At 35.3% G+C, this 232,097-nt stretch overlaps 11 protein-coding genes across 26 annotated transcripts; 6 read left to right on the forward strand and 5 right to left on the reverse strand.

Annotated features, from left to right (window-relative positions):
• Positions 1 to 36,920: 36,920 nt before the first annotated feature.
• On the reverse strand, positions 36,921 to 50,698 carry LOC127165332 (cytochrome P450 4V2). 2 transcript variants are annotated; one of them, XM_051109836.1, is made up of 11 exons: positions 50,445 to 50,698; positions 44,469 to 44,581; positions 43,975 to 44,060; positions 42,883 to 43,073; positions 40,399 to 40,468; positions 39,713 to 39,839; positions 39,453 to 39,626; positions 38,613 to 38,715; positions 38,355 to 38,489; positions 37,818 to 37,997; positions 36,921 to 37,700 (listed from the first exon to the last, which is right to left on the reverse strand). In XM_051109836.1, exons 1-11 carry the CDS (start codon positions 50,629 to 50,631, stop codon positions 37,537 to 37,539), a joined length of 1,530 nt encoding a protein of 509 aa, XP_050965793.1. In that variant the 5' UTR covers positions 50,632 to 50,698; the 3' UTR covers positions 36,921 to 37,536. The 2 variants fall into 2 exon arrangements, with proteins under 2 accessions (XP_050965793.1, XP_050965785.1); XM_051109828.1 differs by lacking the exon at positions 50,445 to 50,698 and adding an exon at positions 45,093 to 45,333.
• Positions 50,699 to 50,775: 77 nt separating this feature from the next.
• Positions 50,776 to 56,760, reverse strand: tlr3 (toll-like receptor 3). 3 transcript variants are annotated; one of them, XM_051109806.1, is made up of 5 exons: positions 56,566 to 56,760; positions 55,665 to 56,041; positions 55,005 to 55,199; positions 51,867 to 53,716; positions 50,776 to 51,609 (listed from the first exon to the last, which is right to left on the reverse strand). In XM_051109806.1, the coding sequence occupies exons 2-5, from the start codon at positions 55,977 to 55,979 to the stop codon at positions 51,381 to 51,383; spliced, it is 2,589 nt and encodes an 862-aa protein (XP_050965763.1). In that variant the 5' UTR covers positions 55,980 to 56,041; positions 56,566 to 56,760; the 3' UTR covers positions 50,776 to 51,380. The 3 variants fall into 3 exon arrangements, with proteins under 3 accessions (XP_050965763.1, XP_050965760.1, XP_050965772.1); XM_051109803.1 differs by having other exon boundaries at positions 55,665 to 56,136; XM_051109815.1 differs by lacking the exon at positions 50,776 to 51,609 and having other exon boundaries at positions 51,863 to 53,716; positions 55,665 to 56,136.
• A 17,918-nt stretch (positions 56,761 to 74,678) lies between these two features.
• On the forward strand, positions 74,679 to 143,661 carry sorbs2a (sorbin and SH3 domain containing 2a). 8 transcript variants are annotated; one of them, XM_051106978.1, is made up of 26 exons: positions 74,679 to 75,488; positions 99,975 to 100,030; positions 103,571 to 103,597; positions 104,460 to 104,584; positions 107,315 to 107,701; positions 109,283 to 109,403; positions 111,312 to 111,487; positions 112,994 to 113,060; positions 113,159 to 113,209; positions 114,515 to 114,719; positions 114,986 to 115,100; positions 119,133 to 119,216; positions 122,228 to 122,284; positions 125,168 to 125,214; positions 125,767 to 125,942; positions 126,599 to 128,281; positions 129,363 to 129,424; positions 129,660 to 129,757; positions 131,322 to 131,436; positions 131,975 to 132,103; positions 132,296 to 132,466; positions 132,583 to 133,428; positions 137,313 to 138,071; positions 138,815 to 138,852; positions 138,965 to 139,071; positions 140,383 to 143,661. In XM_051106978.1, the coding sequence occupies exons 2-26, from the start codon at positions 100,021 to 100,023 to the stop codon at positions 140,442 to 140,444; spliced, it is 5,718 nt and encodes a 1,905-aa protein (XP_050962935.1). In that variant the 5' UTR covers positions 74,679 to 75,488; positions 99,975 to 100,020; the 3' UTR covers positions 140,445 to 143,661. The 8 variants fall into 8 exon arrangements, with proteins under 8 accessions (XP_050962935.1, XP_050962943.1, XP_050962897.1 ...); XM_051106940.1 differs by lacking the exon at positions 107,315 to 107,701 and adding an exon at positions 104,922 to 105,506 and having other exon boundaries at positions 74,682 to 75,488; XM_051106950.1 differs by lacking the exon at positions 107,315 to 107,701 and adding an exon at positions 104,922 to 105,506 and having other exon boundaries at positions 74,682 to 75,488; positions 129,711 to 129,757.
• A 2,932-nt stretch (positions 143,662 to 146,593) lies between these two features.
• On the forward strand, positions 146,594 to 154,863 carry pdlim3a (PDZ and LIM domain 3a). Its single transcript, XM_051122800.1, has 7 exons — positions 146,594 to 146,758; positions 152,970 to 153,121; positions 153,315 to 153,399; positions 153,487 to 153,674; positions 153,861 to 153,994; positions 154,127 to 154,238; positions 154,371 to 154,863. The coding sequence occupies exons 1-7, from the start codon at positions 146,666 to 146,668 to the stop codon at positions 154,537 to 154,539; spliced, it is 933 nt and encodes a 310-aa protein (XP_050978757.1). The 5' UTR covers positions 146,594 to 146,665; the 3' UTR covers positions 154,540 to 154,863.
• Positions 154,864 to 155,765: 902 nt separating this feature from the next.
• On the forward strand, positions 155,766 to 157,851 carry si:dkey-256e7.8 (cilia- and flagella-associated protein 157). Of its 2 annotated transcripts, none has more exons than XM_051134109.1 (3): positions 155,766 to 155,839; positions 156,289 to 157,259; positions 157,349 to 157,851. In XM_051134109.1, exons 2-3 carry the CDS (start codon positions 156,406 to 156,408, stop codon positions 157,383 to 157,385), a joined length of 891 nt encoding a protein of 296 aa, XP_050990066.1. In that variant the 5' UTR covers positions 155,766 to 155,839; positions 156,289 to 156,405; the 3' UTR covers positions 157,386 to 157,851. The 2 variants fall into 2 exon arrangements, with proteins under 2 accessions (XP_050990066.1, XP_050990138.1); XM_051134181.1 differs by having other exon boundaries at positions 155,780 to 155,839; positions 156,342 to 157,259.
• A 67-nt stretch (positions 157,852 to 157,918) lies between these two features.
• On the forward strand, positions 157,919 to 167,154 carry ufsp2 (ufm1-specific peptidase 2). The gene is made up of 12 exons (XM_051133868.1): positions 157,919 to 158,045; positions 158,249 to 158,327; positions 158,420 to 158,603; positions 158,730 to 158,790; positions 159,813 to 159,967; positions 160,069 to 160,261; positions 160,592 to 160,738; positions 162,094 to 162,258; positions 162,383 to 162,507; positions 163,827 to 163,903; positions 164,819 to 164,943; positions 167,057 to 167,154. Exons 1-12 carry the CDS (start codon positions 158,043 to 158,045, stop codon positions 167,141 to 167,143), a joined length of 1,401 nt encoding a protein of 466 aa, XP_050989825.1. The 5' UTR covers positions 157,919 to 158,042; the 3' UTR covers positions 167,144 to 167,154.
• Positions 167,155 to 167,884: 730 nt separating this feature from the next.
• On the reverse strand, positions 167,885 to 170,770 carry ankrd37 (ankyrin repeat domain 37). The gene is made up of 4 exons (XM_051134292.1): positions 170,617 to 170,770; positions 170,303 to 170,455; positions 170,063 to 170,154; positions 167,885 to 168,256 (listed from the first exon to the last, which is right to left on the reverse strand). Exons 1-4 carry the CDS (start codon positions 170,638 to 170,640, stop codon positions 168,034 to 168,036), a joined length of 492 nt encoding a protein of 163 aa, XP_050990249.1. The 5' UTR covers positions 170,641 to 170,770; the 3' UTR covers positions 167,885 to 168,033.
• A 104-nt stretch (positions 170,771 to 170,874) lies between these two features.
• cfap97 (cilia and flagella associated protein 97) lies at positions 170,875 to 180,820 on the forward strand. Of its 2 annotated transcripts, XM_051133657.1 has the most exons (6): positions 170,875 to 171,008; positions 171,107 to 171,154; positions 173,926 to 174,898; positions 174,973 to 175,262; positions 178,445 to 178,592; positions 179,897 to 180,820. In XM_051133657.1, exons 2-6 carry the CDS (start codon positions 171,125 to 171,127, stop codon positions 179,986 to 179,988), a joined length of 1,533 nt encoding a protein of 510 aa, XP_050989614.1. In that variant the 5' UTR covers positions 170,875 to 171,008; positions 171,107 to 171,124; the 3' UTR covers positions 179,989 to 180,820. The 2 variants fall into 2 exon arrangements, with proteins under 2 accessions (XP_050989614.1, XP_050989701.1); XM_051133744.1 differs by lacking the exons at positions 170,875 to 171,008; positions 171,107 to 171,154 and adding an exon at positions 173,071 to 173,489.
• A 1,343-nt stretch (positions 180,821 to 182,163) lies between these two features.
• On the reverse strand, positions 182,164 to 184,549 carry slc25a4 (solute carrier family 25 member 4). Its single transcript, XM_051133985.1, has 4 exons — positions 184,353 to 184,549; positions 183,081 to 183,567; positions 182,851 to 182,991; positions 182,164 to 182,769 (listed from the first exon to the last, which is right to left on the reverse strand). The coding sequence occupies exons 1-4, from the start codon at positions 184,461 to 184,463 to the stop codon at positions 182,612 to 182,614; spliced, it is 897 nt and encodes a 298-aa protein (XP_050989942.1). The 5' UTR covers positions 184,464 to 184,549; the 3' UTR covers positions 182,164 to 182,611.
• Positions 184,546 to 221,267, forward strand: si:ch211-197n1.2 (EF-hand calcium-binding domain-containing protein 6). 4 transcript variants are annotated; one of them, XM_051133454.1, is made up of 19 exons: positions 184,546 to 184,669; positions 186,717 to 187,079; positions 188,197 to 188,291; positions 191,575 to 191,675; positions 191,747 to 191,824; positions 191,951 to 192,094; positions 194,276 to 194,413; positions 194,567 to 194,700; positions 195,236 to 195,378; positions 195,453 to 195,649; positions 197,459 to 197,566; positions 198,014 to 198,079; positions 200,326 to 200,436; positions 210,604 to 210,703; positions 212,381 to 212,505; positions 217,970 to 218,213; positions 218,303 to 218,475; positions 220,309 to 220,456; positions 220,537 to 221,267. In XM_051133454.1, exons 2-19 carry the CDS (start codon positions 186,761 to 186,763, stop codon positions 220,789 to 220,791), a joined length of 2,679 nt encoding a protein of 892 aa, XP_050989411.1. In that variant the 5' UTR covers positions 184,546 to 184,669; positions 186,717 to 186,760; the 3' UTR covers positions 220,792 to 221,267. The 4 variants fall into 4 exon arrangements, with proteins under 4 accessions (XP_050989411.1, XP_050989490.1, XP_050989336.1 ...); XM_051133533.1 differs by lacking the exon at positions 184,546 to 184,669 and adding an exon at positions 185,827 to 186,282; XM_051133379.1 differs by lacking the exon at positions 184,546 to 184,669 and adding an exon at positions 186,333 to 186,567.
• A 6,592-nt stretch (positions 221,268 to 227,859) lies between these two features.
• Positions 227,860 to 229,911, reverse strand: helt (helt bHLH transcription factor). The gene is made up of 4 exons (XM_051117890.1): positions 229,494 to 229,911; positions 228,757 to 228,861; positions 228,576 to 228,672; positions 227,860 to 228,396 (listed from the first exon to the last, which is right to left on the reverse strand). Exons 1-4 carry the CDS (start codon positions 229,521 to 229,523, stop codon positions 227,951 to 227,953), a joined length of 678 nt encoding a protein of 225 aa, XP_050973847.1. The 5' UTR covers positions 229,524 to 229,911; the 3' UTR covers positions 227,860 to 227,950.
• Positions 229,912 to 232,097: the final 2,186 nt, after the last annotated feature.

Genomic DNA, 232,097 nt, shown 5'->3' on the forward strand with positions numbered 1-232,097 from the left:
GTACGGCACACAAATAAGCAACAAACACAGAAAGAAAAAAACTCTGGGAAAAGAAGGTGTGAGTAGGTCTCAGTGACCTGTGTTTAGTCCCCTCTGCGAAAGTGTGGCATCTTGTTGTGGCGGCCCAGTGTAGAAAAGGTCACAACCAGTGTTATTTTCACAACAGTGTGCCTGCACTCAGCACCCCACCCCACCGTCTGAGTTCCACGGTAATTACACACTGCTTATCCGGTCATGCTTTCATGAAAATCTATTGTTCTCCGCTAAGAAACAAAAACACACAAACACAAGGACTCACACTTATCTAAATAACTAAAATCACTACTACAATTTTATGCTCACATTTTAGCCATAGTGCAGTTTGCAAGCCTAGGATAATGGTCACAGATGCACTCATCAGTAAACAATTGTAGTGTTCCTGCAGCTCAAACACCAGAGTATACCATATACAACACCAAAGTCACGTATATGATTCACGCTGAATGTATAAAATGGATATACAGCTGAGAAAGTTGAGACTTAAATGAAATAAAATGGAAAAAGTCACCTGAGCTATAAAAGATCTGAACAATAAAATATTCCTCTGGGTATTTTTTTCAAGCACTTTAAGCACTTCCTGTATTCATCTCTCTTCACCTCTCCATCTTAGACAACAATGCCAATCCCCCATTCTTCTCTTCTTTTGTTCTCCCCTCTCCCCTTTTCTTTTCATGTGTGTTACAGCACTTGTCCTTGAGTTGAGTTCTGTCAAACACGGCCTAGATTCAATTCCTATGCCAACAACATCCCCTCACACACATACAGACACCATTCACATGCACAGTTCTGTCCTGAAATAACTTCTGAGGTAAATGAAATGCTAAATAATTGAAGAGAGTTACCTTAAACAGCTGAAAAACCTCAACAGAAAAATGAATGGAAACCTTGAACTCAACAGGGAATCAATTATTAATACACATTCCTGATATTTGTAACCTGATCTCATGAAAAAACAAAACTATTTTGAAAGTTGGATTTACAATTTAAACTCTAAGAAATATCATATATAAAGTGTGCGCCCCTCAAATTTGAATATTTGGAATGTAACTTAGGGATAGTTCACCCAAAAATAAAAATGACCCCATGATTTACTCACCCTCAAGTCATCCTATTTGTATATGACTTTCTTCTACAATCAGCTATATAAAAAAATATCCTGACTCTTTAGAGCTTTATAATGCCAGTGAATGGGTGTTGAGATTTTGAAGCAAAATAAAGTGCGTCCATCCATCATAAAAAGTACTCCACACAGCCCTGTAGGGTTATAAAGGCCTTCTGAAACAAATCATTGCATTTGTGTAAGAAAACACTTAGCGGAAGCTAGAGATTACACTTTATTAACTTACAAATGGATATTTTTCTTACACAAACAAATTGCTTTGCTTAAGAAGGCCTTTATCTACCCCCTGGAGCCATGTGGAGTACTTTTTATGATGGAATGGATGCACTTTATTTTGCTTCAAAATCTGGACCACTACATACTGCCATTATAAAGCTTGGATAAGTCAGAATATTATTTAATATAATTGTATTCATCTGAAAGAAGAAAGTAATATACACCTAGGGTGGCTTGAGGGTGAGTAAATCCTGGGCTACTTTTCATTTTTTGGGTGAACTATCCCTTTAAATTTCTAAAAAGTGCACAGAAAACAAATTCCTATGCACACAAAAAGTAATTTTGGCTTGTGACTGAAGAATTAGAAAGCATTTTGTTTTGATCATTCTGAAATCCGTAAAAAGAGCTTGTCATTAAAATACGCTGTCACTCTCAGTCATAAGGCATCTGAAAAAGAACCACATGCAGTGTCGAATACAATTTTGTTCTTTGGACCACATGGGATGGAAATACTATTCACTAACTGTTTTCACAATATTCAGATTTTTAGTATAAATTCAGTTTGCAGCTTGAATGGAAACATAGCCATGTTGAGCCACTCAAACAAATTGTTGAAAATACCTCAGAGAGACATTGTTTACACTCTTCTGTGAAATCAACTTATGAATGACTAAATCAAAGTTGTGAAAGTTAGAGAACATATTTTAACAAATAATTCACATTTAAGTCTGTTAGCTTTAGTAATTACAGTCACCGGTCCAGGAAATGATGATAAACCTAAACCATTAGAATAGACAACAAACAACTCTCACCGCTGTCAGAGAAGACAGAAGGCAAATTACAGTTATTTACCTTCTAACACCAGCGTATGAGAATGATTGGTGTTGTCTAAAGTCTGACAGAGCTCCAAACACCAGCGCTTAATAAACAGGAAAAGCATCAGCAAAGCATACACATTTCCCTGTAGACACACATATTCAGCCTTTACTCACTGTCATTTTGTTTTCTTGTCTGTCAAGGACTTCAAAACGCTACTCTATTGATCCTATTTTTATGATTTGCCTCTATAACAGTCTAATGTTTGTTAATACGATATGTATATGAAGTACGCACACACACAAACAAAACATACTACATTGCACATAATCCTTACATTGCAAAAACAAGCCAAAACTTTCCCACCATAATGAACTTAACGAGTCTGTGAACTCTTATCACAGGAAGCACACTAAAAATGAGCCAGAACAACAAAACGGCCAACAAAATTTGCTGCGTAAACATGTAAAATTATTCAGTTTGAAATGCAAATGTTTGAGAGATATCTGTGAGTATGTGTAATGAGTAGAACTCTATTTTGAGACAACATGAAAGAAAATGAGACCAAGCGCTGTGCCGCATAAGCATTCTGTAAAATAGTAATGGAGAGGAATCCAGAGAACATTTTAATGAGAGGAAAGGCTGAAAAGTAGAAGTGGAGATACTCACGACTGGTAAAGAAAAAAAAAAACTTCAGCCGAACACATGCACATAAAACTTAAACTCATTAATTAAAAAGACTTAGAGTTAAGCTGAAGTCAATATGAAATATGCAAAAAAAATTCTGCAGACCTCAATTACACCTTGTATTAACACTCTGAATGATCCGATCACAAGTTGACAGCACTGAATACCAAGAAAAAACATTGATTTTTAGATTTGATTCATACAAGGTCACAGAAAGCATTTCTACAGATCTCAAGTTAGCACAGATCCTACTAAATCTAACATCGGCAGACATTATACAGTTGAAGTCAAAAGTTTACATACTGTACAATTTGCAGAATCTGCAAAATGTTAATTATTTTACCAAAATAGGAGGAATCATACAAAATAATAACTCCATTCAAAAGTTTACATACACTTGATTCTTAATACTGTATTACGTGAATGATCCACAGCTGTGTTTTTTTAGTGATAGTTGTCCCTTGTTTGTCCTAAACAGTTAAACTGCCCGTTGTTCTTCAGAAAAATCCTTTAGGCCCCACAAATTATTTGGTTTTTCAACATTTTTGTGTATTTGAACCCTTTCCAGCAATGACTGTATGATTTTGAGATCCATCTTTTCACACTGATGACAACTGAGGGACTTATATGCAACTATTACAGAAGGTTCAAACACTCACTGATTCTCCACAAGGAAACACAATGCATTAAGAGCCAGGGGGTGAAAACTTTTTGAATTCTGGGTAAATTTCCCTTATTTTGTCTTCTGGGAAACATGTAAGTATCTTCTGAAGGGCAGTACTAAATGGAAAAAAGAAAAGATATTTATAACTATTTAATTATTTCAGGTTCACATAATTTGCAGTTTGTTTGTTTTTTTTGTTTGTTTTTTCTAAAAAATTGTTTGCGGCCAAATCAAAGTGTACAAATTAATCCGAAATCGCCAACTCACAAAATAATTTTACAGTGAACACACAATTTGATCCAAAACTCTGAGAGCAGTAGTGAAAATGCAATTACATAACATTCTGAGTAAAAAGTAAAAAAAATTGTCATGCATTTCCTTTGTAGCCTACTGGGTACATGACAGCATGTACTTGAGCTGGCATAGTTTCCACAAGTTTGTGCCAAAGCTGATCTAAGTTATCTCAGCATGATTTGAGAACAGTCCAAAGAACATTCAACGGAAATCAGGAAATCTGACCTTTTGTACAAAGGAGTTCAAAAACATTTGACACTCACTGTCAAAAAATTGAGTATATTTGATTAGTGGTCCACAAATAGTGCAGAATTTCTTATTCCGTTCAAGTCCTAACTTCTCTATGTTTAAAGATTTTAAAATCTTTTACAGATTTGAATGTACCCTACAAAGCCCACACTGTACAGTAAGACATTATTTGAACCACTTTTAAGGGGAGAACATGTGAGACAGCTAAAAAGAAAAATACATTCCTTAAAAAACACCAGAAATATACTGACAGGTACCAGGAACAAGTTTTAAATTTCAATTTTAATAAGAACTACTTACAGATTTCACACTCTGCCCTTCTTTTAATATTTTCCTTGTGAACTGTCCAGTTAAAATAACTCTGGCTAAGTAATTTGACAAAGTAATTCCATACACACTTGAGGCTATGAACAGAGTGAAACAAAATTAAGTGAGGTTTATTGGAGCTTGCACATTCCTCAGTGTTTGATGGATGTCACTGTTATAGATGAGAAACTTGTTATGATAAATGGTTCAGGAGAATTCAGGCTTCATTTGAGATGAGGAACATAATTGAGGAGGTAGAGAAACTCTCTCTGATGAAGTTGACAATGACAGTATTCAAACTCCGAAACCAAGCGTTATGCAATTTAAAGCCAATCTAAGTTTTCCAAATTATTCATGGAAAAAGTTTCCGATATATATTTGGTTGAGTGTGTTCATCTATCAGGCCTCCTGTACTCAGCAAATAGCTTCCTTAAATAATAAGATGTGAGAGATGAATTTAGGGTTAACTTTGATTAAACTAAAGTTTCTAGGAAAAATGAGTTAGGTTATGCAAGCGGGACGAATAATAGTCTTTGGGACGAATTAAAAAAATAGCTGAATTTGCAGGAGAGCTTTGGGTCAGCATGAGGTGAGGGTCGGAGCAATGACTGAGAGGAATTGCACACCCTGAGAAACAATGAAGTAGAGAGAGAGAGAATCGGGCATTTAGATCTTCGGTAATTAGAACCTGTGGTTCAGCCTGGCTGACAACCAGGGGCTAAAGCGTCAGGACTTATGCACTGCATTATGGGTACGACCTGCAGGGTCTCGTTGAATAAATGTGTGCGCGTAACAGTGACTTTCCGAGTATGACAGCATGTTTTAAGACCTCATTAAACAGGAAGTGAGCCTAGCTCTGTTTGAAGTCTGATTTTGCATTCCATCAAAGACCAGTAATAGACCTTTCCTAACCTTAAGTCACAGCCCTTTGGCTGTCAATCAAACCTAGCACTGGGGGCAGCCAGATGAACAGTTATTAATGGCTAGATTAATTATGGATCGGCTGCCTAATTATGAGAAGGACTGCGGAAACAAGGTCTTAACTTCCTCTCTTAGTCTCTAATGAGAACATTTCCATTTTACTCAGCCACATATAAAGGAAAAAGAATAGGACTATCCTCCAAGGCTTTCAACACACACGCCAGAAGTTTGTTTAATAATTAAGTATTATTTATGTCTTTTTTTTTTTTCCGCCTTTCTTTATTTATTCCTGTTGTCTGTTTGTCTTCATTTCTGTACTGGTCTTTATTGAATTAATGGCTCACTAGTATAGGGTGGGTTCTTAAAGTTAATATTATAATATTAAATTAACTCACACATACAGTGCTTTGCAAAAGTATTCATACACCTTCATGTTTTCATGCTTTACCATGTTGCAGCCTTATGTTAATCTGCTTTAAATGACTTTATTTTTGCATCAGTCTACACTCCATACACCATAAAGACAAAGCACAAAACAGGTTTGTAACAACTTTGTAAATTTATTAGAAATAAAAAACTGAAATGATTCCATTGCACAAGTATTCATATCCTTTTCTGGGACACTTAAAATTTAGCTCAGGGACACTCATATTACTTGTAGATGTTACTACACTTCGAGTAGAGTAAACTGTGACAAATTCATTTGAATGAGTGTGATCTGGAAAGGCATACACCTCTCAGAAAAGGTCTAACAGCTGAAAATGCATATCAGAGCGAAAACCAAGCCCTGAGGTTAAAATAACTGCCTGTAGAGCTCAGAAACAGGTTTGCATCAAGGCACAGATCTGGGGAAGAGTTCAGAAAAAAAAAAATTCTGCTGCACTGAAGGTTATCTATAATGGAAGACGCTTGGAACAACAAGGACTCTTCCTAGAGCTGGCCTCCTGGCCAAACTGAGCAATTGATGGAGAAGGGGCTTGGTGACCAAGAAGCTGATGGTCACTCTAGTTGAGCTCCATGATCATATATGCAGATGGAAGAACGTTACAGAAGGACAAACATCACTGCAACACTCCACCAGTCCAGTCTTTATGGCAGTGTGGCCAAACTCAACCCTCTGCCCAGTGAAGACACATAAAAACCCACTTGGAACTTGGAAAAAAAAACACCTAAAGGACCATCAGACTGTGAGAAACAAGATTCTCTGGTCTGATGAGCCTCAATTCCAAGCAAAAAAAACAACACTGAACTTTGACTATTAAAGGTGTAAAAATACTTTAAAGCCAATGGCACTGATTATATATTAAAGTCCTCCTGAGGCAAGGTTGGCTCTAATAAACAATGCTAATGAATGCAGTTTTATAGAAGTTAGTTGTAAAAGCAAACAAACAAAAACAGTAAAAGCCAAGAGCAGTGGACACTTAAGGACTAACCAATAGACCAACCATCATTTCAGTGTTCATCTTCTCTTATCAGTAGTTTTATCAGTAAAACTTTGATTCATATTTAATACGGAGCTCTGGGCCCCTGTTCAGTTGATCAGACATCATATGCACTACAAAGCAAAATTCATAAACCTATCACATGTAAAGCTATATAAAGCCTATGGCGAACCACAGAGTAAAGAAAATAAAAAGTGCATGAAGTTGAAAGCCTTAAAAATAAGCAGGCGGTGAGGTTCTATATGTATAGAATAGTACAGCAATAAATAAAAGAAGACCAGCATATATATATATATATATATATATATATATATATATATACATATAAGGACACATCTTTATCCTCATCCTATAGCTGGACAGAACAAAACACCTCATATATATATATATATATATATATATATATATAAAGGACACATCTTTATCCTCATCCTATAGCTGGACAGAACAAAACACCTCTAGAAACAACAGTACGTATTTACTTTTCTGTCCAAATGTGTGAAGTCATATATTGGTCTTACTCCAATCTGCACCTCTTTAACCTGAAATTACTGTCTCTGGATGTAATGTACAGCAGAAAGCCCTGAGAACAAGGCGTAGCTTTGCCCAAACATTATGTACTGACTGATAAATTATGTCATGACAGACTAGTGTTAGAATGAGGAGCAGACGTCAGACTAAAGAAGACAGATCAAGTGTCTTTCTCATTCTCTTTGAGTGTGTGCTGTGTGTGCTTGACAAGAGCTTGAGGAGGAATATTGGGATAGAAGAGAGCGTGCTAAATTATTCCCTTCACAGTTCTAATAGCCGCATGCTGAGCAGAATTGAATTAGGCATTCACTTTTTACAGATGAGTAAGAGGGCTGATACACATCACTCTGACTCAAAGCAAGAAATCTGAAACTGGTTTGTGCCTTTGTAAAATGCATGTATTGTTTATGGAACATGTTATGTTTTGTTCACTATATTGATTTATTGTACTTGTATACTGAATATGAATGAGAGAAATAATCTGAAGTGAAAGTGAAATTAAAAAGCAAAATTTTAAAAACAAGGACAGTTTACTATTATATAATAGGGATGGGATTCACCCCTAAGGTCTACCCCAAGATATTACATTATCACAATTCTTAAGTCACAATACGATATTATTGTGATTTTCAATGTTTTGTGATATACTGAGTATTGTGATAACATATTGTAATATAGTGTGATTAATTACATTTTTTTGCAATACTATGCTGTATTGATTTTCCCCACGTGATCACATAATAGAATATATTCAAAAATATTTAAATTAGTTTTTTTTATTGTTCATGTAATCATTTTTTAAAGATCCTTAAAGACCCAAAAGAGCTTTAACTTTATATGCATTGTTTTAAATTAAAATAATAATAATAATAATAATATAAAATCCTGTTCAAAAGTTTACATCCCCTTGATTCTTAATACTGTGTTGTTACCTAAATGATCCACGGCTGTGTTTTTTGTTTACTGATAGTTGTTCATGAGTCCCTTGTTTGTTCTGCACAGTTAAAATTGCCTGCTGTTCTTCAAAAAAATACAATAATCATGTTTTTGAGATCCATATTTTCACACTGAGGACAACTGAGAGACTCATGTGCAACTATAACAGAAGGTTCAAACACTCACTGATGCTCCAGAAGGAAAAAACATACATTAAGAGCCAGGGGGTGAAAACTTGTAGAATTTAAAGATCAGGGTAAATGTAATTTTCTTTTGTCTTGTTGGAAACATGTAATTATCTTCTGTAGCCTTTAAAGGGCAGTACTATATGAAAAAAAAAAAAAAAAAAAAATATATATATATATATATATATATATATATTTAGGCAAAATAAGAAAAATGTACACATCTCCCTTCTGTTCAAAAGTCACGTAAACAGAGTCATTTTTATAAATTCAACTATTATTTTTTCTTGTGGATCTTTAATGTGAAATATCTTATTCAGGTCAGTACTAAATAGACAATAACATGCATTTTGTATGATCCCTCTTATTTTGGTAAAATAATTAACATTTTGCAGATTATGAAAGGAGGATGTAAACTTTTGACCTCAACTTTTTTATTTAAAAAATGTATATAAAATAAAATAAAAATAAAATTTTAATTTAAAAAAGAAATGCAATAAAAATAATGTGATTGTCACACCCCTGTGGACTGTTTTCTTGGGTTTCCCCTTGTATGCCCTTATTTGGTTGTTCCTGTTTCGTTTCCAATTATTACGTCACTGTTTAATCATTCTCACCTGTCCTCGTCTGATTAGTCTGTGTATTTAAGGTAAAGAAATTACGTTTTAAGAAATACTACACAACAAATCTATTATAATCGAAGTTAATACAATTTGTGAATAATAAAATATATAATATCCAATATAATATAACATCGCATGTATCAGTTGAAAAAAATGAGTAAAACTCAAAAGAAAAATACAGAATATTCTGTTAACCGCAGATGCTGCTGTGATCCAGCTATATTGTCAGCTCAAGGATGGAGGTCCACCATGTGCCATTTCTAGATGTGATGTAATTATGTCAATATTTAACTTGGTGTGCACATAATGCATTATGTCAGTGGTGGGAACATACTTTCTAACTTACCTTTGTTGCAATTCTTTCTCAAACCAATTATTTTCTTTGTTACACCAAATGAATACAGCATGTGTTATACCACGGATAACAACACTGTGAGACAAATGTCATAGTAAAAATTTAATTAAAAAGATAGTTCACCAAAGAAAATGGAAAGAAGTTGGAAGTTGTTCCAACCCTGTATGAGTTTCTTTCTTTTGCTGAGCACAAAAGAGAATATTTTACAGAATGTGTTTATCCAAACAGTTGCTGGTCCCCATTGACTTCCATAGTGTGGAGAAAAGAAAAATACTATGGATTGCATTCACACTGCCAGACATGCCACTCAAACAGCTGCAATCTAAAAATCACATCAAGCATCACTCCTTTCTGCCATCACAGTTCAAGCCTGCTTAGTTAACAGCAGCAGATCTGAGGGAAAGTTGGTTGTTCAAATATGTGGCAGCTTCAAAGCTAGATAAAAGAGCAATGGGATTATCACACTTTCAGGAAACCTCTAAACATTCCTTCCAAGGCTTGAAAAATAAATAAAGAAAACACGTCTTGAAGCGCATCACAGAGCACCAATAAATCTGACATTTCTCCAAATGACCTTCATATTTGGTCCACATCCAGAGCGTGACAAAGCAAATGCTTATTAGGTGACATTTACCTGGAAAACTCGCCTGATGATAGCACTGCAGGAAAATGCAATCGCACATTCAGGAAAAGTTTGGCATGTAGCTTTACACAGACAAACTGGCAGATAAGATCCCTTTGAAATCTGCCTCTATTCAAAGCTCAAGCTCACAGGCTGCTCACACACATACACACACACTCCTTGATTGAAGCGACTCCTACACTCCCTCACTGCCAAAATAGGAAAACTGCTCCAAATCCATACAACCCTTGGTAAAAGAGGATGCAATCCAAAACTGAATGCTAATACATTGTTAATTGCTTTTCATATTATGCCTATTTTGTTTCAGTGCATTGGTGAGCAACTTTTAATCTTTTACATTCTATTACATGTACACAGTATTAATATAATGTAAGAAATGTTTAATAATACATTGATCAATGTATCATTAAACCAGTTTGGTTGAGGAATTTCTTGTTTTCATGTAACATTAAGGCGATATGTGCAATCTGTGACTGAGGAATTATCAAGATGACCATTGAGTGAACTGACTTGCCTTAAAAGTTACTATGATAATGCTAGTTGTTACCATAGTAACTTTTAAGGAGAGTCGGATCACTCAACGGTCATCTTGATAATGCTTTAGTCACAATCAGTTATTTCCAGTTCTTGTATGTACACCTCTCTATCTGAATGTTACTTCATGACATATTTCAGATCAGGAATAACACCTGACAGACCATTTGTTTGTTTGTTTGTTTTTTGTTTTTAATCAGCCACACCCTGTAGATGTGTATTTATTTGATGTACCACCAGAGATTTTGGGGTAATATTTTAATAATTAACCCTCTGGTTGTGTTTGGGTCAAATTGACCCAGAAAAGATTTTCTTTTTCCCGAAAATACTAGTTAATGTTATCGCATTGGACTCAAACTTACTGACTTTGTTCACACAGGATAAAAGTACTTCTCTGAATTTTTTTTCTAATTTTTGTAATATAGCATAATGAGACATTTATAAGCAGTTGTTTGGAGTCCGGTCATTTTTGACCGGGAACACCACAACTTTGACTTTTTGCAATTTTATACAAAATAAAAGCATTTAAAAGCAAACTTCCTTATAGTACTAAGTATTCTGGTACATTATAAAACAGTATGCAATATTAACAGATTGAATGCAAATGATCATTTTTATTGAAATTATTACATGCATGCTGCCTTATTGGGAAAATAAAGCCCTCCCTAAGCAATAAACTTTATTTTCTGCTTTAATTATTTTCTTCATTATATTAAAAAATAAATGCATTTCTGATCTTTTTTTGATGCAAAAAGGAAAAACAATTAGTTTGGCAAAAGGCCGATTCGAACTTGGGTCGATCACGTCAAAAAGTCACTACTACGTGCTTAACTATATGCCACTGAAGCTGTTGTTTAACTGGTGTCTTTTGTAATGTTGTCTATCCCAGTCACACACTGTGGGTGGAATTAGTGTAAATAGCCTCTGCCAACAAGGCAGGCTGTTTGCATTTAGTGTAGTTTCAGCCTCAGACGTCACGCCCATTTGAACGTTGGCTAAACGTCTGATGCATAAAGTGCATATAGCTGGAAACACTTCAGGAATTTCGAATTCGTCATCAGATTGGTTAGACTATACAGGTTTTCCAGGAGACCACTGTGTCGCGTTCTTTAACGTTCCGCCTGGAAACAAAAAATGCTGGGGCGCCAAACCCCCTCACGAAACAAGAAAGCGTTGTGTTTGACAACGACTATGACAACGAGTGCTTATCAGGATCAACTAAACGCTGGATTTTCAAAAGTATGTGAAACATTTAAAGTTCACAGCATAGAATCTTTAAAATATGTCCAAGAATTTTACACACCAGTCTTTACACACCTAAACATGACACGGCACAAAATGAAACATGATTGGTTGCTGTACCTGTCAATCATATGGCCTATTGGGTGGGCCTTGGCCATTCAAAGCGGCCAAAGTTCCCAGACCTTCTGCGGTCAGTCTGAAGGTCTGGCTATACAGGACTACATTTAGTGTAACTAGATAAGACTGTAAGATAATGCAACTTCCCAGGACTGTCTGTCTAGAGAGGCTCTGATTGTCCACTGAAAGAGAATAGGTCCCTGGTGAAGGTCAAAACACAGCACAACAAAGAGGACAAACACCTATGCTGATGTTAGCTTGCTTTGCTAACTGTGAGAAAAACAAACACAGGCAGTTGAAAATAGCTGCAGGGGAGGGTTTAATATGCGGCGTTCAAAGAAAATCAGCAATAAGGATTTTGCAGTTTGAAAAGGTGAAATGTACATAACAGATATGTACAGAACAGCACTCCTCTCCCTAAACATACATTATTGATACCTGCACATCGCCAAGAGGAAGTGATGCGTGAACTCTCATAGGACTGAAAACTCCAATGGTCAGCAGCACCTGTTTGCATCATATATGTGAAACTTATTGACTGCCTGTCATTGAAATACACAAATGCACACTGAATTTCATGGGTCACTAATGATATTAGATGGGCTTTCAGGAATTATCCAGTGGAAAGCAAGCATTCACAACCACACATATAGTTACTCTGTTATGCTCTTTATGAAACATTTCATTTTTATCTATCTATCTATCTGTCTATCTATCTATCTATCTATCTATCTATCTATCTATCTATCTATCTGTCTGTCTGTCTATCCATAATTAATTGGTTCTGAAAATGTGCATCATGTCACTGACCTTTTGTGTGAGCATGCATGTGTGTGTATATTTATCTGTCATTTTGTTTGCTTGTTTGTTTGTCTCCTACGTGCTCACATACCCATGTACACGTGGTATCACAGTATGTTAGCAGTAAACCCTGAGTGCCATTTTGGTGCACTAGTGTGTTTTACTGGGGTTCAGCTGCTTTCCTATCACAAAGCCCCAGTAAAGGTCAGAAATGCTGAAAGAGCCTCCTGGACAGCAAACACACACAGACCTCCAGGTGTACAGGGGAAAATAATATTGGCTGGCTTTTACTGCTTTTCCATACAGTGCAACGACACCACAGAATGCTCTGTCTAGTAACTTTTACAGACTTGTGAGCTTAGTTTAGGAAAAGTGATATTGCATTGCAAGGGACAGAGATGGAGATTAAAAAAAAAAAAATGAAAGAGAAGTCTGTCTCCATTGTTGTCTTATTCTGGTCTATTTTTTGTCTGACATTGTCTTTGTACCCACATTCAAGAGTTTTTTTGTATTTTGACATATTGCATGTTTATATATTCATACAACAAATTTAATGCTGGCAGGGGAAGTGTTAACGCTAGCCCGTTTTTCCATTCTGAACATTGCCTTGCAACACAAACACTGATTTTGTAAAAGTTATAGCGCTTTGAATGAACTGCCAAATAAAAATGACTTCTATATCTCCCTGCCATACAACATGCAAATTTTGTAATGTAAATGTAAAGTGGTACCCCACAGCACCCTCGAATACACTTAAACTTGACAGAAAAAGGCAGGTAACTCTATTTTTCCTTAATCAAAGGCTTTTGGGATGATATACATGCCATATGCCCAGTTCTGCATGTCAAAGTCAGGGGTAAATTTGTCAGCGCCCCAGGGAAGTTAGCAGTTTAATAGCAGCCTGTGGTGAAGAAATGGGAAAAGGAGAGTATGAATGACAGATACTCTGTACGTGGCCAGACTGAAGACTGAGTGTGCGTGTGTGCTGGCCTGAGGGGTTATAGGATCAGCCCCAGGGCTTCGCTGTGGGGTACCATGACTACATATAGCAATAAGTGCTCAAATATATATCCACAGAGACATGTACAGTACCACCCAAAGTCACAAGGTGTAGGTGAAACATTCTTAGAGTGCCTGTGGGCATTCAGACATTACCAGAGGTCAAGGTCCTGCTTATATCCAAAGTTCAAAAATGTGAACCAATGCTTCTAAATAGGTTTTAAATACACTGACCAAACTTTTAAACGGAACTAATTTGTTTTTATGTACACAAAAGGCCTATTTCTCTCAAATATTGTTCACAAATCTGTCTAAATCTGTGTTAGTGAGCACTTCTCCTTTGCTGAGATAATCCATCCACCTCACAGGTGTGGCATATCAAGATGCTGATTAGACAGCATGATTATTGCACAGGTGTGCCTTAGGCTGGCCACAATAAAAGGCCACTCTAAAATGTGCAGTTTTATCACACAGCACAATGCCACAGATGTTGCAAGTTTTGAGAGAGCGTGCAATTGACATGCTGACTGCAGGAATGTCCACCAGAGCTGTTGCTCGTGAATTGAATGTTTATTTCTCTACCATAAGCCGTCTCCAAAGGTGTTTCAGAGAATTTGGCAGTACATCCAACCGGCCTCACAACCGCAGACCATGTTCACAAATATTGTTCACGAAGTTTTGTGAACAATATTTGAGAGATATAGGCCTTTTGTGTACATAGAAAAAGTCTTAGATCTTTGAGTTCAGCTCATGAAAAATGGGGGCAAGAACAAAAGTGTTGCGTTTATAATATTGGTCAGTGTAGGTTCTAAATAGGCCTACGAATAAAAAGGTCTCTGGAATAAAATATATTTTTTGGAATATTTGTCTTTTAAAATATTTATTTACAACTACAGATAAAATATGTGCAGATTTATTTGATCAAAAATACAGTACGGTAAGTTATGGTATTACTGTAAAATACAGTGTACAGTAAAATTTAGTGTATAATATAGTGAAATATTATTACATTTTAAAAGAACTGTTTTACTGTTTTAAAAGAACTGTTTAACTACAGATAAAATATGTGCAGATTTATTTGATCAAAAATACAGTACGGTAAGTTATGGTATTACTGTAAAATACAGTGTACAGTAAAATTTAGTGTATAATATAGTGAAATACTATTACATTTTAAAAGAACTGTTTAAAAAAGTTAAAAAGGTAATTGTTACTTTTTATCTATCTATCTATCTATCTATCTATCTATCTATCTATCTATCTATCTATCTATCTATCTATCTATCTATCTATCTATCTATCTATCATCTGTGGGGGAAACAGGCTTCCATACATTTCACATGTTCTTACTGTATTCTTGATCAAATACTGAAGCCATGGTTAGACTAAAAAACTTTGATTAACATAATATATATATATATATATATATATATATATATATATTATTCCAAACACAAAGTAGTGTGTATAATGCAATGATTACTGCACATACATTTTATTACATATAAACATTACATACCTTGCAGAATGTTAATTATTTTACCAAAATAAGTGGGATCATACAAAATGCTGGTTATTTTTTATTTAGTACTGACCTGAATAAGATATTTTTGATAAAGATGTTTAAATATAGTCCACAAGAGTAAATAATAGTTGAATTTATAAAAAGTTTACATACACTTGATTCTTAATACTGTGTTGTTACCTGAATAATTTATTTATTTATTTTTTGTTTAGTGATAGTTGTTCATGAGTCTCTTGTTTGTCCTGAACAGTTAAACTGCCAGCTGTTCTTCAGAAAAATCCTTTAGCACCCACAAATTAATTGTTTTTTTAGCGTTTTTGTGTATTTGAACCCTGAATGACTGTATGATTTTGAGATCCATCATTTCACACTGAGGACAACTGAGGGGCTCATCTGCAACTAGTACAGAAGGTTCAAATGCTCACTGATGCTCCAGAAGGAAAAACGATGCATTAAAGAGACAGGGGTGTAAACTTTTGAACAGAATGAAGATGTGTACATTTTTCTTATTTTGCCTAAATATCATATTTTTCTCATTTAACACTGCTGAAATGCTGAACAAAAAAATTGTGGGACCTGAAGTTTTTTTCTGAAAATCATTGGGCTGTTTAACTGTCATGAACAACTATTACTAAAAAAAAAATAAACAACAACAACACAGTATTAAGAATCAGGGTCATTTTTATAAATTCAACTATTATTTTCTCTTGTTGACTATATGTAAACATCTTTTATGTGAAATATTTTAAAACATTAAACCATGTATTGTGTGGCCGTTAGTAATAAAGTTTACTTACATCTGTGGCTTGCTCATTTTGAATGCTGCTAAGCATACTTTAAACCAGAAGATTGTTCAATAAGCTTCCAAATCTCTCACTTGGTCCGTGATATCTGGTATCACAGTGAACATAGAATGTATATCAAAATCCACATGAAATTCTGCATTATATATTTTGCGCATGGATTTCACAAAGCATTAAGCCAGATTTAAAATATATAATATTCTCTTCTCGTCTTTCCTCACCACATGGAAAATTCTGTACTTGAGTTTGTCCTCGCGTCCTCGGTATGTCGAAAATGATGACATGATGTGTAGACAGAGCTCATGCTGGTTATGGAAATCCCTAATTAAATGTTATTAGCTACGAGCTGTGAATGCTGGAGCACATGTATTTAATATCTGTCATCGCAACCTTGATGAGATTTCTCTTGAGATCTCCGCAAGATGAGAAGACCACTCGCATTTAGAACACACAAGGACGAAGCTGCTCTATCAAACCCTTCTTCAACATTTGGTGTGTGAGAAATAAATCTAATATATAACCACTTTAACATATTTGCTAGTTTTGCAAAGCTATTTAAGGCTTCAAAACGTTTTTGTCTTCAGGGTTAAGGAGGCAGCCCTTTGTATAGTACCAGTAAAGTTCTTTCTTGAAAAGTGCCCAATGATTTTCTGCCCTTGCATAGAGCCATGCCAACAACGCCGCAGATAAACAAGAACAGAGGCCGTTGTTATTGATCTTCAGCTATAAATACCAAGTGACTAGGCACAATAGTCTCATTCTGCTTACTCAAGACCTCATTAAAACCAGTAGCTGACTAAGGTGAGACAAGCACACTTTGCACACACGTCAAGATGAAATGGCTAATGTGAGCAAAAAGAAGAAACTCAAAAGAATTACATGCAGAAGAGATGGAACTGAATTGTTAAGTGTGCTAGCATAACAAATACGTTTTGTTTTTTTGTGCAAGTTTCAAGACAAAATTATCGATGGTAGTCCTCACCAGATAAGCACACAGTTAGACCTATAATAGCGCTGTCCTTCACTTTTTAACACATGACTGCTTTTAAATTAGGCGCAACAAAGCTAAATGAGTATGATAATAATAATTCAAACATTACTGATAATCATTAGTCTCTGGTCTAAAGTCTTTTTGTGCTATGCTACATGATAATCTTGTAAAATGAGGTGTAATTGAGAGCTATTTCCCTGTTGTTATTATGTCTTTTATATTAATTATTGTCATTATGATAGTGTAACACATTTCTAAAGGGTTATTCAAAGGACACTAGTCATGCTTCACTGTTCAAAATCACAAGGAATTAGATGATTCATGTCAGCTGGGTTTTTTAATGAGACGCTGTTGCTGTCTGTATATAACAAAGGGGATTGGGATGACAAATGATTCTTGGTAACGGTGTGATAGAAAATTTGACAAATGTAGGCCAAAATGTTGATGTTAGTTGTGTTTTGAATACAACTTGATGCTCTTTAACATCCTTGATTTATATGTTATGAAAAGCTTAGTAGAAAACAGCTTGCAGTGTATTTTAGTCCAAACCATTGTGTTATTATTATTATTATTATTGTTATTATTTTCTCAGGAAACCATCTTACTATTTCTTAGAAGACCAAGAAGACCAGTTTTCCTAGTGCATTACTTGTTTTCCGAAAAGGTCGGATAAAGCTTCTTTTTTTCTGGGAGGTTATTACTCTCGCCTCCCTACAGACCATAAAGGCTTCCGTTCTCCCCTCATATCAGCACTGGCTGAAGAGAAATATCAACCCCACTGAGTGATTTATACTTTCTTTTTGCCTTGTCATATCAATACACTTTTAGTTATGACAGATTCCTTTCCAAGAAATAAGGAAACATAGCAAAAGCCAAAAATAAATGAGTAAAAAGCATCCGAAAACAGATCTACATATCACATTTGTTTACACAGGCAAGCAATAGTGACAAAATATTTCCGTAATAACTAAGATTGTGATATACTGTATATGATTACATAAAACATTCTTGTTTTTGTTTGAGTACTTCATTACAGTTACATTATTACAGATTTTGCTCAGAATTAGCAGTAGTTGTTTATGTTGTGCAATAAAAGGGAATGAATGGGAAGAGGGATCAGAAATAAACATTTATCATTACATCTCTAGGCATAAATCATGAAATTAAGATTTATACATAGTCTGAAAGCTGAATAAATAAGCTTTCCATTGATGTATGGTTTGTTAGGACAGGATAATATTTGGTACTTGGTATTTGGTACTAAACCAAAATTAATTTTTGATATATTTACAGTAAGAAATTTACAAAATATCTTCATGGAACATAATCTTAACTCAATATCCTAATGATTTTTGGCATAAAAGAAAAATAAATAATTTTGACCCATACAATGTACAGGTGCATCTCAATAAGTTAGAATGTCATGGAAAAGTTCATTTATGTCAGTAATTCAACTCAAATTGTGAAACTCGTGTATTAAATATATTCAATGCACACAGACTGTAGTTTAAGTAGTAGTTTAAGTCTTCGTTTCTTTTAATTGTGATGAAAAAACCCACCAATTCACTATCTCAAAAAATTTAAATGCTTCATAAGACCAATAAAAAAAACATTACCTTAGCCCAGGTAAGACGCCTCTGACGTTGTCTGTGGTTCAGGAGTGGCTTAACAAGAGGAATACGACAGCTGTAGCCAAATTCTTTGACACATCTGTGTGTGGTGGCTCTTGATGCCTTGACCCCAGCCTCAGTCCATTCCTTGTGAAGTTGTGAATTCTTGAATCGATTTTGCTTGACAAGCCTCTCGAGGCTGCGGTTCTCTCGGTTGGTTGTGCATCTTTTTCTTCCACACTTTTTCCTTCCACTCAACTTTCTTTTAACATGCTTGGATACAGCACTCTGTGAAAGGCCAGCTTCTTTGGAAATGAATGTTTGTGGTTTACCCTCCTTGTGAAGGGTGTCATTGATTGTCTTCTGGACAACAGTCTTCCCCATGATTGTGTAGCCTAGTGAACCAAACTGAGAGACCATTTTGATGGCTCAGGAAACCTTTGCAGGTGTTTTGAGTTGATTAGCTGACTGGCATGTCACCATATTCTAATTTGTTGAGATAGTGAATTGGTGGGTTTTTATTAAATGTGAGCCAAAATCATCACAATTAAAAGAACCAAAGACTTAAACTACTTCAGTCTGTGTGCACTAAATTTATTTAATACACGAGTTTCACAATTTGAGTTGAACTGAAATAAATGAACTTTTCCACGACATTCTAATTTATTGAGATGCACTTGTAGTTTCGGCTGTTGCTACAAATATACCCGTGCTACTTAAGACTGGTTTTGTCTATTAAAAATAGACCTCATGTTGAGTCACTGTATGTTTATTTGTACTTTTAATGGTTTGATCTTTTCAGTGCAGTAATATTTAATTTAACTGGAAAAAAGCTAATTATAGAAGGTAATTACAAACTGTAAGAAAAGTAAATGAAATGATGAACAGTTAGAGTATTTAAAACATACTTATAGATAAAAAAGTGAAAGTGTTTGCACATGTGTTATTTGTCCCATATTTTATGTCCTTCTTTTAAGTGCTTTATAACAGAAAGAAACAAACCACTATGGGTGTTTTTGTGTTATCTCAGGTTTTACTGACCAAGGGCCACACAAAGCTATAGCCTGGCCCTGGTCCTTGGCATTAAAATGTCTGAAAAAGCCCTGCTCTAAGGAGTTCTTCACAATCTTCACAATGTCCTTGCCTCCAGGGAGCTTGTGTTATCATTGCCATGAGCACGTCTCAGAGGTTACTTAATGTATAAGTAAAGCCATTCACACTGACTGACACACTGAAATCATTAGTTTTCAATAGAGTTGTTTGGTTTGTAATATATAATCCTGAAGAGAATAGCTTTTTCAAGACATGGGAATTTCTAATGGGTTGTTAGAATAGCTGCTTTTGAATTATGACTAAAGCAAGGTCTGTGGTTAACATTACTTGAAGTGGCTTTCATGTTCAGTTCTACAACAAAAACTGCACACAGTTCTACTTGAAATGTGAATTTCGAAACCATCGTGTGTGATTTTAAATGTCAGTTAGTAAGACTTACTCTATGAGGTCTCCTCATTTACACTATCCCATGTATTTAAGACAAAAAAGGAATAAGGTTGTTAAAAAAGGTTTCTTATTCCAAAAATAAGAAAAGAATCCTGCAGGAAACACAGGAAGAATTAGCCTTCAGGGTCAGCCTCTATTCCTGATGTTGGTGATTTTCAGGCTCCTTAAACTACAGTAAAGTCAACCTCAACTTCACGCTCTGACACAATGTGGCGACTTCCTTTAAGACTGCAGTATTAATCCAACAGCACAGTTCATCACATAAATTTTCAATCAACCAATCAATCAAAAAATAAAAAATAAAATACATTTCGGTCCTTTTTAGATTTACTATTGATAACACAGTTGAATTAACAGCAAGAGCGACTTGAACTGAGGTCTCGCTATATGTCTGAGTGTTGCCCACAAGGCTATGGCTCTGACATCAAATCCATTTCTGAGCAACAGAAAAGGGGAAAAGGAATTATGTTGGAGATTCTGAAGGGCAGCCAAGCAATCACAATATGCTGAAGCAATCAGGGTTCATCCACCATCATCTCTGTCACCGTGTGGCCCCAGGCCTTCACCCAGTCAGAGGTCAGTTGACACTGAGTGACAGTTGGGACAGGAACAAGTGACTCATGGAATAGAGTTTGAGGGATATGCAGGAGAATATAAGATTTTCTTCAAATTAGGCTCACTCCAGAAAGCTGAATCCTCTTGGGCTTGATGAGGGCACCATGTGGGAAATCTCAGAGAATTTTGGTTTGTTTATTAAGCGTGAGAGCTGTGGGGTGAAACCTAGACAAAGTAGGAGGAGCAATTTGAACTTTTGAATAGTAGGCACCACCATTTAAAAGTTTAAAGGCAGTAAATGTTTTTTGAATTTAATTTTATTTCAGTTTATTTTAAAGAAAAAAAGACTTTTATGCAGCAAGGAAGCATTCAAGGGACTGTTCACCCAAAAATGAATATTCTGTCATTAATTACTCACCCTTGTAAGGCCTTCGTTCATCTTTGGAACACAAAATAAGCTGTTTTTGATTCAATCTGAGAGCTTTCTGACCCTGCATAGACAGCAATGCAACTGAAATGTTCAACGCCCAGAAAGGTAGTAAGGAAATCATTAAAATGTGAAATCAGTGGTTCAACCTTAATTTTATGAAGTTGTAAGACTATTTTTTGTGCACAAAGAAAACAAAAATAACGACTTTATTCAACAATTTCTTCTCTACTGTATCAGTATTCAACATGTATTCACAAATGAAGGTTTTACGGGTTTGGAACAACATGAGAGTGGGTAATAAAGGACATACTTTTCATTTTTGGGTGAACTAACCCTATACATTTTGGAAAAATTACAGTGAAGACTTCTGTTTCTATTAAAAATAAATGTCAAAAATAAATCAAAGAATGCTAAAAAAAAAAAAAAAAAATCTTTCATGTGTCCACCAAAAAATTAAGCGGAAAAAGACGGAAAAAAAACTTTTGAACAGTTTATATACATATGTATAAACTGAACTAGACTAAAAGTTGTACCCCTCCCCCTCTCTCGGTCGCTCTCTCCTGCTCCCACAGATTCCCATCACTGGTGGGACTGAGAACACAGTTTTTAATTTCCAGTTGTTTATCTTTAATAAGCAAAATGCTAAAATTGTATCTCCCAGACATTTTAGTCTGTTTTAATAAACATTCCACAGATTAAATGAAATGTTTTCTCTTTAAGTAGAAGAACATGTTCCATTTAAAAAGCTGTTTTCTTACTGTCACATTCAGTCTTTTAAAGGGTAGAGACACAGTGTATTTGCACAAACACACAATACAAATGCACAAAAGCAGAGCAAGCATTAAAAGCATGTGTACATGATCAGTTTGACAGTAGAAAACAGCTTATCTAATGAGAATGCATTACATACTGGCATTATATAGTAGCCATACAGTTATTACATTATAAAAGGGCTTACTTCCCTGCATCCAGTGCATTTTTAAATAATCATGGTATCATAAAAGCAAACCAAGCAACACCCACAAAAAAAATTAAAATAAATATCTGTATGTCAGCATGCTGAAGTGTATGGAATCCCATTTCTGCCACTGAATAAAAAATAACAAATAATAATTTTTTCGTCAGAATTGCATGATACAAGCTTGCAGTTCTGACTTTTTTTCTTAGAATTGCATATTAACTCATATTAACTCATATTGCATATTAACTACATAAATTCGCAATTGCCAGTTTATAGCATGCAATTCTGACTTTTTTTTTAAGATTTATTTTTGCCGTTTTTATGCCTTTATTTAGATATAACAGTGTAGGTAAGACAGGAAGCGAAGTGGGAGAAAGAAAAGAGGGTGGGATCAGGACGCTAACCACGAGGCTATTGGCGCCAAAAATTCTGACTTTATAACTCGCAACTGCGAAAAAGTCAGAATTATGAGATATAAACTCAAAATTGTGAGAAATACAGTTAGAAATGCAAGGTAAAAACTCACAATTCTGCCTTTTTTCTTTGCAACTCTAATAAAGGGAAATAAAGACTTTTCCGAATTTTCTGAATTGCGAGTATAAATCTTACAATTCTGTCTTAATAGCTTAATCGCAATTGTGTGTTATGAAGTCAGAACTGCGAGACATAAGCTCGCAATTCTGAGAAAAATTCAGAATTGTGTTTAAATCTCAGAATTGTGAGTTTATATCTTGCAATTCTGACTTTATTTTTTTTAAATTGCAAGTATTTCTCAGAAATTCAAGTTTATATCTCACAGTTCTGAGAAAAAAAAATAGGAATTGTAAGAAAAAATTCTGAATTGTGAGATAAAAGTCGCAGTTACCTTTTTGATTTTTTATTCAGTGGCGGAAACAGGCTTCCATAGGGAAATGCAGTCACAAGTCCAAAGATTAATCTGAATGGTAACCTGTTTTTTTAAGAGTCCACTTATTTTATTCTACTCACAATTTTTGAGAGAATTTCAAAGTGTAACTGATTTGTCATTCTTCTTTTAATAAATGTGCACCAAGAGCATGTATTAAAATATAATCAGGGTCAATTTTGATTTCACGTTGAAACCTTAACAATATGTTAACTCTTTAGTTACTTTATGGTAGGCTTTAGTTACATTACTGTGTACAAAAGTACAACATGATTTAAAAACTAGACAAATAGAATGCATAGATACAGTAGTGCCTGCAAATGATCTTAGAATGCCATCCCGCTGATGCCATAGGATTGCGTGTTCTAGTTGCTCATTGATTGCTAGGGTTGTTCTGACTGGTTGCTGGACAGATGATGAGGTGTTCCTGCTTCTGATGATGAAATTTGAGTTTGTTGTTTGAGATTGAGATTCAGTGCTTTTTACTATCCATTTTCTTTGGTGTCTGAGGTCATTCAAGAAATACAGAATCAGTGGCACAATAAGTGAACCATGTCTTCCTGTATAATCCATCAAATGGCGACTGTCCCCAGAGAGAAGAAGCTGATTAAATGAAAACAGAAACATAATTTTTGTTTCCATTCTCATAAGACACAACTCCCATCCAATTGTCCCTGTTAATACTCAATCTCATTGTTCAAAAGTGACAGAAAATACAATTTGGATAATATGCATATGATTTAGAGAGATGTATCTATCAAAATGGAGGTTGAGGGGCAGGAACCATGTTTGAATACAAATCTTGCAGTGACGAAGCAGATGGAAATGCTGTTCTCCTGTCACCTGGCATCTCTTTGTCTAGCGGTGTTTGAAAGAAGCAAAGAGCAGACACTACGAGGTGAGTTCCATCAGTTGAGGATCACTTCCAGATAAAGCAAAGCTGTGGCAGATGCAGAATAAAGCAGAGGATTCAGAGCAGGTGCTTTAACTTACAGAACAATGTGGATGATTTTTTCTTTCTTTCTTTCTTTTTTTCTGCCTCACATTTTACTACTTCATTTTCAGAGGGAAAAACCAACTAATAACAGTAAGAAGAAGAACATTTAATAAAATGACTATTTTTACTTTTACATGTGAATGCGTAAAGCACACATTATAGTGACTTTTTACTAAAAATAAATAAATAAACAAATAAGTATTTGCATGATTAAAACACAAGTCACATTTCATAGAGGAGATGGGTAAAAATGTTTGTCTTTTAGACTGTTGAACTCATAGCAAATAACGCATAGAAGCTATACAACTCAATAACAACAAGTCTCAGTAGACATCAACAAATCTATAACACTATAGCAGCTTAAGAATAATTACTACCCGAGACGTACAGCAGGACACCCAGTATTCTCATTCTCTTATCATTCTTTACTCTTCATTTCTTTCATTCCCTCTTCCCTAATTTCCCTCTCCTCTGGCTCATTCTCTCTACTCCAGCTTGCTGTGATGTTGGGCTTTGCACATCGCTGCTGCTCTCATAAAAACTTCAACAGGATCAGCTGCTTTCCAGACAGACTTGGCTTACTCCAAACTGGGTTCCTAAATTAGCTATGTTGTTATAAATATTTGCACATACACTTCCTGTCTTTCAAAGTCACAGCTCTGTTTGGATGGGCTTATGCAAAGCTTGTGCCTGTTTACTGATGTGTTTTAATGATAAACAGGGCTTGCTAATGGGGTGAAAGGGCGGAACAGTTCAAGGGGTCCATAAAAATTATTGTAGTAATCATCTGTGTTTACTAAGTGGTTGATTTCATATAATTTTAAGAGTTACATGAGGGTGGGTGGATCATGACAGAATTTCAATTTGAAAATGTGTGACTCAACTGGACTGACCCAACTTAGACAAGGACACTAAAAAGATAAATGACTTTACCACTCTGTGAAATATAGATAGAAAAACATGTTTATGCTTATCGTTCCTTAAAAACTAGCTTTCTGCTTTAATGGACAAATAAAATCAAGCAATTTATTACACAACGCTGTAATGATGTGTCAGCAGCTTGTCATATACATATTTGTCAAACTCAAGTTAAGATGCAACATGCAGAGCATGTCAAAATGAACAAATAATCCATAGCTGAATCCATTTAAGTTACTATGGCCATATGAGAACTAAATGAGAAAAAGGAAGCAAAGTGTTACATTACTAAGAGTCAAGATTTTTTTTTTTTTTTAGAAGTGGATTACTGAAGCAATTGTATCATTGTTAAAAAATAACAATTCCCATGTGTGATAATAAATACTTTTATTATTGATTTTTGTAGCACACTAGCATCAGTACTGAGACCTACCAATTGTACAGCCCTGGACCTAGATTAAAAGATGTGCGAAAACTCACTGGGTGGCAGCTGTTTTGTGGCCAGAACTCCGACCGTGCACTTTGTTCAACACTAACCCATTATTCCTCTACCAACTTTGTGCTGCTAAAGGAACCTCTGCCTTTTGAACCGACTTCTAAAACCATGAAACCAGGAACAACCTTAACTGAACTCAGAGAGACTGTATTTTGTATTAGAGTGGGAGTTTGGATCTTCTCTTTTTCAGTGTCTTGTTACATTATTTCATTTGGTTGACATGTTTTTAATCTGTGAAAATCCAGTTTAGTTGGTGTTAGCAAATTTTTAAAGAATGCACAGTAGGGAGTAAGAACACAGATTTACTATTCCCCATGCATAATCAAATGGAAAGCTTCTCTACTCTGAAGGCTCATGAGGTCTGTTTAGTAGTATAGTGCAATTAAGACCATTATATACACACACCTACCAGATTTAAAAGAAATAAAAATAAAAATCTTTGTACTGAATGTATTCACTCCAGCTGTTATTCTGCACTGTGGCTAGGCTGGTAACTGAAAAGTTGTAGGCTCAAGACCTTTATATTGTTCCAAATCTGAAAAGGTGGCTTTTTGCCATCCAATTTTAAGCTTTATAAAAGAAATTCAGAAATAATGAGTTTTATTGTATTTTCATGGTGCTTTTGTTTCCATTTTCAAGTTTTAAAGATTAGGCTCATTGAAAAAATAAATAAATAAATAAATAAATAAAATGTGGCTCCAAAACCCTGAAACTGGCAGTAAAATGGCAACAATTTTTATTCCTTTTCACATATCACTTATTTTTTCGTGGTTCCTTGCACAATAATATGTCATCAGTGATGGGAATAATGACATTATAAATAAACTGCATTCCTAACATTCTTTTTTCACTAACTAGTAATCAAATGAATTACTGTTTTCCCCTTTACAGCAGCATTACCGTTACTAACAATAAAATGCGTCATTACTATAATTTTCACGTTGGGTTCTTCTTCAGAGGTATTAATATTAATATAATAGTAATATTTAAAATTTGAAAAGCAGAGCCTTGATTACATTAGAAATGAGTTTAGATGGTAAATACTGGAGCTTGTGTTGGTATCACATGGATTACTTCATGAGAGAATATTTGTTTTTGACTTACTTAAAAGTAGACATTTCTAGCTTTCTATACATATGTTTTACTTTTATTATGTTTTTTTCAAATCTGCGGGTTGAAGCGACACCAATAACGTGATATTCTCTCACATTGTCCCACAGCAACATTAAAAAATTAATTATTCATTTACTATATTTAATATTGGGGTCATCGGTAACACTTTACAATACGGGTGCACAAATATGCATTAATTCATGATTAATTAATGCACAGATAATCACAAGTTAATGTATAATTCATGAAGAACTAAACCATTTATTAATGATTACGTCAGCAGCTAATGAACATTCTATATGATTCATAGATAAAGTAATCAATAAATTGTCAGTAGTTAAATGTGTCATAATGTATTAATTCCCTAATAACTTATTTTATTAACTAATGATGCAAATTCATATGTCAATAACTACAGTGGTCAAAGCTATGGACTTAAACTTCCAGTTGTCTGCTTTAATTAATCATTAGCTAATGATTTGCAAATGTATCATTATGTTGTGACTTTACTTGTTGAGGCACACTAACTAATTCTAAATCCATAACCACAATGACATGTTACTTAACAATTAGTTAATAGTTCTGTGCCTCAACAAGTAAAGTCATAACATAATGATACTTTTGCAGATCATTAGCTAATGATTAATTAAAGCAGACAGCTGGAAGTTGAAATGCATGGCTTCAACCCAATGTGGTAATTAACACATGAATTTACACTATTAGTTCATAAAATAAGTTATTAAGGAATTAATACATTATGACACATTTAACTAATAACAATTTATTGATTACTTAATCTATGAATCATATATAATGTTTGCATCACATAAACTGAATATGTATGGCTATTCTGACATGGTAAACTTGTTCAGTAGCTCACCTGATACAGCATTCACTGGCAATGTGGAGCACTCGTTTACGAGTCCTGTGAAACACAAGTCATTATAAAAGAGCACATTGGCCTACTAAAGGCAAGCAAAAAAGGAATGGTTGTGTTCTTTTGTTAAGACTTTTGTTAGGTTCAGGGTAGGGTTTAGCGTAGGTGGTAAATAATTTTCAATCACGACAGAGCATTAACCTCTTAGCGCCACTCACCAACATTTCATTTTCGAACTTCCACAATACACCAACATAATAAAATGTTGCCAGATTCACGTTAATCTGTTTTGGGTAAAACTCAACATGCTTTCAGCACAAAAGTCATGAAACATGCAAGAACAAACATTATATTTTACAGAAATGTTTTACAGTGAGCCTGCTATAATACTCCCTGTTCAATGTAATTTTGTGAAGAACAAAAAAAACCAAAAACACAAAAATGCCTCCAGAATTGCTCATTTTTTCGTATCTGTCATACAGATTTGGAATGACATGACAATTTTGCCAAATCATGACTTTTTTTCTTGCCACCATTGATGTTTTACAACTTCTGCTGTGACGTGAGATTTATATAACAGCTAATTTTTTTTATCTTAGTTAATACTTACTAATCGGACGTCTGATTCTTTCCGATGCAAAGGAATATTTCTGTCATAGAACAGGCTAACATTTAAAGAATGTTCCAGGGCTTTTAATTATGTTTCAAAATATTTACAAATTTCCAAAAAATTTAATATTTCTAGAATCATCATAATAATTGGACCTTTGGCCTACAACATATTTAATTTGAATAAAATCAAAACAGGGCTGTGACTAATTTAATAGGTGGTACTGTCTTAAGATCTGATTTTCTCAACTCATGTTTTCGTTTGTTTGTTTGTTTGTGTTTGTGTGTGTGTGTAGTGGAATTTGTTTTAGAAAGGCATATTTTCAGTGTTTCATCATTTGAACAAGCTACACCAAGTTGCACAACAGTACAATCAATTGAACATGCTGTTCTTGTATTACTCCCACCCAAATTAAATTAGCCGCCCAAGCAAACTAAGACTAAAGTCCAGTCCTCAAGTGTTTGCTTTTGTGGTACTGCTTGCTAAATGTCACAGCGTGAGCTCAAAATCATAACTGAATTATACCTTCCCAAGCTAGTTAGTGCATATCTCTGTTCAAATCTGAAATGGTACAGCTGGCTAAGCTTGTTCATTCTGTTCTGTAATATCTGAGACAGATATGGTGTCAAATTGATACAAAACAAAAAGATGTACTAAACATGTTGTTGTGACTTGAACCTAGGTTTTGTTTTCTATTAATTAGTTGCTGTAAAAAGTACTTTTCTTGGAGTTTGCCCCAAATAAACAAACTTACTTAACTAGGGTAATTAGCCTTGATAGGGTATAAACAGAAAACCTTTGCACTGCATTGATTTCTTCAACCATTATATTGTGTAATTATGTAGCTTGGTTTGTTAATTGTAATGAGCTCGAAAATCTAATGGGACCCTGTGGGAAAAGTTGCTTGCATGGATACACATGGATATTGGATGTCTGATACAGATGTACTGAGTGTAACATTTTGGAGCAAAAACTGTCACAACAATTTAGACAAAGTAAATGCTTCACATTTTAACCCAAAAGGATTATGAAAACACATCAGAAATGACTACTCCGCTGACATGTAAACACTCAGATATTCATAAATACTCACACACAGCAGAGAATAGATGGGAAAGTTCAAGCATTTAACCCTGCACTGAAAGACATACGCAACTCTCAAACGTCTTAGACATTTTGCACACCACATAAACAAGCAGTGCGCAAATATGAAGCAGAGTATAAACGCAAAAACAGGCTTGTGTTTTCTAAGCTTTCTGGGTAATGCCTGGGATTTCTCAATGGTTGACTGGGATAAAATAAACTTTTTTTTTTTTTTTTTATCTGTGATTGTGAGTCATAGACTAGGTATGAAAAGGTCTGTAGTATGTCTGGCTAAAACTAAATAAAATAAAACTTCTGACCTGACAAAGTGGGTTTTTTGGTTTCTGTTTTTCTTTATTTTTTGTGGATGGCTGAACTAATCAGCACCCCAGAAGTGTGATTGTGAGGTTGTGAGCGTGAGAGTACAGGTTTGTGTCTCTCAGAATGGATATATCATGATGGCACTGCCTTTGAAGAAGCTTTTAGGACCCCCTGTGATCTTAGTCTTTCTTACACACTTGCACATATACACAGTTACACACACATTCATGCACTTTATATGCCAAAATCATTCACAGATTCTCAATTATGAGCTCTTTCAGAGCACACTATTGTAGTGCTCACTTTCTAATACCCAGGTGAGTATGAGAAAGTTTAATACTTTCTAATACAGTTGAGGCGAAAAGTTTAAATACACCTTGCAGAATCTGCAAAATATTAATTATATTATCTATCATACAAAAAGCATATTATTTTTTATTTAGTACTGACCTGAATAAGATATTTCACATAAAAGACATTTACATATAGTCCACTAGATAAAATAATAGTTGAATTTGAAAATGACCCCATTCAAGTTTACATACACTTGATTCTTAATACTGTGTTTTTACTTTAATGATCCACAGCAGTGTTTTTGTTGTTGTTATTTTGTTGTTTTGTTTAGTGATAGTTGTTCATGAGTCTCTTGTTTGTCCTGAACAGTTAAACTGCCTGCTGTTCTTCAGACAAATCCTTCATGTCTTTCAAATTCTTTGGTTTTTCAACATTTTGTGTGTATTTGAACCTTTTCCAACAATGACTGTATAATTTTGTGATCCAACTTTTCACACTGAGAACAACCGAGGGACTCACATGTAATAAATAACTATTACAGAAGGTTCAAACACTCACTGATGCTCCAGAAAGAAAAACGATGCATTAAGAACCGGGTGTAAACTTTTGAACAAAATGATGTGTATATTTTTCTTATTTTGCCTAAATATCATATTTTTTCATTTAGTACTGCCCTTCAGAAGCTACAGAAGATACTTACATGTTTCCCAGAAGTCAAAATAAGTTACTTTTTCCTGATCTTCAAATTTATTCATGCACTGTGTTTCCTTCTGAAGCATAAGTGAGCGTTTGAACCTTCTGTAATAGTTGCATATGAGTCCCTCAGTGTGAGCAGATGGATCTCAAGATCATACGGTCATTGTTAGAAAGGGTTCAAACACACAAAAATGCTGAAAAACCAAAGAATTTGTGGGACCTGAAGCATTTTTCATAAGCAACTTATGAACAACTGTCAAAAACAAAAAAAACACAGCTGTGGATCATTCAGGTGACAACACAGTATTAAGAATCAAGTGTATGTAAACTTTTGAATGGGGTCATTTTTATACAATTTTCTCTTGTGGACTGTATGTATGTTTTTATGTGAAATATCTTATTCAGGTCAGTACTAAATAAAAAATAACATGGATTTTGTATGATCCTTCTTATTTTGGTAAAATAATTATCATTTTGCAGATTCTGCAAGGTGTATGTAAACTTTCGATCTCAACTGTACATACAATATGTAGATACAATATAAGTGTAATGATCTGAAATCCCTTTCAGAACACTTTCTATAGAATAAACATCTGAATTTTTAACAAAACAAAACAAAAAATGTGACACGACTAACTAGTTTAGTCTTCTCGTTTTTGCAAAGTGCCATATAAACATATAGACATGTGTTTTGTGTGTATGCCCTGGTGAAAAAAACCAGCATATGCTGGTAGGTATGTTTTGATGCTGGGATGCTGGTTAGGTATGTTTTGGTGCTGGTTTAAGCTGGTCCTTTGCTGGTTTATGCTGGTCCTTGACTAGCAACATAACCAGCAAAGGACCAGCAAAAACCAGCAAAGGACCAGCATAAACCAGCTAAGGACCAGCTTAAACCAGCACCAAAACATACCTAACCAGCATCCCAGCATCAAAACACACCTACCAGCATATGCTGTTTTTTTCACCAGGGTGAGTAATGGAGAAAGATGAAAAACGTCAGAAATCCCACTCTGACGGCTGTACTGTCGAAATATAATTGAGTGTCCCTTTCAGCGTGTGTCAGCATTTGACCTCTTACATTTCACTCTCTTAGGGCTATTTAGAAATACTTTGATTAAATTTAAATTAATTTAACAGAATTGTTTTGAATTTACTCTGCCTCGGAGGGTTCTGGTAAGGAAATATGAAACGCTATGAGTGTGTTAACTAGTATAAAATTGGTGGCATGACCCACATTTCTGCCAATTTAGGTGTAAGATTACCACAGCGCGCACTTCAAAAGAAAGACCGTCACGCTAGTATCTGAAGCCCTGAGCTAGCCAGTTGCTAATACACACATGCTTAACACACACACACAAATCTGGACACACTCCCTGCGTCTGAATATACCTACTTCTGTACTATATAGAAGGTGACAAACAGTATGTAAGCCGAGTAGTATATCCAAATTCATAGTATTCATAACAGAGTAGGCAAAAAGTTCTTGAATGATGAGATTCTGAAGTGTGCATCTGATGGACACTTTACTATCCCATGAGGCCACGTGAGAGGATTTGTGAAGGGCAGTGAAGCAACGCAGCTGAGGCCGTAGGTCTCATGACAGTGACGGTATGACAGATTTAGTACGTTCCAATTCATGCACACTCTTGCAAAAAAACTGTTTTTGTTAAAAAGGAAGAAAATTTTCAGGTTTGATGTCAACGAAGGATTACTTAAGGTCATGTGAGGGCACCTAAGATGAAGAAAAAAACCCAGTCCCAACAAAGCTTGTCTGTTTACAATGTTTGTACCAGAGATTTTACATCTTGATTAAAATGTGAGTTGTTGCTGTGTGGAGATGTGTTGGAGTTTGCCAGAGGGTCCAGTGCATATGCTTTGCATGCGCATTCATGTGGCTGGTCCCTTTAATTGCGGAGATTGTGTCTCTGTTCATGAGCAAATACACATATAGAGGAACAACACCACCCCTCAGTGTTCAGAAGACATCACTGCATCCTTTTTAGATTCAACGTGCCTGTCAGTCAACAATTAAAACCCTCACTATACCCTGGTGAAAAAAACAGCATATGCTGGTAGGTATGTTTTGATGCTGGAATGCTGGTTAGGTAGGTTTTGATGCTGGTTTAAGCTGGTCCTTTGCTGGTTCATGCTGGTCCTTGACCAGCAACATGACCAGCAAAAACCAGCAAAGGACCAGCTTAAACCAGCATCAAAACCTACCTAACCAGCATTCCAGCATCAAAACATACCTACCAGCATATGCTGTTTTTTTCACCAGGGTAGCGTCATTCTTAACAATGTTATTACTCATTTACCGGCTGTCATGTCACAAATCATAACAGTTTTGATTGTAAAATGAAAGTAATTTGAATTGAATAGCAGTTTTTCGTCGGCAATCTGAGCATATCACCTGTCAATCACATCACGAGTGTTATATTAACCGCTTGTTTCTGTCGCCTCAGGCATGGTTACAAATTAGTGCTTGAATCTTTTCTTCTCCACAGGAGACTCTTATTTTTAGCCTTGTTTTAATTTCTACTCTAATATGGAAGAAGTGGGTGGTCATATACATCAGAGTTGTGGGTAATAGCACAGTAACAATGGCTTTGCTGTCAAAATAATGCAGTAGTTTATGTGAGAAGATTATAGAGGAGAACACAAAAGCTAGCAGAGGGAGGGAAACTTTTAATTAACAGCAGCCCTGAGGGACACTGTGTTGTATCTGCTCACAACTACCAAACAAACACTTCTGAGCACAAAGAGAAAGCAGAAAAGAGATGTTAAATGAGGAGACAAAAAATAAGAAAGAAAGGAAGAAGAAACGGGCTCTGGGATTTTTGATAAAAAAGAAGCTGTAGGGCCTACAGCTTCTATTTGTACTAATGTTAGCCTACCAAAACACACAATGTCAATTTTTTCTTTCTTTCTTTTTAGCCAAACTGGCCTTGCCACTTAAAGGAGTAGTTCACTTCCAGAACAAAAATTTACAGATAATGTACTCACTCCATTGTCATCCAAGATGTTCATGCCTTTCTTTCTTCAGTCGTAAAGAAATTATGTTTTTTGAGGAAAAAGAAATTATAGTGGACTTTTTGAGTTTGAACATCCAAAAAACGTTTCAGGAATTATCTCCATATAGTGGACTTTAATGGTGCACACTAGGGAAGGTCGAAAAACTCCCATCTCATTTTCGCCTCCAACTTCAAAATTGCCCTACATGGCTGTTTTACCTTTTTTTGTAAAGGGCGTTTGACCTTCTTTGCATGTTCACTTTGTAAACACTGGGTCAGTGCAGTGATGTTGGACGATTTTAAAGTTAGAGGACAAAAGTTTTTCGACCTACCCTAACTGTATTGACTGGGATTACTCAAAGTACGCATGCACTTCGCGGAGCTAGACAAGATGAGCATTTAAGGTTAAAAAGTATCTAAATTGTAATTTTTTTTAAAGAAATTAACCGATCGTTTTGCTAGATAAGATTCTCCTTCCTCAGCTGGGACCACAAAACCAGTCTTAAGTAGCACAGGTATATTTGTAGCAATAGCCAAAAATACATTGTATGGGTCAAAATGATCTAATATCAGTAGGATATTAAGTAAAGATCATGTTACATGAAGATATTTTGTATATTTCCTACTGTAAATATATCAAAAAAATTTTTTTTTTTTTTTTTTTTTGCACCTTCAGGCCAGGGTCACATATAAGATAAGGGGTTAGTCATTAGAAGGAGTTGCTGTGCAGAGTGTTGAATGGCTCCAAAAACTTGTGCTCAGAGGTCTCGTGGGACCATGATCTGACCCTGTTGGTTGGGTGTAAAAAGAAAGCACACAGATGAGAAGAAAACCGAAGAGAGAGAGCAAAAGAATGAGGACAGAGAAAGTTTAAATTGGATGATGTCTGAAGATAGGAGGAATTCATTAGAGTTTGACTTTGGTGCTATAACAATTAAGCTTTGCCAAAAATAGCTTGAAGAATGTTTTTCCACGTGCTGTGCATCACAGTCCACGTTTTCTGATAGGACTTGTACCCAGCTGAGGGATGTTAAGAGGATTGTTTTTTTTTTTTTGCGATAACATACAGCAAACCATCTAATGGTCATAATCAATTGATATGATCCAGCTTGGCAATTTAAAATATAATAATGGCTGTTTTTTTTCATATCAAACAGTCCGAAAAGACTTGAGGAGATAATTAGAGTGGGCACAGATGAGCAGCCCTATTCTTTCTGCCATTGTCAGAAATAAAATAATACCCTAATCTGTTCATCTCAATGACCTGAACAACAGTCTTCGTAAAATGAATTCCAGGAATTGGTTAGTGCTTTGTCCATGCATGATTTAAAAGTGCAAATAAATGCATAAAACACATTTATTTTCCATTTTCTCCTCACACTAGGTCTTAGTGCATGGGGTTTTTCAAAGTGAGGTCTCTAAAGCAAGTCAGTGCTAAGGGGCCCATGGAGCATTTGATATATATATACAGTGATTTGTGAAAGTATTCATACCCCTTCATTTTTTTTTTTTTTTTTCATGTTTTGATATGTTAAACTGCTTTAAATAACTTTTTCCCCCACATCATCTATACACCATAATGACAAAGCAAAAAAGGTTTGTAACAACGTTCCAAATTTATAAATAAAATGTATAAATAAAAAATGAAATGATTGGATAAGTATTTATACCTTTTTCTGGGACTCTTGAAATTTTTAGACAATTTCGCTTGTAGATGTTACTACACTTCGAGTGGATTAACCTGTGGCAAATTCATTTGGATGAGAATGCTTTGGAAAGGCACACCTCTCAATAAAAGGTTTAACAGCTGAAAATGCATATCACAGCAAAAACCAAGCCCTGAGGTCAAAAGAACTGCCTATAGAGCTCAGAGACAGGATTGCGTCAAGGCACGGATCTGGGGAAAAGTTCAGAAAAAAATCTTCTGCATTGAAGGTTCACAGAGGCACGTAGCCTCCGTTATCCATAATGGAAGGAGTCTGGAACAACCAGGACTTTTACTAGAGCTGGCCTCTTGGCCAAACTGAGCAACTGATGGAGAAGGGTCCTGGTTAGACTGCTGACCAAGAAGCTGATAGTCACTCTAGTTGAGCTCCATGATAATATATGCAGATGGGAGAAACAGTATCCAAACAATAAAGTGTGGCGGTAGCAGCCTCTGTAGGTTTGTTTTTCAGCAGGGAAAGCTCAACACAGCAAAATATAGAGACAGCCTTAATAAAAAACTTAGTCCAGAGCATTCAAAACCTCAGACTAGGCAGAAGGTTCACCTTTTAACAGGACAATAACCCAAAGCACACAGCAAGAGTGATTTATACCTCTGTGAATGTCTTTGAGTGTCCCAGCCATAGCCTGGGCTTGAACCCAATCAAACATTTCTGGAGAAACCTAAAAATGTCTTCCAGCCCCCATCCAAGCTGACAGAGCTTGAGAGGTGAAGAGGTGAGGCAAAGAATGGTAGATAATTGCCAAATGCAGATGTGCAGAACTTGTCACATAATATCCAAAAAGTTTTGAGGATGTAAAGGTGTTTCAGCTAAATACTGAGTTAAAGGTATGAATACTTATGCAATGTAGTTATTTCAGGTTTTGAATTTTTAATACATTTACGAAGTTGTGACAGTTCTGTTTTTGCTTTGACATTATGGTGTATGGAGTGTAGATTGATGTGGGAAAAAAAGTAATTTAAAGCAGTTTAACATAAGGCGGCAACATAAAACATGAAAAAAAAAATAGTATAGACAGAGAGAAAGAGAATGTTTCTCTATACTTTAATTCTATACTCTATACTTTACTTGCTGTGCATTAGTTATTATAAAGCACATATTAATGTCTTATTCTGCATGATCATATTTTAAATCACTTAGTCTTACTCCATACCTAAACTTAACAGCTACCATACTTTAACTCATAAAAGTCATTCATGATGTCATTTGATTGCCTTGTGTGAAAAAAAAAGACTGAAAGGTAAGTCAATATTCACTCTAAATCTTGTTCACTTTTTGTATCTGTAGAAAGAACTTTGATTTGTTTACATAAGTGCAGAGTGTGCTTAATGCCTTATAAGGAGAAGGCGGCATACTGTAAATAAACAGCACATAAACCTCATTGGTTCTCACATATACTGTATCTTCGAATGGCGTATATTTGCATGTGTCAAAGAAAACAAAACTAGTCAGGAAAGGAAAAAAAAAAAGCGTTTGAACACCAATTATTATCTGAAGACAGCACTGGGTGACATTAATTCTGTGACTCTTGTCGCCCCCTTATGAGTTGTATATAGCCATGGATCTTTTTCAAGTCATTACTTGAAGTCTCCATCATTTATTCTGACATTGTCCCATAATTTCAGATGTTTTCATGTTGACTTTGCTGACCTATAGAATGAGGTATTGTGCAAGTTTGGATAATTATTTCCGTGTTGATGATCCTCACAGCTAGACTGCAAAATGATAAACCAACCAAATTTGACACAAAAAAGTGAAAATAAAACCAACACTAAAGATGCTTTAATAGTATTTAATTGTATTTGTAACAATTAGTAAAAATATTTTTCTCAAAATAATTAGCTTTAATTAATAATACTTTAATAAAATTATTTGAAAACTTATATTAGCATCTTTAGATTTAAATGTGTAAAACAACAGTACAAAGAAAAACAAACATGTCTGAAACTCAACAAATTATCCAAGAATATTTAATGCTACATAAGCCAGAGTTATTTCAAGTATAGATTTTTAAAAAGGTAATTTTTGAAAAATTAAATTTTATAGTATATTTCTAAAAGCCCTTAATCGTTTTGCAGTACTTTCAGAGACAGAACAATTGCACTTCTGAAAATCTGGTATTTATCATATTATTATAATTTATCACAATCCTAAACTTTTTTGTAGTTGGTTTTACCATTTACTGCAAATTGTTATTCCCCTAATTATTTACCTTTAGTGGCAAATGAATCAGAAGTCCTACACATTCAAAGAAAAAAAGTAAGGTGGATATCTTACAAAACTGTAAAACAATCATGGTTATCTTTAGGACTTTATGGTTATATTTAGCTTTGAGTCATAGATTACACAATTTTGCCATCTTTAGCAAATTCTCATGTTGACTATGTGTGTCTATTAGTGCTTTCTGCGCTCCAACGTGATCCAGATCCCTCGCTCTGGCCGCAGTACCAGTTCGCCTAGTGGCCGGAGTTCCTCCCTCTTCTGACATGCTACTATGTTAAAGTAGCGCAGAATAGAAGCCAGAATAACCTTTTCCTCCATTAAAGCAAAACGCTGACCTGAATACACACAAACATAAAACTGTCTGTTATATACAAAATAAATAAATAAAAAATATGGAAAAGTAGAATGAAACATTATTTTCATTGTATGTTATTTATGTTTGTAATTCTCACCGATGCAGTTGCGAAGACCAGCAGAAAATGGAATATAGGCATAAGGAGGTCGACCGGCTGAATTCTCCGGCAAGAAACGCTCAGGACGAAACTCTTCAGGGTCAGGGAAGTAGCGTGGGTCACGGTGAAGGGAATAAGTTATGACAATGACGTTTGCTCCTTTAGGGACTTTATAGCCATCTATAGAAGATACAGACATATAATGTCAAATGATACAGTTTCTCAAAGAATACTAAATATAAAAATTCTGTCATTATTAAATTAAATGAAAGGATATTCTACTTTTTGTAATTGCATGGGGAAAAATCTAAGTAAATATTATTTCTGTTCACAAAAAAAAACAGAAGGTCATATGGGTTCAGATTTTACATATTTGTGTGTGAACTATTGCTGTAACTGATGGACGAACATAACAAAATGGATGAAAAAAAAAAAATACTAAACTGCGAAAATTAACAAAATACCTCATTACTCAATGCATGCATGGCCCAAGGAATAAATGAATATGTGACAAGAAGACTAATGCAAGGAACTCACTGATATGTGTATCCTCACAGATGGTTCGGGCAAAAAAGGGAACAGAGGGGAATAGACGCAGAGCCTCCTTTATCACACACTCCAGATAACGCAATTTCTTCAGATCCTCTGTGTTAACAGGCCTCTCAGACTCGCCTAACACACACACATTGCAAAATTATTAAAATGAGTTCCACGCTGTTTTAGCCTCTTTTACCGCACAACAAAGCATAATAACTGTATAATTAACTGCATAATATGACACACAAGTGGACGCACCAAAAATCTCATCTAGTTCTTGTTGCGCCTTTCGTTGGATTTCAGGATGGGAGCCTAACAAGTGTACGGCCCAGTTCATAGCAGCCGCTGTTGTGTCATGACCCTGCAAAATATAGCAAAAATGTAACATGAAGTTATTGTTAGCGATGGCTGGTTTTGAAGCTCTGATTCATCAAGCTTTAAAACATTTGCTTATCTTTTGCTGTGATTCAGTGGTTTGTAGCATGCACTGAACTCGCATTATGTGGTTTTATAAAACAAGTCTTTGTTATGTTATACTGTTCTGAACCTTGGTCTCAAAACATTTTAAAATTTCAGTGGTTTGCCGCTAGATGGTGCTGGTTTTGTGAATGCATGAGCAAGTGTCTAATAGTCTCATAAGTGTCTAAAGCAGTGGTTCTCAATCACAATCACAAAATTAATTATAAATTAATGTTAAAACAATACATTTTAGCTTAATCTTTATTTGAGTAAAGTTGTTGTTTACATTTAAGTACACTACAGTTTTTATTTAACTTTTAGGTACAACACATTTTAGTTTAATCGTTATTTAAGTTTATTTATATCTTTGTAAGCACAGTGCAGTGTTAATGTTAATATTCAAAATATGTATTTACAATATTAAAGTGGCTGACAACAATAAATGTTCTCATTAGGAATATAACAGCTGGTCCAAGCATTAGTCCAAGGTGGTACTTGGTATAAAATTTTGTGAATCACTGGACTCATTGTTGCATTGTTTTTTCCAGCCAGTGTTGATTTGAGCAGTGAATCATTTTGCAAATTGATTCAGTTAATTCATAGGTTCCTCCCATCACTAGTTATTGTACCAGTCCCTACCTCAAACATAAAGGTGTCCACTTCCTCCTGGATATCTTTGTGAGTCAACTTTTTCCCATCCTCATCTGTTGTTTTCAACAGCATGTCCAAGAAAGCCCGCCTTTTCTTCATCCCCTGATCTGATTCGCTGTCAGACTCAACGTAGTGGATGTACTCTGCCCTCTCATTAATCACCTACATGACAGAAAAAAACACACAGGTGTAATCAGAATGCAGCCTTGACCAGATTGAATGTGGTCAGATATTACATAAGCACTCACGCTCTCTGTGAATGAGTGGAGGATTTTCAGACTACGGTTGTGCTCTCTGCCTTCGCCAAAATAGTTATACACAAAATCAGGCCAGTACCAGGGCATCCTCTGGCGCCTGGCGATGATGTCACTCATTCTGTACCGATCAGAAGAATAGAAAGTGCAAGCGTTAGTAAATATCATATTCATTATTTGTTGTTGGTCTGTAAAGCCTTAAACTTTTACACATCTTATACCCTTCTGCACTTATTTCATAATTAGTGATGTTGGACTTTAATGCTGTTTAGTTCTCTATTGAAGTGTTTTTTGTTTATTGTGTTTCTTTTCATTTAATGTTGTATTTTTAAATGTATTATGATTATTATTGTGTTTTGTTGTTGTCAATAAAGCATTAAAGCATTACAAAATGTACTATTACTCCAATTACTACTACTAAAAATTCTTATTACTTAGAACTAGAATTATTTTTAACTATTTTGAAACTTTCAGAACACAAAGTCACCCATTGCATGGCCTTTACTCTATCCAAGCAAACATGACAGAGGAATAAAAGCAAACTCACCATGCAGTTAAACACACGTTCAGTTACAAACAAGTATTGATTTGTACTCAGATGGACAAACTTATATCTGTCTGGCATCCACACTAAAAAGGTCCCTGCCATATTAGCATTAATAAATGCACAAAGCACTTACCTGTAGACACTGCGCACATACTCAGAGTCATGGTTGCTCTGTGCATAGACCTTCTTTCCCATGGCAGTCTCTGAAATGTAACAGTTGTGTTTTGAATTTGGATACTTGTCCACATCCTCAGATAAACTAGTTTGCATAGTCATCTTTCACTAAAAACCAAAACCACACACAAGCAAAAGATACAGTATCTCAGCAGACCTTAGTCAGGTTAGGTGGCGTATCGAATTTTTTAAAGATGAAAATGAGGCTGTGAGGAATAAATGTACAGTCTTTACAATGCCATGTGCTGTATAAGGTCCAAAATCATAAAATTTTCCTAACTCACAACTTCGAAATTGCTTTGTGGAGCTCTGGTTATTTTTGGAAAGATTTTTGTTAGCTGAACGATTGGTTTATTGTACAATAAATGACTGTGTTCTATTGAACACACTTCTATCCCTTACAGCCCCGTTTTGATTTCTGTCAAAAATTAAATACAGTGCTACTCTGACTAAGGTTTATACACTGACCAAAATTATAAACGCAACACTTTTGTTTTTGCCCCCATTTTTCATGAGCTGAACTCAAAGATCTAAGACTTTTTCTATGTACACAAAAGGCCTATTTCTCTCAAATATTGTTTATAAATCTGTTTAAATCTGTGTTAGTGAGCACTTCTCCTTTGCTGAGATAATCCATCCACCTCACAGGTGTGGCATATCAAGATGCTGATTAAACAGCATGATTATTGCACAGGTGTGCCTTAGGCTGGCCACAATAAAAGGGGTGGTCCGAAAACCAGTCAGTATCCGGTGTGACCACCATTTGCCTCACACAGTGCAACACATCTCCTTCGCATAAAGTTGATCAGGTTGTTGATTGTGGCCTGTGGAATGTTGGTCCACTCCTCTTCAATGGCTGTGCGAAGTTGCTGGATATTGGCAGGAACTGGAACACGCTGTCGTATACGGCGATCCAGAGCATCCCAAACATGCTCAATGGGTGACATGTCCGGTAAGAATTCTGGCCATGCAAGAACTGGGATGTTTTTAGCTTCCAGAAATTGTGTACAGATCCTTGCAAGATGGGTCCGTGCATTATCATGCTGCAACATGAGGTGATGGTCGTGGATGAATGGCACAACAATGTGCCTCAGGATCTCATCACTGTATCTCTGCACATTCAAAATGTCATCAATAAAATGCACCTGTGTTCGTTGTCCATAACATACGCCTGCCCATACCATAACCCCACCACCACCATGGCCACTCGATCCACAACGTTGACATCAGCAAACTGCTCACCCACACGACGCCATACATGCTGTCTGCCATCTGCCCTGTACAGTGAAAACCGGGATTCATCCATGAAAAGAACACCTCTCCAAAGTGCCAGACCCCATCGAATGTGAGAATTTGCCCACTCAAGTCGGTTACGACGATGAACTGCAGTCAGGTCGAGACCCCTGATGAGGACGACAAGCATGCAGATGAGCTTCCCTGAGAGTTTCTGACAGTTTGTGCAGAAAATCTTTGGTTATGCAAACTGATTGTTGCAGTAGCTGTCCAGGTGGCTGGTCTCAGACGATCTTGGAGGTGAAGATGCTGGATGTGAAGGTCCTTGGCTGGTGTGGTTACACGTGGTCTGCAGTTGTGAGGCTGGTTGGATATACTGCCAGATATGTCTGAAATGCCTTTGGAGATGGTTTATGGTAGAGAAATGAACATTCAATTCATGGGCAACAGCTCTGGTGGACATTCCTGCAGTTAGCATGCCAATTGCACGCTCCCTCAAAATTTGCAACATCTGTGGCTTTGTGTTGTGTGATAAAACTGCACATTTTAGAGTGGCCTTTTATTGTGGCCAGCCTAAGGCACACCTGTGCAATAATCATGCTGTCTAATCAGCATCTTGATATGCCACACCTGTGAGGTGGATGGATTATCTCGGCAAAGGAGAAGTGCTCACTAACACAGATTTAGACAGATTTGTGAACAATATTTGAAAGAAATAGGCCTTTTGTGTACATAGAAAAAGTCTTAGATTTTTGAGTTCAGCTCAGCAAAAGTGTTGCGTTTATAATTTTGGACAGTGTAAGTTGAGTCTTGTTAAAGGTTAAAGAGATAGTTGACCCAAAAATGAATTAATTACTTTTGTGAACATGTGTCGAAAACAAATTAATACGGAAGTTGTTATTTTTCTTTTCTTTGCACACATAAAGTACTCTTGTAGCTTCATAAAAGTAAGGCTGAACCACAGATGTCCCATGGACTGTTTTAACAATCTCCTTACTACCTTTCTGGGCCTTAAAAGTGGTAGTTGCATTGCTGTCTATGCAGAGTCAGAAAGCTTAATTTGTGTTACGAAGATGAATGAAGGTCTTACGGGTTTGAAACGACATGAGGGTGAGTAAATAATGACAGAATTTTCATTTTTGATTAACTATCCCTTTAAGGTTCCATCAGTACCTTAAGTATGTTAAAATGTACAGAAAATTACACAAACCACAGATGATGTCAAGGGCACAGAGAGTAATGTAGCTAAAGCAGTTGAAAGGGCCTTTTCCAGCTTGTTTCTCAAGTTTCTCTATGAGCACCTCTGCCTGTTCATTCATCACCTCCAGGAACTCATTTAGTATAGAGAAATGAAATGTTGGGGTCAACAACTTGCGTCTGTGTCTCCACTTATCCCCAGTACTGAGAGAAGAAAACACAGTTGGGAATTTAAATCAGATGTCCTTTATTTGAGTTGTATTTCATTATGAATTTATTCAGTCATCTTTTTAATGGATGGTTGATTATATTTGCAAAGAGATAACGATATGTTAAATTAATAATTAATTAAATATGGATTTAATTAAATCAGTATTGAACTGTCTCAAGCTGAATCACAACACTACTATCTGCAGCTGAGTTGCTTATCGCTGAATTAAACTTGTTTTATAACTGACGAACTTTACTGAACTAAATTAACACAGAACTTTATTTGACCCTCTTACTCCAGCACTCCCTATTCTAATTCTATTTTTTTTTTAAAAACTTGACCTTTTAAGACTTGTACTTTATTCATTTTCTAACTGCTGTTTTTTCTTAAAAAAAATAACACTATCTTCTCTAACTAACTTCTTTTGATTTTATTATATAGTTAACAAAAAGCAAATAAAATAATAATAATAATAATAATAATAATAATAAACTAACACTAACTTGCTCTATTCTTTTTCTATTCTATCTGTTTTCTTTTTATTATATAATTTTAAAAAAGCCTTGCTACATGTACTGCATTAGGCTAACTGAGACTTGTCTTAGCACTTGCATATCATTGATCTTTTGTTGATTTTGATTGCTTCAATTGTCCTCATTTGTAAGTTGCTTTGGATAAAAGTGTCTGCTAAATGACTAAATGTAAATGACTGGAGCTGAATAATGACAATATTGTCTTTTTAGAGCTGATTTGCCTTTAATTACTGTTCTGAACAAATAAAAAAAAACTGATACTATTAACTGACTCTGTTTAATGTTGTGAAGCAGTTTTGAAACAATCCCTATACTTGACATTAATTAAAAGTAGCCTTTATTAAGTTGATAAGCAGTTTACCTTGTGAGTAGTCCTGTTCCCAGCCAGGGGTGCAGAAATTTGTAGGCATAGGCCTTGTCCATGTGAACAGGGTTATTCAGCACTGTCTGTATAAGTGGTAAAAAGTTTTAATTACACTAATTCTGAATATACACATGTGAGAATATTAAATCATTTTCATTTTCCTGCTGTTTATATGCTTGTCTTTGGAACACCGTAAATTTAGTTCTATTTACCCTTAAGTGCACTGGACTTCGATACACTGTATATTCTCTTTGAATATTCTCTTCTAATCTTTAATGACTTATGTTTTCCTTGTACATAGATAACATACAAATATCTTTTTCTTATATCTAACGTGCAGTCATTAACTTTTGTGGTGCCATTAGACAAGTTCACACCAAGGTTATCTTTATCTTCAAACAGCCACCCATATTGTAAAGTATACTGATACTACATCAGAGACCCTGATTTAACAAGTGAGTGTGTTCTTACTACGTGAAAGTGGACGATACCTCGATAGTCTCTGCATGGTATAAGATGAGAAATGGCACAGGTCCGATCCATAGTTTAAACAGAGGAGAATTCCAGAATTCTTTTGTGTAGCCGACCACTTGACAAAAGAAATCTGAAAAACAGTTTTAAACTTTACTTACAGGCATTTACAGGGTTACTTAATCCAGTGCAAATGGAGTTGTTCACAGTAACATGGATATAAACTTTTTGTGTTAGAATTTATGGAGACAGGGAATAGTTGTCACATAAGAAACTATATGTTTTGTTTTTGGTTTGTCTTTTAAATTTTAAAAATAGAATACTTTGGAACAGAATTTTTGGCAACACTCTGTTGACAAAAGTGAAGCCGAATTTTTAGAATAGAAATTTAAAAAATAGAATAGTATGTAATCTTCTCATTAATATGTCATAAACTGCGTCAATTGCATAGATAGGTAAGCTATACAACAATTATAAATATGCTTTAAATGATTTTTTTTTATCATTTATTTCTAAATATTATTATGTATAAGTTATATTGTGTATTTTATGTACACATGTATGGATCAAATTACTATAGCAGACAAAACGTTGTAAAGACTTTGGGAAGAAAGAAAAATGGACCAATATAATGCTCTTCTCACCTCCCGCGTTCGTTTTAAACTGCAGTGCGTTCCCGATGAACGGATATGTGTTTCCAAGGCCCGGGACTGGCTTCAGTTCTTTCCAATTGTGCAGGTAGTTTTTCAGTAGCTGGTAAGTGATATATGTCAAAAGAATAACGCAAACCGTTGCGGCTACGAACCCAAAAGTATACCCACCGACGAACGCGCCCATCTTGCCACTAAGACCCACGGCGATGCGTATGTGTCTCTATCAGCTCCCTCAGTGTTTCATAATGAATTTGCTACTGGACTTTGGATCATCCTGCAAGCTGATCCAATTCTGCAAGCTCTGCTACAACCCAGTGAATGTACTAAAGAATTGCAGAACCTCTGAAATTGGAAAATTAGGTTGCTGTGCATGACAGGACTACAATGTAGGCTATACAGTAGCTCGTAATATAGAAGCCTGCTTAATCTACATCCCAAGTTAAATCGAAAGCAAACATGTTTATCAGAGACTTACGGGCACTTAAAATATATATATAATACGTTTATCATTGGAACAAGTGATACACCATCCGGTGTTCATACCACAATATAATTCTAATTAGGGGGCCCCAGTGCGAGATAGGGAGGTGGGGGGAGACGGTCCTGGTTCTAATATTTATTTATTTTGTTGTTATTTTTATTTATTTATTTATTTATTTATTGAAGCATATATTTTTAAAACAAAAGCGAAAAAAGTGTTTAACTGGTGCACGTGGCAGGTGCGTTCATGCATATTTCTTCTCATTATCGTGGAAAGAAAACTTCATTCTTCAGCGTAGAAAGGCTATGGGCATGACTTCCGGTTCATTAGCCGCTATAGGGAAATAATGAGAAGAATAACGTGTAGTAACGGTAAAACTGATTTGCACTACAAACCAGTGTGTTCATAATTAAGATAATACATTACAATAACATGGTAAGACACTAATATGCAATATCAAGCAGCAAAACCAGCTGTTTTGTACAGCTAAAATTTATTTATTTTGTTGTTATTTTTATTTATTTATTTATTTATTGAAGCATATATTTTTAAAACAAAAGCGAAAAAAGTGTTTAACTGGTGCACGTGGCAGGTGCGTTCATGCATATTTCTTCTCATTATGGTGGAAAGAAAACTTTATTCTTCAGCGTAGAAAGGCTATGGGCATGACTTCCGGTTCATTAGCCGCTATAGGGAAATAATGAGAAGAATAACGTGTAGTAACGGTAAAACTGATTTGCACTACAAACCAGTGTGTTCATAATTAAGATAATACATTACAATAACATGGTAAGACACTAATATGCAATATCAAGCAGCAAAACCAGCTGTTTTGTACAGCTAAAATTTATTTATTTTGTTGTTATTTTTATTTATTTATTTATTTATTGAAGCATATATTTTTAAAACAAAAGCGAAAAAAGTGTTTAACTGGTGCACGTGGCAGGTGCGTTCATGCATATTTCTTCTCATTATCGTGGAAAGAAAACTTCATTCTTCAGCGTAGAAAGGCTATGGGCATGACTTCCGGTTCATTAGCCGCTATAGGGAAATAATGAGAAGAATAACGTGTAGTAACGGTAAAACTGATTTGCACTACAAACCAGTGTGTTCATAATTAAGATAATACATTACAATAACATGGTAAGACACTAATATGCAATATCAAGCAGCAAAACCAGCTGTTTTGTACAGCTAAAATTTATTTATTTTGTTGTTATTTTTATTTATTTATTTATTTATTTATTGAAGCATATATTTTTAAAACAAAAGCGAAAAAAGTGTTTAACTGGTGCACGTGGCAGGTGCGTTCATGCATATTTCTTCTCATTATGGTGGAAAGAAAACTTTATTCTTCAGCGTAGAAAGGCTATGGGCATGACTTCCGGTTCATTAGCCGCTATAGGGAAATAATGAGAAGAATAACGTGTAGTAACGGTAAAACTGATTTGCACTACAAACCAGTGTGTTCATAATTAAGATAATACATTACAATAACATGGTAAGACACTAATATGCAATATCAAGCAGCAAAACCAGCTGTTTTGTACAGCTAAAATTTATTTATTTTGTTGTTATTTTTATTTATTTATTTATTTATTTATTTATTGAAGCATATATTTTTAAAACAAAAGCAAAAAAAGTGTTTAACTGGTGCACGTGGCAGGTGCGTTCATGCATATTTCTTCTCATTATGGTGGAAAGAAAACTTTATTCTTCAGCGTAGAAAGGCTATGGGCATGACTTCCGGTTCATTAGCCGCTATAGGGAAATAATGAGAAGAATAACGTGTAGTAACGGTAAAACTGATTTGCACTACAAACCAGTGTGTTCATAATTAAGATAATACATTACAATAACATGGTAAGACACTAATATGCAATATCAAGCAGCAAAACCAGCTGTTTTGTACAGCTAAAATAGCTGAACGCATGAGACCGGAAGTCAGACCCATAACATTTACAAATGGCTGCGCCCACTTTTACAGAAAAATAAGATGGAGGCTGTTATTATCTCATAACCCTGTGGGAAGTTTTTTTTTTTTTTTTTTATGGATCGTGTTAATTACGTTGCTGTCTATACAAGGGACAGAGTTTTGCATCAAAAATATCTTAATTTGTGTTCTGAAGACTAACAAAGCTTCTACGGGTTTGAAACGACATGGAGATAAGTGATTAATGACAAAATTTTCATTTTGGGGTGGAGTAACCTTTTAAATGACATACAATTTAACTTCATTTCCCTGCTGAAGAGACAAATTTCAGGACATGGGTGTAAGTGAGCCTTTATTAGCTATTTTGAACTGGTGTCTGAATTTAGTAGTGCGTCCAAATGCAGTAAGGTGACCAGATTTTTTAAATGAAAACAGGGGACATTTCCTAGTTCACTGGTCAAAATAACACTGAAATCTCACTTGTGATTATCTACGAATTTAAAAAACAGGGACAATACGGTTTTTTTTTTTGTCGTTGTAGTTGTTGTTTTTAAATTGTTGTTGGTTCCATATATTAATATCATAATTGATAATCACAGTGATCTTTGAGGATCAAACTTGCTTTTTTTAAATACAGTAGTAAATAGTATTGCAAACAACAACATATTAAACAACAACATATCAAAACAGTAGTATTATAACAAAATTTTCGCTATATATATGAGAACATATGTTAAATAAAACTGTATTTAACAAATATGTTATTTTTTCTATGTATTTAACATGTCCACAACTGTAAGTACAATAATTAAAACTTTTCAATGTTCATGCTTTTGGAAATGGATCTTTTCTATCCCTAATCAGGCTTATTATTTTGCATGTTAGGCTCATTTTGACCACAGAGTATGTGCTTTCTGTAAATCTAATTGAGCGAGTGTAATGATTATGTGATTTATTCAATGTTAAAAGTGTTTAATGTGAGTTTGAATATCATACTGTGTGACATTTATAGCCATACTAAAAGCAACAACAGATATTTTACCTTAGACCTTGATAATAATTTTATTTTTTATTTTTTTTTCTCCAACAATTAAAAAAGACTTTGATAATAATTTTAAGCAAACATAAAGCTGCGAACTAACTCAATACGTTTTCCATGACAGAGATGTTATCAGTCACCCAGTATGTAGTTTTAAATATTTTAAAAATGTTTATTATTTATGAATTAGATTATAAACTTGACCATTTGCTTAGGAGTGCAGTGCCCTTCTGCGCTTCTGAATGGCTGTGATATTTGAGTGAAGTTTCGGCTGAAGTTTCATGAATGTTTATGAATGTTTAATAGACCTATTGTGTTCAAAACAATCCTGCAACCTGTTATACAGTGCACACAAACAGCATTACTTTAACATGTATAGTAGTATGTGACTACATTTCCTAATTCACTGGTTAAAATAACACTGAAATTTCACTTGTGATTATCTACGAATTTAAAAAACAGGGACAATTTGTTTTTTGTTTTTTGTTTTTTGTTTTTTTTAAATTGTTGTGGGTTCCATATATTAATATCGTAATTGATAATTACAGTGATCTTTGAGGATCAAACTTGCTGTAGTTTTTTTTTTATACAATAGTAAATAGTATTTTAAATAATATTTCTGAGCTGTGGCGGCTGAAGTTTCATGAATGTTTAATAGGCCTATTATGTGCAAAACAATCCTGCAACCTGTTATACAGTGCACACAAACAGCTTTACTTTGCTTTAACATGTTTATTAGTATGTGACAACCTTAAAACCATTACAGCATTTCTTTCGATAACTGATGATAGTAGTGCTCTGCTCTCATCAGAGCTCTTCATGACCCAGCAAATTAGTGGGTGGGACTTGACTTTATTCATCATTATAGTAAATGTATAAATTCAAGTGTGGGGGTAAAGGAGTAGATATCTTGGTGAAGGGGACCCTAAGGGCAGAAAATGCACCTCTTATCTCTGAATGTGGCTGTGTGTGTTTTGGGTTTTATATAACAAATGGTTAGACCTGAGAGAGGGCATTTTGAATTTTTGTCTTGGATGAAAGTGAGGTTGTGAAGAATAAACCACAGCAGCACACTGTGTAGGCTATAAAAGCACTACATATTCTTTTTTTCTATAAGTCACAGCCAACTCACACCTGTTTTATTTTGAATGCATTTATAGTTACATTAATTACAATAAATTACATTATGTAAGGATGAATTGATGATGGGCCATTGAATTATAAGAAAATCATGCACACCCAAGGTGGTTTTGGACCCATAAAAACAGAAAACTGCCATCATGTTTTAAAAAAAATAATAATAATTTCAATACAGCAAAAACTAATAAACTAATATAAGTAAAACTTTTGGTTACTGAAGGCAAGCAAACACTTACAAGCAAAAGGATAAATAAATATATTAATCAAAAATACAAATGTGAAATATTTATAAAAAAAATAGAATCTTTTTTTAAAAAACCACACACAAAAAAAAAAACCCCGGAAAACCCTAAAATACAGCGTATATTTTTTAAAAGTCCAGCCCAATATTGACAGAGTCCTGTCCTTGCCAAAATAAATTTCTACGTAACCAGGTTACGGCGATTGGAACTGCAGTTATTCAGCTCCGCGGGAGAGGGAGACATTGAGTGCGGTAAAGGTAATACTTTTGGATCGCCAAAGATAAACAAAACATTTTAATGTTCATCATCACTGTTTTCATTAGTGCGTTTTACTAAGATTAACGTAGTTAGTAACACTTAATATTCTTTATTAAATATGGTAAAATACAACTCATTTTTAAACTGGTCATAGATCATCGAAATAAAGTTGGCACACACCAAACTATCCTAAATATTATATTTTATAATATTTTGATACTATATCCTGTAACAGTAAGCTTGCACTTACCTCTTCTGTTAGACTTAAAGTTGAGTGTATTGCCTAGGAACGGGTAAGTTGGACTAATTCCAGGGACAGGTTTCAGTTCTCTCCATTTATACACGTAATCTTTAAGCAACTGATATGTTATGAAAGTCAGCACAAGTAGAAGTGAGACAAAAACCACCGATACGTTCAACACTTCACCAGCTAGCATTTTAATTCGTTTTTTTTTTAAAGATCTGTAGTGTGGAGTTCCTCGCCTGTTTAATGGTGACTTGAAAATGTGTGGCACATCCCCCTTAAGCCATGGGATGTGCTTAGAATTTCAAACACACACTGAGTTTTGTTTGTTTCTTGTTCATTTAATGTTTAGTGAAAAGAATGAATCATACAGACTTCCGTAACACTGATATTTTACAGTAGATATGCTTTTATGTATGCATTATATGGAAGACCAAGACTAGTTATCACACGGGGAACTTGTCATATATGACAGTATCTCAGTAACTGCAAGGTATTATTAAAAAAAAAATTACGCTAAGAAATATGCAGTGTGAAAGGTGGCAACTAGCCTCAGTCTCCCCAGTACCAAAAAAAAGAGATTAGTTTTCATCCTGTTAAAAAAATGACCACTAGATGGGCGCATTGTACAAAAGATTTCAATCGGTTTACATTCTTAAATACTCAAGCATAAGACATTCACACAGTTTTTCATTAACAGACAATAGACTTCAGAACAAAAGAGTAGTGAAATGTTTCATGTGAGTGAATTTATCTGTTTGCTTAAAATAATTTGCCAGGTCACATTTAGTAAGCAGTGCTTGCTAGGAAGCAGCACTCTACCTAATCTTACCTGCAAATTCATTTGAAATGTAAATGCATGAAATTGGAAGTGATAGAACTGAGAATCCAAGAAAGTACTGTAAGGACCTACCATTTTTTTTTAAATTAAAAAAATCATTTCTAGTTGACCTTGTTTGTAGAAGCTAATGCTGAGCGGAGTTTCTGATGGAAAGCTGGGATTCGTTCCCTGTGTAACGGCCAGTACAGTACACAGCGAGGTCTCAACATGCCACGACGAAGATGCAGAGAGTGATTCAGATTGTAATCAGTCACATCTTGCAAAAAAATCAGGATCAGCGAGTCACGATTGTCCTCCATTACCTGGTGAAGTGCATGATGGGCTTTGAATCTGCAGAGTGGGAGAAGGTGTAAATACTTTTGTAAATACTGATTTGAACTTCTATTGGCTACCTGTGCATTTTAGTAAATTGCAGAAAAGGAAGCATGCGTTTGGTGAACATGTGAGGTGTTTCTATGAGGATCTGAATGTACACCTTAAAGAACCAAAACTGATCGGAGGTTTGCATTTCATTTTCATGGTCACTAAATATAATCGTAGATAGTCTTTTTAAATCAGTCATAGAAAATAAGGACAGTTTTACTTACCGCCTACACCATGGATCCTTCAGAAGCATTTCTGTAATAACAAAAATAATTTTCCTGGACTGTCCCATGTTTTCAACAATGGTGTCAAGTTGAGAAAAGCCAGGTACTGGATCTCTGTCTTCAAGAAAAAAATTGAATTTTTCGTCCTCTAGGGGAAGCAAGCTTCGTTCCACCCATGGTCTGTCCTCTGCACTGTGGATGATATATGCATCATATGCATATCTACCCTCAGTATTGTTTTTGTCCTCCAGCGACCCCATCATACGGTTTACCATTATGTTCCAGAAGAACTGGATTCTCCATCCTTGGAAGTGTACCAGAAAAGCTGAAAATAGCAACATTAACACTGCTGTGCTACTCAAAATGTAAAGTGCCTTAAAAGGTGTCATGTCCTTGCAGGACAATGGGTCAAAGTCCATGACAGAGTGGTTAAAGTAGGCATTTGGGGTGTTGCACATGTAACCTTGAGGCAACCCAGGAACACTGGCATTGGTGGAGTTAAGCCACTCGGAGAACCACAGGATGCTCTCGCAGGTGCAATCAAAGGGGTTGTGGTCCATGTAGAGCTCTGTCAGGTTGGACAGAGGCACACCAAATGTGACACGTTGGACGGATGTTATAAGGTTCTTTTGAAGATGCAAATACTTTAAAGACCGTAGGTCATCAAAAACAGATGAATGGAGCTGATCCAAGAGATTACTACGGAGACTTAGCTCATGTAACTCAAAGAAGCCACGCAGAGCGTTAAGTGGAATCTCATCTAAACCATTGTAATCCAGATCCAGAACAGACAGTTTTGTGGCATCCTTAAGGAACATCACTGGACCACCAGGGTTGGCCGTCTTCCACAACCTAGCCAAGTTGTTGTGCTGCATTTTCAACACTTTCAGATGGTGCAAACCTGTCAGCAAGCCAGCATTTAGATTTGCAATATTGTTATTACTGATATCTAGAATTGTGAGGTTGACAAGTGGCGTGAATGGAGATGGCGTCAAATCTAGGGTCCCCTTTAGGGCACGGCCAAGCTTTAGAATCCTTAATGTAGGGACGCTGATGAATGACGTATTGGTAAGGGAAATACTTTGCTGGTTCATAGACATGTCAATCTCTTTAATGTTAGAGAGGCCCTCTAACTCATCTCCATTCAGCTGCTGACTAATGAAATTGTAACTAAGTAGGAGTGTAGTGAGGTTGCCCAAACTTGAGAACGCCCTAGGTCCCAACTTGTTGATACCCATGGCAGTAAGATTAAGAGTCTGAAGGAGTGGAGATTCTTGCAAGGCAGCAAATGTTTTGTTTGTGACTGTCTTCAACCCTGTGGAGCTCCAACTCAAATCCAGTGTCTTCAGGTTCGGAAGTCCAGAAAAGATATGTTCTGTTATCTCTCGGAATCCAGTATTTGCCATGTGTAGATGCTCTAATTTGACTAAATGGTGGAAGGCGAAGTCATCAATAATTGGAAAGGACGATCCATGACTCTTAGTCAGTGCTTTCTGCAGGTTAAGCTGCCTCAGGTTTCCCAATCCACTGAAGATGTCCTTAGTTAGGTGTCTAAGGGAGTTGTGCTCCAGAGATAAAATTTCCAGTCTGGGCAACCACTGAAAGGTGCCATCAGCAATCTTTGACATTGTGTTACTGCTGAGGTCGAGCACTGTGATGTTAGTCTTGTCTAGACCTTGGAAAGTTGTGTTTGAGAGTGTCATCTGTTGACTGCTCTTAAGGGAAAGGTTTCGCAAAGCTGTGCCAGCAAGTTCTTCACAAAGGCTGGTGGTAACCTGAGGGCTGATCTTGCAGTAGTCCAGCACTAAGTCAGAAAGTCTAGCAATAGTCTGGAAACAGCCATTCTCTACCTAGGGTTAACAAAACAATGAAAAAAGAAGACATTTGTTGGAGTGAGAACAGCAGAGCTAAACCAGGTGTACGAAACTACACTTTATAGCATGACATTGAGTTTGTTTACATGCAGAGTTATACTTAGGTTACAAAAATTTATATAAACATACTAATTGACTGCCTTTTTCAAAAGGTTTAGTTAGGAGTTCAAGCGCGTAGCGCTGAAACCCTATTGTAATTGTTAGAATGGCCAAGAATCAGCAATCTCCACATAAAACTGATTGTGCAGACCAAACCGTAAGTTGCACTTACACTTAAACTTGGAGGGATGGTAGTACTCACACTGGCTACAACATCACCAAGGCTCACCCCATTTAGCCTGACGGGCACGCTATAGTGATCAAAAGTGCAAATTGCTCATAACTCCTAAATATAAGTCGCAAGGGTCAAGTGTCTTATGTTGCTGGAATCCTTGGCTCACGCCGGACAAAACACATGCCTCAGATTTGATTGTGAGCCTGGTGAAACTTTCATGTACTTTGGATTTTTTGAAAAACCTACTTTTGCGAACTAGTCCTAGGTTGTTTTATTGCATTTTTCAAGGGCGTAAACGATTATACATTGCACGTTTTTTTCGCACATACATGCGATATTCATATTATATGATAGAAATCCCCATTCCGGACAACTTTGCCTCTAGAACCACTGCTGTTAATCAAAACGTTTGTTAAATGATTGAGAAGATGTAAAAAAAAAATAATTTTTTTCACTCAGTCCGGAAAGAAAAACACTGCAGTACAATTCTCTGGACTCTCTGGGTCAGTAATTATGAAAAAAAAATAAAATGTACCCTTTGAGAAGCTATAATGGGGTCATTTAAAAAAGGGGCCTGTCTAAATGTACCCCAAATCCTATAAAGCCTAAAGAAAACTCAAAACTTCATGTGAGCACTTGAATCAGGTGACAGGTGAATCTAAACAAGTATGCAAAGTTTTAAGGAGTTTGGACCACAGGTGGCGCTATAACAGTTAGAAATGTTAATAATCATCATATTTCTATGGGAAATTACCTACAATTGCCAATAATGCTCTTTTTAATCATTGAATTGTTAAATAATACACATTGTCTCAGCACCAAAGACAGTCCAAACAGCTTTCCAAGAAAGATAAGGATCGATGTGAGTAAACAACCACTGTGGCAAACATGCATGATAGAATCTGAAATTCTGAAAGGGTTTTTATTTATAGATTCTCATGTGCTTTGAGTGAAAGTACCTTAACATGTGTCACATTCTGTTCCTCTTACCTTTTTAAGAGACAGAGACGAGAGTATCAGAACACGAAATGCAGAAGAATTGCTGAGGAATGAGAAGTCATTCTTTTGCAGTACAGAAAATTCGTTTCCAGAAAGAACAAGGGTCACCAGGTTTGGCAGCTGGGGTTGTGTGCCCAGTTTAGCCGAATTAAGTTTGTTCCGAGATACATCCAGCCATGTCAAACTCTGCATAGGGAGAAAATGCTAATGAAATGTATTATCTATAAAATCATAACGACTGAAAAAAAAAGCTGGTTAGAGGCCACAGCATGAAATCAGTTAGTGGGTTATCACTGTCAGTCAGAGTTTTACCAATAAATACCAAAACATGGTTTAAACCTGTTTTTCTTATTGAATACACAACATAGAACAAATTAGAGTGTGTTAATTATAAACAAACCACTGAGGATGTACACAGTATTTTCAGTTATACATTAAATTTTTATCAATCAGATGTGACTACTGATCTTGTCTCTTTGGTTTCACACACTCAATCTTAATAACCTTTCCCTCTATGCAAATATTAGTGCTAGATAACACTGTAGCTACTGTGGGAGGAACCTAACCGAATTATGTTTTAAACAAGTGCAAAAAGACACGTCAAACTTTTCATTGTGTTTAATTTTTAATAACATGTCTGCATAAACATACCTTTAGAACAGAAAAGGGCTCCCCTTTTAGCTTCAGCCTATTGTCAGAGAGGTCAAGTCGTGTCAACCGAGAACAGTTTTTCAGGTTTTTCTCGCTTATCAAATGCACTTCATTGTGTTGCACATTAAGAATTTGCAGGTGTGGCAGAGAAACACATAGATCCTCTTCTATGGAAGTTAAAGAGTTGTAGCTGGCGTCTATATTCACCAGATTCCAGTACAAATGTAGAGAAGACAGATTTTTTAGTCTGTTGTGAGACACATCCAATGTGGTGATATTTTTGGGCAAGTCCGTTGGAACTGCATTCAGGTTCATATGACTACAGTCTGCTTTGGCATTCTTAATCGTACACGATGACTTGTGTGGATATGCAGTGCCTGCACAGTGGCCATGAAAACACATGCAGAACAAGGGCAACAATATGAGTTTCATCAGTTCCATATATTTTCCTTCCTTCCTATTTTTTCCCAAGCTGTAATAAACATAACAATATTGTTGACAACAACATTTCATACACGCAGTGTACGTTTATACACAGTACAGTTTGCTAGTAAATATATAAAGAAGACCAGGGCTAGTTGTCACAGTATTTTTACCTAAACTTAAAACTTCAGGCTAAGTATATGTCTTATGTCTGGCTGAGCCAGATTGTCACATTAAACTAATTAGGCCTACTACTGCTATTTTCTGTTAATCAAAACAAGTTATATTTTGCTACAGAAAAGTTAGTTTTAAATACATTTTTGCAAAACTCAAAAGTTATCATTTTAAAGCAAAAATTAACTATAAAATAAACTATAAAACTATAAAAAGTTTACTTTTTGTCTAAAACTGGTAACATGATGCTACAAGTGAACGAATTAATCTGTGAGAAAGTTCTGATGTATCATCATGGACTCACATGAACTGTGACGATCTAATTTCCCGTGTTCAGCTCAAATATCTGCACGTTTTAGTGGTTCAAGTATAAAGCAACTCAAGACAGTCCTCTTATATAACCATTTAATCTTTGCATGGGGAAAAAATAACCTTAAATAAGGAACAATTCCTCTTTCTTAAGAAGTGAAACAAACGAAGAGGCGGGTCCTATCCCGCATACGTGTCCTAGATATCAAACAACGTCATTCAGATTCGACAGAGAGAGTAGAGGAGCTCGGGGCACAAACTAACGAGGGATTGTAACAGACGTGGTTTGAATATTTCCACACATGCTAGCATAGCCAAATTTACGGTATTTACTAGTTGCCATAGCAACACTGTACAGAGAAAAAAGTGCGCCAAAATTCAAAAGCCTTTTGAAGATATCGCTAAATATTTATTTTACCATAGTAAAGTAAATTTCTGGCTAAAGTAAGTTTTTCATCTCAGTTTTAAGTATTCATTTAAAATGAGACAAATCTGCTATTATTTTAATCTCCAATCAGTTATTTATCAGTTTAGTTTATTAATGCTTCGCAAACCAGCAGAAGACCCTAACCAGTTTTAAATTCCGGTAACGCTGATGGGGAAAGATGTAACACTGCGTTACAATCTGCCCTGCTATTATTAAACTAAGCTATTCTATGACATTAGCGATGTAATTTTCACCATTTACTTTTACGGATTTTACAGACAAGACTGACAATTAATGTTTAATGTTCAGAAATTATTATTTCAAGTAAAGCATTTTGGCTCGTTTATGTGTCTCGTGTTTTATTAGAGCTGTGTGTGGAGGGAGGGATGTGTTTTTCTGAATGTCTGAATGTGTTTCATCTATTTTGAACTGTACTGTATAGCTGTGTCTTGCGATCAGGGCCTGGTTGCGATGTATTCGTTGTGAAACTCAAAAATTATATTATGTTTAATTTTTTAAAAACGCCATTATTTTATTTGAAAAAGATACTCATTTTATTTTATTGACAAAATGTTTTAGTTTATCGTGTAGATTGTTTTAATTCAATCAGATAACATTTTAAGCTATATGGTCATGTTACAACGTGCCCCTCACATGCTACAATGTACCCCACCAACGGGGCATGTTGTCACATTTCACTTACTTTCTTTTGAGGTAAATAACGAAAAACGTATACACTGTAATTATAAAACAAAGACATATGTGTACTAGACAAGTGTGAAATTAACGTGGATAAAAATTATACTCTGAATCCCACGTAGATTTACATAAACTAAGAAATTCAAAAAGTGTTAGGTTGTGCCCCGCGCTCCCTAATTATACATATTTAATTACATGGTTCTCTCATTATTTGAATGCAGATTCGATAAGATTTCAAAATTTTTAATAACAGTTCCAGTCGAATCTGGCATTTTCTTATGTCAGCAACTAAGATTAAGCAAAAACCAACTTCCTTATTATCATATGAATGTGCGATGAATTTCGTATCACTTCTGCTATTTCTAAGATAGTTTTCCCCCTTAATATTTTTATTGGCCTAAAAACAATCAAACAAAAAAAAAAAAAGAACTGAGAAAACCGAGAGGGATTTCCCCTTTTCCCACTAGATGCAAAAATGTACTCGCTGCAGACTCTCGAGATTTTAAGACTTGTAAAATATAAATAATTCTTTATTCCGATTCCTCATTTCTAATATTTAATTGTTAATTAAAATATAGCTCCGAAATAAACTGTTTTATATCAATGTTTACTCTAAATGGGACGTCGCTTCAGTAGTAATTCAGCAAAATGTCCGACTGGGGGCGCCGGAGATTTCAAAATTAGATGACGTTGGTCAAGAACGAAAGAAAAAACACTTTGTAATAACTTAATGTTTAATAAATAAGAATGAATATGAATATGAAAATATGTATGGATATCCTATCATTGCTAACTATTTGAATGTAGTTGAATGAATAGTTAGCATAATATGTAGTATAGCTAGCTGAACATTAAATGTTATGCTACACACTTTGAAGGTACAGACAGCTGAAGTCCGAGGTATGTACATGCTATAAAATGTGTGTGTGTGTATGTATGTATGTGTGTGTATATATATATATATATATATATATATATATATATATATTAATAACTTTAATTCAAATTTAAATTTGGAAAATTTTCTTGCCATTTGGTTTCATAAGACTGCAATGAACAGAGTTGATGTCAGAGTTCAGCTGGAAAGGTGTCTTGAACAATCTGTACGTCTGTGGTTCTTAAGAATTTGGATTCTGATGTGTGCTGTTACCTAGCAACTGCAGTAGGAAGTGGAAGGGCACCTGGAATCTGATGACTCATTGACAAACAGCAGGTTACCGCTCTCTGCATCAGTATAGCTCTTGGCCTTGAGACAGAACACCTTTCAGGTTTATTCCATCAGCATATTTTTTTTTAAATACAAATAAAGTGATGAAAATAGATGTCTGGAGCAGCAGATTTGTATTGGTGGTGACACTAAATAGATTGTTTTACGTATTACACTCCCTTTTTAATTTCAGGAGCATCAATATAACCTGTCCTTTCTTTTTCTTTTCCTCCATGTCTCCATACTATAGTGACTGAACAATGCTAGACAGGTATTTATGTGTGTGTATTTGTGTCCTTTCATGGTCAGCAATTATTCACTCCACACAAGTGATCAATATTCTGTGTGTGATGCTGGTCAACCTGTGCCTGTGTTTCGCTGACACAGTTAACAGTAACATGCAGCTATTCTCACAGATAGTTACTGCAGGCAATCCATCACTCCAAACACCCATACAGACTCTAATGTACGCTCTTTGATTCTGAAAGAATCAGCGGTAGGTAATGATCCATTAGAGAGTTTGCATAATTTATGGAGTCTATGAATTTGCATGTAAGGATGAGGTTGAAGCTAGTTCGGTTACCAGTGACTGTGCAGATCAGAGCTTATATCATCTTGTTATAAGCATAAAATGCAGGAATGAAGTGGTGGAGTTAGCAGATGTATCCAGCTGACAAGGCCATTTTTGTATATATACAAAAAATAAATAAATAACTTAGGGTTTCAGACTTCTGGACTCGTTAAAAATATAGGCCTACTTAAAAGGGATACCAGTTACACATACATTTGAGGTCAAAACTTTACATACACTTTGCAGAATCTGCAAAATGTTAATTATTTTACCAAAATAAGAGGCATCATTCAAAATGCATGTTATGTTTTATTTAGTAGGCTATTGACCTGAAGATATTTCACATAAAATACACTTAAACTCGTAAAAATGCCTGCTGTTCTTTAGAAAAATGCTTCAGGTCCCACAAATTCTTTGGTTTTTCAGCATTTTTATGTATTTGAACCCTTTCCAACAATGACTGTATGATTTTGAGATCCATCTTTTCACACTGAGGACAACTGAGGGACTCATATGAAACTATTACAGAAGGTTCAAACGCTCAGTGATGCTTTAAAGGGAGAGGGGGGATCCAATAATGGCCAGGGGGTGAAAACTTTTTGAATTTGAAGTTCAGGGTAAATTTAATTTATTTTGTCTTGAAACATGTAAGTATCTTCTGTAGAAAAACAAAGACTAAATGAAAAAAACTGCATACTGTTGTTACCTGAATGATCCACAGCTGTTTTTTTTTTTTTTTTTTTTTTTTTTTTTTTGATTGGTGATTGGTTATGATCCTTGTTTATCCTGAACAGTTAAACAGCCTTATGTTCTTCCGGAAAAACCTTCAGGCCCCACAAATTCTTTGTTCAGTATTTCAGCAGTGTTAAATGAGGAAAAAAAAAAAAAGATATTTAGGCAAAGTAATAACACATCTTCATTCTGTTCAAAAGTTTACACCCCTGGCACTTAATGCATCGTTTTTCCTTCTGGAGTATCGGTGAGCGTTTGAACCTTCTGTAATAGTTTCATATGAGTCCCTCAGTTGTTCTCAGTGTGAAAAGATGGATCTCAAAATCATACAGTCATTGTTTTAAAGTGTTCAAATACACAAAAATGCTTGAAAACCAAAGAATTTGTGGGACCTGAAGGATTTTTCTGAAGAACAGCGGGTAGTTTAACTGTTCAGGACAAACAAGGGACTCTATCACAACTAACTTAAAAAAAAAAAAAAAACAGCTGTGGATCATTCAGGTAACAATGCAGTGTTAAGAATCAGGTGAATGTAAACTTTTGAACAGGGTCATTTTTATAGATTCAACTAATATTTTCTCCTGTGGACTGTATGTAAACGTCTTTCATGTTAAATATCTTATTCAGGTCAGTACTAAATAGAAAAAATAGCATGCATTTATGATCCCTCTTATTTTGGTAAAATAATTAACATTTTGCAGATTCAGCAAGGTGCATGTAAACTTTTGACCTCAGCTGTAGAGGCTGCATTCCTTTCTTGTGAGTGTGAACAGCACAGATTTGGATTCAAATGTTCATCGTATCTGTATTTTATCACCTTAAAATTATAAGGTTCCATTGGCATTCTGAGCACTTTTGAGACATTGAGCTTCAAAGTTTTTGCGTTCCATAGACTTCTGTAGATAGAACCATTTTTGTTTTTTAAAAAAAGGCCCAAAATGCACACAGTTTACAAAAGAAACATCACATAATGTAAATAAGTTATCACAGAATAAGAATATGTGAATAACTCAATTTTGACAAAAATGTCAGATAAAACCTTATAATTCTAAAACGACCATTGGTCATAATTATATTTTAAACTTTTGTATTTGTACTTACAGCAGTCATTTCCCCATGTGCCCTAAATAATCTGTAATCGGCCTCCATACTAGTTCAGTTCATGCGTAATTGAAGTAATAACATAATATGCTTTCTATCTCTCTAGACAGAACTACTTTTTGTCTACTTCTTTTATCCCTTCTCTCAACAGTCTCTTTCAGATTGTTATTCCCAAGTGATCAGGACAGAAAGATGTGACCCGGCCTTGATGACCTTGAAGGAGTTCGGTAAACCTCAGTCTATACTGTATGCTGATACTGTAGCTACATCTGTACAAAGCATTTAAACACATCGTATACACACATATGATACACTTTTGACAATTTTTACAAAGTTTTGACTGGTAGTGTATATATAATTTCATGGCATTGTAAAGTACTATACACCTCTGATAGCATCCCCAGTTTCTATTACTTCTCTCTCCCTAGAAGAAAAATCAAAAGAGAAGACAACTGAGTTGAGCCGAAAGATGGTCTTCCTGTCAGCAGTCGAACTGTATGTCTCTCAAATTTGATCTGTTGCCATTTATCGGTACACAGATCTGCACTGTGGACTTTACAGACTGAGGGATGCAGAAGAAAAATATCCCTACAGAGAGAGAGGAAGAAAAGGGAGGTTTAGAGAAAATTGATGGACAATTAAGTAAGAGAGAAAGGAAACTGAGAGAGCAAGAGCAAACCTTGCAGAAATCAGCCATGCGCTGGAGTCAGCAATGGAGAGGGAGACAGAGAGAGCTGTTGTGGAAAAACATTACTGTCACATTCACAAGCTGGAATCTACTTATGAAGAAACACATACTTGGATACAGTAGGACATTTCTTGTTTAAGTCCACGTGTCAAAGCCCACTCATGTAGATGGAATAGCCACAACGGCTGCTGAAGAATCACAGTACATTTCAGAAAGACAGACAGAGGGAGCTAATGAATGCGTAACAGCGTTTTTGAAGTGATCCTTCAGTCTGAGCATCACACAGAAACATATACAAGACACAAGCTGTTTGGATTTGGATTGTACTGCAACTTTAGACAAGGTAAGAGATCTGGGAGTTTGTTCATTTGCATATACAGAAGATCTGTCAGTTTATCTATCTATTAAAATGAGAAGGATAGAAGTGTGTGTGTTGTTTACACTTTTCCTAAAGTAGTACACTGCGGTAGCAAGCCTGCATTCTCATTTGCTGACAAATGGTGTTTAGAGGTCATCTTACTCTATTGTATGTGTTTGTGGGTGTGCAGAGTGTTGATGTGCTGAAAAAAAGGAATTGCGGTGGGTTAATAGCGGTGGGCAATTTCATTTAAGTCCTGCTGGTTAAGTAATGGTGCTGAAATAGATACAGGACATGTAGATCTACTGTCGATATCTAATAACCGAAAATGTCTCGGTAGAGCATCAATCATCTGATAAAATGTCTTTTCAATAGAAGGTCAGGAAGACATTACAGTATGGGCCATAAACTCTCATAGCTTTATATATGGATAATTGGTAGAGTCAGTTCTTTGTGATGACATGTGTATGTGAAAACAATAGCTTTTTTCACATCAGGGGCTGCAGTGCAAGCCAATCGCTGACTCAGCCATACAAACACACACACACACACACACACACACATAATGTGCCCCCTGGGGCAGCAGGGCATCAATACTACACCCAGATCAGCAGCATAGCTCAGCACAGAACAGAGCAGAGCAGAAACACAGCCTCTAATACAACACAAAACAGCAAGAGTAACATTAAACTGTATAGGAAACACCAGTCAGATTTCATTGAAGGCTTTTCCTGAAATGGCCTGACATACAGAATTGCCCTGGAGTGTCCTTACATCTCATTTTTCTGTTAAGGTCGACCTTACTTTTTGTTGTGGTCCTAGAGCCCCCATGCATGTATAAAATAATAATAATAATAATAAATAATAATAATTATTATTATTATTATTATTATCATCTCTAATATTAGGGCATTCTTCTTCTTCTTCTTGTTCTTCTTCTTCTTCTTCTTCTTAATGCTGTTGTATGTGATCATTATAAATTATTAATATAATATTTTTTGAAATAGAGGACATGTCTTATCAATTTTATTATTATCTCTAATGTTATTAATAATGATAAGAATTATTATTATTATAATCTCTAATATTAGAGTATTATTATTATTACTATTATTAATGCTGTTGTATGTAATAATGATAAATTATTTATACATATTTAATAGATTACGTTTTATCAGTTTTCATATTATTATTATTATTATTATTATTATTATTATTATTATTATTAATGCTGTTGTATTTGATCATTATAAATTATTGCTATATTGTTTTTAAATAGAAGACATGTTTTATCAGTTTTCATATTATTGTTATTATTATTATTATTATTACCAGAATTATTATAAATGCTGTTGTTTTTAATTATTATAAATTATTGATATATTATTTTTAATAGATGACGTTTTATCAGTTTTATTATTATCATTATTTATTATTATTATTATAATTATTATATTAGGGCATTATTATTACTATTATTATTAAAGACTGTTGTATTTAATAATTATACATTACTGATACATTATTTTTTAATAGATGAAATGTTTTATTTAGTTTTCATATTATTTATTGTTATTATTATTAATAATAATTCTGTTGTATTTAAGAAATATAAATTACTGATACATTATTTTTTATAGATTCCAGATTTTATCAGTTTCATTATTATTATTATTATTATTATGTTTTATCAGTTATCATATTATGATTGTAATGTATACATTTGTTTAATCAGTTCCCATAATATATAAATCATAGAATATAACAGACATTATTATTAGTATTATTATTATTATATACTATTATTATTATTTTTATTATTATTATTAATGTTGTTGTTGTATTTAGTCATTATCAATTATTAATATATTAATTATAATAGATTATAACAAGTTTATATGTTTAGTTATAAAATAAATTTTAGTTATAATAAAATAAATATTTTTATATCTATATAATTATAAAAAGTTTACAATTTGTTTAATCAGTTCTCATAGAATTATGAAAAGTCATTATCTTTTGTGCCAATATGTCTGATTAAGGAATGTTTTTGGAGTTATCAAGTAGAAACAGAATACGAGGGTTAACATTCAGACAATAGGTGTATCTACAAGTAGAGAATAAACATTTCATAAAACTGTTGTATTGTATTTAACTTTTTTTGCTAAATGTTATTTCTTGCTTTCTCATTTTGGGAAGGTCAGACACAACAAATGCTATGAAACATGTTCTTTTTCTCTGATTAGTTAAAGGAAGTTTCACAGTCTAGTTGACCCTCCCAGGAAATTCCACTTTGTTTGCTGTGGAATGTGTGGGAATGCATTCTTTGATCCATTCATTGCATTTTTGTCGTGCCAGACTTCAGCATCTGTGAAAAACATATCCGTCCTTAATCCCTTTTTGGCTATGATGGTGATAATGTGAATATGATAGGATAATGCTTGTCGTCATGTGACAGAAGATATATAGAGGTGCTACCAAAGAAGGGAAGGAAAAGAAACCAGATTCCATTCAGTACAGCTGCTCGAACGCCCCCAGTCATGTTCATTAGACTAAAAAAAAAAGTTCATTTTATTTCTAACAAAACATAATTTGAAACAAACTAATACACATATATACGTGTTGCCGCGCCAACAAAAACATCCCAAAAAACTTCCTATAGTACAAAAAAAAAAAAAAAATGTTCAAAAAGGAGTGGGATGAAGCTAAAGCTTATTTATTCCCACCCCCTATAAGTTAAAAGTAGAGTTTAAATAAAAAAAAAAATAAAAAAAAATAGCATGCCAAACGAAGATTCAGATTGAGAATGAGGAATTGTATATTTAGATTTGTACAATGGATAATAAATCCTCTGTTGTGTTGTCTCTTTTGTGGGTTGCTAGAATTGATTGAGCCATTAACTAATTGCTAACCAGTGCAAAAGCCCACTTGACCTTGTAAAGTATCTCCTTCTTGGTGACCATGAATTTGCTAGGATGTGTTCCTGGATCAATGTTCCTGCTTTCCAAACAAACATTTGTTGTTATGAGTCATTACATGCCATGTTGCCAGAAATAATTTATTTAACAATAATGGCATGAAAAGAAATATTTCAAGTAATGTCTTGGTTATGGAAGCCCATCAAAATAGAATAAAATAAAATAAAATAAAATAAAATAATTTATTGTAATTGCTTCTCATAATTCACATAATTCACATTTAATCATAATTGTGACTTTATATCTCACTATACGACTATATATATATTTTTTTAAATTACATTTTTACATCTTTTAATTGTGATTTTATATGACTTCTGCAGTATTTAAAAATTGGAACTTTAAATCTGGGTTTTGTATCTGAAAATGTGACCTAATTTCTTATTTTAAACTTTATCTCACAATTTTATAGTAATAATAATAATAATAATAATACATACATACATACATGTAGTTATTTTGCTAAAAAGTATCTAAAAAATAAAAATAATAATAATAATAATGTAGATATTTAATTCCACTAGTCTGGCAAATCCAATGATTAAACATAGTCAAAAGTACTTGTTGTATCAACCCAGTACCTTTTAAAGACAGTTGTTTTCGGGCGGATTAATAAAAAAAAAAATCTTGTCCTAACCTAAATATAAAATTTGTCTGACAAGAATATTATTACTGGATCATGAAGGATGTTGATGTGGGAACACATCCTATTTGGCAAAATCATAGTAAGACTTTTGTCTCCATCTGTGATTTACGAGAGATGAGCTGTTCTAACATTCATGCAAATCAGGCAGACACTCACACAATGCTTTAATACAACAGACATAACGTTGTTTTTTGTTCCGTGTGCAAATGTGTGGGTGTATTTCCATCCATATTGTGGCAGAGCAATCCAACTGTCAGCTCCATCTCCTTATGCCAGTGTGCCACAGTGCCGATCCCCAGCATCTGTGCTGCTAATGAGAGAGTGGCAGAGAACAGGAAAAAAAGCTTCTTTTTTCTTTAGTAAATGAATCTAAGTACAGTTCACTGTAAATGACCTGCAGCTCTAAACAGTGTGCATATGACCAGACTGAGTGTGTGCGTGTCTCTCGCTGTCTGAGTGTGTAGGTGCTAGCCGGCGTAAGTGTGGGAGAGATGCTGATTGCTAAGTGCCGCTGAGAGCCGGCTCTATTATTATGCTCTATTATTCTGCAGAGGTGGCTTTGATGCCTTGTGAGTGAAGTATGGTGTGAGTGTGTGAACCACGCCCTGGCATGACAGACCATTTCTTCCAGCTGTTTATTTTTACATTCATCACAAACACAGTGTGTGTACATACTTTGATGTTGCAAAAAAAAAAAATGGTCAATGAAAAAAATGTGTGAGGGCAAAAATGCTTGCACTGAAAGTTTGAATGTCTTGTACATCTATGTATGTGTGTATCTGTCTGTCTGTCTGTAAGTCTGTCTATTTATCTGTCCATCTGTCATCTGTCTGTCTGTCTGTCTGTCTATCTGTCTGTCTGTCTATCTCTGTTTATTTCTAAATATCTGTCTGTCTGTCTATTTATCTATCTATCTGTCTGTCTTTCTGTCTGTCTGTCTGTCTGTATGTATGTATGTCTATTTATCTGTCCATCTGTCGTCTGTCTGTCTGTCTATCTATCTATCTGTCCGTCTGTCTGTCTGTCTGTTTGTCTATCTGTATGTCTGTCCATTTATCTGTCCATCTGTCATCTGTCTGTCTGTCTGACTGTCTGTCTGTCTGTCTGTCTGTATGTATGTATGTCTGTCTATCTATCTATCTATCTATCTATCTATCTATCTATCTATCTATCTATCTATCTGTCTGTCTATCTGTCTGTCTGTCTGTATGTATGTATGTCTGTCTATCTATCTATCTATCTATCTATCTATTTATCTATCTATCTATCTGTCCATCTGTCTATCTATCTGTCTGTCTATCTATCTGTCTATCTATCTATCTGTCTGTCTTTCTGTCTGTCTGTCTGTATGTATGTATGTCTATTTATGTCCATCTGTCTGTCTATCTATCTGTCCGTCTGTCTGTTTGTCTATCTGTATGTCTGTCCATTTATCTGTCCATCTGTCATCTGTCTGTCTGTCTGACTATCTATCTGTATGTCTATTTATCTGTCGTCTGTCTGTCCATCTGTCTGTCTATCTATCTATCTATCTATCTATCTATCTATCTATCTATCTATCTGTCTGTCTGTCTGTCTGTCTGTCTGTCTGTCTGTATGTATGTATGTCTGTATGTCTATCTATCTATCTATCTATCTATCTGTCCATCTGTCTATCTATATGTCTGTCTATCTATATGTCTGTCTATCTATCTGTCTGTCTATCTATCTATCTGTCTGTCTACCTATCCGTCTATCTATCTATCTGTCTGTCTGTCTATCTGTCTGTATGTCTGTTCATGTATCAACATTTGCTTGACAAACTAAGTAAAACTTAGTTCTAAACATCTTTTTCAGTTATTTATACTTTCTACAAGATTATCCCAGCTATTATAAACAACTTTATATTAAACAATATAAGTCTATAGTGTGCCCTTATTTAGACAAGCAAGGTAAACTTGTTTGTGTATGTGTGCATTCATGTGTGAAAAAGGAAATCATTCCCCTTCACCCAAACACTCTCATCTCTCAGCTGTGAAAGTGATGAAGATGTTAACCATGACAGAATCTCACCCTCTGTTCCAGTCTTCTCACTTTTGCTCTCTTCTTTCCTCTCCTCACTTCTTTCCCAGCACTAAGTCTGTTTTCTTTGGTGTTCTCTCTCCCATTGCATCATGTCTTAACGTCTCTCACTTTCTCAGTATCAGGCACTGAATTTATTGGTAATTCATATTCAGACTGGATGCTTTCAAAACCAGAGTGTCTAGTGAGGGTTGAAGTATAAATAGCCACTGTGTATATGTGTGGTCAGAGGCCTTGAGCTCTGTACAGTGGCAAGAGCGCGTTTAAGAGGGTAGTTATATAACACTAGTGGTGACTAAAGAGCCCAAGACTTTTGTGCCATGATTCAGATGGCCACTGTAGTAGAATTAACAATATCAGAACACAAAGACAGAAATTTGCCAACTGATAACATTATTTATCCGAACACACGCTCTGTGTTGTTTTGGCACACGACTCAATAAAGAAATCATGCAAATCAGGTAACGGTGAAAACAGGCAACTATGAAAGCTGTTTCAATCTCAGAGTAAAAAAGAAAAGCTAATTATGACCTTTATATTCACTTTTTTTTCATCAACTTTTTTTTTCACCGATCCCTCACAGTGTTACTTCATATCTCACCTTGTTTTACAATTCATCTTAAATTATTTTTTAAAATGTTTTACTCTGAGGCAAGATATTTGCATGGTGCAGTTTTGTATTTAACCATCGTTTTTATTCTGAGAGAGCAAAAATGAAGCAAGAGAGAGAGAGAGAAAGAGTGATAATCCACTTCAGTACAGCTAGTGCAAGATCAATACTGCACCGTTTAATTCTGCTTGAATGCAGAGCCAATAAAGTTTAACATGATAGACAAAGGGGAGGACAGAAACAAATGCAGAGAATGAGACAAAAGACACTAAATTAATAAACTGAGGACAGATGTTATGCTCTACTGATATGGGATTTTTTACTGAACAGTGCTAAAATGTGCATTTTTCCCCATCTTTCATCTCAGCCTCTTTAAAAATCTGTCATAAAAACTGAATTACATGATAGTTTTGGGAGTACATGTTTTATTCAGAACACAAATTAAGATATTATGCATCCTTTCTGAGCCTTGAACGTGTCAGTTGCGTTGCTGTCTATGCAGGGTCTGAAAGCTCTCGGATTTTATCATAAATATCCTAATTTGTGTTCTGACGATAAAAGAAATTCTTACAAGTTTGGAATGACATGAGGGTGAGTAATTAATGACAGAATTTTTATTTTTGGTTGAACTATCCCTTTAAGATAACAGGACAAGCTGGATTTCGCTAAACTCCTGTTATTTGACACTCTCGCTTACAGAAAAAAAAATACTATGAATAGCGCATTTCTACAATGCCATTGTTTACTAAAAACTTATTTTGTGTGAAACTTCATAGTGTCAGTATAAATGCAAGATATCTAATACTGGCCAGCACAACATACAAAACAAGTGCACATTCAGTAAAGGTTCCACCATCTCAAGATCAAAGGTGAGTTGAAGTGCTCTTGAATCTATTCATTACTCTTAGAAAAATGACCTCATGCTGGAATGTTCCTGTCTAGAATGCTATGTGGCTAAAGCTAAGCAGACAGAGATAAAGCCACACTATCAAGTGCAGGGAATGTGAAGTGAACAGTAGCAGGAGATAAGGGTGTTATTTTTTCCTGTGTATTTCATCGCATATGCAGACGCTACAAAGTGTGCTGTGTATGTATGTGTGAATAGAAAGCATGCAAGCTACGTTCCATGGTATTTTTGGTGCTCACATGTGAGATAATTAGAGACTAGTGCATGACGTCATGCTGTAAGTGGTGGGCTGTGACATGTGACGTGCTGTGTGTGTATGTGTGTACTCATCCGTGTTTTTTGAGGGTGTATACTGTTCCACAGTGTAAATTAGCTTGGTTTTAACCCAGCTACCAATAAAGAAGCACAAATGCTACTTTAGATTCAGTTCAGCTTATTTAAATTTCTCATTTAGTTGATGAAAGTAGACAAAAAGAAATCCTAGCTGAAAAGGTCACTAGCATGCCTGAAACATCCCTGAACTTTTGAACTAGCTTAACCAGAAAAACCTAGGGTCATTTAGCTTCACAAGAAAGACCAGGGATGTCCAGGGTAACCGAACAGTTGCTGGTAACCATTGATATTTCTATAGTATTTTTCCCCTACTATGGAAGTCAATGGGTACCTGCAACTGTTTGGTTGCCAGCTCTTCATTTGTTTTCCAATACAGGTTGAAACAACTTGATGGTGAGTAAATTATGACAGAATTTTCATTTTTGGGAGGAATATGTTGATTTTGCAGATTTTGCTCCCTCGTGACGTAGAAAGGGCATCTTATTATAATATTACCACCCCTTAATTTGGAAGTTTCCATGGTGTACCAGTTCCTCCGCCAAAGCATGCTAACTGTTCTGTTGTTGGCTGCACAGACTAGCACAAAACACTGTTTAAAGTCCCAGCCTCAGAGGAAACAAGAGAGCAGTGGATTTATTTATTTACTGTATATTACGCCGCTGACAAACGGATCTATTATAAACGTGATTTCTTGCCCAGCTGTTTACCTTCACAAACATAACCGACTGTTTTTGTAACCCATGTGTTTTTAACATAAATGTGTTTAACTGACAGTTTAAACGCAATAAGACATGAAAGAGAACTTAGTTTAGTACTCATGTGCCGCGTGACAGCCGCTTTCTGTGCGTGCTTCGGATGTGTGCGCTCAGAAAACCGTACATCAGAAGTTTAAACTGGTATGGCTTTAAAATGCATGATTTCAGCTCGATAGACATGATAAACAAAACAAAACAGATGTTTTTGGCAGAGTATGAGATGTAAAGGCACAGCTCTATTCTGAAAAAGGGAGTGGGGAGCAGCAGCTCATTTGCATTTAAAGAGCCATGCATGAAAACGTGTTTCTGCTTCCACTCAAAATAGGCATTTTTAAAATTATATAATTAATGATCTATGGGGTATTTTGAGTTGAAACTTAACAGACACGTTCTGGGGACACCTGAGACTTATGTTACATATTGTAAAAAGGGGCATAATAGGTTTTCTTTAATGTACCTTGACTAACAATGAACATTTTTATTCATTACCGTTAACGAATATTAATAATGTTCTATTTTGTTAAGAATATATATATATATATATAAGCGCACTTGCAGTGCTGTTCCGCTGGGGTCCCATGTGTTGATTACTGGCCCCTCGGAAACATCCCCTCAATGTCATGGTGAATTTTCCAGTTCAGATAACCAAGAGACCTGGCTAGCTGCTAAGACTAAACACATACTCCAACACATACACACATGTACACACAATCATATTCTATTGCAAAGGTCAGCTGTGAGTGATGAGATTATATTTGGGCATCTTTGATGTGCAGTAGTCTGAAGTGTTACTGATGTGGGGTATTTGAGACTCAGTCTCCACTCCAACATAGCAGTACAGTGGGGCATTTGTGACAGAGCTGAAATCTCACAGTAAATGCCCTATTTTCATATTTCTCCTTATTGCATTTATGAAATTATTAGAATGAGGCAATGATTTTTATATTTAAAATACTTTATAAAAGGTTAGAAACATTTAGTGAAACATAAAATGCATGGTTAAGATATTTTGATAACATAAAGACAAAAGCTGACAAAGCTGTCCTGCATCTACTTTCTGAATCCCACCAGACCATGGCTAAATGTCTTCTGAGGAAAAACATTTTAAAATTTCATGAGAACGTGGCTTCCAGCCACAAAGCCCTTAGAATTTAATGTATCAGTGACTGCCACAACAGTGTAGTTGTAATTTATATTATATTAGTTTATTACTTAATTGTAATTCATATAAAAATAAATTAATAACATTTTAGGTAACCTTTTTATTACAAACTTTTTTTTCCATACACTTTTTGTATCAGGCTGTTATGTGCATCTACATATTTTTTCCCCCCAATGATAAATGTATGATCTTTCTTTCCTCAAACTATGGTGTTGAGTGCAACATCTCACAAATTCATTATTTTGCTTGACAAATAGATAATGAGGAAATCTAAGCAGATAATGAGGAAAAAAGACAATGAGATGCAATGTATTATTAGCTTTCAGACTCCTCTCTGTGGCTGTGACATTATAATTACATACTGGCAAAGATGAAACCATTCAGTTAGTTAAATCCAGTACACATGATAAGATAAGCTATCAGAATTCCAGTTAACAGCTGCTCTGAATGATGTATTCCCATTGCTACCAGTCCTCATAATGCACAGGGGTTCTGAGAGTGAATATATAGACTACTAGTGTTATAAATTAGTAAGTAAATGTTTTGTGAAGTTTGGTTTATCTGGTTTAAATTTCTGAAATCTATTTGGATTGGTAGGTGTGTATTTGTGAGGAATGCTGTGACTTGGTCTTTTAATATGTAGGTCAAATTGTAGGGAAACCCACCATGCTGCCACTGAATAATATATTACAGTGTGTGTGTGTGTGTGGCAGAATGAGCCTAAAAAGTATTAAAGTATTTTGTCGGGTAGCCTAAAAAATGTACTACACACTGTAACCTCTAAATGAACTGGTTTTGACTATGGTAACAATGGCACAGTGTCACTTTTTTATAGGGTGACATAATCTGTGCATATCCAAATCACATTTGTGTTTTTTATTTATTTATTTATTTATTTATTTAAGCAAATGGTGTCCAGTCAGTTAGACATATAAAGTATAGGTAAAGTGGGACATTTTCTTTTAGTTTATCGTATGCATTGTTTTACAATATAGTCTAAATGGCTTATCCCCTTACACAATACTATATAAATATTCAGAAATGTTAAATACATAAATTTGAAATTATTCAGAAAGCACAGACCTCAAATCACAGTTTGACAGGCATTACTGGCAAACTGGGACACATTTATAAAGTAGGACAACTAAGTTCTTTCAAATACAGTAATATTTGATTTAATCAATAAAACAATTAATAATCCAAATTGAATTAGATTTCCAAAATCAGTGTCTGATTATATACACTACCACACTCTAAAAAATGCTGGGGTAAAAACTAATTTGGCAACCCAGCACTGGATAAATATTGGACATGCTGGGTTATATTGACCCAGCTGGTTGGGTTAAAAGTTTTTACCAAACATGCAGGGTTATTTTATTTAAGACAGCTATTGTTTAAAAATTATAATATATTATTATATAATACATTATATATTTTTTAATTGCTGGCTTAAAATGGACTGGAACTTATGAAACACACACACACACAGAATTACTACACTGTAAAAAACAATTTGTTGATTCCACTTGAAATAATTTGTTACCCGGCTGCCTTAAAATGTCAAGTTCAATCAACTCAAAAAAGTTTATTCAGCTTGAAATGTTGAATTGTGACAACTTAGATATTTGAGTTCATTCAACTTTAAATAAGGCAGCTGGGTAACAAGCCCAGGTTTTAAGTTTAACAAACTGAATTATTTGTTTAGTCAACTCAAATATCTACGTTTTCACTTAGTACAACTTAACAGTTCAAATTGACTAAACTTATTTGAGTTGACTGAACTTAAAATTTTAAGGCTGCAGGGTAACAAATTATTTTAAGTTGACTCAACAAATTGTTTTTTTTTTTTCAGTGTAGAGCAACAGCAATAATCAAAAGATGAACATTAATTTAGCAAGAACACATGGACAAAATATAAGACAAATTGTATTTATTTGGGTGAATACAGCATAGTTTACAATATTACACATTTAAACACGCTTAACAAGCATTTTAGACATAAAAAAATGTAACATTTAAAAGTAGTATTTTTAATTTTAAGGTATTCAATCGTTCTCTGTAATTGCTTTTTGCCTAAATTGCGCTAAGTCTCATGCCGGTTTGTCGTCGAAATCTGAGCTGGTGAAGGGCTGCTGTTCGGCAGGGTTACTGCAAACTTCAGACCGCGGCCTCATGTTTCACTCGTAGCTGAAATATGCCGTGACTGACTCTAAAACCTGCCCATAAACAAACATTACTGACATTAGAGAACATATTTTAACATCAAATTAAATTGAACTCAGTGCTATAACGAATAATATCCATGTAATGTTATTTTTTGCAAGGCAAAAAGCTTTCCATCCTGCAAAACAACCGCTGCTGCCGCAGCTGACTGTCATCTGGTCTTTGTGTTACGTAAAATAATATAATTTACAGCATAGTAAAGACTTAATAAATGAAATAAAATGTATACAAACCTTTTTTCGCTTAAAAGGTGCACAAAATAGGCAGCACTGAGAACCGCTCTCTCCTGTAAAGGACTCAAAAAAGCTCTTGCTCCGACTGTAACTCAGCAGCTGAGTTGTTTCGTCAGAGACAGGCTTAACCCAGCGGTTGGGTAGAAAAAAATAACCAAGCGTTAAAAATGACCCAGTAGCTTAGTTACAGAAAAACTGCCTGGTTAAAAATATAAAAGATAACCCAATAAAACGACCCAATGGGCTGAACCCAGCATTTGGGTTAAAAAATAAGCCAGCATTATTTAGAGTGCAGCAATATAATAATTTTTAAACAATAGTTGACTTAAATAAAATAACCCAGCATGTTTTGTAAAAACATTTAACCCAACCAGCTGGGTCAAAATAACCCAGCATGTGTTCTGTCCGATATTTACCCAGCGCTGGGTTGCCAAATAACCCAAGTTGGGTTGTTTTTACCCAGCATTTTTAGTGTAGCAATAATATTCTAACATACCTTTCAGTTCTACCCTGTATGAACTTTACATCAAACTGTACATTTTTACATCAATTCAGTACGGTCTTTTTGCCCTTGAGTGGCAGAGGTGACCTCAGCATCTCACATCACAGTGTTCCCCGGAGCCCGCGCGCTGATTGAAGTGTTCTGGTTGCCATGACTACTGAGAACCTGTGAGGGACCAATGCGCGGCGCTGCTTCCACATGAGCGCGCAGACTCTATAGGCTGCGCTATAAAATACTCCTCTTCCCTGAGAAACAAGCGACGATTGGATGATGTCTGGATTGGATGATGTCTGAATAAAGTCTCTATTAAGGACTAAGCACTCGCGTTCATCACGTGCTCATACGCGCAAGCGTTGAGTCGGCTGGAGTATGCAAAGCGAATGTGATCTTGCATTCCCATCTCCTCCTCCTCCTACTGGAGCCGACACGGAGAGGCGTTTCGTCATGTGTAAAGAAACAGTTTTACCGCAATGCTATTTCAATAGCCCTCCAGCTCCGCACGAGAGCCACTGACCCAAGAGGAAAGGGTGGTGCCGCGCACTGGCATAGTCCATGCGCGTTCACGCGTTTATCTGGAGTCGGCTCAGCAGACAAGAACCGAGCGGAGCAGGTGTGCGCTTTCAGTCTGGATTCAGACCTCCTCTCTCGCGTCTCTGACTTTGATGGACTTACATGCGGCGCGTTAACTGCGGTGGATGACTCCATATGCGTGTTTATTCCTCAGGGTAAGAAACGCTTGTTTCGCGGTCAAACGCTGACAGAATCACAGTAGCGCTGACGGAATGAGAAGAGTTTGCGATTACAGAGGCAGATTTCAAAGACAAATTTCAGAAACAGCTAGAGAAGGCATTTTAAATGCAGTTTTCAGAGGCGCAGAGAATTCCAGACACAAAAGTCGGCTGCAGATTTTTTAAGCAAATAAATCCAGAAGTCAGATTCCAAAGGCAGATATTAGTAATTGGAGACACATTTAAGACACATAATTACACAGAAGCACAACATTTCAAATGGAGATTTTAGAACATTATAGAACGTTAAATAGAGACTGACATCAGCGGCACCTTTAAGACTGTGTGCGTAAATTAGAGGTGCACTCTTTATGATCAAGTTGTTGACCTCAAAACGTAATGTACAGCTATCATATGTTTTAACACTTTCTCGTCACCTATTTTTTGTTCTCTGCTGCTTCTCAGTTTGCAGTAGGCTACATGGCGTTGGTTACATAGTTAAGTAGCACTGCTGCACATTTAGATGGTGCTGCATTAGGATTTCAGCTACCGTTTAAGATGTTTTGCTCTGTGTTTCTGATGTCCTGTAATAGTTGACCCAACAAGTGTTGTCAGAAGGGATAGAATTGTGTCGGTTTTGTCCTAATTCCGATGCGTTTGGCGTGTGGATTGAGTTTGTGCAGAGAGTGAAACTGATTACCCGTAACTCAATCTGGCGTGACCTTCCACAAAAACAAAGAGCGCTTGTGTCCCAAAATCCTGCGCCAAGATACTTTGGCTTAATTGATTAACATAACAATTAAGAGGCTTGTCATTACCAGCTCATTAGTGAGGTCCAGTGGGCGGTGGAAGTAATGACCGATCTGTGTTCTTATCACGGATGACGGTCAAATGTGTGCATGGCTTTGCATTTATTATCCGGTGATGAAATTATTTCATAGAAATTACAGCACTGTGTCCACAGTCTACTCATTCAGACATCATTTTGAGCAATTGCAAAGTCTGTTATTTATTTATTTATTTATTGCGCAGTGAAGTCTCTTCTTTTAAGTTAGAAAACAGATGTATTCATATAATATGCAAATTACATATTTTCATACACACATACTCTCTCTGATATATACAAAATAATATATAAATTAATATATAAATTATCTGTATGTTTTAGCATTTAAAAGTGTTAACAATAAATTACACACACACACACACACACACACACACACACACACAGTACAACATTTACAATATAATTTTTGTTTACACTTTATTTTAAGGTGTCCTTGTTACAGTGCAATTATACATTTAAGAACTGAGTAATATTAATTAACTACATGTAGGCTACTTACTGGTTAGGGTTAGGATCAGGGTTTGTTTAAGGGTTACTTGGAATTGTAATTGTAATTATGCATCATTAATTGTTACCATCATTAATTGTAAATATAGTGTTACCAATGTTTATATATATATATATATATATATATAACAAGTATAATCATTAATATAATTTATTAAAATGTATTTTAATACATCATAACTTATTATTATTAATAATTATTATAAAATTGTAATTCATATAATGAAATACAATAATTATCTAATTATGTATGTTTCTGTAATATAGCATTTATTTGAGATATTTTAATAAATAATAATTATAATAAGAACAATGGATTTCTAATATTTAAGACTTAATTTAATTAATGGTAATAATTAGTATGTAATTATACAGCATTTATTTTTAATATATTTAGTTATATTGTAATAATATAATAATATAAATTTAGATAACGAATAAATAAATTTAAACAAATAATAATAATAATAAATCTAAATAAATAAAATAAATGTATTTAAATACATTTTAAAAATAAATAAAATACATCCATTTGAATAAATCTAAATAAATAAATTTAAATAATAAACAGTAATATAACCGTTTTTCTTTTAGAGTAGTGTCTTCAAATGATGGATGTAATGGACACACACACTTCACAACAGCACACACACAAATGATGTATGGAAATTTCTTGTTTAAGTGGTGAGGTTTTGATAGTCAAATCCAAAGAGCTGTCTATGGCCCAGGGAATGGAGGTGCTTTAATCTCATATAGGACGATGTAATGACTGTTAAGTTAGAGGCTAGATGAATTTATATTCCTCTATCTCCCTTTATCTCGATATCAGTATTACATGTTCATTTAAACACTGTTCTTGCGGGAGAATAACTAGCGGGGAAAGGGCATGCCAGGTAATGCAGTCCATTCCACTGAGAGATGTGTACAGTGAAATAGTTAAATAATTATGAAATAAATCAAATAATTTAAAGGTTTTCAACAGATTAATTTAATAAACGTGCATAGGAAGGTTCAATTTACTGCTAGTTACTATATTTCTGAAGTATACAGATATGAAACGAAGAGCTTTCAGCCACATCTTCAGAATTAGGAAGTCTATTTTAAAAAGCAGCTTTGGGGGGAAATGCACAAAGCTAAATGAACTTCTCTCTGAAGTTACTTAACATTAATTCCTCATCATTCATATTTAATGTAGGCTTTATGGCTCATTCTCAAAGTTTATGAACTCACTGTGTGCTCTCTATTAAACTGCTATGAATCAGTTTGTTCTGAAACATAGACAGACGGACAGACAGATACATGCATGTAGTACCACAGTGTCAAAAAGACGTGAAGTGCTAAAGAAAGCATCTCTGTGAACCCATCACTGAGTGTTTGTGTGATGAGATCTGCATGCCTGAAGCCAAGGTGCCTGTGTACATTTTTCTAATGTTACTGGGTAGAGATCCCTAGAATAGTGCTGGATAAAGTGCAGATTATTCTCTACACAGACCCACAGTATCTGTAGAAGTGAGAAGAATATTTATAGGACATATGGGAAATGCTCTGATCACTGCTTTCAGAGGAACCTGGGCTCTGCGTCCCAGTGGATCTTGGACTCTTAAAGGGATAAGTTCACCCAAAAATAAAAATTCTGTCAGTAATTGCTCACCCCCAGGTCATTCCAAACTCATAAGACCTTTGTTCATCTTCAGAACACAAATTAAGATATTTTTACAAAATCCGAAAGCTTTCTGAGCCTGCATAGACAGCAACGCAACTATCACGTTCAAGGGCAAGAAAGGTAGTAAAAATAAAACACAAATAACAGCTTTATTTAACAGTCTCTTCACTTCCCTGTCAGTCTTCGATGTGCTCATGAAAGTAAAATAAAATATCAAGTTATTTAATTGAATTATTTTATTTTAAAATTTCAATCCTCACATACAATCCGTCACATTGTATGCTGAATAAATCTTAAAGGGGTCATCGGATGCCCATTTTCCACAAGTTGACATAGACAGATATATGTAGTTTGTGCATTCCATTCACAAACAAACGTAATCCAATCCATCTTGAACGGCTCAGATGTTGGGAGTAAATGACGACCACTATGTTCATTATTACCTCCAGCAACACAACACCTCAATCGCTCAATCGGAGATATTCTTGTCTAACTTACATCCCTGCTCCGGCATCGAAACATTGGAGGTCGGACTGTTACAGCTGATCTGATGTAAGACGCTTATGTCAGTCAACTATCGTCGGAGCGGACTCTGTCACGCCACACTGACAGGCATCTGAGAATGGCTCGATTTGAAAAAGTGGATATTACTTTTACAGATTAATTAAAACCAACTGCATAGATTTTTATCATTATAGGGTAGATGTACATACACTCCCAACACACATTAATGTACAAACAACATGTAAAAGTGAACTTTGCATCCAATGACCCCTTTAAGCATTATAAACTTAAATAGACTAATATATTAAGTGTAATTTTGTAGTCACGTGTAATTTCGATGCACTTAGTAACTGAAGTGTACTTATAGATCTGTGGTGATTTTAAGTGCTACTTAAGCTATGATGCTTTTGGGAAACATGCCATAAAAAGATGATTTGCATAACAGTTGGTTAATAGGGTCCAGAGCATTCTGGTGTTACTTTGTTGTTGTTGTTCACTCCATTTACCATCTCTATCTAAAACTAGTGCTGCCATAGGGCAAATGGCACTATAGTAGCAGTGACTGCTGTATCGACCAACGGATATATGATTATACATGTGTTTACTCAACAGCAATGCTTTTTATAACCTCTCACTTGCCGTGTCAGGAATGTTTAGCTGGTATTCGCTGTGATAATGGATTGGGTGTTGAGATGGGTCAGCAGAGGTGGTGGCTATCCATTCCCTCCACTGTGTATTGAAATATGAGTTTGTTTAATTGTAGACATTTTGTATTTGTAATAGTTTAATGAGGAAATAGAAGATTAAAGGAGAAGTCCACTTCCAGAACAACAGTTTACAGATAATGTACTCACCCCCTTGTCATCCAAGATGTTTATGTCTTTCTTCTTCAGTCATAAAAAAATTGTGTTTTTTTTTTTTTTTTTTGAGAAAACATTTTTCTCCATTATGGACAGTTGCAGTTTAAATGCAGTTTAAATACGGCTTCAAACGATCCCAAATGCGGTTGAAGAAGGGTCTTATCTAGCGAAACAATTGGCTATTTTCATTTTAAAAAAATACAGTTTAAATACATCTTAATCTCAAATGCTAATCTTGTCGTGCTCTCCCTGAACTCTGTGTTAGGGTATGTTGAAAAACTCAGATTGTATTTTCTCCCTCAACTTCAAAAATGATTTCAAAATCATCCTACATCGCTGCAGAAGTACCGACCCAGTCTATGCGAAGAAGATCAAGTCATATATATATAAATTGTATTATTTTATGAAAATAACCGATCGTTTCGCTGGATAAGACCCTTCTTCCTCGGCTGGGATCGTTTTAAACCGTATTTGGGATCGTTTAAAGCCGCATTTAAACTGCATTTTGGAAGTTTAAAATCGGGGGAACCATATCAGTCCATTATATGGAGAAAAATCCTGAAATGTTTTCCTCAAAAAACATAATTTCTTTACGACTGAAGAAAGAAAGAAATGAACATCTTGGATGACAAGGTGGTGAGTACATTATCTGTAAATTGTTGTTCTGGAAGTGGACTTCTCCTTAAATGCATAGCTGTGCTGTGCTGTGTTAATGCTGTGTCACAGTATCATGTTCTCTGGTGAAAGGATGATGTAAATTAAATAACATAAATCATTGGATTAGGATCAGCTTTCCTCTTACCCATACTTTGTTGTCTTTTATCGGTGTGATCTCTTTTCTAGAACAGCCCTCATTTGTATTGTTCCTAACTGCAGTTTTATCAGGCTACTGGTACATTTTCTCACCATTACATCACTGGTGTGCGTAGTATCAGTTTGCAGCTTGTTGCGATAGCACAGTCATCCCTGGCATGTGCAGGACCTGTGATCGCATCCTTTTTCATCAAGCGCTGACCAGCCAGCAGACCGTTGTTTCAGAGGTCACTTCATACAACACTTTAGAGTAAACTCACAGAAAGACGTCTGAATCTCTACACCTCACACTGAATAATAATATAAAGCTAATATCTTTCATTATGGACCTTATAATTGCTAAAGCTACAAAACAGTTTTGGAAATTCATTAAATGGTTAATTAAATCATTGTCCTATTTTATGAGATGCTAATTTTATATTAATTCTTTCTAATGTGATTATAATGCGTGAACGTTGTATGCATATTGCAGAGCTAGCACAAAAAGAACATTTTGGTTAAAAGACCCTTATTCTTTGGCTGCATTGAAACTGCAATTTGGACCTTCAACCCATTGATCCCCATTGGAGAAAAATCCTGGAATGTTTTCCTCAAAGACCTTAATTTCTTTTCGACTAAAGAAAGAAAGACATAAACCTTTAATGTAGTTGTACAGTTGCTTACACTGAAACTAAAAACAGCTGCACACACAAATCCACGCATATTAGCCTGAGACCCAGCAGAGTTCTTCATCAGCAGACAGCGTTTTGATGTGGTGATGTATGTGTCTCTTAAATGCTAGGTCAGTAGATAAGGCATGCACATTTCTGAAACTGCTCTCTTGAACATTATAAGTCTCTCTTTGGGACCATAATTTAAATGTGAAGCAAAATCGCTTGACACTTTAACATGCTTTATGGCTTGTTAAATTTCCCTGAGGTCATTGAGCCGCTTGCAGTGGATGTGAAGAGGTTGGGTCACTGATTCAGACGTGACAGGTGGAGACATACAGACCCCATAAGGGAACTTTCTAACCACTACAGAAGCATGTCTGACTACCAAAATAGACCTATCTGATCTCTCTCCCTCTTTTTCTCTCACCCCACCTATCTTTCACTGTCTATCCCTCCTGTCGCCCAGGAGTGGTGCTTTGCTCTGGATGGTACGACTTGACAATAATAGACTGAATACAGGAGAAAAATTTAATTAAAAAAAGAAAAACAAAGCAGAAAATGGCATGCTGACATTTCTGATGTTTGAATAAGAATGAGAGTGGAATTTAAATGACGGATCATACTATTTCTGTTTCTCTGTCTCTCATTCTCTCTATTCTCCCATCTCTTGCTTCTCTCCTGTTGTTGTGCTGATCACGCATCTTTTACTTGAGTGAAATGGCATTGTCTCTTCATATGTCTGACTGCATCTCTATTATGATGAAAAAACTGACAGAAAACTTTGCACAGTCAGCAGATCGGCTGGTGTGCAGTGTTTTTTAGGCCTATACATCAGGTTGATATTATTTCTGAATCAAGGAAAGAGATGTTTTCTGTTCCAAAACCAAGTGAAGCACCTATGGAGGCAGAATAGTGGCACTTCCCACGCTTCAAATCGATTGCTCCAAATGGTACACAGTTTAATTATGCTGCCTACTAACCTTGTTTTATCCCAATTTTAAGGGAGATTCTTTCAATTTGAGGACAATCCCAGAATGCATTTCAATGAGATGAGATGGAGTTGGAAGTGAGAGGAATGCTGATTTTAAAACTCTAAATAGATTAGAAGATTAAAAATGTATGATCTTACCCGATATTTGTTTGTGCTATGTATTCCTAATGCTTAGTATTTACCTTATTTTTAACCTAAGACCTTTTTAAGACCGATTTTTATCTTTGCAAGGCTTCCGCTATTAGCTACTTCTAGTTATTTAAGTTGTACAAAAACAATCCGTTATGCCATTTCGTGTTGCTAACAGGTATTTATTATCATATTGTTTTATCGTAATTACAAACACACTGGTTTGTATCTGTAATATTTGCAAGAAGACACTTAATATTCAGTAATACTTCATCGTTAATTTGACTCTGACACTACTGGATGAGAACAAAACTTGGACTGAATTAAGCTGGATAATGACACTACTGTCTTCAATAGAACTGCTGTTTTATTTTATTACAAATTTGATGAATTTTGAAGTGAATAACAACACTATTGTCTTCTGCAGAGTGATTATAGCTGAACTGAACTCATTTTATAATTGATTTTTACAGTTATTTATCTGAACTGAATCAACACTTAAGCTAACTACTCTAGTTAAAAAGTAATAGATTTAAATGCATTTATTTTATACTAAGTATAGTTCAAGTCTGTTAACATATTTACTGACATATCACTCAAGACTTACTGATATAAAAATTGTAAAAACACTTTATTTGGAGTACTACTTGTGCACAGTGCACATTTCTTAATATTAACCCTAAAACATAGTCACTATTGATGAGGATTGTATGATCTTTAAATAATATCGGTCTTTAAATGCAAAATATTTAAAGTGTAAATAAAGTATACTTGCAATAGTTCCACTTTAGCACAATCAAATATACTTAAGTATAAGTACAAAATTAGTTGTTTCAATTAGGCAGACTTTAAATACCAGTTTAGTATACTAAAAGTACAATTGCAGGGTATTTTATTAAGTACATAATATGTAAATGTATTTGTAGTATATTTGAAATAAGTATGAGTAAGTAGCATGAAATAAATGTATTTTAAATACATTTTAGCATATTTATTTTCGCTAGGGTAGCTATGGGTATACAGTACAATGGTCTTTGTAGAGCTTCTTTACAGCAGAATTGGAAATTGTCTATTAAATTTTTGTGTGTGTTTTTTCCTGTTTATTACTGTTAATTTCCTGTTTATTGCTGTTAATATTCCTGTTTATTACTGTGAAGCTGTTTTGAAACAGTTGACTTGACTAAAAAGGTGACTTGACTTTGTTATTCTTCTAGTTATATATAGCAGCTAATGGATTGGAAGTCTTGAACATTCACAAGAAATGGCCTACTTCCATGTTAAAAAAAAAAAAAAAGGGTAAATAGCATAATGTTGTTAGCTTGACAATATAGGCTACTTTACTGTATTCTATTGTCGAGTCTAGAGTGTACGGCGTGTTCCAAATCAATCACTTATGAGTTTCCATGATGCTACATTATTAGAAGATGCCTAGCTAAGCAGTGAGGTGCTGAGTAGATTTTGACTGGCTTGGATATTGAAAAGCAAATGATTTTTATAATTTCACTGAGTCATTGAAGTCAGAGTTAAAGAGCAGGTACGCTTTTATAGATGTGACTGGTGAGTAAGTCAGCACAGTGCAAGTCATATTGCTGCAAAAGCTGCAGTGAGTCTCCCAGGGAGGATTGCAGCATTTCTGTGCTACTGTAATATAGACTGTTTATACAGCAACTTTACATAGTTGTCATTATTGTTCCAGAATACTTCAAAAAATGTTATATTCACACAGTTAAGTAAATGTGACTACCTTTTAAACACCCAAATGACTGAAATTGCAATTTTAAAGGAACAATTTAAGTGCATATATGGTTTTCTTTCTTTCTTTCTTTCTTTCTTTCTTTCTTTCTTTCTTTCTTTCACACAAAAGATGACAGAATATAGCCAGTGTCAAAACAAGGCTGTGGTTCTAGCCCAACACATTCCTAGAAATAGAACACAAAAAGTCAGCCTGCAGTTTAAACCAGAGATGTCAAACAAAGCCAAATTATTATTTTTTTAAATAACTGTTTTTAAAGAACTTCCTGTATGTTAAAATTATTTCATTTAATGACATAAACTATACTTCTTTGCATGCACTGTGAAGTTGCTCAGATTTGGAGATATTTAGCATTTGCTCTATCTATTTAATTAAATGTTTAATTTTTGGACTTAGGGTTAGTAAGTAGGGACTGTAAGAATGTTTAACAGACTACTTTATAAATTATGTGTGTGTCTTTAGTTAGTCTTTCAGTGTCTAACTGGAACGCCACCTTGACTTCATTACCCCTAAAGTACATAGAAAGTGAGATCTCTGATTGCATTACACACAAACACACATGCACACCTGCACCTAACACCTTGTACTACATATCATTCTCTCCTAGTAACAGGGGAAATTCTTTGCAATTTTTTAATAATTTATGTTATAGGTACAGTAGCAGATCCACTGAATTTAACAAATGTGGTTAATCCACACCAACATGTTATTTGACTTTCTCTGTGTTTGTGTGTTAGAGATCAAGTAGACGGAAAGAGAGAGGGAAAGGATGTGTGTAATGGCTCTTTATGTGTGTTTGCCCTCTCTTCCTCATTCCTCTGTTTGTGTGTGATTTGTTTAAACTCACTAGCTTTCACCACAACAAAGGCCTCAAAAGGGAACAGTGAGTTTGAGTTTCAGTGGTCTGGGAATACTTGTAAACCTGGCCAAACAGGGCATGTAGACACGCACACACAATGTATTTGCACAAACATTAAGTGGCCTAGATTGGGAGAAACAATAGAGTTCTATTGTTTTATTTTTGGCTAATTATAAATCCTGTAACCGTAACTGTGACTAACCCAAATACTTATATACTAAGACTAACAGACAAAGTTAAGTAGAGGTCAGCTGTTAATAATATTAAGAATTTTTTTTTTTAATCACCAAAATCAGTATATTAAAATAGAAAATAGTTCTATTACTATTTCACATAATGACTGTTTTTACTATATTTTTGAGCGAATAAATGCAGTCTTGGTGAGCATAAGAGACTTTCAGAAACATTTAAAAATATCTTACCAAGCCCAAATGTTTAAACGATAGTTGAGTATTATCACATGAACCAAAAGTATGCCCTCCAAACACTTGTAAAAATGTATTTTTGTCAATGACCGAGCATGCTGTTTAGAAAGGATGGCCGTGCAAGGCTTTATATTTAGATACATCGTATCAGTGGAATTCGGACTGGAGTGGGTGGGTGACGTTATTCACAGACTAAAGTATGATGGATGGATTGCAGGTGATTCTGTTCAGGCTTCCTCTGTCCACCGCTTCCTATGTTTGAAGTTAAGTGTGTGAAGTGGTCTGTGCTGTGCTGTGCTTTTAGGACTCTCCCATATGAAGTAAGGCAGTGAAATATTTCACACACTTGTGTTGTTTCGCCAAAGCAGAAACACTGTATTGCACATGATTTCAGCACAATTATGATCATGTATAATTATGTACTTTTTAAATGTGACCATTTGGATTCAGAGAAATCACCCTTTAAAGACAAATAACCAACATGAAAGCATCATAAAAGTTGTGTGTCTCATGATGACTCATGCACTCTTGAGCCTTCTAAAGTGAACACCCTGTTTGACAAAGAAAATATAATGAAGTGGGAAGAAAAAAAACACGAATGCATGTGCCTTTTAGCTTATTTAAAGGGATAGTTTACTCAAAAATTTAAATTACCCCATGATTTACTTATCCTCAAGCCGTCCAAGGTGTATATGACTTAATTCTTTCAGACAAATACAATTGAAGTTATATTAAGCTTGGCTCTTCCAAGCTTTATAATGGCAGTAAATGGGTGTTGAGATTTTGAAGTCCAATAAAGTGCATCCATCCATTATAAAAACTACTCCACATGGTTCCAGGGTGAAAATAAGGCCTTCTGAAGTGAATCGATGCATTTGTGTAAGAAAAATATTCATATTTACAACTTTATAAACCTTAATTTCTAGCTTCCGCTAACTGTCGTATGTGCGTTTACAAGAGAGTGGCGTTCCAGCGAATGATGTTGGACGAAAGCGTAGCGTACACAAAGGAAAATCAGTCTCTTCTTGGCTTATTTCGAAATTCAAATTTTTTTTTTTCAAATCTTCACGTTTACTTCTAATTAGTGATCAATGTTTTGCTCTCTCCGCTTCACTTCCACTTTCGTTACCGTGTTCGCCTACGTCCTACATTGTCCGTACGACAGTTAGTGGAAGCTAGAGATTGCGATTTATATTTAGTTAGTTTGTAGCCTGGAGCCGTGTGGAGTAGTTTTTATAATGGATAGATGCAGTTTATTGGACTTCTATTGGACTATTGAATATCAACAGCCATTCACTGCCATTATAAAGCTTGGAAGAGCCATGGATTTTTTTTTAATGTAACTCCGACTGTATTCATCTGAAAGAATAAAGTCATATACACCTACAATAGCTTGAGGGTGAGTAAATAATGGGGTAATTTTCATTTTTGGGTGAATTTTCCCTTTAAGACATTAATTGCATGTCTTACACATTTTATGTCTACATATTTGCTGCACAAGTTTGTGTAGTGTTTTGTTTATGCCTGTTTGGTGTGTGTGAATAAAAGAGACATTGTTCATGTTCCTTGAATGAGCCAAACTCTTACTGTCTTTTATGGCGCACACAGACCACAGCAATTAGTCCAATTAGCCCTGGGCCCTAATGAAGTTTACGCTGTGGTGTGTTTGTGTGCGAGGAACTGCTCTTTGTTAATATGCTGCCCTGAAGGAACTCCTTCTTCTTACATAATACTGCATGCCACAGGCTCTCACAGAATTTCTAATTTCTCTGTCTTTGTGGTTTTGTTTGTTTGATCGCCCTTCTGCCTCTCGCCCTGTTTTTATCCTCTTCATATTCTGCCAAAGCACATTCCTTTACTGCATAATACAACTTTGCAAATTTTTTTCATTTTACCAAATTAGATTTTTCATAGCTCAAAGCTATTACTCCTATTTTTCTCTCTTACATGCTTTTGTTGTCCCCAAAGACTGTAATTTCCTTTTCCTCAAATCATCACTTTTTTCCCTGGGCATGAATATTTTGTCGGTTCTGTGAGAAATAACAGGTTATCATGATGAATATGTCATCAGGCTCTACATGCTCTGTAGAGATGATGCATTACATAATCAAATCACCTTACAGTACAGTGGCTTCAGAGTCTTGCTCTTTAATTCAGTGGCTTCAAAAATTCCAGATGTGGACGAGTTTATTTCCTCATCGCTACAGATGTAAAGAAATTTAGCATTACATCACATGCTCACCAGTGGATTCTCTGCAGTGAATGGGTGCCGTCAGAATTCAGCTGAGAATTCCAAACAGATGATAAAACATCATAATAATCCACATAATCCACACAGTTTAAGTAAGAATCTGCATGTTTGTAATAATTTGTGTTGCTTCTGACCAAAATACAAGTCTTCTATCCATAATAGTATCTATAATCTCTCTAGTGAAAAAGTTGTCCCATCTGAATCAGGAGAGAAATAAGCACAGATTAAGCACCGTTATTAAAGGAGAAGTCCACTTCCAGAATAAAGATTTACAGAGAATGTACTCACCTCCTTTGTCATCCAAGATGTTCATGTCTTTCTTGTATTTTCACCCTCAGCTTCAAAAATCATTTTGAAATCATCCTACTTTGCTGCAGATGTACCGACCCAGTCTTTGGCAAAGAAGATCAAACACCCCTAACAAAAAAGGTAAAACAATGAAATAGGATGATTTTGAAGTTGAGGGAGAACATGAGATGGGAATTTTCCGACATACCCTAACTGTCATGAACCGGAAAAAAAACAGTTCAGGCAGAGTAAGACAAGATGAGCGTTTGACATAAAAAGTATTTAAATTGTGTTATTTTTATGAAAATAACCAATCGTTTCACTAGATAAGACCCTTCTTCCTTGGCTGGGATGGATTAGAAACACATTTGGGATCATTTGAAGCCACATTTAAACTATATTTTGGAAGTTCAAACTCAGGGCACCATATCAGTCTATTATATGGAGACAAATCCTGAAATGTTTTCCTCAAAAAACATAATTTCTTTACAACTGAAGAAAGAAAGACATGAACATCTTGGATGACAAGGGAGTAAGTACATTATCTATAAATCTTTGTTCTGGAAGTGGACTTCTCCTTTAATCGAAACAGTCAGAAATCGTTCTAAACAAATGTGTTGGTGGATTTTGATATGAGAGGACAGTTAGAGAATGGACGGCTTCACTGGATGAACCATTATTATGGTTTATGGACTCATATTTTGGCCAGAAGCATCTCCTTGAACATTCATTTTGATGGCACCCATTCACTGCAGAGGATCCATTAGTGAGCAAGTGATTTAATGCTACATATCGCCAAAACTGTTAAAATCAAATATAGCAACTTCTATACAGTGGTAAAATGATTGTAAATCAAACTTTGAGTGTTTTTTTCTATTCTATTCAGTTTAACAGAGCATCAGGAATAAAGACTGGACTGTAGTAAATCATTATATTGGATTTAATTGAAAACTCTCTTTTGGACCAGCAGTGTTTCATTAGCCTTTATGGTCTGTTTTGTTTTGGAGATCATAAGGTTAAAGCTCCAGGGAAACAGAAGTGCCTGGTTGGAGTTAACTAGAATATCTGTGGTCAGTAGGGAAACCAAGCGAGCAATCTGGACCCAGCAACAGCAGCTGGTATTTAACCACCCTGAGTCTCTCAAACTCCTTTTTGCAACTCCTGACACAAGGTTTTTAAGTTGTAAAGCTTTGACAAATATCACGCAAAAATGTACCAAGCAAATATTTTGGCACTGTTTCAGAAGCTTGTTCCGAGACAAACGAAACGGATTCTTCCTTATTTGGATGGGTCTTGTGTTCGGAAGGGACCCGAGACTTGCTGTGTCTGCGTTCATATTTATTTTGGACGTCTGGCTTGAAATTCTGAAGGAAGGATACAGTTGCTGTCTTCAGAATTGAACTGAATTTGCATTTAAGTGCTATGTGTTTGGTTGGTCACCACCAAAATTGACTTAATGTGGAAATAAATATAATGTAACTCACATTCAGCTGCCTGACTTAAATGAAAACTAAAGAGATAGGTGAGTCTGGTAGTTAAAATGGCTTATCTACTGCTCTTTTTTTGTACAGCTTTAAATAGGGGCATACGCACTTACACAGACACACACAAATGCAATCTTAAGTGGTGACAGTCTGTAAGTGTGCCCGCCATGGTGGCCCTGACATGTTGTGACCTTTCTCCTTAAAGAAAGAGTAGTCACCTTTTCTCTGTCTCTGTCACATATTTTTTAAAGGTCATCTCTGTACATGTACTGCACTGCAAAAATGTCATGTGCTTCATCAGTATTTTTGTCTTTTCCAGACAAGATTTACTTACTTAAAGGAGAAGTCCACTTCCAAAACAAAGATTCACATATAATGTACTCACCCACTTGTCATCCAAGATGTTCATGTCTTTCTTTTTTCAGTCGTAAAGAAATTATGGTTTTTGAGGAAAACATTTCAGCATTTTTCTCCATATAATGGACTGATATGGTGCCCTGAATTTGAACTTTTAAAAAGCAGTTTAAATGTGGCTTCAAACAATCCCAAATGCGGTTATAAACGATCCCAGCCGAGGAAGAAGGGTCTTATCTAGCGAAACGGTCGGTTATTTTCATTAAAAAAATACAATTTAAATACTTTTTAATCTCAAACGCTCGTCTTGTCTTTCTCTCCCTGAACTCTGTGTATTCTGACTCAAGATAGTTAGGGTAATGTCGAAAAACTCCAATCGTATTTTCTCCCTCAACTTCAAAAATCATTTCAAAATCATCGTACATCACTGCAGAAGTTCCGACCCAGTCTTTGCAACGTGAACATGCAAAGAAGATCAAACACCTTCAACAAAAAAGGTAAAACAGCGACATAAAACGATTTCGAAGTTGAGGGAGAACATGAGATGGGAGTTTTTCAACACACCCTAACAGTCAGAATACACAGAGTTCATGGAGAGAAAGGCAAGACAAGCATTTGAGATTGTTTCGCTAGATAAGACCCTTTTTCCTCGGCTGGGATTGTTTACAACCGCATTTGGGATCGTTTGAAGCTGCATTTACACTGCCTTTTGGAAGCTCAAAATCGGGGACCATAACAGTCCATTATATGGAGAAAAATGCTGAAATGTTTTCCTTAAAAAACATAATTTCTTTACGACTGAAGAAAGAAAGACATAAACATCTTGGATGACAAGGGGGTGAGTACATTATTTATAAATTGTTGTTCTGGAAGTGGAGTTCTCCTTTAAGAAGCAAAATTGTGTAAATAAATTAATATAACTGAATATATTGACCTTAGTTCTTTTTAATTCCTTTTTTTTGCATGTGTCTTTTAGAATTTCAACATTTTAATTTTTTAATTTCCTTTCCTTTCACAATGAATGCATGTGTCTTTCTGTGTTAGGTTATTTATTGGATTTTTTTTTCTCTGTGTCTGTGGTTTCCCATGATTCTTTGTGAATATGAGTATAACACATGGGCATATTGTCGTATGTTTTATAAAGGTTTATTTCTGCCAGCAAAAAGTCTTTGTGGTTGTGGCTTTCACCAGTGTAGGATTTTCTATGTCTGTCACAGTAGCAAGAATCTGGATCATGTTCCAGTCATAACGGTTAAAATAATATGAGGCAGAAGTGAACTGAATTAAACCTGACTGATGGAGCTCTGCTTTATTTTACAGCGTTATTGCTTTCTGAGATCATCATGTAACCATACTGCCCTGTGTCACACAGTTAAGCACATGATACAGTAAATATAATCTACTACATTCTACTGTAAACCACATTTTAAAAAAAAGAAATTACTCTGCAATACTGAAGCACTGCCAGCAGGACTACTTTCCAAAATCATTTTCTCGATTTTCTCTAACATTGTTTGATGATGGCTCGATTTCAGTCAAAATGAAATAAACCCTACCTGATCTTATGACGAAATTTACCTGTGGGAACTTTTCTGCAAGGCGTGAAATACATACCAATAAGTACACATCACTGCAGTTTCCAACAGAAATTAACACTAGAGGCAGTTAAACAGCGAGCACTTGTGATTATTTCCTACACAGTTTTGCTTTCTGGTGTTGTGCCAGATTACTACCCCCTAGTATTGGTAGGTTTAGGGTTAGGTGTGGGGTTAGGATTAGGCAATCATGTAGTGATTTCAACAAGAGAGGCTAATAATTTGGTGGGAGTCAAAAATGGGCACAACACCTGACGAACAAGCAAATAATTTAATTCGCGTTTGGTGTGAACACACCATTTAGAATACGGAATCCTTCGGTACGAATCCCATGAAAAACATGACTCATGATGAAAGACCTGAAAGATGAGAGATCAAAAAACAAGCTAAAATGGCATGCTTCCGATTGCATTTTTACCTCACATTCACTTTTGTTCATACTATTGGGTTTAGGTGTAGTACAGATGGTGTGTTATTTTACTGTGTCTTGGAGCATTAGAGTTATAACGACACTCAATGGAGATTTCAAGTCAGAACTGTGGTGACACCTACAAAACCAACATCACATGAAACATACCATATGTATGTTCATCTGTTCTGAGGAAAAAAAAACGAACACTCTTTTAGCTCCACTCAGTGGACATTTCAAATCAAATATGTCATGAAACGTACATGGCACTACATATTTCGCGTATTGTAAAAGGTTCCCACAGGTACGTTTTCGTCATGAGATCAGGTTTAAATAAATCTGGTAAAGTCGGCAATAGCCGACCCCAAACTTTAGTGTGATTCGTAATGAGGCACTTAAAAACTTGTGCAAATTTGTTTTAATAGGGGGTCCTCAGATGCCCATTTTCCACAAGTTGATATGATTATTGAGGGTCTTACTGAGAAGTCTTTAACATACTTTGGTTAAAATTTCTCAGTGGTAGTGTAAAAAACACCCTTTTTACCTTGTCAAAAAGAGCTCTTTTCACAGCAAGCCATTTTGGGACATGGCCTTTTAAATGCTAATGAGCTCTGCTCAGCCTGCCCCTCTCTTCTGTGCGGTGATGAGCACTTCTCTCTGAGACTGTAAACTTTAGCTGCATTTAGCCATGAAACTTGCTAACTAGCACATTATTAGGATATAAAACCTTATACTCACTTCTTCTGTAGGTGTAGGTGAATCACGAATGATTTGTGTAAACATAGACACATTTAGGTAGATCAGGGGGGGTGCATTCCCTTCAAAAACAAATGTTTTCCACTGTGTCTTCAGTGGCTCAGATGTCAGCAGTAAATGATGACTGCTATGTTCGTTATTACATCCAACAACAAAACACCTCAGTTGCTTAGGAGACGTTTTTGTCTACTCCTGCTCCGGCATCAAAACAATGGCAGACAGTTTACAGCTCACTCAGGGCGGGTCTAAGATAAAACAACACTGTCAATCAACTATCGTGGGAGGGGCCTGTGCAGAACTATGTCACTCTGCCAAGTGCCAAGGATGGCTTGATCTTAGTATTATTTATAGGGATTAAAAAAAAAAAAAAAACATTGGGTAGATTTTTACACTGCCAACATACATTTATGTTCAAACAAAATGTAAAAGTGAATTATGCATCCAATGACCCCTTTAAAATTGTATAAAATGTATAGAAGAAAGACTTTCTGATCAATGTTCATAACTTCCCACTAGATTCTCATTCAATTCTAGCTTCCTTTAGCATTTAGCATTATATTATTAGCATTTAACACTGCTTTCATGTAAACACAGTTAAAAGAGCTGATTTAGTTCAAAACATGAGCCTCGTTTACTTGCTGTGTATTGTGCCAGACGCTTCACTGCACTAATAGGAAGTGGAATGTGGTTTGTGGCGTTACGGGTGAAGCCACTAATGAATCAGCGTCTCTGACAGAGAGAGGAAGAGAGTTTGTGGTTTGGGCAGGGACGGAGCAGGCAAGAGCGTAAAAGATCTACACAAAACTTTTAGACTCACACACCAATTCATTCGGGCAACCAATAGAACACTAATGACAACTTTCGTATAACTTTAGAAACCCACACAGCCTCCACATCTCTCTAATGGCACAAACACACACGCACAACAGCAAAACAACCTCTTAAAGCTTCCCCCTCTCACTCCCACTAGCTTTAGATGGAATAAAGCTAATCAGGCTGAACATCAGCATTCATTTTGTCCTTCCAGCTCAAGCTTGATGCCGTCCTCCCCTGTTTTGTAGATACTATCATCAAGTTATGTAGAGTTGATTTATTTAGCTGACTCGAATGCTCTGGCTCCTTTAAATCTGTCATGGTGGTTTAAAAATATTCCAAATCAAATTCTTTGGCCGACAGTGGTGGTCTATTCAGAGTGATTTTACAAGACAAACACACATCCACTCGTACACACAGCAGATTCGTAATATATCATTGATTTTACGGCTGTTATGTATGGGATAAAAAATGACTTTATTATGCGAACATGCTCTCTACTAGTTCTGTCATATAAAGATGATTAAGTGTGACTGCTCAATAAAAGCCATTCTTTACTGTACCTCTCAGGAATATTATCAATAGATGCCATGTTTGCTTAAGTACATAACAGTCCTGAAGCTTTTTCTGTTAAGAATTACAAGGATTTAAAGAAGTTTACTTCCAGAACAAAAATGTACAGATAATTTACTCACCACCTTTCTTTCTTTAGTCATAAAGAAATTATGTATTTTGGAGAAAACATTTCAGTATTTCTCTCCATATAGTGGACTTTAATGGTGCCCCCGAGTTTAAACTTTAAAAATGAAGAAAAAAAACAAAACAATTTCTACATTTTTTAACCTTAAGTGCTCGTCTTGTCTAGCTCTGTGTATTCCGGCTCGTGACATGACTTCATGACTTCAAAATTGCCCTACATCACTGTTTTACCTTCTTTGTAAAAGGCTTTTGGTCTTCTTTGCACGTTGACTTTGTAAACACTGGGTCGGTACTTCTGCATCAATGTAGGGAGATTTTTAAGTTGGAGGACAAAATGAGAGTTTTTCTTCATACCCTAACTGTCTTGAACCGAGTGCACAGAGTATGCATGTGCATGGCAGAGCTAGACAAGATATTTTTTTAGAAAATAACTGATCATTTCACTAGATAAGACACATCTTCCTCGCCTGGGATCATTTAGAGCCCTTTAAAGCTGCATTTAAACAGCATTTTGGAAGTTTAAACTAGGGGGCACCATAAAGGTCAACTGTATGAACTGATTTCCTCAAAAACCATAATTTCTTTATGCCTAAAGAAAGAAAGACATGAACATCTTGGATGACAAGGGGGGAGTGAGTAAATTATCTGTACATTTTTGTTCTGGAAATGAAATTCTCCCTTAATAGGTGCCAGATACTCTGTTCCAACTCCACTTTCAGAACAACAGTTTACAAAAATTTACTCACCCCCTCATCATCCAAGATGTTCATGTCTTTTTGTCTTCAGTCATGAAGAAATTATGGTTTTTGAGGAAAGCATTTCAGGACTTCATTGGTGCCCCGATTTTGAACTTCCAAAATATAGTTTAGATACAGCTTCAAAGGGCTCTAACCGATCCCAGCCGAGGAAGAAGGGTCTTATCTAATGAAACGATCGGTAATTTTTTTTGGAAAATAAAAATTTGTTTACTTTTTAAGCACAAAAGCTTGTGTAGCACAGGCTCTGGGATGCGCGTCCATGACACTACGCACTGTTAAATCATGTCGAAAGGTCACGTGGAACGTAGGCGGAACTACAGACTCAGTGTTTACAAAGCGAATGCGCAAAGACTAAGACAGTGCATGTAAGTCAAACGCTGTGTACAAACAAAAAGGTACAACAATGTCTGATGATTCTGAAGCTGTAGGAGAAAATGAGATAGAGTTGCTCGTCATACTCTATCTTTTTGAGCCGGAGTACACAGACAATGAACTTAGACGTGATTCATAGTGTCGTGGACGTGCATCCCAGAGCCTGTGCTACACAAACTTTTGTGCTTAAAAAGTATGCAGATTTTTATTTTTCTAAAAAATGACTGATCGTTTCGCTAGATAAGTCCCTTCTAACTCGTCTGGGATCGTTTAGAGACATTTGAAGCTGCATTTAAACTGCATTTTGGAAGTTCAAAATCGGGCACCAATGAAGCCCATTATATGGAGAAAAATCCTGAAATGCTTTTCTCAAAAAACATAATTTCTTAACGACTGAAGACAGAACAACATGAACATCTTGGATGACAAGGGGGTGAGTAAATTATTTGTAAATTGTTGTTATGAAAGTGGAGTTCTGCTTTAATGCAATAATTAATTCAAAATGAATGCAAAACATGAATAATGTTTCAGTTGATTTTGTCCATTTGAAAGCAAACAAAACAACATTGGAGTCCACTGACTTTATTCCATCAAACTATTACTTTAATGGAGAGGTTGATTGATGCCTGTAGATGTATAAATAGTAAATAAATCTGTAGTGCTGTCACATGTAAAATATTTTCTGTCATATGGTTCATATTAATGTTCTCATGGTTGTCGGAATGCCTTTGAATCATCTGTCAGATCAGTTTCCTGCAGACAGTCTATATTTATGATCACAGTCTGTTTTTGAGAAGCATGCAAGAACTTTATGATGGATTTCATGATTTGAGATTGTGTTTCCTCCCTTGTATCATATTGCTCTAGTATTGCTTCCTGTATTTTACTCCTTCGCAAAATGAGAAAGATCCTTTGAGAACTTATCTGAGGTGATCATACGGTCTTGACAACACTCCTTTATCTAACACTTTAGAATTGGACTATATATAACATGAACTGTATGTAAAAAGTACTTACTCTGAGACTCATTAAAAGTGACATTTATAATGTTTCAAAAGTTTATTTTCAATAAATGCTGTTTTGAACTTTCTGTTCATCAAAGAATCATGAAAACAAATGTATCATGATTTCCACTAAAATAATAAGCAGAACAACTGTTTTCTGAACTGTAACTGTAATAAGATTTTTCTTTTCCTGAGCACAAAATTAGCATATCAGAATGATTTCTAAAAGATCATGTGACACTGAAGACTGATCAAAAAATAAATTACATTTTAAAGTAGAACATTCATAATATTTCACAATATATTGTATTTTTTCCCAACATATGCAAGCATTGGTGAGCATAGGAGACTTTTTTTTTTTTCTTTTTCAAAAAGAATGATAGTGTGTGTTTCATCATACAACTGTTGTGATGCCTCTGGTCTGCCCATTGAAACTTTATCCATGTACTGTCCTGTCACTGTATGCTGATCTATAGTGCTGACATTCCATAGGCCATGTGAGTGTGTGTGAAATAGAGAATTTAAAGAGACAGCAACTGAATTTGTTACCACTAATGCCTGGTTAAAAATGTCTCAATTAGCAATCTGAAGTATGAAAGCCCATATGTGTGCTAGAAAATAGCTAAGGATAACTTTATTAGTGTCTAAGTCATGTTATGAAAACTACAAGCTACTGACAGAATCTGTACTGAGCTGCCTTAGGCTATTTGTGCCAAAAACTGAATATCTGAAAACACAAATATCTTCCAGCCTAGCCTTGTCAAACAATGGAGAATTACAGTAAGTGTATAGCCGTGGCAGCTAGTCCATTACATAACGGAAATGCCAGCTTAATTGCCTGTTAACACAAGCTGCAGATGGCATTGAATGTTTGTCACACTCAAGTGCACCCAGAGGGCTTTGCACTAATATTGCCAGTAACTAATCAGGTGCTCAAAGCTGCAGCTGTGGATCAGAATAAAGCATTTTGAGGTTGGATGGACAGGACTTGATTTTCCCCTTTAGGAATTGGATTGTAAAAAGGCTGGAGTTACATACAGTATACCACAGTTAACCCAGATGGATGATGGGGAGGAGTTAAAAAATAAGGAAAATTAATGATATTAGTAAGAGTGTAATACATTTGTCAGTCGAGTCCATTTCAATTCCTTGTCTAAGATTTCATCTATAGCAGGAGTGCAAACAAATGTGTCCAATAGGTATGGGCACAAGTACTCTAGTACTTGATCATGACAATGATAATTGCCCTGACTTTAAAAATATAATTCTTTTTTTTTTTTTCTGATTGGTTAATGCGGCTCTTTGGCAGCACCTGAGGTCGGATTCGTCCAATCCAGCCTGCAGGTGTCCAGATTTAGCAATATCACATGAGCAAGAGTGTTTTCTCAAATATTAGTGCCATCTCAATTTAACTGATTTAACATTTTAGACACAATTATGTCAGTTTTTGTGCATTTCTGACGCAGTGTGTTTTGTTATCAAATGAACCTCATTTGAGTCAGTGATTCAATAAAGTCATTCATAAAGACAACAGCCCTCGCCTACTGGCAATTTTACCTTCATATTTATTTATCTATCCATTTAATCACGACAATCTCAAACCAACCAAGGTACTATCTCAAAAACACACTCTGCAAAATATGGTCTAATTATTGTGGAAAGCAAACAAACAACAACAACAACAAAAATAATTTTTGTCAATATCACATACCTCTAAAATAACCTAGCATCATCTTTGAAAAAAAAAATGTTTTCCTAGTTTTCTTGTAAATTATATTGTAGCTTGCAGGGTTAATATCAAAGGGTTTGTTCACCAAAAAATACAAATTCTGTCATTAATTACTCACCTCCATGTCGTTACAAACCAGTAAGACCTTTATTCATCCTAAGAACACAAAATAAGATTTTTTTTTTTTTAATATAAAATCAGAGAGCTTTCTGACCCATAGATAGCATCGCAACTGACACGTTCAAGGCCCAGAAAGGTAGTAAGGACATTGTTAAAATAGTCCATGTGACATCAGTGGTTCAACCTTAATATTATGAAGCTACAAGAATACGTTTGTGCACAAAGAAAACTAAAATAACGACTTTATTCATCAATTTCTTCTCTTCCGTGTCAGTCTTCAACTTTCGTTCACGAGAGTACCACGATGCACTAAGTTTGATACCCATGAAATATGCAACACAGTCTCGTTAGATAATGTAACAGTTTTATATTTTGGTGAATTGGTGGCAAATTTGTATCAATTTGCAGAGCTAAGTGTGAAAGTCCACCTCTAAGCCTAAACCTCACTGGGGCATAAGGAGATTATATGAAAAAGTATGAATAAGATTGTACAGACTACTAAGAATTCACCACAACTTCACCAACATAAAATAGTGTGTTGCCAATGGGACAGCTTCATATTAAAATAGTAAATTGGTACTGCACAGCGCATATGATCCTTAAATAGTCTGTGTTTTGCTTCCTTTACTTGATGACCCAGAGACTCATTCTTTTTAAAGATGCTACAGACTATTATTAGTGCTTTTAGTGTCTTTATTTTGGGCCCACCAAGTTAGGGAAGAACCTTCATGGCTTGAGCTGGGTCACACAGCATGTTATGAAAATCGTTCTAGAGTGTTCTTTCTGCATTAGTTTCAATGTATATGGGACAATCAAAAAATGAATATATTGAGAAGTGCTTTAGGCAATCTGTGATCTTTAGGCAATCTGTGATCTATGCTATAGCGTGTCTAGTCAGCTACATCTATCCAAGACTTCATAATAGTTTTCATTTAAAAGTTAATTGATTTTACTATGGAATTCTGGGTTACATCAGGACAACAATGGTGCCATAAGCCATAGCTGAAGTTACAGAGACTCAAATAGTGTTGACAGCATTTTCACTCCCTGAGTGCAGAACGTTTCTCTTGGCAAGTTATAAATCTGTCAGTGGCGATGGGATATCTGACAACTGGATCTTATTTTTGTCTAAGTGCTTTCTCACTTGCTCTCTCTAACACTCTTTAATCTATTATGTCTGCTCCCCGTTAGCCTCAGTGAACAAGAGAGACATTATCAGTTTTTTGTGTTTGGAAATCCTCGACTGTTGCTATTCTAAAGTGGAGCGATATTATCAAAACATTAACTCAACATAATTTCTATCTGTTATCTTGTTCACATGTCTATTGGGCAACATTATTTAGTATTTATATGAGAAATGCTATGATTAGATTCCACCACACACATTCCACACCTCACGCTTCATGTTTGCAAATACTGATAGTGACGAGGGAGAGTGAAATATGTGTATCGTGCACTGTAAAATTAACACATCGCAGGCACATCGAGTGTATTCCTGGTGTCCAGACTGTCTGGTGTCAGTCAGAGTATTACTACGCAGACACACGCGCACACTGACGCCACAGTTTCTAGCTGTTGTCTGTCATGGATCCATATTAAGGTCTACGTCTCCATTTGATACACAACAAACATGTTTAAAACAGAATATCCTCTATATCTGTCCCTCTGAATAAATATAACCTGTACTAGTCACAGAACTGCTAAATAAAAATACACAGTCGCTAAACAGTTTAGGCACTTTAGCATGCGGTATTGGCCATTAAACAACATTAAAGTCAGTGCAAGCTTCTATTTATGTAGATTAAGATGCTTTTGAGATTATTAAGAATAGTTGTTGTGTTTTACAGGTGAAAGTGTCCTTCTTCAGAACACAGATCAGTGGAGATCTTCATCATGAATACAGGTAAGTCCGTTATTAACAAAACAGTTCATTTTTAATCAAATTTTGTGTGAAAGTTGTAACATCGTAACATTTTGTGTCAAGAGAGAGGTGCAGTAATTGCTTCTGGTTTGTCCATCAAAATAAAACATCAAATTAAATGCATTTTATTGTGGGATATGCTAGAATATTCTACACAGTAAGCTCTGTTCTGCTCAAAACTCATTTTGAAAAAATAAAGTATTATTACTGGTACAAAATTAGGGTCTACATTAATATATTAAATATAAAATGTGTTCACATCATGTGTGGTTTGAAAACAATGTCTTTGTAATCTGTCATCTTTCCCAGAATGCTCTGCAAATCAGATCGTGCACAAGTTGTATGCTGTTTTGTAAAGGAAGATTAATCTTTAATTGCTATAATACAATACCGTTCAAAAGTTTTGGTTCAGGGTTGTCTTTTATTTTATTTTATTTTATTTTATTTTAAAGAAATCTCATGTTCAGCAATTACAATTACACACACACACACACAAATATATATATATATATAATAATTTATATAATTTATATAATATATAATTATAATAATTTAGAAATACTTTTTTGGAAACTGTGACATTACATGGTCACTTTTGATCTATTTAATGCCTGCAAAAAATAAATAAATAATAACCTAATGAACCACAAACATTTGAACGGTAATGTGCATCATTTAATTGTATTATTTATTTATTTTTATATTTTGCATATCTTTTGCTGCAATAATGTTGCATTGACAATGCATGTGCTTTGCTTCTGTTTGTTTTGCATGTGTGCTTCTGCGTGTGCAAACAAACATACTACAGATAGCGGAGGACATGCTCATAAAAGAGCATCCCTGTTGCTCACCCTCTGGCCTGTGAAGAGGGTCCAGAGCTCACCCAACCTGTACGCTGCTGCAGGTATCAGTGATAGAGCAGGGCTGTATAATAGACAGCTCTTTAAAATAAAGATTTAGAATGTTTTATCTCCTTTTGCTTACTGTTGTTTCATCTGCCTTAGTTATTCAAATGGGTTTTCTTCCTGGTGTTCTATTTATGTGTGTTATGTGTGCTTGTTTTACATGTGTTCACTACATCTGTTGTGTTCCATATTTGTCTTGCTACATTTGTCTATTTTTTTCCTTTTTTTATCTCCTTAGCTCTTAGGAGATGAAAACAGAGGCATTAGATTTAGGATCTTCTATGCTGTGAATATATGTTAAATTTTTTAAAATTAAAATTTTGTCTTTATTTAAATCCTCTTAGTGTTGTTCTGTGTTTGAATTAATATTCCAGGGCCAATTTTATATTGCCTCTTTAATATGTATCACACCTGTAAATGTTTAACATCTGTAAATTAAGCTTGTCAGCTTACCGTGTTTATTTTGAGTGGTTATAGTTTAATAAAAAGTTAAAGGAATAGTTCACTTCCAGAACAAAAATTTAGAGATAATATACTCAGCCTGTTGTCATCCAAAATGTTCATGACTTTCTTTCTTCAGTCATAAAGAAATTATGTTTTTTGAGGAAAACATTTCAGGAATTATTTCCATATAGTGGACTTCTATGATGCCCCTGAATTTGAACTTCCAAAATGCAGTTTAAATGCAGCTTCAAAGGGCTCTAAACGAATAAGGTTCTTATCTAGTGGAACAATCTGTCACTTTCTTAGAAAAATAAAAAAAGACACACTTTTTAACCTCAAATGCTGCTCTTGTCTAGCTTTGTATGCATTCTGTGCATTCCGGTTCAATACAGTTAGGGTATGTCAAAAAACTCCCATCTCATTTTCTCCTCCAACTTCAAAATTGTTCTATATCACTGCAGAAGTACTGACCCAGTGTTTACAAAGTGAACGTGCAAAGAAGGTCAAAGGTCAAATTCCCTAATTGTATTAATAGTGTGCATGCACATCGCAGAGCTAGACATGACAAGCATTTGTGGTTAAAAAGTGTATAAATTTGTATTTTTTTTTAGAAAATGACAGATCGTTTCAGTAGATAAGACCCTTATTCCTCGGCTGGGATCATTTAGAGCCCTTTGAAGTTGCATTAAAACTGCATTCTGGAAGTTCTACAACTCACGGGCACCATAGAAGTCCACTATATGGAGATAATTCCTGAAATGTTCTTTCAAAAAACATAATTTCTTTATGACTGAGGAAAAAAATACATGAACTGAATTAAACTTTTGTTCTGGAAGTGAACTACTACTTTCATGTGATTAATTGTGTGCCTTAACCCATATTTAAGTAATATTGCAGTAATATGAGAATTTTCTTACTATCAGAGCAATTTAAGTTAATTTTGACTGAACTTCCTAAACGATTGATAGTCCTACATTAAATAAGAGCTTTTGGCGCAATTATAATATACTACTGAATAAATGGGACATAGGACATATTTTCCCACATGTAATCTAATCGGGATTCTGAATTAAAAAAATTATAATTATGCTCAGTCTGCAGTTAGTTTTATTGAATACTATGTGTTAAATGCTGTAGAGAGACTGTTCAGGTTGTAATTAAATCAATAAAACCATTTACACCTTCAAAAAAACACACTCAGGATTCACAAATTTTAATTTAAAAAAAAGGACTAGCTGTCATTTTTCTATTCTGATAGTTACAAGGTTCCAGGCATTTTCACTGTTATATTCTGCTGCTTGAGTGAGTCTGAAAAAGTGACATGCTGTCAAGACCTGCCAGAGATATGACAACACGTCTTTAATTTTTGAAAAGCCGCTGGCCACAGACAGGCAGTCAAGCATGCGTTCACAGATGCACTGTTGTATTCTTTTAATGCTGAATTGTTTAAGGCACAGACTGGTTTGAAGAAATACAAAAGATGTCAATTTAAATAGCAGCATGGAGACCATGCCCTTCACTTTCACTTGTAACAGCCCATACAATGCTGAAACCACTTGTCATGCTGACAGCATGTGTTCATTTATTGCAATATACAGGACCATAATCAATGTTTTTTAAGTTTTTGTTCAAAAATGTAAGTTTCTGTTCTTCCACTCTGCAGGTTTACTTATGTTTTAGTTTTAATGATCATTATGAGTGGCGTATGAGAGGAGTAGGTGTTTCAAACATTGTGTGGTCTTACTAGCCATCTCTACTTCTCTGTGTTCAACAGCAGCTTCTGCTCTGTAATCTTCCGGTTCTCTGTAATTCTGCATCTCTCTTTTCATTCCCATATTGTGGCTGTCATGCACCTTATTTTTGAGGGGGCACAAATGGCAGGACACATAGTGTAATTCAAATAAGCAAAATAATACATGCAAAATAAGACATGACTAAAGAAAAAAAAAACTTTTTAGCAACTTAGTAGTTCAAAATATAGGAATATCATTGGAGCTATTTAAAAAGAAACTTAGCTATGTTCTTCTATAATTTCAGTGGGTATGACCCTTCTGCATGTTTTGTGTCTTTTGTCTTGATTTTCTGTGGTCATTAGTGTCATCATAGTAACTGCACTGTCACAATATCATGTTTATATTAATACGTCCTTTTTTTTTTTTTTTTTTTTCCACAGGTAGTGATTCCCAGTCATCAGATTCAGGCAAGTGTTTGTTGGATATGTATGTGTTTCTGTTTTCATCAATGTGTTTACATAAATATTCATGTGTACTGTACAGTGGCCACATGAACTATTTAGATACCTAAGACACTATTTACTACATAAATAGAATTTTTTATTATTATGTAAATACTGTTATAGTATTTATAATATTTTGAATTATATTTTATTTTTTATATTTTCAGTTTTCATTTCATTTTTAGTAATTTATTTATTTTTTTAAGATTTACATTTGCTATAATTTTTACATTTGCTATAATTTTTATGTATTACATTTTTTAAGTTATTTTCCTTATCTAAGAGTATTTTTATAAGCTTTATTTTGATTAGTTTTAGTTTTAGTTAATAAAAACACTCATGAAATTCTAGATGGTACAGGCCAAAGGTTTCTAACTCAGTCTGATGTAATCACATTATTAATCACACAGTGCAGCTGATTGGTTCTTTTCACATCAACAGCCAATGAGCTTGCTGCTCAACATTCAAATATTTGGCTAGAACGTTCTCTAGCAGTTGCAGTGTGCTTCAGAAGCCCCTCACCTTCCCCAGCTCCACCTGTATAGATTTGCTATGGGGTGATTTTTATATATGTTATATATAGGGGTAATTGTATGTGTTATGTGCAGCAGCAGTATTTCCTACATGCTCACAGCAGCATGTCTGTGGATGTGTTGGCAGTAGCAAGTCTAAGTACTTGCTCTTCCGCAGCAGCATAGTAGATCTATTCTGCCAAGAGCAAACACATTAACATTGTCATGTATATTACAATGCTAAACTCTCAGAGACTTGTCATGACAGAAATATATGTGTTGTGGGTGTTTATTTATTTTTTATTTGTGTGTAGATGCCTGGCGTTCACGCAGTGTGTCTGAGGGGTTGCGGAATGGAGATGCCAGCAGCTCGTCCTTGACTTCTAAAGGCTTCCGCAGCGTTAGACCCAATCTACAGGATAAGAAATCTCCCACTCCGGTACATATTTATTCATAATATTTTTTTAATGAGCTGTTATTGCATTCTTGCTTCTTGATCATACCTCTGTTAAATTTTTTACTGTATTCATTTTTTTCAACTTTTTTTTTTTTTTTTTTTCAAAAAAACAATCCTCATTTTTCATGTTATGCATTACTTCAGAATTATTTTTGCTTCACAACTTATTGGTCATCGTCTTTTCTAGAAGTGTCTAGACAAGTGTTCATATCAAGTGTGATTCTCTTCATCCCTAAAGCAGTCAAACTGAAATTTCACTGTGAAAATGTACTTTATTTGAACTGACTTTATATATTTGAATTGACCTTTTCTCTGTCAGGTCCCCTTGCCGCCCCCTCGGAGAGAGAGCTATCACATGACCCCTAACCCCCCATCTTATAGTTCCCTCGCAATGCTGTCAAATGCCTCCCTCTCTCCCCCACAGAGTGATGATGCCATTTCCTCAGGCTCTTACACCATCCAGTCTAGCGCCACTTCCTCATACTCATACTCTAAGACTACCCAAACCTCCACTAGCACCTCTGGAGCCCCCCTCGAGGAGCCCCCCTTGTCCCAACAGGCTAATGCTAACAGTTTTATCACTCGGGTTCTGGGGAGCAAATTGTCATCTTCGAAATTTTCAAATGACCAACTGAATGCAGCCCCTAACAAGACGAAAATTATTAAAACTGAACCTAAATCTAAAACTAAGCCGAAGAGTACATTTGCTCCCCCACCTCAAGACCCCACTGCTACTTCTGAAACACACGTAGCCTCTCTCTCCATCCAGTTAGCTCCTCGCAGTCCAGAACCCCAAGCAGAGACTCAGTCAGGGCCTGAGACTAAATCCAGGACAAACGCAGTGGACCCCGCTGACCCCACGCAAGCCCCTGTTGTACCACCAAGACCAGCGAGCAGTTTGTTGGTACTACTGTCATTTATTTACAGTGATAATGTACACTTATGCTACTGGTCAAAAGTTTGAAATAATTAAGTTTTTAAATGTTTTTAAATAAGTTTATTATACTCACCAAGGCTGTAAAATACAGTAGAAACAGTGAAATATTATTACAATTTAAAATAACTCTTTTCTATTTGAATATATTTCAACATGTAATTTATTTCTGTCATAATAAAGCTGATTTTTTAAAAGCCATTTCTCCAATCAGCAATGTCACGTGATCCTTTAGAAATTATTCTAATATGCTGATTTGCTGCTCAATACTTATTGGTATTCAATTATTAATAATGATTCTTCTTATTATTAGGGCTGTCAGTTGATTGCATTTTTTAATCTAATTAATTACATGATGTTTCGATTAATCTAATTACTTGCAAAATAAATTTGTGAAAATTTAATAGTTTATGTAAATTGATTATTTAAAGCTAATAGATTATTTAAAGCTATTTTTCTGTTAATTGAGAACATATAGTAGATATTTTATTATACTATAGAAGTAGATATTTAGAAATATATAGAAATATTTAGTTTAATTCAACATAAAATTTATTAAGCATAAACATTTAGGCTGCAACATTTTTGGCAACAAAATTTTGGGGGGGAACTAATGTAAAAGTAATGTTTTTAATTTCATAATATTTGTATTATATATTCTTTATTCTTTCTTTCTTTATTTATTTATTTATTTATTTATTTATTTATTTTATTCTTTTTTTTTATGAAATTATACTAAGAAACTAAATGTGCCAGCAGGTGGTGGTAAGTGTCTTTATGAGTCATTCACTCATTCATTCATTCGATTCCTTCAAACAGCTGATTCATTCAGTAAATGACTCTTTTTATGAACGCGCCTTAGAATCATTGATTCACACGATTCATTTAAAATGCGTTTTTATTCAGAAACTAAACACAGCTGTGTTGCTCCAGAGGTAATATGTTCTCTGCAAAATTGAGCAAAACCAAAAAACATTGTGTTTAAAATATAACACAATATCAACTTCTTATTTACTGAACCACTGTATAAAAACACATTTAAGCTTGTGACAGATAGGGACAAAATCGGTGTGATATGTGATTTATATAAATAAGAGACAAAATACATAAAGGGGCATTTTTTTGCACAAATATCTTGAATTTCAGGGAATAACTGCATTTATGGAGTTATCATATTTATCACAACAGTCAACTATATGAAATATTAGATGTAGAGGTCTGGGGGAGGGACCAGCGCGTTACGTGCATTAAAATATTTTAATTGCGTTATTTTTTCATAACTAATTAATTAACGCATTAAACTGACAGCCCTAGTCTTTACTGTCACTTTTTATCAATTTAATGCATTCTTGCTAAATAAAAAAGTATTAATTTATATTATATAACATTTTTTCACAACTTTATTGTATTTCTTATCAAATAAATGCAGCCTGAAATCTTAATTATTCCAAACTTTTAGAAATGTTGGTATCTCTCTTTCTTATACTCACTGTGTAACCCATTTAGCACTCATTCACCCTCATCTGATGGAATAGAGTGAACATACACAGATGGCTTGATGAAAAAGCATGTTTTTGTACTGCTAATTACTATTTTCTTTCATTTTTCCAGCCAAGTACCTTTTATTCCTTCCCACAGATTCACCTGTTCTTCTTCACTCATCATGGTTCAGTCCGCCTGTGCCCGTATTTCACTTCTTGCTCACCGGCTTTGCTTTATGTTCACTTTAAACTTTTGTCTTCCTTCCCTTTTATTCCCTCCCACCTGCCTACCATCAGCGTGAGTTTTCCCCTGTAAGAGGGAGCACCGGGCCTCTCTCTTCTGGACCGCCCTCCCCAGACCCATCAGCTCGCCGTTCACCGTATAGCCGGGCCAGTCAGGATTCCCCTGACTTCCTGTCAGGGCTATTGCCCAAAGCCCTCTCGCCGACACCCTACGCCCCTCTGGAACGTTCCGGGCTAATGTCGGCCTCACCTGCCCCGTCACCAGTAACCGTGTCAGCGCTGAGTCACTATTCATCATCCACAGCTGGGCTGGAGGAGCTGCAGATCTGCGGCTTGGACTCCTCCCCCGCAGCCACACCCACCCCATCCCCCACACTCAGCCACGCCTCCAATGCCCCTGACGAGCTTCCTACCGTCCCGCCAGCTGCCAAAGGCACTAACGTAACTATCACGCTCAACTGGCGCACCTCACCTCAGTCTGGTGTCACGTTTGTTTAAATCTACTCATGTTTGTATGTCCTCACCAGTCTTTCAGAACTGTTGAATGTTTAACTTTGAGTCATATGCTTTAATGCATCAGCTTACAGCAGATGGCTGCTTTGTCTTTTGTTTTATGCTTCACTCTGTTCTATGTATGCAGTATTTCATTGTGTGCTATATATGTTGTTTCCCATTTAAAGTCAACATGCACAATGTGACATGTTTTAAAGGACACCTATTATGCCCCTTTTTACAAGATGCAAAATAAGTCTCATGTGTCCCCAGAATGTGTCTGTGACGTTTCAGCTCATAATAGCCCACAGATCATTTATTATATCATTTAAAAAATGCCTATTTTGAATGGAAGCAGAAACACGCTGTTTTCATGCATGTCTCTTTAAATGCAAATGAGCTGCTGCTCCCCGCCCACTTTTCCAGAATAGGGCTGCACCTTTACAGCATGTAGCTCAGATACTCTGCCAAAAAACATCTCTTTGGTTTTTAGTACCATGTCTATCGCACTGAAATCATGCATTTTAAAGCCATATCAGTTTAAACTTCTTCTGAACGCACACATCTGAAGTACTCAGAGTTCTCTTTCATGTCTCAATGCACTTAAACTGTCAAATACACAGTTTATGTTAAAAGCACATAAGTTATAAAAACACAGTCGGTTATGTATGTAAAGGTAAACAGCTGGGAAAGAAATCAGATGTTTATATTAGATCTGTCTATGCTGTTAATATGACGCAAGCAATATAATAAAAACCAGAAAATCAGTCACTGCTCTGGACTGAATAACTTCTATAGCTTTAATAAGAAGACATTTCCTGCTTGAATGCTGCTTTTAAATGTTCTAGCATGAAAATAAATATGGTGGATTGTGTGTGCAGTAGCATTCTGGATATCTGTCAACATTTGAGTAAGTTATTGCATTTTGATTAAAGATTACATTTTTCGTTGGACTACTGTTAACTGATGAATTGTCCAGGGACGTTTATAAAGAAAGAGGACGTTTTAATTTCATGTTGACTTTAAGGTTCCTATGATGACCTGTGACCTTTCATGATGTTTGTTTGAGATTAACATTGGCATTTTAAATTGCTGCTGTTGACTTGAACTTCTTTGGAATATGAATGTATAATATAACCATACTCCAGTGTTAACACTTTTTCCTACATAGATTGTCCTGCACTCATTATCTACTAAAGGTTCCTTTAAAGTGTGTTTGTTATCATGTGGTCTAACAGTTTTTTAGTTAACTCTTCTGTTGTCATCCATCATTCCTTTCATGTTACTACAGAAGCACCAACATCTGATCACAACCTTTTGTCATTTTTGTAACAGCATTTTCCTCATTGTACAGTATCTGTAATAGTTTACAATTCGTCTTTTGATGTGTGCTCCCGTGTCTTACATTTCTCATTCTTCTAACTTCTTATTGTCCCATAGCTGTCACCCACTCATACTTGTTTGACCTAAAATGACTCTACAAATTACCCATATTTCCATCTCTTATAAACTGTTTTGTATGTTGCCCAGGGTCAGATGGCAGTGAACGGAAGCTCTCAATCTCAGAGGCCCTTCTCTCCGCCTGCGTACCCTCCTCCACCCCCAACCCTCAGCCCAGGCCTAGTAAAAATCCAGCAGGGTCGTAGTTCAGGTAAGCGGAAAGTCCCACACAGACCTCTGGCTAGTATTGCAAGGCAGAGTTTTGACCATCGGCCAGACGTTGCTTATTCAGGCTGCAAACCGCCCACTTAGACTGGAATAGGAGCCACATGTTAAAACTAGTATTTGTATGTGATGTAGACATAAAAAATAAAAAGAGAAATAGTAAAGGATAGTAAGATACTATTTTTTTTTTGTTGTTTGAAAAAACAGTTGAGGTCAAAAGTTTGCATCCCCCTTTCAGAATCTTAAAAAATGTTAATTATTTTACCAAAACAAAAGGCATCTTACAAAAATGCATGCTATTGTTTATTTAGTACTGACCTGAGTAAGATATTTCACATATACAATATATATGTCTACAAGAAAAAATAATAGTTACATTTATAAAAATGAACCAGTTCAAAATTTTACATCCCTCTTGAGTGCTAATACTGTGTTGTTACCTGATGCTTTTTTCCTGTTTGTTTAGTGATAGTTGTTCATAAGTCCCTTGTTTGTCCTGAACAGTTAAACTGCCAGCTGTTCTTAAGAAAAGTCCTTCAGGTCCCACAAATTCTCAGTTTTTTCAACATTTTTGTGTATTTGAACCCTTTCCAACAATTACTGTATGATTTTGAGATCCATCTTTTCACACTGAGGACAACCGAGGGACTCATATGCAACTATTACAGAAATGTAATAGTTGCAAATGCTCACTTATGCTTCAGAAATAAAAGCCATGCATTAAGAGCCGGGGGTGAAAACTTTTGAACAGAATGGAGATGTGCACATTTTTCTTATTTTGCCTAAATATCATATTTTTTCATTTAGTACTGCCCTTCAGAGGCTACAGAAGATAGTTACATGTTTCCCAGAAGACAAAATAAGTTAAATTTATCCTGATCTTCAAATTCAAAAAGTTTTCACCCCTCCCGGGTCTACTATCGTTTCTAATTGAAGACTTTCCTCAGTTGCCTTTTTGTCCTTCTATTGACTGAATCCTAGTTTTGGGGCTCTGAAATAGTGGATTTGTAATGCACAACTCATGTTAGTGGATGCTGGTATTGGCAGTTAAGGGTGCAGTCTGGTCCTCAGGATATGATGCATTTGCATCCATTAGGCCAGACCGGAGCAATCAATACCTGAACAGAGGGAAACTGAGGAGAGGCAAAGCTCAGACACTTTGGTGGGGTTTTGCTTAGGAAGGCAAATTCATACAATTGTTGTAGTAGTTTAAAGAAAGATGCTGACAAATAGTTTGCAGTAGTGTTTCCTCATGTCATTGCCTTTTTGCCTGCGCAAACCTGCATAGATGTGAAGGAATACAAGTAGCTGTCTCATTAATGCTGTGTCATACAAATTTCATAGTGCAGGGTGCTTAGTCAGGGTAAGAGCTTGTGCCATGTAAGTGTTCCTGTTCTATTATATTAGATTTGATTGTGACTGACTGTCTAGCTCAGACTTCTGTCACTATATATCTTTTTTCAGGCTGACACTATGTGCCATGATCTAATACAAATTTTGGGAAACATTATAGATTGCTTTCGTCAAAGGCTGTTTTTGATCGCTTAGTGTGACATTCTCACCAATGGCTTATTAATTTCCTTTCTGATGAATATTAGCATCCAGTAAAGTCCTGACAGTAACAAATTTTGAGCCTGCAGTGTGACCGTATCTATGGCAGCAGTCTAATGAAGAGCCAATAGCAGCACAGCAATCAATGATGTGTGTGAGGGAGAGAGACAGACAGGGAGAGACATTTAGTTAAAAAGGTTGATACCAGGTTGTCGCAGTGTGTTCTCTCACTGTTACCCAGAATCTCACTGGGGTCACAGTTTGACAAGAATCAATTGTAAAGGACTAAAAAAAATTGCACAGCAGTTTTTATCTGTCTCCAACCTTTCTCTCTCTCACTCAGAGGGTTCAGAGACAGTGAAGAGAGAGACCGTGATCTCTGGTCAGACAGTGGTCAGCAGCTCTGTGCCCATCGCTCGTTTCTCGGAGGAAGAGAAGAAGGTGTCCATCATAAAAGCACCCCATTACGAAGGCATCGGACCAGTGGATGAGTCAGGCATTCCCATCGCCATCCGAACGGTGAGTGATATCCAGCCGTTTAAGGGAACTGACAAAAATGACAAATTAAAAATGACTACACTTTAAAAATTATTGTTTTTATTTGTTATGTACATTTTACAAGTACTATTTCAGTCTTTCTAGTTTAAAAATTGCATGTTTAATGTGTTACTTGCTGTTTCTTAGTTATTGTTTTTGAATTTTACTAGCAATTTTGGATTGAAAATTATTACAAAGTAAATCCTACACCATTTTTTCAGTGTATTGTGCTCCTGTAAATTTGTTTAATATCATGTAGCAAATTTGAGTTCATTATTTATAATATAAAACAAAATTTAGGCAAGGCAAGGCAAGGCAAGTTTATTTATATAGCACATTTCATACACAAAGGTAGTTCAAAGTGCTTTACATAAAAGGAAGTAGAATAATCATAAAAAACAATATTATATGAAAACAATAATAAAAACAATAATCACAAAAAAGGAAGTAGAACAATCATAAAAACAATGATCACAACAATAAAACAAAAAATGTAAAATGTAAAAACTGATTTAGTCATTAATGGTGACACGATGACACTTTCACAAAGTATGTAATGATTTTTTTTGTCCTTAAAGCTAAGACTGATATATTTATAATCAAGTTTACAGATAGTTAATTTGTCTGGCCATAACTGTTTTCAGCATGTGAAGACATTAGCTATTTATTATAAACCAGTTCATTCTGGATTTCAAATTTTATTGGTCAGCATTTAGTCCAAAAGCACTTTTTAATGTTTCACATTAAGAACAAACTGCTAGGCTGCAATTCCTAATAAAGGACAGGCAGAAGACCTAATTTAACACAATAAAGTAATTCATAATATTGTGTCTAAAAGTTACTCAGTGTTAACTTCCACGTATTGAACGGTTTATATAAATGTACTAGCAGAATTTTGAGCCAATGATATTTAGAGTTGATGGCGCTAAACAACATGAAGGCACAGAAATAGAAACCCAAAAATACTGACAGAATGTTCCGCTTCCACTTATCGTGATTGTGACTGGTTAGTACAAAAACTGAGATTTATGTGATATTTTATTACTTGTCGCTTCATAACAGCGGCATAGTTCGGACCCGTAATAAAACAAAACCAAGCACTTGTTCTTTTTAAACAGTATAACGTCTGTTGACTATCACTGGTCAGTTTAAAATAGCAGATCAGCTGTTAATGATCTGTTTTTAGGGCATTTTTTTAATTCATGTTTGAGTTGTTTTGACATTTGATCTTCTTATTGTGGTTAGAGGAATGCTTTTGAGCTCTCAGCAGTTGAGACTGTCTGTGAATGTGTGTGTTTGTGAGCAGAAGAGAACATTCCTGCCTCTTTCCTGGCAGGTTACTATGATACTCCCTTGTCTGTCTCTCTCACTCTCTGTGCTCTGGTGATTTTGCTGGTTGTCAGGTAATGACAAATGCTGTTAGCTGTTTGTTCGCTTAACCAGCAAACTGACAAGGCAACTTGCTTTTGTGTGTGTGCTTCTATTTAGACTGTGGACAGACCCAAGGACTGGTACAAAACCATGTTCAAACAGATCCACATGGTTCATAAAGCAGGTGAGTGAGTGGACACAGAGTGTATCCTGCAATATTCATTTTGAATGACTGACAAACACATACTGTGTTTTATTTCTGTTTAATGCTGTTTTCACCAGATGATGACTATGCAGACACATATAATGCAACATACGCTGTCATAAACAACGGTAAGTTCTGTGAAATATGAAGATCTGATATTAACTTCCATATTTGCTTAAAGGAGTAGTTCACTTCCAGAACAAAACTTTACAGATAATGTACTCACCCCTTTGTCATCCAAGATGTTCATGCCTTTCTTTCTTCAGTTGTAATTATGTTTTTTGAGGAAAATATTTCAGGAATTATCTCCATATAGTGGAGTTAAATGGTGCCTGTGAGTTTGAACGTCCGAAATGCAGTTTAAATGCAGCTTCAAATTGCTCTAAACGATTACAGCAGAGAAATAAGGGTCTTATCTAGTAAAACGATCTTTCATTTTCTAAAAAAAATAAAATAAAATAATAAAAATTATATACTTTTTGACCTCAAATGCTCATCTTGTCTAGCTCTGTGATGCGCATGCATATTCTGTGTAATCCGGGTCAATACAGTTAGATCAGGTTGGAAAACTTTCATCTCATTTTCTCCTCCAATTTTAAAATCATCCTACATCGCTGTTTTACCTTTTTTTGTACAGGGCATTTGTCCTTATTTGCATGTTCACTTTGTAAACACTGGGTCGGTACTTCTGTAGCAATGATGATTTTAAAGTTGGAGGAGAAAATGAGATGGGAGTTTTTCGACATACCCTAAATGTATTGAACCGGAATACAAAGAGTACGCATGCACATGGCAGAACTAGACAAGACGAGCAGTTGAGGTTAAAAAGTATATACATTTTTATTTTTTTTTAGAAAATGAATGATTGTTTGACTAGATAAGACCCTTATTTCTTGGCTGGGCTCGTTTAGAGCCCTTTGAACCTGCATTTAAACTGCATTTTGGATGTTTAAACTAGCGGGCACCATTTAAGTCCACTATATGGAGATAATTCCTGAAATGTTTTCCTCAAAAAACATAATTTTTTTTACGACTGAAGAAAGAAAGGCATGAACATCTTGAATGACAACTGGGTGAGTACATTATCTGTACATTTTTGTCTGGAAGTGAACTACTTTAAAAATCATTTTTTAAAAAAAGACTAAAGAGTTAATGTGTGTATAGCTACTGTACATTTGTTTCATGCACTGCAAAAAATGCTTTTCTTACTTAGATTTTTTGTCTTGTTTCCAGCTAAAATATCTTACAATTTTTAAATCAAGAAGGACTTTTTTTTTCTCTGAAAACAAGATTTTTACTTGTCTAGAAAATCCTTCTTGATTTAAGAATTTTAAGATATTTTGGCTGGAAACATGACAAAAAATCTAAGTAAGAAAAGCATTTTTTGCAGTGTTATCTATTATATATCTATGATATTCGTGCTTCTTTCTTAGAAAATTACCCTCCTGTTCATGCCCACCCACCGCCTCGAACACACACCTACCGGCCTCTCTCTAGAAATACCTCAGAAACGCCAGACGGTGCCATCCAACGGGAGCTCTCGCCATCACCCGTGCCTCCTCCGCCCCCTCCGATGCCCTCTCTCCTCCAGCTCCGTTCACGAGACATGGACAGAGAGAAAGAGTTCTCGCACGACCCGTAAGAAACCTGTCCTCATGTGCTATACACTAATAAACTACAGTGCATTTTGCAAGAAAATACTATGTCAGTGTTTCTGCTTGAAACATTTACATTTAATTGAGTGTTAATTGCCATTTCTCTGTAATTGTTTATGAAATATCTGAGTAAAAAAAATGATTTCAAAGTAAATCCTGCAGCAAATATTTTATCAGCGCACAGGCTTTCGTTTTAAACATGTCTGTAACATATCTCTAATTGTTTCTTATTCTAATTCTCATCTGTAGAAATGAGTGGGGTCCTCCAGATCGAAAAGTGGACACGCGTAAATACCGGGCGGAACCACGGAGCATCTTTGAGTATGAGCCGGGCAAATCCTCCATCCTTGAGCAAGAAAGGCCTGTGAGTAATCTTATTTAATTCAGTCACTATATTTAAGTGTTTGTTATTCATTTAAACTGGTCTAAAATTCCTCACATAACATGGACCCAAGGTTGCGGTTTAAAGGCAATCCTGTTCTTGTGTTCTCTTTCATTTTAGAATAATTCAGTGCTGTTCAAGTCTGTTTAATCACAAAATCAAACATACAGGGTCAGGCTCCTAAACAGATTAGACCTTGTCCTAGATTAAATTGCTCTGTCAGCAGAGACTTGCCTTTTGAAAATCTCCTACTCTTATGTTGTTCCAGGCCTGTATGATTTTCTTTTTAATATGGAACACAAACATGTACATTCAAATATGAAGCATCACACAGGGTTTTATGACGATGTTACTGTTTCTTATTGATGCCATTCATATCTGAGGTGCCATATTTTCTGTAAATAATGACAAGTTTGATCTGTTCCTTAGACAAAGCTATCATTTGGCCTCAAAACAATTCAAATATAGTGCACACATTATATAAATGACTTTTATAATATTTTTATAGTGCTTTTTGGTCATATTTGGAGGAACAGAATCCATTCACTTTCATTCTTCTAAACATGTTTTATGTTTGATCCGTGAAGGAAAGGTTTGGATTTCGATATTTATTTATCTAATTAAGAATATGTGGCAAAATATTTTTTCTATAAACTGTTCCTTTAATTTCTATATGTTTTGTAGACAATTGTGCTCGTCTCTCTCATATGTACACACAGTCATTCAAAAGTATGGATCAGTAAGATTTTCTTTTTTTTTAAAGAAATTAATATTTATATTCAGCAAGGATTGAATTAGTAAAGATATTGGTAATGTTACAGAGATTTCTGCTTCAAATACATGCTGTTCTCTTTATATTCATCAAAAAAATCCTTGAAGAAAAGGAATCACGGTTTTCACCAAAACATTAAGCAACAACTGTTCAAATTAATAATAATAGAAAGAAATTTTGATTTCAAATTAATCATGTGACACTGAAGACTTGTGTAATGGTTGATTTGCCATTACAGGGATAAATTACGTTTTAAACTATATTAAAATAGAAAACAGTTACTTTATACCTATTTACGTTTCAATAATATTGTTTTAACTGTTTTTCAAAAAAAATAAAAATCTTACTGACCCCAAACTTTTAAACAGCAGTGTAATTAACGTGCTATCCTGTCTTATGAAAACTCTCAATTTTATTGTAGCATATACAGTTTGAGCTTTGCTTTATTAAGGTGTTGCAGGCCTAACTTACTGTTTCCTACAGTGTCAAACTGCAATTTTCCAACCTGCTGATTGGACATGTGTTAAGGCTGTGTTTTCCCCGTTTCATGGATCGTTTGACCAAATAATGGACCATCAGCCATGAGTTTGCTTATCATGAGCAATGTGGTGCTTTAGCAAGCTTTCTTTTCCTTTGTGTATTAGTTCATGTAGTAGGTAAAATATTGCTAAAGGTATGCACTAAAAGCAGTCAATTAGAGCAGTCAATTAGTGCTGTGGTTAGCTCTGAAACATTAAGCTCTTGTTTTCATGATAGGAACAATGCAGTTTTAAATTTGCCAGCAATGCAGTATATCCCAGTCTCCCCCAAATAATATCACGTTCTCCTGTATTTGTCCAATAAAGCGAGACAAATGAAATGGCTCAATAAAGGAATTTCCCCAGTGTTTTATGTCTCTTTTGAGAGCAGTTGAACTTTTGTCGAATACTGGAAGGGCGTCAGACAAAGCGGTGCAGTCGTAGCCAGTGGCTTGGTTCGGGAAACAATAAGATAGAAATGTCAGGAGGCTGAATCACTGCAATTCCCTCAGCACAAACACAGTGGATATGGCGGGAAATGTCCCAGGTGGCAAAATGAGTGGGCAGCTTTCTCAGCATGTACAGTCATACCTTAAGGAAAAGTAAAAGATGCTTTAGAAAGAGAGAGGTGAGGGGAAGAAGCATGATGTCTCCCCCTTTTGGACATCATTGAGAATCACAACTCATATTAAAGGGATAGTCCACCCAAAAATTAAACCTCCTGTTATTTCAAACCTATGACTTTCTTTCAGCTGAGCACAAAAGAAGATATTTTGAAGAATGTGGATAATCTCAACAGTTGCACTTCTCATCAACTTCCATTGTATTTTTGGTCCATACATTGGAAGTCAATAGGAACCAGAATTGTTTGGTTAAATGGTCATGAAACCCCCCTGTTTCAGCACTGGTTAATTCTCACCACAGTTTTGAAAAATGCTGCACAAGTGGGTGTGGAGAAGAGGGGGAAGAGGGGAGAGAGTGAACTTTAGGTTTAGACTGTTTAGACAGTTTCATTTCTCTCCGACTGAGTTAACAACACAAATAAATGCACAGCCATTTGCACTCTGCATCGAAAACATATATATGAATGCGCTGTTGCACCTCTATTAATTTTAAGGCTTTTTTGCAGCGTTTATAATCCTTTTGATGGGTTGCGTCAAGAAGCTATAAAAAACGCTATTACACTTACTAACGTTATATGAATGAATCACGTTTGTGCCGAGCTCTTACAAAGCAATCTCTCTCATCCATGAACGTTTCTCTCATTTAATATATGCAATCTCACAGCCTAAAGCATCTGTCATAGCAGATCAACACAGGCTGTCTATAAGTGAATAATTAGGCAAAGCTCTTCTCATAAGATAAGAAAACGTCGCCTCATGAATAATTATGACACATCAGCGCGTCATCGATGTACTGTAGTCCGTTGGCACGTCACAAACTATGACGTTAGCACAAAGTAGATTTTAAACCCGGAAGATAAAAAATAGAGCAAAAAAGCTAAAAATTAACCAGTTTTCTCCAACAATTAAAATTAACAGATGCTAACATTGTCATCCATGATGTGCAACACGAACACCTCTGCTAAAATCTCAGAAAAAGTAGTCCAGAGCTTCATGAACCTTTAACAGCATTCTTCAAAATATCTTCTTTATTCTGTGGAACACAAAATTTTTAGGAAGAAATGTGGTAACCAAATAATTTCAGTTCCCACTGACTTCCAAGTTATTTTTTCCATATACCTTAGAAGTCAATGGGACCTGAAAAGGTTTGGTTACCAACACTGAGGGTGACATGAGGGTGAGCACATGATAGCACATGACAGATTTTTTTTTTTTTCACTTTTGAGTGGAATCTCTTTAAAAGTCCACTGACATATCAAACAGTCCCGCCCACTTTTTTTTTAAATAGCCAATAGCATTTCGGTTATATCAAAGCTTGGGCAGGGCTGTTGAACTCAGTAAAGCCACATTTGGCAGGGTATGATCTCATCCATAATGCTATAAAATATAGTATTCTGTGGGTCTGATATGTTTTGAGTTCCGTGCCGATTCATTCATATGATCTACTCCATACCATTGTGTCTCTGGACTGTGTGCGCACTGGGGCAGTTCCAAGTACACAACGCTAAACCAGACTTATTTTGCCCCATTTGAAAGCATATATACTGTCTGAATCGTTCCCTATCCCCTATATAGTGTACTACGAGCCAGTCACCATAGAGAAAATGCGAATTCTGTGAACAAGCACTTGATTTCAGCCGCAGCTTCAGCGTCTATTTATAGTGTAGGGGGCGGGGCGCTTCGGATTCTAGAGAGCATTTGATTGGACAGAAAGTTTGATGAGAAGCTAAAGTGCAGATTGATGTCATCAAAATGTTTGACTCATATTAACAGAAGTTAGAGACTGTACGTTTTATATGCTGATATCTTGTAAATGCAAATTTTGTCATTGTTTTATGCTAATATATTCGTACTAAAAGCCAAATAACTTTAATTTTGATTTCAAAGGGACTTCTCTTTAGAAGAATCTCCAATTGTTAGTATTTGCCATTACATACTGTGTGTGTGAGAGAGAATGTTCATGACCTACAACATCCTCCTCCTCTGTTCTTTGCTCCACCAGTCTTTGCAGCATATTTTGGTCCTCATAACCCTGATTTCCATTTCTCATTGTTTTTCCTCCTTCCCTTACCTCTCTTTTCTATGTGGCTTCTTGCTCCAGACGTTTGATTTAAACCCAGATGACATAGATTTAGAGAATGAGCCTTGGTTTAAATTCTTTTCCGAGTTGGAGTTTGGACGGCCGGTAAGTTGTGCGAGGGTGCGGCAGGTTGGCATGCTGTAGGCTGTAATGTCCTGTCCGGTACACACATGCTGTTGTGTAATGACAAGCATATGTGTGTGTGTGCTTGTGTGTGTACGTGTGTGTCTTTAAAATTCAAGTTCTGACTTTTTTAGAACTTGATGTTATTTGCACACTGAAAACAGAAAATTACATTTAACATCACCACGATAACAATTTGCACAATAACAATGCAGCAAATGAGGCATCAGACACATTTGATATGTCTGATGGTAAATCCCAAGGCTAATCTTGCTCTGTTTTTCTCACTGAAAGAACAACTTTATCTGTACTTGTGCTCTGTTTATGAGGTACAGAGTTGTCTTTAAAAGAATGTCAGTGTTTTTTAAAAAGTTTAACTTTTAGTGTGTAACACTGTGTTTTTGCTTTGGCTCTGTTTGCAGTATCACACACCTGCTCTTACAGCTTAAAGCTCTTACAGCTGCAGAACCTGTGCAGAAAACACTACCAACTCAAGTTTAACAGTTATTTTTATCAAAAATAAACATGTTGGATAATACAGTGGCCCTAAAAATGATTTAGACACTTAATCCATGCATCCAACATATAAACATTGCACTTTTAAGCTGAAATTGTTCACGTCTAGAAGTTCTAAATACTAAAACAACTGATAAACTGTACAAAACTATATGAAAACTGTACTAAACAGAAGTATGTTGAAAGTGTCGGTAACACTTTATAATAACTTTCATTAATAAATCATTAACAAACATTATATAATGCTTCATATTATTTAATGATTAACAGATCATTCAAGTAAAATAAAATGCTTACTTTTATTAGGTGTGATACGGTAAGATTAGGGACAGGTTTGGTTGTATGGGTAGGTTTAAGGGTTGGTTAAAGTGTACAAGGGTCAATTTGACATTGTTTTGATGAATAAACAAACATTTTCTTGAAAAAAAGTATTCTTTTGTTGATGTATGATTCAAGGAATATCCTGAATAATGATATACAGTAGTATGCTAATATACAGTAAGTTGAGGCAATAACAACATCATTTGCACCCAAATTACAATGTGTTATGTCCTTAGGAAGCATTTAGCCAACTACTAAGCACCCTTTACACAAACATTGTCACGGCAGATGAAACCCCTCTTATCATCCAAGATGCTCATGTCTTTCTGTCCTCAGTCGTAAAGAAATTATGGCTTTTGAGGAAAGCATTTCAGGATTTTTCTTCATATAATGGACTTATTGGTGCCCTGAACTTCCAAAATGTAGTTTAAATGCAGCTTCAAAGGGCTCTATACGATCCCGGCCGAGGAAGAAGGGTCTTATCTAGCGAAACGATTGATCATTTTTAAAAAAAATAAAATAAAAATTTGTATACTTTTATACACAAAAGCTTGTGTAGCACAGGCTCTGGGATGTGCATTCACATACTGTTGAATCATGTCGAAAGGTCACGCCGTACGTAGGCGGAACTACAGACCCAGTGTTTACAAAGCGAATAATTTGTGAATGTTTATAAACGTTTACTAATCATTATTATCTTTATGAGCAGTCATCTCAATGGCAAAAAAAAATGTCCCAAATGACCTGAATTCCATTTATTTACATGTCTTTACAAATCATTTATTAAATGAGAAGTCCACTTCCAGAACAACAATTCACAAATAATTTACTCACCCCCTTGTCATCCAAGATGTTCATGTCTTTCTGTCTTAATTCGTAAAGAAATTATGGTTTTTAAGGAAAGCATTTCAATGTTTCCACTTTAGTTGTTTAGTTAACAACATTAACAAGCCCATTATACTATATTTTTTTATAGCCGTGTGAATGTACTTTATGTAATGATCTGTTAAGCATTATATAATATTTGTTAATGGTTTATTAATAAAAGTTATTATAAAGTGTTATCAAAATTCTGGTTGTATTCTACCACTAGGATGTAACCAAATATTCATGATTGGAGGACCAAAGATGAAAGAATAGTTCACTGAAAAATTAACAAAAATTATAAGCACTAATATTAATTTTTTAATTTAATTTTTTATTTATTTGTTTGTTTGTTTTTTGTGTATCATTTAGATGGAGATGCATTTATATAATATTATATAATATTATTTATTTTAAATTGTTAATATTACTCATGTAATATTAATAAAAAGTTCAAAAGAATTTATTTAAAATTATAATATTTTGTAACATTATGATGTTTTTATTTTATTTTAAACCCAAACTTGAATGGTAGTGTAAGTACATTTTAAAAAAAGGGCAAAAATTGTTAATATGTATAAAAAAAATTATCGATACTAATAAATTCCTAACAGATTCTCATTCGTCCCTGCTTCTTTTAGCATTTAGCGTTGTAATATTTGCATTTAGCATTCTGCAGCATTAACATACTAAAAGTATCAACCCCAGAGTTTTCAGTGTTGCATCCTCTAAAACAACAATTAGACCAATGCCAAGACCAAAGTAATTGCAAAACTGACAAAGAGGAATCTAATTTGTTCCAAAGTTAGAAATTCTTATTTCATTTCATGTAACTTAATGAAATTCATAAACATGTCCATGTATTTTGGAGGCCACTGTATGTTCATAAATGAGATACTTATGCGCAGTTCCTCCAGCTTTTATAGAACACGCACATCCTGGCTTGTTTACTGGTTGAGTTTGCTGCCACCATGTGTAAACAAGCAAAACATGTGAAACTTTTATGTAGTTTCATCATTGTGTGTATTATATGTACACACAAGCTGCAGTGTGTGTAAGGTAGGTGAAGCATGTGTGGGCACTTGTGTAGTCGACTACTTTCAACACACTAAGGTTCACTAGTGTTCACTCTTCGTTTGTTTGTACACTGTGTGTGTTTTGTGTGATCTCTGTCTCTCCATGCCCTAACGTTGTCACTCTCTCCACATGTGTCTTTTTCCCATGATGCACCTGCTTCTTCACCTCATCTTCACCTCTGTGCTGTATGTTCGTTCGGGTGGCGGGGCATCCAGCCTCCTAAAAAGAGGTTGGATTATAATCCTGACTACTCCACACATGCTGTGGCACAGGTAAATCTACCTTCCTGTCCATCCATCCATCTTTCCTTTGTGGTTGCTCTACTGTATATCTCAATCATTCTCTTTCACTTTCTTTTCCTCCTACTCCATCATTTATTTACCAGATGGCAAATGAAAAGAATTTGACGTACATACTGTTTTTGTTTTTTTTTTAAGTTTATTATAGTACACTGTAAAAAAAAAAAAAAAAAAAAAACTTTTTTGAAGTTGTAAATTAAACATTGTTAAAACGTATTTAACAAGTACTATTTCTCTTTATAATTCAAATTTTCATGTTTAATTTAGTGTGTTACTTGCCATTGCTTATTACTAAAATTTACTAGCAATTTATGAGTGAAAACATTCCTCAAATACAAAACTAAGTGTGAAACAGTTAGTTCACATTATAAAAGTCACTTTATTCAAGGCATTCCTAGAGTGTCAGATGAAAACAATGCTGAAAATTATATAAAAAATATATTTTCATAACTGCTTTTTTAACCCTTTGGGGTCTGAGGGGCCTTTAGGGGCCTGGAGAAGTTTTGCCATGGCCTGACATTTGTGCTTTTTTCAGTTTCTTATAAACATATTAACGTCTGCACTATATGTATATTTAACGAGAAAATACAATTTCTGTCTTTCTAATTCAAATTCAAAATTTCATGTTTAATTCAGTGTGTTACTTGCCATTTCTTTTTAATCATTTGTAAAATTTACTAGCAATTTATGAGAGAAAATGGTTTCTACACCAATTTTTTTCATGTGTATTCTTTACAAGAAAATATTATTTTAGTGAATTGAAATTTCATGATTAATTCAATGTGTCACTTGCCCTTTATTGTAGTTGTCATATCTACTAGAAATTTATGAGTGAAAACTTTTAAAATAAATCTACAATGCATAGGTAAACTTCTATTTAAACTATACAAACTCATATTTTATTATTAGAATAAAACAACTGAGTGAAACAGTTAGTTCACATGATAAAAGTTACTTTATTTGAGTGTCAGATGAAAACAGTATTGAAAAATACAGCAAAATATTGAACACCCACCCATGCTTTTCTATAACTGCTTTTTCAAAATCAGATTGTTCTTTTAGAATTTGTATATTAATTGTAAAGTTTATTAGAAATTTATGAGTGAAAATTGTTTCTACACCATTTTTTCATGTATTTGCTTTAGAAGAACTTATTGTTTTAGTGATTCTAATTAAAAATGTTATGATTAATTCAGTGTGTTACTTGCCTTTTTTGTAATAGTAAAATTACTAGAAATTTAAAATAAATCTACAGTGCATATGTTTTTATAAACTGTACAAACTGTACAAAAATACAAGACTAAATGTGAAACATTAGTTTACATGATAAAAGTCACTTCTTTTGAGCTTTCCTGGACTGTCAGATGAAAACACTACTGCAAAATATTGCAAAATACTAAACACCCATCAATGCTTTTTCATAACTGCTTTTAAATATTTTATTTTATTTTTTTGTAATTTATATATTAATTGTGAAATTTACTAGCAATTAATGAGTGAAAACTGTTTCTACACCATTTATGTGTATGCTTTACAAGAAAATATTATTTTAGTGTTTCTAATTTAAAATTTCATGATTCTGTTACTTTTTTAGGTTTTTTACTAGGTTTTTTTTTAGTTGTAGTTGTAGAAATGTGTAAGTGAAAATTTTCAAAATAAATTTACAGTTTACAAACTCACTTTTTAATAAAAAATACAAAACTAAATGTGAAACAATTAGTTCACATGATGAAAGTCACCTTGAAAACACTACTAAAAAACTATAGCAAAATATTGAACACCCACCAATGCTTTTTCAGCTTTATTTTAATATTTATTTAATATAAATATTAAATTTATTTTATATAGTTTTTAAATACAAATCAGATTATTTTGTATATTTTATTTTGTTGTCTGATTTACTTCCTTTGCTATTTATGTTTTTCGTCTTAAAGGGAGAGTTTATCCAAAAATTTTAAGTCTGTCATAATTTGTTCACCCACATGTCGTTCCAAACCTGTATGAATTGATTTTTCTAGCAAAACATAAAAGAATATATTTTAAACAATGTTGGTAACCAAACAGTTTGGTTCGGTTTGGCTTCCATTGTATGGACATTGAGACATTTCTCACAATATTCTAATTTATGTTCCACAGAAAAAATAAAATATAGGTTTGGATTGACTTGAGGATACGTAAATGATGACCCTGCAATTTTCTCGTACAATTTTCCTCTGATGAATGAATGTGTTCATGTGCATGTTTGTGCTATGCGTTTTTCTGGCTTTGTTGTTTTAAAACATGTTGTTTGAGAAGAGTCACATGCTTACAAGTCCTACAGAAATGCACTTTTTCCTGCGCCTGTAGATTGGCTTTTTATTTCTCTTCCTGTATGACCTAGGATCAGCATCGGTGTATTATAAATGCTTTGTCGTCGGTAATTGCTTTCCTTTCTTTTTTCTGATCCAAGTCGCAGAATGAACACCAGAGACTGCTGTATTGTGCTCAGATTTGTTGTAATTCACCCCAGGCTGAGTCAAAAGAAAGGAGGCGTGGCGATCTTGGACAACATAATAGACAGGGCTTCTTGTGACCTGGTGCCACGTGCAGTCCTTCTGGATTTGTACTGTTTTGTTCACTTGCTTTTGTTGGGCTCCGCTTACTGCGGTGCCCCAGTCCTTTCTTTTATTCTCACAGGAGGTCAAAGTTCATTTTCATAGTCTTCAAGGTGGGATTGAGAGATGTGGAACCCTCGTCGGTCACGGCTGTCTTTGCGCATGCGGGGGGAAGGTTTTGATTGTGGCGCAGCACGGGAGTGTTACACTTCTTTGTTCCCATGGATCTCACTCTTTTCTTTTGTTGTCTGCTCTCTTTCAGTCATCCCTCTATCTCTCGCCTTCTGAACGACCCGAGGGCCCTTCAAGGTAAGCTCAACTTTCATTCTTATGCCAGCTTTTCTCACTCCGGCTGTTTAAATTCCCATAGAGATGCCTATGGGATATCCAGTGGAGGACAGAACCTGAGCATCCTCAGTCTAATTTAATGTACTCATGTTTTAAAAGCTCTGCCACTCTATTTTTGTCACTGTGTGTGTAGATATGAATTTGACATCCCATATTGTTGCGTGTATTTGAGTATTAATTGTTCATACCCCCTACTGCTTTCAGATCAATTCTAGCTCAAAAGCACTTGCTGTTCATATGGAATTTATGAAGTATAGAATATGGGAACCCATATTTAAGATTGTTTAATGTGTAGAAAACCCTATATTCAGAGTGTCACTGTCAATGTAAGTGAAAAAAAGGATATTGTTCAGTTATTCTGGATGCTGTTTCCATTTTCCAAAATGGTATAAATAGCTTAGTCATTTGTATACTCTGATTTTCACAGAAGCATTAAAATTACACAATTGCACAATTACATTTGCTTTGGTTATTTTATTTTATTCTTGACCTGTGATTTTTGGGGATTCGTAGTTCTGCAAGTGACTACAGAAAACGGCGAAAGTCGGAACCATCTGTCACTCAAGCCAACACAGGAATTGAGCAGAATGCCAGTCAAGTATTTTCCCGCCCAGCTGACTCCAATAAAGCACAGACGCTGAAGAAGCCCACCATACGTTCCTCCCCCTCCTCACCATCCAGACCCAAAGGTAATTTCAGACAATCATACAACTACATATGCAAACGGAAGATGTCAGAATGATTAAATCTAAGACATTTCAGTTGTGCATCATCGCCTAATGGCATATAAACTAGCGCTACATTACTTTTTGCAGAGGAAGTGTTTGATGGATTTACCTGTTACGTTTCTCTCTGTATGTTTTGTTTGCTTTGTGGCAGAAACGAAAAAGAGATTATCACATTTGTGACCCTGGATTACAAAACCACCCGATTTTTTTAAATTGAGATTTATACATCTGAAAGCTGAATAAATAAGCTTCCCATTGATGTATGGATTGTTAAGATAAAACCTGATGATTTTTAATAATTTTGACCCATACAATGTATTTTTGGCTATTGCTACAAATATACCCATGCTAGTTAAGACTGTTTTTGTGGTCCAGGGTCACATTTGTGGTTAGACCTAGACTTAGCGAAATGTGTGAATTTTTGTAGAAGATCACGATTATGTGAGACTGTATGTTCTCCTCTTTCTTTTCTAACTATACTGACACATTCTCACTAACTGTCACTTATTCTGAAACCTGTTTTCTCTCGCTTTGTCATTTTCTGTCAGTTGAGCTCACTAACCAGCTTTCCTGTCTCCTCCTTGTCATGCTGCGTTGGATGTTATTTTAATTCACAGCTGGAGACGCTAGTGAGTCACTCTCCTCCTGTATGAGCTCTCCAGGTATGGAGCGCCCTTCCTCTCGTCTCTCCTCAGACTCCCTCACTATCTCCACACCAACCTGGCGTGGCTCCAAGCGCTCCATCTGCTTCAAGAACGGTTGGCAGACAGGCCGACATGAAGCTACGGAGACTTGGAGTAGCGTTGACGACGAATCTGTCGTGACGCCTTCATCACCACGGCTCAAATCGCGCAGCTGTGATGATTTGTTGTCTGATGGACACGGTGCTAGTAATAACGGGAGAGCGTCCACTTCTGTGACTACCACGCGCTCTGAAAGTGCAGGTTCGTTGCTTGATGAAGATGCTCCACAGAAGCCTCAAGTAAAAAGTCTTACCTCATCTCCCAGGGGGCGCCGACATCACCGGCGTAAGATGGCACACGATGCTCCAGGTTTCCTTCAGCTCTACAAGAAAATGCACCATATAGACCGTGAGCAGCTATTGCCCTCAGAGGTGATTCGTTCGGTACGTGCACGAATCCTTGAGCTTGAACGGCTACAGCAACAACAGAGGCACAACCTCCACGGTTGGGCAGCTTTTGGTAGTGAGGTACCACGACACATGGTCCCAAACCGTATATCGGAATATGAACAGCTTATCCAGAAATCAAAGTCCATGCCAGACCTTGGTGATGAGAATGCCCCGTCGGGCACCACCACACCTGGGTCCTCTAGGGCCAGCAGCTGTCCCAAACGACGCTTTTCTGTGGAATCACTTTTGGAAGAGGAGGATCCTCCTGAAAGGGCTCGAAGTCCCCCTGAGGGACAACCAAGACCAGGACCAGACAGCAGTAGCCTGGGGCCAATTCATGGGAAGAACCAGAGGCAGCATCAAGACTACTCAGACAGCGAGCAGGACGCCTGTGCCTCGGAAATGAGCGACATCCACATAGAAGGGTCTTCATTGTGTAGCGAAAGCGACCTTGATCATTGCTCACTTACCTCATCGGAGAGCTTCTTCGGTTCTGGGCAACATCACCATCATGGACACCACCACGGACACCGTTACCACCGCCACCATCACATGCACCAGAGTGTGGGTCAGAGTCAAGGTTACCAACACCGCCACCTCATCAGCACCTGTAAGGGTCGCTGTCCGGCATCCTATACACGATTCACCACCATGCTAAAACACGAGCGACAACAAGAAAGGGCTCGGCAGGAGTCACACCCTGCCGCCACATCTCCACTAGCCCAACAGTCACCCAGTGAGTCAGGCCTTTCCAAACTCGCCTTCCTGGTCAGTCCTGTGCCTTTCCGCCGGAAACGAGGCTCCCCGCCAACCCAGCGTCGACATTGCAGAAGCGGTCGGCCGAAATCCAAAACCGCAATTTATGAGGCTTTAGATGCCGCTTTGCAGGACATTTATGACCACATAAGGGCGGAAAGGGGGCAAGGACCAGCAAGGATGCCTGATGATAGCATATTGCGGCGGTTATTGGAGGAGTTGCTACCAGACGTGCCCAAACGTAGCTCCTCCTTGCGGGCTCAGAGAGGGTCCGGCTCCCCCTCCTCGCCCCATGTCCACCAGCCTTACCATGGAGCCCACCAATGTGCCTCCTACCAGCAGCAACACCACCATGCAGACGCCTCCAACAACAACCAGCATAATGCTAATGCTAATGTGCACTGCTATTCAGGTGCAGCTTGTTCCCAAGAATTTTCGTTTTGTATTTCCTCACGTCATTACCTCAAACGTTCCCTACCGAAAAAGATGCACGCGCTTTCACTTCTTTTCCACCTAATTAGTATGCTTTATTAGCATGACACCAAGTGTCCCATTAGATATTTAGATTATCTTACTATTTATCTAATTTCCTTTGACTATTTCCCTGCTGAAAAAAACAGCTAAAACCAGCCTAAGATGGTTGGTTGGTCTTAGCTGGTTTTAGCTGGTTGTTCCAGCTGGTCTTCCAGCCTGGCCAGCTAAGGAAGTGGCTAAAACCCCTCTAAAACCTGGGTGACCTAAAGCTGGATGACTAGCTAAATCCAGCCAACCAGCTTAGGCTGGTTTTAGCTGTTTGTTTTTCAGCATATATTGAAACAGAAAGTTTAAACTGTACATAAAGAAGAAATCAACACAGTTTGTTTGGGACGTTCTCATTCTAGAAAGTATTTTGATTGGACCAAAGTCCATTTTCAGTATTTTTGTGCTTTTTTAGAGTACATTAGCTTATAGTAAGCATTAATGCTAACACAAAAACTTTAAATATGAATACATGGGAGATGTTTTTCTTTATGCCAGTTTTATCGCTGCATTTCATTCTGTTTATGTGCAACAACAGAAGTGGAAAAGAAGTATTAGCAGTTCACAGAAATGTCTGTCTGGTATATGCATGATGCGTTTTACTGAGCTTAATTTTCCCTTTTGATTTTGTGCCCCTGCCATTGTTTTTGTCATGTGCTGATGTATGAAATACTGTTGCAAAGACACTTATTTTCTTTCTTTTATGTACTGTATTTTGTATGTATTTCCTTTTTTAAATACATTGTTCTATGATGACTAATGTTTGGGTCATTTTTTGTCAAGCGCATGCCATTTTTACATCATATTGTGTATATCCAGATCATCCCTTATTTTTTTCTTTGACCCCAAATTTTTAATAAATTTTTGTACATTTTTAAATGGTCTCATTTTCCTTTTGACACCAATGGAATGCAAGTGGTGCCACTATGAACTCAATTTTTTTCATTCTGCTGACATTTTCTTTCTTTCCACAGATCAGGGCTCTGATACAGGACGTCTCACACCACAAAGCAGAAGACCCACGCCAGAAAGAGAGGTAGAAATACTGCTATTTTTACATGAACTAGTTTTCCTTTAATTAGAACAATGTTTTGAAACCCGCAGGGAAAACATCATTGATTAGTGAATAAGTATTAGGCGATCTTAAATCTTGAATCCTTATTGTGCTATGCCATAAATCCCATGACCTTCATTTTGGTCAAGGTCTCAGAAAATATGGCTTAGCAGTGCATATTGTTGGATAGCTGATGGTCTTTTTGCTTGCCTCGTAGGTATCATCTAAGCAGATGACCTATCTTATATTGTCTTCTCTCCTCCATCAGAAACAGTCTGCCAGGGCTATTTATGATTTTAAAGCTCAGTCTGCCAAGTGAGTATATATATGCAGAAATCTGAGAGACTCTGTCTGGCGCATGCAGATAACATCACAGCATCTCACTGAATTTGTAACTGCAAGGGGCTTTGTCAGCTTTTTGTCTGTGAAAGTGTGAAACTTTACTCTCGTCTAGCCATTCAAAGCTTTTTTTGTTTATTTTGAGTTTTCTTATGTTGCAGTTTTTGCGCTTGTGCTTTATGCATACTGACTTGCTTTGTCAAATTGCTGTCTGCATCAACAATTGAGCTCTGAGCTGTCGTTGCATGAAAGTGTCAGCTTGCATGAAAATGCATGCTAATAAAATCTGTAAAAAATTCCAAGGCCCATAGATTTCAGTCTGAAATTTCCGTATCACTGAATTCATTGGGTAATACATTAAAAAGAAAAGGCCTCACACATTAAAGGAGAAGTTCCAGAACAAAATTTACAGATAAGTTACTCAGCCTCTTGTCATCCAAGATCCAGATGTTCATTATGTTTCTTGAGGAAAACATTTCAGGATTATTCTCCATATAGTGGACTTCAATAGTGCTCCCGAGAACTTCCAAAATGCAGTTTACATGCAGCTTCAAAGGGTTCCTTACAATCCCAACCGAAGAAGAAAGGTCTTACAGTATCTAGCAAAACGAATGGGCATTTTCTTAAAAAAAATTAAATGTATATATATTTTTAACCACAAATGCTCATCTAGCTCTGCGATGCGTATGCGTATTCAGGGTCAATACAGTTAGGGTATGTCGAAAAACTCTATGTCGAAATCTTATTTTCTCCTCCAACTTCAGAATCGGCCTACTTTTCTGTTTGACCTTTTTGTAAAGAACGTTTGACCTTATACCTTATTTGCAATTTCACTTTGTAAACACTGAGTCGGTACTTCTGCAATGACACAGGATGATTTTGAAGTTGGAGGAGAAAATGAGATGGGAGTTTTTCGACCTACCCTGACCGTATTGACCCGGATTACACAGAATATGCATGCGCATCGCACAGCTAGACAAGACAAGCATTTGAGGTCAAAAAGTATATAAATTGTCTTTTTTTTAGAAAACGACAGATGGTTTTGCTAGATAAGACCCCTCTTCCTCGGCTGTGATCATTTAGAGCCCTTTGAAGCTGCATTTAAACTGCGTTTTGGAAGTTCAAACTCATGGGCACCATTGAAGTCCACTATATGGGAAATAACACTGATATGTTTTCCTCAAAAAACATAATTTCTTTACGACTGAAGAAAGGAAGACATGAACATCTTGGATGACAAGAGGTTAAATCATCTGTAAATTATCTGTAAATTTTTGTTCTGAAAGTGAACTTCTTATACTAGTAACAACTTATATTTAATAAATGCCAGTGATTCCAATGCCTGAAGAAGTACTATTTATTCTCATTAAGATTTGAAAGCTACAACAATATAAAGGAAAACTGGCTGCATCAGTAGAAAAAGTACAAATGTGACTGATACAGAAGGTTGATTCAATTGTATCAATGGTATAAATGTTCTCTTTAATGTCTATGTACTGCATGCTTATGGTCACATATGCATGTTTCTTGAACATTGCAGGGAACTTTCCTTTAAGAAAGGTGATGCTGTCAACATCATCAGACAGATTGACAGTAACTGGTATGAGGGGGAACACAGAGGAAGGATTGGAATTTTCCCCATCTCTTATGTTGAGGTCAGTGTGTAAATAACATATTTAGTTAAACTAAACACACACTTAAAGGGATAGTTCACTCAAAAATGAAAATCCTGTCATTAATTATTCACACTCATGTCGCTCCAAACTTGTAAGAGCTTTGTTCGTCTTTGGAACACAAATTAAGATATTTTTGATGAAATCCGAAAGCTTTCTGACCCTGCATAGACAGCAATGAAACAGACACATTCAAGGCCCAGAAAGGTAGTAAGGACATTGTTAAACAGTCCATCTAAAATCAGTGGTTCAACCGTATAGTCCAAGTACAAGAAGCTTCATAATGGGCTACTTTAAATATGTCTTTACTACCTTTCTGGGGCTTGAACATGGTAGTTGCAATGCTGCAGGGTTGGAAAGTTCTTGGATTTCAGCAAAAATATCTTAATTTTTGTCCCGAAGATGAACAAAGGTCTTGTAATGACATGAGGGTGTGTAATTAAAGACAGAATTTTCATTTTTGACCAAACTATCCTTGTAATTACATTCCCTGTTGTTTATCTCTTATTCTCTTCTTCAGAAAGTGGCATCTCCAGAGCGGAGGCAGCCTGTCAGGCCTCCTCCCCCAGCTCAGGTTCGAGAGATGGGAGAGGCCATAGCACGATACAACTTCAATGCTGACACTAACGTGGAGCTTTCTCTTAGAAAGGCAAGTGTAACACACCCTACCATCTTTTAAGCTCTAAAACATGCAAAACACCCCACCATGAATCGCATTTCGTTTTGTTCTTCAACTTCAAAATCATCCTACATCGCTGTTTTACCTTTTTTTGTTTGATCTTCTCGTGAGCTAGTGAAGTGAAGTGAGCTACTCCCTTAAAGCATGTTTTTCTTGTTGTAGGGGGAGCGAGTGATCCTTCTAAGGAAGGTGGATCAGAATTGGTATGAAGGAAAGATTCCTGGTTCAAACAAGCAGGGCATTTTCCCTGTGTCCTATGTCGATGTGATCAAGGGCTCTCCTTCCAAGAGCCCCAGTCGCCAAGGAGACACGCACACATACAGGGCACATAAGGTAAGTCTTTATAGCACCTGTTTTGGACTATCACACCCACAAAGTCTGTCCTACAGACTTTATTTAAGCGAATGACTTCATATATGTCTCCCTGCTTTCTTTTTCCTTTACTCAAGCACTATACAGAGTCCTCCCATTTGCAGTGTTTTGATTCTGCCACTAAGACTCACCTTCAAACAGTCACTAGCGAATGGCTGTCCCTTACATTGGGTGTCTCCACCACATCCCCATCTTCCTGTGAAAGTCCAGTCCCACCCACTCCTCCTCCATTACCCAGCAATCTACACTGCACAAGCCCCCAATCCCCTGCTCCACTTGCGCGAAGGTTCACGCCACCACAAAACCTTTCCTCAAAATGCTCCCCTGTTCCTAGCCAAGGACCAATCACTTCAAAGTCCTCAAATATTTCTCTTTATTCTTATGAACATCTCTACAGAGATAAACTGACAGCAGTAGATGTACCACAAACATTCGGTTTACCAGTGAAACGGATCACAGACCATAATCAAGATCTGGAACGAAAGGGACATGATGGTAAAAAGTTCTTAGAAGATATGCATTTAAAAGAGCAAACCTTGAAACAAAACTATGACCCATCCAAGCTAATAAACGAAGCTGATCCATATGGTGAGCTTATGTCGATGTTTCTGAAAAATCAACTTTATAATGAACTTCAATTCAAATTGGGCATTCGTTCAAAAAACAAGGCTAATCAAGAAGTATTACCTGATAAGCCAATGTCCATCAGTCCAAGCCACAAATCAGAGAATATACTGGATAAACGTCATGATATCTACGAGAAAAAGGCTGAGGAGGTGCTGTCAGTTATTTTGAATGAGAAAACAGAGTTTTACAGTCCAGTAGCTGCTATAAAATGGGAGGAACTTCCTGAGTTGTACATAAAGGAAGAGGACGATGAAACAAACAACAGATCAGGCTTGGAGACTGTATCAAATAAAGAGGTAGAACATGCAGTGTGACAGAAGCATGCTAGTTTGGTTGTGTGCAGCGAGTAAAACCTTTTATTATCTTATATATAAGTTTAACACTAAATTTTTCAATTTTGAAATAATTCTGTAATGCAAAACATTAGTTGTATGTTCATTGACTAAATTAAAGGGGCCATATCAAACATGTTTTTTTTTCTCTTGTAAGTCCACATATGTATGTTTTGCTACTGAACATTAAAGGCCTGTTCACACTGAGAACGATAACTTTTGTTAGCATCCACACCAAGAGACAATAACATTCTCGTATTCCTGTTGAAAAAAAAAGCATTTGCTGGTTAGGTTTTGGTTTGAAGCATGGCAGCTGGTTTGAGCTGGTTTAAGCTGGTCTTTAATTGATCATGATCTGGTTATAAGATAGTTATGTGCTGGTTTAAGCTCATTGGGCTGCAATTGTCATACTTGGTGACACAAATAAGTATAAGTCTGAAACCATTTGCAGTAGACATGGTTTGAAGCAAATCGTGACTGGAGCAACAAGAAAGGCTAGTCAACTAGACTCTATATTCACCAACATTTCCTCTCTGTATCAGATACCGGAGCATTTGCCTCATCTGACCATCAGACTATCTTGCTAGATGCAGGGAACTGGCCCATCAAATCTACTAAACATATTTTTTGCAGGAAGCGTACCCCTGAGACAACTAGGGAATTAGGTCTTCTTATGAACACTACTGACTTTTCTCACATCCATAAAATTACGGATCCTGAGGCTAAGGTTGGTGCCTTTACTTCTACTATCGTTTCTATCTTGGATAAAACAGTTCCACTGAAGAAAGTATCTATCACAAACACAGATAAGCCCTGGATGACTGTTCAAATTAAAGATCTGATAAAAGATAGACAGTCTGCTTTTTGCTCTGGCAACAAAACCTCTTATAGGAAGTTAAAATCAATCGTTGTCAAAAAAATTAAAGCTGCAAAGAAACAATATTATCAGCATGAGGTGGAGGAACTGCGATGCTCCAAGCCAAAACAATGGTTTAAGTCACTGAAGAAGATAATGGGGATGGAAGGAGATGAGAGTGATACTGTGTCCCAGAATCAAAATATCATGCAACGTGAGTGTGATACTCTGGCTAAGCACTTTGCTTCTGTGTGGAACTATACGAGCCACATTTCCCTGTCTGAGGAAGAAGTTACCTGCAAGTTGTCAAATTGTAGTGTACCTCCTCTGAGTATTGGACAAGTAAAGACTAGACTTCGTAAAGTGAATGCAGCCAAGGCTGCTGGTCCCGACTGCGTTCCACCTTGGGTGCTAAAGACTTTTTATGAAGAGTTGGCACCGGTGTTATGTGATATTTTTAATACATGTGTCCAGCATAACATTTTTTCAAAACAATGGAAGGAAGCCATAGTCAAAGCTGTTCCTAAAAAAGCAAAGCCTAGTTTTCCAGCAGATTACCGTCAGATCTCATTACTCAGCTGTGTTGGGAAAGTGTATGAAGGAATCCTCAGAGATGCCATTCTGGAGGATATAGCTACAAAGATCGAACCATCACAACACGGCTTCATGAGGAACAGATCAACTGATACTGCCTTGATTCAAATTCTGCAGCACTGGCACGAAGCACTCAACAGCTCCCCCAAAATGGACATACATGCTGTTTTTGTTGACTTTACTCGAGCTTTTGACACAATTAAACATTGTCAACTGCTACTATCTTTAGCTGATCTGCATGTAAGACGACCCCTTTGGCTCACTGTAAAGAGTTATCTGAATAACCGAGAGCAGAAGGTGAAGTGGGGCTCTTGTGTGTCAAGCTCCTTTCCGGTTCCAGCTGGTGTTCCCCAAGGGGGACTTTTATCCCCTCTGCTATTTGTTGTATGTATAAATAGTCTAGATTCGTATTTGCCACCTTCGATAATACCTGTGAAATACGCGGATGATTTAACAATCACAGAGCTCTTAATGGGATCTTCACCTGGACTCACTCAGAAGGCCTTGGATTCTGTAGTGGAATGGGGACAAGAATTTACATTAGTAGTGAATGGAGCTAAGACTGTGGATATGGTAATTAGTGCCAGGAGAGAGGACAACATTCTGTCCCCTCCCTCTCCTCCTATCTCAGGACATGCAATTAGTAGAGTTTCCACCTTTAAATTGCTTGGAGTCCAAATATCCTCTGACTTGTCATGGGATGCCCACGTAAAGTACATGATTTCGAAGGTGCGTCCCAGAATATATTATCTTTGCGCTGCAAAAAGAGCGGGTCTCTCTTGTGATGTCTTATTGCAAGTATACTTGACTTTTATACGGCCAATTCTTGAGTATGCCAGCCCAGTATGGGGTGGTCTATCTAAAGGTCTCTCTGAGGAGTTAGAGAGGATCCAAAAGCGATGCTGTCGGATAATAGGCCTCCCCACATCAACTCTTCCAGCACTGAGTGAGAGGCGTGAGGAAGCCACCATACGCACTTTTTCTAAAATACTCAAGGACAGTTCATCACCACTGCATTGCTTTCTACCTATGGCTGCAACACATGCTTATTCCCTCCGGCGGCGCAAGACATATGCTGTACCTAGGAGTAACACTAAACGTCATGAACTTTCTTTTATTCCCCGTGCTCTAAAATTAGTGTATAGATAACTTACAGGTCTTTGATTAGGTTACCTTTTGTGTGATTCTATGTTATTTATATAGATGTATATGCTATTTTATCTGTTTGTATTTTAGCTATTTTTTTATGTGTATGTTTGACACATTTCAGGGTTTTGTGTACGAAATATCTTGTCATGTCAAACTTTGAATAAAACAAACAAACAAACAAACCAGCTTATAACCATCTCAGGACCAGCTTAAATCAGCTCATACCAGCTGCCATGCTTCAAAAATATTATACGCATACGCTGCAGTTATTTTTGTCTGCTGCTTTAAATGCTCAAGCATTGAAGGTGGATTCTTATTGACTGTCAATATTTTCATCATTCATGAGCTTAAAAAATGATTTTGAAAATGATTCCAAAGATATTGTTCCTCTGCTGTTTATTGTTATAGCTGTGGTCTGGACTTCCCTATTCTTATAGAATTAGAGTGATTATTAAAACTTTATAGATATTGTTACAGTTGTCTTTGGTCTGAGCAGGCCTTAAAGGGATAGTTCACCCAAAAATTAAAATTCTGTCATTAATTACTAACCCTCATGTCGTTCCAAACCGGTAAGATCTTTCTTCATCTTCAGAGCACAAATTAAGATATTTTTGATGAATCTGAGAGATTTCTGACCCTGCAAAGACAGTAAACAACTGAAACGTTCCCAGACCCAGAAGGGTGATGTCACATGGACTATTTTACTGATGCTCCCTTTCTGGCCCTGAACATGGTAGTTGCTTTGCTGTCTATGAAGGGTCAGAAAGCTAATGGATTTAATAAAAAAATATCTTAATTTGTGTTTCAAAGATAAAATAAGACACTGTTTTCTGCAGGGTCCAGTGTAGCTTAGAAAGGTTTACGAAGAGATGCCTAGAACACATTTTACCTAAAAAATGAGAAGGGGTAAAAGGTCTACTATTAGGAAACACAAGATTTACAGATTTTACATTTATATTCAGGGCAATGTAGCTTATTTCACCCCTCAATTCCTCTTAACTACAGTGTTTAAAAGTCTCATTCTCCTTACTGTAAAAAAAACAGGTTATACGGTAAAGATTTCTGAACAGAAATGTATGTAGTCTCTACCTCAATGCTATATTAAAAGATCAAGGAAAATCCTGTTTATTATGATATGACTCCTTTAATAATCTTTGTCAAACTAGTTGTGTGTGTAACTGACAATCAGACTCAAAGATGTGAAAGTTGTAGTTGAACACAGTTTCAGTTCTGTCTTTCCCTTTGCCAGGCTGACTCCTCCTCCATCACTCCATCTCTTCCGTTCTCCACCTCCCCCATCCCTAATTCCACCCTTGCTCTCCCTTCCACTAGTTTTTCTGCTGTTCACTGTTCTCCACTGTCTGCTTCCAAAGCTTCTCCATGTCCTCATTCTTCTATTCCTCTTCCTTTGGTGCCCTATTCCTCCTCTGTCCTCCAAACCTCAGTTGTATCTTCCCCTTCTGACTCTCCTCTCCCTCCATTATGTCTCTCCACTCCTTCACCTCCTCTGTCTCCTCCAAACTCCCCAATCCCTCTTCCTCCTCCTCCTTCATCGACTTTCAATGTTCCTATTCCTTCACTGCCTTCTTTGCCTTCTAATTATCAATCATCTCCTTCTGTCCTCCCTCAGCTTTCTTCTCCCACTCCAGCTCCTATTCTCACAAATATCCCTTCCTCCCACTCTCCTTCTCCTCCCCCCTCTCCTCATATCTCACCAATCCCTCCATCACCTCGTTCATCTCCTATTCCTCCTTTGCATGCTCCTCTTTATACCTCCTGCCAGCCTCTTCTACCAACTATTCCAGCCTCTCCACCCTCCTCTCCCTCTCCTCCTCCATCTTCTTCAGACCAAATCCCATTTCCTCCCAGGTCTCCTCCACTCTTCACTTCTCCTCCTCCCTCCTCTGTGCCTGTAGTCTCCACTCAGCCCTCTCCATCCATCCCTCCATCCTCTCCCTCTATTCCTCCTCTCTCCCCACGTTCACAGCCTCGGTCTCCTAAGATTAAGGTAAAAAGAATAAACAAAACAATGGTTTTGGGACTGCTGTGTGGTGCATGTAGTTGCGTATTCATGTGCAACCGTGTTTTCATCATTAAACAAACATTTAAGGAAAGAATAGTGTGTTGCATTAGAAACAAGATATATGACCATTTTTATGTTCCTCATTCCATTATTTTATAACTACGTATCTTACTTGCCCAAAGTTGGACTGTACTTCTCATATCCCTAATAATTCAAGACTCTGGAATGACTAAACTGAAAAAGAATTAACACTGGTATTGAGATTAAGACTGAGAATGAAGTTGTGAATAACACTGAGATGGATTTTGTATGAGAATGTTGATTTCTGATTGGTTGCCTTGAATTTGATTCTTGCAGACAGTTTATAGGCAGGAAGTGGTGGTTGAGGGTAAGCCACCACGTAGCCCCATTTCCACCAGGCGGCGCTGTTTTTCTCCCTGTTTATCACCCAGTAGAGCACGAAGGGTAGGATGGGAGTGTGCTGTGACACTAGCAGCAGTGCAGACTGGAAAATGAAGTCATTTCTAATCTCTTTCATAGTTCTCTGGTCGCATCATGGGTGGATTTCCTCTCTGTGTGTATTGTAACACAACAGGTCTTCTCTAAGCTCTGTGATGACGGTGAAGACTCACAAAATGACTTCCTGTGCCTGGATTTGGCATGATATTCTGACAACTTGAAGTGTTACATGTACAACATACTGACATATTCCTTTCTCTTTCTGTCAGAAAATGATGCAGGATTCTCAGCATTCAAGTGGTGACCCGTAAGTAAACATTAAAATTGTTCTGCTTTTTCAGAGTAATTTTTGTTTATTCACTGTCTGACCATAAACAGCATATATATATATATATATTTATATTTTATTGTTACTTCAGCTTCCAAGCTGTGTACAACTATGTCCCTCGTAATGAGGATGAGCTGGAGCTGAAGGATGGGGATGTTATTGATGTCGTTGAGAAATGTGACGACGGCTGGTTTGTGGGTACGTTTTTTTTTTGTCATCACAGTATCTCTGCAAATGGTACATACTTTTTATTAACGAGACTACAGTGTAAAAAATAAAAAACAATTTGTTGAGTCAGCTTAAAATAAATTGTTACCCTGCTGCCTTAAAATTTTAAGTTCAGTCAACTAAAATAAGTTTAGTCAACTTGAAATGTTAAGTTGTACTAAGTAACAACTTAGATATTTGTGTTTGCTAAACAAATGGGTAAGTAACCCAGCTGCCTTAAAATTTTAAGTTGATTCAACTCAAATATCTAAGTTGTCACTTAGTATAATTTAACATTTCAAGTTGAATAAACTTTTTTTGAGTTGACTGAACTTAAAATTTTAAGGCAGCCAGGTTACAAATTATTTTAAGTTGACTCAACAAATTGTTTTTTACAGTGTTTACAGTTTTAATGTTTTTTTTAAGAAGTCTCTTCTGCTCACCAAGCCTGCATTTATTTGATCCAAAATGCAGCAAAAGCAGTAATATTAAAACAGTTGAGTATTACTGAGTATAGTTGTAAAATTATACACTATATACAATTCAAAAGCTTTGAATTAATACCTTTATTTACCAAGGATGCTTTAAATTGATCAAAAGTGATGATAAAGACATTTATAATGTTACAAAAGATTTCTGTTTCAGATAAATGCTGTTCTTCAGAACTTTTTATTCATCAAAGAAACCTAAAAAAAATATTGATAATTTAAATAATTTAAAATTAAAATAAATATATATATATTTTTTTTTATGATGCTGTTTTTATTTTTTTTAAATTGATGCTTTTGCTCAGCCAGGATGCATAAAATTGATTAATAATGAAAAAAAAAAAGAAAGAAAGAAAAGTAAAAAAAAAAAAAAAAAAAAAAAAAAAAAAAAAATTGTTACAACATTGTTACAACAAAATCTATTTCAACTAAATACTGTGCTTTTGAACTTACGGGTAGAATCCCGAAAAAAAGTAAAATGTATCGTTGTTTCCACAATAGTAATAAGCAGCACAATTGGTGTCAACATTGATAATAATAATAAGTATTGCTTGAGACCCAAATCAACATATTAGTATAAGAAGTATCAAGTGACAAAGTGACACCATTTTTTGGTGTTTGACCAAAAAATGTGAGTGACCCAAGTATCCAAAATAACCATGTTATTATAATAATGTACTTTGTACATTATGTTCTGTTGTGCATTATACAATGTAATAACACAATCTGTACAAATTACAATTTGTTAAAACTATTCATGAAAGTGATTGCATTTTATCGCTGATGATTGTCTTGTCTCTCTTTTCACGTTCAGGTACCTCTCGGAGAACCAGGTTATTTGGAACATTCCCAGGAAACTATGTTAAACCGCTTTAACAAAAAGGAAACAATGGCACAAATACGGCCACTCCAGTGCCTACTGTGTAGGGCCAACGAGGCACCTCACCTTTGAGAAAGTGTGTGTGTGTCCATACGTGTGAGTGTGTTCACAAACACAACAGTTTTAGCTCTGCCATGTCCACACAGACAAACCACTGAAGTTTCTTTCACTTTGAGCACTTTGTTTTTGTGCCATCACACAGTCTTCTTGCTGTTCCTTCATCTGCTATTCTGACAACAGCACATTACTTTTTTTCCTGTTTCGACATTTCGTTATTTGCCAGGATGCGGTAGCTCAGAGTTAGTATGGTGAGGATTCAGGCAGCCACAGTATCAAGTGAGGTCAGTAGATCAGAAGAAAACTCAGGCATCAGTGTTGAACTGAGTGTGTGTGTGTTTTGTGTAATAAACAATACTAGGTTTATAGCAATAGAGACCAGTGGTTATAGATAAGAATGGATAGTGTCATCAAAATGAGATAAAGGTGATATCATGGACGATTATGAAATCACTCATTCCCCTTGTGTGTGGCCAAAATAAGTGATAGGAACAGAATTAATGTTTTAAACATTAATAGTATAGGTAACAATACTTTTGCCATACAGAATTACAAAATAACTGTCATGGAGCAATTTCGGTATTGTTTAAGTGGCAGTCATTCATATAGGATAATGTTCGTATAATAATCAGTGCATTGTGGGTATTTGTATAAGTTGTCTTTAAAAAGAAGGTGCATTAACATTCTGGAAAGGAAAGATGCTTTTATGGAATTTGGTAACAAATATTTGATTAATGAACTTTTTCTAATGTTTACTTGAGGATTTTATGAATGGACTGAGTTTTAGAATTGTAAACCAGGTGTTAGTGAACCACCTGACTTTAATACAGTAAAGAAAAAAAACATAAACTAATATTAAAGCATTGCTTGTTTTTGTAATGAATGGCAACAATGTTACAAGGTGGGCCTGCTAAGATGTTTGAATTTTTTTTGTTTGTTTACCTAAATTAACTTATTTCTCTAAAACATAATTTTGATTTTCTTTTTTTTTTTAATTTGATTTCTGGTATAAAACGTAAATGATGTAATTTATCTGCCACATTTCTATGAAAGGCCATTTCCACCACTGAATAAAAAATAAAAAAAAGGTATTTGCAACTCTATCTCACAATTCAAATTTTTGAATTCAAATTCAAACTTTCAGTTTTGACTTTTTTTTCCTCAGAATTGAAATATAAACTCAAATGCAAATTATAAAGTCACAATTCTGAGAAATGAATTTAGAATTGTGTGCTATAAAGTCGCAATTGTGAGTTATAAAGTCAGAATTGTGAGATACAAACTTGCATTTTTTACTTTTTTTTTCTCAGAATTGTGAGATATAAACTCGGTATCAGTGATATAAACGCGCAGTTGTGAGTTATGTCAGATTTGCAAAATAAACTTGCAAATCTAACTTTTTCCTCAGAATTGCGTGATATAAACTAGCAATTGCGAGTTATAAAATCAGAATTTTGAGACATAAACTTACAGTTCTGAGAAAAGTTTATCTCGCAATTCTGGCATAACTCGCAACTGCGAGTTTATATCACTGATATTGAGTTTATATCTCACAATTCTGAGAAAAAAGTCAAAATTGCAAATTTGTGTCATGCAATTATGTTTATTTCTCAGAATTCTGAAATTTCTCAGAATTGCGAGTTCTGAGAATTATCTTGCAGTTCTGACTTTATAACACACAGCTGTAAGTTATAAAGTCAGAATTGAGATATAAACTTGCAATTCTGAGAACATAATAGTCTTTTTAGCCCCCCTCGCAATTGGGAATTCATATTTCACAATTCTTTACAAAAAGGTAAGAATTGCGAGATATAAACTCACGGTTGTGATGAAAAAAGTCAGAATTGCGAAATACAAACCCGCAGCTGTGAGTTTACATAATGCAATTCTGAGAAAAAAGTCAGAATTGCAGGTTTATATCATGCAGTTTTGACTTTATAACTTGCATTTGCGAGTTTATCTCTATTCTGAGAAAAAAGTCAGAATTGCGAGTTTGTATCATGGAATTTTGAGAAAAAAGTTGAAATAACCTTTTTTTTTATTCAGTGGCGGAAACGGGCTTCCATGTTTCTCATGAGATTCACTTTTAAAATTGCATCATGTAACGCAATAGAGAGAGCTGGTGGTCTTTGATGAATGTTTGTATGCCTGTCTGATGTTCGAAATGTTTTGTTTTTACGAAGGATTTGTATATCAGTATTTTCTGCACTAAGTGTATCACTTGTTGTGTTCTCATCTGAAAGCATATAGCTTGTGTTGCATCGGCTTTTACAATATATTCAGTATATGGAAAAGTGTGTCTATGAATTTCACAGACAGCAGAGCAATCTTAAAGCACCTTAAACATTTATTAGTTCTATTATTTTTGTTTGCTTTAAAGCTGAAGTGAGTAAGAATGTTAAGAATAAAATGTAGGGACAATGTAAGTAAACTATATTCATAGGTTGAATAATTTACAGCTTTGTTGATTTTGAGCACAACCAGTTGTTTGATTTTGAGGCGGGGCTTTCTGTTGGGCTGACCAATGGAAGAGTTTTGGAAACCTGTTTGAAAACAGAAATTACACACTTCAGGTTTAAATGTTTTGATCACACTGTTGGCATTTTACAGCTTCATGGCTATGTTTGCTGATACTTTATATGTCTTTTTGTATTGTATTATACATGAGTTTCACTTACATTATAAAGCTCTTCCTTTCTCACTTTTGGTTTCTTTCATCTGTTTTAGTCCTTGATATGTCATCCCATGTGCCAAATTTATTCTTCAACTTCTTTGGTGCAAAAAAAGAAAGAAAATGTATGCAAAAAAACAAGCATTTTTGGCCACTAATAAAGGACTTTCTTCAGCAAAGGATGGACACTGGTGCACACTCCAGTCAAACTGGAGTTGGGAGATTTCTTTTTCACTGTTTGCAAACTACTGTCCTCTACTAAAGACAGTGGATTTTTTGGAAGGCATTTTTTGCCTTTTTCCTTATAGCCTTTTGACTGAACAACATATAGTGTTATTTGATGTGTGTGCTTGATGAGCTGGTAAGCTTGAGAGAATTTAGTTTAACCTGCTCTGCTTTCTTTCTCTCCCTCTCTTTCTCTATCTCTCTCCCTCTGTCTCTGCTCTTTTGTTCTGTTCAATATCCAATAAATTTCTGCTCAGTTATTTGAGCCTCTCTGTTTATCGTTGCCTCCAGTTCTGATACTTCAACAATGTGGGATTGTGATTTTTATATTCGTTTCAAGTATTTTGCAACCTTTTTAGCTACAAGAATACTTTTTGTGTGCAAAGAAAGCAAAAAATGACTTAACAATTTGTAATTTTGGTTTTGTTTTCACACAAAAAGTATTCTCATAGCTTCATAATATTACGGTTGAACCACAGATCTCACATGGACTATTTTAATGATGTCTTTACTACCTTTCTAGGTCTTGAACGTGTCAGTTGCGTTGCTGTCTATGCAGGGTCAGAAATCTCTTTGATTTTATTAAAAATATCTTAATTTGTGTTCCGAAGATGAACAAAGGTCTTACAGGTTTGGAACAACATGAGGGTGAGTAATCAATGACAGAATTTTCATTTTTGGGTGAACTGTTGCTTTAACGCTGAATATGAGTATTCATTTCTGTGAGCTGTTAACACACAGGTCAAGCTTTTAGTAGCTTTAGCCAGAAAAAAAGGATCTGATTTACTGTCAGTGACTTTTATTCTGTTTGGCCATATTCCCAAAAACCTTTTATGGAATAAATCAATCAGGCCTGTTGCAATCTAATTTTTGGCAGTGTCTTTGGGGTTACATTGATACACTGTTGTTAAAGTTGAATATACATGTATTATAACAAATTTCAGTGTGGACTGAACCAAAGTATGTAGGAATGGACCAGATAAGACAAGAGAGGAAGGAAGCCCAACTGTTTGTGTCTGAAAAAAAGCAATGGAAGCAAACAGAAAAGAGTTTACACTTGAATCCGTGTCCGCTGCTATGACTTTATAGTTACTTATTACTAATAAACTTAGGCCACACAAGAGGAGAAGATGTAAAAATGAAAGAGACTGAACAGGGCTCTTCTTAACTAAATGTGTAATACAGCAAGGTCCAGATTGGCAATAGAAGAATGTGCCTGTGAGACTTCACAAGCCTCCACTTTGTTCACTCACCAAATAAGGGCAGAATCAGTGAGTCCTCTCTCCAGGCCCATACAAGCAGCCATGAGGACCCGAGCAGCCAGAAGAGTCCTGCCTCCATCTCTGGCAGCTGTATGTTTCTTTGTATCTCTAATCGAAGATCACTGAACTAATGCTTAACTCTCCTAAACTAGAAAAAAATGGCCACATTGGCTCTTCATGGTCATTTAATCTTAAACAGCCATATTGTGCAATCTCAAAATTGTATAACAAATGCATAAACAAGGCTGGGAGTACTAACAATAATGCATTATTCTATTATCAAATCAAGGTGGTTGAGATTAGTGATGTGATGAAACAGTTGAAGTTTGTAAATGGAAAGAATGTGGCACAGAAATGCCAGGTTCTGTCATGAAACTAGATGGCGCAGGCTGATGGGTCGTTGCAAACTGATGACGTTCACAGCATTAAACCACTTGACACAAGCTGATTGGTTCATTTTACTGGTTCATGCCACTACGCTTGCTGCTTTACATTAAAATGGCTGGTTTGCGTTCACTAGAGCATTTCTCTAAAAAAACCTAAAACCCTCCACCTCCCCAGCTCCACTGCATCTGCTATGGGTTATTATTAGGGCTGCCCTCGACTAAAGATTTTTCTGGTTGACTAGTAGTCGCTCATTTTAAGGATTTGTCAACTATTTGTTGCACATTTGATAAACCATATAATCATAATAATGAGCCTTTAAATGCCTACGTAGTCTAGTAAGCACTCAAGCGCACAAAAAAAGCTTGCCACAGTACACTGGAAGATATAATATTTATGAATGTTTCAGGGAAAAACAGCATGGAGACTGAATTAACGTTTTAATAATTTATTGATAACTAGTGCTTTCTTTGTTTTGGCTTGAGATGAAGTCGGCGACACTGACTCGTTATCGCAGCAGAGGTACCGCACCTGTATGCATGTTTCGTATTATATAATCTAAGAGATTATTTGTTTTCTATTAGAACTGGTTCTTTAAAAGTAGACATTTCACTGTTTATAGATAGCCTACATTTTTCATGTCCGTGTGGTAAGTATACACAGAATTTCTAGGTTTCGTGCTCGAGTTAACAAAGACCGAGACGACAGAATGCGCGTCCTGTTTGCTCTCAGTATTTTACAAAAGTGCAACGTTTCGTTGTTATTCTCAGTGCACACAGATAAATGTACAGTCTTTCCAGATTTGATCGATGTGTTACTTTTATCCATATGACCAAAAATTATTTTAAGTATTTTAAGAGCAAGTGACCACACCAGCGCCTCCATCTGTCATGCAGTGAGCACGCTACTATTCAGCTTTCACACTCCACAGCCATGTAAAGTTGCTACTACTTACATATTTCTGATGAAAAGCCACGTTTGAGGTGGATGAATGATAGGTGAGCGTTTGGATGTTCTACCCAATGTCATATATTACCACATAGACCAGCTGTTAATGATCTATCTGTCACGGACTGCGTGACTTTGCCACTTCCTGCGACTAAACGACTAATCAATTTTTGGTCGAGCAAGCCTCTTCTCGTTAACTAACGGTTAGTCACTATTAGGGGGCAGCCCTAGTTATATTATATGCTACTTGTGCAGCAGCAGTGTTTTTAAATATACCACATCAGTGTATGTACTGGCAGTAGCAAGTTCCTGTACTTGCTTTTATAACAACAGCAATAACCTACAGCAGGTTAGCAGATCTATTCCGCCAAGACCAAATACATTAACATTGTTATATCCATTACCATGCTAAAATCTTCTGAGAGTTGTCATGATAGAAATGTAGTGTGTAAAATCAGAACTTAGTGGAACAAAGGAGATGAAGATGAGATGAACAGACAAACAGAGGGAAGAGCATCATGAAAAAGAAAAAAAAAAAGTGAGAGAGAAAGATATAAAGAGAGAGAGATAGCCCTCACTCTGGAGGAGTGGTCTTCCCTCTAAAGGATTTAGAGCTGAATTCACCATCACATTCGAGGCACACACACGCGCACACACACCTGCTGTGGATATGCCGTTCACTGTTGTGCTGGATGGACCTGCACCGTGGGGCTTTCGACTTATTGGAGGACGGGACTTCAGCCAACCCCTCACCGTCGCCAAAGTGAGTGTGTGTGTGTGCAGATTTACCAGTTTAGGATCAAATTCAGTTATAATTCAGTGAAAAACTACAGTGCAGTGTGTGTTAAGAACTTCCACATGTCCACAAGGGCATCTGACTCATTTATAGAAATAGCATCTTACATCACCAATATCGTCAATCAGACAGCAGACGTGACTGTTGAATCACTGATCTGTTTTAAGAAATGTGTTCATATGGCCTATGTAAATTCTTTTTCTGAATGATTCTGAATGCTCATCTCTTCAGTAATAATAATAATAATAATAATGTTTACCTTCACTTTATTTTATATTTTTAACTTATATAGAGATAGATAATATACCTGTATAATTACATTTATTATTATTATTATTATTATTCTTATTATTATTATTTGTTATTATTATTATTATAACACAAATATTATTGTATTGTTTTTCACATTTTCACATTTATTTACATTTTTTATTTTATATTTGTATAACCTATCTAAATAATAATAATAATAATAATAATAATAATAATAATAATAATAATAGTACAATTATCAAATTAATAAATCTGCTGGAAATATATTTTTACATTTATTTACATTCTTATTTTATATTCATATAACTTACCTAAATAATAATAATATAATAATACAATGATCAAATTAATAAATTATTATTATTATTGTTGTTGTTGTTGTTGTTGTTGTTGTTGTTGTTATTATTATTATTATTATTATTATTATTATTATTATTATTATTATTATGTAATATAAAAATGATTGTATTGTTTTCCTTTTCTACTGGAAATACATTTTACATTTATTTACATTTTAAATTTATATTTAATAATGATAATAATAATAACAACATTTTCAAATTAATACATTAATATTATTAATATTATTATTATGAACATTATTAATATTATTAATAATAATATTAATAATATTATTATTATAATTATTATCATATTATGATATATTGTATAGAATTATAAAATAAAAGCTGCACGTAAATGTAAAAATACATTAGAAAAGGTCTCTTTGCAACGACAAACATTATTATTATTATTATTAATAACATTATTATCATTATTATTATTATTATAGATATATTGTGCACAGTTATCAAATTCATGTATTATATATCATATATATATCAAAATAATATATTATTATTATGTAATAAAATATATTGTATTGTTTTCCTTTTCTACTGGAAATACATTTCTACATTTATTCACATTTTAATTTAATAATAATAATAATAACAACAACAACGCAAATATCGCATTAATACATTATTATTATTATTATTATTCAAATTATGTATTTATATAGATATGTTGTACTTAAATATTAAAAATAAAAAAACTAAAAGAATCCATGAAACACGTGAAGGTTGAGTAAAAGAAAAGAAACTGCAAACTGTATACTACAAAATCTGGCATGATTTGAGAATTGCAGTATATCATTCCTTATAAAGGGAATGTATTATGGAGAACAATGGCTATCCTCATGAGCTATTTATGTGTGTAGCTAAAATTGTTGATGAATCATTGACATTGGAACTAACATTTGGATCCTCACACCTGTCGTGGCAGTGGATTTGTGTATTCTACATCTAAACAAATGTCAGAGAGAGTCCAAAAGAGAGATAGGAGCGCAAACTGATTCAAAAAGATTTTTTTTTTCTTGACCTTTCAGTCAGTTAAATTTCAGTCATCATGTCATTCCAAACCATGATTTCAATGGTTTAAACAAGTTTAATGTGTTGAAAAAACACATGATCAGAAGTCCAGTGCTGAAATACACAATGGCGTTATTGTGCTGATCTGTTTGTACAAAGGTTTAATGCTTCTGTTCTCTGTGCAGCTCTAGTTTTGGATTTCAATTTGCTTTAATGAGATTTCACACTTGGAACATTCTCTGCTCACTCTGCGGTTCAGCATGACACTGTTGCTTAATCTCAACATCGCACAGCCATTTTTGGTCAAACACCCTCCTGTCCTTGTCTCTGGGCCTTGGGAGTTGTTTTTACTTACAGGACTGTAACCTGGACTTTATTAATCAAAGTATGTTTGGAAAGCAGGCCTGTTTTACCAACAGCAGGTTGTTGGACTGCGCTCAAAATTTAAGAATAGAATTTGTAGGCCTCAGAAGTGACAATAGACTGCATGAAACTGCTTCAGGAGATGGAAAATTGGTTTATAATAAAACCTGAGGTCATCTGTTTAGTTCAAGTGGATTCTAGAATTCTGGAATAAATTGGTCTTGTTTTAAGGATGTTGAGATGAAAATATTTGTTTTGCAGTGGGTTCGCATACAAAGCATATAAAGTAAAAAATTACATGCATTTGTAAATTAAATAAAAAAGAACGCTGCTTTCAGTACTAAAAGTACATCTGGGATGCATGGATTAGAAACTATAAGGAACATATTAAGGTTCTTGATCCTTCTTTCTGCTTGCTGATAAAAAGAGCTTATTTAGGAGACAGGATCTGATCCAATTCCAAACCAGTGCAGTTCTGCAGACAACCTCACTGTACCCAGAATGCATTATGATATATGACTGATATGATGGATGCACCGTTACATTTGGTTCTTATACCATTATGCATGCCATTCTGCACATGTAATGCAAGGCAAATAATGCAATGCATATGCAGTTCCATATAATTCATCTCTAGCGCTTCGCTCTGAGCGCTGATAACAGCAGGACTGAAGAGCTTCTCTGGAGATTGTTAGTTTGCCTCATGTTTACTGTGGAGAGTAGTTTACATAGGCGCACATACCAATGATGACAAGGTCTTACACACACACATTCAGATAAGCTTACGCACACACATACAGAGATACGCACATATATACTGGTTTCCATGTTTTATTGGGACATTCCTATATTTATTTTTACACATTGTACATTTTACACATTGTACTATACCTACACTGTAAAATCTAATTAGTTCGGCTTACTTAAAAAAAAGCATGCAAACCGATTGCCTTAAAAAAACTAAGTAAAGTGAAATAGGAATAGTATGTTGTAGTGACAAATGCTTAGTATAGTTTACTTACACAATAGCTCTAGTAACTAAAAAAGAACTGTAGGGGGTACTTAATCATTTACTTTAGGCTTACACTTGACTTAGTATAGCTACTCACTGACTCCCAGAGTGCACTGCGGCATGAATAAATTATGCAATTGGTTTGTCTTACTGTTGTTGATTTTATTTGCTAATTTTATTTACTGACTTGTGTCAGTGGTAACACAACAAAAAGAGAAAATAAAATAATATAATGGTTATTGTCACAATTAATAAAACTAAATAAAATTGAATTGTTACCATTGCTGTGATTCACGTGCTGAATGTTGAAGTCTGTGACTTGAGCACATTACCACAAATATTAAAGGACTGTCTCAACCCAATAAAGTTTGTCAAGGTGTTTATGAAAAACAATAAAATTGTAGAAGATCATTAATAAATATAAAAAATACATTAAATAAAGAATTAAAAGATTTAGCAAACCAAAATATCAGAATTAGAAGGTTAACTTCCAAAGGCAACCAACTTACTACTTTTCTTCCCTTGAAATCAAAAATTATGACTTCATATTGCATTGCTGCATCAATAAGAAGAAAATTATAGTAAGAAAAGCAAAGTTCCAAGTGCCCAAAGAAACAGAACATTAATCACTATAATGGTAAGTAAAATAAATAAATAAATAAATAAATAAAATAAGATACACAAACAACATTTTACGAAAATCAACATCAATTTATGAAGTCAGCTTATGTGATGTTCTCTCAAATATATAGTTGTATTGAAACAACATTCAAGATGACTTTGGGAAATGAGTGAAGATAACTAGTGAAAAATAACTGCAGATTAACAATTGTCACCTCAAAAAAAATTCTTTTCTTCTTCTTCTGTTGTTATTTTGCAAATTAGCAACATATTAGTGCACTGCTGCCTCTCACTGGTTTATTAATGTCATTGGTTCCTTTGTGGCTACTTGAATATTTTCAGTAAGCGTCACTCAAAGTAGTAAGTAAACTGTTTTACTCGCTTGAAAGTAGCTGTAACTTAATAAAACCTAGTAAGTACAGCAACTAAGTAAAGATAACTAATTATATCTAAGTAAGGTAAACTATTGGATTTTACAGTGTACCCCTCATAGGAAACTTTCTGCATTTTTAGATTTAGACTTAAAGGAGAACTCCACTTCCAGAACAACAATTCTTAGATGACCTTGTCATCCAAGATGTTCATGTCTTTCTGTCTTCAGTCGTAAAGAAATGATGGTTTTTGAGGAAAGCATTTCAGGATTTTTCATAATGGACTTGATTGGTGCCCCAATTTTGAACTTCCAAAATGTAGTTTAAATGCAGCTTCAAAGGGCTCTAAATGATCCCAGCCGAGGAAGAAGGGTCTTATCTAGCGAAACGATCTGTCATTTTTTTTTTTTTTTCAGAAAATAAACATTTGTATACTTTTTAAGCACAAAAGCTTGTGTAGTACAGGCTCTGGGATGCACGTTCACATACTATTGAATCATGTCGAAATGTCACGCCGAACGTAGGCGGAACCACAGACCCAGTGTTTACAAAGCAAACATGCAAAGACTAAGAAAGTGCAAGTAAGTTAAATGCTGTTTACAAACAAAAAGGTACAGCAAGGTACAGGTACAACGATTTTGAAGTTGTAGGAGAAAATAAGATGGAGTTTTTCTCCATACTCTACTATTTTTAGCCGGAGTACACAGACGAACTTAGACGTGATTCGTAGTAGTGATGGGAAGTTCGGATCATTTTACCGACTCGGACCTTTGAGTCTCGTTCAGCAAAATGAACAAATCTTTTTTCAAGTAATTTCGTTAATTTTAGCAAAATATAATTAAAATGTTATGTGTTACTTCCCCAACACATCTACTGCTTACACAAACATTGATCACACCACAAACAAGACAAAACTATAATGCTATAAGAAACAGAAAAGATTAATTCATTGTTTACCTGGGTCTTTAGTCTGTGATTAGCTCATCTCACCTCTTATCTGACAAGTTTTCGGGTTCAAGTCGTTTGTTCATCACGTGACAGCCCCATAAGATAAACAAACGACTAGAAAAACCCGAAGACTTGAAACAGGTGAACTAAAGCTGCATTCATGCCATCTCATAATTCCAAAATAAAAACATGTGACACTCTGCTGTATCTGAGTTATGTATTTCTATGGCAACACTATCAACGCCAAAGCCCTCACGTGCTCCTGAACTCGTAATTACAACTTGTAAACTCGGAATGTTCTGAGAGTTACGACTTGGACCAGTGACAGATGTCCCAGGTGACCACCGCCAGGCTCATTTTGGCATTGCTTAGGCGCTGCCTCTGAGTCTGACAACATGGAAAGCTATTAGTAAAATGTCACGTGTTGTCATCTTGGAATTACGGTAATTACGACATGGCGTGAAGGCAGCGTAATTCCAGTACAGAACCGAAAGTCGCATGCACGACTGAACAAATCACTCTGGAGATGACTCAAAATGAACAAATCGTTCAAGAACGACCCATCACTAATTTGTAGCATCGTAAACGTGCATCCCAGAGCCTGTTCTACACATGCTTTTGTGCTTAAAAAGTATATAAAAAAAATATTTTTCGAAAAAAATGACTGATTGTTTTGCTAGATAAGACCCTTTTTTCACAGCTGGGATCATATAGAGCCCTTTTTAACTACATTTTTTAAGTTCAAAATCAGAGCACCAATCAAGTCCTCCATGATGAGTTCTCCATACAAGCTGTTTTCCTCATAGGGATCAAAAATGTCCATTTGGTCCCCATTACATAAGGACTACCAGGTACACAAACTGACAAAAACATTATAGAGACGAATGTTGTCATCATTTACTCATCTTCGTGTTGTTCCTTAACAAAAAACAATTGTGGATCAACACAGCATTAAGAATCAATGTAAACTAAAATAAATGAAACTATTATTTTCTCATGTGGACTATAGTTAAATGTATTTTATGTGAAATATCTTATTCAGGTCAGTGCTAAATAAAAAATAACATGCATTTTGTATGATCCCTCTCATTTTGCAGATTCTGCAAGGTGTATGTAAACTTTTGACTTCAGCTGTAAGAACTGTTACAGGTGCTTTGCCATTTGCTAGCACTTCCAGTTAACTTGTGTTGATGTTGTCTACCATTCTGTGTTTTCAGATATCACCAGGAAGTAAAGCTTCCAGAGTCAACCTGTCTCCTGGAGACATCATCTTAGCGATAGATGGAGTTTCTGCAGAAAACATGATGCACTCTGAGGCTCAGAGTCTAATCAAAGATGCCACCTATCAGCTCACACTTACTGTTGAGAGGTCAGAGGTCACCTTTAGGTCCATATGAATGTGCTTGGGTACAACTTGCTGGACAGTAGCACATGATTTTGCCTACTGCACCACATAAAGGGGTAGTTGATGTGCATTAGCTTTTGGGTTTTTGAATGCATTCAAATAAATACAGGCCAAAGCAAGAAATAATTAAAAATTTGATCATATTATTGTTTTGCAGACCAGGGACTAAGCTGTGGTCACCAATTGTTACTGAACACAACAAAAGCCATCCATTTAAAGCTAACCTAGAGGCAGAGAGACAAGTATGTGTCTTCATATGTTATGCATAATGTCTTATCTGTCAAATGTGGTTTGATATGATCTGCATTGCTAATAATTTTCCCTAACAGGAGTACAGTCCAATAGGAACGGGTCATAATCGAAAGGCTTCGCCCTTTGTGGCCGCAGCCAACATAGATGACACACGTCAGGTGGTGAGCCCAACCTACAACTCTCCTATTTGCCTTTATTCTTCAGGCAATATCCAGGATGCCTTACACGGACAACTCAAGGGCCTCATCCATAACAAACCAGGAAGGTAAATGATTAAAACTTCAAACCTGAACCTGAACTACTTAATCTAGTAAATCCTTCTAGTAAATGATCAGAAAATTGGTATTTTTGTAATTGTCAGTAGCACTGAGATGATCAGGAATCATTGTTTATTGAAATATAACATTTTGTTTGATTATGTGGTGGGACCATATTGAAATTATGTTTGTAGTCCCAGGAAGCTTAACAATATAGAGGAGTCTGATGTATATCAGATGCTGCTGAGAAATCAAGATGAGGATCAACCCCATGAACCGCGACAGTCGGGATCTTTTAAAGCCTTACAGAGCTACATCGACAGTGAGGGTATGACAAACACAGATGCTGCAATAACAAATAGACACAAAAACAAAGGAGACCACATTTTTAATACTCTTGCAATGTGTATGTACAAAATGTAAACATGACTAATGGGATTCAGATCTTTTTGATTGGCAGGTACACGTCCGTTAGTGACAAGGAAAGTCCGTGCCCCAATGACCAAGACATCTGCTCCTGCGGGAAACTTGCACAAGCTACCAATGTGTGATAAGTGTGGTAACGGCATAGTGTAAGCATATTTTTTATTCAGGAATTAAGAACATTAAATTTACTAAAAGTGCACAAAATCATCATATTAACTCTTCTATATCTCTGTCTCATTTTCTGTCTCTCTCTGTCTGTTTATTTTTTTATTTTTCAGTGGGACGGTTGTGAAGGTTCAAGATAAGTTTCGTCATCCAGACTGTTTTGTATGCACCGAATGTGAAGAAAACTTAAAGCAGAAAGGATACTACTTCATAGATGATGAGTTGTACTGTGAAATCCATGCTCATGCCCGGGCAAAACCTCCTGAGAGTCCAGACCTTTGACCTTCACATTGTTCTTTTGATTACATGAGGGCACCAACTAAAAATCAACTACTCAGTGCATGAACATCTTGTTTTAACCACAGACATAAAGTTTTACCACAATTCATGTGAACCAGTTACTGAGAGACACATTTATGGAGAGTGCATTGTCATGTCATGTGTGCTGGGATGCAGTATTTTGCACTTACTTTGTAGACATAGGGTGTGTTGACTGAAATAAATTTGTATGAATAAAGATTTTGTTTTTGGAGAATTAACATCTCTTATCAGTTTTCCTGACACATGAAACATAAAGTCTAACAAGATTCAGAACAAATTGTTTTGTGTCTTTACTTCATTGGCATGATGCCTGATAGGCCTTCAGGTCATAGGAAGAATTTACTGATTCAAAATATGTAAAGATTTACAAGTAAGCATTTCTAAATTTCAACTCTGAATTCCTCTTTGCTCTTCTTCTGTCATCACTTGTAAAAAAAAGTCTGCTTCGGAGTGACATATATTCGCCACCTGGAGTGACATATAGTGTCCTACCATGGTATAGCCAATGTATCAAAAATATCAACAAATAAAGAAATTAAGAAGAAGAAAATGTAGAAATGAATACTTTTATTTAGCAGGAATGCTTTAAATTGATCAAAAGTGGTGACAAAGACATAATGTTACAAAAGATTTCTATTTCAATAGTTGTTCTTCTGAACCTTCTATTTATCAAAAAAACCTGAACAAATTCTACTCAGCTGTTTGCAACATGTTTTTGAGCAGCAAATCAGGATATCAAAATGATTTCTAAAGGATCATGTGACTGGAGTAAAAAATGCTAAATATTCAGCTTTGAAATCACAGGAATAAATTACATTTTAATATTCAAATAGTAAAAATATGTAAAAAAATATATAATTTTTTTTACTGCTTTTGCTGTACTTTGGATCAAATAAATGCAGGCTTGCTGAGCAGAAATGACTTCTTCAAAAAAAAAAAAAACATTAAAAAAACTTTTGACTGGTAGTGATCCTAACAAATATGCAAGTATGGCCTACTCAAATCGATCGATCGCCAATAATATTACCTTTTGGTCATACAGAAAAAAAAAAAATCTAACACACGGTTAATATCTAGAAAGAAAATGAGTAATGATAAAAAATAAATAAATATCTAAATAAATAAAAAAAACTCACGCAGGCGACGTACTGCAGTGACGTGAACCGCAAGAAAGAGCAGTAGCAGGTTACCATAGATACACCAAAATTAATGTAGGCCTAAATGTGAATCGAAGCAAGAAGTGTACGCGATTTATGAGTAGGTAAGTGTCCTCCACTTCGCTGTTTTTCACCCACAAACAGAATCAGGATAACCTAATTAGGTGAATATTACAAATTATTAGGGAATAAATGGTAGCCTAATAAACTGAGTTGGCATCTTGCACAATGTTATGGTACGAAATAAGCGATAGGTAATAGGCAATAAGTGTAACTTATATTTACTCCTGCTCAGTTAATATTTTATTCCTTTTATATATATAAATATTAAATAAAATCATATAGTTATAGACTACTAACGTCATGATTATAGTCATATTTGTGCTATTTTTGGTATGAACGGACTTTTAATTTTACTCAAGAGTCAAGTTGTCAAGTTGTTTGTTGGTTGGTTCACATGGTTAATGATAAAGTTATATTTTTGTTTTAGTAATTAAAAGTAATTGTATCGGGTTGCTACTTGAAATTGAAATAAATAGGTTATCCTTTTCAGGAATCAGACACGAAAGGAAAGGAGTTGCTTGTATAACTGCTTTCATTGAACAGGGTGAAGGAGAAAGCAAATAGCTCTACATAGACCTGCTAAAGGACACACAAAGCCACAGACATCATGGAGAAGTCTAGATTTTCAGATGGTAGTTTACCATGTGGGTTAAACTCTAACCCTACCATGCAAACAAAAGCAGGAGGAGACCATGTTGTGGACAGCAAGTCTCAAGCAACCACAAACCTTCTAGACATTGTGCGTCTTAAGGAAGATAGCTTGAATAAGAAAGAAAATAAAGCAGTGAAAGAAGAAGCCATCCGTAAGTGTCCATTTGAAGCTTACTTAGAAAAATGCACACGATTAGAAAAGGAAAACCTAGAAGTTAAGAAGAAGCTTAAAAAGATGGAGGCGTATTCCAGAGAATGCACAGCAGAGCTGCAGAAATTTGTTAAGAGATTTAAAGAGTTCAAAAACATCAACAAAGACCTGGATACGAAGAACAAACAGCTTCTCATTAAAAACCAGCAAATGAGGCAAAGAATTACAGAAGTCCTAAAACTGGACAGACCTCAGTCTGAAGATCTGGAGAGAGTCTCAAACTGTGAAGACCAGGACAAGCAGCAACTAAGAGAGAACTTAACAGAACCAGTGAGGAAATCTAATGGAATGAAACAGGATTCAGAAATACCTGAAGAGAGGAAGATCCTAACTCTACAACAGGAAAACCAGACTCTAAGAGAGAGACTCGACCACAGCAGTCAGGCCTTAAAAGATGCTCAAAGTAAAGCAGAGAGAGTTCAAGAGGAGCTGGATGAACTTGAGTGTTGCCTGCTTACCGTACAGACTGAACGGAATATACTGCGGCAGGAAATAAAGAGACTTCATAAGGAATATATCAGCCTGACTAACATCATCTCAATGCAGCTAAAAGAAAACAACACAGCTGCTGGTCTCAGGGGGCTTCTGGGAAAACCCAGGTAAGACTACTTAAAACAAACTGTTGATGAATTGATGAAAATTTCCTACTTACAAGTTGACTTATTTTTAAATGTTTTCTTACTAATAGGAGAAGACACAACATAGCAGATAAAGGTTCAATTTGAAGACATAGAACCATGAAGAATGAGGAAATACAAAGCCATGGAAAAAAAAATATCAGGGAATGTTACTGAAGCAGGGAATTTATATATATGTTAACTTGAAATAATAGCCACCAGTATAAGAATAAGAGTTAAGAGGCTGTTTTTTTGTTGTTGTTTTAAATTGTATTAAATTATTTTTAAAATTTGTGTCATTATTATTCCTTCTAAAAATTAATCTGGTGAAAGTTAATTATAATAATCTGTCATTAAATATTAAATGTTATTGTCATAGTTTGTTTTTGCCATTTTCTCTCTCTCTCCCACAACTATTGTTTCTTTTTACCGTTAAAATCTAAAAAAATAAAATAAAATAAACATTTTTAAGCTAAATTAATTGTTCTGGAAAAAAATCTACTTACATTTAATTACTAAAATAGCAAAGTAATACAGTCTGCCACAGTGGGTTATATTGTTGTCATTGTCTTGTATTTGGATTTTGGATCACTTACACATTGAGCAGTCACATTCAGGTCAGCAGGGGGCAGTAAGAGACTGTACTTTCCCTGTGACACGAAGTCATCTTATGCGAGGAAGATGGGGACGTGTTATGATACGTCATCAAATATGTCAGCCTCCTAATGACAGCAGCTGAGTTGAACATTGATCGAAGGAATTAAAATGGTAATAAGCTAATTTAAAACAAACTGTTGTTGAAATTAAACTGCTCGTTTAGTGAAACCATAGTTGTATACGCTGTTAATATAATATGAACTAGCCTTTTGTCAACATATGCTTCAAAGTACTTACTGTAATGAGCAGCAAGCTCTATAAACTCAATTATTTCTGTCTTACGTAGTTAATGATGTGTGTTTTGATTTCCTCAGGTTCATTCAGAAGAGTGCGACGTTATATTTCGATTGAAAGGAATCTTGGAGTTTGTTTGCCAGCTTGACAATCCAAATGGTAAAGCTCAAATAATAAAAGAATGAACTTTTAATTTGAACTTTCTTTTATCAAAAGCATATACATATACGCTGGTTATGTGTGTTTTGCAGGTGCACAAAGTCAAAGCACAGTTTCAAAAAGTTTCCAGGATCTCCAATCCAAAGTATCATCAAAAAATATTGTTTTCACTGTCTGTAACAGTCCAGTATTAATATGGCCTAACACTGGTTTCCAGTCAAACGTGGAAAGCTTGACAGAAGCATCAGCATGTGGAGACATTTTGCAGTATATAGAGTGAGTATTCTTAGGTCTTTCATATTTTTATTTTTTTATGTTTGTGTATGGCCAGTGTAGAGTATTATGCAGTATGCACAGTAAGGATGTTAACAAAGTATGCTACTTTCATGTTGCTGTTCACAGGTCAGATGACGGTGGGAGCAAGAAGTCATCAAAAAAGAAAGATAAAAAAAAATCTGGACCTGTGAGAATCTTTCACTAGATTATATGAAAGCTGTTAACGTTAAAGAAGTCTACTTCCAGAACAACAATTTACGGATAATGTACTCATCCAAGTACCCCCTTGTCATCCAAGATGTTCATGTCTTTCTTTCTTCAGTCGTAAAGAAATTATGTTTTTTGTGGAAAACATCTCAGGATTTTTCTCCATATAATGGACTGATATGGTGCCCCGAGTTTGAACTTCCAAAATGCAGTTTAAATGCGGTTGTAAACGATCCCAGCCGAGGAAGAAGGGTATTATCTAGCGAAACGATCTGTTATTTTCAAGTAATACAATTTATATACTTTTTAATGTCAAAAGCTTGTCTTGTCTTGCTCTTCCTGACCTCTGTTTTTTTCACTGGGTCATGACAGTTAGGGTATGTCAAAAAACACCCATCTCATGTTCTCCCTCAACTTCAAAATCGGCCTATATCGCTGTTTTACCTTTTTTGTTAAGGGTGTTTGATCTTCTTTGCATGTTCACTTTGCAAAGACTGGGTCGGAACTTCTGCAGCGATGTAGGATGATTTTAAAATGATTTTTGAAGTTGAGGGAGAAAATACGATCAAAGTTTTTCGACATACCCTAACTGTCTTAAGCCAGAGTACACAGAGTTCAGGGAGAGCAAGACAAGATGAACATTTGAGATTAAAAAGTTTTTAAATTGTATTTTTTTTAAATGAAAATAACCAATCGTTTCGCTAGATAAGACCCTTCTTCCTCGGCTGGGATCGTTTACAGCCACATTTGGGATCATTTGAAGCTGCATTTAAACTGTATTTTGGAAGTTCAAACTCGGGGCACCATAGCAGTCCATTATATGGAGAAAAATCCTGAAATTTTTTCCTTTAAAAAAACACAATTTCTTTATGATTGAAGAAAGAAAGACAAACATTTTGTATGACAAGGGGGTGAGTACATTAGCTGTAAATTGTTGTTCTGGAAGTGGACTTCTTTAACAGTCACTCTAACAGTAACTCTCTGCTGTCCATTTTTATCTAGACTGTAGTGAATATGAAGCTGTTGATTGAAGTCACAGAACCTGCTCGGAATGAAGCTCCTAGTCTCATCCAAGTGAGCACACAGCAGCATTGTGTGAAGATGCCACTGCCTTTAGACTGTGTTCTGTCAGTGACCACTGATGACAACCTGGCAACGTGAGTGTTTTTTTTTTTTTTTTTTGGTTCAGGTTGTCTTAATATCATAAGCTTTGTAAGAATTTTAATTCTGATATCAAGCATTGTGTGTGTGTGATCAGTGTGTGTACAAGGCTGGTGGAGGCATTAAATAAGCAGTTAGCAGACATGGAAGAGGTGGTGCTACGGTACAGGAAGGGTTCCTCCTTCCTGGTGCCACAGCCATTTCACTTTCAACTGCCTGAACAAGATGGATTCAGTACTGTAATCTACCCTGCAGGAGTGCCAGACAGCCAGCTACAGGCCATCAGAGAGGCAAGTCATCAACAGATACGATAATTCAAAAAAAAAAAAAAAAATGGAATAAAGTACATTCTAAAATTTCTTAAAATAGAAAACATTTACTTTAAATTGTAATAATATTTCACATTATTACTGTTTCTAACTGATCAAATAAATATTTTTGATCAAATAAATGCAGCCGTGGTGAGCATAAGAGGCGTGGACCTGTCTATTAAAAAATTAAACAAGAAATAAACGTACTGACCTCAGATTTTTGAACAATATCTCAATCCTAAGAATCGCTATTTATTAGTGATCCACATGTGTGTTGTATAAACCAAGTCAACCTTCATTTGTGTGTAGGATCTGCACAGGAAGTTAAAGTTGCCAAGTGACAGGCCATACCTGAGACGCGCCAATGCCTTTCATTTCCCTGATGCAGCCTGTAAAGACGGTTACCTCCGCAATCCACACGTACACCTGAACCCACCCAACATTGAGGATGCTAAGGTGAGACTGTGCTTTAACAGAATAGTTCACCCACAAATGATTAACAAATGGTTATCTTATTATTATTAGTAGTATTTTTAATCATGTTTTTTATCTGGACGCAAAAAGAGAATATTTAAAAAAAATTCACAATGCTCTTTCCCATAAAGAGGCAGTTCAAGCTACAAAAAAAGGGAAAAATATGGCGGTATGCATCATAAGTGTTCCATAAACATTTTTAAAGTTATATTCAAAATGTTCTGAATTTACATGTTTTGATTGAGAAACAGATCAGGGCCTGTATTCACAAAACATCTTAAGGCTAAAAGTAGCTCATAACTCGCAGACTTAAGAATAAGTCTGAGAAAATCTTGGCATGGGCATGTCATTCCTAAATTTAGGACTCCTAAAGAGTATTTCACAAAGTCTTTTAGCACTAAAACTAGCTAAATCTGTGAAACATTAGGAGTAGGAAAGAGGACTCCTAAATCACTAAGACCAAGCCAAAAACTGTCCTAAAATGTTTGTTGCTGGTAGTCTGCCTCAGAACGTAAACATTTTAGAAATATGTGATGATTATGAGCTTTTAAAAAGGTATTGCCTTTGGTTTTGGAGTTTATCCCAACTTCAGATTTTCTTTTGATTATATTCTTGTTTTCATTAACCAGTTGGGCAAGAAGTAACAGCTGCTTTTGCATCCAGTTTGCATGTCTTACTATTAGCCATTATTATTCTACTCTGTTAATTAAAAGGCTGTTTATATGCATATTCACTAATTGTTTATGAGAGGCATACATGTAAGAGACTGACAATTTGACCGAACATACACTTGTTTAATTAGTGACACTTAGCCTGTATTTTAAATATGGCAACATTTTCATTTTTAAATCTTTGTTTGAATATGGCAACATAATATCTTGCTCCACAATATTTCCATGAATAAATCTCTGACAGAGAACCCTCCCCTCTCAGCCAATCACTGTGTGCATAGTTAGTAAGCATGCTGACATCATCCATAGCAATGAGGTCAACCCCACCCTTACTCTTTGCTAAAGACTTCTATTCCTTGGTAAAAGTTTGTGTCAGCAGCTTAGTGGATGGGTTTTAAGTGAAAACTAAAAACTTTTACTGCTATTTAGGAGAGTGGTAAGATAAAATGTTTTGTGAATACAGGCCCTGATCTTCCTAATGGTACCTTTGGCTTGTTAACTTTAAAAATGGCACATTTAGATACTTCAGACTGACATAATTGATGACAAATGCTAAAGAGAATTGCATGGTTAATGAGTAAATTATGGCAACATTCTCATTTATATGTTCATGACCATTAACCATTAACACTCTGTGTCATTGTCTTGTTTTTTTTCTTGCTGTAGCTGTATCTGGTACAGGGTGTGTACAGTTATCATCATTACATGCAGGATCGTGTGGATGATGATGGCTGGGGATGTGCATATCGTTCCCTTCAGACCATCTGTTCCTGGTTTCAGCAGCAAGGATATGTGGAGACGGCTGTGCCCACGCACACACAGATCCAGCAGGTAATTGCAAAATCCAGCAAAATTGTCACTCTATAGTATGGTGTTAAAGTTGTTAAAGCGATGTCGTTATGTGTATTTAAGAGGAACAAGCCTTGAAATAACCATACATTTGTTGCTTTGTCAGGCTCTTGTAGATGTTGGGGATAAAGAACCACGTTTTGTAGGTTCACGTCAGTGGATCGGCTCTATTGAAGTTCAGGCTGTCCTTAACCAGCTGCTGGGGGTCACCTCAAAGATCATGTTTGTCAGGTAGACAAAGCATGTGTGTATGTTTATTGCTTAGGGTTGTAATGCAATTTTCCTCTTTAACAGGCACAGCACATCATATGTTAGATTAGAAAAACTGGACAAGTTTTTTTTTTTAATTCTGTATACCACCGTACACAAGTAGCTGTGCGTTTTGGTTAAAGGCTGGAATACACTACACAACTTTTAAAATCGGAAATCGGAAAAGTCTCTTCTGCTCACCAAGCCTATGTTCATTTGATCCAAAGTACAGCAAAAATAGTAAAATTTTGAAATATTTTAAAAATTACTGCTTTCTATTTGAATATATATATTTTAAAATGTAATTTATTCCTGTGAGCAAAGCTACATTTTTAGCATCATTACTCTATTCTTCAGTGTCACATGATCCTTCAGAAAGCATTCTACTATGCTGATTTTCTGTTCAAGAAACATTTTTATTATTATTATCATCAATATTTAAAACAGTTGAGTACATTTTTTTCATGATTCTTTGATGAATAAAATATCCAAAGATCAGCAATTATAACATTTTTTTGAAAATTATAGAAATTAATACTTATATTTAGCAAGGACGCTTTAAATTGATCAAAAGTGATGATAAAGACATTTATGTTACAAAAGATTTCTGTTTCAGATAAATGCTGTTCTTCTGAACTTTCTGTTCATCAAAGAAACCTGAAAAAAATTATGCTCAGCTATTTTTAACATAATAATAATAATAATAATAAATGTTTTTTGAGCAGCAAATCAGAATGTAATAATTTCTGAAGGATCATGTAACTGGAGTAAAAATCAGCTTTGAAATCACAGGAATAAATTACATTTTTAAATGTATTCAAATAGAAAACAGTTACTTTAAATCGTAAATATATAAAAAGGGTTTGCTGTTTTTACTGTTTTTTTTTTTTGTTTTTTTTTTACATTTAAAAATCTTTTTGACTGGTAGTGTTCTTTCCTATTTTGTACATGATTACAAAAACTAAGGATCATATACTACCAGACACAACAATGTGTGTTAAAAATAATAATAGTCTGAAACAAAAAAAATGAGTGTACACCTATCATATATATTACATTTATCAACTCTGACTGCCCCAAATCTGCAGATTGGCTCTGACTTTCAACAACTAGCTTGACTTCTGTAGACTGTAAATTGGGGCAAAAATCTAGGCAAGTGCCGTAGTGTATTCCAGCCTTATACTTAACTAAAGCTGATGCAAGACCATGCTGCATGCTGAAATAGATTTACAGTAAAAGTTTCTGAATGGTTTTAATTGTCTTTGACAACTGGGGGAAAAAAGATTGTCTTTCTGATAAAGTCAGGGATCTGAGCTGGCAACCAAGGGCAGAGAGCTGGCCAACCACTTTCAGACTGAAGGAACTCCTGTCATGATTGGTACGTTAACAATATCTTTAGCGCTGTCCTTCAACTTGTGATTGGATGTGAGCTAGGTTCCCCACCCTGCCAAAAAATATTTTACCATAATCAACATCTGATCTAGCATACTTGTATCTTATAATATACACAATTGTTCAAAACACTGGGGTCAGTAAGAATGTTTTTAAAACATTAAAACTTTTATTCAGCAAGGATGCATTAATTTGATAAAAAGAAGTGACATTAAAGATTTTTTACTCACAAAAGATTTCTATTTAAATGCTGTGCTTTTCTATTATTTTCCAATTTTCAATCAATCAGTCAAACAAAAAGTTTTCAACACTGGTAACTCTAAGAAATGTTTCAGTGTATTAGAATGATTTCTGAAGAATCGTGTGACACTGAAGACTGGAGTAATGGCTGCTGAAAATTCAGCGTTGCCATCACAGGAATAAATTACATTTTAAAATATTCAGATAGAAAACAGTTGTAAAAATTCACAGTAGTACTGCTTTCACTCTGATTTTGAGCAGCTTTGCTGAGCGTAAAGGACTTCTTTCAAAAACATGAAAAAATCTTACCAAACTCATCCTTTTGTCATGTACATTGCCTGTTTTGTTTATGTATTTTTTCATTTGCTATCATTTTTACATGTGAACTACACTCTTAAAAATAAAGATGCGTTTAAAGGTTACTCACAGAGATGCCTTAGAACCATTTTTGGTTGCACAAAGAACCATCTTTCTTACTTTTATTTATAATCTGAAGAACCTTCTTTCATCACAAAGAACCTATTGTGAAACAGGTTTTTCAGATGTTAAAGGTTCTTTATGGAACCATTTAGACAAAAAAGGTTCTTCTATGGCATCGTGAAGCACCTTTATTTTTAAGAATGTAGGTATTGAAAAATAAAGCCAGTATTTCTCTCACCAGGTGGGGGAGTACTTGCACACACTATTCTAGGCGTAGCATGGAGTGAGACCACTGGACAAATACGCTTTCTCATCTTGGACCCTCACTATACTGGTGGAGAGGACCTGCAGATCATCACTGACAAAGTACATTTGACAACACTACACTAGTCAGACCTTTCATTTTATTATTAAAAAATAAATGTTCTATTCTGTCTTAATGATAACCAGCTGCTTTAACAACAACTTTTGTTTAAATAAAATAATCTTTTGTGAGTTGTTATTCCATTATCAGAGCTGTGTAGTAACTTTACAAACCTGAGTTTGGGAAAACCTTGATAATGTAGTCCACTTGGAATGGAATATATTTTCTTTTTCTTTGCATTTTTATATTAATATGGTAAGATTATTCAATTTAAATCAATGTGATAAACGAGTTAGGTCAAATGATCTAAAAGTAATCAAAATTTAGTCTGATTATATTACCTAAAATGTGTAATGCAATGGATTACATCTTTAATCATGTCATTTAGAATCAGTAACGGATTACAATTTTAAGTAATCTACCCAACTCTGTCCGTTATACCCAAACACACAGGATTTAAAGAGTAAATTGTGGTTTAAAACATCAGTTACTTCAGGCATTAGCAACTGTTTAATTTGTGTCTAAATGACAAAAAATGTGAATCAAATATGAACTGATAGATTTTGCTGCACTTAAAGGAGTAGTTTCACACTTCCAGAACAAATTTACAGCTAATGTACTCACCCCCTTGTCTTCCAAGATGTTCATGTCTTTCTTTCTTCAGTTGTAAAAGAAAGTTTTTTTTTTTTTTTTTGTTTTTTGTTTTTTTGTTTTTTGAGGAAAACATTTCAGGATTCCTCTTCATATAGTGGACTTCTATTGTGCCCCTGAGTTTGAACTTCCAAAATGCAGTTTAAATCCAGCTTCAAAGGCCTCTAAAGGATCCCAGGTGAGAAAGAAGGGTCTTATCTAGCGAAACGTTCGGTTATTTTACAATTTATATACTTTTTAACCTCAAATCCTCGTCTTGTCTAGGTCTGTTTAAACTGTTTTTTCCAGTTCAACACAGTTTGGGTATGTCGAAAGGGTATGTCAAAAAACGATTTTGAAGTTGGAGGAGAAAATGACATGGGAGTTTTTCAACATACCCTAACTGTCTTGAACTTGGAAAAAACAGTTCACACAGACCTAGACAAGATGAGCATTTGAGGTTAAAAAGTATGCAAATTGTAATTTTTTTCATAAAATAACCAATAGTTTTGCTAGATAAGACCCTTCTTCCTCGGCTGGGATCGTTTAGAACCCTTTGAAGCTGCATTTAAACTGCATTTTGAAAGTTCAAACTCAGGGGCACTATAGATGCCCACTATATGGACAGAAATCCTGAAATATTTTCCTCAAAAAACATAATTTCTTCACAAATGAAGAAAGAAAGACAAGAACATCTTGGATGACAAGGGGGTGAGTACATTTTCTGTAAATTTTTGTTCTGGAAGTGAACTACTCCTTTAAGAGTTTCTCTAAGATCGTATTTATAATCAGTGTTGGGGAAAGTTACTTTTAAAAGTAATGCATTACAATATTGAGTTACTCCCTAAAAAAGTAACTAATTATGTTTCTTAGTTACTTTTTATGGAAAGTAATGTGTTACTTTACTTTTGCGTTACTTTTTAAATCTGGGCAGGGCTTTCTTGTTTGTTTTTAATATATTTTGGCAAATGTAAAAGCCTTTTCATACCAAAAGCCTCAGACTTTGACAAAAGTATTCACGTCTGTACAGTAGACTGCAGAAGAAAAACTATCAACTCTTGAGCAATATAAAAAAAGAAAACAAAACAAATGTTAGATTACCTTGAGGAATTTTTATTAGTATGGTTGAATTGGATCATCGAAGGTCGGCAGCAAAGACATTGGTTAATAAAAGGGGATTAAATGCATAAAGGATATTTGTATTATTTAACCTATTTAATAATTGCAGGTTTGCGTCATATTCTATATGGGGGGGGGGGGGGTAACTGACGTTAATTAATTGTCAATTAAAAAGTAATGCATTACTTTACTAGTTACTTGGAAAAAGTAATATTACGTAACTTACATTACTTGTAATGCGTTACCCCCAACCCTGTTTATAATGCCCTCTACGTTCAGTATTATGAGGTTTATCATATGTGAATCAGTAGCTCAATGTTTTTAGATCTGTCATTTGTTAATGATGTGTGTTTGTATATTCTTCAGGGCTGGTGTGGATGGAAGGGGCCAGAGTTCTGGGATCAAAATGCTTATTACAACCTCTGCCTTCCCCAGAGACCCAAGACCATCTGAGTCACGTGCATGACACTTATTCATCCTTGGTTCACAGGAAAGCTCATTGTTTCAATGAGTGCAAACCGAAATGTCACAGAAAAGTGATTTATTATTCATTGCCCTTAAAAGTCCATGCCTGTTTTAACATCGGTTTTCAGTCACGCTAAAGGTTACATTCATTTCAGCAATGTCCCACGTTATTTTCTGTCAGGCTGCAAATGGATGATATGACACAATATCCTCAAGACTTTCACAAGTTTATCATACAGCAAATGCACAAGATATCTTTAAACCATATACACAAGATAAGGCTTCCTGCTATTCAATAAAAAGAAACAGCAGCTAAAATATCTTCCTAAAACAGCAAATGTTTCCTTGTTCATTGATTATTGCAAGTTTCTGACTTTGTGAGGGTCTCTGACTTTTCTAAGAATGTTCTGATTAGCCAAGCTTGGCGGCAAGTCTGCTGTCTTCTATTTGTCTCATTGCGTCCACTCATTCCTACGCTGTCATTAAACCTTGAAAGCATTTCAGAGACATAAGGGTTTTTATATGATTGGTTCACAACACACATGTGATCCAAGTTAAATTTTGCACTTTTTCCAGCAAGAACCCGAGAAGTCTCTACCTTTCTCTGCTTTTTTTTTCTTGATTCCCATCTGCTTTTATGTATGGAGCACAGTACCACTGTCAGTCATTCCTCTTGTACTTATGACTCCAAATCACTGACCCCAGAACAGCGTCAGTTTATCTTGACTATTGAGACTACAGTATAGGCTCAATACCAAATGTCCACCAGTAATTCAGACTCTTGATGACATACTGATGCATCTGTTTACCATTCACTCCAGTAATGGTTAAACAGCCTATAAGTTCATTCAAATTCTCTCTCTTTATGAGAACATTCATCACCAGTCCCGTGCTTTCTTTCCGTCTTGAGCGCTGGAGCTTGTGCGGCCTCTTTTCTGTCCTGCGAGAGTGCTGCTCAGCATGTGCCGTTCAGTGAGGGATGATAATGAAGCGTTCTTTAAGTCCTGTGTTCTGCGATGCATGTTTAAAAACCTCCCGCACTCTTCAAACCCACAAGACCATGCAATATCTTCAGCTGTCTGTCCAGCGCTGTTGCAAATGCTGAAGGGAAAAAGAACAGTTCATTTGAGAAGTGTTCATATTCATAAGATGGTTATAGTTGTTGAGGATAATGTTGGCTTTAACAGGTAAACAATGGGGCATTCCGGTTATGTTTGAGCTCTGGAACTTTTGAAAATCAATATCCCTGTGTATGTATCTGATTTCAGGAATTTTATTAACTCTGCCTTTGGATTGATTATTTAAACAATGGTAATAAAATTAACTTAGCTACAGATAAAGAAAGGCATTTTTCAGTAAAGAAATTATAATTGGTTTACATGGTGTCAAGTTGATTTAAGTATCACAAGTTTGGGGTCAGTAAGTTTTTTTTTCTTTGAAAGAAAATTAATACTTTTATTCGGCAAAGACACATTAAATTGATCAAAAGTGACAAAGACTTTTACACTTACTAAATAAATAAAAAGTAATTAAATGCTGTTAAAAAATCTCAAAAGTTTGGGGTCAGTAAGATTTTTATTAAAAAAAAAAAATATATATATATATATATATATATTTATTTATTTATTTATACTTTTAATCAACAAGGACACATTAAATTTATCAAAATTGACAAACACCTTTACTAAATAAATAAATAACGTAATGAAATGCTGTTAAAAACATTAAGCAGCACAACAGTTTTCAACACTGATTGTAATCATAAATGTAATCATATTTAACAATATTACTGTTTTACTGTATTTTGGTAAAATATGTGCAGCTTTGGTGAGTATAAAAGACTACTTTCATAAACATTAGAAAAATCTTAACCCCACACTTATGAATGGTAGTGTGTATAAAAAGAATATTATATAAATAATAAACATATTCAACATATTTTAATGTTTTTTTTTTAATTTGACACATTTTGATAGTGTTTAAAATTACAACTTATATAACATGTTTTATAACATGTATAAAATACTATATAATATTAATTATATTATTATTGTTATTTATGCTACCAGCCAAAGGTTTTGAACAGTAAGATTTTTAATGTTACTATAGACTATAGACATTCATCCTTTTAAACTGATCAAAAGTTATGATAAAGACAATTGTAATGTAACAAAGGTTTCTATTTCAGATAAATTATGTTCTTCTCAACTTTCTATTCATCAAAGAAACCTGAAAAAAAATCTACTTGGCTGTTTTCATAATAATAATAATAATAAATGCTTATCAGAATATTAGAATGATTTCTGAAAGATCATGTGACTGGAGTAATGATGCTTAAATTAAGCTTTGAAATAACCAGAATAAATTACATTTTAAAATATATTCAAATAGAATTAAGTAAAAATATTTCAAACTGTTCTTGCTGTCAATGAAGGCTTGGTGAGCAGAAGACACTTCTTTAAAAAACATTAAAAATCTTACTGTTCAAAGATGTTTGACTGGTAGTGTATAAGATTGTGTTCATGTTTTAAAGTGGGCCAAACCAACTTACAACATACAACGTTGAGTGCTGAAGTGACACCAAAGATAATAAAATGAAATAATAATAATAATAATAATAATAATAAATCTGTCAGAATAACATAAAGTGATATTGAGAACATCTATAAAGTGGTAATCAATAAAAAAACAATATTCTCAAGAAAAAATGAAGATAAAGAGTTACACTATTTAAAGTTTATGTAATTGTGATAGTGTGATGATTTCCAACCAATATGATTATAAAATGATTGGGACAATAAATGTACTGCATAACAAGAATGGCATATAATTTTAGTTTTTAAGTATGCAAATATTTCGAATATTTAGTAGTTTCTCTGAAACGGGATCCACCAAAGCAACACTTACTCGAAATGCGCATCACTTGCCATTAGCACACTGATGCACTCCAAACTTCCCGCTCTGGCTGCTTTATGCATGGGTGTCTCTCCATTCGCATCCTAAAGAAAATCAAACAAGTTGAAACCCAAAATGTGAAAAGGCTGGGCATAGAGATTAACTGACAGGAATATCATGATCAACAACAAAAACCTAAGTAGATACTGCTGATTTATAATGAATAAACAAAGGGTTTTAGAGACTTTGTACCTGCTGGTTTGCATCAGCACCGGTTTGCAACAGCCAAAGCAAGCAGAAAGCCTGGCCTCCGCATGCCGCGAAATGCGCAGGAGACTGTCCGGAAACATCCAAACCTCCATTCACCGCAAACCCGCTTTCAAAAAGATTACTCATGCAGTCCAGCTAAATGGATATGCAATAAAACACAAACAACATTTGAATAAAGACTTATACGTTTTGAAGCGTGTAATGACAAACAGAATTACTTTCGTTTTTTTCTACTTGGTTAAACATAATGCTTTTTTTTATACCCATAATAGTATAAATTAATTAAATTGACTTACCGACTCTGCCTCAAGCAAAAACATAGCTGATGTCTGGATAATTTCACAAAGAACAATGCCGTGTAAAAGTTTCACTGGACGTGACAGTCACCACGCTGTTGATCAACACTGTCCCGTAATCAAACAAGATCCATATACCACAAAAAAGCAGAAGTACAAATGCTATTTAGACCACGTGGCTCTAGGATAGTGACCAATCAGGATCAAGAACGGGCAGTCATTAACACGTGACTCTACATCTATCCTCCTACGGCTTGCGAACAAGCTGTGCAGTTCCACACGTACGCACTTCACACTCAGATACTCCACTTTAATTAGTACGTTTAATAAAGAAACTGTTTACATTATGGTCTTCCGAAGAATGTCGAATTGGTCATTTGAAGTTGAAATGGGTTGGTCAGAGATAAATTAATTGTTTTGTTTTGTTGTTGATGGTTATTTGGTATCTATAACGTCTCAAATTATGTTAACACTCTTTTCTTTGCTGCAGAATTATGCTCTGTTACAAATGAAGTATGAAGAAAACAAAACTGAAAAGGTAATGTGGTGAATAATATACAGCGTAAATAAATAATAACCAATGTAATACCAGTAAACCAAAATATAAATGTGGCACAGTTTTGCGTTGTCCTTTATTTGGTCATGTACAAGTGCAAATATTTTGCAATAGCCTATTATAAATTTATTTTAGTTGCAGAGGGTGGCAAGTGGATTGGGATGGTGGACTTGCAAGTCTGGCCTTGCATGGTGTGAGGATGATGGATCTGCCACGCCACTTGTGCCATGCGCGCATGAAAGAGGCTTTGAGAGAATGTTATGTGCTGCACGCCCACAATCTAGCAGAATGCCAGCCTTTAAGAATGAGTTGGCAGCAGCAGCAGTAAACATGTACAGTGGTCACGTACTGCATTAGGCTATAACATGACAGACAAAGGCAATGCTTGTTTAACAGCTTTAGTGATATTACAAAGCAGGTCATGACAGTGTAAGCCCAAATGGTTAGAGATGGTTGATTTGTCACTGACATAAATAAATGCGTCATAAGCAGTTTAGTTCAAAACAAAATATTATGTGCAAAATCAAAGAGTTTTGCATGTACACTACTAGTCAAAAGTTTTTGAACTGTAAGATTTTTAATGTTTTTTTTTTTTTAATTCTCTTTTGCTCACCAAGCCTGCATTTATTTGATCCAAAATACAGCAAAATAAGTAATATTGTGAAATATTTTTACTATTTAAAATAACTGCTTTTTATTTTAAAATGTAATTTATTCCTGTGATCAGAGCTATTTTTATTTTTATTTATTATTCCAGTCTTCACTGTCACCTGATCCTTCAGAAATAATTCTAATATGCTGATTTGCTGTTCAAGAAACATTTATTTATTTATTTATTATTATTATTATTATTATTATCAATATTTAAACCAGTTGAGTACATTTTTTTCAGGATGTTTTGATGGATAGAAAGATCCACAGGTCAGCATTTATCCAAAATAAAAAGCTTTTGTAACATTATATACTATACCATTCAAAAGCATGCAGTCAGTATAATTTTATTTTACTTTATTTATGGGAAAGAAATTCTAGAAATTAATACCTTTATTTAGCAAGGATGCTTTAAATTTACCAAATATGATGATAAAGACATTTATAATGTTATAAAAGATTTCTATTTCAGATAAATGCTGTTCTTCTGGGTTTTTTATTTATCAAAGAAACCTGAAAAAATCTATTCAGCTGTTTTCATAATAATAATAATAATAATGATAAATGTTTTTTGAGTAAATCAGAATATTAGAATGATTTCTAAAGGATCGTGTAAATGGAGTAATGATGCTAAAAATTAAATTGAAATCACAGGAATAAATTACATTTTAAAATATATTAAAATAGAAAACATTTTAAATAGTTACTGTTTTTGCTGTACTTTGGATCTTACTGTTCAAAAACTTTTGACTGGTAGTGTATGTCTAATTGTTTTTGTTGTTTTTTTCTTTTTTTTATGTATACCTTTACACTGATTTTTATGTTTAAATTTTGACCTTTCTTAGAGACATTCTCTTAGGCCCCAAATGGAAAAAAAAAAGCTTTTGAAAATGTAAAAATGCAGAACGTTTTCTGTGAGGGACAGAAAATACAGTTTGTACAGTATAAAATCCATTATGCTTATGGAATGTCCCCATAATGATAAGAATACCAGTGTGTGTGTGTGTGTGTTTGTGTGTGTGTAACGTTACTTGTTTTTGCTACATTGTGGGGACCAAATGTCCCCACAAGGATAGTAAAACCTGAAGTTTTTGACATTGTGGTGACTGGCCTGCGGTCCCCACAATGTTAAAAAAATTATTAAAAATAGTAAATGATGTTTATCTAAAAGTGTAATGATGCAAATATGTTTTCTGTAAGGGGTAAGTTTAGGGTTAGGGTTGGGTTAGGGGATAGACAATATCGTTTGGTCAGTATAAAAACTATAGAAGTCTATGGAAAGCCCCCACAATTCACAAAAACAAACGTGTGTGTGTGTGTAAATACATTATAAAATGATAAATAAATTACTTACATTCCAATATATCAGACAAAGAACTGAGGAGAAACAAATATAGAAGACTCTCTTCTCTTTCTGATGCGGCGCGAAACTATTTGCGGAAATGACGTCACCTAGTTACAGTAGCTAACGAACCCACACACTCTTCTCTGTGCAGTGAGGTGGACAGCTGAAAGAGGCTGTTTTAGCTCTTATCTTCAGCCTTTATGTTTCTGAACAGCGTTTGGAGATATACAGCGAAATAAAATGAAGTACGTCAGCTTTGTGTTTTGGAGATTTTGCCTGTCAATGACGCAGTCCCGCATGTTTTGAAGCGAATGTCAAAAGGTAGGCACTGCTAACTACATTAGCTGTATGAGTTTGCGTTGGCGTGCTTAGGTTTTGCATATGTACACAAGTTTATGGTATAATTTCTAATAAGATAAAATATGCATATTAAACGTAGCAGAGCTTGCCAGTCTGTTAAACGTGAATATATGTGGCAGGGTTGCTAAACAGCGTTTCTAAAAAAAAAGGCTTGTTAAAGCTTTTGTCATAGAAACTAGTCCCTTGTGTGTTTATTATGAACATGTACACTGCTCTCACCTGTTTTGTAAGTGTTAATTGAGGTTTTTCCTGATCTCCAGTGTATTTATGTTTTTATTCATGTCAGGAAATTATAGAGATGCACTGATAATCGGTTTTAACAGTGAAATATTTCTACTCAATCGGTTATCAGTCCCTTAATATAATAACTGCAGCTTCTTTTTCATTTTTCTTTTAGGTTCCACTAATCAAGGTAATATTTAGAGGACAAACTGCAGACATGTACAGCCCCAAAGAGCTGGAGGGAGAAGTTGATCACTCCTTCTTTGACAGTGACTGTGAAGCTAATGAACCTGGTTCTGAGGATGGGCGGCTCAAAAAACTGAAGGCCACGGAAAGACAAGATGAGAAAACAGGAAAAGAGACACATGTTTCAATGGATCAGATAGGAAATGAAGCTCAAAGTGTAAGGAACAGTAAAGTTGAAGCCAGATTGGAGGATGATTCAAACCAGAGCAGCAGGGGACAAAGTGAAGAGACAGGATATGAAAGAGAGCGACAAAGTAGTGAAGGACTTTTTAAAGGCTCTTCATCACTCCCAAGTGCCAAAAGCTTAGAGACAATAAACAACAGCCAATCAGATGAAGGATCTAGTGTGCATTCATACTCATCTGATGAGGAAAGAGAGCAGGATGATGATTTTAAACTCAGGAAAACCAATAGTAATGTTAACAGCGATGATGATGATGATGGATACCATCGTAGTGATGATGAAAGTGAGGAAGATGTGAGATCGCCAGTCACGCGATCAACCAAACATAAGGGATTGTCTCATGGAACACCTAAAAAATCTGGAAAATTCCACAAGCTGAGCCGTAGCCGTTCATCATCTTCTGACCCTGAATCCTCCCACAGTAGTGAAGAGAGAAGCTCTTTTCCATCTCAGAAATCACCTCTAAAGCATCAGCGGGTGGGTTCAGCTTATCAGAAAGAGCGACAAAAAGAAATTTTAGAATCTGAAGACACGGTTACTGATGTGACCCCTCTTTCGACGCCAAATGTTAGTCCTTCCCAGTCCATTGATTTGGTTCTGCCCTCAAAACCTCTGGCAGCAGATGTTCAAAAGCAACAACAGCCTAGTGTTACTGAGAAGATGGTTGTGAATGATATTTCGGATGGCAGTATAAGTTCTGAAGGAGAGGATGGACCAGGTTTGTGCCATGATTTAAGATGTTTTTGTTGTTGTTCTGGCTATTTCTTACAAGTCTCTTTCTCTCCCTTGCAGAGTTTTTAAAAGTAGAGAAACAGTTAAACAGAGTACTCATGGTCTCCAGTCCTAGCAGTGTTAGCAGCAGCCGTAAGAACTATTCCTTCACAAATGAAGAGGTACGGGAGATCGACCGGGAGAACCAGCGGTTACTACGTGAACTGTCTCGGTCATCAGCCCGTTCACCAAGGGGCAGCTCCGCCTGCTCCAAAATCAGTAGTCACAGGAGTAGTGCACCACCCATACGCCTATACCACAGCGCCCTCAACAGACAGCGAGAGCAAGAGCGAATTCAGAAGGAAAACCTGGTCAGTGTCAGTCTTTTATTTAATGCAACAAGAAAATATTCTCTCTCTCCAATAGAGGGAGCTGTTTCCTATCTTTTCAGCTAACATTAGATTAGAGCAGCTTCTATTGTAAGAGAGAAACTTTAATTATTTGTCAGCCTCAGTCCATCATTCAAAAGTTTGCCGTTTTTTAAAGTATACTTTGTTCAGCAAGGATGCACTCATTTGGTTCCTAATGTCGTTCCAAACCTGTAGGACTTTCGTTCATCTTCTGCACACAAATTAAGATATTTTTGATGAAGTCCGAAAACTTTCTGACCCTACATAGACAGCAATGCAACTACCACATTCAAGGCCCAGAAAGGTAGTAAGGACATCATTAAAACAGTCCATGTGACATTAGTGGTTCAACCTTAATTTTATGAAGCTACAAGAATACTTTTTGTGCACAAAGAAAACAGAAATAATGACTTTATTCAACAATTTCTATTCTTTTGTGTCTTGAACACACGTTCATGGAAGTACCATGACACATGGTGGTTGTTTTGCTTTCAGGGTCAGAAAGCTCTCGGATTTCATCAAAAATATGTGACCCTGAACCACAAAACCAGTCTTAAGTAGCACGGGTATATTTGTAGCAATAGCCAACAATATATTGTATGGGTCAAAATGATTTTTACTTTTATCCCAAGAATCGTTAGGATATTAAGTAAAGCTCATGTTCCATGAAGATGTAAATTTCCTACCGTAAATATGTCAAAACTTAAATTTTTCTTAGTAATATGCATTGCTAAGAACTTAATTTGGACAATTTTAAGCTGATTTTCTCTATATTTTAATTTTTTTGAACCCTCAGATTCCAGATTTTCAAATAGTTGTACCTCTGCAAAATATTGATATATTCTAACAAACCATAAATCAATGACTATTTATTCAGCTTTTAGATGATGTATAAATCCCTTATGATTGGTTTTGTGGTTCAGGGTCACATATCTTCTTAATTTGTGTTCCCGAAGATGAATGACAGTCTTGCGGGTTTTGAACGGCATGAGGGTGAGTAATTAATGACAGAATTTTCATTCTTGGGTAAACTAGCCCTTTAAAATTAATAATAAGAAATGTTTCTTCATGACAAAATCAGCAAAGTAAAATGATTTCTAAAGGTTCATGTACGCTGAATACTAATGGCTGCTGAAAATTCTGCTTTGCCATCACAGGAATTAATTACATTAATTACTTTAATTGCATAAATGCAACCTTGGTGAGCATAAGAGACTTCAAAAAAAAAAAAAAAATCCTACCACCCCTTGACTTTTGAATGTTTAGATTTTTGCATGTTGGGATTCCGTTCTTCTACTCAGATGCTACTCATCAGCAGATGTTTTTGTTTCTTTGTTCCTCTTTGATATTATTCATTGATGTAATAGTGTTCTGACGGAGTGTTTAATTTAGTATTCTGTGAAAGTGTGTGTGCATGGGATAGGGGGCGCTGTCATCCACAGCCAGTGAAAGTAGAGGGACAGTTACCACATGACTGAGACGAGAAGAGACAGGTGGAAGCAGATTTGCGCACATGTTGGACTTGACATTACACTGGATTCACCCCCTAGCTTCAGTGATAGAGAACGTATTACGCAAACTCCTTTCCTTTTTTTCCCTTGCAATAAAAGTCATTTAAAGGGATACTGTAGTTTTCCCAAAAATACATTTTCTCCTATCATTTACTCATTCTTCCAAACTTGTATGATTTTCTTCTGACGTTTCATAGTATCTTTGTGTTGTTCAGTGAACTTGCCATCTGCTATAGCTCACAGATCTCAAATGTTCGTTTTGAATATTCCCAAATTTTTTAGAGTGAGTACATAGTCAGGATCTCTCTGCTAACCTTTTAATATCCTGTGGCTTTTGGAAGAAACAGTATGTTGTTTGTGTTTTGTACTCTCTGAACCTCTCTTACTCACTGTTCCACATGCATATTCTCTCACTCTCTCTCTTTTGGTCATCCTTACAGACCTCACAAATCCTTAGAAAGTCACACCCTCCTCTCTGTCAGTTTTTATAGAAGAAAACAGAAAAAAAAAGTTCCCTTATTTAGTAGAAGTAGGGATTATAAGATGCATGCACACTGCATGTTCCACTAGGTCTTGTTAGCGTTTTACTGCCTAGCAACTAATGCGGGAACACTAGAACAAGAGTGCAAGACAGTCACTCTCTTTCTTTAAGAGCACTGAGCGAGCTGTCCTCTAACTTCACCTTTACTCTATTTCCAGTCCCAGCTCTTTTCATGGGTTTTGCTTACTGAGAGGTTTCCAAAGGGCTGTTTGTACCGACATACGCAGGCATGACAGCCTGTGACATTCTGATCCTCGTGCACTGGTTATTTTTATTCTCAATGGCTCACTGTGGCTTTTCAGAGTGCATAGTTGTAGACGCACTACTCTCTTGGTTATCTTGTTTGAGGCCAGTTAATATGAGTTCATAGATGTCTGAAAGTTTTTAGATTTGAGAGTAAATCACATAAAATCTGTAAAGAAAATTTTAGTTGGCATATTTCGCCCTTTAATAAAACAAAAAGATCAAATGTTAAAATAAAAGTCTTTTTTTTAGGACCATTGTGGTATTTTTCTGAGCACATTTTCTCCTAAATTGACATGTACTGTAATGCGAAAAAGTTTTTTTTTTTATTGTAAATGACAAGCATTTATACATCAAATAATCAAATAATGAATTAAATTAGATATGAATTGCTTTTTTTATTAAACAAATTATTTTTTTGTTTGTTTGTTTTTAATAAAATTAATGAATTATTATTGTTGTTTTTCTTTTTTTGTGCAAAATATGTATGTAAAATATTCTCATTAACAATGTTCTTTTTCTGTCTTTTGTTAACCTCATCTGTTTTTCCAACAGTTTTTTGACCAAGCTAAATAAAGGCTGTCTTGGCCAGCATGCTGATAATAATGCATGTTAATAATTTATGTTGTAATTTAGCATGCTCATATGATGAATTCAGTTCAAAAAGTGAATTATGTTTCTGATCTGGCTGTGATTACTGCATAACAGTATCCTCAACCAGTTCATGCACAAATAATTTTAGTGAATCAATTGATTTGTTGCCAGAAATATATTTACTACTGCAGAGGGGTCATTCTTTTGGAAATGTATCTTATTGTGTGTTATTTTGTAAATATGTGTGATTTCAGGCATTCCTGAAGCGTCTAGAATCTGTGAAGCCCACTCCTGGCATGACCCGAGATGAACAGCTAGCTGATTACCAGCGGCAGTGCCGATACCTGGGAACACACAATACGGATGTTCCACCAGTCAAACTCAAGTCCAGTAAAACATCTGGTACATTCTTACACACAACATACAAATTTAAGCCATAGTTTGTATGAAGCACTTTAAATGAAAATAGTATGTTCAGTGATCTGCATGTCATCCCTATTTGTGCTATTGACAATTAAAATGTATGTCTTATGTAATATGAGGTCAAAAGTTAAACCTTGCAGAGTCTGCAAAATGTTAATTATTTTACCAAAGTAAGAAGGATCACACAAAATGCATGCTATTTTTATGTAGTACTGACCTGAATAAGATATTTCCCATAAAAGACATTTACATGTAGTCCACAAGAGAAAATAACAGTTAAAATTATAAAAATGACTGCATTAAAAAGTTTACATGTGCTTGATTCTTAATGCTGTGTTGTTACCTGAATGATCCACAGGTGTGTTTTATTTTGTTTAGTGATAGTTGTTCATGAGTCCCTTGTTTTTCCTAAATAGTTAAATTGTCCTCTGTTCTTCAGAAAAATCCTTCAGGTCTCACAAATTCTTGGTTTTTCAGCATTTTTGTGTATTTGAACACTTTCTAACAATGACTGTATGATTTTAAGATCCATCTTTTGACACTGAGGACAACTAAGGGTTGAAACGCTCACTGATGCTTCAGAAAGAAACACAATGCATTAAGAGCCAGTGGGTGAAAACATTTTGAATTTGAAGATCAGGGTAAATTTAATTTATTTTGTCTTATGGGAAACATATTTTCTGTAACTTGTGAAGGGGAGTACTAAATGAAAAAAAAAAGAAGATATTTAGGCAAAATAAGAAAAATGTACACATCTTCATTCTGTTCAAAAGTTTACACCCCTGGCTCTTAATGCATTGCTTTTCTTTCTGCAGCATTTTATAAATTTAACTATTATTTTCTCTTGTGGACTATATGTAAATGTATTTTATGTGAAATATCTTATTCAGGTAAGTACTAAATAAAAAATAACACATTTTGTATGATCCCTCTTATTTTGATAAAATAATTAACTTTTTGCAGATTCTGCAAGGTGTATGTAAACTTTTGACTTCAACTATAACATTCTGAGTCATGTTCTTTAGTATAGCTGGTGATGTTCTTTGCCTGTATGTAATGTGTTAGATCCTTTCTTTTATATAATATATGTTAGGTAGCCCCTATAACAAAAATTTCGGTTACAAGCTACTAAAATGTGTGTTTTGCACTCAAACTGCTTTTGTAATATCAGTTATTTAAATGCTTTAATTGCACTGCATGCATTTATTCCTGTTAAACATATTTGTTAATGTTAACTCTCAAATTAACAGTACCACACAACTCTTGTCTTTCCATGAAAACAGGAAGGACTTCAAGACCTAGCAGTAGTCCTCACAAATCTAGACCGGGAACCGCTAAACTCAGCAGAGCAACACCACGGCCTGCATGGTCCTGATCCTTACATTTTTTCATTCGCTTTCTCTACCCCCAACACTTTCACTTACATGATCTGCTCTGACTGTAAGTAGAAAATATGACTGCAAGTCACAACACCAAACATTCTGGATAAATGCTGCAAAACGGCTTGAGCTCATGGTAATTTGTCAAGATGTGGAGTGATATCAATTTAAATATTTGTCGGAATAAAAACACAGCTAAGCATTTGCTGACATGAATTATTTGACAGTGTGCTGCTATATATGAGAGTAAATGAATTCAATCAACATTGTTCGGGGACCATAAAGTGTGACATTTTCATTTTCAAAAGTACTAGTGCCTATATGTGACAGACAATAAAGACTTTCTATATGTTTAAGCTGTGTTTTGTAAAGCCATTGTTGCTGTTATCAGAATAATTAATTACGTGACATGAAACTGTAAAAATCATGTGAAATAAAGCTTTGTTAGTTAGGGTAATTTTCAGTGTTGATTTTCAGAAAGTGAAAGTGATTTGTTTATTGACCCAGCTGTATGACACTTGAATACTTGGCATGCTGGTTTGAAATGATGCACATGCTCAGACAGTGTCCTGTCTGTTACAATGAATGTAACAATGCTAGTTATTCACCTGTCACTCCTAAAGTGCTTTTAAAAAGGCTGACTGACACTTGCTGACAGACTAACAAGCTTATTATGCAAGCACACAGACTGGCACAGTAGTAATTTTTAAGGAGGACTCTGTTAAGTTGTTTGACTCATATTACTGTAACTAGTTACTGTTACTAGCTTTTACTGAGATATTGCTATGATAACAGTTAACAGTTATTTTGATATATTTTGATAACAGATATATGATGGCAGTTAACAAATCATCATTATTTAATGTGCATTCAACATTTAGTCATTTTATTTATTTTTAATGTATTTAATATAATGTTATAATATAAAATACTATAATTTTATATTCTGTTGTGTTACAATATTGTGATAGTTATACACTACTGTTTGAAGTTAGTAAGATATTTTAATGTTTTTGAAAGACGTTTTTTTAGCTCACCAAGGCTGCATTTATTTGAACAAAAATGCAGTAAAAACAGTAATATTCTGAAATATTATTACAATTTAAAACAGCTCTTTTCGCTTTTAATATATTTTTAAAGTGAATTATTTTAGTAGCCATTTTTCCAGTCTTCAATGCTACGTGATCCTTCAGAAGTCATTCTAATTTCTTGATTTGGTTCTCAAGTAACAGTTTTTTTTATTATTGTCAATGTTAAAAGCAGCTGTTCTGGCCATGATACAGGATTCTTCGATGAATAGAAAATTCAAAAGAACAGCATTTGTTTGAATTTTTGACTAATTTAATGCACCCTTGATGAATAAAAGTATTGATTTCTTTGGAAAAGAAAAACTCACTGACCCCAAACTTTTAACAGTAGTCTATGTACTATATTTTGTGTAATATGAGACTTCAAGAGGTGTTCATAAATTCTGTTAATGTAAATGTTGGTGAATGAGTATGAACTAATATGAGTCCTTTACCATTGCAGAACTGGGTAACACTTTATTTTAAGGTCCATAATACAGAGTAATTACCTAATTAAGTACTTAGTAGTAGTCGTTGTACTTGCATGAAACAAAATGTACTTACCATGTAACTAAGTTATGGAACAGCCTTTAATTACGTTTTGTAATTATGTAGATGTAATAGGCAGCTACTGTTACACATATGTAACAGGCCGAGTCTGTTACACAGCTACTTGTACACTTAAGTACAATCTTGATATACTTTATTTTAAGTAGCTTATGCCTCTGTAATATTCTGTAATTTTAATGTAATTAGAAAGGTATTACATGTATTTAAGCTGTGCTGCTAGATACACAAGAAGTACGCTTCAGTACAATTTTGATACACTTAATTTGAAGTAACTTATGTCTGTGTGCTTACATTTTCAATTACATTGTATAAAGTGTGCAACACATGGAACAGTATTTTGGTTACATATGTAGCTGTGTACAAGTACAACGGCTACTACTAAGTACTTAATTAGGTAATTACTCTGTATTATGAGACCTTAAAATAAAGTGTTACCCAGAACTGATAGAAAACCTTTGACTTTTTTTATATTAAGATTTGTAAAATGTGACAGTGAGAAATATTATGTTAAAGAAAGAAACCATAAGCACCACAGAAGTTGTATTTTCAGCTTTATTCTTATTAAAAGAACACATAAGGTGGAATACACCACAAGAACAGTCAGCTTTCCAGTGTACAGCCACTTACTTCAGTCCGGCAATAAATGTGTTCAGCTAGCTACAGAAGAGAGGAGCCACTGTAGAACATTATGGATTGATTCAAATAAATAAATGAGAAAAAAAATAATCACTTTCAACCTGACCAGACTGAAAGTCATTTAAAACTGAGGGGCAGCAGGTAGACTTAAATATATTTACAAGTGTTGGGGTGGAGGGTGCAGTCAGTGGCCACCTACGATCACCTGATCTCAGTCCACCCCTGGGCCAGCCTGGCTAAGTACACTTCCCCTACTTCTCCCTGGTTGTTAACACTCTACACAATTAAGACATACACAGCGCTCAGGGTTTCCTTTGGTGGGATGGACAAGATGAATGGAGAATGTTTATGTGAACTTCTTGATCTCATCGTACAGGACCAGCACAAAGGCGCCACCCATGCCTCTGAGCACGTTAGACCAGGCACCCTTGAAGAAAGCTTTGGGTCCCTCATCCTTGGTGATCTTTTTCCAACAGTCGACTGTGCCCTTGTACATAATGTCAGCTTTTGGGAAAGAAAACATGCGTTAGACTGATTGTCAAACAGTAAGAAGTTTATGCCAAACTGCGTGTTTCTTTGGCCTACCTCCTTTGCGTCCAGACTGCATCATCATACGACGTCTGACAGTGTCGAAGGGATATGAAATGATACCGGCAACAGCTGTGACAGTCTGGGCAATCATCCAGCTGATGACAATGTGTGTATTCTTGGGGTCTGGGAGCATACCTGAGTGATAGAGTTAGGCAATGTCATTGAGGTATATTTGACAAGCAATTTATTTTTTCCACATCAGATGTTTCCCATTAGTAGCTTACCTTTAGCTGTATCATAGACACCGAAGTAAGCAGCTCTGTAGATAATAATGCCCTGGACAGACACGTTGAAGCCAAGGTAGAGACCCCTAATACCATCAGACTTGAAGATCTTGGCAATGCAGTTCCCGAGACCGGTGAACTCTCTCTCCGCCGCGCCTTTGCCGATATCAGCAGCAAGCCTTGTTCTGGCGAAGTCGAGAGGGTAGACGAAGCACAGAGAGGTGGCACCGGCAGCACCGCCAGAGGCAAGGTTACCGGCAAAGTAACGCCAGAACTGGGTCTTCTGGTCCACTCCTCCAAGGAAGATCTTCTTGTACTTGTCCTTGAAGGCAAAGTTGAGGGCTTGTGTGGGGAAGTATCTGATGACGTTGGCGAGGTTGCCTCTCCAGAAAGACAGGAATCCCTGCTCTTTGGGAATTCTCACTACGCAGTCGATGATGCCTTTGTACTGTTTTTCAGCTGTGATCTGTTTGCTGGCATGCTGGACCTGTGAAGGACCAGAGTTTGGATTGGTAAGTGGAAGATGGCACACTTTGTATTATTGTGCTGTTGTGGATTATCAAGATGTAATATCATTTTTGGTCATGTGCCATTGCTGCATGATCATCTTGTGTGGGAAACCCCAAAAGTTGTCTCTGGTTTTTAATAAAAATGGAAGTGTTCAGAGTTTAATTCTTTACACTCAGTGATCAGACTGTCCACGTGCGAGAGCTGCACTTGGCGTCACACCCCACTTGTGCGCGGGGTTTGAGTATTGGATTGCAGCCTCCAGACTATTTTTAACTCAAAACTTACACCGAATATCGCTGCTCTTCACAGTCACGATCTTAACACACATGGTTGGCCTTTATGAACCCCGGCACTGATGGAAAGAGTGACGGAAGTCGTCAAGGTCAAATATTTAAATATATTATCATTAGTATTTTTACAGTTCTTTTGGGAAATGCACTCCTTAAATGACAAATAGCATTAATCTAACATAAATTAAACTTACTCTGCTAAAATTACACTATTTTTGACAGTTCTTACTAACGCTTTTTAAAAGTAGCACCATGGACAGCGCCATACGTCGCATGCATTATCACTAAATCCTGTTCATTTGTTTAGTCTATTATGTTTAATTAATTGATTCATTTACTTTAAAAACGTATTATACAAGTTCATTGCACTTTCTTTTTAATCTATACAGCTGTGACGCACATGCAACTTTTTGAGCTATTTAGAAAGTATTGTGAATAATTATTTAATTTTTATCCTAATTTTAAAAAGTACCTGCAATAACAGCTTGACTCTTTCAATGGGGGCCACAGCTGTCTTGGAGATGGCAGCGGCCACACCACCGGCCAAGAAATCCTTCAAGAAGCTGATCACCGCGTCAGACATGATGTCTTATCTCCTGAATGACAATCTCACCACCAAAGCACCCTTTAAGAACCCCAGCGACGCCCCTTCAAATGGACGAGTGCTCGTGTTTGCTCCTAATATATCCGGACTCATTATCGCGAGAGGAGCAGATGATGGATCCACGAGAGACCGAACAGAATCTCAAAGCTGAATAAATATCCCGGGTCAGAGGCCATAAGTCTTACGTAAGTTCATTAATGTTCTGGGCCATGGAACTGGGGACGTTTAAAGGACAAATTTTATTTCTCACATAGCCCACAAATGCATTACCATAAAACAAATCGATTCGTAACAGCTGGGAAAAGGTTTTGTATATTATAACAAATTAAAATACATTTGTGAGTAGCCATAATTTTACCACAGAATCTTGTCAACATTGCATTGGATGTTTACATGAATATTACTGATTATGAAAAGAAAAAAAAAGTAACAACTATAATTATGTTGTTTACTAAATCGTGAGTTTTAAATTCATTCATACTTCCTGGATCAAACAAACATTCATGTCTAATAATTATTGGCCAGTATATAATACCAGTTCAGTTTTTTAATGGTGCCACAAAACTTTCAAATGTTATTTATCATTTAGAATATTAAATATTAGACATAATATGGCCTAACTTAAATTTGATCATTCTACTGAACACAGACATTGCATTTCATTCAAACTTACTGGCAATTATTAGTGACTACGTTTGATTGCTTCCTGATGTTTACAGGAAAATTTAATCAAAACTACTTTGAGAACTATATTCCACTTTTTATGAAATCACCCTACATATTCATAAGTTTCACGTTAAGGTTAAGCGACCTCCACTCCCACGTGTGTCACGTGACAGACTGGCCCTAAGACTAAAGGAACTTATTTAGTTTTTGCAGCTATTTTTTTTAAATACACTTATTACAGTGACACATTAGCTTAGTTTATTATTTATTATAATGTAGTCGTAATGCTTAGATGCTTGTTTTTTAACGTTTTAAAATTACTGTATTACCCAAATATATAACCTCAAAGTAGGGCTATTAAACGATTGCGTGCAAAATAAGAGTTTGTGTTTATATAAGATATGTGTGTACTTTATTTATTATGTATATATTGATACACGCAGATGCATGTATATATTTAAGAAAAATGTTATATTTTTATACAAAATATTTAGATGTACATATAAATCATGTTTAAATATATATAAATATATGTTAACACATAATTAATATACACAGTACACACATTTTGTATTTTACATTTTTGTAAACACAAACTTTTATTTTGCTTGCGATAAATTGCGATTAAAATCCCTACCTCGAAGACTGGTTGGTAATTTTATGTGTGGTCCCACTTACAGTTTAATTATATGTTTGTTCTGAATAATATGGACTGATTTTTTGGAAACTTTAAATGTAGTTTGTGAGTAATATTGCTATTTTATTAATTACTTTATATTTATGTGTTACATAATGGCATGTAGAGTGTTTGAATGTGCGTTCACTGCATGTTCTGATTGAAGTTTTAGATATTTGAAACCACTACCCCCCTTGTTCTCCCCCTCAGTCTGTTAGTTAGGTCTGTTGCCTGGCTACAGTACAGCCGTATTCTCCTTGAGATGTTTTCAATGTCACTAAAACAAAGCAGGAGGCACGTCTTTACAACACAATGAAAGTTTGATTGGGTGCCAGGCGGTAATAACACATCAGCTCAAATTTCCTCAATCAGAACAAAACCATATAATTCTCTTTCTGTCTATTTTGAAGCTGGAATATTATGCTGAGAAATTAATATGCATGCCAAAAACGAAAAGTGAGCGACTAACTTGGAAAATTGTTTATCAGTGTAATAATTAAAATAATCTGTTTTTTTAATTAAAAGTGCTAACGTTTTTTATTTTGCGGATTGTGTTAGGATTTATAATTTTTAAACTAAAAAATTAGCCATCCATTTAAAAAACTAAAAGGCTAAGCGCGTACTCCTGGTCTCGTGTACAAACATCAATCACGCGCATTTTAGATTTGCTCGTGCAACTGCAACCCTAGGCGAAAGCGCTTGCTGTTGCTACGGACAACTTGGCTAATCTTCTGTAAAACAGTAAGCAGACAGTGTCTCGTATAAAAGTTAGATTATTGATAGATTACACATAGATTATTGACATTTAAGACATTATATGGCGACTGAGCTCGATGAATGATTTATCAAATTTAATCTCTTTCTTCTCTCATAACGCACTTTTGGAAAAGGGCTTCTGAGGAGAGTTGTTCAAACGTAAAACACTTAAGTCAGGATGTCCACTGTGGCTTCTGTACGGCTCCCGGCTATTCAGCACCCTTCATCAAGACTTGGAGATCCAGAGCTCATCTCTCTCCGGGGTTATTCCACAGACTGCGGCAGAGATCAGAGATGCTGGCTGCCTCAGAGAGGAACCAGACCTCAGTCTCCAGGAACGGAAAGTCTGGACTCTGCTTTTCGCAGTGAGAGCAGAAGAAGTGATATCAGTTTCCTGATGGAGAAAGGAAAAAGAGGAGGATTAGATATTCCAGAGCAAATTCCTGAGGGAGACGAGGTCACCCACGACCAGGATAAAGCCAGAATACCTGCTTTCCGTAAGTCACTAGTCTGACGTTTATGGAGCTCGTTAGTATCAGTATAAAGGCGCTGCACCACCTAGAGCTGGGGGTAAAAAAATGGTAGCTTTGTAAATTTATGGGGGTCAAATCAGTATTTTAGCACTTGAAACGGCGCCAGAGGACTGATAAACTGCTGACATTGTGCCACCGAACACGTGTTGATCACGGCTGCTTACGTATAATTAGAAATCAGCACTTCTGTAAACGATTCTTTTAAAAAAATTGTGGAAAAAACATAAATGACCCTCGATAGTTTTTTTTTCTGTTTGTTTGTTTGCCAAATTATTGGATTATTTCAGATTTCTAAACAACATAACACATCTACAAAAATACGCAAATCTTTAAATTATTTTAATGCAGTTCAATGAACCTTCTCAAAATGTTTCCAGCAAAATGTTCCAAACTTTGTCATGAAAATATTACAATGCAAATATAAATATATATAAAAATATAATTTATAAAATATTTGAAGCATTTTGCTGTTATACTTCGGTACCCATTCAAGTAAATAGCCTAATGGATGTATTAAATGCTGTAATTATAAATAAGTTTGTTATTGGAGTAGGCCTACACTTTTTAAAATACTAATTCAATCAACATTTTACGTTTACTTGCCGATTTTTTTTTTTCATTATTTGTGATATATTTATTAACAATTTCTGGATTAAATTGCTTGTACATTATTTTCAGTAATCAAGAGACTGTAGTCATAAAATCATTAATTTTGGGGATATTTTTAAAGGTTTTCTGGTTTTAACCATCGCAATTAGTAAGTTCCATTATTATTCATTCTTCCACGTGTTAGTCCACAAGAGGGCGCTGTCTCATCAGGGGAATAACTGTCTGGTGGTCAGTGAAATTTGAGTATCTTTCTTGCTCAGTCTCAGTTACTTGTATAAATACTTCTAATGAATGTAAAGGAGCAGTATCCTGTAGCAACGTGTGTAGTTCAAGAAAAGGAAGCATGTTTATATTTTACATTTTTGCATTGTAATATTTTCATGACAAAGTTTGGAATATTTTGCTGTTATACTTCGGTACCTAATGGATGTATTAAATGCTGTAATTTGTCTGGTTTGTGTGTTTGATATAGGTCACAGGGCAGCATCAGAAAATCGCTCTGTAAGTAGAGTCTCTCATACAACATATTCCAGCACTGGGCCATGGATGAACGATCAAACAGATCAGGTAATACACACATTAACACAAGATATGTTTAAATTATTGCAATAAAATACATTGCAGCTTACTATTACATACAGTAGCCCAAAATATGAATATTTTTGACTACTTATACATAAATATTATTAAATTTGATAATTGTGCAAAAATGCTGCACCATGCTGTAATATTGTGAAATATTATTACAGTTTAAAATAACTGTTTTCCATTTTAATATATTTTCAAATGTAATTAATTTCTGTGATGGTAAACATGAATTTTACTACTTACAATAGCTTACTATTGCATACAATAGCCCAAAAAAAGTTTAAGTTTAAATACTTAGTTAGGTTTTATGTTATTAAAAAATTTATTAAAAAGATGTAATTAATTTATTTCAATTATTTTAATTGAATAAATTAATTTTACATTAATTTATTCAAAATGCTTCACTGTGCAGTTTTAAAAAGTAATTTATTTATGTGATGATAAACATGAAGTTTACTGTTACTTACAATAGCTTACTATTACATGCAGTAGCACAAAAATGAGTATTTTTGACTATTTAATATATAAATATAATTAAATTTGATAATATATCAGATCAAGTATTTATTTCAAATACATAGTTAGGTGTAATGTTCTAAAAAACATCAATAGATGTATTGCTTATTAATAATAATTTAGACTGCATTTATTTGTTAAAAATGCTGTGGTGTGCAGTAATATTGTGAAAGATTATTACAATCTAAAATAACTGTTTTCTATTTTACCATTTTAATAATATTTTAAAACTTAATTTAGTTTTGTGATGGTAAAGATGAATTTTTAGTAGCCATTACTCCAGTCTTCAGTGTCACAGAAATCATTCTAATATGATTCAGTGCTAATGTAACACTTATTATTAATGTTAAAAACAGTTAACAATTTTATGGAAGCCTAATGCATTACCATTCAAAATTTTGGGGTAGATAAGATTTAAAATACTACTAAAACTAATAATACAAATACTACTACTACTACTAATACATTTCAGGAAGCATTAAATTGATTAGAAGCAAAAGTAAAGACATTTATCATGTTAGAAAGGATTTCTATTTCAAATAAATGCTATTTTTCTTAGTTAATCAAATAATACAAAAAATACATATATGTCACAGAAAACAGTCCTTTTAAGTTGTAATAATATTTAACAATATTGATTTTATGGTTTGATTAATTAAATACAGCCTTGGGGAACATAAGAGACTTTCAAAAACATAACAAAAAAATCATAAAAATAAAAATCATATTTTTTTTTTTTTAGAATGTACTTCCACTACAAACCAACTTGGGACCTGTTTGTTAAAAAAAAAAAAAAGAAAAAAGAAAAAAAAAGAAAAATCAGTGATATTAATGCTGATTCCCATCATTTGTTTGCAGATGTTTCCTGGTTTAAAAAAATATTTAATGCAATAAAAAAAACTTTTTTCCCCAATTCATATATGTTTTGGAGCCACTGTTCACAAGTTTGCACATGTTTTCAATGCACAGTGTGGTTCCATAGAGTGCAGTGCATTAATACAGGCATATTTTCAAGTATCCCCATGTGCTTTCCTCTCAATGACAAAGTTGCTGGCCAGCGTTCCTCCTTTTGACATCAAAGCCTGGCATTATCCCATTGAGAAAGAGAGCTACTGCTCATGTAGAATAAAACATAAGAACTGATAAAATCTCAGCTGCAGCTCAGTGGTTAACACCAATGTATAACCGAGTTTACCCAGGAGAGATATTAGCAAAGAGAGATAAAGAAAAGTAGAAGGAGGGAGAGTACATGTGCAAATGGGTCTGTGAGAGAGAAAGTCCTGCAAATCTGCAGGTGTCTGTCTTCTAGAGGGGGTGTTGTGTGTGATTAACCCTGCCAGTCTTATCCCTGGGGTCCTGTCTGTCTGACCGACTGAACCCAGCACCCAGGCCCCCTCGACTCCGCCTGGTCACGAGAGCTGCCTTAGTCACACAGTGGGGGTACAAACACACATGCACACACACACACCCGTCACAAGAGTCAGAGTGGGTGTATGGATAAACACACAACCCCTTCATCCCATCCCGCTCACAAAAGAAGCTTGAAATGCTGTCACTCATCATATTTAATACATTCAGTACTTTAAAATCTTTCCGTTATTGCCGTTTTTAAATGAATCTGCAAGCTAACCAGGGAGATATGATCTTTTAGATATTACACAGTTTAGAACAGATCTTCCGTGATCAATTTATAATTGTTCAGTTCATTTATTTAAAGCAAAAGTTCACTTTCAGAGGAAAAATGTAAAGATAATTTACTGCTACCTAACTGTCTGTCTTGAGCTGGAGTAATCAGAGTACATGCAGACCTAGACAAGATAAGCATTTGAGGTTTAAAGTTTATAAATTGTCAATTTTTTTAAGAAAGTAACCGATCGTTTTGCTAGGTAAGATCCTTCTTCCTCGGCTGGGATCGTTTAGAGCCCTGCATTTAAACTGCATTTTGCAAGTTCAGACTCGCAGGCACCATTGAACTCCCACTATATGGAGAGAAATCCTGTAATGTTTCTTTACGACTGAAGAAAGAAAGATGTAAACATCTTGTTTGACAAGAGAGTGAGTAAATTATCTGTAAATTTTTGTTCTGGAAGTGAATTTCTCTTTTAAATCAAATTTGCAGTTATATTGGCAAAACCATTCTGCAACATATAGCATAACTAAAAAATTATCTAAAAAATATTTATATTTGTTCATTTGGTCAATAAAGGTCATAAGGGTCATTTTTTTCAGGAACTGGACTACATTTATCATGATGTATGTTTATGATTTACTAAAACTGGCTCATTTGAATCATTTATTCAAAAGTTGATCTGGTTCATAATATTCTTTCATTCAGAAATCTATCAATCCTGGTCATGCTGTGTTTTTAATTCAGTGAAAAAAAAATAAAAAATAAAAAAAATAAATAAATAAATAAATAAATAAATCAGTTATGAGTCATTTATTGGACTAAGTTCTTTCATTTATGGCAGTTTGATTGAACTTTTTTGCAGTAATGTTTAATCTCCAGGAAAAAACAAACAAACAAACAAACAAACAAACAAAAAAAAACATGCAAAATATTAGCTGAAAAACACACGTTTGAGTGCATTTTGCTTTCAACTCATTTCAGTGTGTTAGGGTTACAAGTGAAAGTGTGTGTTTCTAGAAAGAACAATAATATAAAACACATATTTTGATTTCATAATTTTGTGTTTAAAAATTATTACACTAAACCAATATACCAATTCCACTTTTTCTTTTAAAGCTGGAAGATGAACTGAAAGAGCGCATTCAAAATACTGGAGCTCTGACACTTAAAATCCTGTTCAAGAACAACCACCCTGATGGCAAACCTCTTGTCAACAGGTAAAAACAGACACGCACAGATGAAAATATCAGAAATGTTTCTATTTTCTTATGGTATGTTGTTTTGCTAGACCTGCTTTACTTGAGGTCCTTACAAATTACCTAAGGAGGCCTGTCACAGCTAAACAGCTGAAAACCCTTTTATTTCGGTATGTAATGACAATGCTCTAACAATTCTTAAAACAAAAATTATGTTGTTATGCTTTCCAGGACTGTCTAATTATGATTGTTTTAAGATCCATATAAAAATATCCTGCCTTGCTCTCTCTGCGCAGTCTGCACCTCTCTGACCGAGTGCTTATCAGTTTTGAGGAATTGTATGGTGCCCTGAAAGACCCAGACTCCAATAAAAGTAACCCCGTGGGTCTTCTTACAATTCCTCAGACAATGGCCCTGCTGAGAGGTCCTGCACGCAGCAGGTGAGATCTCTGTAGTCCTGACACACTACTATATTTTTGATTAAATGAATGGTCCAGTTAATTTGAGAGGAATTTCATATTAAATATGATATTCTTTGTTGTCATTTGTGGGAAAGTGGAGAGTAAAATATCAAAATGTTTTATCATTAAAATATCAAAATAAAAAGCAACTTCATAAACAGTTATTTAAAATATCTTACTAAAAATGTAAGAAAAATAATATAAACACATTTCAAGGAAAACATTTCACACAGAAAAATAGCTGGTATTTCTCTTCTTGTCAAGGCTTTTAAGGGGATAGTTTACAAATTAAAATTCTGTCATTAATTACTTACCCTCACGTCGCTCCAAACCCATAAGACCTTCGTTCATCTTCAGAAAATAAATTAAGATATTTTTTTGATGAAATACAAGAGCTTTCTGACCGTACATAGACAGCAATGCAACTGAAATGTTTTATGGCCCAGAAAGGAATGGGACATCGATAAAATAGTCCATGTGACATCAGTGGTTCAACCACAGTGTTATGAAACTATGAGAATAATTTTTGCATGTAAACAATACAAAAATAACTTTCTGCAACAATTTCTCTTCTATACAATTCACGAGATTACCACAACGCAAAACATTTCACAAAAAGACTGCTGGTATCACTTCTCTTGTGAAGGCTTCTAATGGCATTGATTGCATGTTTAATGTACTACTGAATACATTGTTCTGCTAATTTATGCTGCCTAAACCTGTGGAAGCTGCTACATCATATAGAGAAGGACTTAGTAAGCAGGAAAGGGCACAATATTTTGACATACTAAAGTTAAAGAAGTTCACTTCCAGAAGAAAAATTTACAGATAATTTGCTCACCCCCTTGTCATCCAAGATGTTCATGTCTTTCTGAGGAAAACATTTCAGGATTTCTCTCCATATAGTGGACTTCTATGGTGCCCCTTTAGAATTCTAATTAAGGTTTTGTTACAGTGACCAAATTTAAATAATTTTAAGACTTATTGGGGGCCCCCTTGAAGTTTTCGGAGGTTACGGCCCATGTTGAGAACCACTGATCTAGCATTATTTATAGATGCACACTTTCTTTGATATTTTGTATCTAATGCAAGATCCGGACATTTAAGTGTATTTGTGGACTTAATCTAAACTTAATGATGATTATTGATGAAAATGATGATTATTGAAAAGAGTTATCACACAAGCAGTGCTCTAGAAAGAGATAACAGTTCAGAAACAGAGACTGTGAACTGCTCGAGCTCAAGGTTCACCAGCAGGGAGTGAGACAGCAGCTCAGAGTGTGTCTTGTGCCCAGGCTGGACAGAAAGCAAAAGGATGATCAGCAAAGCCGCTTACTGCTCCGCAGCCCCCTCCATTTCTCCCTCTCTGTACTACTGCAACTATTGTACCTAACTGTTTAAAGCATCGGTGTAATACAATGAAGTTGTGGAGGGAGTGTGCGAGAGTGTGAAAGTTCGGTTGGTGTGTGTGTGCGCATCATACTGATTGCGTAAGACCTGGTCAGACCAAGACACACTCCAGCCGTGAGCAAAAAATGAAATCTCTGTGACTAATCTCACACATTTTCCCTCTCTTTCTTACAGACACATTGACTATGAGAGTCCAAGTGAGAGATGGGAAAGATAGGATGAGGGAAAGAAAAAAAGACTGAATAAAATAACAGCAAGAGAGGGATAAAGATGAAAGAGCAACAGGAAAAGAAGAGAAATGTGGCACACATAAAAAGTGTGCAAAAGGCAGATTTATGGGTCCAAAAGGGTTGAAAATAAAGAAAGGATAAGTGAAAGAGATAAAGGGACATAATAAAGAGAATCATGTGTATGGTTGACAGTGTGTGTATGTGTGAGAGAGAGAGAGACAAAGAGGTGAAACAAAAACAGGACTTTTAAACAATCTCTGCAATGTTCCTAGAGAGTCTCACTCACACCCCACGCACTCATATAAAAATGAATAAAAAATATCTTTATTTTGGGAAATTATTCATTTTTATTTTTTATACATTTCTTATACATTTGTGATATTTTAAAATATTTTTATTTTAAATAAACATTGTTCTATTGAACTTTCTATCCATCAGAGAAGCATGAAAAAAGTTATTTGAAAAATGAGCTCCTGATTAACTGTTTGCTATGATTGTGAAACCATTTCTCCTACTGTAGGTTTCTGGAGAGTGTAGAGGTTTTGTGCAAGTCAGACAATCTTACTGAAAGCTGGATTTCTGCCCCAGAGTTCAGAAATATCCTCAACAAACTCAAACTTCACCTGAAAGATCCTGATTTGGAAAAATTATGGAAAAGGTTTGATCTGATTTATCTGTCAGTTAATTCATTTATTTATTTATGCATTCATATATGAATTATGGCACCAAATCACTATATAGATTTTAAAATAAAATTGTAAATTAAAATAAGCTACAATAAATTAATAAATCATCCATCTGTTTTAAACAGGTTAGATGTGGATGGACTTGGAGCAGTTAAGCAGACTATTTTTCTAAAGAAATTAGGACTGAGCAGAGGGATTGAACCAAACAATGAGAAAAACCACCACTCTTCTATTACTGCTAAAGCCGAAAACACGAAAGGTAAAGTTACATGTTAGCTAATAATAACAGAATTTGTACACCTAGTACTGTTACATATGCTGAATAATAATTATTATTTGTTTATAATAAAGCATCCTCAACTATCAGTTTACAAAATAATCAATAATCAAACATTTCAACAGTAGTCAATTAACAAAACAAACTCTGCACTGAACTGTTTGTGTCCAGTCACTTTTATAATTAAAAGAAACCACAAACAAATTATTATAGTATAATAGTATTTATTAATATAGAAGTATAGATTAATAGGTTTGATTGTCCCAGGAAGGGAGGGCAAGCTTTGGACTGGCTTTGGAGAAACTAGCCGCTTCAGTTTGCATTATGCTGATATCTAGTTGAGCAACAGTTGACCTATAGAGGGTGCTGTGGCCCTGTTTCTTCAGGGATTTAGCCTTTGCCTAGTTTAATATCAGTTCATCAGAAGGTTAAATTAATCAGAAACTTTTCATTAGAGAGTTTAAATGTTCATCTAATGCATAATTTCCTGTCACACCTTCCTTTCTTTTCCCTGCAGCTCCTGGTAGGACGCTCTCTACGGCGGAAGAGGAGCGTCAAACATCTATCACCATAGAGGAATGGCTGAAGGACAGATTCAGGGAAGGAGCTCAGAGGATGAAAACAGAGTTTGATAAACTGGATCCTGAGAACAGTGGAAAGGTATCAAACAGCATTAGACTTCACAAACAGACTGGTACAAAAATGTAATGTACATTTCTTTGGTTTGTTTGTAGGTGAGGGGTGCGGACTTTCTTCAGGTGTTGAAGAAGTTTGACCTGCATCTGAAGAGAGAGCACCTGGGTCTGTTTTTGTCTCGCTGTGGTCTGAAGCTAAAAAAGGGTTGTGTACAGTACTTGAACTTCCTGCGCACATTCCAGGACAGAAGTTCAGATGGCATCACTCACAAGATCATCTCCAACCCAAAACACAGGTCAGATTTATATCCTGGCAATATCATAATAATCTCTGCAATGTTCAATCTCTGCAATAATAATCTTTATTCATAAGGGGCTTCGATCCCTCAAGGTTCCCCAAGGTTTCTGCAATTTGTTGTAGTGAAGAGGAAGCTCTTTTTCATACTAAGATTTAAAAAAGCATAAAAAGAAACATCCTGCCCTACATTTCTAGGAGTCTCATGGCCTACTTTTTTATATATTTGTAAATCGCTGCCATCAAGAACTACAAAAATGTGCATAATCAATGACAGAAGAGGGCATGTCCAATATTTCCATGAAATTATGTGCATGTTTTGAACAATGTTCAAACTGACAGTGATTAAATCACATAGGTGGATAGATATAAATCAGTTTCCATATTCAAGTATATTAATACAGGTTTATGCAAATAGTCTTATTCAGATTTTAGAAACAAGAAATTTTGAATCAGGATATGACAATCATATTAATGGATTTATATTAGAACATGCATAACTGAATTTAATCCAAGAACTAATGTAAAAATTTATCAGAATTTTGCTTGTAAACAAACAAACAAAACAGGCAAATATACAAAACAAGAAAGCAGAATACTTCACCTTTTTACACTACTGTTTGTGGTGAGTAATTTTTTTCCAAAGAAATTAATAGACCATTTCGCTAGATGTAAACAACACTGGTCCAGAAGCACTTCCTGTTTTTTTATTTTTTATTTTTTATTTTATTTCACATATACAAATACATCTTAAAGGTGCTAATGTAACATTTTCATCCAGTCAAATGTTATGTTGGTTGTATTTTTTTGTGATGTTTGTGTAAAGTTAAAAAAAAAAGAAACAGGAAGTGTATCGGGACCAGTATGTTTACATCTAGCGAAATGGTCTATACTTAAATTTACAAGGATTCATTAAATGAATCCAATTTGCAATGTTATAAACAATTTCTAATTTAAATTAAATAAATTCTTTTGATCCTAACATCAAATCAACATATTAGAGCAATATTTTTTTAGAGGCTTGTGCTTTGTATCACAGAAATAATTTACATTTTAAAAATATATTAAAATAAGAAACTGATGTTTTAAATTGTAAAAATATTGTTTTTTTTATTGTATTTTTTATCAAATAGCTTTAATAGACTTTGGTGTATATTGTAGGATTTTATCTGGATTAGGAAACTGAACATTACCACAATATTTGATTCTGATAAGCGTTGACAATACTGTTCTGTCATCGGTAACAGTGCAGTGTGGAAACAGAAACTCTTGAGTCTTTTCTGTGCTTACACAGAGCCCAAATTACACAGAAGCATCCAGAGAAAGTGATCTTTAAGCCTTGTAGTCAAACTCTTTCCATTTCTAACAAGCTTACGGCCCATAGTTCTTCCCTGCCCTGGGTCACCCAGCACACAGGGATCAGTAAACAGCTGCTGAACACTAGGCCTAGACTGACTGTGTTTGGTTTGATTGGGGTGGTCCACAGCTTAAAGGATTGGGGGATGAATAAAATGGGGCAGGCAAACAGTTGCAATCTATACAACCTTTCACCATGGTGACAAATACAGTGGCCCCAAAAAGAATTAGGATAGTTAAGCTATACTTTACAATCTATGAATTTTATTGCATTAGATAACAAAATATTAGATCAAATGCAGTCTGTAAACAAAAGATAATAGAAATGTACTCCAAACTAACTTCACTTTATATTTTTGTAAGTAGTTTTTTAATCAGCTCTGACTCAGAGCTTAAACATTTCTAAAGAAAACTCCAATAAGAAGATGTTTTGAATTTTCTTTTTTTTCTGCAGGTTTCATTCTGATGAGAACATCAGCTGTGCTTCCTCTCTAAGTGCCATAGAGGCCAAATTAGCTCGCCTGTTTCAGTCAGAGTACCTTTCCCTCCTCCAGACCTTTCAGTGAGTACAATCCCATTCTCTCTATCCCCCTTTCTTTCTTCTTTCTACTCCTTCTCCTCTTCTCACCTTGTGAACAAGACCCCATTAGCACCCTCTAAATTGAGAACAGGAATTCTCTCTCTTTTAACACACAAGATGTTTCACTAAATTTTGGGTCGAAGGTTGGCACTTTTTTTGATCTATTTAATTATAACTTTGCATTGTTGCTAAGAACCTCATCACAGAAACCCTTCTGCTCAAATGAGTTTCCTTTCGAGCCACTTCAACTCCAAATCCTCTAACTAGAAGCATTTCTCTTGATTTTGAAAAGCCTATTGTCTTAGGTACTGCTTATGCATTTAGGAAATGCTTTAATACTTTTTGAGAAGAGAATATAATTTCATTTACCAATATATGTGTGTGTGTATTTGTGTGTATCTGTGTTTCTCTGTGTGTATGTATTTGTAGGAACATTGACAAGTTTAATAAAGGGACCATTAGTAAAGAAGAATTCAGAGCTGCTATGGAGAGCAGGTATGCTGTTTTTTTTATCTCTTTATCTTCTGCCTACATTATTATTGTAGGCAGAAGTTGTTTTCTCACTTGTTGTGACAGGAAACCACACATTCATATTTCTGACGGTCTTACATTCAGCAAATTTGCTTTAAAAATTCTGTAATCATCAGTAAATAATGACTTTACTGTTTTGTGTGCCAATATGTTAGGATTGCTTGGTAAAACTATGCCACTAGACCAGTGGTTCCCAACTCTTCTGACTCCAATTCTCACCACAATATTTGAATCTCCCCCCAAAATATTTTTGCTATCTGTTATAACAACAAAGCTGCTCATATAAAAAAAAAAAAAAATATATATATATATATATATATATATATATATATATATATATACTTTATTTATTATTTACAGCAACTAGAATTGACAATATATTAAAGTAATTAAATAAAATAATTAAATTATTTTAAAGGTTGAGTAGAAAAACTTTTTTTTTTTTTTGGCTATGACTTTGTAGAACTTTTTTAAATCTTTCATATATCTAGTGTTTTTTTTTTGAGACTGTGAGAATCCTGGTTAATCAATAACAACGATTTGTTGTTGGGGCTTCAAATTAAATCATGCAGCCCCCTTAGAAGTTTTAAAAGCCCCCCTACTGGGCTCTGGCCCCCTGTTTGAGACCCACTATACTAGACTGTAGGGCTGGGTAAAAATATCAATTTCTGGATTTTAATCGATTCTCATTTTTATGTAACGATATTGATTCTTAAATCCCAAGAATAGATTAGTCTAGCCTGTTTTAAGTTAATGCACAGAACATTGCACCTCCCGTCCAATAAATCGCAAAAAGCTTTATGCATTGTTACTTTTGATATGAAACAAAGTTTTCAGATTTCAAATTCTGTCCATTTTATTACAGTATTCAAACAATAAATGCTGTTTTGCCACTGTTTAATGTGGAGTGACAGATCGCTGTATAGCCTCAGTTCAAGAGAAGTTCACTTGAACTTATTATCTCCTCTTTAATACCAGTTTCAGCACAAAATACACAAAAATAATGTCTCATGTAATCGCTCAATCAATGTTTCAACCATGCGAAGATGTCATTATAACAGCTTGTGAACAAAGTCACGTAACGTCACATTTACCTCAGAAAAAACATATTCGGTGACCAGAAACTTATTAGTCAGGTTGAAAAATGAACTCTGGATAGGAGCTATGGAGATATGCACATATAACATTCATTATCATTTTTACTGTTCAATTTATGTTGAAATAAACAGCAACCATTTAAATGTTTATATTTCAAAAAACAAATTGGAGTAGAAATATAATATATACATATAATTTTATGTAATTGTAACTGTGTTAGTATAAAAACTTAATTGAGTATAATTTAAGCAATCATTTCATTTTAATCTTCAATATTATAGTAGTACCAACTGACTCTCATGTATATTTTACAGCATTAGTTAAGATATTTTATCCTTGAGAAAATTTGGTGTGTACTGTACCTGATATATATACAGAATAATCAATATCGAATTGAATGAATCAAATCCAAAATGAATCGTAAGCTTGTGAATCAGAATCAGTTTGTGTCAAAACCCAGCCCAACTAGACTGGCATCTGTATATGATAAATTACTATGCTGTTAAAACGTATTTTCCTTTGGTCATGGTTTCATCTTGCCTACTGCACTAAGTAAACCAGGACTGTGACTGGTACCCTCTCAGGAAAACCCTGCCTTATCTGGGTCTAAATAGAGGGATAACTTAATTTACTCATATTATTAAAGTTTGCAACTCCCCTGTCTTTTCTCTGTGTCCTTTAAAACACATTTACCTCACCATAATCCTCTTTATTTAAGTGTGTAGTATTGTAGTCAGTGTGGACTGTGTCTGTCAGATCTGAAGGACAATCTTACATTTTTATTCATAATCTTTGATAAGTTCATTTGTCTTTATCTGTGTTTTCTGGAGCGAGTGATGGTTGTAGTTTGTGTGAGTGAATATTTGAGGGTGTGTATACGTGTATGTAAAGTCTAATCCCTTGATTGACTGGCCACTGTGTGTCCAGCTCTATGCGATGGCTGGGTGAAGAGGGCAGTTGACCTTACGACCTCTTGACTCCGCAGTGTGCGAGAGGGTCAATGAGTGGCGTATGCTTAAGGCCTGCTGGACTGGCCGGCCCTGATGAGTGGACTCTCGGGCTGTGGTGACATCGGTGATCTCGTGCTGACCTTCCCCTGACCTTCTCTACAGGTTTGGCCTGGAGATTTCCGAGCCTCAGTTTGAGCAGCTGTTGGACAGGCTCCCTCTTGACCGCCACGGAAATGTGCAGTACCCGATCTTCATGGCAGCCTTTGACACCAGGTACAGACCCCTTTGACCGGTCAGGTCAGCGTTTGTTGTATCACTGTTCACTGCACGCTAGCTTTGGATTTGTTGACTTTTATTTAATACTGCAGAACTAAATGAATTAGCATAGAAATAGTACCACATAAATATTACAAATGTGCACTTTAAAAAAATGCGTGCTGGTTTAAATACAACCCAGCACTGGGTGAAATATGGACAAGCCCAGCAACAAATGTTTAACCCAGCCTTCTAGGTAGTTTTATTTAACTCAACTATTGTTTAAAAAGGACTATTTGGCTGGCTTAAAATGACCCAAAATGGATTATAAATTAAAAATCACACACACATAATTATTAATTCACACATTTATTAAAAAGCAATATAAAAATGTTTATTAAATTATGATTTATTCAACTGATTAATAAATGTTCATTTATTAAACATAATAATAAATGTGCTTTTCCAACCTATTTTAGGTTCATTTTAAGCAAGAAATAGTCATTTTTAAGGAATAGTTGAGTTAAATAAAACTACGCAGAAGGTTGGAAGCTAAAAAAATGTCTTGTCGACATGTTCATAGGGTCTTGCAGTCTGTTTCAGAGATTTAGACAAATATTTGACTCCATAGAGCTCAATAAGTGATGGCAAAATAGTATGGAGTTTGGAATTGCATGAACCACAGTTTATTTTGCTTATTTAGATATTTCAATTCATGACCATCCATTTGTGAAAATAGTCTTCAACATAAACACACTGAATGAAAACTGTATATACTGAACATTTTTTATTCTATATATAACACAGTTTGATGAACGCCACATTTATATTTCTATGTTCAATCTTTAAATAGTCACCTTTAAAATCACAATTTTAACTGATGATTTTATTTCACAGACTATTATTTTCTAGCCAAATACGGAAAATCTAAGGGCAAATATGATTATGATAATATAAAATTAGGAGACAGCAAGAAGTAACAACATTTTTACCAGTTTTTACTAAGTTTAAAAATGTTTTAGACAATTGTTAATCTGATCAGCACACAATAAAAGACATAATTTAAATGAAAAGCATGTGAATTGTATTGTATATAACTCTAAGTAAGGTTATATTTGTGTTTTTTATTTTGGTAAATATGGCTACAACAGTTTGCGTGATTTGTATTCAGGAGGAGGGAAGAGATTAGGTCTATAGTGACATCATGCTTCAGGGTGGCTCTTTTCTTTGCTTTTGTATTTTTGTCATTGTGTTTGACTGGTAGGATGCCACAGAAAGAAATAGCCTATGCTAGGCTAGAAAGTATAATGTTTAGGTTTATAGAATGGTTTTGTATATGTGTACAACTGATATGATTGAAGCTAGTTTGCAAGAACAATCATCCTAGAATTGAACAAACTTAAAAGTCAGTCAGATAAACTTTTCAGTTATTTTTTTTTAAACGGAAAGTATTTTCTTTCAGCATAAAGCATTTTGCAAGTCAGTTACCAAACAATAGTTGAATCGACTTGAAAGATAATATATCAACTTAGATCTAAACACTGTTTTGAACTCAAATGCTGCTGAAAACAGTGGTGAAACTGTGATGAAATAAATGCACATGTGCATTTGTTGTGGAACAAATAAATAGAGAAATATGAAAATAATCAAATATGATACATTTACGTGTTTGTGCGAAGATGCTTAAAAATAGTTGGATATGAGGATTAGGTTCTGACCACCCTGAGGGACCCATGTGAACTCCCCTAACCACCTAATGAATGACCAACAATAACCAACGCAATGTAAACGTTTCTTAAATAGAACAGGGTAATGAATTTTAATCTGCTAGAGTAGCAGCTCTGAGACATGCGGTTTGTGTGTGAGGTGTGTGTGTGTGTGTGTGTGTGTTTCTAGGGTGTGTGCACACATCAAATGGGGGCTGGGTATAAGCTTAGCTGCTCATTTTATTTTCTCTCTCAGTGTGTGTAGGGGATAAAGACCTAGAAAACCAGCCTGGCTTAGTTGACAGGTGACAAGGGTTATAGTGAATGGGGATTTTGTAATACTAACAGTGGGGAAAAAGCCCATGCACCAAGGGACCTCCTGAATAGAGAGAAAGAAAACTTTAGAACTTCTATGCTCGCAGAGAACAGTGAGAAAGGCCGACCATGCCCCGCCAATGACAGCTACAAACTCTCGCTCTCTCCCTCTCGCTCTCCCTCTGTCCCATGAGAAATGCTAAATCATTCATGCTAAAGCGGCCTGATCCCAGTGTCACTAGTTCCTGTGTGGCATTTCCTCTGTTTGGGTGAAACTTTGACATGTTAGTCAAACAGAGCTTTAGCTGTCAACATTCAGACCTCAGCAGATTAACATCGCTCACATCCCGCTCTAGCTTTCTTCTGAGTTTAATCGCATTATTGTACCTTATATTGGACATTTAATAGCAACAATACAAAATAAATGCATTTGTGTAGATTGAAATGTGTTTTTATACATAGATCCAGTTTATTTATTACTAGATCTCTCTGTCAGGAAATATCAGATTTTGCTATACAGAGTCACCCATTAACAGACAGATGTTAAGAAGGGCAGGAGCCAGATGATGAAATGATGTTTAAAATAAGCAGAATTTATGGAATTTTAGTTATGACCAGGGAAAAAAATCAAAATTTAAAAAGAGTTGCTATAACAAACAAAGAGGAATGGAAATTTACTACTACTCTCAGCCCCTATCTCTTATTATAATAGAAAAAAAAAATCACAATTGCATGATATAAACTTGCTATTCTGAAAAAAAGAAAAAAACAAAACATTAAAGCAATTCTGACATAATTTCTCAGAATTGTGAGTTTACATCTTACAATTCTGAGGGAAAAAAGTGCAAGATGTAAACTCACAATTGCAAGAAAAAAAAAGTCAAAGAATTGTAAGATAAAAAGTTGCAATTACCCTTTTTTATTTTTTATTCAGTGGTGGAAACAGGCTTACAGTTTTAAAATTACAGTTACTTTTTATAGATTACATGATTTCTTATTATTCACACAATGGCAGTAAATTATTCATAATTTGTTGATTCTGAAAGTCTGGACAAATATTTTTCAAACCTGGAACACTTGTTGTTTTCATGTTTAACAGGGTGTGTTTAATGCAGGGATTCATAAATGTTTTTGTCACCCCTTAACATAAAATATTTGTTGTAATGTTTGTTGTAAATATCACAGAGGAAGTTAATATTTCAATAATTTAACAACACATTTGCATGTTTACAGTTCTCTACTGTCAGTTAATTGTCACATCAACATGCAGGTAAACAAATAAAATATTTTTTAGTGTTCAAGTTCTTACATTAAAGGAGAAGTTCATCTCCAGAACAAAAATTACAGATAATTTACTCACCCCCTTGTCATCCAAGATGTTCATGTTTTTCTCTCTTTAGTCATAAAGAAATTATGTTTCTTGAGGAAAACATTTCAGGAATAATAGTTGACTGCTATGGGGCCCTCGAGTTTGAACTTCCAAATTGCAGTTTAAATGCAGTTTCAAAGGGCTCTTATCTAGCAGAACGATCGGTTATTTTCTAAAATAAATTACAATTTATATACTTTATAACCTCAAATGCTCGTCTTTGCGTATGTGTAATCCGGGTCAATACGGTTAGGGTATGTCAAAAAACTCCCATCTCATTTACTCCTTCAACTTCAAAATCATCCTATATTGCTGTTTTACCTTTTTTTGTAAAGGACATTTGACCTTCTTTGCACGTTCACTTTGTAAACACTGGGTCAGTACTTCTGCAGCGATGTAGGATGATTTTAAAGTTGGAGGAGAATTAAAGGAGAAATCCACTTCCAGAACAAAGATTTACAGATAACGTACTCACCCCCTTGTCATCCAAGGTGTTCATGTCTTTCTTTCTTCAGTTGTAAAGAAATTGTGTTTTTGAGGAAAACATATCAGCATTTTTCTCCATATAGTGGACTTTTATGGTGCCCCGAGTTTAAACTTCCAAAATGCAGTTTAAATGTGGTTTCAAATGATCCCAAATGTGGTTGTAAATGATCCCAGCCGAGGAAGAAGGGTCTTATCTAGCGAAACGATCGGTTATTTTCATAAAAATAATATAATTTATATACTTTTTAATGTCAAACGCTCGTCTTGTCTTACTCTGCCTGTTTTTTTCTGGTTCATGACAGTTAGGGTATGTCGAAAAAGTTCCATCTCATGTTCTCCCTCAACTTCAAAATCGTCCTATATCACTGTTTTACCTTTTTTGTTAAGGGTGTTTGATCTTCTTTGCATGTTCACTTTGCAAATACTTCTGCAGCAATGAAGGATGATTTTGAAATGATTTTTGAAGTTGAGGGAGAAAATGCGGGGCACCATAGCAATCCATTATATGGAGAAAAATTCTGATTTTTTTTTCCTTAAAAAAACATAATTTCTTTACAACAGAAGAAAGAAAGACATGAACATCTTGGATGACAAGAGGGTGAGTACATTATCTGTAAATTTTTGCTCCGGAAGTGGACTTCTCCTTTAAGTGAGATGGGAGTTTTCCAACCTACCCTGTACTGACTCGAATTACACAGAGTATGCATGGACATCACAGAGCTAAACAAGACAAGCATTTGAGGTTAAAAAGTATAGAAATTTTAAATTTGTTTAGAAAATAACTGATCGTTTCACTAGATAAGACCCTTCCTCCTCGGCTGAGATCGTTTCAAAACCTTTGAAGCTGCATTTCAGTTGCATTTTGGAAGTTCAGACTCGCGGGCAACCATGGAAGTACGACTAAAGAAAGAAAGACATAAACATCTTGGATGACATGGGGGTGAGTAAATTATCTGTAATTTTTGTTCTGGAAGTGAACTTTTACTTTAAGATTTTACATTTTTATGATTGAATTAATTATTAGATTTTATCAACACACTATTTACTGTTCACTGTCTGTCCACTCACTAATATAAAGTTGACATCAAAATGTGGAATATATTTTCTTTCTTCCTGCTTTTTTCTTTTACTAGCTCATAATCTAATATAATATAATATAATATAATTTTTATTGTTCTTTCAGGTTCCTTTTAAGAAACTCAGAATTGGAAATTCTAACTTTTAAAGAACTTATTTAGAGGCTAATAAGTGTCTTGATGTATAGTCATATTCATTAAGATAAATTTTACATGTTACTGTATTCCCTCTGCACAAAAGTATAAGGATAAAGTATAAAGATCTGATGAATAAATTATTGGTTATTTACTTTTTGATGACGTCCAGCATGAAAGATTGAACTAGTGTTTTTGTACTGTGAGCATCTGGTAATTAGAAGACTTGCAGTGTTTCATCAACCTCAATTTAGCTTGGTTTGCTTCTCTCTATGGTTTTTTAAAGGTTGTTGGGCCCCTCACAGTTTGTGTGGTCCCTATGGTGAGACTGAGAAACCAAGCAGTCATAGGATGCGTAGATGTCAGATCTTCGTGTGGGAACCTCAGACGTCAAAATCCCAGATATCCCACCCTAATCTCCAGCAAAACATTTTGTTTTTCCTCTTTCTCTCTCTTCGGTCCCTCACGCTCTTTCCTTTCCTCCCTCCACCCATTTACGGCTTTAATTTTTATTCATGGGGTGTGAAGGGGTTGAGACGGGGGTGTGGGGACAGGATCGGGATGGAAGGGGATAACTCCTTGAGCTGGGTCCAGGGCTCAGACCAGCACTGCTGACAATGGCCTCAGTGTTGTGCTGGGTGTTGTGAGCAGGCCGTTTGGACATTCTTCCCCTGTCAGTGGAAGCAGATCTGGGAGGTAGCGGTGCCCAGGATTACCATCTCATTAATAGCAGCCATGACTTTTGTTCAAAGAACGACTTGTGTAATGTTGCCGTGTGGATGATGGGTAATCCGCTGAAGCTGCAGCTGTAGGGGAAACTGGACACACACACAAACACACACACATTGTGACTATACAATGTGACTCCTTTTATGAAAGAGGCATTGAAAACATACATAAAATTATAGACGGTGATATCGACAGACAAACTGACCATCAACCACAATACAACCTAAAGAGTTATGTTAATAACCAGCAATTTTCAATATTGGTAATAAATGTTTCTTGAGCACCAAATCAGCATATTAGAATGATTTCTGAACGTATGGCTTCTGAGAATTCATCTTTGCATTCACAGCAATAAATTACATTTTAAAATATGTTAAAAAAGAGAAAGTAATTTTAACTTGCAATAATATTTCACAACATTATTATTTGTGGTGAATATATGCAGCATTGATTTGATGTATCTTTCATGTCATACATCAAATATGTTTATTTTGTGGAACACAAAAGATGTTTTAAAGAACATTCTTCTCGCAAGAACTGTTTTTGTCCATACAATACAAGTCAGTGGGGTCCAAAGCTGCAAACAGGTTTCGAACAGCATTGGAGTAAATTATGATAATTTTAATTTTTGGTTAAATTATCATTTTTAAAGCATATTTTTTCAGTCTGAACCCCTGCAGTTCACTCATGTGGCTCTTGTAGTCTCTTTCACACATTCCTGTCTCCACACACACGTCTCCTGCTCTCAGATGGTGGCCCAGATTAAACAGAACAATACAGTCCAAACGTGATAAATGTGCATCTACTTATTCCTCTCTTTCACTCCCTCACTCAGTCCATCCATCCTCAGACGAGATGAAATGAAAGCGAAATAAGCAGCCCATTCATTCACCAGTTATCTCTGTGGGCGTCTCTTCTCTGTGAGTGATGGGACTCTTTCCTCCCTCGAGTTCCCTCTTCTTTTAATTTCAAATCCCTCCATCTCCGTTTGTGGAGAACAGTGGGTCCGCAAGGAGTTCAACCGACCCCTCGTCTGTTAAAACAACATGCTGTCTCTCCTCTCTGAAGATCAGTCGTCTGAGGCAGAGAGGGGGTCTGTCAATGACTTGGAATCAGATCTGAACTTGGGTGGCAATCTGAAATACATGTATGTTATTCTAAGTAATATCTAGCATGTAAAAAAGTCTAAATTCAAGAGCCATCACATGCTTTGAACGCAAAGAATAAGCACATTTTTAAGGCAAATTATACCTTTATTAAAAATTGTATCAACTATTTATTTATTTATTTATTTATTTACCATCCATCAATCTATCTTACTCTGAAAACTTTTCATTAAGTAACCTGAAAATGTTGCATGATTAATTGGATAATTTGACACGATTAAGAATACTGAGATATACTTTTTTTTAACATCATTTTAAATATTACAGCATTAAATGGGGTTAAACTGCATTTGTTGCTGCTCTCTAAGAATTTTTCTTTTCTATATCTATGTGATATAGTCTTCCTGAGGTAAAATGTTGGATGTCTTGTGATGTCAGTTTTTTAACTTTATTTTAAGCAGATCATATTCTAAAACATTAGCCATTTTTATTTCAATCTGAGATGGGTCAGTTTACTTAAAGGTTTTGAATTTCTTTTTTCAGCTTTACTAGCAAGTCAGTTTAAGAGCCATGTGCCCCCTAATGGGCATAAAAGAGACACACATGTGAAGTACCTTGAAAGACTTATTTTGAGAACAAATGCAAAAGCTGCTGATATGTATATTGTTTATAGAAAGATATAATAGATATATAAAAGTAGCTTTTTTCAGTTTCTAGTACATTATATTTATTTCGTTATTTTACTATTTATTACTATTGTATCCGATGTTATTACTATTTACTGCTATTTTATTTATAGTCATTACTAAGTTTTATTTATATTTATTTTATTTATTTATTTATTATTGTTTGTTTATTTTAGTTAAATTCAAATGTAGCATTGAAGTACAGTTGAAGTCAAAAGTTTACATACACCTTGCAGAATCTGCAAAATGTTAATTATTTTGCCAAAATAAGAGGGATCATACAAAATGCATGTTATTTTTTATGTAGTGCTAACCTGAATAAGATGTTTACATCTACAACATACATTTACATAATAGTCCACAAGAGAAAATAATAGTTTGAATTTATTAAAATGACCCTGTTCAAAAGTTTACATAAACTTGATTCTTAATACTGTGTAGTTACCTGAATGATCCAGAGCAGTTTTGTTTTTTTTTTTTTTTTTTTTTTTTTTTTTGTGTTTAAGCAGATCATATTCTAAAACATTAGCCATTTTTATTTCAATCTGAGATGGGTTTGTTTTGTTTAGTGATTTGTTTTGTTTAGTGATTTGTGTTTGTTGGGTTTGTTGTTCATGAGTCCCTTGTTTGTCCTGAACAGTTAAACTACCCGCTGTTCTTCAAAAAAATTGTCCTTCAGGTCAGAAGATGTGTACATTTTTCTTATTTAGCCTAAATATCTTTTTTTGTTTGTTTTGTTTTTATTTAGTACTGCCCCTTCAGAAGATACTTACATATTTCCCAGAAGACAAAAAAGTTAAATTTACCCTGATCTTCAAATTCAAAAAGTTTTCACCCCCTGGCTCTTAATGCATTGTTTTCTTCTGGAGCATTACTGAGCATTTGAACCTTCTGTAATAGTTGCATATGAGTCCCTCAGTTGTCCTCAGTGTCAAAAGATGGATTTCAAAATCATACAGTCATTGTTGGAAAGGGTTCAAATACACAAAAATGCTGAAAAAAACAAAGAATTTGTGGGACCTGAAGGATTTTTCTGAAGAACAGCTGGCAGTTTAACTGTTCAGGACAAACAAGGAACTCATGAACAACTATCAAAAAAAAAAAAAAAAAAAAAACCTAACCCTAACAGCTGTAAATTATTCAGGTAACAACACAGCATTAAAAATCAAGTGTATGTAAACTTTTGAACAGGGTCATTTTTATAAATTCAACGATTATTTTCTCTTGTGGACTATATGTAAACACCTTTTATGTGAAATATCTTATTCAGGTCGGTACTAAATAAAAAAACATGCATTTTGCATGATCCCTCTTATTTTGGTAAAATAATTAACATTTTCAGGTTCTGCAAGGGGTATGTAAACTTTTGACGCCAACTTATCTACTTCACTTAAACTGATTTTTTTTTTTTGCCAAGCAAATGGTTTAGATTTTAAAGTTCAAATTTTCTAGATATCTTGTAACCTTTCTTAGATCTTTTACTAATTACATTTTTAGTTTAAAGTGTCGGTGATATGCTAGTGTGTCTGTTTGGCTTTACACCGATGTCACGTCCTGCTGTGTTGGTTTTGTGGCAGGGCTGTTGGACATGGGAGTCCTGCTGAGATGTCCGTGGCTGGGTCACAAGGTCTCTTTCCTCAGAGTCCAACAGCTCCACTAATAGACTCGACTGTTGAATATAATGAATTCTCTGTATTTAGCTCTATATTTGTTCTACTGTGACAAGCAGTTTGGCAAATGTAGACTCACTCTTTGTTCAGTAGCATTTTTCAGGAATGTTTCTCACAGAGCTTTTAGTAAACACTTATTTTACCATACAGTCATGGCCTATTGCTATTCCTGGCTCATTCAACTCAGCTTAACTGTTGAAAAGAGCAGTTTGTCTTGAGAAAATCCTGAAGGCATGTTCACGTTGTCATTGACACAATGCACAAACACAAACATAGTGCCTCTCGCAGTCAGTGTCACTGCCGTTTGTCTCTTTGAACTGCTATCAACATTATTTGAAGCATAAATCTCACCATCTTTCTCTGTCCCTCCTTTCTATTTCTTCCTTTACACAGTGCGTCTAACTCTGCTCTGGCCCGTGACCTCTCAAGCCAGTAGTCCGCCCACCTCGTTCGGACTGTGGCCCTAAGATGGCCCAGACCGCTGCCCTAAAGCCTAGGGAGTGGTTGTCCTCTCTTGAGCAACAAAAGAGCCACAGCTATCCGCTCAGCCGAGTCCGGCCCCCATCAACCCATCCAAGCGCACAGGGAACACATTAGCCTAGGCTGGGCTTTGTGCGTCTGGCTTTTCTCATGTGCTTCTTCATAGTTTCGCCAACACTTCAAGACCGTCAGGTGTCTGCCTAGTTTGACCACTCCAGTTGCTCTCAAAGCGGTCAGCGCAGGAAGGCTGTGTCAGTGTCAGGTCTTGTAGCTCTCCCTGTTCGCCACTGAAGCGAGAACAGCATAAAGAGGATTGTTCGTTCTAAGGGTTCCTCTGGGCTTCTCTTATATAGTATGAGGTAATAAAAAAAGATCTAAAAGCAAAGCCATGGCCTTAAAGACTTTTTTCTGTTTCTTGCTCCCTCAGGAAAGGAGTTCCCAGCCTCTTCCAGGCAGCCGCTCAGCATGCCTTGAAACATGATTCAGGCGAGGAGAAGGGCTCAGAGGAGGATCGGAGTGACCATGAGGTATGATCCTGTGTAACTTCATAACATACCAATTCCAGTTGTAAATTCCCAGATGTCTAATGCTGCTTTTCAGCCTAAACCATTCAAAGTTTGGGATTTCTTGAAGGAGAAGTTCACTTCCAGAATGTAAATGTCCTGATAATTTACTCACCCCCATGTCATCCAAGATGTTCATGTCTTTCTTTCTTCAGTTGAAAAGAAATGAAGATTTTTGAGGGAAAACATTCCAGGATTTTTCTCCATATGGTGGACTTCAATAAGGATCAATGGGTTGAAGGTCCAAATTGCAGCTTCAATGCAGCTTGAAAGGGCTCTGCACGATCGCAGGCAAGGAATAAGGGTCTTATCTAGCGCAATACAAATTTATATAATCTTTACCACAAATGCTCATTGTGCACTAGCTCGACCTCACAAATTACGTGATGTATGTGGAAGTACTGACCAAAGCGAATGTGCAAAGAATGTCAAACGCCCTTTATAAAAAAGGTAAAACAACGATGGTGGATCGGTTTTGAAGTTGTAGGAGAAAATGAGATTTTCCCTACGCTGCCTTTTTTAACCGAAGTACACAGACGAAGAATTAACCACATATGACTTTTCCAACAAGATTACGTAATGTGTGAAGACGCGCATGTGCATCGCAGAGCTAGTGCAAGATGAGCATTTGTGGCTGAAAAGTATACAAATATTTATTGTTTTAAGAAAATTACTGATCGTTTTGCTAGATAAGTTGTAGAACCCTTTGAAGCTGCATTGAAACTACAGTTTGGACCTTTAACCCATTGGCCACCATTGAAGTCCATTATATGGAGAAAATAACTCTGTGACTAAAAAAAGAAAGACATGAACATCTTGGATGACATGGGGGTGAGTAAATTATCAGGAAATTTTTATTCTAGAAGTGAACGTCTCCTTTGAATGCTGATTTGATGCTCAGAAAACATGTTGAAAACTTAATATTTTTGTGGAAACTGTGATTATATAAATTAAATTCTGGATTCTTCGATGAATAAAACGATCAAAAGAACAACATTTATTTGAAACACAAATTTTGTAATAATGTAAAAGTCTTTACACTTTTGATCAGTTGAATGTGTCCTTGCTAAATAGAAGTATTAATTTCTTGAAAATAAAACTACTTTTGAATGGTAGTGTAGATTCTCATAGAAATAACTTTCTAAAATGAACAGAAATGTCAGAAAAATCTCTACTGTCTCTCAGAGATTTATAATACAAGTAAAAACAACTCTGAAGCAGAATTATGCCCATTTATTCATTTGTTCATTTGTTCATTTTTTGAACATTGATGTCTTATATTGTTTAAGGGTACACTATATAAATTACACTATACGGTATATTTTAAAGGGGACATTGGATGCAAAATACACTTGCATGTTTGCATGTAAGTGTTTTTTAGCAGTGTGTGGACACAACCACCCTAGAGTGATAAAAATCCTTGATAAAAATCCTTTTTTAATTCCCCAAAAACCTAAACAGTCTAAATTATCAAGCCGTTTTGATTTTCTGAGCAATTTGACGTCATACTGCTCAGGCTCCACCCACAACCTCTGACGGACTGTGCCATATTAACTGATGTCCCCTTTACGCTAAACATCCTTTACGTCAAGGAATACTCTTCCAGATCAGTGCCATTAATGAACAATTATTGTGTTTCAGCTGTTTAGTCTGGTGAAGAATTTGGTGGCGAATCGTTACAGAGATGTGCTAAGAGAGTTTGAAGAACTGGATGAGAAAAACACCAGACGTCTCACTCAGGAGGACATGTACCAGTTACTTAAAAGGTGATGTACCACATACATAAAGACAAAATATACCCATACATTGGTTTGCTTCCATATGCCAAAGATTTTATGGTAACAATACAAACCTGTCAGAGCATGATAGTAACAATAACAGTGTGATGCATGAATATCAAATGAATAATTGATTTGTTTTCAGGCATAATGTCTTTATTAGTCCTATTAGTACTTCAGTTTAATAGTCAGTGCTTCAGAAGATTATCTGCGGGACATTTATATAGTTGTCTCCAACACACACACACACTATTGAAGAATATGCTGGAATGTGGAATGCGTTCCTCCTCATTGTCTTTAATACCATGCCAAATCACTGAGTCTTTCTCTGCGGCGTTCAGTCCTGCGTGTCTCCCAGAGTCAGCGGTCGCGACACAAGCATCCCTTGTGTGTCTCACAAGACTTATGCGGTCCATCCAAATCTCCCAGCCCTGGTTCTTACAGAGCTCTTGCACTCTTTTGTCTCCCAAGACAATGCCAACGGAAAGCAGGCCTTTTCTCTTGGCAAATGATGCCTTAATTGTGCAAGTTAACAACCTACTCTTTTTTTTCCCATGAATAACAATGTGTTTGGTGTACGGAGCCTGAGAGAGCTGTTGGCACAGTGAAGATCTGAAGCTGGTGGTTTTCTATGGCCTACTGCATGCTTGTTTAGATGTTCCCATGCCTGCTTCACTTTTTAGCTGCTGTACTATCCTAGGTATCCCTGTTGTTCCGCTAGTTAGTAGTGTGTGCAACCATTGCTATTAATTTTGCTATCCACCTTATTCTTCAACACAGAAGTAGGCCTATAGGCAAGACTTTCAGTTCATTAGCCGGGAATAACAACTTGCGGTAAATGTTAAAACTGTTTGCACTACAAACCAGTGTGTTCGTAATTAAGGTAATACGTCAAAATAATATGGTAAGACACATCAATTTGCAGTATCAAGCAGAAAAACGAGCTGTTTTGAACAGCTAAAAATACCTGGATGTGGATGAGACCAGTGTTTGAAGTGGAAAAAAAAAAAGAAGTGCCGGTACGTAAGTCACTATTCTCTGCATTATTTTAAACTTACTGTTTGAATGCTTTCACTTACTGGATTCTTGGACTTTCCAGGAATTTACCGGTTTAAAATGATGTGATCTCAGAAACCTGCTTCTTTTCATTTTTAAGGTACTGTTTTTGTTATAATGTACTGATTCGTGAGCCCGGTCTCATGAAACTGCGTATCAATAGCATGATTTTCTGTTTCGTTTTGGCATTCTGTTCATAAGCTGAAACTGACTTTGACGTGTATATAATACACAGTTTTCACGTGCATATTATATGCATCTACCCCACACTCCCAATCCTAATGTAGACCGTCTCTGCTTGCGTTCATTGCTAATGACGCTTTGACTCTTGAGTACCGGCAACATGTCAGAAGTACTGGTACGCACGAAAAAATGTCAGTACACAAGAGGCTAAAATACAGAAGCACTGGATGAGATCGAAGGCTAGACCCATAATATTTACAAATGGCTGCACCCACTCTTATGGCAAAAAATATGGTGGATAGCTCTAATTATTAAACTTATGACTCGTCCTGCAATATTTTTTGTTACAAAAACAACAAAATTTTAGAGACTTGCACTGAAGGAGGGTCATATCTAGAGATCATAATATCATAGTGGAGTGGCTTTTTTTAGATTCCATAGACTCTTTAGAGGGCCAGTAAGTAACACCCCAACAACCACATTGCAACTATCCAGAAACTCCTAGTGACCACAGAGCAACCACCCAAAACACCCTATATTTTGCATGGCTAGAAAAGCACATTTTCTTTAAATAAATAAATAAATACATTTTTATTTAAACATATTTTATTTAAAATCAATACTTTGCTTTTTACTTTTTTACATGGGGGGTTAATTATTATTTTCAAAAACTTTTTCAAACATGTTATTCAAGATATGTTTGAATCATGAATTAAAATAACCTTTGAAATATTTAATTTACTTATTAAAATTATTATTTTTTTTATTTAAAAGAACATTATTTATTTATTTGCAATATTAATAATTATTATTTTTAATATTAAATATTTGTGGTATTTTTAAGAAATGTATTGCTCTTTGCAACTAAAGTAAAGAATCTTCAGGGGATTTTTTGCATGCTAATTTTTGAAAACAAATTTCATTGCTTAATAATTTAAAATAAAGATTATACCTTACTATTTCATATTTTTTTCCTGATAATTTGAGCAGTTTGATGAGGCTTCTCTTTAATTCTTCTAGACTGTTACACCAGCTACACATTTAGGAATGTATCCCCCACTGAAAATATCAAAATTAATTAAAATCAAATAAATTGCATGCAGTTGCATCATATTGATTGTGGAAGAAGTGTATTCTTGTCATTGTCTTTATTAATTGCATTTTTGCATCATGTAATCGGTCTAAGTGATTTAGTTTCTTAGGCTGTTCTACACTCTAAAAAAATGCTGGGATAAATACAACTCAGTGCTGGGTGAAATATGGACAAACCCAGCAATGTTTTAACCCAGCGGTTGGGTGAAATGTTTAATCCAACCTTCTGGCTAGTTTTATTTAACTTAGCTATTGCTTAAAAATATTTCTTGCTTAACCCTAAAAAGGTTGGAAATTAACATTTATTAACATGTTTAATAAGTGAACAAATTATTAATTGCTGAATTGTTGAAGTTGAATAAATAATAAATATATAATAATTGTTCACCTTTTGATTATTGTTAATGCCTCTAGTAAATATTTGTCTGATTTACAACCTATTCTGGGTTCATATTAAGCCAGCTAGTAAACAATAGTTGAGTTAAAATTACCATAAGGTTGGGTTAGACATTTAACCCAACTGCTAGATCAAAACTACCCAGTCAGTGGGTTTGTCTATATTTCACCCAGCGTTTTATAGAGTGTACCTGTCATCTATTTTTATATCAACCCTCAATCCTTGTCTCTTTCCTTTAACAACTTCTAAACGTCTTCTCCATTCTACGCCTTTCCCACATCTTTCTGTTTTCTTTCTTTCAGTCTGTGAACTAAACACGTTGTTGTGGTGAGCTGAGTTAGGAGTCCTGAACTCTTCTGAACTGTTCACCCCATGTGAGAAACTCCTCCATTTCTCTAAATTATTTATCTATTTATTTACTCTCGACCTCCCCTCCCTGTGCTGTTTTTTAGCAGCTCTTCCTTTGACCCTTTTGTGATTTCTCTCCCACCCTTTTTTCATTCTTTTTCTACATCACCCTCTTTTATCTCTCTATTCATTTTTTGGCTGGAATATGGCGGTAGGCCTAAAAGGAGTCGTGATCTGAATGGGGGGCATCGCGAGTGGATTTGCATAATCTGTGGCGTGGCACTGGTGCACAGACACAGAGAGAGACGGTGCCAACCAGTCCAAGGTGAACTGAACTCTCCTCGCCAGCTCAGAGATTAGTGACACTAACAGGCTTTACAGCAGCCGAGTTCACAGAGGGTTTGGCTGACATATCAGTGCCAACTTCTCTGGCTCCCACAGTGAACGCTGTGTTTGTGTGCGTGTGTGTCTGGTGAGAAACTGTTGCTTCTTTGATCGATTCTTACAAGGCAGAGACAAACGCGTAAGTGTACGTTCACACGTACTATATCTGTGCGCACGTATACAACAAGGCCCAAGCTGAACTGAGAAACCTGAAGCTCCACAAAATTAAAGTCTTCTAGATTCAGTGTTTATGAAGCAATAACTTAAAAATTATTATTTTGATTTCTAAATTTTCACCAAATATAAAGATCCACCACCTGTAAGTCAGACTTGAATAATGCAAAGTGTTCAGGAGAGCAGGGATAATTGCGACTTTTCTGTTTTGTTTTTTTTTTTTTGCTCGTTTAAGGTGCAGTAACATTAGCAAAATTTTGGCTAAAATTTCGCATTGCAAAAAAGGTCCATTGTCTGTTGTCCTGTGTGAGATGTATTAAGCACAGCTCACACAGAAGTCACTTTTAATCCAAGGAGCTTTCTGTTGGTCACTCCAGAAAATTTGCATGACTAACCTGAACCAGTTGCGAAATAAGCACAAAATTTCAGGTTGCATGGATATCTATAAAAATGAATGGGTTTTGCCCACAAATATTCCCTGAATAATAGTAAATGTGACCACACATTTACTCTGAAAAACCTGAAACAATTAAATATATAACATAATTTAATTTAAGTACAATTAAAAGTACACAAAGGTCAATGTTACATTCAAAACACATATGCTGTATATGTGTAACTGTATGTCAGTTAATAAAACAACTTAATATTATATAAAATATATTTAGTTTTTAATGTTATATTTTAATCAACTTTTAAGCCCCAAAGAGACACTGTTTAAACTAAATCAGCATTTTAGAATGATTTCTGAAGGATCATGTGACATTAGTAATTAGTGACTGGAGTAATGATGCTGAAAATTCAGCTTTGCCATTTTGCCAGGAATAAATTACATTTTAAAATATATAAAAATACAAAAGTTATTTAAAATTGTGATATTTCTTAATCTTTTACTGTATTTTCAGTCAAACAAATGCAATCTTGGTAAGCATAGGAGACTTCTTTTAAACGTCTTTCAAAAATATCTTGCTGACCCCAAATTTTAAAAGATTTTTACAAAGAAGTTTACAAAAAAAATCACACCCTAACCTAATAAGTGTAACTTTTTTAATTTTACATGGGACTTGCTTTATTGTAAATATAATTATGTACACTACCAGTCAAAAGATTTTGAACAGTACAATTTTTTTTGTTAAAGAAGTCTCTTCTGCTCACCAAGCCTGCATTTATTTGATCCAAAGTACAGCAAAAACAGTAAAATGTTGAAATATTTTTGCTATTTAAAATAAATGTTTTCTATTTGAATAAATTTTAAAATATATTTTATTCCTGTGATTTAAAAGCTGTATTTTTAGCATATATTACTGCTTTTTCGATCAAATAAATGTAGGCTTGGTGAATAGAAGAGACTTCTTTAAAAAACATTAAAAATGTTACTGTTCAAAAACTTTTGACTGGTGGTGTACCTAAAACACAAATTTATTTACCTTTTTATTTAATTGTCCATGTTTAACAAAACTGAGTGGATATCAGAGTTGTATGACACACACTGGTGTTTGTTTGCTATCAGGTCCTCTTATATTATGTTTTCTCACAATGCTGTTCTTTCTTTAGGCGTGACACTGTGTTTGTGTATTTGTTTAGAGAAACTGTTTCTTCTTTGCTGTTGGTTGCCAAGTTTTAGCTTAAATGCAGCTTGAATAAATAGGGTAAGGGGGGTCTATGGGGTGTGGAGGGTTTAAAGGGTACAGTGTTTGCATTCTTCTAAGAATTTGAGTTGTATTCTTTACATTCATGAATCCCACTATTCTCTTCCTTTCCCTCTTCCTATCATTTATCTCTCTGTCCAACTGTCATTCTTCCTCTCACCCTGCTCAGGTTAGAGCTCCATCCTGAGGTAACTCGTGGAGAGGTCCGGAGGTTGTGGTCCTCTTTGTTCACTCAGCAGGATGGAACTGTGGACTTTCAACAGTTCATACGTCACTTTGGCCCGTCGCCCAAATCCTGCTGTTACCCCAATGCCAAGCACAATCCCCCCAAACGTGGAGACAATGACTTCATGCGCCTCTCCAAACGACTCAACTGTGTCTCTGATATACTAGTGGATGCTCTACGGGCCAAGGTTGGTAGGAAAGAAAGTACCTCTGCGATTATGTAAAGTTATGCTATTTAGGCAATTTTATGAACCTATTTCTTGCTCACTCTCAACAGGTGGAGTTGTCTGTTTCTGAGCTCTGGACTGAGTTCTCTGAACTGGATTTTTCTGGAACAGGTTTTGTTAGCAGTGATGAATTTAAAGAGGTCCTAATGAGTCTCTGTGTTCATCTCAGCCAATATGAGTGTGACGTTTTGGCCAAGAAGTTTGACATCAACCATGATGGCAGGTAGATACACTTACATTATGGAGGACCAACCCTGCATTAAAGGAGAAGTTCACTTCCAGAACAAAAAATTACAGATAATTTACTCATTCACTTGTCATCCAAGATGTTCATGTCTTTCTTTCTTCAGTCGTAAAGAAATTATGGGTTTTTTTTTTTTTTTGAGAAAAACATTTCAGGATTTCTCTCCATAGTGGACTTCTATGATGCTCCGAGTTTGAATTTCCAAAATGCAGTTTAAATGCAGCTTCAAAGGGCTTTAAACGATACCAGCCGAAGAAGAAGGGTCTTATCTAGCGAAATTATCGGTTGTTTACTAAAAAAAAATTACAATTTATATACTCTTTAACCTCAAGTCTCAAGTGCCCGTCTTGTCTAGCTCTACTTGTACTCTGTGTATTCTGGTTCATGACAGTTAGGGCATGTCGAAAAACTCCTGTCTCATTGTCTTCTCAAACTTCAAAATCATCCTACATCACTGTTTCACCTTTTTTGTGAAGGGCGTTTGATCTTCTTTGTATGTTCACTTTGTAAACACTGGGTCGGTACTTCTGCATGTAGGACAATTTTGAAGTTGGAGTAGAAAATTAGATGGGAGTTTTTGACCTATCCTTACTGTCTTAAACCAGTATAAACAGAATTCACGCAGAGCTAGACACGATGAGCATTTGAGGTTAAAAAGTATATAAAGTGTCTTTTTTTTTTTTTTTTTTTTTTAGAAAATAAAAGATTGTTCTGCTAGATTAACTGATTCGCTTTACTGTAACACTTTACTTGAAACCTTTATATGTAATGCATTATTAAAGTATTTTAATGCATTAATTATGTCTTTTAATGCACCTCATAATGCATTGTGATATCATTAAAATTGTAACCAATATAAGTTATAATACATATCTAATGATTGATACATCTTTTGAAAGTTAGAAAGTATTATGCATTTAAACACATGACAAGCTATTATTACAAGGAATCTGCAAATATTATAATGCATTTTATCTTTGTTTACAGTTATTTATGAAAAGATATTATGGATTAAAGTGTACAATATGACATTTCTTGTAGTGTATTATACATAAAGGCTTCAAATGTTACCAAATAAACAAATTGATGCTGCATTAAACACAGATCATTTGTGACCCTGGACCACAAAACATTTGTAGCAATAGCCAACAATACATTGTATGGGTCAACATTATCATTAGTTATATTTTTCTTTTATGCCAAAAACCATTAGGATATTAAGTAAAGATCATGTTCCATGAAGATATTTTGTGGATTTCCTAGCATAAATATATCAAAACTTAATTTTTGATTAGTAGTATGTATTGCTAAGAACTTGATTTGGACAAATTTAAAAGCAGTTTTCTAGGAATTTTGATTCTTTTTTTTTTTTTTTTTTTTTTTTTTTTTTTTTGCACCCTTAGATTCCAGATTTTCAAATAGTTGTATCTCGGACAAATATTATCCTGTACATCAGTAGAAAGCTTTTTTATTCAGCTTTCAGATCATCTAGAAATCTCAGTTTCAAAAAATTTACCCTTAATACTGCTTTTGTGGTCCAGGGTCAATGTGACATTGTAAGTAACCTATCAATGAAAGAATATGATAATATTATTGATAATACTGATAGCTATTAATGTCTTGAAGCACTTGAAACACAAGACTCAAGTTGTGTTTGTGAAGAATGACTTCTTCTGAATTTGGATCAAGCCAATCAAACTTAAATATCTAAATTACATTTTATAGACAATTCACATTCATCTATAAGATGAGACATAACTGAGCATTTCATGTCCTCATTAATTAATTAATTTTTTTTTTTTTTCCTATCAGCGTATCCTACACAGAATTCCTCAAGCCTTTTCTATCCCAGAGTCAAATCTGGAAGCATGGATCCAATATGGCAGCTGCTCTACAGACTCCTAGAGAAACTAAAGATGTTGCCACTCTGGAAACATTAAGTCACAAGATCAGGAAAAAGGTTGTGCATTGTTTATAGGTTATAATATGTATGAATGAATGTGAATGTTCACAATTTCCTTATGTGTTTTGGTGTTGTAGCTTCAGCGTAAGGCCAAGGCTTTTAGCAAGGCCTGTGCCCGCCTGGATGGCTCTGGCGCTGGGCTTCTGTCTGCATCTGAGCTGGGTGCTGTACTACAGCTGTTTGGAGTGTGTCAGAGCCAGGAAGAGCTGAAGAGTGTGTTCTCTACTCTACACACACACTCGTCTGGACTCCTGGACTACCGCCCGCTCCTAATGGACAAACACAGGACATCCAGTCAAAGCAAGCAACAGCTTAGCCAAAGGAGTCAATAGGTCAGAGGGTTAAAACAAATGGTGGCTACACTGTCTTAATACTTTTAAAAAGATGGGGCTGTTACCATTTCTTTCGCATAAAAGAGAGATACAAGATAATATGTGACCCTGGACCACAAAAACCAGTCAATAAGTGTCAGCGTTTTGAAAGTCTGAAATCTGAATAAGCTTTCCACTGATGTATCAGATATGTATTTGTTAGGATATTACAATATTTGGCTGAGATACAGCTATTTGAAAATCTGAAATCTGAGGGTAATTAAATAAGAAAAAAAAATATTAAGAAAATCGTCTTTAAAGTTGTCCAAATGAAGTTCTTAGCAATGTATATTACTAATCAAAAATTAAGTTTTGATATATTTACGGTAGAAAATTTACAAAATATCTTCATGGAACATGATCTTTACTTAATATCCTAATGATTTTTGGCATAAAAAAAAAAACAATACTTTTGACCTATACAATGTATTTTTGGCTATTGCTACAAATGTACTTGTGCTACTTACAACTGGTTTTGTGGTCCAGGGTCACATATCTTTACTAAACATGTTAACCCTACTGGCTTCATTATTAAGATATACAATCATACTCAAGTTATAATCATGACATAAACATTATTATTGTATTGCTTTATATTAGATTTGATTAGAGTCAATGAATTGTATTTCATTGCTTTACAGAGTGTGTGTTTTAAAGCAGTGTGTAATAAAATAATTAAAAAAAAGACTTTAATGTATATTGATTTACATGGTAATAACAGTAAATTTGCTTTCTAAGTTTGCTTTCAGTCTCTTAGACATGAAATACTTTTGTGACATGCTATACTACATCTAAAACATGTTTTAAACAATATTTTGATGATTTTTATCATGATGGGTACAAAACAGGTGTGATTCTGTCCACATACGTGACTTAAGCCTGGAACCCCTCCTTCTCAAAGCCTGAATTTATCCCATCGCCTTTAAGTCCTTCTTTAAGTAAGTTGTATGGCACCAGCTTCCAAGAAAGCACTTTCCTTTATACTTTGCTTTTGGCATCTTCATTTTTAAGAAACTCTATGGTTCAGTTCCAGAGATACTGGAATTTCAATATGGCTTCAGGGGCAAATTGTTAAATTGTACACATTTTTAATGGTCAAAAACCAAATGTGGGTCACTTTGCATACAGATGACACTTATTTTCTTTTGAAGAGGAAGGTCTGAAGAACAAATAATGTAGAAACTAGAGCTGTTTGGTTACTGAACATACTTGTCTGAGTGCCATAAATATTATTTTTCCAAAATTTGCATGCCTATAACTCAAGAAGTTTTAAATATATCGCTACATGATTTTAGATTATAGTTTCAAATAAACTTTTCTTTTGGAATATTAATTTTCAAGGCCGTACATCACTGAGTCCCAGAGATTTGAGGATCTCAGTGAGGCTCCATGTACAGATTAAAAAAAAAAAAATCTAAAATATTTTTTTGCAACATAATTGCTTGCAAAATTAGATGTTAAGATAGATAAAATATTTTTTGAATATAAATATAAAAAATGATGACCTTGTTTCTAAATAAACACTGACTGATCATCACAGCACAATATTTCATATTACTGAATGGGATTTTTGAGATGCACCATTTTATTTAATAATCTTGTCAAGCATAAAGTAAAATTCGGGCTACTATAGGTTTGAGTCGGCCCTCAGGCTGATATCCTCTGCTTATGTAATTTGTAAAAGTGTCCATCATACTGAGTGAACATGGGGATATGAAACACCCCACTGCCAAGCTGGTGTTTCATGTGCCACCCTGCAGTGTCAGATGTGTTTAGTTTAGAAAAGACCCGCAGTTTTCTCAACAAAATCGCTTGCGTATCAATAAAACTTTAGATGGGAAGAAACTTTCTTGGCTGCTTTCTTTGGCATTTTAAGATATTTTACATGACAATAGTATAAAACCCTGAGCCATTTTAGCTCTGCTTCATTTGTTTTGATTCATACTGTGTGATGAAGCTAAAGGACTCTAATTTTACCAGCTTTTCTCCCTCCGCTTAACACAGTGTTCCCTCTGCGGATTTAAACTAATATTGGCTTGTTGGTCACTCAGCGCTCTTTCATCGCTTTCGTCTTTCATGGCATTATCGTTTTTCCCATCTGCATGCCCTCTTTGTCTTCTATCCCTCTTCTCGCCTCTTTTCCGCACCAACGTTTTGAACACCGTTTGGCAAACAGCTTTATGTTATCCACGCAATCATCCGTTCATCCATCCATCTATCTGTCTGTTCATCCATTAGTTACTCACTTTGACAGTTGGATGACAGGCACCTGTGTTTTTTCTTCCCAAAAGTGCTATATACACTACTAGTCAAAAGTTTTTGAACAGTAAAATTTGCAATGTCTTTTAAAGAAGTCTCTTTTGCTCACCAAGCCTGCATTTATTTGATCCAAAGTACAGCAAAAACAGTACAATTTTGAAATATTTTTAGTATTTAAAATAACTGTTTTCTATTTGAATATATTTTAAAATGCATTTTTTTCTTGTGATTTCAAAGCTGAATTTGTAGCATCATTACAGCCAAACGATCCTTCAGAAATTATTCTAATATTTGCTGCTCAAAGAAACATTTATTATTATTATTATTATTATTATTATTATTATTATGTTGAAAACAGCTGAATAGAATGTTTGATAAATAGAAAGTTCAGAAAAGGTGTTTATTTAATATAGAAATATTTTGTAACATTATAAATGTCTTTATTATCACTTCTGATCAATTTAAAGCATCCTTGCTAAATAAAAGTATTAATTTCTATCATTTCTTTCCCAAAATTTGGATCTTTGATCTTTGGATCTTCCTATTCATCAAAGAATCCTGAAAAATGTGCTCAACTGTTTTAAATATTGTTAATAATCTTTATAATAAAATTCTTGAACAGAAAATCAGCATATTAGAATGATTTCTGAAGGATCATGTGACACTGAAGACTGGAGTAATGATGCTGAATAAATAAATTACATTTTAAAATTTATTCAGATAGAAATCAGTTATTTTAAATAGTAAAAATATTTCAAAAATGTTACTGTTTTTGCTGTACTTTGGATCAAAGATATTAAGCAATATATATATATATACATATATATATATATATATAGCAAAAATATTAAGCACCACAAGTATTTTCAACAAGAAATGTTTCATGAGCACCGAATCAAAATATTAGAGTAATTTCTGAAAAAAATTGGCTTTGCCATCAAAGAAATAAATTACATTTCCAAATATATTAAAATAGGAAACACACATTTGAAATTCTAATAATAGTTTACAATATTACTATTTTTACTGTATTTTTTATCAAATAAATGCAGCCTTGGTGCGCATGAGAGACTTTCCAAAATAAATAAATAAATAAATAAAAATAATATTTTAATATAATATTTAAAATACATATATATATATATATATATATATATATATAATAAAATATAATATATATAATATAATATAATATAATGCATTTGAGTGTGTGGTTGTGTCTTGCATCCTAGTCTCATGCCTGGATTCTGGCCCTCTGTTTAGGAGCTTTGATTTCATGGGGCTGATTATTTTTCTTCAGGTCCACTCAAGGATGAAGCCCAAGGAACCCAAGATTGTCTTCCTTTCAGCTCCATCACAATGGAGCAACCCCCGCCAAAGTACCACAACCTCTCCCTCCTTCTCCAGAATCCCTCTCCCACTTGCTCCTTTCTCTTTCCTTGGTGCTTTCTTGGAAGCTGGTGCCATACAACTTACTTAAAGAAGGACTTAAAGGCGATGGGATAAATTCAGGCTTTGAGAGGGAGGGGTCCCAGGCTGAAGTCACCTATGTGGACAGAATCACACCTGTTTTGTACCCATCATCATAAGTGATCTATCACAGCTCTTTATCTTTATTTCTCTTTCAGGTGTCCTGTTTGAGGAGATCTGAGTGATATTGGTTTCTTGTAGTATTTGGGGTGTCAAAAGCGTGTGGGACGGGGGTGGAGAGGGGCGTGGCTCACTTCTTCTATGCCATTGTAGAGGCAAAAGAGAGTAAACCCTCTACAGTTAAAGAGGGAGGGACACAAGTGCCAACATCTCAGAAACAATCAGCGTCATGGCTGACTGGAACCTGGTAAAATTATATGCAATGTGGGTAGAGTTCTTTTATTTTCCACCATGGTGGCCGTCGAAAGAAGCTAATCCTGACCACAGTGAACAACTGTCTGTCTGATTTGCTTAAGTCAAGTATGGAAATGGCGCATATTGTCCAGACTGATTCACATATCACATATACAACGGCTCTGCGTAATACGGCTTTAGCATATATCGCTGCGCATTATTTACAGTCAATATTCTTATGCTTTCACAATGCTTCACTATGATCTTTTCCCATAACAGAGCTGAACTACTGAGCTAGATAATGTCACTGCCTTAAATATGATGTCAGAAAAATAAAACCATTATTTTAAAAAGGTAAATGTCAGCATTGTGAATATGCAGGGACAAATATCTACATAGGAAAAGAAGTTTAGAATAAAATACTACATATATCATTTAAAAGTTTTGAGTCAGTCATTTTTTTCTAAGAGTTTCATAATGCTTTCAACATGATAATAATAATAAAAAAAAAACAATAAAAAGAAAGAAATGAGCACCAAATCAGCATAATAGAATGATGAAAATTCAGCTTTTTCATTACAGATATAAATTACATTTTAAAATGCATAATAATAAAATGTTATTTTAAATTGCAAAATAAATGAATACACACTGCTGTTCAAAAGTTTGCTTTTTTAAAATATTCTCTTATGCTTATCAAGGCTGCATTTACCTGATCAAAAATACAGAAAAAAACAGCAATACTGTGAAATATTATTACATCTTAAAATAACGGTTTCTGTTTTAATATACTTTAAAATTTAATTTATTCCTGTGATGCAAAGATGAGTTTTCGTCAGCCATTACTCCAGTCTTCAGTGTCACATGATCCTTCAGAAATCATTATATTATGCTTATTTATTACTTTTATTATCAATGTTGTAAACAGTTGCTGCTTAATATTTTTTGGAACTTGTGATCCTTTTTTTAGGATTCTTTGATGAATAAAAAGTCAAAAAGAACAGCATTTATTAAAAATCTAAATCTTTTCTAACAATCTAACAATATATTGCTATCACTTTTTATCAATTTAACACATCCTTGGTGAATACAAGTATTTTTTTTTTTTTTCAGAAAAAGAAAGAAGAAAAATTTACTGACCACAAACTTTTAAATTGTAGTTTTTAAATTGTAATTTCTGTTTTTAAAATTGGCGTTCTTTTTAACTTTTTATGTATTAAAGAATCCTGGAAGAAAGTATCACAGATTCCAACAAAATATTAAGCAGCACAACTGTTTTCAACATTGATAATAAATCAGCATATAAGAATAATTTCTGAAGGATCATGTGATGCTGAAGACTGGAGTAATGATGCTGAAAATTCAGCATTGCATCACAGGAATAAATTAGATTTTAAAATATATTCACATAGAAAACAGTTATCTTAAATTGAAATAATATTTCACAATATTACTGTTTTTTTCTGGATTTTTGATCAAATAAATGCAGCCTTGAAGAGCATAAGAATTTTCTGTAAAAAAAAATAACAAATTTTATTGATCCCAAACTTTTTGAAAGGCAGTATATAACTGATTATAGTGTAGTTTTTCACTAAACTGCTTTGTTTAGTGAAAAAAGGGCACTGTATCGCAACTTTCCAACTGTGAGGCATGGTGGAATTTCATGAAGAAATTTTGTCAAATTGTATTTGTCTATATAATGGTATGGTAAAATGTTCACAAACTCACTACTGCAACTGTAGCCTATATGACCATTGCCTCTGTGTTAAAACATCTTACATCCATCAGACTCCATTATAGAATACGTAGTATTTACCAGTTTGGTTTGTTATTTGCATCCTATTTAAATATAGGTGGAAGAGACACTGGGATAGGATGGGGGGCTGGATTTGTGTCCAAATGGATTCCCCTAAAAAAGAGGCTTATTGTCAATCAAAGGGTCTCAGACCAGCAGACCATTACGCTAAGGGTTAATCTTAAGAGACACTACAGTCTAGAGACAATACAGTCTAGATAGAAAGACAAATTTAGCCATGGTGTCTTCATAAGAATTTGTGCATGTCACAACTGAAATGAGGAATTCAGTGGCTCTTTGATTTCTTTGCAAAATTGTGTTTGAACAATGGGAGAATAAATAAAAGGGTATATTCTTCTAAAAAGGTTATATAAATTTTTCATTTTATATCAGACATATATTTAATTAGATTATCCACCTTATTTTTCAACGTGGAAGTAAGCTTATGGGCGAGACTTCCGGTTTATATAAGGAAATAAGGAGAACAACAACAGCTGTAAATGGTAAAACTGTTAGCACTACAAACCAGTGTTCATAACATAATACATTAAAATAATATGGTAAGACCAATTTTCAATATCAAGCAGCAAAAAAAGCAGCTAAAAATAGCTGGATGCAAATGAGACCGGAAGCCAGACCGATACAATTTTAAAATGACCGCGCCAGCTCTTACGGAAAAAAATACGGTGGATAGTTTTTTAAAGTAGTTTTGCTTAATATTTGGCCTGCATGTTATTGTGGCGTTTTAATTATTTATTTTTTCTTCCCTATTTTCCTGTTCTAACTTATCATAATGCAATACTACTTTAGAACCATATGGATGCATAAAGCTCCCCAAACATATTTGCTTTCTCAATTCAAAATATTAGAATAAAATAAAATTACCTTGTTTTCTTAAAATACAGTGTTACATTATTTGAAAATAGCAACAGATTTTAAATACATAATGCAATTTTGCGTGTTAAGAGAACTTGATTTATAAAAACCCTCATAGTGTATCATTGTCCATACCCGTTATTGTTTTCCAATTTTGCTCATATTATGAATTATTTAGTTTATTAAACGACTAATAAATTGATCCCAATGAGAACACACTATTTCAGCTATTCGTCTACGATAAAGGACTTCCAACATCTTGCCAAAAGAGAGAATCGTATTCAAACATCATTTATTTCATGATATATCTACATATTAAAATAAATCATGTACAGATATATAAATTAAGGACATTTGCAGACGTATTTACAGAGCAGCGTGTTGTGCATTGTGTAAGCTGAAGGCATTGGGGTGTGAGTGCCCGATGAAGTTCATGTAATGATGATCGAGTCCCTGAACCGGTGACAAGTATCCGCTGTGCTGAGACATCGCCGGGTACGCGAGCGTGGGGCTGCGCGCCGAGCTGTGCCAGGAAAAGTGTCCGGGAGGGCTCTGCTGAAACACTGACTCGGTTGGACTTGTACTCTGGTACTCCAGCTGGCACAGAAGGTCCGTGGGATCTGGCGAGATTGTACCTAACGAGCCAAACACGGGCTCGGTGACGACTTTGGACTGCAGGAAGGCGAGGATCCGTGCGTACTTGGTGTCTTTGGTCTCCATTCGCTCCACGGTGGTCAGATAGTGAACGAGGTTCTTCATGCACTCGTGATAGCCGTAGTGAAAGTAATTGGCGAACTCTGTCAGCAGTTCTCCTGTGAAAACAAAGAACGTTGTTAGAAATTAGCAGGGAATAACTAGATATGACGTTTTAAAAACTTAATAATTTGACTTTTTGCGATGTGAGCACGGAACCTTATTTAAGTTGACAATATTTGTATTCAAATTTGTTAATCTGAATATATGTTAAGTGGTTTTGGTATTTCTCACACACCTTTTTCTCTCCCGCGCGGGAAGTCTGCGGAGTGGAGGGCGCGCAGATACTGCACAGTCATTTCCAGGATTTCTGCTTTCTCGAGTTTCCCAGAATTCTGTTTTGATATACGAAGTCTGTCAGTTATCATATATACTAACAATTAATGCACTTGAACTCATTCAATGTTTCAGCTGCGCACCTGTTTAGCCAATGCCATAGGAACTGTCTTTCCAAGTTCGTTTAGACATCTGTTGATTCGGTCTCTTCTTCTTTTCTCAATGACCTTGTGAGAAACAGGAGTTTTCTGTGGGAAGATAACACAAGTAAGTCAAAGGAAGAAAAGTGCCATTATCAAACACAAAATAAGCTTGGTTGTATTATGTGTTGGATAAGTTTTACTAAATGTAAAAAGCAATCAACGCATATTTTAGTTATTATAATGAAACCTCGGAAAGATTATATATTTGTTCGATAAAATACCGTACAATGAATAATATTTGTCATATACATAAGTTATGAATCATATGGAGAGCCGCGCTGCGCTAAGTTTCCCTGCGCGCAAAACATATTTCGGGTGTCACTGAAGGAAAGCGCTTTAACTCGCGCAAAAAAGTAAACAGATACACTTAATTCATTGAGAATAAAAATATTTTACATTTAATGCAAGACAGGAAAATCAAGTAATAGGTCTACACCCTACAGGTCTATAGCCTATATTCTAAAAAAAATACGCGCGAACAATGCTGATATGCTTGTTTTAGTAGGATATATCAATAGAAAATAAAATAAAAATATTAATGGAAAAAAGCTAACTTCACGCGAAACATGTCAGTTAGTTATAACAGTGGTAGAAATATATAAATCAAACATTCAAGGAGTATATCGACTGCATGCAGTTACTGGCATCATGTGAGCGCCACTGAAGTATCCACATACCTTGCGATCCTTCATCTTAGACGCCATCATTTGGTAAAAAACTAGGTATAGAATTGTACAAATATTGTAGCTAGACTAGTAGACTAGGTTCTCCTGTTTCCAGACGCTTGAGACTGAGATGAGCTGACTGAGGCAGCCGCTTATAAAGCGCTCGCACATTCATGGCCCTAAATTATTCCATAGGATTAAAGGCGAGCTTTTGGTTAATGTGTGCACTTAGGATCAGTTAAAGAAATAGTAAAACCTGAAGCTGTGGGCTAGCGGGGGGCAGACCTACTTTGTTAATCCACGTGGCCTATCTAAAGACACGTGATGGTTTGTAGAATATTATTTGCATAGTAACAGGCCTCGTCGGAGACGGCTCGCGAGCGAGCGCAGCGCGCGCAATGAAAACAAAGCCCCCGGAGCAAGGCGTCCCTTTCTGTTCCACGTCGCGTTTCTCACACGATCGCCTGTTTATGGGTCCCAGCAAGGCATCTTAACTTCCATCCCAAGCCCGTCTCAGGTTTAAAGCCTGTCTACTGTTATTATAGTAATTAAGTAAGCACATAATAGGCTGTTCCGCCGAGTTCAGGGGAGACCTTTTGGAGACGGAGTCCCCCCGTTTGTTCGCGGCGTTTCTCACACGACTTGGTGACACGTCCATCTTTCATGGGCTACGGCCGGGTTTTTGTTTACATTCTCTAGTTTTGTTAGGGGCCTCGGCAGGTGTGGGGACCCGGCCTGGCACACGAGCGGCCCCTCCGACCATGTTAGAGACTCCAGCCGTCTTTGGCACACGAGGGTTACCCACCGCTGGATTCCCTTCAGAGGGGCTCAATTTGTATCCTATTATCCTATAAGAAAATGTCTATTGAGCGGAATGAATAGTTTCATTGGCCTAAATTTTCATAATGCACTGAAAGAAAAGAAAAGGAGAAATAAAGAAGAATGCAGCTGGTCCTGACGCGCATTATTCTCCGTCACCTGCGCCTGGAGACCTCTATTCATTTGCCTAATTTCGGTCAACTTAACAAACTTTGGGAGAAATTATTCTGGTATTGTTGTGAAGGGTGAAGCTTTCTGATCGAATTAACAGCATGTTTTGATCCGGTAAATGTCATTAGAAAGAAAGAAACAATCGCGTATAGAGGGGTCTGGGTAACGCGCCAAGTGGCGACGCCAAAGCGCAATTCATGCCACAGGGGACTTTTGTACCCCCACATTGCTCAAGTTTGTGCCCAACAAAGGGCATTATTTTATACTTGAATACATTTCATACAACAATTGGCTGTTTTCATCAAACATATTTTCACAGCAAGGTTAACAACAGGTTTATTGTGTTCTCCCAGGCTCCCAGCCTCGGACTTCATGCGCCAAAACGCCTGGATCTTCTGCTTTTTCTTTCTTTTTTTCACTGGGAACGTTTTAATCCCGAAGGTTGGCTATGCTTTAAAGTGCGAGATCGTGTTGCATCGTGGAGGGAAAAATCAAAGATGTGAGGATTTTTTTTTTCTTTTAAAGAATTCAAGCCCTTTGGATATCCAAAGCAATGGAGACTTTTTATACAGCGCGCAAAAGAAAAGCACCAGTGAAACAGACTAAAGCATAAAATCCCATTACTTTTATTGTTGAATTTACCACAAGATTTTATGCAAACGCTCTTTGGAGCCGACACAACAACCCTTTTTAACTTGCTTTCGGATTTTTAAGTTCTGTAATGTGACTATTTATGATCTGTTTTTTTTTTTTTTTTTTTTTTTTTTTTTTTGTAAACGTGTTTTGTGCATTGAAGAAGAGCAATACGTCAACAGAATTTTCTCCCATAATAATGTAATTTAATTGTCCAACATTACACCAAACAACTTAATACAAAAAAGATTACTGTATTTTAACATCGTAAGAACGAGCTGATATTCTGCATTCATGTTTTTGTGAAAGAAACAAAAAGACTGCACAAAGCTGCACCAAATCATCATTGAACGCAACAAGTTCATCCCATATTTAATGCTGATAATAATACGTTATAAAAAGACTATAACTACAATTATTTCTCAAACGCCTGATTTTAAATATTTTTTTTCCATTCCTGATACAGTGTCTTACAAACATAACACTGGGTAAAATATTGAAATTCAAAACGTATTTATTTATATTTGCATTATACAATTATAAAATATACTAGAAGATGTAAAATGTATTAAAATATTTAGTATTTTTAAAATTATGATATAAATTGTAAAAACTACAAAATAACCGAACTCTTACAGTTTTTGGTTTGTTTTATTATCAAGTGCGTATAGTTACCTTCTAAGCATTACAGAAAAGCAAACAAACAAACAAACAAACAAATTGTAATGGTATTTATGGCTGTCAATGGCTGGCTAGCGCTATACAGATTTTGGAAACATACTGCTAAGGTAAACAACTACTAATAAGTGGAATAATAAATGGACTGAAATGATTTTATTATAAATATAACGATTTATAAAATGTATGAGTCTATGTTTGTGTCGATAAAAGTCATACACTCTCCTAATTGTCGTATCAATGTTTCATTGCTGTGCCATATAACTGTTTAAAGCTGTCTAAACACTATTCTGTATGGGGATCATAGTCTTAAAG

The sequence above is a fragment of the Labeo rohita genome, chromosome 1, assembly GCF_022985175.1.
Source record: "Labeo rohita strain BAU-BD-2019 chromosome 1, IGBB_LRoh.1.0, whole genome shotgun sequence".
Lineage (NCBI taxonomy): Eukaryota > Metazoa > Chordata > Actinopteri > Cypriniformes > Cyprinidae > Labeo > Labeo rohita.

Excerpts from the sequence above, each read along its gene's own strand:
- LOC127165332 (XM_051109828.1), bottom strand. The coding sequence starts at position 45,285 with ATGGGCGCGTTCGTCGGTGGGTATACTTTTGGGTTCGTAGCCGCAACG. Across the intron at positions 44,582-45,092 it reads GTTTAAAACGAACGCGGGAG|ATTTCTTTTGTCAAGTGGTC; the intron begins GTGAGAAGAGCA and ends ACTGTTTTTCAG. Across the intron at positions 39,627-39,712 it reads TCCACTCATTCACAGAGAGC|GTGATTAATGAGAGGGCAGA; the intron begins GTGAGTGCTTAT and ends TCTGTCATGTAG.
- tlr3 (XM_051109803.1), bottom strand. The coding sequence starts at position 56,105 with ATGGAACTGATGAAACTCATATTGTTGCCCTTGTTCTGCATGTGTTTT. Across the intron at positions 55,200-55,664 it reads AGCCCTTTTCTGTTCTAAAG|AGTTTGACATGGCTGGATGT; the intron begins GTATGTTTATGC and ends CTCCCTATGCAG. Across the intron at positions 53,717-55,004 it reads CGTCTCTGTCTCTTAAAAAG|GTAGAGAATGGCTGTTTCCA; the intron begins GTAAGAGGAACA and ends TGTTAACCCTAG.
- sorbs2a (XM_051106940.1), top strand. Across the intron at positions 128,282-129,362 it reads TAATGTGCACTGCTATTCAG|ATCAGGGCTCTGATACAGGA; the intron begins GTGCAGCTTGTT and ends TTCTTTCCACAG. Across the intron at positions 132,467-132,582 it reads ACACATACAGGGCACATAAG|CACTATACAGAGTCCTCCCA; the intron begins GTAAGTCTTTAT and ends CCTTTACTCAAG.
- pdlim3a (XM_051122800.1), top strand. The coding sequence starts at position 146,666 with ATGCCGTTCACTGTTGTGCTGGATGGACCTGCACCGTGGGGCTTTCGA. Across the intron at positions 153,400-153,486 it reads ACCTAGAGGCAGAGAGACAA|GAGTACAGTCCAATAGGAAC; the intron begins GTATGTGTCTTC and ends TTTCCCTAACAG. Across the intron at positions 153,675-153,860 it reads ATCCATAACAAACCAGGAAG|TCCCAGGAAGCTTAACAATA; the intron begins GTAAATGATTAA and ends TTATGTTTGTAG.
- si:dkey-256e7.8 (XM_051134109.1), top strand. The coding sequence starts at position 156,406 with ATGGAGAAGTCTAGATTTTCAGATGGTAGTTTACCATGTGGGTTAAAC. Across the intron at positions 157,260-157,348 it reads GGGCTTCTGGGAAAACCCAG|GAGAAGACACAACATAGCAG; the intron begins GTAAGACTACTT and ends TCTTACTAATAG.
- ufsp2 (XM_051133868.1), top strand. Across the intron at positions 158,791-159,812 it reads ATAAAAAAAAATCTGGACCT|ACTGTAGTGAATATGAAGCT; the intron begins GTGAGAATCTTT and ends ATTTTTATCTAG. Across the intron at positions 159,968-160,068 it reads ACTGATGACAACCTGGCAAC|TGTGTGTACAAGGCTGGTGG; the intron begins GTGAGTGTTTTT and ends GTGTGTGATCAG.
- ankrd37 (XM_051134292.1), bottom strand. The coding sequence starts at position 170,640 with ATGTTTTTGCTTGAGGCAGAGTCG. Across the intron at positions 170,456-170,616 it reads TTTTGCTTGAGGCAGAGTCG|CTGGACTGCATGAGTAATCT; the intron begins GTAAGTCAATTT and ends ATATCCATTTAG. Across the intron at positions 168,257-170,062 it reads GCAAGTGATGCGCATTTCGA|CATTTGCAACAGCGCTGGAC; the intron begins GTAAGTGTTGCT and ends TTTTCCCTTCAG.
- cfap97 (XM_051133657.1), top strand. The coding sequence starts at position 171,125 with ATGAAGTATGAAGAAAACAAAACTGAAAAG. Across the intron at positions 174,899-174,972 it reads TGAAGGAGAGGATGGACCAG|AGTTTTTAAAAGTAGAGAAA; the intron begins GTTTGTGCCATG and ends TCTCCCTTGCAG. Across the intron at positions 175,263-178,444 it reads GAATTCAGAAGGAAAACCTG|GCATTCCTGAAGCGTCTAGA; the intron begins GTCAGTGTCAGT and ends GTGTGATTTCAG.
- slc25a4 (XM_051133985.1), bottom strand. The coding sequence starts at position 184,463 with ATGTCTGACGCGGTGATCAGCTTCTTGAAGGATTTCTTGGCCGGTGGT. Across the intron at positions 182,992-183,080 it reads TGTCTATGATACAGCTAAAG|GTATGCTCCCAGACCCCAAG; the intron begins GTAAGCTACTAA and ends TCTATCACTCAG. Across the intron at positions 182,770-182,850 it reads GCAGTCTGGACGCAAAGGAG|CTGACATTATGTACAAGGGC; the intron begins GTAGGCCAAAGA and ends CTTTCCCAAAAG.
- si:ch211-197n1.2 (XM_051133454.1), top strand. The coding sequence starts at position 186,761 with ATGTCCACTGTGGCTTCTGTACGGCTCCCGGCTATTCAGCACCCTTCA. Across the intron at positions 197,567-198,013 it reads TCCCTCCTCCAGACCTTTCA|GAACATTGACAAGTTTAATA; the intron begins GTGAGTACAATC and ends ATGTATTTGTAG. Across the intron at positions 218,476-220,308 it reads GACATCAACCATGATGGCAG|CGTATCCTACACAGAATTCC; the intron begins GTAGATACACTT and ends TTTTCCTATCAG.
- helt (XM_051117890.1), bottom strand. The coding sequence starts at position 229,523 with ATGATGGCGTCTAAGATGAAGGATCGCAAG. Across the intron at positions 228,862-229,493 it reads CTAAGATGAAGGATCGCAAG|AAAACTCCTGTTTCTCACAA; the intron begins GTATGTGGATAC and ends ATCTTCCCACAG. Across the intron at positions 228,397-228,575 it reads CCCGCGCGGGAGAGAAAAAG|GAGAACTGCTGACAGAGTTC; the intron begins GTGTGTGAGAAA and ends TTGTTTTCACAG.